At 36.0% G+C, this 288,358-nt stretch overlaps 10 protein-coding genes and 2 long non-coding RNA genes across 15 annotated transcripts in view; 4 read left to right on the top strand and 8 right to left on the bottom strand.

Moving 5' to 3' along the window:
- Positions 1–212: 212 nt before the first annotated feature.
- On the bottom strand, positions 213–123,900 carry LOC105221874 (tyrosine-protein kinase Drl). The gene is made up of 4 exons (XM_049462545.1): positions 123,129–123,900; positions 2,970–4,326; positions 1,619–1,915; positions 213–1,502 (listed from the first exon to the last, which is right to left on the bottom strand). The coding sequence occupies exons 1-4, from the start codon at positions 123,241–123,243 to the stop codon at positions 1,391–1,393; spliced, it is 1,881 nt and encodes a 626-aa protein (XP_049318502.1). The 5' UTR covers positions 123,244–123,900; the 3' UTR covers positions 213–1,390.
- Positions 80,164–81,348, top strand: LOC105228309 (uncharacterized). The gene has a single exon (XM_011208099.3). It carries the CDS (start codon positions 80,483–80,485, stop codon positions 81,020–81,022), a length of 540 nt encoding a protein of 179 aa, XP_011206401.2. The 5' UTR covers positions 80,164–80,482; the 3' UTR covers positions 81,023–81,348.
- On the top strand, positions 113,671–114,179 carry LOC125775590 (uncharacterized). The gene is made up of 2 exons (XM_049446237.1): positions 113,671–113,793; positions 113,846–114,179. Exons 1-2 carry the CDS (start codon positions 113,671–113,673, stop codon positions 114,143–114,145), a joined length of 423 nt encoding a protein of 140 aa, XP_049302194.1. The 3' UTR covers positions 114,146–114,179.
- Positions 123,901–148,802: 24,902 nt separating the features above from the next.
- Positions 148,803–230,378, bottom strand: LOC105228524 (ATP-binding cassette sub-family G member 4). 3 transcript variants are annotated; one of them, XR_007423739.1, is made up of 12 exons: positions 230,132–230,378; positions 210,260–210,696; positions 197,451–197,621; positions 197,163–197,299; positions 196,943–197,088; positions 196,632–196,870; positions 196,074–196,484; positions 195,898–195,998; positions 195,683–195,838; positions 190,517–190,722; positions 150,029–155,084; positions 148,803–148,983 (listed from the first exon to the last, which is right to left on the bottom strand). XR_007423739.1 is itself a non-coding variant. In XM_011208393.4 (11 exons), exons 2-11 carry the CDS (start codon positions 210,630–210,632, stop codon positions 190,303–190,305), a joined length of 2,082 nt encoding a protein of 693 aa, XP_011206695.1. In that variant the 5' UTR covers positions 210,633–210,696; positions 230,132–230,375; the 3' UTR covers positions 190,057–190,302. The 3 variants fall into 3 exon arrangements, 2 of the variants coding, with proteins under 2 accessions (XP_011206695.1, XP_011206703.1); XM_011208393.4 differs by lacking the exons at positions 148,803–148,983; positions 150,029–155,084 and adding an exon at positions 190,057–190,444 and having other exon boundaries at positions 230,132–230,375; XM_011208401.4 differs by lacking the exons at positions 148,803–148,983; positions 150,029–155,084; positions 230,132–230,378 and adding exons at positions 190,057–190,444; positions 211,438–211,713.
- On the bottom strand, positions 155,155–160,062 carry LOC105223731 (protein pigeon). Of its 2 annotated transcripts, none has more exons than XM_011201536.4 (8): positions 159,923–160,062; positions 159,435–159,869; positions 158,947–159,239; positions 157,673–158,878; positions 157,381–157,613; positions 157,106–157,320; positions 156,822–157,046; positions 155,155–155,714 (listed from the first exon to the last, which is right to left on the bottom strand). In XM_011201536.4, exons 1-8 carry the CDS (start codon positions 159,984–159,986, stop codon positions 155,575–155,577), a joined length of 2,811 nt encoding a protein of 936 aa, XP_011199838.2. In that variant the 5' UTR covers positions 159,987–160,062; the 3' UTR covers positions 155,155–155,574. The 2 variants fall into 2 exon arrangements, with proteins under 2 accessions (XP_011199838.2, XP_049318394.1); XM_049462437.1 differs by lacking the exon at positions 155,155–155,714 and adding an exon at positions 156,493–156,634.
- LOC105223747 (bis(5'-nucleosyl)-tetraphosphatase [asymmetrical]) lies at positions 160,086–161,144 on the bottom strand. Its single transcript, XM_011201557.4, has 2 exons — positions 160,896–161,144; positions 160,086–160,827 (listed from the first exon to the last, which is right to left on the bottom strand). The coding sequence occupies exons 1-2, from the start codon at positions 161,066–161,068 to the stop codon at positions 160,578–160,580; spliced, it is 423 nt and encodes a 140-aa protein (XP_011199859.1). The 5' UTR covers positions 161,069–161,144; the 3' UTR covers positions 160,086–160,577.
- Positions 161,321–163,386, top strand: LOC105223721 (uncharacterized). Its single transcript, XM_011201515.4, has 2 exons — positions 161,321–163,144; positions 163,205–163,386. Exons 1-2 carry the CDS (start codon positions 161,474–161,476, stop codon positions 163,301–163,303), a joined length of 1,770 nt encoding a protein of 589 aa, XP_011199817.2. The 5' UTR covers positions 161,321–161,473; the 3' UTR covers positions 163,304–163,386.
- On the bottom strand, positions 195,148–195,676 carry LOC125775709 (uncharacterized). Its single transcript, XR_007421316.1, has 2 exons — positions 195,426–195,676; positions 195,148–195,375 (listed from the first exon to the last, which is right to left on the bottom strand). It is a non-coding gene; the product is annotated as an uncharacterized LOC125775709 (long non-coding RNA).
- A 5,315-nt stretch (positions 230,379–235,693) lies between the features above and the next one.
- Positions 235,694–236,899, bottom strand: LOC125775649 (uncharacterized). The gene is made up of 2 exons (XR_007421233.1): positions 236,048–236,899; positions 235,694–235,988 (listed from the first exon to the last, which is right to left on the bottom strand). It is a non-coding gene; the product is annotated as an uncharacterized LOC125775649 (long non-coding RNA).
- A 9,322-nt stretch (positions 236,900–246,221) lies between these two features.
- The window catches only part of LOC105227099 (uncharacterized), a 401,109-nt gene continuing 358,972 nt past the window's right edge, over positions 246,222–288,358 (bottom strand). Inside the window, exon 20 of the transcript XR_007423730.1 lies at positions 246,222–246,392. The gene's annotated coding sequence lies outside the window, so the exon portion shown is untranslated. The remainder of the gene's footprint in view (positions 246,393–288,358) is intronic.
- LOC105228537 (methyltransferase-like protein 17, mitochondrial) lies at positions 278,267–280,259 on the bottom strand. Its single transcript, XM_011208415.4, has 4 exons — positions 279,160–280,259; positions 278,890–279,105; positions 278,546–278,832; positions 278,267–278,467 (listed from the first exon to the last, which is right to left on the bottom strand). The coding sequence occupies exons 1-4, from the start codon at positions 279,943–279,945 to the stop codon at positions 278,344–278,346; spliced, it is 1,413 nt and encodes a 470-aa protein (XP_011206717.2). The 5' UTR covers positions 279,946–280,259; the 3' UTR covers positions 278,267–278,343.
- LOC105228546 (zinc finger CCCH-type with G patch domain-containing protein) lies at positions 281,465–283,875 on the top strand. The gene is made up of 5 exons (XM_049462640.1): positions 281,465–282,081; positions 282,137–282,400; positions 282,457–282,928; positions 282,994–283,157; positions 283,211–283,875. Exons 1-5 carry the CDS (start codon positions 282,049–282,051, stop codon positions 283,793–283,795), a joined length of 1,518 nt encoding a protein of 505 aa, XP_049318597.1. The 5' UTR covers positions 281,465–282,048; the 3' UTR covers positions 283,796–283,875.

Raw genomic sequence — 288,358 nt, forward strand, 5'->3', positions numbered from 1 at the left:
TGAATTGGAGAATGTTGATGTAGACGACCTTTGGTTCCAACAAGACGAAATTTACACCGCTGGATTATTTTTTGTGCGGGTTATGTGAAGTCGTTTGATAGGCAGATTAGCTCGAGACGATTGAAGCACAGTGTGGACCTATGGGTTTATTTCTCGAAGTGATTAAAAAAATAAAAATAAGAGCTAAAATTGATTATGTGTAAGAGAATAGGCCCATTGAAAATTTCAGAAGCAACTTTAAACGATACTTTAGGATTAATAGTTGACCACCCTAAACCTAACATTGGAAACATAAACAACGGTAATGCCGCCATAAGTTTTTTTCTTACCCCTCAAAAAAGCTTGTTGAAATAGCCTCAATAAATTTAAATTTAACAAATTAAGTGCCTATACTATTAATGTTTAAGTCATAACGATCGTAAAATATTCAACCGACGTGTATGAAATATACACGGACTAGAAATTATTGAAAAAGCTCTTTTGCATATTGGCCAACAAGGAGGAAACAAAAAATCTAAAAAAATATCGGGAATTTCATTGAAGAAAATGTAAATCAAAGCATCATATTCTGAATTGTCTTTTGTTAATTTCATGAATGCGTAGATTGCCAAAAAAAGAACAATTAAAATTTACCAAATAAGTCTGTTGATTCAATCATATGTGATGAATGTGGAATTAAGGGCAGTGATACTGATAAGATGATGATGATGGTGTTGCTGAAGTTTAAAAGCATCCTAGTGACAGATAAAGATGGCAACAATATTGATAAATATTAAATTAAATCATTTTGGTTGTTTTTTAGTTTACATTTCCTACTTGTAAACCATTATTTATATTCAAAATAAAAAAAATAAAAATCATCGAAGTAAAGCTTTCGTGAGTTGATGCGCAAAAGTAGGGATCCTGCCCAATATGTGACGCCTTGGAAGAGAATATTCGATGCGTTATTGCTAACATACGACCTGCTTCAAAAGGTGGTCGGAAATTTGGCCTCTCGGCTGGAATTTTCGAGCCAGCCGCGGCGGTCATCATATTGAAATTATATTTAAAATATAATGGCAAACACTTACGAGTATAAAAGTATTTTCAATAAAACTAAATTCTTGGCCATAACGTTATAGAAAATTATATGCGTTTTATTTCTTTTTGGAAACCACATGTCAAAAAATACCCCTTATATATTGACCTGTTTCTATATACATATAGGTGCATATATGTGTACATACATATGTAAGAATATATGTACAATACCTACTTTTCAATTAATTATCTGTCTTTGGGTTCTTATGGTCGTAATATGTTCATATAACGAACTCTTCACTTCTATTTATATACAACAACGCCAATTTTTACATTATGAAGTCTACCTATTCCAGTTTACCTCGGAATCTTAGACATATCTTGTGATTTGCGTGTGGAACTCAGAAAGGCATATTTGCAATTGGCTAAATGACGGACGTTCAGTCGGTAATACTGCCCAGCAGTAGGCCATAATGGTGAATCTACGAAAAACAAAAAGAAAAATTCGCAATAAATTTACACTTGTGTGACACTAAACATTAAAAATAACTTTTGAAAAATAATGAGAAATAAATATTTCAAAGGATATTTCACTTACAATTCATCTGGACAGTTATAGGGTTGTGCCAGACGGTAGCCATCCTTCAAGTAATGCTCCATTTCATATGGGTCGATCTCGGCGTAAGGTAGTTTACCTAGTGTGCACATCTCCCACATTAGAACACCGAAGGACCACACATCGCTACCCTCGTTGTAGTTCTTCTTTTGTATAGCCTCAAGTGACATCCATTTAATCGGCCGATTTTCACCATCGCTTAAGCAATTATAATCACCTGAGAATAGATCACGACTCAACGAACTATCGGTAAGTTTGACGCGCAGTTGGTCATCGATACTAATGGAGTAGAGAATACGAAAGAAATTTGTTTGCTTACATTATTATGATAATTATTGTCTTACTATACGAGTAAAATTGGGTTGACAAAAAAGTCTTGCGGTATTTTCGCTAGTTGGCGCTGAAAGCGCGTAGTTCTAGTTTTATTAGTCGCATCGGGTCATGCTATACCTTTTTGGAAAGCTCATTTCACGCGCTAACACGTGTTTGATTGATTGTCGTTTCTTTTAAGTCGTACGTGAGTTTTAGCGTCGCAAACATGGAGCAAAATAAAAAGGAAATACGGCATATTTTACAGTACTACTACGATAAAGGCAAAAATGCATCTCAAGCCGCCAATACAATTTGTGCAGTTTATGGACCCGAAACAGTTTCCATTTCCACCGCACAACAATGGTTTCAACGTTTTCGTTCTGGTATAGAGGTGGTCGAAGATGCGCCACGCTCCGGAAGGCCTGTCATCGATAATTGCGATAAAATCGCTGAATTGGTCGAAAGAGACCGGCATAGTAGCAGCCGGTCAAGAGCTGGGCATGAGTCATCAAAAATTCATTTCAATTTCAATAAAAAAATTCAATAAAAATACCGCAAGACTTTTTTGACAACCCAATATGTGCCTAACAGGACCAGCAAAAATTTAATTTTATGTTTTTTTGCTGCTCTGATCTTACATATAAATATTCCCTATGGTGCACTGCCATATATGCTTAATGTAATATACATATGTATGTATATTAAGTAGATTTCAGATCGAAGCTCCAAACTTATGTTATTTTATTATACGTATGCCGTTTCTAACTAATAAAATAGAGACAACGTTTCACAAATGTCGAAACTTTTCAGTCCAGATTAAATCAACTATTTCAATTTCATACATACATATGTATGTAGTTCTGAGTTAAGCTGTATATGGTATGTTGGAAAAATACATTAAAAATTCATAGAAATCTTTATCGTATTTTCATTCTTCTAACGATTACAAAAGTGTATACGTAAATATAATATTTTATACGTGGCAATAATTCTTCTTATTAAAATTTATGCAACTACTTACACACAGTTCCTAGCCGCAACATCCTTATGGATTACACCGTGATTATGTAAGTGTTCCATGGCCATTGCCAGTTGCGAGGACATCAGCACTGTCTGGATGGTGGTAACGCTTCTCGCATATGCCGGTTCTTGTAAGAACAGCTTCAAATTTCGTGTATTGTTGGACGCTGGATAGAGCAAAAATGGTGTGGTAAAATCCTCGATTGTAACGCCTAAGACGGAGAGTACGTTGGGATGTGCCGCATCGTATAGCATCATACCTTCTTGGAGCAAAAGCGACACTTGGATTTGACTGGCATGTTGAGCTACAGTTTTCACCAGTACCTCTTGGCTGTCATTGTAAGTACCCTTATAGATGCGGCCATATGTACCCTCTTGCACCAAACTTGATAATCGAACACGACACTTTTGTACAGTCAATTCACTCAGACGACGATTGAACTCCTCCGGTTCCTGTTCGTACTCTCGGAAAGGTCGTGTGAGTGTTGCATAAGTGGGCGTGATGACAGACGGACACACATAGATGGAATTGTGAGCTGTCGATGATATTGTAGGTAAGCGCTGAAAGCTCGATGTTTTTATAAGATGTACCCCGTGATTTTGCCGCTTCGTTGGTCCCTTAGCGCAGTAAGCAATTACAATTAGTGTAATGACCAGTATCAGTGCCAGTATACCGCCAATTATGAGTGTGGTTACTCCGCTGGTGGGAGGCGCAAGTGTCTCCTTTAGCATGGGATCAAAATCGTGCAAAATAGTGCCTGGGCCGCTCAAACGACCACCGCCTAACAAATTTTCATCCATCATATGCTGTTCATCACTACTGGTTACATGTGGACTTATGCCGTCCTCACCGAACTTCATCCCCTCGTTTTCGTGCACTACATGACCACCAGTAACATCTTCCAAAATACCCTCTATCGGTTGGTTAATATGTTTGTTCAAATTGCCAACACTACTACCGATATTCGTATGGCGTCCGTCTTCCTGCGGGCCTGCAAGACAAATTTTTTTGCGTTTAAACATCAAATCTGTTATGTTATTCGTTTTTCGGTCCAGTATTATTTCGATGGCGATGGTGACCTCAACTTCGGCGTCTCGCGTGCCAGAACATTTCAAACTGACAGCGAAAGTTTGTGGCTCCAGCGGAATTTCGCCGATGCGTGAAATATTCAACATTGGCCGTGGCAGTACGAATGGCTCTGATGTAATAATGTTGACACTGTATGGAAGCGGATGATGGGCTAGACTCTGCCACGTAAAGGAGATCTCGTTGACGTTCGCCGGCACAGGAACGGCAAAATTAAGCGCATAATCGTTGACCTGACCATCGCGCACATAATACAACTCAGCCGAGACACCTGCAAGAGAAGAGATAACGTTCACTATTAAAATGCTCGGCAATTTCGAATCAAGCTCGAAGCTGAGCGCAAAGTAGAAGTATGCGTACGAATATAAGAAACAGTATGTAGGGAAGAGGATTTTGCATGCCACAAAAACTTGGCGACACTGCACACTAAAAAGAGAATGAGACAGTGGGTGTGCTTTTCTTTAGTGGGCTATGTTGATGGCACTGACAGCCCAATTAAGAGGTTGGCGATTAACAAAAAAATTTCAGATTGGTTGAAGCAGTGGCAATGTCGACGTAATTATGTGTTTGCAACGAGACCAGAAATTTCCATATTCCATATCGTGGTTTGAAATACATAGGTGCTGGCTCACAATTTGATCATGGTCAAGTTTGTAATTGTCGAAAGCTTATGCAAATGTATATACTCGTAACACATATTTCTGTAGACCGGGGCAGTAGTCGCCAGTAAAACAGTGATAACACCGTCACCAAATGACCATCATGTATCGTCAAAGTGTTGTGTGCCTTTTAAAATCTTATTAGACGTCTAATTCTAGCCAATTCGTCCTGTTCAATTAATTGAATGATACTTTTGAGTTTTGAGCCAGACGAATTAATTATATAATACAATAAATACAGTTTAGATCGAATTTGTTAAACAGAATTCAAATACAATAGGGGTATTCTCTTGCTCTTGCAAGATTGCAGATTGCAAAAATACTACACCAAAATATACAAGAGCACGAGAGCACCCCGAATCTAGTGATATTAGAGCGACTGATTCAGTCAATTTATTGTAAATGACTATTGTGCATGGCTATTGTGAATTGGCACACCTTCTGCATACATTTTTAACAAAAAAAAACTGTAACAAAACTTTATAATTTAAATAGAAATTATAAAATCTAATTAAAATTTACTTTTCTCAACAATTTAACGACGTAATATGTCTTTATGTAAAATGGCAACTACAACAGGGTTGCAATTTTATTTTTGCGTGACATTGCACGCAAATATACATGGGTTTTGGTCTGACATATTTTACAGCCCTTGCAAATATTTTTCTGCGTGTGTTTGTTGTTGTGCCGTTGTAAATCTGCAATTCTTGCACCGTGCACCTGGTTTTGCAAGAGCAAGAGAATACCCCTAATAATGATAATACCATACATAAATAGAACTGTATGCTATCGATTGCCGACGGTTACGAAGATCTACTAGAACTTTATATAGTACATAATTCTATTACATTTCATGGACTTCTTATTTTAATTTCATATTAAATTTAAATTCAATTTTTAAATATCTAACATTTTAACATTTTGCGGCATTTTAAATCAACGTTTATTGTGTAAAAGAGCAATTGCGTTGGCCACAGATTAGCGACACGTATGACATTATGGTATGAGCAAAGCCACCGCCACCTCCGGTTGCCAATATATTGTTAACTCGATTTCAATTTGAGAAAATCCGCTACTAACTAACCAACGACAACAACCGTTGTTCCTGTGTGAGGTTACCAAGTCAAAGGCCGGTGTTATGTGTGGTGCTGTGGTCTTTGTGGTTCATATAAAACATACCCAACGGAGGCCTTAACACCAGAAGCCACATTTTCTAAGCTCGTAACAACACTTCCCACATCGATGTCCACAATATTCTTTTCTATCGATCACCTTGGTGTGTGTGTAGGTCCACTGTGTTGTCCAGCATGAATATTGGCGTTCGTGGTGAACGCAATTTGTTGGCGACATTTCCAAACTCACATATGTACATATACATGCCCGCACATAAATACAAAATGTCTGTTGGTTAGTGTGGCTATGTCGGCACATAATCATTCCAACACTATTGCTTGTATTTTGGTTTTCGTTCTTCTCTTGTTTCGTCGTTTGATTATACGCGTTAGCATTGCATTGGAATCCTTTGTTGGCTACCCAACAACTGATAATTACATGACCGCATGGTCCCTTGTAACGACAAGAGCATCATCAACGACAGCTGGTCGCCAAAAGCTTTGAAACGACCTCGAATTGATATGCTTGTGTTGTAAAAAAAAATGCCTGCGTATGTGTTTTTATTATCCGATCACACAAGTGTGCATATACGTATGTGGCTAGAAATGTTAGTTAACAACCAGCAAGGATTTCATTCATGGCAAAATACGTCAATGCTTTCCCATGTTCACCAAAACAAAATATGCAAAACATGATTGTTAACGTCAACATATCCTTGAAGATTTATATTTAAAAGAATTTTTTAAAAGAATGTAGTACATTTTTCTCTTATTTTCGAATCCTAGGTATCTAAGATGTCCGATTTCTTCCGTCTAGCTCACCTATATATTTTGCACGATTTTGTAGTATATTTTAAATCTAACGATTGTTAGTAAATATATTATAATCTTCAAATTGGTGTAACCGATACGTCCAACCTCTTGTTGGCTTAATGAATAACTTTAAAATTTTGAAATATTGCTGAAAAGTTGTATCTGTGTTCACTGGCATTTATCTTGGTAGTATGTATTTTAAAAATTGTAGACGTTTTTAAACAAGTCCATCAGAGTTTTTATACAATTTTTTAACTCTACCTTTGATTCATACTCTTCCTCTTAACACTTGACTGTGGCCAATCGCATATAGTAGTACTTAGCCCCTGAACGCTTCTGGCGTATTATTGACTACATTTTCAATGTTGTTGTTTTTTCTACGCAGTAAATCTAAAACTTACATAATTTGTGTCAAATAGTCTGATTTTACGAAAGTTAGCTGACAGCTACATATGTATGTATATACTCCTTCGTGAAGATACATTGTTAAATAAAAAAGCTAAACCTTGGCTTTGATTGTTTAGTTTGTATGACAGCTACATATATGATACAGTCGTCCGATCTCAAAAATCTGTTCAGATATTGTAGCATTGCTTTAGGCAGTAATCTATGCGAAATCGCTATTTTGTTTAATAAACACATTAGGTCATAAGACCATAATTTTGACCTTTCAGTTTGTATGGCAGATGCATATTATAAAAATGACAAATAAGCAGCTCCTTGGTAAGAAAAAAACGTGTGCAAAATTTCAGAACAATATCTCTAAAACTGAGAGTATAACTCGCGTATATACGGATAGACGGACACCCGGCCTGGCTAAATCGGCATCATTCATTTACATAAATTTATACATATATTTTAGAGGGTTTCCCTCTGGGTGTTACAAACTTCGTGGCAAACTTAACCTGCCTGTTCAAGATATAGCAATAGCCTAAAAATGAAGCACCCTCAACCCTTACGCACACCAATTTACAACAAATACACCTCCTCCAACTATAAGCTGCAAATGAAGTGATGTTTAAGCAGTTATTGAATTTCGAAAAATTTCTACTGTTCACTTGAATTAGAGAGTAAAAATTAAAAAAATAAAAGGAAGTGAACACAAAGTTAAATATAAATTTAGACGGGAGTAGTGGTAGAGACACTTCAAAGCAAATAAATTATAATTGCATATAAGAAATTACGGTATGTGAGAATGCGCAATAACCGTTAAGTAATTGAAATCTTTATCTATGCGATTCGATTAATGTCACAGTTGTAATGAAATCAAATTGAATGTCTTTCATGTTCGCATCTCGCTTCCTTTGTTTTCACTGCACGTGTTACCTGTAACAACTAGCTCACAACACTTGCTATATAGGCACAACCTAGCAAATTCTTGTTAATATATTGGGAAAATTACGAAACTAAAACATATCACATAAAATAAGCAATGGTTAAATCAAGAATAAAAAATTGCAGATCTGACTCCCTCTGCATATTTCTATTGTTTTTACTGATAACAGGCCCAAACACTCCGCCGCCTACGATACGCCTTTATGGCCGAATTCGCCCAATCAAGCATCGTAGCCTGCAAACGGTCGCTTGTGCAAATCACCGTTAGTGCGTGTACACATTGCAAAGATTCCTATGGCCAAATACTAGTGAGTGTGGGACCTCCACTGCTTTTGGGCGCTGAAGTGAAAAAGGCAGCCGCCTCGAAAGAAAGAATAACATTTTCGCAATCGCTGCCAATTTCGCATTATTGCAAATGCGGCTATTCCTACCAGCAAAAACAAGTAAAGTAACAATAATAGCAGCAATAATGGCTAACCAACCGACAGAGAAACAGCAACAATAGCAATAACAATAACATTCGAAACCGCTGCTACATTGATTCCTAAGCTGCGCATTCAGCATTTTTGCGTCTTTGGCATTTCGCTTTTCAATTTTTACACTACTTTCCGCCTTCTTAAATATTAAAACCGCAAACTTTTTGATAAGAATAAGAACTTTAAATTCAAAGAAATATAATGTTGACCTTATTTTTCAGAATTTGCATATTTATGCAAAGCACGTTATTTACTAGAATACCATAACATTGTTTTACTTTGCTATAAATTTAATGGATTTATATGTTTAAAACGTAGTGAATAATTTTTTTTCTAAATCCTCCTGTACCCATCAATACTAAACTAAATAAAGTAATAATTTATGCTATCTCATCATTATAAATTAATGAGATCTTTAGATGAGCTTCACCCATTTGAATCGCAGACAGACCACACAGGATGGATACATACCGACAGTTAGGGGAAGTGAGACGCATTTGCAGACAAACAAAATAGAGTGACCGAAATGCCTGAGTATGATCGCAAATTCTACGAAAAAAAGCGGCGACTAACAGAAGGTTTTAAGACCGTACTCTTGTAAAACCCCCAGAGCTGATATAATAACCGATGCTCAGAGCATACTAAAATTATGGAGGAACCACTTCTCTAGTGAATGGCAGTGAAAGCATAACACCAGGAGTTGTCGACCCGATTTCCCAATAGAGGACGATGGGGTAGACGCTCCATAGTCCGACCATGAATAAGTCGAATGGCAATTACCCGTCTGAAGAACAATAAAGCGGCGGGGGCCGATGAATTGCCGGTCGAACTATTCAAATACGGCGGCGAAGAACTGATAAAAAGGAGGAAGCATCAGCTTCTTTGTAAAATACGGTCAGATCATAGCATGCCCAACGGTTCGAATTAAAGTGTGCTCTGCCCATCCACAAAAAGGAATACTTCACAAACTGAAACACTGATAAGGTCCAACAGGTCATCAGCTGACCAGATATTCACCATGCGCGAAATTTTGGAAAATACCCGTCACAGGAGGATCGACACACAACACTTTTTCGTCGATTTTAAAACTGCTTTTAACAGCGCTAAAAGGAGCTGCCTCTATGTTGCTATGTTTGAACTTGGTATCCCCGCAAATTTAATAGGCCTGTGTAAACTAATGTTGAGCAACACAAAAACTCCATTAGGAGCGGGAAGGACCTCTTCGAGCCGTTTGATACCAAACGAGGTTTCAGACAAGGCGACTTCCTATCGTGTGAATTCTTCAATCTGTTGCGGGAATGCGCAACTTCATCGAGAGCAAGACGAAATATCTCCTGTCGACAAATAAACTCGCGAATAGGCTCCCACGTCACTACGAAGTCGAAGATAATTTCGTCTATCTTGGAACAAATATTAACACCAACAACAATGTCAGTCTCAAAACCCAACGTAGAATAATTCTTGCCAACAGGTGCGGAAGATTTACGGTCTTTTGCGCATTGAGCTGTACGAGTTATATGGCGACATTGACATAGTGTAGAGAATTAAGAGACAGCTGCTGCGATGACATGACCTAGCCGTCTGATCGAAAACACTCCTGCTCTGAAAGTATTCGACGCAGTACCTGTGGGGGGAAGCACAGAAAAGGAGGACATCCACTCCGTTGGAAAGACCAGATGGAGAAAGAGCTGGCTTCGCTTGGATATTCACTTGGGTGTCTACGCCAGTAGAGAAGAACATTGCAGAAGGGCGGAATCGGACCGTTGGCTGGATGTGATAAAACTACTGTATGTGCGATAACTCAATAAATACATGATTCAGAGACATTAAATTTTACACTTTAGATGGTAAAACCCGGTAACAAGTGCGCGTATCACTACACACTTTTAAAAATAATATATTTTTATTTAAAATCCTTTATATAAGGATTTAGATCAAAATTGGTGCCAGAATTACCTCAAAATTTGTATTTTACCCTGCAAAATCCATATGATTCTTCACGTTTCATACAAAATACATGTGAGATATATTATTGACATTCAAAGATAATCTTTCTCTCATAAAAATGTGCTTTGGTATCAGAAAAGAATACAATCGAGTCAATACTTTCCTCGCCTCCAAATATTTAATATTAAGATTATCGTTCTTCTTGTTGGCTTTTATGGTCTATCTATATGAATAATACTTGGGCTTAATGCCGGAAAGAGTAAAATCGAGCCAATAGTATCCCTAGCCACTATATACACAATATAAGAACTTCGAACTTATACCGAATATATCGGTCAAAATGTAATCTTCGGGAACCGTATAGATTTTAGTATATTTTAGTGTTAAAAACCAGTGAAATCGGTCCACAAATTAACCTTACTCCCACATATTTGCATATACAAAATAATGATTTTGCTATTGTTGCAGGTTTTATACCGAATATCTAGTGTGATAATATGATAAGTATTCGAGTTGTCTTCAAAAAATTGTCTTCTTAGGTATACTTCAGCAATGAAAATCGCACTTTTAGGTAAAATCACATATCTCGGACAATCCTCTCACGTTCTTATTACAAAAAAGAACAACCACGCCTACTTCTCAAATAGCACAATGTTAAATTCCACTTGATTCGTTCACTTTCCAGTACATAAATCCAGAAACAATTGTTATAAGGGGACTAAACCTTTAAGTATGCCACCTTTTGACTGGACATGTGGACTCCAGTATCTATAGTTGACTTTTGATCACGTCCTGAAGGAATTTCTCGGACTTTGATTCTTTCAAGTTGCAAGAGTATAAAACGTTGCGTTTTACTCAAACTTAGGTCTTTCTTACTTGTTTTTACTATATAATTTTGTCAGTACCTTCAAATGTGCCTGGTAAATTACGAGTGTATAAAATGCACGGTTACTCCTAAACTAAACGCTTCCGTACTTGTTATATCGATAATCATGTTGGAATTATATACCTTACATTAAAATTATTCAACGATTCAAACATCCCTAATGCGCTACTATTTATAGTTGCTTAATTTAGTTTTGCCACAACGAGACGCAACCATTACAACCAGGCAGCAAACATATTGCTCGTTTGTGTGGTAATAAGAGTATTCGCAACAGCAACAAAAACAATGTCGAGTTAAGCAATTTAGAAACTGCTTTATTGAAAATTGTATGACTTTCGTCACTGGTATCTGCATATATGTAACTGAGCAATCGCAACCGGCAACAATATTGAAAACAGGAGACACTTTCATACTGTTGTAAGACATTGTATTCGCATGCTGATAGTGTGATAGCAAACAAATGGTCCTTTGATTCTTCCTTGCGCATCCAGTATTTGACAGACAGAAACATCAATCACAAATACGACGCAAGTGCACAAATTTGCTGAGCATAGCAAAGTACAAATCAAATAAAGCAAATTGAATATGTGCAAGAAGCCAAACAACAGGAGGTTTGTAGTGCGCAAGAGGTGGCCAAATGAGGCTATGGTGTACGTGAAGCAAGATAGTGGATTGGAGACGATGATGTATCTACGAATTTCGGCGAGTTCGATAGCTAAGTCAATAGTCAGGACGACTCGACGAATGTCCTTCGACATGCTGTCAACGGCTTAGCGAGATTACATCAGTATGCGCTTGTATTCGTGTTTGTGCGCATTCATCAACAAACGTATGTCAATTTGTGTGAGATGAAAATCAAAATATCTTGATAAAAGAATTATATCTTGTTCGAGCTGGATTATCTGTCTATATATGTATATATTTATCTTTATATATATTTGTATATGTATGTACATTCATAAAGTGTGCAACGATGTCATTGCCAGCAATCGAATGATTTAACTTCGCAAGCGACGAAGCGAAAGCGCCAAAGTGCCTACTGCTGCAGGAAGTACCCCACCATCACCAGTTATAACAACAGCCACAATGACAGTGGTGGCACACCGTTTGCCTTACGAAAATAAAATTAAGTTTTATTTGTAACATTTCTACAATGAATATACCGTTAAACCTTTTGATATCTTATTTTTTGTGTTTTTTTCTAGTGTTCCTCTATTATTGCAGTCGACATCCGTTGACTGCTGATTTCTTATTTTATTGCAATTGTTCGGCTCAGCAAATTTATTCTCTTTTCTATTATATTATTTTATTCAATATTATTTACTTTAGTCCTTTGCGATTTTTATTTCTCGATCTCGATGAACATTCCGTTTTGAAAAGGTATACATTTACATACATATGTTCACTCAGTTTGATATGTGCATTTGTTCTATACGTATCGGAGTAGCGTGTTCATCAGTTGTTGTGACTGCGCATTTCAATCACATCTTCACAAATACGATTTATTAAATTTCTTCACTAATATTTATTCATTACAAATTATATTTGAACTATTAGTTTTGAAAATGTTGATTTTTTACTAAACCTATTAACAGCATTTTCATTTTTACCGACAGGAAAATGGGTCCAAATTCTAGGTATATTTTAAATTATTTTGTAGTTTCATAGAAGGTACCGCACGAACTCACAATCGACGTCTTCTTCGTATCCGGAATTAGAGGAAATGATGAAAAATTTGTTTTACCATCTACCGCATTCTCTGGAGCTGACGTAGCCGATGTTTTACAGTCCTCAGAACTCAAGAACATGTTTGGCGGGACTGAGAACTATCTTCAAAGTGAAGGCAGTCCATACCACAAAAATAGTAAAGAAAAGTTAGAAGACTGATATCATGTGGATATGTAATTAAGAAGGCAACAATTAACTTATGAATTGAATGTTGTTAAATACCATTTTTTAACATACGAATATTTTAACCGATATCAGGCATACACTTGCTGTTTTATGTTCAGTATAAAAAATATATATACTGATGCGTATTTATATTATAATTATGCAGATAAAATTTGATAAACCGCATCGCAGCTGTTTTGTGGAGGTAAGGAACTATCTTTAAAGAAACGGAAAAGAAAATTTGTCCTGTCATCTCATAAATGGTATCTGCGTGAGCACGAAAAATGCTAATAACAAGGAGAAATAAATATGTAATTGCAGCAACAGTAACGAAACGGTAATTCAATAAAACGCTCTCACTCAGGACTTCCCTGTCTGCTCAGCACTTTATATGCTTTCGGCATTTGTACGTAAATAAATGTTAAGCAATGGCAAAATGAATAATGACATTCAATTATGAATAAATTTTCAGCATCAGATAAAACAGAAACAAAACATAGCACATACATACATATACACACATCCATAATACATACGTATGTACGAACGCAGACCTACTCAAACCACAAATAATCAATTGCCGATGTGTGCTGATGAGAACCAAGAAATGTCGTTAAGGACTTGATGCGCCTAAAAGACAGCAACCACCAGCCGCCGAACAGCTACGCCGCAGATGTCAATTGAAGTGCTGATGCGGAAAAGTGAAGATAAAAAATTAACCTCTGCATTGGCATCCGCAACGACAGCACCAGTCATACGGTGAGAGGGAGGAGTTTTTAGGGCAGACATGTCATGTGACAGTGAAGCATCGAAAGTTACTGAATCGGCTGGTAGCCCTGAGAAACTGAGGAAGACAAATCAGTGCAGGTGCGACAAATGCCTGAAATGTCAGACATTGTTGGATGCCTGAATGTCAGCACTCAACACCAAATTAAGTGACGTTGCTGCATGTGCCAGTGCTTGGGTCGTAGTCGTTTGTGGGCTGTTACTCTGCCAAGAGAACATGCTGCTTTGGCTGCTCGCTTGCTTTCAAATTGCCAGTATGTTTGTGGTGGCCAGCAACGTCAGACACGGGAAAATTAAAAAAAAAAATGCAAAAATAAAAAGTCAATGGCATCAATGTGTGTTGCATGATGCCAATGAGCGCGTCACTGCGTTAAGACGGCTCTAATGCTCTTGTCTGTGCCGTTGCAGCACAGCAAAATTGATGACACCCATAAACGTTGAGGCAATAGGGCAAATAGTGGCAGGATGATGAGTCGACACTGCGCCAATGTTAAATCATAATGTTGAAGGTATAGAATCCATGTTGCTCAACTAAAGTGCTGCCAGTTGTCTATGCAACTGCCCGACTACCGTTTCTTTCCCCACGTACTAAGCGTTGAGCAATGCATAGCGCGTTGTATCGACATCATAATAAATGAAGCACTGGGAAATAAAAGAATTGCATTGACAAGAGATAGGATAGGATACATACAAAGATAAAATTGCGAAAAATCAACCCTTAATAATAATAGTAAGCACATAGGTTGTGGAAGAAAAGTGCGGTTAAGCGCAAATATTTACGGCCGGAAAGTAATGGAGTGAAATATAGTGTTCACAAATTAATTGTCATACGAAAGGAGCTGATGGTCCTACTATTATTATGGCTATTAACACTATTACTAACTATATACATATTTTTTTTACACTTACCAATTATTGTGTCAAGGAAGGCACTTGAAATTAAATTTGATTTCACCGAATTTCAATAGATGTTTAAACTTACTTACTTAGTTTTGTTCACCTAACGGTTATATGTATCACCCAAAACTAATCGAGATTGGTCAAAATTAGACAACGGGTGTGGCACAGCCCACTTTTAGGTGAAAGCACATATTTTTGATTTGCAGTATATAAATTAATTACAATAGCTACATAGATAAAATTTTAGAGGAATAATGCCTTTAGAGTACGCCACCTTATGGCTAAAAATTGTCCAAATCCAACAGAAACTGTTTAAGGCCATTGATACCGAATATTTAGATCCCTACACCTATAGTTGTCTTTTTATTGAAAACATTTTTCAATGTGTAAGATTTATAATTGAAATTTAGAAAGAATCCTTTCCTGATAGTAGTATGTCTGTGTGTTACAAATGGATGAATCGGGTCAATACTTCCCATAGGCCCCATTATACTTAATAGTTATAAATATTTTCGAACCTCCGGAGACTATCTCAGAGTTAGGCAGTTTTAAAAGAAGAGAATGGCTTAACAACTTAAAATGCTTTGAAAAGTATTTCAACGAACTGAAAATATCACCTAAGAACTGACAGCTAGTAAACATAAAACTTTGCATATAATGCGGAATTTGCAACCGAGATACTCTCAATGATTGTTTTGAACTCAATTCACCCTATAATGTTGATCACCTAGGGTGGTTACAGTCACGTATTATTTCGAGCTGAATTTTCCACTACTGTAGTTTGAGTGCATCTATAGACAGTTGTTTAATTATGTTGTAAGATAGAAAGGTCACTGTAAATTAAAGCAAACTCTTTTGAGGGTAAAGCAGCCCTTTCTCTAATTTAAATAAAGAGGTGTCTAATAAAAATATTACGACTTGGAACTAATTACGAATAAATATGCTTTTCATATACACATGAACTATGTATTTATTTATATGAGTATACGTATATAATATCGAATTATTGCATTAGGAAAGTTTTTTTCCAAAGAGAAGAAAATAAGTTTGTCTGCCAATATAATTCAATCCGTCTTGTTTACAAAATATGAAAAAAGAGAGATACAAAGGAAATATGTGAAAGAAAGTTAATTATTATGTTGATACAAAGACAAAATAAATCCAAAACCGAATTCTTCATTTCAGAATATATTTCACTTTCCCTACCCTGTTATTTGTAATAAAAACAACAATACATTTCAGATAAAATAATTTGGTATTAAGAAAGAAGCAGCAGACAAAGCCAGAAGAAAATACAGAAATAATTAACTGCATCATCAAAACTTACGAACAACAAAAAGTGACTGAATTAAAATTGTCAGAGAGAGGAACTTTCTAATAAAATAAAAATTCTGAGAGTTCTCATATATACTTGTACACAAAGGAAACACACGCGACCATATGCTGACACGTACCCCCGTTAATTAACAGCAAAAATGATCATGATATAATTTAACAACAAGTAAGACAAATTCTTGGCTCCAATAAAGTGTTATGTGGAAGAACCTCGACAGCACCAACAAAACCAACATTTTCACACCCTGGGAAATGACATTGGGACATGAGCACACTAACAGCCATAGAAACAGTAAAAGTAAAAAAAAAAACAATAACAACAGCAAAAAGTTTACTGTAATTAAAAACTTTGAATGTGTTGAAAGAAAAATACGAGCACTCATCCTAAGCACATAACTTAAATGTACGTGCATTTATACCATTATTAATAAACGACGAAAGGATGACGCTAAAAAGATGCCGCCGCTGCCGAATTCTGCAGTTGGCATGTTGAATGAGTAGTGTTACCCATTGGCAGCGAACCCTACTCGGTTTCTATGAATTTACGTAATCAGGGCAACAATATACTTACAAAGTGTGATTTCCCTTATTATTGAGACAAAGAACACACCACTGCGTACATACACACTATCCAAAACAAGACTTAAAGATGTGATTTTAATTCATGCGGAGGTTAGGCAAAGACTTCGTCAACTTTTCAATACAGGTAACTGTTGTTGAGCAGAATTCATAAAGTGAATTAATTGAAATAATCCATTTTATTCCATTATACATATATTTCTAATAATGCTCAGCTCTGCAATATTACAAAACACATCACGGAATGGTTCGATTTCGGGTATAAAAGAGATTTCGCTGAAATTTTAAAAGATTTTTACACATTCAAATAGTGTGCAGACTATTTTCTACAACTTTTGTGCTAACCAAGAACACAATTATTTATAATATTACTAGTACTGTAAAAAAATATTAATCAAAAATATAAATTATTTTATTTTTAATTATGAACAATTAAATACACACTTACCAAAGTGATTGCATATCTATTCAAATGTTCTACAAAAAAATCTTAATTCTCACTCAATATTAAAGCGCATAAAACATCGCTGTTTTTTTGCCTAAAACATATATCCGTACATTTTCTGAGCACGTCTTGTTACAGAAATAAAACGATGCCCAATTCATCTCTCATTGGAAGTGAGACAGCGACTGCTAAACGTCAAAAACTTTTGAGCTCTGCCAACATTCAAAGTTCAGGAGGTTTCGACCTTTAGCAGTAGGAAATGAGGGATGGATTGAAATCTTACCAAAAAAATGTGTAAACGAAGGGACTTGTTGCCTCTTTCAAGGCTAGTAATAAAAAATGTACACACTGTTCAAAAAGTACCGGGATTTCTTCATTTAAATCTCTCGCTTATATGGAAGACAGATACATTTTTTTTCTGGGTTGGTACAACTGTCTTTAATTATGATGCCAAAAATTAGCGCGATCTGTCGTCCAGTTTGTTTACAGCAGCTGTTTGTTCAGCTCTCGCGTCGAATTTGTTTTGATGTCTTCAATTAACGGTTTTCACGGAGCGGTTTTTTGAGTTACAAGAATAGCCAGAAGGCACATGGAGTTAAATCAGGTGAATACGGTGCTTCTTCTTTCTTCTTTACTGTCGCAGACACCGCTTACCCGATTATAGCCGAGTTAACAACAGCGCGCCAGTCGTTTCTTCTCTTCGCTACGTGGCGCCAATTGGATATTCCAAGCGAAGCCAGGTCCTTCCCCACTTGGTCCTTCCAACGGAGTGGAGGTCTTCCTCTTCCTCTGCTTCCCCCGGCGGGTACAGCGTCGAATACTTTCAGAGCTGGAGTGTTTCAGAGCTGTTTTTTAATTCGCTGAACTATGTCATTGTCGTCGTCTATCTCATACAGCTCATCGTTCCACCGAATGCGATAATCGCCGTGGCCAACGCGCAAAGGACCATAAATCTTTCACAGAACCTTTCTCTCGAAAACTCCTAAGGCCAACTTCTCAGATGTTGTCATCGTATATGCCTCTGTACCGTATAGCAGGATGGGTATAATGAGTGACTTTTATAGTTTAGTTTTTGTTCGTCGAGATATAACTTTACTTCTCAATTGCTTACTACGTCCAAAGTAGCATCTGTTGGCAAGAGTTATTCTGCGTTGGATTTCGAGGATGACATTGTTGTTGCTGTTAATGTTGGTTCCAAGACAGACGAAATGGAGGGAGGAGGATGGAGTCATGTGTAGAAGTTCTCGCAAGTGAGGAAATTTCTCTGATTGCCATTAACTTGGGAGTGGCCAGAAAAGATTCTTTTACATACATATACATACATAGCTCAAGCAGCTCACGACTTCCGGTCCTAAACAAAGTATCCTCTGGGTAGCTAGAAAATATCCGTTTGAAGGCGAGCTAAAGTGAGAAGCCGAAACATCTCCTCCAAAGGGTTGTGCGCTTGGTTTGGGACCCGCCACGTAAAAACACTACCAATGAAAGTAAAAAACAGCCTCGGAAGAAAATGGATTAGATATTTAAAAATAACTCTTAGGCATTTTACGCTTCGGCATTATTTTTAAGAATCGGTAGAAGCTCCCATATAATTCTAAACTAACAGATGCTACTGCAATAAAAAACATGACGAACACTTAAACAAAATGATTTGAGTACAGAAATATACATTAGAGTAAAAATATGTTGCTTGCTTGCTTGTTAGCTCATCGCTCAATTGAAATAATTTAAAAAACTTATTTGGCCTTTGATGAAGCTCTTTTGCAAAATGTTGTGGACGACTGCAATCAGCGAACTTTTTTCACTCATTATTGTCAATTACCACGCAATCAACGAACACATAATCCTTTATACTCTCTGTACCCTTCCCATTATCTTCGTACTTCGGCGTCACTAAGACTGTCAATCGCTGTTTTCACCACCACCAAATCTTCCTACTTGGCATTAACTCGCACTATTACTCTTCGCAACCGCGTCTTAAGTTTTCATTTTACGGTTTCAATGCAATCATTTCTCTTTTGTCAGTCGTCTGTGTTTCAATCTTTCTTTTCTGAATTACAAAAAGTTAACATGACTGCTTGAAATAAGCCTATAAAAATTTACGATAAATGGCGCGCACCGCCATAGAATCACAATTACCCACCAATGACTTTTCCGTCACTCCTCCCTCCCCAGCCTCACGTCTCATCCACTGAGGCTTAAAAGTATCAAGCAACGCTCCCATTGAGGATGGTCTGTGCCGTCTGAATGTATGCACATAAGCATGTGCCTCTGATTTTTTGAAAGTATTGCGTTAGTTATTGCAAGGAACAATGCACTAAATTGCCGAAATGGAAATGAGAGTTCTTTGTAAAAAGTAGCAGGCAATGCGAAGTGCTCTTAAAGCATTGTAAATCTTATATATGAATTATCCTCTTGTATATAGCGTATGCTGTTATGTAACACGTCATGCGCCTATGTGGCGCCACCGTAATAGTATTGGTTATCGTAGAGCGCGAGCGCTTGTGAGTTTTAGCGAATGAATGGCTTGGAAAAGGAGTAAAAAATAGGCTCAACGCCCGAAACTATGCCACAAAATTGACGATATCAGCGCGAAAATATGCTTTTTCGGATTTAAGTACACGTTTGTATATGAATGTGTACAGTTGTAGAAGTATGTATGCCTGCAGATACATGTCAATATGTACGTGTATTGTTAGATGTATAGTTCTATGTGCTTCAATTCTGATTTCACAATTTTTTGATTATTCAGCCGCAGGCATCCAAATAAATTTACACTCTTGCTTCGACGCTTTTATTACACTCTTCAAGTTATAAAATGTGCATACAGGAATATTTATATACATATACCTATATAAGGACGTACATATAACTACAAGTTCTGGGATTTGTTGATTTTTTAGTTCGAATTATTTTTTTCGTTAAAAAAGAAAAAAAAGTGTACTGAAGTTAGACTCACGTAACCTAGTATGTAGGTATGGATGTTGTCTTATTTTTCATTATATTCATTGTTCACATTTTCTTTAGCAAATTCTAGTGTATTTCAAAAACAGCGATTTTTTTTCGCTTGGTAATCTGAAAACTTGGTTGATAGACACCTCTAAGAAAGGTTCTCCAAGTATGAGCTCTTAGTTGTAACGGAAAGGTCCTCCGCCTAACGGTCTTCTATTTTTGTTTTATTATCAGACAGAAAGATTTATATCTCGCTTCCACCTTCTTGAAAAATATCTCGTTTTGTGTATTTTATTTTGGGAAATTAAATTCTCTTCAAGAAAGGTCTGTAACCATTTTTTGCAAACCCAACTGTTTACAGTTTGCTTATATTAAAAAAGGTTTCTTATAAATTGTATAACTCTATAAAACAAATCATAACCTTGTTTAAAATTGGAACAATAACAACAACCATTTACGTAGATCAGTAAATTTCCTAAAAAACAAAGGAGTTTTCCGATTTATAATAATTTTTTTCCAATGAGTTATAAAGTTCATAAGAATTTTTTTTTTAAATAATCAAACTTTAATCGTCAATATCTTTTAAACGGTTAGTTTTACGAACGAAATTCACGAAACGAAATATTTTTTCAAGTAGTTGGAAGCGAGATACATATATATCCTATATAATGTGGGAATACTTTGGCACAATCATGACTTCCGTTTCCGCATCCGAAGTCGGATGTCGAAGTGTTTTTAAGTATTGAAAATTATTTTTTCTGTAATAAAACGGAATGAAAATTATGAAAATTTTAGCTACATATCCATATGTATATTCGCTTAAACTAAACAAATTTTAGAATTTAAAGATTTTATTGAAATATATAACATTTTGGTTGAAGAAATAATATCTATACATTTAAAACAAAATCTGTGTTAGCGCATATTTTCCTGTTTAAAAAGGCTAGAATTTGGTGCCTACGATACATGTTTTATTGACTGAATATCAGAACATAGCATAATTCATTCATAAAAAAATGTGAAATAATTTCATTGACATGAGGAAAAACTCGAAATGCTTCGTACTCTGGTTTGGCTGAGCTAAACTGAAACACCCGCTTGTTTAGTTAAGTTTTTAATTGAATTTCGAATTTTATGTGTTTTTGTATACCAATTAAAACATACAGTAGAATTTTCACAAAAATTTTACGATTCCTCTACTATGTTGAAGTCACGCTTATAACATATTTTTGTTTTACGATTTGTTTTTGTCATATCTGTTTAGAGCTTATATCTCGTGTGGATCCTACCCCTTCCATGCCCGGTGTCTATGTGGGGATAGGATAACAGGTTTTTAATATCCAATAATTTTCAATTGCAATATATTACTGCTTATATTTTTCAATTCTTTTTCATTTCACCACAAACATATGCGCTTATGTTGTATACATGCATATGTACACACATATGAGGCACATATATTTGGTGCCATTGAACATATTGACACTACACCTACGCCAAAAAACTTAGCTATAACCTACCAAGCACTGAGCAAAGCCAGGGTGCCATTTTGCTTCGCATCCATGAATTTATTCCCATATATATGTATGTATGGTAAACACATAATATGTATGAATGAGCATATGTGAGTCGTTGTCTACTCGTACACCTACTATTTTGAGAAACAAAAATTTGTAGAAAAGGATTCGCCTCCAGTTTATGGCAGCAATTTTTTTTGTTGTCTTTGCTGTTTTAGTTAAGCATACCCTTCTGTGTTTAGTTCGTGCTGGTGTCGCCTATTTATGTTTTCTTGACTTGCTTTGCCTTGCATTATTTTGCCATAAATTTTTGTATGCGAATTGAATTCACAAATCTATTCACAGTCGGTCGTTTATTCTTTCAACGAGCGCAAGTAGCATTGTGTAGCCTTCCCGCTTGCGTTTTGACCGCCTCATGACTATGAATTCATCTTTGTTGTTTGCTACCCACTGCCAATGACCGGCTGGTCGGCTGACTGGTGGGGCTCGCGCAGCCCATAAATTCCGAAATGTCTTTTGACACATGAATATGTGAAGCATTAATACTGCCAGACGACATTATTTTATTATCATTGCAAATGGTTGGGGATTGGAGTCAATGTTTCACGACAGTGGTTTCGGCTTTGAAGATAGCAACACATTTGCTGCGTTTCAGCCCTAAAAATAAAATATATTATGTATATCAGAACTGCATACCCATACATACAAGTGTGGCAGCAGGAAATATTCGAATAGCCGATGAGCTGAGAATGAGTTGAATCTGGAGTTAGTAGCTTTAACTTCCGCTGCCCAAAGAATCATAAAAAGAAAATGAACATATTTAACAGAAGCGTAACATGGAAAGCCACTGCGTGTTCGATTATTTTTCAAGTTTTTTCATTCGTTTCTTCTGCTGCTGTCGTAAGTTTTGGCGAGAAAAGGGTTTTCTTAATTTGTTGTTGTTATTTTTGTTAGTTTTATGACTTTTGTTGTTATATTCCGAAACCAATGGTATTTTTCTTCAAGACTATTAATGTTTGTATTGTTTTTGTCGTTATTTGACTGTGGTCTGCAAATTGTGGTGATGATGCTTTTGAGATGAGTATGAATCATTTAGCATGTTGAATGTGATTATTAGCTGTTCCTTGCGTCGTAACTATGTTGGCAAAATTTTTATTGTTATGCAGATAATATATGAATGTATATATACGTATTTACATATATACATACTATATCGATATTAGTCTCGTGAATTTAAAGTTCTCATATCCGTACTAATATAAAGAATATACTAAATTAACAGAGAAAATCTACCCCTTGATTAAAAAATTATACCTTAAGGGGTTAGGGGTAGTCAGAGGCACGAAATATTGAGAGTTTCTGTATTTTTTTTTTTTTCTACTAAATCATGTTATTTTACAAAAGCAGTAATAAGGCATTATTATAGAATGTGTTGACTTGAAGTCACGAAAATTTAAAAAAAAAATTAAGTTCCAAAGTTTTAGTTGCTTGTGTTGACCCTGTTCCAAAAAAAGGTACTTGAGGTAACAAGCATAAGTCCCTGGAGATTCATCTAAAAACAATCAGATAAAAAAAATAGTTTTATAAATAGTTAATCCCGGGCCTGATCGAAGGATTTTATATTTTTTTCAAAATTAACAAAATAGCAGCCTCAGGAAACTTTTTTCTAAATTTTTGCGAAAAAAATCAACAGTTAATTGGTCTAAAAAAATCGAAATTATCGAAAAAATAAAAATTCTTCTTCAGGCCCGAGTTTATTATGTATTCTAAAAGCTGTATAAATTTTATTAAAATCTACTGAACGGCTTTCGAGTTACAGTTGTCACCGATTCAAACAACAAAGTTTTGAGAAAAACGCGTTTAAAGTTTCACACTAGCGCTTTGAAGTGCCCGAGCTCTCTTTTTTATTTCTCGAATAATTCAAAAACTAATTATCAGATCAACGTAAAATTTTCAGGGAATATTTTTAAGATATTAAACTTAACGAAAATGTGAAAAAAAAAATTAATTTTTTGAAAATTCTAACTACCTAACCCCTGAAACGGAATCAGATCATTGCCACAAAATAGCATAAATCGAAAAATGGCTAACAGCCATAACTGAGCTCCACATGCTTATTTTACATTATAATGGTGATAGGAAGTGGGATCTGTGGTTTCAAACATTTTGAAAAAATTAGTTCACTTAACATGTTTAATGTCGTAAATCACTAAAGCTATATCAGGCTGCTGGCAAAACAAATAGTGGAGAAGTATTAAAGTTACCAGAAAGGGAAACGATGAGAACATCCCGTCGAAACTAATTGGCCGAGCGGATCCCAGAAAAGAAATCGCTCGCACAATAAAGCGATAGGAACTCTGCCCGAAAAACCTAACCAAGGGAGAAAGGAGCAGCATAATGCTGCATCAGCAAGGCACTTAAACGATGTGGCCACACAAAGCTGCCTATAGGCGGCAACTTCTCCTCACCGAGCACAGGGGTGATTGACGTCAGATTGTTTAATCTAGTTTTAGGCTATATACTCGACAATCCAAGCCATTAGGACCTACAGGGTCAGCAAGTGCGCGGAGCAAGCTTCCTTAAATTTCATGCCATTGAAGGCTTCAAATTGAAGTTTATGCTTGCCAAGGATATCTCAAATAGACCTCGTATTTGTGCTCGTGACATTTCGTTACTAGGCGAAAAACTCTTGAGATATATCAAACTACAAAATAACTCTATATCGGGATTAGATGATTGGCAGCTGATCAAGGATGTGAACCATTAACGAGGAGTTTAAAGAGGCTCTATCGAAGGCTGATGATGTCCGCTTCAGTATCTGCAAAGCCATATTAAAGAATTTCCAAAGGGACAAAGCGGCTGATGAAGACCTCGATGACAACAAGCAGATGCTTGTTTCGTTACTAGGCGAAAAACTCTTGAGATATATCAAGCTACAAAATAACTCTATATCGGGATTAGATGATTGGCAGCTGATCAAGGATGTGAACCATTAACGAGGAGTTTAAAGAGGCTCTATCGAAGGCTGATGATGTCCGCTTCAGTATCTGCAAAGCCAGATTAAAGAATTTCCAAAGGGACAAAGCGGCTGATGAAGAGCTCGATGACAACAAGCAGATGCTAAGGGAGGTGGGGATAAAAAATCATGCGTAGGAAACTTAGATGCGTGCAGATAAATCTGAAGCCCTAAAAAAGTGCTATAGCTGAGGGTTGTCAGCTATTGGGTCAAATACGATGCGATAAAAGGGTTAAATAACTGAAACTAAACATCTATTACAAGCAAAATGAGGAAAGATATAAACACATACCTTTGTCCTAACTACAGCTCAACTGATAACATAGCTTGAAGAGTGAAACAGGACGGAGATAACTTCTGTTTGGTGTCGTCATTCATGATCCGCGACAGGGACGTGCCACCTGAATCACTAGTTATACTAACAGAAGAAAACAGAAGATAGGATCTCTTAATACGGTGTAACGCCAATGTGAAACACTCCATATGGAAAAGCACCAACACAATCACCAGGAGTACTATTTTTAAACTATGGAATTTATCAGTATAACTTTTTCCGCCTTGCCACTCTGCAGGAAGTAACAAACGTAATTGGAAAGTCACAACATCACAAACAATACAGAATGTCTGCCTTTTTTCACATAGAAGAAGCCGTAACAATATAGAATGGTTCAGTGACACGAACAAGTTACGTAAACAGGGACACTGCCCAAGGAGGTATACTTTCCCCACTTTTATGGGTGCTGGCTCTGAATGGAATACTACCTCAACTCAATGGAGAAGGGATAAAAGCAATAACATATATAGATGACATAGTGTTGATAATATTCGGGGGTTTTCTTTAACAATCAGTGAGATTATAAAAAGAGCCATACAAAGGTTACACCTATGGGCCGCGAACAACGGACTAAACCTAGTAAAACCGAACTGATGCTTGTAATGACGAATAAAACCAAAGTATCCCAATTTAATATTCCCTTACTGCACATAGACGTTTTTACACGGAAAGTAGCACCAAATTTTGCTAGAAGAATAAACGAATTAGGAATTATGGACATAGTGCCATCATGAACCATCTAAACTTAAGTAAATACCGATGATTTCGAAATCTCTCGCTCTATCCAACTACCAAACTCAACCAGTACTAGGTAAAGAGAAGATCTGTGGTGTTCTATTGAATAACTACCGGAAGATAAATATAAAAAATTGCAGTAACACTTTAAGCTCACTAGCAAGCCAACTCCACTTGCCCATATATTGGGTTCCTGGCTACAGGAACATTTTCGACAACGAAAAAACAGATGAGTTGGCAACACTACGAGGAAGAGATAATACCAAGCCCCTGGAAACGATCAGAAGAGAGTTTTACGTTCACTTTGAACAAAAAGCTCAGTAGAGATGGAAATCAATAACCAACTGCAATATAACGAAGCAAATATGATCCAAAGGTGATAAGACTAGAACTAAAAAGTTATAACAAAGGTTCAGGTATTGTATTTTCGGACGTACAGCTACTATAACTGGACACTGGCCTCTTGGAGAATATGCACTGCCGAATAATAATTTTTGCAGCAGCTGCAAGTTAGAAGGGAATAAAGAAACCGTGTTCCACTTTTTTTATGAATGCCCAACTCAAGCTCAAATCAAACACAGAATACTTAGAACACATCAGGCATCAAACCTTGATCGGCTGTCTACAAAAAGCATAAAGGATATAAGTAGTTTCATTGAGAACACCAAATGGTTTGAGCGTAAAGATGAAACGAGAGAACTAGATTATAGAACTCTTATGATAGTGCCTCAAATTGGCGCATCCAGCACTAGTTGAGCTCGAAGTAGCAGCACTCCTACCTACCTATCTTAAGCTATATGAACACATTTGTTTATAACAAATCTTTTCGCGACTTCCTCCGATAGTGTGAAAAAGAGTGAAATCAGATTAATGCTATGCTAACTCCCCATATCCCTTAACAGTATATAAACAAAACTACTAATGAAGATATTGGAATAAAACTTGGTAGAAGGTGCATTTAACTAAAAGTATAGTTATTTCTGAGATGTAAGAATTATTGAAATACAGATAGGGAGTTTTACTACCAGTGTAAAGAATACAGTATATCCTTGTGCCTACAAATATATATAAAAACGGCTTAATATAAAAAATTTAATTTTTCGGTTTGCTTTATACTCACAAGTAGATAATTTTAATATATTATTCATATGAGGGAAAAGTAAACCAGAGAAACGGAAATCAATATACATATATATATATATCATATTATGCACCAAATTTTGTAAATATTGGTCGGTTAGTTTCTCTGATATAGGATTTCACCTCAAGGTGGTCCATGGTGCATTCTTTGTCTAATTTTGATATCCTCTCTTCCACAGCACCAGTCATGCCAGGAAACATATGTACTAAATTACACCAAGAAATTAAATAAAAGGCTATCAAAATATTTATACTCTTTAGCAACATATTACGAGAGCATAAAAATGGATTTTGGCTCAAGTCCTTTCTGATGTCTGACCTCTTTTAATAATGAACTTTCCCGTTCTCCATTTTTCTTGCTTATTTTTCAAGCAATTTTCGCAAATGCCTTCAAACAATAATTTCCACTTTGTCAATTTTTTTCGTAAATACATATCTTCATTCTTCATAGCTTTCCTTTTCCAAAGCTATTCGTGCATCAATTTACAAATAGGAAAAGTGTGCAAACATACATACACATACATTTGTGAACTCGTCAAGTACAATCATTTTCACTCGAATTTCCAAGAGATTAATTCAATAAATTGAATTTTTATTTGCTCTCAACCATTTTACTATTAAAAGTTTTGTTATACTTTTTGTGTGCTCCTTGAAACTGTACTTTAAATTGTTGCGGCGAGTATTCCGACCGCTCGCCACCAACACCATACTAAGCGGACCCGTACAAGTAGAGCTATTGTTATTATTTTCTAGATTAATGCGCTTACTTATGCCTTCCCAGTCTCTATCTCCCCGCATTGATCAGGTGGCGTCCTGCTTTCTAACAGTTATACAGCTATTATGTTATTTTAGCTGTCACCAACTTTTACTTAAAATAATCATTTTGAAAACTTTTATAATTTGTAAAATAAATATTTACTTTTATTTAGGTATTTCATCCTTCTGCAATAATAGCTACAACAATGCCTTGCCCGCTGGTTTTTCAGTTGGTCGGTTTTTAACCATATTGGAAGCTATATTGGCGGCGGTGATGCCAATGGCAAAAATCAACAGCTTACCCTGGCAAACAAAGCGAATACCGAAACCAAAAACCAATCCAAAATGCAAGCGAAAGCTAACCAAACCATTGCATAGCAAACCTGAGCATAGAAAAAGATTAACACTTTCAACAACAAAAGTTTCCGCACTAAGTAATCAAATTTAGTGCTGAAATAGCTCCGCAAATGAATGAGCGCATTGGGACTGCTGTAGAAGCAGAGAGCCTCTACTAGAACTCACTTGTCGCTCATGTCAACAATAAAGACACCTGATTGTCCACCCAGCCACAACTGCCCCACTCGAATCAGCTCACTCCTTCTATGCACTTAAGTTGCCACCCTTTTCCGAACGAATTTTGATTAAGGCAAAGGTACTATCCCATCCTCTAGGTATTTTTCAACTACGCTCACCACTGAGTAGCCACCCACGCTTCTCTCTCATTTTAAAGCCATTGCTGATGCTATTCCCCCTGGCATATTTGGCTTTCGTTTTACATCTCCCGCTGACAGTCAAATTTATTTGTTTATTTTCAGCTTCTAGCTTTTTTTGCATTAGTAAACTAAATTAAACTTTTCAGAAACTTTTAGCCTATTTTAATTTTTACGAGAAAGCCATTTCGAAATTGAAATGACGTGAACAAATATCTCGAACTCGACTCCTACTAAAAGTAGAAACATTTTAAGTGGTGGAGCGTTTTGAGTTAGAGGGATATGTGTATCCATTTATTTATTTATTGACAAAAGTGTTTTTTTATACTCTTGCAACCAGTTACTACAGAGTATTGCAGCTTTGTTCCCCTAACGGTTGTACGTATCACCTAAAAATAATCGAGATAGATAAAGAGTTAAATATAAGTATATGTAAGTATATGTAGAAGTATAAATGGTTGGGATGACGAGACAAGTTAAAATCCGGTTGACTGTCTGTCTGTCCGTCCGTCTATCCAAGCTATAACTTGAGTAAAAATTGAGATATCTTGATGAAACTTGGTGTGCTGGTTCCTTAGCACAAAAAAAGTTCGAATTGGTCAATGGGCGTAATCGGACCACTGCCACGCCCACAAATCGCCATTAACCGGAATCCTATAAGTGCCATAACTAAGCACTTAATTGAGATATAAAACTGTAATTCGGCACAGGGCATCGCAGTAGGAAGGGGCATCTGTGGATACCAGATCCTTCTCCACCTGGTCCTTCCAACGGAGTGGCGGTCTTAGTCCTTAGGTACCGAATATTTAGACCCCAGTACCTATAGTTGGCTTTGGATCGAAAATATCGGTCAATGTTTGGGATGTGCAATAGAAATTCAGACAGAATCTTTTTCTTGCAGTAGTAATTCTGTATATCCAAAACGGGAGGAACTGGGCAACTCGAACTTTACCCTTCCTTACATGTTATAGTTTAAACAGTGCTATCTTATTTTATTCACTTAGGGATCGAGTTAAATCCGCTTTCTATTACGAAACTCTTCTTCTTCTTTACTAGCGTAGACACCGCTTACACGATTATAACCGAGTTAACAACACCGCGTCAGTCGTTCCTTCTTTTCGCAAGGTGGCGCCAATTGGAGATTCCGACTTTGTTCTCTTCCTCTACTTCCCCCGGCGGGTACTACGTCAAATACTGGACTGGACCCAACACAGCTAGCGAGTCGCTCGAGTATTTTAAAACTTAACCTTCTGAAATTATTAGATTCATATAAGAACTTAACCAAAAAAAGACGCCAGGACAGGAGCCGTAACAAATGCCACATTATACCATCAAGAATATTAGCGGAGCACTTAAGTTTGGTCGAAGAATGGCTAGCCATAGAAGGCTCAAGAAAAGATTAGAGCTGCAAATTTAAATTGGCTATTAAATAAATCTCTAAACTCACCCTAGAAAACAAAGTACTTTTATACAAAGCGGTCATAAAACCGATTTGGATGTATGCCTTTCAACTATGGGGTACGACCTGTGCAACTAATATTGATATACTTTAATACAAAGCTTTCAATCGAAAATGTTTGAGCCATACATCAAGTATAATGAAAATATCCATAAAGATCTTGGTTTTCCTATGGTAAAGAAAGAAGTAAAGGACAGCAGAATGAAATATATACCTAATATCCGAGATCACACAAACCCATTGGTTAATAACTTAGTAGATTCCTGCGAATAACGCTAAAAAGAAGAGATATGCCTGCGTACCAAAGAGCAACGTATCACCAAAGCTGCTCAATCACTTGCGTGAGCTTGTCTAGATTTTAAAAAGATTTTATAACTTATTGTTAGGCTTTAAATAATAGCAGATCCAAAATATAAAGTAATGTTGAAAAAAGCAACCCTTCTTACCCTCTGTGATCTTAAGATTCGATACTTACTTGTATTTAACAAATCTAAAAGAAGTAAACATAATTACGTTAAAAAAATACTACATGCTCCGCAGATATTACCCCAAAAGCTCACCTCACCTTAGAGTAACTCCTGATCAGAGCAAAACGTTTAATAGCTAGACTAGATTATTACTATGCATAAGATTATTAAAATAAAACTTCAGAGGAAGATAAATCTTAGGAAATGAACCTTTTAACATTTAATTTAATTTTTTTTTTTTTTGGATTTTGCGTGATATTTGTCGATGTATTTTGTAATGGCTAATCATTATACCTTTTAACAAAATAAATGTAGCAAAAAATTTTTAATAATTTTATTTCTGATTTACCAAAATGCCAAATATAATATTGAACAAATTCTTTTTTTACTACATACATTCATTTTTCGTCACAAATTCGAAAATTTCTACTTTATTTTTTTTTTTTTAATTTTTATATGTATGATATTATTTTATATTTTATAGACACCAAGCCTTTCTAAAAGCAACCAGTATTATTAACTTAATACCGCATATCAATAAGTAACTGTAAACCAACCATTTAATTGATATGCTTTATGGTGATTAAAAGGTGGAGGCTGTAGAGAATCTAAAAAAAAAATTGTTTTTAATACTCATAAAGCACATCAAACTAAAAAGTGAAAACTAATTACTAATATAACCTGGCAATAGTTACTCTTATATAGGTACTCTTAATTAAATATTGCACAAAGCCCCTCAATCATAGATTGGGACGTTGATGATTTTAGCTTCATAGTTTTAGGGCCACTTAGGGCCTCTGCAAAAAGTTACAAACATACAGGTGAAGCCAACAATTATAAAATCAGCCAAATTGGAGTCCAACTATTCGTCTAATTTCAACAGTTTTTGCGTATAAGATTAAATAGTTTAAGAGCACTACTTGTACAAGGTTTAGCCTGATTTATTCATTGGGTTTGATTTGTATACTGGCAGCGAAAGAATGAAATGGAATTTCATAGGGAGCAGATCTGATTGTTATTCGATTTTGCCGTGTAATGAATGGCCGGAAAACCTCACATGAGGTATAGTATTTAATCTAAGGGTAGATGGTGTAAAGCACTTCCCCATTTCAGAGTACGAAAAGATGCTAAAGTGACTTCGTCCGAACAAGTTTGGTTGAGCATGCTATAGCGGTTTGAAAGATATGTACATTAAGTACAAAAATTATGTACAAAAATTTTTTAATTTTTTTTTCCTTACCCCCTCAAATGTTAGTGATTGACAAACAAAAAATCCTCCCTCAAGCCAGGCGCTATAGCTTAACTCTAAATGGTCGGTATTTTTTTTTTTAGGTTCCCATACATTTTACATAGGAATTTTCGTTTTTTCATTCCAACTAATTTTCGTTTCTCAAAAATAACCATCACTTATTCGGAAAGTTCACTTTGGATGTGGTGCACATATGCACCTGGATGCACCACAGTTACATTGAAAAAACATACGAACGTTTGTAGCAAGAAAGCTTACTTTAAAAGAAGCACTTACTGAACAAAATAAGAAGAATAATATTCCCCTTCAAAGCCTGAAACAATTAAAAAACTTTTAATCTTCAATAAAAAAATTGTGACAAAATAGTATTCTAAAATAAGGATTACACGAAGGGATAACACTTTCCATTCGTTAGAGAATAGCAAATCGGAAAGCTGTAACAACCTCTTAGACAGATTTGCAGTATTTACCGGGAAGCTTTTGTATTTAAAAGATTAAGATCAATTAGTAACCTCTTGGTTTTTAAGCAAATTTCTCACATTATGGATATTTACACACGCGTACTCTAACTCTTACTTTCGCAGAAACTTCTGATGGTCAAAGCACGCTTGGAACTTAGGGTATCCCTTGGAAGTGAAAGGTATCCGAAATTAACACAAGATTTTAAGTTGCTGCCATTTATGTAATAAAGTGTTGACAACTCTAAAAAAATCAACCTCTTTGTAAAAACAAAGCGTTTACGATAGAACAACGTGTTTTCATTATTTAACAATAAATTATTTAACTGCAGTGATTAATATAATATTTTCGAAGCATTGCAAAGAACAGTGCAATACCTGTATTTAAACGATGAAGATGCCAAATTTTTGGTCTTTCCACGATTGAGGATTGGTTCATAATGTGAAGTAGGCTGACTGTCTATGTATGAGACTCCAGTGTGAAATGATGGCGCCATGTTCCCATTGTCACACACCGATGGTTCGGTTTTATTACGATTAAAGAGCACTCAAACACTCCTAAGGACCTGCAATTCGTTGTTTTTATTAGATTATGAAAAGGCAGCCACTTTACAAAGAGCTTTTGCCTCTTTAGGGCGTCCATTGCCTTCTTGTTCTCGATGCTCATTTTGCCTCTTTCTAACTTAGGATATATCTTTACAAAGGTTGATTTTCTGGTACAGAGCCCAAATTCAACAGTATTTTTCTCCCAAAAAGATCCATTTTTTGTAAACTTACACAAGTTGCTTCGTCCAAAATATTATATCTCATTAACTAATAGTTCCTCAGTTGCCAAATTTGTCCGGAAAGTAAGAGGACTGAGTCGATGTAAATAAATTTATTGAACCAATCGTTACAATTCTTTAAAATAAACTCTTCTGTGTCGAATCTGCGCTGTCAAGCATTAAAGGCGTCACGAAAGGCATTATACGGAATAACCTTGAGAGCTGAGGTGCTTCTGCTTGGATTCACTTTCATCGGCCTTTTCAGGCAAGGAAACAAAAAAAGTTTGGTGGACCACCTCTGGGATGTAGGGAGGCTACGGAAGCATTGGGAGGCCGGCCTTGGTTAGGAAGATAGGCGGTATGAGCCGGGGCGTTGTCGTGGTGCAACTTTCAATCGGCTGCGATGTCTTGTTGGACCCGATTGACCCTTCGTTTGAGTCTCTTGAGGACTCCCACGTAAAACTTGGCGTTAACTGTTTGTCCAGGATGAACGAATTCATGCCTTTGATGTCAAAAAAGACAAAGAGCATCGTTTTCAGTTTGGATTTGCTCATTTATCAGCGACCTCTTCCCATCCCTCCAAGAAGGCCTGGTCCCACCGAAACATACTACTTCTTGCTAAAATAGCTGAGTAAGCCAGCTTGATCATATCAAACGTCTGTGGCAGATATACTGAGCTTCACACAGAATTTAATCGCGTTCCTCTGCTCTCACGCACACTAAACTTTCGGCTTGCACCACTCACAGAAACATGTCGCGCGAAAAAGTTTGTTCTGACTCTCCAGGTGCTTGGAGACAACTGACCAGCCTCTCGTTTGTTGTTTAGGAACATCCTCTACCAAATCCAGTCTGTGCGCGCACGCTCCGAAGTTCAGTCGGAAGAAAATCAGTCCTATTAATTTCCGGACAAACTCTGTATCATTGCATAGTACCAAATATGTATGTACCAATCACAGTGAAGCGTGCACGGGTTCTCTAGTAGAATATATGTTACGATATATACGTTTATGAAACAAATGCGAATACTTAAGCATATAGTTGTGTACATCACAGAGAAGAATGAAGTATACACCTTTGCATCAACAATTGTACACAGTCAGTGGGGGAAAGTTCGTCACTTGCGCTAATTAGCGGTTTGCCTTGCAACTCACCTGAAAAGAAAATTAAAATGGAATATAAGAAAACCGCTTGATTTAAGATGAGTTTGAATAAATATAAAAAGCGACTGCCTTTATATTCCAGCTGCAGGGCCAGTTTATAATCAGCTTAAGTATAATAAAAAGAAATGCAAAACACGAACAGCTTTTCTGTGTACTTGTGTAATTTGTATTATATGTATAAAACTGGCGCCTGGAAGGAAGCGTCGGAGTTCACATAAAGTGTATATAAATGATCAAAATATCGAGCTGAGTCGATTTAGCTATGTCCATACGAGAACTAATCTCTTAGTTTTTGTGATATCGATTTGAATGTTTACAGACGTATTTATTAAGAATATACTTTCTTGTAACAGTCGATATCGCAGCTCTATGGGATCTAACTGTTAATCAAACTGACCGGTCAAACCCGAGTACTTATATGAAAAATTTATTTATTTTATTTGATATGACATTAAATATTGTCCAAGACAACGCAACAATTTTCGAACATACTATTTACATTGGAGCACTAGAGCCTACTACAAACTAACCGATCAAAATCAAGTTCTATTATGGATATTTTTTTCAATTGATTCAATTGGCATTTTCACAAAATGTGGCAAAGATAATTGTCAAAGTCAACGTCAAATTCCGAATATATTATACTGATTGGATCTCCATAGCATATAACCTCGATTTAAACTGACCGATCAAAGTTACATTAAAAAAAACTTTTTCTTAATGAATTAAAAAACACCAATTTCAACTTGTTATCTGGCCAAATATCTGAAAGTCAAAAGTCAATCGAAATCCGTTTTACATTCATACTAACTCATCTTTTACACATAAGTAAATATATAAAAAGAGGTAAGTTTCAAAGTAGAAGCAAGCAATTTTCAATGGCGGTAACATACATACATATATAGCAGTTTAGCATTATTGTTCTACATATCATTTATTCAGCAGAAGACATATCAAAGATGTAATATCACTGCTGGAACATGCCACTGAATCGAAAGCCGCTTGCCTATCCACCTAGCTCGGCAGGAGCAGGCCAAATACAAATTGTCTGTGACCAAGAGTTAAACTTAATTAAGGACGCACTGCAATGGCGATGATAGTAGTATTTTGCCTTCTATTACAAATCTGAAAGGGCTGAATGTTCGGTTGACGACCAAGTGGCCAGCTGGCCGGCCTTCCGGTTGCTAAATGTTGAATGGAACTCAATATGTCTATTCAGTTGCCGCGCGGAGCTTATGGTTACCGCCCACTTGGCTACTTGATAAACGGATGACCAATAAATAATGTTCAGCCTTGGCTGCCCTGAATCGCTATATTTTAACAAATATGAGTGTAAATATGTAGCAGTCATATAAACGCCAGTTGCACTGCGGTGTCTCAGGTCTCTTCTGTGCTTTCATGCTCGAACGCAGAGCTCAACCATAAGAAAAACTTGCTTGCGAGCTTACAAACATCAGCACAACAACAACAACAAGTGTACATGTGAGTATAAAAGCGCAAAAACATATAGCCAATATACTCACTCATTTTTGATGCTTTTTTGTGGCCTGGGCTCTTGCACATTTTTACAATATAAAATGCTTACTAACAGCCAGAGGTACCGTTTACTCACACCCACCCAGTAGTTGCATAGTTCTGGGCGCAAAACAAATTGAAATACGAACATTTTATAGTCAGTGGATTTGGCTGGAAAATGTTGAATTGAAAACGATTTTCAGTATGCATTATCTGTAGATATAATTTCTCATTCGAAATGAAGCTGATACTCTGCGCTAATGTATGTATGTATATGCGTGCAGCAAAATGTAAAGTTGTACTTTTTGCACTTTAACATTCCAGAAACGACTCACATGTGGGTTCGCATAAATACATCTTTAAATAAAATATGAGTCTTTAGTTGATTCTTGGACTTGCTGCAAAAAGTGATCCGCTCTGTACCCTGAGTGTATGTATGGAATATATCGAGTTCAAATACATCGATGGTCATCGTTTAGCTGGATTTGGAGAGAATCAAAAGTAGTTTGTGTAATTTATGGGATTCAACAGTGAGGTTATGTGAGTAAAATGTAAATAAGATTGAGTAAATGCATTCGAATAGTAAGGAAGCTGAACTGAACATTTCATACTCTTGCAACTTTTGCAAGGATTAAAGCCAGGAAGTAACTTCAGGTACATAAGGCTGGTAAGTTATATGTAGTTATACAGTTATTTTATTCATTCTAAGCACAAATATGCACCATTATAATAAAACACACACTCTCAAAATTTTATTAACATAACCGACATATTGGCCCGAAAGTCTAAAAATCTTTATATTAGGTATATGGGGGCCAAAGGAAGTTCTCCTTGAATTTCAATTATATGCCCCATACACTGACCCATATTTTTGGTCAAAACGGCAACGGGCCACATAATCGGTATTCAACGGCTTCAACAGTTTTGGTTCGCTTTGCGCAATTTTTAGTAATAATGCACTATTTGTGCAAAGTTTTATCGCATTATATTAATTTCTTCTTTATTTGTACACTAGAAAGGAAAGAATCAGAAAGAATTTAAAACTGTGTTACATAGGAAGTAAAATGTGAAAGGAATGTCAAATTTAGTTGAAAGCGGTCGGCGAAAATTCCCGCAAATGTCGAGAATTTGGCTCAAAAGGGACATTTTCAGTTGAGAATAAGTTTGGGATGCAAACAGATCTCTACAAATATTTTGTTTTGTTAATGTTGACACAAATGTCCAAGATGGATATAGATCGATTTAATCGACCAGTGCTTGACCCTAGAAACATCTATTCGAAAACAGCGGAAGCAAAGTTGTAGACCTAATACGAGGGCTGCTATATATATTTCTGGCCTAATAATGAAAATAGGAATATTTATCAACGAAAATGGTTTTTTTCATTGGATTTTGGCTCGACCCACACGGTCGATTGCTGTTTTGTTTCGGGCTCATACCCATAGATCCATGATTCGTCACCTGTGGCGATCTTATAAATGTCTTTTGAAGCACCGCTATCGTACTTTTTCAGCATTTCTTTACACCAATCCACACGAGCCTTTTTTTGAGCGATTGTCAAATTGTGCGGGATCCAACGAGAACAAACCTTTTTTACGGCCAGGTGTTCATGCAATATCGAATGTATGCTGGTGAGAGAAATGCATAGGCATGCCTCTATCTGAAGGCATGTTACATGACGGTCTTGCATTATCAGTTCACGTACGGCATCGATGTTTTCTGGCACAACTCCTGTTTTTGGACGACCTTCACGGAATTCGTCTTTGAGCGAGCGTCGGCAACGATTGAATTCGTTGTACCAGTTTTTCACAGTGCTATAGGATGGTGCTTCTTAGCCATACAAAGATTTTAGTTCATCGATGCACTCTTGTCGTGATAATCCACGACAAAAGTTGTGAAAAATGATCGCACGAAAATGTTCACGAGTTAATTCTATTTTTTGGCCGAGATGAATTTTTTAATTCCCTGTAAATAAAACAATTCACGATTAAATGACAAGACGTTCTGAGTGATGTTATGCTAAAAAATGTCAACATTTCCAATGGAAATGTCAGATTGCACCTGGCAACACTTAGTGTTGCCTAGTCCAGAAATATACATATATAGCAGCCTATGTAGTTATTGATTTATCGCAATTTTAACAATACTGTTATACGGGGAGTGGACAGAGTTATCTTACGATTTCATCCATTTTTATAGTGTCGGTAGGGATGCATAAGGGAATTGTCCTTAGCGCATTTGTAATGTCAATATTTTACTATCCTTCAACTCATAACGATTAAAACAATTAATTGTAATATAAGCAAAGAATTAAATGACCAAGAAGGGGAACGAAAGAAAATATTCCACCTCCTGTTAAACAAAGGCAACCCAAATTATTTATTTTGGACTTATATTACACGAAGATAGATGAAGATTCAATTGTGATTTCTAAAACATTTTTAACTTCAAAAACATTTTAGTATCAAGTTCCTTTAGCTCAACAATAAATTAACGCCGACTCCAAAGCTACGTACAAATCCTAATTTCTATCCTAATTCCTAAAAGTTGTTTGCTATTTAGTTTAGACTGCAACGCTATGCTTAGTAAATGCTTTGGTGGAACTATATATGCAATCGTGTGTATATGCACAAGGACCTTAAATAATAAATTCGCATTAAACTTTGCCATCTCATGGGCGCTTCGACTAGCACAAACACGCAGGTGCGTGTGTACCAAGTTTGCAGAGAAGTACTTGTATGTGCATAACATGCCTACAACGTACTATGTGTATGCTTGTAACCATGCATGTACAAGGTGTGTTCTAAAAATAACCAATTTTTTTTGGTTTAGAAAAAAACGCATATTATCTTTAAACATTATTATTAAAAAAACCAATACCACTTTTTTCATGACATTTATAGGAACGTTCTTCAGCACCTCGGTGTGAAGGGCTAGGATATCATCATAAAATGCTCATTCCATCTTGATTCTCAGTATAGCAAGAAATAAAAGAAAATAGTCACATTGTGAAAGATTAGACAAATGCGGGGGCTTGATGAGAGAAACCCGTTTTTACAACAAAAACTCTTTCACTTTTTTCATCTTCTTTTAATTCATGTGTAACAAAACGCAGAAAGAACTTTATTTTAAGCAAATCTTTAGTTAAAATTGTTCAAATAGCTAAATAGCTCATTTATAATCTCTCCCGATTAATATTTCACATTAAATTTACATCGATAACAATAGCTTCAACTGAAATTCCATTTTTAAATCGTGTAAGCCACATATCAACTTGAATACGAGTAATGCAATCATAAACATGCCTTTTTTGAACAGTCTCTTTGTATCAGCGAACTTTTGTTTTGCTCTTAGTAGAAATAGAACAATTGCATAATTTTCCTTTTACTGAAATGGCTGTAATTTAACATTTGTCATCCGATTTACTTGAGGTGAGCATAATGTATTTTTATAGGGCTGCAAGTTTTCCATAGATAACTGCGCGTTCTATGATTTTAATATAAGATTCGGTTATTTTTGGGACACACCTTGTTCAAATAAGTTGAATACTTATGCCGCTTCCTAAATCGTAACAAACACAAAAGTGACTCGACCTACATAATATTTTCAGCTAAAATACGGATGAATGTTATAATAACCAACAACAGCAGCAACCACAAATTGCTGACTCCTGTTGCGGCGCCTGCTGTATTGCGGCGCTAGCTACTGTTGTCCCTACGAATGGAGTATGGAAGTTGCTGCAATTTGTTGATGTTAAGTCAACGTTCTAGTTGGCATATTTTAAACGCTGCTTCGAAGTTTTATTTCCTGCATTTAGGACAACCAAAACTACTAGCTGCCACCACCATATGTTACACTTTTAGTCCTTACATGCACTCACCTACATGAATCATTGCATAAATATGTATATGTATGTATAAGTGTGCAGATTGGCTGCAGTTAGCAAGAGGTTCCATGCACTTGGGAATTGACCCTAATTTTCTGTCAGTTGCAACACAAAAAACACGAAAGATCTACTCGGCGTTTTTCGTCACAAGCGCACCTGCAACATTCATAACCACAGATTCGTTGGAGAAACCAAAGTAAACCAGAGGCAGCAACCAAAGCAACTGAAGAATGCTGCCTGTCATGTACGCGCATTTACAAAGATATACATTTATATATATGTATGTATTTTTGTATATATTTTCTAAGCCACTTTTTCACAGTTACATTGTTGCCATTATGCAAGCGAGAAATTCGGGTAGGCAGGACAGCACGACTATGAAAGCACATCATATACTCATGTATATGTACGGGCAACTCCATAAAAGTAGCCATTAATCTTCGACCGCATTCAATAATCATGCTGAATTCCCCTTCAATTACTACATGATTTTCTCTGCGTGCCTCGGTCGGTGCCGATTTACTGTTCAATCGAAATAAGGAGCAGACAAATTATTGCAATTTTATGCAATTCTGTATGCAATTGTGTCCATATTTCTTTGGTGTTCGTAATGTTGGTGTGAACTCGGAGAGCGGTAAGCTGAGTACAGTAAGATTTCACTTAAGCTAACCAAGAATAAGAGAAACCAATGTGTATTAGTTTTAGCCAATTTATCTCTTTTCTATATACTCGTACACCAGTATACATATATGTACATATACATATATTTGTATTTTAGTAAAAGTATATAGCTTATGTAGATATATCTGTATGGAAAATAACAATCTACCTGATATTCTCTTACGTAAAACTGTATTTAAGAAAATTATATTTGTATGTATAAAGATATTTAGGAATTTTATTTCAAGCCCCATTAGTTAGCTCACCTAAATATCTTCAAAAGTAAGATCCGAGGTGTTTTAGCCTTAATATTAACAAAATTTTATATTGCTGGAAATTAAGTTTTCAGATATTCAAACAAAAGAGCACAAAAATTCTGTAATTCTGTAAAAAAAAGATTTTTAAAAGACATTATAAATCAAATGTCATAAAAATTATTACAAAAATTAAAAAATATGTTCGGATTGAAAAAATTAAGATGGACCAGTTTGTATCGAAAAAAATATTATTTCTTACTATTAATAGGTTACATAATAGTTTCCCATTTAAATTTCTTGTGGTTATTGTTCCTTTGTATGATCTGGAGCGTAAATCCAATATACTATATACTATCTCCACAAAATGATCTGAAATGCGATGGAAAACCAACTGTATAGTTTTACACATAGTTTATTCAACAGCACTAATTAAAAGTAAAAGAATTTAAAAAACCGTTGAAGTAATTATAAGTATGTCGAACCAGTTTTGGCATATGATTTTTTTATTAGGAAACACAGAAGACAGAACTTGCAAGCCGCAAGACTTTTATAGAGAAGCATTAACACTTAAACAAAACAATGAAAGAACATCCACATAATGGTAGTTTTGGACGTAGTGTATGCACATTAAATCAATACGGCCTGAAGTTGGTTAGCTGGAAAGACAACTGAACAAAATGAAAAAACGAAATAAGCGAAGTGTTGTGTTAACGAGACAGTTCAGTTTAGAGTAAACAAATCGAATGACTGCAGGCAAGGAGCAAACAAGCCACGGGTAAGGCTACGAACGCTGGTGCTGTACTCAAAATGACGAAAGATGGGAATTGTTCGCTTCAGGAATTAAGTAAATAGAATCAGACATTGAGAATTCATTGAAGACGCTTTCGGAGCAAGCAGACGGATTGGTTAGTATTCACCATTGGTGCGCGAATTGCCGATTGCAAATAAGTTTAACAGCGCAAATCAAAATAAGAAGTTGAACGAGTGCAAGGCATCCAGCGAAGATCCATACAAGGCGCTGCCAAAGGTTTAAATAAAATAAGGAGAATATAATGAGAAAGATAAAGTAAGCACAGAACTTGCTTAATAATGGTCCTGGCCAACTCAAAATGTACATCAGTGCTGCTGAAACGTTGATTGTATGGGCGACGGTTATAATAGCAATAATCATGATTGGTAATGGACATGATGACAATCAATGTACAGCATAGTGATTAGAGGTAACTTGCAACGCTTATATGTATACTACACACTCATTGCAACAGTGCTGGACTGGAGTGTTTTTAGCTTTAGCTATTTAAAATCCAATGATGGAACATCATAGTTTGTCATTTGAAGCTGACTCGCCTAAATGCATTGCAGCACATAAATTAGATATTGTGGCATTATATTGTATTTTAAACGTCGTACCGATAAGAATGCTTTTGTAGAACCTGCTTTATAGATTTATTAACGACAGTGTTCATATAAAAATAAATTTCAATTTTTCCCAATTTGAACAGCTGGGTATTTATCTAACGTATTAATATAATACATACATTTTTTCTCTTTTAAATGAAATATTTATATTTACTTCAGAAAGCTAATACCAGTTAAACAAGCATTTTAAATAAAATTACACACTTTGTATAGAAACACACTTATGCCATTTTTTAAACTTTAAAAACTAAATTTATAGGAATTTTAATTGAGAGAAAATTGTTAACAGAGTTGCAGCAGATGTCTTAATAAACCACTAGTAAAGTACTTATTTATATTAAAATAAATATACATTATTATATAGGTAAGTATATTAAAATAAATATTTATATAAGATACTCGCTATTTTCGAGCTGTATATACTCGTATTACGAATAATTACAATTTATAATTAATGTTGTACAAATAATACATATTTTTTTTAAATAAAACACTTTCAATCTAGTATTTTATTCGTAAATTATTCCGACAGTGTTTTCTTGTAAAAGTTCTCGCCACACCAAGCGACCAAAAGTAAACGAAAGCCAAAAATGGCAGGCACCAATCATGGTGAATGTAAATAGCAGCAACCAAAGCTTGATTTCATTTCATTTGCCTGACTGACAATGAGGGATTCTAACAGTGACATTGGCAACGTCGGAATGGACTGCAAAACCATTGTTGTTGCGAATGTAGTGAAATGATTGAAAAATGAACGAGGAAGTGTTGTCGGCGAGTTTCGTGAACGAAATGACTAAAAGTTTACAGATTTAATGACATATATGTAGTAGCAACCTTTTTTTATAAGTAAATAAAAATCTTATAAAAAAGCATATATGTATAAGAAACATTGAAATAAATATAAAAATAATAAAATCTATATTTTTCCAATAATTATAACATATGTATAAGCATTAATATGTTTATGCTTCTAAGTCCTGTTATTTCCGTGTTTTTCCATTCTGTAGTTTCGTATATTACATAAGCTGTGAGATATCGATCATTCAGTAGCCATTATACGAAGAGTGAAATTGGGAATATTATTTCACGAAAACAGTGTCGACAAAAGTGTTCAAAAACATTAAAGTAAGAGCTTCATTGTAAAACAATAAAAGAAAAAAAGTATGCAAATAAATAGAAACTTATAACGAATGAGAAAGAGTTGTTGAGAGTTGTTATTAATAATTTCATAAAGTTGTCTCTAGGCAATATCCTTATCTAGCGAACCAGGGCAGCAAGGACTTCGAATTTTTTTTAGTATGGAATAATTCTTCTTCTTCTTAATTGGCGTAGACACAGCTTACGCGACTATAGCCGAGTCAACAACAGCGCGCCAGTCGTTTCTTCTCTTCGCTACGTGGCGCCAATTGGATATTCCAAGCGAAGCCAGGTCCTTCTCCACTTGGTCCTTCCAACGGAGTGGAGGTCTTCCTCTTCCTCTGCTTCCCCCGGCGGGTACAGCGTCGAATACTTTCAGAGCTGGAGTGTTTTCGTCCATTCGGACAACATGACCTAGCCAGCGTAGCCGCTGTCTTTTAATTCGCTGAACTATGTCAATGTCGTCGTATATCTCGTACAGCTCATCGTTCCATCGAATGCGATATTCGCCGTGGCCAACGCGCAAAGGACCATAAATCTTTCGCAGAACTTTTCTCTCGAAAACTCGCAACGTCGGCTCATCAGATGTTGTCATCGTCCAAGCCTCTGCACCATATAGCAGGACGCGTATTATGAGTGACTTATAGAGTTTGGTTTTTGTTCGTCGAGAGAGGACTTTGCTTCTCAATTGCCTACTCAGTCCGAAGTAGCACCTGTTGGCAAGAGTTATCCTGCGTTGGAATTCGAAGCTGACATTGTTGGTGGTGTTTACGCTGGTTCCAAGATAGACGAAATTATCTACAACTTCAAAGTTATGACTGTCAACAGTGACGTGAGTGCCAAGTCGCGAGTGCGACGACTGTTTGTTTGATGACAGGAGATATTTCGTCTTGCCCTCGTTCACTGCCAGACCTATTTGTTTTGCTTCCTTATTCAGTCTAGAGAAAGCAGAACTAACGGCGCGGGTATTGAGACCGATGATATCAATATCATCGGCATACGCCAGCAGCTGTACACTCTTATAAAAGATTGTACCTGCTCGATTAAGTTTTGCAGCTCGAACTATTTTCTCCAGCAGCAGATTGAAGAAATCGCACGATAGGGAGTCGCCTTGTCTGAAACCTCGTTTGGTATCGAACGGCTCGGAGAGGTCCTTCCCGATCCTGACGGAGCTTTTGGTCTCGCTCAACGTCAGTTTACACAGCCGTATTAGTTTTGCGGGGATACCAAATTCAGACATTGCGGCATAAAGGCAGCTCCTTTTCATACTGTCGAAAGCAGCTTTGAAATCGACGAAGAGGTGATGTGTGTCGATTCTCCTTTCACGGGTCTTTTCCAATATTTGGCGCATGGTGAATATCTGGTCAGTTGTTGATTTACCAGGTCTAAAGCCACACTGATAAGGTCCAATCAGTTTGTTGACGGTGGGCTTTAATCTTTCACACAATACGCTGGAGAAGTGTTCCCTCCATAATTTAAGTATGCTCTGGGCATCGGTGACTAGATCACCTTGGGGGGTTCTACATGAGTATGCTCCGGTCTTGAAACCTTCTGTAAGCCGCCGCATCTTTTCGTAGAATTTTCGAGCATTACCCCTGTCGGCCAGCTTGTCAAGCTCTTCGTACTCACGCATTTCGGCCTCTTTCTTTCTCTGTCTACAAATGCGTCTCGCTTCCCTCTTCAACTCTCGGTATCTATCCCATCCCGCACGCGTTGTGGTCGATCGTAACATTGCGAGGTAGGCAGCCTGTTTTCTCTCCGCTGTGACACGGCACTCCTCGTCGTACCAGCTGTTCTTTTGCACTTTCCGAAAACCAATGGTTTCGGTTGCAGCTGTGCGTAAGGAGTTTGAAATGCCGTCCCACAGTTCCCTTATACCAAGTTGTTGACAAGTGCTCCCAGAGAGCAGGAGTGCAAGCCGAGTAGAAAATCGTTCGGCTGTCTGTTGTGATTGCAGCTTCTCGACGTCGAACCTTTCTTGTGTTTGTTGGCGTGCGTTTTTTGCTGCACAGAGGCGGGTGCGAATCTTAGCTGCAACAAGATAGTGGTCCGAGTCGATGTTAGGACCTCGGAGCGCACGCACATCTAAAACACTGGAGACGTGTCTTCCGTCTATCACAACATGATCGATCTGGTTGTTGGTTTTTCGATCCGGAGACAGCCAGGTAGCTTGATGAATCTTCTAATGCTGGAATCTAGTACTACAGATAATCATATTTCGGGCCCCGGCGAAGTCGATCAGCCTCAACCCATTTGGGGATGTTTCCTCGTGAAGGCTGAATTTACCGACCGTAGTGCCAAAGATACCTTCTTTGCCCACCCTGGCGTTGAAGTCGCCAAGCACGATTTTGACATCATGGCGGGGCATCTCTCATAAGCGAGCTCCAAGCGCTCATAAAAGTCATCTTTGGTCACATCGTCCTTCTCTTCCGTCGGGGCGTGGGCGCAAATCAAAGATATGTTGAAGAATCTCGCTTTGATGCGGATTGTGGCTAGACGTTCATTCACCGGAGTGAATGATAGTACTCGGCGACGGAGTCTCTCTCCCACCACGAATCACACACCAAACTTGCGCTCCTTTATATGGCCAGTGTAGTAAATGCCACAAGGACCTAAGTACTCGTCTTTATCCTTGTCCCGTCCATCGCATTTCTTGGACGGCGGTGATGTCAGCTTTTATTTTCACGAGGACATCTACCAGCTGGGCAGCGGCACCTTCCCAATTAAGGGACCGAACATTCCAGCTGCATGCCCTCAATTCGTAGTCCTTATTTCGTTTTCCATGGTCGTCATCAAAAGGGGGGTCTCTCATCCGAGGCTGGTTGTTACTATTCGCTGGGGTTGTTTTTTTACGTGGCGGGTCCCAAACCCAGCGCACAACCCTACGTAGGGGATCTTTCGCCTTCTCACTTTAGCTCGCCTTCAAACGGATGTTCTTAGGCTACCCAGAGAATACTTGGTCAAAGACCGAAAGTCGTGAGCTGCTTGAGTCATATGTAAAAGAATCGTTTCTGGCCACTCCCAAGTGAATGGCGATCAGAGAACTATCCTCACTTGCGTGAACTTCTACACATGACTCCATCCATCCATATTATGGAATAATACAAAATTAAATTTCTTTACCCAAATAAATTTTATATAAAATAAAAAATAAAATATAAAATTCATAAAATATAAAAATGATTAATATTAAAACAAGACAATAAAAATTAAAATAAAAAGTTACACTTCAATAAAATAATAATAAACTTAATTTGATACAAATAAAGCAATTTATCTGGAAAGTATGTGTTCTGCCCAAGAATAATATTATACATTGATACATATGTATACATATGTATGTATGTATGTCTGTACTATGTACATGGAACATCCAAATGAATATTATATGTGAATACATTCATTTATACAAATGTACAATACAATCATTTTCGCATTTGATTTCTTTTTCTATAAAATTTACAAAATTTAATAAACTGTTCACTAGGTGTCTGTTTGTTTGCTAAAAGTGAATAATTCGGGTGGAAACATTGAAACGCAAACGCTACTGCTGGTTTTTTGAATCGGCAATTAAGTTGAATGTATTTTACGTACGTCATCAATTGGCCAAAGTTTGATTGAACAAAGACTTTGGAAATTTACATGAACAAAAATAAACAAACAACGGCAAATCCAGCAAATTGCAGATACAACCGTAGCAACCAGTGAATATGAGTAAATCTGAAAATACATGTGAACAGGAATATATGCATGTATGTACATATGTACGTGCATATGTACCTAAGACTATACATACAAGTACATATGTATGTGAGTGGCAATTCGAGTTGCCAACAAAATGTCTTTGTTTGCTCCAACGAAACTGACTGACTGATTGCGTGTGAAAGGAGAAAAATTCAAAACCTAATTGTCTCTGGATAAACATACTAAATCTAGAGACCGAGACCGAGCCCTACATCATGATCATCAATGTTGTTTGGACATAGCTACGTATGTATATATAAGTATGTACATATGTGTGTAAAAATGTAAATCTTCATGCTTCGCATCATTTAAGTGTGGCTTGCAAAGAAATTGCTGAGGGCACAAGCTCAACCTCCTCGCCAATTGTAGGCGCCGTCTTTTATGTTAGTAACAACTACCCGCATCTCCTGCTTACACATGTATAGTATATACATACATACATACATACATATGTATGTAAACACCACAATGCTGTAAGTTGACATACCTAATTCGAACATTTCGATGTGAAGAGTTTTCGAGCATTTATTCGTGTTTATATGCAATTCGGGAATGTCAATATAGAATTCCATTTAATAAATTCACTCCTCATGGACTGAGCAAACATGTGGCCATCGAGCAAATACACAGGAATTTTCATTTTTAGCACTGACAGCTTAGACAATAATTGCATAAGAATCTACTTGCATATGTACATACATACATACGTAAATGTACGTATGCATGTAAATGAAAGAAAGTGCTAAAAGAAGAATTAAAGAAGTTGGGCAAATATAAGTACATAAGTACATACATATGTATGTATGTATGTATGTACATACATATGTAAATGCAAACTCCCATACTTTCGGATGCATGAAAGCCCAAATGGTTAAAGACCACTGTATGTTTGTGCGAGTGTATGTAAAAGCCATGAATTTTGCTGAATTCTTTTGGTATTAGCTGAGCATGCCAATGAGTTATTATACGTGCTGCAAATGTCAACTGACAATAGTATGGGAAGTGCATGCATGCACGCCAGGGCACAGACGTTGAACCAATTTTAAACTCGTTCAAATGAATTAAATGTGGAACATCAGTGCATAGGTGCTGCGCCTAATATTTCTGTATATTTTATTTGCGTATTAAACACACTGACGATTCAGAAATGAGCACCCTGCACCCTTATTGCACATACATATTTAAATACATATATGGAATAATCAATAACTAACTAATTTTTTTCTTTCACCTTGATGTCACTGATAAGTATTAGCTATATATTTTTAGTGAAAGTGAATCGATTTTTTATATTGAAGAACATCTGCATTATGTATGTTGATACATATGTTGATACATACATAATACAGATGTTGCCAAGTTCATCTTACTTTCTAAAAGAAGAAATGATATCCGTTGCAATTTCATACTATTTGCAATTGATTTGCATATCTTTTAAGTTTACTTTACACATATATCGTTCCCATCATATATTTGATGAATATTCTTACGAAACCTTAAACAAAAGAACATAATAAATAAATAATAAAAACGTCTGCTTTTTTTCCACACTTCACTGTTGAATCATATGCGTGTACCAAGCAAGGCGTAATTAATTTACTTGTTTTTTATTTCTTCTTGCGAGTAGATCCTTCTCGGAACTGAAGAAAACCAATTGACATACAGCGGAGTTTTGGATATTCGTGGAATAACAATTCTACATAAGTCTGTAAATAATTTATAATTATATGCGTAAAAGTAAAAACGTAATTAAAAATAATATATGGGCTCGTTTGCTTGTAACTATTGAATTTTTATGGCAGTTTGGAAGGGTATATATGTATGTAACAGTTGTGTCGTAAGTGGGAGAGCACAGCGATGTGTACAATTGTTTAGACCAGTGGTTCCCAAACTTATTTTGTCTACCGCCCACTTTGAGAACAAATATTTTTTTAACGCCCCCATTTCTTCACCTATTTAAAAACCACTATAACTTCAAATTAATTATTGTGGCCTTTGTACATGTGTATATTAACGGAGAATTCTAAACGAAACTTTTACTATAACCAGCAACTTGAAACCTGAGCGCAGTCGGTAACATACAGATAACATAAACTCTTACGTGCTCCACCTGCCAATAAGAATGATTATTGAAACACAACTTTATAGTATTAAAACAGACATTGCTGTGTTGACAATTGAAAACGGATCCAACACCCAGTCTGGTATTTCCAAGTTCACAATGTCCTGGTATCGTTCGGGGAAGTCAATGTGGAGGTTTTCCAAATGTTGGCAGTAGGCAAACAATTCATCGTTACTGCATGAGAGATGCCCCGTTATGAAACGGAGCGACCGATTGACATGATTTTCATTTTTTCTATATTCAATAAAATAACACAGATATATGAACCACGCGGAGAGAAATATAAAACCGAGTTTGAGCAATCTTTTAATTCATATTAGTTGATGTTCACAAGTTGTTGTTGTTGAGAGTCGAGAGCTCATGTAGCCGTTGTCTAAGAGGCCTCCTAGCTAAATGAAATTACAAATAACCCCCCCGGCCTCTACACAACGCCCCCATTTTCTTTCTGGGTCCCTTACCGCCCCCCTTGACACCTGCAGAGCCCACAAGGGGGCGTTATCGCCCACTTTGGGAAACACTGGTTTAGACAGTCATCGGTAAATTTAGTTACAGTTATCCCTTCTGTGTGTCCTCGTATGTACAAACATATGTATATGCCATACATATGTGTGTAACAAGCTATAATATTATACAATTAAATAAAATTCGATTTCGTAAATAATGTAATTTTACCAACTGAGAACACATTCAAATGCAAATTAAAACAATCAAAGCTTCGCTCATAAATTTTAATAAAAAGCAAATAAAAATAAAGTTAGCGAACAGCAAAAAAGATACTTTTCGTTGACGGAAATTTGTTGTGACGCGAATTATGCGAAACACTGAAAGAACGAAGAAAGTGTCACATAATTTTAAAAATTCAATTTGTGCTTGACACTCATTTATACTTGTACTAGGTATACATGAAAATGTGTACATATTTGCGAACGTATGTACCTACACTAGTAAAAGCTCCGAAATTTTACATCTCGCTCGAATACATGCCCTCTGGAACTCCTGCAACGTTCACTCTTCAGCTCCTTCTTCACCCACATTGCATGTAGCACCATTTATAGCAGAAACAGCCAAAAACGCTACTCCTCCTTTCCGTCCTTTGCCTTCCTTAGCGAGCAAAAGTTGAGTTAAAAGTTGAGGCCGTGGTAAAAACGCAGAAATCAGCCATCTTCGTTTGTTTTCATTTGAAGAATGTTGCCATTGCTCAATACGCATATATAGTTTTGTACACATCTGTTTTCATTTAGAATTTATCAAAACCGTAAACAAACTATTAAAAGTAGTTTATATATTTATAAATAATAGAATTCGACTCTGATTTTGAGTTATCTTAAGAAAATTTCAAACATATTGAAGACAACTTTTATAATTACTACATACAGTATATCGAGATTGGCAACCCTGCGTTGTGAGAGAGCAATCAGCTGACACGTTTCTACGGCAAAAATCCAAATGCTGTGGATTCCGACGGCATCCTACGGCAAAGAGAGAAGGGAGTAGCGTGTTTCGCTATTCACTTACATTGCGCGCGCATAAGATAGGTCGTATCAGCTGACACGGGCCACGTGTCTACGTTTTTGGCTGTTTGCGCTATTAGCAAGTACTCTTATACATCTACTATGTATATTTATATAAATATGTATCTGAATGATTGGTACAGTGCGCACGAACTCGTGCGATAAAACCCATTTTTCATTACACGGCAAAAATATGGAATAATGCGTTGGTATGAGAAGTCAGCGCTTTTCCAGCGCTACATCCATCTAGATACTACATCACTCTATCTACTCGTTTGCAGATAGACAACACCCCGCTCACCCTACTCAACTTGGGACCTGCGGCCGGAAAGTGCTGGTGTAAAATGTTACATTCGCCGGTGTTGCAAACGCCAAGAAATTGACATCCTGTGAATGTGTAGGAAGACGCACGTTTCTTACAAATATGCATATTTGTATGTATAAATACAAATTTACGATTGGTATATGAGTATATAAGCTGATGTGTGGCTTTATTGTGTGCATGCGGCTAATGTGATTGTAACAGTGGCAAACTCGCCGGATTGCGAAGCTTCCAATATGCGGCACAGTGTCTCACTTTTAACATGTTTCCAGACAAATTCATTCATTCATTCTACGACTACTGTAGTGCGAAACATCATGACATTTTTACAGAGCATTCGAAGCAAGCTTTTTTGATAGGTTTTCTGAAAGCCTTTTTAAACATTCGACGTTAGCGGTATATATTGTGTAAATAAATTGAAATACATTTTCTAAATTTTTTAAAAGTAACCTACAGTCCATCGCGGGCTCCTTGGTGGCGAAAAATTATATATTGGGTAATATCCTAACATATTCTGATATGAAATGTATTTATGTATGTATACATATATAATGAGTTTGTGGGCTACAGTGGTTGAGGTAAGTAATACATGATTGCATGTGTGTTTTTATCAGCTCAAATGTAGAGCTTATATTTTTTACACATACTTACTTACCTCATAAGCTTAAATTGTGAGGTGTGATAAAACTCGAGGATTATACCATATTATGGTATTCATAATTGTGACGCCTGCACACTTCATGCCACACAGGCATACCGAGCGAAAGTCAGAAAAGGAAAAGAAATTGTGAAAATATGGATAAATAGCAAAATTATAGAGCGCAGTTGATACATATGTACATGCGAGTACACTACACATCCAAATACATCTGAGGAATACGCATACATACATACATATGTATGTACTATATAAACGTGCAAATGTGTGAGTGCGTGCTATTGTGGTCGATTTTTTGCTCGCGCTTATGCTTTCCGAGCATTTGCTACAACAGCAGGATTTGCGATTTATGAGCTCGTGAAATGAATTAGCATCAGAAGTCCTGGGAGGAGCGGCATTTTTCCGGTGCAGAGTCAGCTCCATTCAAGCCTACTTTCATGTACAAATGTGTATGGCTATGTGGACAGAAGTGCAAATTGTTAATTTGTTAAGCAATTCAAAAGGAGTCAGCAAGGGATGTGATGATTATTTGCTTCACTTTTTTGTGTTTTAATCCACCTGATCCGCTTGATAGTCGCAGTAAATGAATTGTCAAGGACGCATGTCCCGTATGCAGACTTGAGGAGCTCTATGAAGAGCATTCATAAATCAGTTTTTATGACAATTGCGCTCATGCTTCGAAGCAGATGACTGAATGAATGCGCAATCTTAAAATGCGCAATCGATAAAACAAGTGGGAGAAGTAGAGTACTAGATGTATGCGAAAATTATGAAAATCGCAGAAGTGAAAATGGAAAAGTGATTTTTAAATGTTGTCATTGTCGGAATTAGCAAACCAAATGTACGGGAGAGGTGGTGGGGCTTAGACCTACTGTCATGCTACCGCGCTACAGAAAATTTAATTAAAACTAAGCATAGTCAACGGTGGAAGGACAAAAGAAAGCTTGAATAGATGGAACACAACCCAATGAAGCACTCATTCATTATCAATTAATTAAGAACGCATCACGAGTTATGGCGACATTTACAATAGGACACTGCCGAACGATATACACGTAATTACTGAGATGGTGATGATGGCACTCATGATAGTTGGGTATTTCTTTGAGCACCAATGTTGCATTTTACGGTGGCGTTGGAAGTGCAGTAGCACTGAAAAAGCACGTATTAATTGTGAGTTATGGTAGTATAGGGTGATTTTTTAGAGCTTGATAACTTTTTTTAAAAAAAAAAACGCATAAAATTTGCAAAATCTCATCGGTTCTTTATTTGAAACGTTAGATTGGTTCATGACATTTACTTTTTGAAGATAATTTCATTTAAATGTTGACCGCGGCTGCGTCTTAGGTGGTCCATTCGGAAAGTCCAATTTTGGGCAACTTTTTCGAGCATTTCGGCCGGAATAGCCCGAATTTCTTCGGAAATGTTGTCTTCCAAAGCTGGAATAGTTGCTGGCTTATTTCTGTAGACTTTAGACTTGACGTAGCCCCACAAAAAATAGTCTAAAGGCGTTAAATCGCATGATCTTGGTGGCCAACTTACGGGTCCATTTCTTGAGATGAATTGTTGTCCGAAGTTTTCCCTCAAAAATGGCCATAGAATCGCGAGCTGTGTGGCATGTAGCGCCATCTTGTTGAAACCACATGTCAACCAAGTTCAGTTCTTCCATTTTTGGCAACAAAAAGTTTGTTAGCATCGAACGATAGCGATCGCCATTCACCGTAACGTTGCGTCCAACAGCATCTTTGAAAAAAATACGGTCCAATGATTCCACCAGCGTACAAACCACACCAAACAGTGCATTTTTCGGGATGCATGGGCAGTTCTTGAACGGCTTCTGGTTGCTCTTCACCCCAAATGCGGCAATTTTGCTTATTTACGTAGCCATTCAACCAGAAATGAGCCTCATCGCTGAACAAAATCGATAAAAAAGCGGATTTTCACATTTCGAACCGAACACTGATTTTGGTAATAAAATTCAATGATTTGCAAGCGTTGCTCGTTAGTAAGTCTATTCATGATGAAATGTCAAAGCATACTGAGCATCTTTCTCTTTGACACCATGTCTGAAATCCCACGTGATCTGTCAAATACTAATGCATGAAAATCCTAACCTCAAAAAAATCACCCGTTACAATAGGACACTGCCGAACGATATACACGTAATTACTGAGATGGTGATGATGGCACTCATGATAGTTGGGTATTTCTTTGAGCACCAATGTTGCATTTTACGGTGGCGTTGGAAGTGCAGTAGCACTGAAAAAGCACGTATTAATTGTGAGTTATGGTAGTATAAGCGGAGATTATTAGAAGCAGTTCAAAGAACGAAAGGAAAGGAGCAACGAAAAAGTGCAACTGTAATTCAAATTAAAAGTTTCACCTCTATGTATGAGCTCATTATTTGTAAGCGCTTGCGTATGACAACAACCACTTACGCTTTCGTTGATTACATGCATACCATGCAGCCAACTTATATTAGTTTATTTTTTGCTCGTTCGAAAACCTTGACTAAAATTAATTGTAATTCGTAATGTCAAAACAGAGTTTAGTATTTTACTTTTTATTTTAATTTCAACTAAGTTGAGATGTGGAACCCTAAAGGGTAATAATAAGACTATCGTTTCCATCCTTTTGAAACTAATATTGACGAGTGCCAAATACCTATGAGGAGACTATTTTATTTTAATTGACTTGAAACATTTTTAAAACTAATACACTAATATATAGGGTGGGTCATCTAAGGTTTTAAATTTGAATTATTTATATTTCGACATTGGAAACGTCAAATACCATTCGGAAAGTGACAGATATTCAGTAAAAAGTCTAAAATTTACGAAATGGGTCGCTATTAACTAGAAGAAAACTGGAAAACAGTTCGCAGATGTGGCAAAAGATCGTTTGACCGAGGATGGCCAATTTTCCGAAAAATCATCATTTTGGACGAGGCTCATTTCCACCTCGATGGTTACGTTAACAAGCGGAATTATCGCATTTGGAGCACAGAAAACCCGCACGTAATCTTCGGGCACGAGCACCCAGCACGAATCACTGTATGGTGCGAATTTTGGTCTGGTGGAATCATCGGCCCATTTTTCTTCGAAAATGAAGAAGGAACCGCCGTAACCATCAATGGTGAGCGATTGCGCAATGTTAACCGAATTTTCCTTCAAGCAAATTGAAGAGGAAGACTTGGGCAACATTTGGTTCCAGCAGGACGGCGCTACGTGCCATACAGCAAACGCTACATTCTTTTAAACTTAAACTACTTTTAAATTTAAAATTTTATATGGCCCACCCGTTATTTGGAAAAAACATAGATGAAGGAAAATTGATTTGAGTAACTATTCCCCTGTATTTAGTAGCAGAAAATTACAACAATAGTTGATGGGGATTATACTTGAAGATAAAGTTTAATGATAATATTAAAAGATGGCACTCTTCTAGGAATTTTCTCCATAAGGGAAACTAAAAATTACACTTATTTGTACGTATATACACTGTAGGCACTCAGATAAATATATAAAAAATTTAATATTTTTAATACAGTATACTCTCGAAAAGTAAATCGATTGGTATTTTGGGTAATTTACTTTTTCGAATAATTTACTTTTCCAAATATATACATAAATTATCTGTTTTTATAAATATTAAATGCATTTTTAAACTCAAAAAATTCATTCATTTATTTGCTTCAATAAAACATATGGATTTACATGAAAAACATATGTATTTATTATGAAGAGAAAAAAATTTTGAATATTCTTTTGTTTTTTTTCTTTTGCAATATATATTTTCTGACCATTTACATATGTACATATCTCAAAGTTTATTTACTAAATAGACACGATAAAACAAGAGAGAAAGTGTTTTTGCAACATCGTAAAAACGCTGCTTGCTTCGTTTCGAATTTTTTATCACACTCTCTGAAAAGTAAATTAAAAAATTTACTTTTTCGAGGTGCATGTGTAATCTTAAAGGTGATTTACTTTTCCGCGATTATTTACTTTCTGAGAATTTACTTTTCGAGAGTATACTGTATATGGATTTCACGAACAGCGATGTTTTAAAACAACGATTTATAATGTCACTTTATTTACTTATACATTTATTATTCACTTTATCTACTTATGTATGTACATACATATGTATATACATACATATTTACTTGCTGCTCTCACCACTAAAATGAATGGGTCCACTTCGCCATCTTGTGAGCAAAGCCAAATCAAAGTCAAACTTTGCAAAAGAACAATAAACAAGCAAAACAAAATTTTCACACTTAAATAAGTTTGAATCCACGTGTTGGTTATTATTGGTTTAAAAAATTGGATGTTCTGAAAAATAATTGAATATATTCTTGTGCATAATGAGTTGTTGCAAACTTTTTGGCACTTCGGCGCTCAGCATGTGAAAATGGAAATTAATCCGATTAAATCTGTCTCTAATTAGGGTAATATAATATATTTGTGGAGTTGACACGTTCGTACATGTATGAGGTGTTATCTGGCGTAACAGTTAAGTTTAATTACATACATACATACATATATGTACATAAGTAGCTGAATCGGCACAAACAAACAACCCGCCAATATCTATACATACATATGTATATACATATTGATATTCATACCTATGTATATATTTATGTATGTATGTATATGTATTTACATACAAGGAAAACCTAATTCTAAACCACGCCACCAATATTAAATAAAACTCCGTAAACTTTTCCAATTTCATTGGTGGCTTGCGTGGCATTCTTCTAATTTTTATACAAAAATTGAACTGGATATACATATGTACATATACGACTGCAATGACATCTACAAGGAGCGTTCCAAAGTAAATAGGTACTTTTTGAATCTAGCGCCCCCTGATGGCGTCATCTAAGTACATACATATGTATGTATTTATATGTTGACTGGTGCGTTAAAATCTGCTATCTTTATCGATTGTCCAGTGAGAATTTTATAACATTTTATTGATTGGAGGTGACGTTATTCCGTTTTAAGTGTCAGTATGTTCGTGTTATCGGTGCGAAAATGAGCTTTGAACAAAAAGACAACATTAAATTTGTTTTAAAATTGGTAAAACTTTGACCGAAACCTTTCAATTGATGAAACAAATTAAACAAGTTAATGACGATGATTTCCTATCCCGTAGCAGAGTGCACGAACGGTTTCAACGTTTTCAAAGTGGTCGTGAGGACATAAATTACGATCAACATGTGGGCCAATCAAACTCCGTGATCACCGGAAATTCCATCGAAACGGTGCATTGAAATGCATGGAAATCGAATTGAACATCTCAAAAACCTCGATTTATCGCATTTTGACAGACCACGTATTCGGCCCGCTTGTGACCGATTATTTGACCAAAAATCACATTTTAACCTTTAAGAACTCCCCGTATTCACCTGTTATGGCACCGTGCGACTTCTTCCTTTTCGGAAAAATGCATTTTCTCACGAAACGAAAGCGTTATGCAGGCGTAGAGGCTTGCACCCGCATACCGGCGGCCATATCGGCCAACGAGCTATAACACTCGTTCGACATGCCTTTGGACCTGTATTCAAGCAGAAGAAAACTACTTTGAATAAAATAAATTGATTTTGACGAAAAACCAATTTGTTCTGTTTTTTAAGTCCTGTTTACTTTAGAACTCACCTTGTATTGACAAAATACGACTGCCCAAAATTTGTATAATTCTATATCTCACACTTACTCGTAGAATGACAAAAGTTCAGGAGGAGCAAAAACAATTCCTGTAAAAATTATTAAAGTTTTACAGCCAAAAGTTGTTTATAATGTAGAATATCTTCTTTAAAGAGCGTTTATCCCCACTTAAAAAAAACTTGAGACAAGACAACTTCATATTTGTTCCAAATCCTGCTTATTCGTATCAAAATAAAAAGAGGTAGAAATGAGAAAACACAAAAAACGTCATTATTTTAGTTACATCTTTATATAATATAAAATATATAAAACAAAAATGAGAAAGGATAACTAGAATTGAATGAAAAGAGGCTGAATTGAAATATCTAAAATGAAAGTTACATCGTATTTAATACCTTTTAACGTTACTTTTCTAAATTTGTTTAGAAAAATAAGAGAAACAATGCTAAACATATGTACATGTATATACAAAGTTATGTTTCACATGGCTTCAATTATTAATTAAATGAATTCATTTGGATTTTTAGATTCTGTTTTTCCTATATACTTACATATGTATGTATATAGAACAACAAACATGTTTGCTCTTCTAAAAAGCATGCGAAGCAGATGGAAACAAAGAGAAAGCAATTGTCGCGCGAGCCTTAAAACTACTCAGATGTGAAATTGTTATTGGTGTTGAATTTCATTGTACGTCTTATTTTACATCATTTTTATCAGCACTTTTTAAACTTCGTCAACGTGTCAAAAGATTCAAATGGAAACCAAGTTCAAGTAAGTCTTCAAATTGCTCAGACACTGTGACTGTCGAACGATATGCAGACTGTTCACCAAAGCGAGTTAAGCCTAGGTGAAATTGGAGAAGGATTGATAGACGAATAGCCAGACTTGTCTGGCCAAACATACAGTTATGTGCGAATATGAGGCAACAACGAGGCATTATATAAAGAATCATTTTTAAAATTACAAAGAAATTTTATGAAAAATACTTTGATTTTGAGGTCACCAATATTTCATTTGAACTCAGAAATATTATATATAAAATATGCCGACAAATTCGTTAATTTTTATATTTTGCCCACTACTGCAGATTTTTGCATACACATCGGGGACAAGTTATCCTCTTTACTATTCTTATTCTTTTGTGGTCGTGGCTTTGTTTCGAGGTCTATAATGCAATTAGGATATTTCATCAATACACAAATCCAGATACAAATGATTTCATTCTTATTGTTGTTTTGTATTTTGTTAAAGCAGCCTCTGTGTTTGTATAAATGTGTGTAGTATATCTTTTTAACCACAAAATACACTTCCCAGACGTACAGGTTATTTGGTTTGACGATATCGATGTCAATGTTGGTATTAATGTGGTTGCTGCAGACAATCTTGCCAGTACAATTCGCCGATGATGTTCTTGTCTTGCATATTTGTTGTAGCTTCATTATATCCGGATTGACAGATTATTTATCATTATCGACGGATCAGACAAATACGTCTATTGTTATTTTGTTTGCTTCCTCAATGCGAACAGATAAAAAGAGCATAGAACTACATACTTACGTGTATACGTACATACATATGTGTATTTGTGTAGTGAAGAAGCGAAAACCATAAAAGTTCATCAGGTTATCCAATTACTTATGGGATAAGTACACGCAAAATGTAAGTATACGTAGTCTATAGTCATGGATGAGTGGAGAATCATGATTGCAAATACTTAGACTCAGAAATTTAAAGTTACCGGTCAGGTTTCTGGTTTAACACTGTCTGAACCATAGATTAGCAGAGCTCATATCAAATATTTGAACACGAGAGACTTAACGAAGGTTGAATCATATCTGGCAATTACTTGCACCTCAAAGCTTATGGTAAAATTTTTTACAAATTGTAGCCATCTATTTTGTTGTTAAACTTCGTGTTTAGTCCTCACATAATTTGTAAAATATATGATAATAGTAGAAAAGGAATCCACTTTTTAATAGTATTCAGTAAGTACAGCTAATTCCTATTTGTTAAAATTGATGATTTGGGTAAATTTACGCACAAAACATTGATAATTAATCATTAATTATATTTCTTAATTTAATTAAAATTATATTAGAAAAAATCGTTTAGGGTTCAAAGTGACCGTAATCGTAAAAATCAGACACCGTTAGTAGTGACATGTATTTTTAAGAAATCAATAGGACATGATTGCGTATTTGCAACCCCCGCTAACAACATACTACAAACATATGTACATATGCATTCGGCTTATGTCTTATTCATATGGTATTTGTATACGTTTTAAATGTTCAATTTCGCATCTTATTTCTTTACCTTGGTCAAGCAAATGAGCCATGATTAAACAAAACAATAAAAAGCAAACAGCAATCACGAATTAGCATGGTACCAACGCAAACGGGTGCTAGAATTAGCCTTATTATAAGCTGAAAAGGCATTGAATGTCAACCAAAAATGCTTCCAATGAAAGCAGGGATTTTGTACTTGCCTTTACACCAGGGAATACAGCAGCGTACAATTGAAATCAGCACCGAATTAGATAATATTCACCTCTGTTCATAGTACAAGTCTAATCCTTTAGTTACTGAGAATAGACCTATGCACACACACAGTCGACGTGTAGTGAAGTATGTATACAGTATGTATAAGTAGAATTTCTGTAAGTGTGTACGGAGAATTGAAGGCGTTCCGACTAATACAAACATACGGCCATCATGCAAAGCAAATAGTTTTCTAATTTATTAGCAATTGCTGTCAAACAAGCCGAAGTCGAGTTGTGACTCAAGCGGCTGGCAGAAATTTCAAAATTAATTCAACTTAGCGAGCACCAACAACATTTGAGAACATTGGTTATTTATGGCAGCAAAACAAATGGAAGCGAAGTCTGTGGCACAAAAGTGCCGCTTGGTACCACATTCGCATAAACACACGGCATGAGCCCTCTTGCAACATGCTTGCATAATTTATATATTTACATGCATGTATGCACATACATAAGTACCAATGCGTCGCATGTGTTGCATATGGCCTGTTGATTGCATTGTGATGTAGGTTCAAGTGTTACCCAAAATATGATTTTTCAAGAAGGCGCAAGTTTTTTTCAATATTTCCGCCGCTTTATCATTTGGTTATGTAGGCACTTCAATACATAAAGTATGTGTTTGTTGTGTTACTTATTTATTCATTAGGTCAGCATTTGTTATTTGTTTCCTGTGCGGCAAAGTTAAATATCGACCATTACTCGATGCATTATCATCAGCAACTATTGTGTTGTTTGCATCTTAATAATTGCTTTTGTTCTATATTCGTTTGAGTTTGTACAATGTGGGTGATCTCCATGAGTGCATGCACACTTGTTCCAGTTGGCTTCATCAACTGTTATTTTGTGTATGGTACACATGTGTAACAATTCCAGACCATAATATCAGGTTAATTTTTCCTCAAAATGTAACGAACCTATCCCCGTTATACACTTGAACAAATCCTTTACTATATATTAATAGTATACGTATGCCCAATTGTCAAAAACGGTTTGAATCGGATCCAGAATTTCTTCAGTCCCCATATACCTAATTGAAAGATTTTCCAACTTCCAATTGACTTTATACCTCATATATCGGCAAATGTAGAGTGTTTCTCCAATAACGGTACATTTTTGTGCCTACACTGAACAAAATCGGGTAAAAACTTACCTGGAACTTCACATAACTTACAAACCTTATTTCTCTGGCTTTGATCCTGGTAAGTTGCAAGAGTATGAAATGTTCGGTTACATTCGAACTTAGGCCTTCCTTACTTGTTTTTCATTGCTTACGTTATGTCAAGCAGCTGTTAGCCTGAACAGGGTGTATTAAGATTGCTACGATGCCTGTATCATATGTACAGTCATGAGAAAAATAATAGGGACACATGGCGGTATTTCGTAAAAATGCAAAGAATATTTTCATTAAGTTTGAAATTGTGTTTTTATTTTTAAATAGGTTTATGTTTTTACCATAAGAATATTAGCGAAAATAACTCGAATTCAATTCAAAGAAGAAAAAAATTAAATATTTTAAAAGCTTTACCCAAATTCTTCTTCTTCTTTAATGGCGTAGACACCGCTTACGCGATTATAGCCGAGTCAACAACAGCGCGCCAGTCGTTTCTTCTCTTCGCTACGTGGCGCCAATTGGATATTCCAAGCGAAGCCAGGTCATTCTCCACTTGGTTCTTCCACCGGAGTGGAGGTCTTCCTCTTCCTCTGCTTCCCGCGGCAGGTAGTGCGTCGAATACTTTCAGAGCTGGATTGTTTTCATCCATCCGGACAACATGACCTAGCCAGCGTAGCCGCTGTCTTTTAATTCGCTGAACTATGTCAATGTCGTCGTATATCTCGAACAGCTCATCGTTCCATCGAATGCGATATTCGCCGTGGCCAACGCGCAAAGGACCATAAATCTTTCGCAGAAATTTTTTCTCGAAAACTCGCAACATCGACTCATCGGTTGTTGTCATCGTCCAAGCCTCTGCACCATATAGCAGGAGGAGAATTATGAGCGACTTATAGAGTTTGGCTTTTGTTCGTCGAGAGAGGACTTTCCTTTTCAATTGCCTACTCAATCCGAAGTAGCACCTGTTGGCAAGAGTAATCCTGCGTTGGATTTCCAGGCTGACATTGTTGGTGGTGTTAATGCTGGTTCCTAAATAGACGAAATTATCTATAACTTCAAAGTTATGACTGTCAACAGTGACGTGAGAGCCAAGTCGCGAGTGCGACGACTGTTTGTTTGATGACAGGAGATATTTCGTCTTACCCTCGTTCACTGCCAGACCCATTTGCGTTGCTTCCTTGTTCAGTCTGGAGAAAGCAGAACTAACGGCGCGGATGTTGAGACCGATGATATCAATATCATCGGCATACGCCAGTAGCTGTACACTCTTATAAAAGATTGTACCTGCTCGATTAAGTTCTGCAGCTCGAATTATTTTCTCCAAGAGCAGATTGAAAAAGTCGCACGATAGGGAGTCGCCTTGTCTGAAACCCCGTTTGGTATCGAACGGCTCGGAGAGGTCCTTCCCGATCCTGACGGAGCTTTTCGTGTTGCTCAAACAATGTTGTGAAAAATGTTCAATTCATTTTTTTTACAAAATTCTTTTGGATTTTAGAATTTGTATCTTCAATACTTCGTTGCAATTCCTTTATTTTGAATGACAGTCAGTCATCGGCGAGATAATGAGTCAATTAATTTTTGGCACGTGGCCCGGGGAATAGCTTTCCACGCTTCCTGTATCAGTAGCCAAAGTGCATCTTTGATTGTTGCTTTTTTACCCTTCAAAGCTACTTTCACTTGTTGCCACAAGTTCTCGATGGGATTTAAGTCCGGTGATTGAGCAGGCCAGCTTAACACGTTTATATTGTTATCCGAGAACCATTTTTTTGCTAGCTTCGATGTGTGTTTTGGGTCGTTGTCTTGCTGGAACACCCATCGAAGGGGCATGTTTTCCTCAGCATAAGGCAGCATAACCTCATTTAATATATTGCAATAAGTCACCGCTGTCAATGTGTCCTCAATTCGATATATTGGACCAACTCCTTGGTAAGAGAAGCATCCCCACACCATAATTGATCCTCCTCCGTGTTTTACAGTTTTAACTGTATATTGCGGGTTAAAAGCTGTGTTCACTGGCTTGCGCACATGTTGAGTACCGCAGTCAGGGTGAATAAGATTGCATTTGGTCTCATCTGACCACAGGATATTGTGCCATTTCTTCACTTGACGTGCTAATTAGCAAAATGTAACCTTTTAATCACATTTGGTTTGGACAGAAAAGGTACTTTTCTGGGTATCTTTGCTTTTAAATTTTTATTAATTAGCCATTTACGAATGTTAGAAGTGTCGACGGCCAAAGAAAACTCCTTTTTAAGCTCACTAGAGGATGCGAAGGGGTCCTTTTTTAAAAATCGCATTATATTCCTTTCAAGAGTTGGAGATATTTTTGATTTTCGTCCACGAGTTTCTTTCTGAGGCTTATATTTTATTGCATTCTCTACCATTCTCTTGGAGTAATTCAACATTTCGGCTATTTTCCGGTATGAAAATCCCTGATTGTGGATTTATTTGCTTACGCAGCTCAGCGCTGCAGTGTTGTCCTCTGCCCATTTTAAATTACTAAATTAAATTATATGTTAACTTTCTCAGTATATGATTATATAAAATCTCATATACAATACCTTTATTGCTTAAAAATTTTTAAGAATCCCAATATTTCAAACCCGTCCCTATAATTTCGCACACTCAAAAACGATCTTACTTCACAAAATGATCAACAGCTGCGAAACGACGCCAAATATTTTTTCTTTGATAACGGCTCTTTACTTCACTGACATCCCAGAAACAATTGCATATTACATTTTTGATAATTTTTTTTAAATGAATCAGATTTTATTTTTTACCTATTTTCAAGCAAGTGTCCCTATTATTTTTCACATGACTATGAATAACCAACATGACGAGCAATTTAGCCATGTTCAGCCGTCTTCATGTCTGTATATACCAGTATTGTGCGCGAAGAAAAGAACTGGCATTTTCGCATTAGCAAAGTTTTTGCATTTGTGCTATTATTTAAATCTATATAAGGGAAATTTTACAACGTATTAAAAGTGGTGTTTATAAAATTAGTGATGCATCGGGTTCAAGTGACACTTCCAGATGTCAATACAATAAAATTGTGGATGCCAAGACGGGGGAGAAAATCTGGACGCCATTTTATTTTTGCATTCAAAACAAAAAAATTAATTTCATATTATGTAAATATTTTTTTATTTTTAATTCGTTGCTTATTTTGATCGAAAATAACGAAATATATTTAATTTATTTTTATTTATTGAATTAATTTATGTTGTATTATGTTATTTATATTGAATTAATTTATGTTTAAATGAAGAGAATTTTATTAATTTTTTCCTAATATAAGGTAAATACGAAAAAATATCACACGAATTTGCTTTTATGTATGTACTTCGTTTCATTTGCCATTGACGATACCAGATAGTAATCGTACGATGCCACGATGCCGCGATGCCGATGCGCAATGATACCTTCGCATCGTGGTAATCGTGAGAAGTGTTACTTAGTAACGTAATCGTACGATGCCTACCTTAATCGTGCAGGTCTCTGGTATATACGCGAACTAGTCCCTCAGCTTTTGAGTTATCTGAAATTTTGAACACGTTCATATATTCCATAAAAGCAACTGTTTTGTCGGAACTGCCGTTATCAAACCACTATAGAATATAGATGCCATACAAACTGAATGATCAAACTCCAGTATTTTTTACGGATTTTTTTTTTATTAAAGGAGATTTCTTCATAAAATTGGGCATAATTTAAAGCTTCGCTACGATCTGCGAAGAAATTCTTTAGATTGGACTACTATAGCATATTGTTAACAAACTGACCAATCACAGTAAAGATACGGGGTTTGTCGGACTGATTTTCTTTCGCCGCGATTGTACTTCGGAGCGTGCGCGCACCGACTGGATTCGGTAGAGGGCGTTCCTAGCTAACGAATGAGCGGTTGCTCAGTTTTCTCCGAGCATCTGACTCAAGACAAACATTTTCATGCGCCGTGTTTCTGTGAGTAGTTCAGCGTTCATTAGAGCAGAGTTACGTGATTAAATTCTGCGTGAAACTCGGTAAATCTGCAACAAATACGTTTGATATGATTAAGCAGGCTTACCCAGATGTTGCTTTAGCAAGAAGTGGTGTGTTTCGGTCTTTTTGGAGAGCCAGGAAGAGGTCGCTGATGAAGACCGTGCTGGGGGGCCTGCGACTTCGATAAACACAAACAATGTGACTCGTGTGCGCAAAGTTTTGAACTCACATCATCGACTAAGTAAACGTTTAATTACCGAGATGTTAAATTTATCAACATCTGTGGTTGATGACATTGTGATGGAGCACTTGAACATACGTAAGGACGACGAGTGGAAGTGTGCCAAGAAAATTGGAACATGTGTGAAAGTGACCCTCTATTTTAGAATAACGAAATCACATGCTATATAAAATGAAACTGTGAACAGGTTTAAAGCATTGGTTGAGCTGAACATGTACGGAATGACTAAGAATCGATCGCTGCGTTAAAAGCGGCCTCAATACCAGTAGAGGCACGATCAAGTGATTCTGCTGCCTCACGTTGCCAAACCTGAATATGTTTCGTTCGATAAAACATGGTTTGGTTTGGTTTGCGAAAAATTGCTTGATTTTTAGATACGGTTTCACCTTAATGATATAATGATGTATTTATTTAGTATAGTATAATTATATAACTAGCGATGGACAATACTTCAAACAATTTTTTTGTAAACTTTTCCTAACAAAGAAATTGCATTTTCACTAAAACATAAAAACAGGCAAGATTGAGTAGCTAACACAAACAAAGTATTTGGTTTAATTATTTCCTTCGAGTATATTTCTCATCGCCCTCTCGAACCAAAATCGGCTGATACGAAAGGAAGTTTAACCCAATTCAATTGTAGTATTTTTGGCTAAAATATAAAATACGTTCACTGTTTTTTGAAGCAAAATTGAATGTTGGATATGCATATTAATCTTAAGTGTGAGATGTGACATTTCCTAAACTACATTAATTACTTTAGTCAGAATTATGCTTTGATTCGTTACTTGTTAAAACAGCTGTCACTGCTGATTTTTTAACCGTCGAAACCCACAATCTGGTATTCACATAAATGTATAATATTTTGTGATTCAGTGGAAGCGTGCAATTTTATCAAGGAAAAAAAACTCTGAAAGAATTTTACGAATATAAAGTAAACAAACGGAATGCAAGTTGTTAAAGCATCTAGAATTCACAAAAATAGAGTCACTTCAAACTAGGTTTATCTAACATTTTTTATACCAAATATACAACAGAGGAGCATACCCGAAAACCACACAATGTGAAAGCAGCCATTGGTAACTGATGTGCAACCACTGTATTATCAAAAAATTTGCACCTGCAATGCAAAGTGTCTGCCAGTGATACAAGAGACAAAAAGGAGAATTTTACTCTTGGATTTCTTACTCTGACAAAGAAGGACTCCTGTTAATATTGCACACTCGTATTCCCAGCTAGAAAAATACAAGAACCGCATGAGTCACTAGCCAATCTGTGTTTCCAACAAACTAAACATTTACCACTTCAATCTTTCATTTACGTTTCCTCTGCTCTTTCATCTATCTTCTGCTGTGTAAAAGTACATTGGTATTGCCGCGTTGTATTGTTGTTTTTGTGTTGCTGCACACCTAAATCACGTTGACACAAAACAGCAGCATTTAAATCATTTTTAACCGACTCTACTACTGCAACTTCCTAACTTAACTCAACCGAAGTTCATGTTTTCATGAATGGTCCACCTCTCCACCGGACTGCTAAAATAACGCACCACACAAACCGCGCATCTGCGAAAGCGACGACTCTCTGTGGACCAATTTTATCTCGATTTTATGTTTCCCTCATTTTACTACAATTTCTATTTTTTTTTTTTTTGCTTTGTCTACATCCTTATTGCTCTGTGTAAACGTGAGTTTTCTTCATTGGAATTTATAGCGGCGCGTTTTTATGCCTAATAGCTTCAATTGGTTGGGGAGATTTGTTGCTGCTGCTGTCGCAGGGAACTTTTTGACTTACAGAATGCTTCTTTTGCTATTATTGTCCCTTGGTGTGCAACTTGCTATAAGTAATTGTAGCGCATATTCCCAACCTTCCATGCTCTTAAACACTTTGTCCAATCATTCATGGCTACTTTTGAAAAAGAAACAGATGTGCTAGGAAAATTAAAATAGAAACACAGCACAAGAAGAAAATAATTTATTGCATTTATTTACCAGTAAAAAACAGGTTTACAGTCAATTACTTAGCACCCATGTACGATAATGATGCACATTGCAGTTAGATAACTCAATAATACCTGCGTCCGTTACTCTTTTCTTTAAGTTTTTCTGTCCATAAATTTTTTCTTACATTAGTCATACATCTGTAAACACCTTTTTATGGCTCTCCTTTTTAAAGGTAATGCGTTTACCTCATACCAAATTTATGAAATGGCTTCCAAATAAGTTTTAAGTAAAACTATTTTGAAACTTTTGGCTACAGCTTCTGTTTGTGACTAGTTTTTAATTTTCTAAAGTTACGTGATGCTTCTTTTGCAATATCTAACGCATTTACTTCATATCAAGATTATAATGTTTATTACTTAATATCAGATTACAATAGAGCATAATTTTACTTGATAAATAAATAACTTTTAAAGTGCAACTTTTGGTTACCGTTATTTAAAAATACCTTTCCACCGACTTAAGGTTTTGCCCAGAACGCAAATTGACACTAAGAGTATAAATAAACTAAAAATTGGTTTTGGTTAAAAACCTTTGCTTAAACTTAAACTAAGTTTTTTCTTACAGTCAAAGTATTCGTAGGTTAATGTTTTCGCAATCATATGGCTGTCGGCACTCACCTGAAAAAAATTAAGTTATAATCAATGTATATTTATAATTTAACCAAATATAAGTAGCAGTTATTGTATATATTATAACAGAAATAAATATTTACTAAAAAAAAGCACTAAGTTCGGGTGCATCCGAACATGTTACGAGTATACTCTTGCAACTGGCAAGAATGAAACCCAGGGAAATACCTTAAGGTGTAAAACGTTAACCAGAGGATCGGAATCTAAACAATTTTATATATAATATAACCCATTCCCTGATCGGCAAATTCGGCATAAGATTTGTTAATAAACGAAAATTATTATACGTAGTATATGTATGAGAGTTGAAAAATGGGTTTAATTAGAATACTTTACATACAACCACTAATCACATGGAGTAAAATCAGGCAGATGTTTTCCGATATTTTCGGTCAGAAGTCAACTATAGCTACTGGGGTCTCCATATTCGGCATCTAACTTGAAAAGTTTTGCCGATTTCTCTATCTCGCTTAGTTTCAGGTGACATGTAAAACCGCTAGGGGACAAAACTATTATACTCTGTAGCAAAAGGTTGCAAGAGTATAAAAATCGGTCGGTGTTAAATTATGATTTGCATCACATAGCACTTGAATAAATTGTCATATTGTAATGCTCACTTTTTGTCCTTTAAAAATGTACAGAAAAGAATTATATACATACGAAGCTTTAACTCTAGGTAATCTGTTTTTTTTTTTTGTATATCAAGATACATATATGTACATATTCGCTTCTAGAAGAGATTTTTATACAATACATATGTATGTATATGTATGTATTTAATTCCGTTTCATAATAAATTCTATTAAAGAATAGTTTAATTATCGATAAATATTAATCAAAAAATTTATTCATAAATTGCTTCATTCTATTGATAACTCACGCGGTTAGATGCCTTTCCCATTTCTGAATATATATGTAATGTATGTATCTAGCGCCACTTACGCACTTGCCCCTCTGGGTCGACCGAGTAGGGCGACTTAAAGCCGTATCTGATGTAATTAAAAACAATTACGAGTCTCATTAAAACACTGTGACCTGACATGAAGTACTATATGGTATATGCACACAGAGTTCGAAAAGAAACTTTACCATACATGATCGCCCTTGTATACTAGCCTGATACAATGCATTAGTAGCGTCACAGCAATCGAATGTCAAAATCACACGCCCTAATGGCATTGCGGCGCGTACAAACGCCCCTCTTTATCATCATGACGGCAAACATACTCGTAATCATCGCTAGTATTAGTGGGCTAGTGGCAGCGGGCATCCTTTAGAATACCATAACGCTGCACTTTCTCAACGCAGCAGCTAGCAGCACCTACGCATTTTTCTCTTAATACTCCTATACGTACATATATGCACTTCCCGCTACCACTTCGGCCTGAATTCACACAATTAAAATTTGACAGTCTCAAGTGGAGGCGAAGAATTGGGAAATTGTGCGCGAACCATGAGATGCATTTGAGCGCATAACTTCGGTATTGTTTTTATTGCTGCGCCGTTGTTTGCACACAGCGACAAAGTGCTTAATGCATCTGTCAATTTTCCCCCTGCTTGCGCGTGTACCGTCGAAATTATAAACGAAAACAATAAAAATTATAGAGACAATTTAATATCTGATTGTGAGTGATGCGGCAACTCGGCACAGCGGTTTCTTCAAGCCACACACACATCCACACATTATTCTGGTATTGCTCAGAGGGAATGTACTCTTCATACATATGGTCTACACATGTAATTGGGTTAATCATCACAGGCGACGAGCATAGGCGACATAAGAATAATAAAAACATTATACAAATAACAGTGAGTGTAATAAGAAATAGGTTCTAACATGTGCATGCAACCAACTTGTCGCCGTTTTCACAAACCCATACTAGAAATTCCGTATCAGAATTGAAACACCAAAAAGTAGTAAATGAAGTTTAGATTTGCTTTCAACAAATCAATCAAGTAGAAATTGTCGCCTATCTGACTTAACTGTTAGTATTTCTTTGACACTTGTTGCTTCCAGACTATTGATTGACAACACAATTCTACAACTATATCTCTACATATGTTTTCCAGTCAATGCCGACCCAGTCTTTATGGGGGAGTGCGTTTGTCATTTGATCATTGTACATTTGCCAAGACAGCAAAACTGAATTGAAAGTCATATTTTTTAGGGGATTGAAATATTACTTCATTTCTTCAAACAAAAAATATCTTTCTTCAAAATCGGTAGCCTTGCAACAATGTTCTCCATAAAAGACATCAACGAAAATACAAAAAAGTTGAAATAATGATTACTGACAAATATTATCTGACGGTTTGATCTATAATTTTGTATAATAACCAAAGCAAGGCAAGAACGAAAATTACACTCTTGCATAACGAACCGAATCAAGCATTATCTTTTGGTGCAAAGTGCATTCGGCGATTTTTTTGAGAGAATTTATTCAACAAAGAAGTTCCATTGAATTTTGTATACGGAATCAAATTTTTATTGCCGAAATGTGCAGAATGTTTGAAAAGACCTTCGGTGAAAACTGTTTGTCGCGAGCAAGTGTTTTTTTATTGATGCACATTATTAAAAATGGGGAAATGTGCTATGTGTAGAAGTTCACGCAAGTGAGAAAAGTTCTCTGATTGCTATTAACTTGGGAGTGGCCAGAAACGATTATTTTATACAGGGTAGGCCATTTAAAGTTGACCCATCTGGCAACGCTGTAACTTTTAACAGCGCTGACAAATCGGCTAATGTCATACCGCGTTAGAAGCGTCATTCGAAGACAATTTATACCATGGAACAGTACACTCCAAAAGAACGCGCTGAAATTGTTCAGCTTTATATTCAAAATAACTTTTCAATTGTGTTAACTCAACGTGCGTTTCTATCCGCGACGCCTTAATTTGGCTGAAAACGAACTTGACTTTTGGCGAAAACTCATCATGTCAGACGAGGCACATTTCTCGTTGAATGGAGGCGTAAACAAGCAAAATTGCCGATTTTATGCCACCGAAAATCCTCAATTAATTGAAGAACAGCCTCTTTACGACCAAAAAGTAACAGTTTGGTGCGGTGTTTGCGCGAATATGATCATCGGACCGTATTTTTTCGAAGACGATGATGGAGCCACGACAACAGTCAATGGTGAGCGTTATCGAGCCATGATAACGGATTTTGTGATACCCATTATTCGCGAAAATGACATGGATAACTTCTGGTTTCAACAGGACGGGGCTACATGCCATACAGCTCGACCAACAATCAATTTATTGCGACCATTTTTCCCCGGGCGATTGATATCGAAAAATGGTGATGTTGACTGGCCACCGAGATCACCAGATTTGACGCCACCAGACTTTTATTTGTGGGGTTATTTGAAATCCAAGGTATACGCTAATAAGCCAAAGACCTTAGCTCAACTGAAAGCCAACATTCGACGTGAAACAGCCGCCATATCATCCGAAACATTGGCCAAAGTCATGGAAAATGTCGAAAAAAGAGTGCATTTAGCTGTCAAAGCTAAAGGTGCCCATTTACGCGATCTAATTTTTAAATATTAGCTGAAACAAATCCCCTTGGACCAAAATAAATTATTTTTGAAATGAACAAAAAACATTGTTTTCTTTTGTTCTTTTTTTTTTACAACAAACAAATGGGTCAACTTTAAATGGCCTACCCTGTATATGGCTCAAGCAGCTAGTTAAGGAACGTATTCCTTATAATAGTAACAAACAGTAACAACCTTTGTTTCAACAGAATGTATGTAAACAACCTTGAGTTGGAACAATTAAAATGCACTATCAATACAACAAACAAGTATCAAAACAACATTGAGTTTGAATACCACAACAACCTTATCTTAAAACAAAGCAAATGTATCTAAGCAAACAATATATGTATATGTAAACAAACCCAAACAAATAATATAATCTGTATCTAAACAAACTATCAACTAGTAATAAGTAAAACATACTAGTTAGTATAAATAGAAGTAAGAACCATGTAATAAGTTAGTCTTAAGAGTATAAATAAAGAGTACACATTTCGGTGCAGCTCAAAATATATTCTTTTGACTCATTTTTACTTAATGTAAAAATTAAGGAGACCCCACAATCTGCGCCAACTACCGTGGGATAAGCCTCCTCAACATCGCGTACAAGGTTCTATCGAGCGTATTGTGTGAAAGATTAAAGCCCACCGTCAACAAACTGATTGGACCTTATCAGTGTGGCTTCAGACCTGGTAAATCAACAACCGACCAGATATTCACCATGCGCCAAATCTTGGAAAAGACCCGTGAAAGGAGAATCGAAATTCATCGACTTCGTCCACTATTTTGTTGCAGCCAAGATACGCATCCGCCTCTGTACAGCAAAAAACGCACGTCAACAAACACAAGGAACATTCGACGTCGAAAAGCTGCAATCACAACAGACAGCGAAAAGATTTTTTACTCGGCTTGCACTCCTGCTCTCTGAGAGCAATCAGCAGCAACAGCGGAGAGAAAACGGACTGCCTACCTCGCAACGATACGATCAGCTACAACACGTGCAGGATTGGATAGAGAGCCGAAGAGGGAAGTAAGACGCATTTGCATACGGAAACAGAGCGAGGCCGAAATGCGTGAGTATGAAGAGCTAGACAAGCTGGCCAACAAGGGTAATGTTCAAAATTCTACGAAAAAATGCGGCGACTAACAGAAGGTTTAAAGACCGGTACACACTCTTGTAGAATACCCAGAGCTGATCTAGTAACCGATGCCCAGAGCATACTAGAATTATGGAGGGAAAACTTCTCCAGCCAGCTGTACGGCAGTAAAAGCATAACTCCAGGAGATATCGAACCCGATTTCACAATCGATGACGATGGAGCAGCTGTTCCATTGCCCGACCATGTAGAAGTTCGAATAACAATTACCCGTCTGAAGAACAACAAAGCGGCGGGGGCCGATGGATTGCTGGACGAACTATTCAAACACGGCGGCGAAAAACTGATAAGGAGGTCGGGCGAAAACATACCTAACGATTGGAATTTAAGTGTGCTCTGCCCAATCCGCACCTCTTCGTCGATTTTAAAACAGCTTTTCACGGCGCGAATAGGAGCTGCCTCTATGCAGATATGTCTGAATTTTGTATAGAGCTGTGTAAACTAACGTTGGCTAACACCAAAAGCTCCATCGGGTCCGATCGGGAAGGACCTCTCCGAGCCGTTTGATACTAAACGAGGTTTCAGACAAGGCGGTGACTTTTTCAATCTGCTGTTGGAGAAAATAATTCGAGCTGCAGAACTTAATCCAGCGGCTTTTTTTTACAAGAGTGTACAGCTGCTGGCGTATGCCGATGATATTGATATCATTGGCTTCAACATTCGCGCCGTACGTTCTACTTCCTTCAGACTGTTTAAGGAAGCGATGAAAATGAGTCTAATGGTGAACGAGAGCAAAACAAAATATCTCCTGTCGTCAAACAAACAGTCGTAACAAACTCAATAACTCTTGCCGACGGGTGCTACTTCAGGCTAGGTAGTCAATTGGGAAGTAAAGTCGTCTCCCGACGAACAAAAACCAAACTCTGTAAGTCACTCAATATTCCCGTCCTGCTATATGGTGCAGAGGCATGGACGAAGACAACATCTAATAAGTCGACGCTACGAATTTTCGAAAGAAAGGTTCAGCGGGAGACTTATGGTCCTTTGCGCATTGGCAACGGCACACAAAGTTTCATCAAGATATCTCAATTATTACTCAAGTTTCAGCTTGCACGGACGGACGGATGGACAGACAGACAGTCAACCGTATTTCAACTTTTCTCGTCCCCCTGATCATTTATATATATATAACCCTATATCTATATCGTTTAGTTTTATGTGTATGAGTATAAAAATGCCTGTTTAATATTTTGCCTCAGAGAACACAAAATACATATTTTGCAAGAAAAAAAAAAAGCAGTACCTAAATAATTTTATTGATATTAAGTGATAGTAACGGGTTCGCTCTGCTTTAATGAACTCTTAAAGAAGTTTTAGGAATACCCATCCATCCTCATATAAATATACTTATACAAATTAGGTTTAACAATCAAACTTTAGTACAGTTCATCATCAACAAAGCACTACAAAAGTTTCTGCTGTTACCGAGCCTTCATAACATAAAAAATCGAAAGCCATGAACGGCCAGATTCTTTGTCAAGTATTTGCACTTGTAATGTGAGAGGCCTAAATGAACTAATCGCATTTGAATGGACCGAGGTTACGAAAAAACAATACAGCACAAATATTAAGAGTCAAACGACATTTACTTGGTTAGTTGGTTGTTTGCTTTTGTGGGGCAGGCGACAATTCCAAACACACAAAAACAATAGACGACTACGATTTGCATGCAAAATTCGCTTTACGACCCAAACGTTGCCAGCATCTCAAAGAGGTGTTGAGCCGTGATGCGTGTGGTCTGCGTCAAGTACCGACAACTGCCAGAACTAAAGCGCGGACGGGGGGAAGTGTGATTCGGTCACAACTTTATTGCTTCTCCCACTACTGTCGCTGGTATTTTGAACCTTCATGTAGATGTTTTATTTTTCTCCATTAGAATTGTATAATTAATGCTTCACAATGGCAGTGGCGGAATTTATTACATGCAACCTTTCATTTGATTAAAAAAACGCATAAACGTTTTTGTCTTGCATCCAGCAAAATCTGTCCTCGGCGAACGAGGTGCGGAAAAAGTGCTGCCAACGCGTTCGCGCAAGCTACTCATTTGCAAGTCGTATTGTCAACAAATTTGCATAGAAATCGCTTGCCGCTACAGCTAAATGCGAAGCGCGAAGGGATATACACATAAAACACAACAACAACTGACTCTTAATAAATAAGGAAAATGTAAATAACGACAAGAATTTTGTTAAATAGCGAAGTAACAGTGTAGGGAGGAATGTTTGAGCGCACAGAGATATTTATTTCCGCATCCGCATTTGCATCCGTATCTATTTCCGGAAAGTCTAACTTAAAGTGAAAATTATAGGAGGCGCCATATTATTTGATCTTTATCTCTGATGGCTAATAGTTGACACCTATTAGCAAACGGCTCTCGACTGCTGACTATGTGGTGATATCTCGCCACAATAAGAGACAACTGCAACTACGTATACATACACACATCGTCAAAATAATAAGTACATACGCCCGTGTAGCATTCAATGACTAATAAATTTTCATCTTTAAAGTGAAATACTATCATATTTAATATCATATATGACTTAAATAATAAAAATAAAGATATTTGTAATAATAGTTGAAATAGAAACTTAAATTTCTAGCAAATAATAAAAAGTCTAAAAAAATAGCTGTACAAAATAATAAGTACATCAGGTATCTGTGAATGAAAAAATATATAAATTTGAGTTTTCTGTCTTCTGTTTGACTTTTATTTACTTCTTTCATCAGTATCTAGTATATCTGCAATTATTTTCAATTCCTTTTGAGATTCGTTTTGGCATACTGGAGATAAGTTTGCGGCACGTATCAATTGTAATCTCACACCAGGTTTTTTCAAAATTCTCTGATTTGATCCTTATTTTGGAACGATTGCTTCCTAATCTGTTGCTTTAGCTCTCCCCAAAGGTTTTCAATTGGATTCAAGTCGGGAGATTGACATAGTCATATAAGAGAACTCACACCATTGTCTTGGAACCAATCTTTTACCAACGTCGAAGTATGATTAGGATCATTATCCTGCTGAAATTTCCATATTAGTGGCATACTTTCCTCAGTATATGGCAGCATCGTGTTTTCCAAGACATCTTTATATTGAAACCTATTCATGGTGCCTGAAATACGATGTATTGGTCCTACACCATACCACAAAAAGTCCCAGACCATTATGTTGCCTCCACCGTGTTTAACGGCCTTTTTTGTAGACTGTGAATGCAATTCTTTGCCTTTCGGACGACGAACATTCCGTCAGGCATCATTTCCGAACAAATTAATGTTTGTTTCATCGTTCCACGAGATATTGCGCCCACTTTTTCTGACCACTTGGGCCGTACCAATTTGAATGATTTTTCGCAAATTATAATCTTATCTGTATTTTTTTTGCAATAATGGTATTCTTCTGGCTATCCGGGCAGGTAAATTAGCTCCATATAGTATTCGTCGGGCCATTCGGGAAGATATTATGCTACCAACATCGGCTGATATTATCTTTGAAGATACCAATGGGTTCTTTTTACCAAGAGTTACGATACGGTTGTCCTATGTCTTTTTTGGCCAAGCGCGAATTTCAACATTCTTTTTCATCCTTAGGGCCTTCTGCACGAAATACAATGAACGGCCTAATGTTTTAGCGGTATTTCTAAGATATTGGCCCTCTTTTATGAAGATTAAGACGATGTCCTTTTCCTCCGCCCTGCAATGCTTTTTTCTACTCATATATAATTTTTTTTTAGTTTTTAATGAGTCTTAAACATGGAGTTATACAACCTAAAGAGCAAACCATTATAATAAATCACTCGATTTGATGAAAATCTGAAAATAATTAACAATTTACTTATTATTTTGACCATTTAGAAAACGAATATCAATTGCCACGCCCACTACAAAGAGTGGATTCAGCATTTTCTTTTCGCTATAAAAAGTACTACCATATCGAATTTAATAAAATCAACCCATAGTTGCATTCGTGTATAATACTTCACCAAACTTTAAAAATTCAATCATGACTGCAGCCTAAAGAAATGTACTTATTATTTTGACCATATGTGTATGTATATTTCGCCAGAGTTTTATTCAATTACCAACCCCATCTCACACACTCACACGCTACTAAGCCAACATTGTACCCATATAATTTAGTTCATTTCTCTTCTACGTCTAGTTTTCTTTACACAATACCCTGCCTACACCGCAATACTTATTCCTAGCTGCCGTTCATGCCTGCCGTCGGTGACGCCTTCGAAACGATCGACGCCTGTGAATATTCAAATTAACTTTTTAATTAAGATTCCACTTTTTCTTCCACTTCAAGCCCCCACACGCCTTCGCAGAAACAACGGAAATGTAAGAAATTGTTGTGATTTAACGCTTTTAATATTGAGTTCCCGTGCGTATACTTGTTTTAAGGATTGCGTGGCCTAGTTGGGCGTATTCCGTACGTATGTCTCAGGGCACCTTGTGGTGCGTTTAGGTATGCAAGTGATTGTATTGTTACGTGCCGTCTTTGACTTGCAAATTTCCACCACTTAACCCCATGTCAACAAAAAAACTAGTTAACTGGACGATTGAGCATCGTACTAAATACACATCACTTATGGACGATGTCGGGTGGGGCGGCAATCGGTTTGATGTTTTTGATAGAAAATTAATATGAAAACGGTTGTATTGCATCGTTATAAAGGTTTACGAAGCTCACGATGCTCGAGTAGGCCACTTTGTACTAAAGTGTTTATGCAAATTAGTTGTGCTCAAACTTCCCAAAGAAAACAGAAAATGATCACTTCCTTTTAAGCGGTTTATAAGCATTTCTCAATTAATTATGTTTATAAAGCAGCAATGACTATGCCGAAGTTAAGATGTCGGATGGCGGGTATCGTCTAATGGACTGCTGGTAGTAATGATGAAGACAACGTAGTTGTTTTATGGTTGGTAAAGATATTCAGGAGGCGTTGCTCGCATGGGAGGAAGAAGTATGTAAACATAATAAACTCACTCCTAGTTTTTGTGCTGGCTGCTGCTTGAAGCCTTTACCGTCACTTAAGTGATAGCAAAACTTTGCAAAATAATTGAAAACTTGGGTATGAATATTTAAAACTCCTCTTTAGTATGTAGTGACAACTTACAGTTGATTTTGACTCCATTATTTAAAGAAAAGTTTTAAGAGGCATGAGGATGTGGCACGTGCTCGATATTAAATATTTTCAGTAGCGACGTTTAGAATAAAGTGTATAGTAAAATTATGACTTATTTATATATATAGATATAAAGTATAATTAATAAAATGCGAATCTAATGATAAATATTAAACAACATCTTATCCCAAAAAAGCGCAAAGAGAAAAAAAATAAAAAATAGGAGTATCGGCAAACATTTTATAAATAAAAAAAACGGGTTTATTATACTCAAGAACTTTTGGACTAATTTTTTTAATTTCTAATGTTTAATTTAAATGAGTATGACCTTTCCTTTCCAAAACACCGCTCCACCCGGGAAAATAATGGCACACCATAATACTTACATCACTGCACAGGACAACACTCCATACGAACACAACGCATCATTAGCTAACAAAAGGATGATCCCCGCAGCTTCTCCACATCATTCGATCACAGTTGTAGTGATCCTGCGCACTAAAGCATTCAAATCGAGAGTAGTGATCCGGGCCTGAGCGCCACATCAACTAATTTGATTCGACATCTCTCCGAGCTCTTACTCATCATCCTCAACTGTTTTTGTAATAAATTTTTTTGCACGAAATTAATCGAATTTTGAAATTCGACTCCAAGGGCTAAAGGCCTATTAATAACTTTACTACTCTGATAAAATAGAAAATAACAGAAATATTATCCAGCAATTTTTCATTTAATTTTAATAACAAAATTAAAGACTGTCTCCATTTATTTATTTATTTTGAATATAATAAATAATGCTAAGATACCACTGAAGTTATAGTACAAAGTGTAGCAACGTATGCAGATTAAATTGCTAATAAGTCGGCTTATCTTTCAAGAAAAATTAGTAACTGGGAAAATTCGGAAACAGTGGTAAAAGCAACGATACTCATCGCAACCGTGTGAAAATTTCAATTTATAATTAGGATTTTTTGCTTATATGATATTCTATCTCTAACTCATTCTTCTGAAAGAATCGATCGATTTGGCAAAGGCATCAAATATGATAGACACGCTGCTTGTAACGTTCCGAAATCGAAGACAAAAAGCTGAAGAATATTTTCGATCCAAAAATGGCGGCAGAACTGAAAGTTGACGAAGAAAAACCAAGAATCTGCGGCCGACAAACTAAACGCAAAAATGTCTGAGTGAGTCAACAGGACTTAAAAAAAAAAAACAGAACAAATTGTTTTTTTCGGCAAAATCAATTTATTTTTCTCTAAATAGTCTCCTTCTGCTTCAATACAGCTTTTTGCACGGTCCAAAAGCATGTGGAACGAGTGTTTTAGCTCGTTGGCCGGTATGGCCGCCAGCATGACGGTACAAGCCTTTTGAATGGCCTCTACGTCTGCATAACGCTTTCCTTTCATGGGCAAATGCATTTTTCCGAAAAGTAAGAAGTAGCACGGTGCCATATCAGGTCAATACGGGGAGTGGTTAATGATTAAAATGTGATATTTCGTCTAATAATCGGTCACAAGCGTCGATCGAATGTTGGATTCTGAGCAATTTTTAACCGTCAGTCAATTTGTGCGGAACAACCCATGCACACACTTTTCATAAGCCCAAATGTTCGGTCAAAATGCGATAAATTGATGTTTGGAGATGTTCAATTCCATTTCCATAAATTTCAGTGATGATTTCAGCTGATTTTTGATGAATTCACGCACAGTTTCAATGGAATTTCCGGTGATCAGGGATTTTGATTGGCCCACTTATTGATCGTCATTTATGTCCTCACGACCACTTTGAAAACGTTGAAACCACTCGTGCACTCTGCTCGAGATATAATGAATGGATTTCAACTGAGTTTGCTGCTTTCAGAAACAGTGTGTGCTTCGAAAACCAAAGAAATGGAAAATCTTATTGTCTTATAGATAGATTCAAACTCCTTTTGGATAATGGCAACGTCGTGCGACGTTTGACGCCATTGGAGGCAGAAGCAAAAGTCAACAGACAACGAGTTACCGACTACTGCATATAAAACGTTGAAGAACTGCGATGTTCGCATATTCTGCACACTTCCTGCAAGGAGTGCGAGCTCTGAACGCTCCTTTCGCCGCATGAAAACGTGGCTGAGGACAAACATGCTTCAAGATAGATTGATCGGCCTAGTTTTGCTGCACATGTATCATGGCATTGAAATCACTGCAAAAATAATTCTCGAAAGATTCTCACAAACTTTTATGAAATGTTTCTATTCAATAACATCATAAATAAAATCATAAAATTATAAATTTTTACACTTAAAATAATTGTTGTTGGATTACGTACAAAAATGAGTTTACAAATATTACAATTCTCAATGCTATGTTTTCGGATCGTTATAACTTATAACTTTATGAGACTATGTGAAACCCCTAAATGTGTTTCTTCAATTTAGTAGCATTTGAAATTAGAAGATCGAATTGAAAATATTGCAGAATATTATAATCTTCATGTTTCAAGTAAATGTTTATTTCCTCACTTTACACTTATTCGCCCGTACGTATAATTGTGTGTGAATGGATTTTCAGCCACTTATTATTTTACACAATAAATTTATTTCATAATTTTTCACTTCGTTCCGTTTCGAATCGCTTCGCTGTGGATTATTTGACAACACATTTGGTCTGTCATCATAAAGTTTGTCAAATACTTATGTCACATTTGTTTCAGTTATTTGACGTGACGGGGCCGACTCTAATGCATCAACTTGGTCGCCATCATCCACAATGAATGTATTTGCATTTTATAAGCGGCAAATGAGCAACGCGAGCAAATCGCAATAAATAATAAAATGATTTTGTTGTATATACTTGTACATACATATAAATCACGAGAAAATTAAATGAAAGTGGTAAAGGGAAAATACATTTTAGTCATTTCGCGGTACTTGAGATCACACTTAAGTAACACAAATTGATCATTTTATTTTACATTTTATGAAGATGTTATCACTGAATTACCCATTTTTACAGCGGCATTATAATTAGTGCAATTTTATATTTGATTAGTTTTCAGTTATCGACGATTGAGTATCGGGGACTCCCATACGAAACTTGCTAACGAAATAATAATACTGGAATTATCGAAAAATTTGTTAACCAAGTTTTCTATTCTAATTGTATAAAAAAATAATTTTTCTTCGAAACGATTAATCAATGACATTACGAAGTATGAAGAAGATTTTTATATAAATTCAGAGTTATCGGCGATTCTACTTCAATATTAAGTAATCAGCTATCTTGAAGCCGTCTAATTACAACCACTGTAACCATGTATCAGAAGACACGGGTTTATCCACTCGCAATATTACTCAAAACTCTGTTAGTCACTTTGGCAGTTGCCAGAGTAAGCGGCACTTTCAAAAAGAATCCATTTCTGCCACCCGCCCCGCAACAGCCTTCATATTATCATCCAGCGCCGGCTTCGCCACCAGTTGTTTATCACCCAGCGCCTGCACCGCCCCCAGTGGTTTACCACCCAGCGCCAGCGCCACCACCACAGCAGAGGCCGCCTCAAATCATCATAGTACCTGTGCAAACGTATCCCGCATATCCAGCGCCACGACCGGCACCTGTTCATCCCGCCCCGCCGCCACCGCGTCCAGTACATCCACCACCACGTCCAGTACACCCACCACCACAACCAATACATCCAGCACCAGTCTATACACAACCTGCACCACCAACGAAAGTGATCCAACCAACTTTGGTTATACAGCCAATTCTATATCCTGGTGGCAGCGGCGGCGGTGGTTCTGGTAAAGGCGGTGGAGGAAGAGGTGGTAAAGGATGCAACTGTCATGGCAAGTAAAAAAGGTGAACCAGATGTTCAAAATAATAGTAACACATTTAAAAGTAAACTTAAAGGTGCATAAATAAATCGTAGACATTACAATTGCAAATTTGTTTCAATTTTTCAAAATCTACAACCGGATGTAGATTTTGGTCGGAAGAAAGTCAGTTAAATATCTTCTGGCTTTCAAATTAAAAAAATTGTCATTTCCCAATAAAAGACTGTGCCAGCTTCGAATGAGTTGAGTACGAAATATATGAGTATTTATATCATATGATACGAAGAAAAGGATTCAGGAAGTCCTTTATATATTTGAGATATAGAAAATATTTCGACATTGAGGTTCAATGGAGAAAAGCAGTGCTTGCTCTTTTTTCACTCCCTCTACTACTATTTTCTATGTGTTAGTTTTTGATGAATGCTAATTTTATAGCACTCACCCTCCTAATTATACGATGGTCCATTACAAATAAAATCCATTTAGCAAATTATGTGGTTAGAATTCGAGTTAAATACTTACTTTAGCTGAAAAGTATAATGGTAAGCATTTGAATAAACGTCCGTCATAAAAGAGGCGAAGCGTGGATAAATGAAAACAAGAGAAGCTGTTTGAAGGGATGTTGTTACTTAGTTAAAGATGACGAGCGGCGTCTGTATAATTTTGGACAATATATAAAACTTCATGTACTTGCAACACTTCTATGCGTCGCCTGTTGCGGCGGACGTTATCTTCCGGCGAGAGATAGACAGTCCTTTCGTAAACAAAACATCAATTCCAGCAAACTGCCAAGCATCATTAATCTTTCGACAAAGTAATCTTCTGACGCTGAAGTTATGCGACATTAAATGTACAACGCAATGCTTCGGCAGTTTTTATCAACAAACGAAAGGAAACAATGCTTAGAAACGTTCGTGTGAATCATTTGCATTTACAAAATTTAGTTTGATTAAAAACTGTGCAAAAAAACAGTATACCCGTCCGCCTTTCTTCTTAACTTTCCCACCGTGACTTCAATAGCCTATTCCCAATATACAAGTTTGTTTACTATCATTGCCGTTGCCACTTCAATTCTATATAAACCACGCAAGGAGCTATTCTATAATTAACTCGACCCTTGCGGCTGTCATAACTTATGGTAATGGACCGCGCGCCACCGCCACCGCCACTCACATTTCTACCCTACGAAGCTAATACTAATGTGACAGTTTGGAAAATCTATAAATAAATAATAACGGTTTAAGCGCATAGTAAACGCAGCAACCGGCCGAGCGTAAAGCCATAAAAAATGCAAAAAGAATATTGAAAATGTAATTGCAGCGCAGTAAACACGTGACCGAGAGTGGTAAGAGCTCAAATGGCCTGAGCGTTTGGTGGGAAAAGTCACTCAGTCACCCACTGCGGGCCCGTCCGGCTTAATCGAGCAGAAATCCGAATGCAAACAAACATGATCGCGGGTGCACAACAAGTTATAGAAGCCGACAGTCACAATAACAACAGCATTTCTAGTATGAGAAAAGTAGAAATAACAGTTACAATAATAATATGATGAGTACGAGCAAACGCGGAACTTGAAAGGATGAGAAGTACAAAATTAACCAAAAGCACAAGGAGCGCACCTTAAAACGCTACAGCGCGCAAACCAAAGGCAAAGGACCATGTAAACCAACACGCGCCAGAATTAAAACAGGAAACGCTGCAGCAGCATAAACTAGTGACATGACATTCTAACGGCGCGACCATACCAGCAAGTTCGCACAGACATTTTTTCAAGTAGCACTTCGTTTTCAATGGTATTCTTTCAAAAAAGATACACTCGAGTGCAACATAAAAGCATAAATAGATGCGCAACCATTCGTTATATGTTGCACATGCAACAATCACCGAGCGGTGCCCATTAAGTTTGAGTCACGACTGCTGGTGAGAGTGCGTGCCCGTATTCCATTTCTGCACATGCCGACGACGACCGCGGTGAGTACATGTGCGTCTGCCGGCTAACAACTGTGGCAGCCACCACCGAGTGCACGAATATGTTACTGCAATACTGCAATACAGCGCAACACAATGCAAATGGGTAACGAGACTATAAATTATTTCGGCATTAACCCATTGATTGCCTCGCCACCAAGTTGCACAGCGGTGTGGCACATTTTTATATGCCGGAGCACATATCTATTATATGTAGTGCATAAGCACACACTAGCCCAAGAGTTGGAACGCGTGTGACTTGCCGTTTATACCTTTCTGTTTTTATACTCTTGCAACATGTTGCTATAGTGTATAATCGTTTTATTCACCTAACGGTTGCTTGTATTACCTAAAATAATCAAGTTGGATATAGCGTTATATATGTAAGTATGTACATATATGTATATATAAATGATCAGGATAACTAAGTACTACATTAAAATACAAAACTGTAATTTAAAACGGCATAGCAAAGAGCACCTGTGGGCTGAAATTAAAAAAAGGATGTCGCCTGCTCTATTATAGGTTTAATATATGTAAATATCTCCACTCAAGCTACAATAATTAAATTCTCTTAGAAAAAATCGTTTAAAAGCCCCAGTGCAATAATAAATGAAATCGGATGATAATCCCACCCTCGCTCCATATAACGGTTTTGTTGAAAACTATCAAAGGCACGATAAATCAAGAACTAAGTAATCCAGGGACATAAGTCATCCAATATGGTACTAGAGAGCCGGTATCAAATTTGGAGGGTGGGCGTTACATCATACACATTTAAGTGAAAATCCATGTGACTCAGTCGAAAGTGGACGAAATCAGACAAAACCCATTTAACACAATTTTAAATTCTACGAGTATCTGATTCTTCAACTTTCCAATACACAAATCAAAAGCCAATCAATGTATTCGGATAAAACTTTACGCAAATAGTGTTCTCATTGTATTTGAATTTTATTTTACGCCCAAAAATTGTCAAAAGCGGACCATAACTATTCAACCCCCCTCATTTAGAACCCAGTGCTTATGGTTTACTATTTGCCGAAAATATCGGTCAATCTATGAAATATATATTTTAAATTTTGGAAAATGTTTATTTGATAATAATAATACACCCTTGTGTCAAAATGGCATTAAATCAGATCATTACTTCCCAAAACCTATATATGTATGTACATATATAAAGATTTTCGAACACGCATTTAACTTTATATTGTTATATCGGTCATGTGGTCATCGGTCATATATTATATTTAAATGAAATTGATAGTGATTAATTCAAACAGCCCTTAAATTTCCCTGCCCAAAATAATCTAAATAATGATTTCCGATTTGCTACAGCTTAAATTTGTCAAAATGTGTGATATTTTAATAATTTGAAGCTCAATAAAAATCAAATGGTCGTAGTCTAAACTTTATATTTTTTACATCAATTCAATATATTAAATTTAGGTTCTTGATTTAATATCACATATACTATCTCATTTAAGGATGATTTTAGAATAAGATATAGTAATAAAAGTAAGGTAGTCTATGACCTTTAAAATAAATTAGCATGATTCCGACTTTTTTGTGATCGATTCACGGTTTCGTCGAACAATGAAGTTAAACCCTTTTACTATGATTTTAATATTGCCAACACCTGAAAGTATTTGGCGGTTTTGATCTTTGCAATTTGCATGAGTATAAATTGTTCGGTTACGCCCGAACTTAGCTCTCGCTTACTCGTTTGATATTATTATTAATGTGTGTGTAAAATGTGTGGAGTTGCAATATGTAGGACGCGCTTGCATGTTACATAAATTCCACTCATTTTTGCATGCAAGAAATGCCCGTGGTTGCCAATTTTTCCTTTTACCACACAGACACTTTCGCCAGCGAAAGAATACATATCATTTTGTTTTTGCTGAATATTTTTCTCTTGGTTTCAGAATTTATTTCCGGCAGGTTCAGATCTTATTTAAATGAGGAAGAGCTTGCACAAACGAATTTTCATTGCTGAAATTGCCAAACTGCAGAGAATTTATACATCAATTTTCGTACACTTATTTAACATGGAGAGACTTATTTAACTCTATGTATAATTGAGTGCTTCGGTCTTTTAATTCCTACATATGTATGTATGTATTTAGGAACAAAATCGATACCATATATTTAATATTTGAATACACTTTGACCCTCTACCTGCTTAAGTGAAATGTTGAAACTTGATTTATAATGAACAGTAAATTTAAATTTTTGAATATTTGTTACGCAAAACACAAAAACAGTTAAATTTAAGAAAATTCGTATGATATTTCGATATATGGACGGAACTCTGCAAATGCAAAATACACAATAGCCTAGAATATCTTTGCATATTATTCAAATATGGATACTATGAGTATTTTCAGACGAGGGCTGGCAGGCTTTATTCGTAATAGTTCGCTGCTACGAAATTAGTCATTGCTTTTCTTTTTGAAATTCCTTTCCTGGGAAATTTTAATGTCATTATTTATTTTTTGAATGTAATATGCAAATATGCATAATATAGTAAACATGTTTTCGAAGACGATGAATAAGGATAAAAATTAGCTAATTAAAAAAATGTTTTACAACGCGTACATGAAGAAAATTGCCCAACTCAAGTTGTCGGACTCGTGTCGAGAATTTGACTACAACGACGGACAAAAAGAGTTCTCATCTCAACGCCGACATCTTAAGCTCGTAAGCGAAGCCCGCTCTTCTGCTCTCATTGAGCACACTTCCCGTGAACACTAGTTACAAAGCAGTATACATACTGACTTTATAATACGCTTAACCATATGTACATACATACTTATATGAGAAATCGAAATTTTTAATCAGCTTTTAAATGAAAATAATTTGAAAATACATATGTATATGCAAATATATAAATCAAAAAAAAGAGTATTACCTCATAAATATTATAAAATAATTTTATAAGATACTGTCTTCTGAAGTATTAACGCAGCGTGACCAATACATACGCAAAATTGTAGCATTTACGTTGGCCATAATACATATGTATATACTATAAGGTATAAGTATAAGGTATTTATGGAACAATTATTGTATAATCATGTGTTAGTAGTATGGTATTCATAATTACAGACTAACAGCCAGTTGCTTTGTAGTCAACATCGCGTTTGCGCGAAAAAGCTCTTAAGTTGCCTTTCAACCAAATCAGTTGGATTCACTTTCATGCACTTAAGCGAGCACACATTTAATTAGTGAAGATGACAACAACAACAAATGCAGTAAACGACGCCACAGTAGCTTCTTGCGCTCCATTAATTAACCGCTTACACACACACACCCAAACATACATATATGCAGCTTCACAGAATTGTAACACGAGGCAAGTTTTAATGCACAAAGTGCATTAGAAATGATGATAACGGTACACCCTGAACGACCCCGAAGCGTTCACCATATCTGAGCAAACATTGCTATCACCACTGTCACTTTAAACGTCAATGACGCGAACACGCGCACACTTAACCCGCTTTCATCGCGGCCGAGTATTGGGAAAGCAGGTATCTAACGCAGAGCTTCTCATCTACTGTAAATAACAGAAATGTAATTGCAATATACCATCGAATATTACAGAGCGCAATCTTTGTAATGCATGTGCCTGCGTGTGTATTGCACACTGTTCTAATTTCAGCTACCACAGCAAATAGTGTCATCCTTTCACATATGAATATAATTTTGTTCCTTATTTTCTCCCTTTGTTGCCGACTTTTCTCACTTATTTTGCCGATTTTGCCCGCCTCTTCGCCGAGTGCATCACCTCGGTTGTGCTGAAGCAGAGTGAAAAATATGTACACCCGCATTTACTTTTCTCTACCCTACCAACCTGAATAGTGCAAATCTACGGTGAAAGTTAATTACGGACATTATGTGTACACCCGGTCCGCTTCAGTTATATGGCAGCTGAGAATTGTTATTTTTGTTGTTAGTTTTGGTTGACGGAAATGTAAGCAACTCATCGAATTTTCGCCGGCAACAAAGAACATGCACCACCAATTCAGTATAACAGGCTCCAATGAAACCGCCCTATATTCACACGTACAATATTGTACATGCAATTGCAACAAGCCGTACAAAGGAGGAGTTTTACGCACATTCACTGAGCCATACGCACAAATTTGCCGGGTATGCCAGAGTTGAATTACGAACGCTCCATACATCATTCGCTTCAATTAACAGGGCGGGTGTTGCATGTTGCCTGCCATACATACCGTACAACACTTCCACACCACAAGAAGGCTGCCACACGTCATCAACCGATATATCTACATTTTTGCAACAATTCAACAGCTTTAAGGCTTTTGGTAAACTGCTGTAATGTTGATCATGTATAATTACAAAAGCACAGTTGGCGGCAAGACAACGCGCAACGCATCAAACGAGCTGCACGTGCCGAGCTAGCAATCCGCGCGACAAAGCGATCAAGCCGACAATAAGTATAACAAACCTAAACGCACGAAGACCGGCAGGCTAGGACAGAGACAACAGTCGAAACGGCACAAGGGTGAGCTGTAATCCAAACCTTATGGCTAGAAGAGCGGTTTAACTTCAAGGTTGTGTAACCAGACTTTTCCACCGGGTAATCACTGAATCATTATCACGCTGCACTTTGCGAGGACGCCCACCCAATCAGCGGCTTCTTGGCAATCGGAAGTTTTTTGCCATTTCTTTCGGTTTAATTAAATTGTGCAATACGCACAATATTGCACCGTTATTGATGCTGCACAAACTATACAATTAATATCTGAGTCGGCTAACAGTTACACTTATGAAGAGAGAACCCATATGCTTGTACGCTCGACTATGAAAATAATAAGAAGGTACTCATAAATAAACCTTTTAACTCAGATATTGAAAAAAAAAACACAGAGGTTGGAAAATATTGACTACGAAAACTATCCCCTCTTTACCATGTACATGCAATTAGGCGCAAAATATTCTCCAATAAGAACAACAATAATAATACTGCAATTCTTCTAATAAAGGAGACGAAATATTATTTTGTGTGGATCGAATAATGAACTATCCTTTTATTATTTTGATGTGAATACCCTTATTATTTTTTAAAAATTCTAAAAGATCCGGCCGCGAGTTACTATATCCACATCAAGTTAAATATTATTTGTATAAAGTATTTAATACTTGCAGTGGAAATACAAAGTTCAAAACTACTAAAAACGCAATAAATCAGAAACTAATTACGCAAGGGGCATTAAATTTTAGCTCCGAGATGGTATGAGAGGGCTTTATGGGAACTGATGTGAATTGGACGATAGGCGTGGCATCACACAAATCAAGAAATTATAAATAGAAAGGCATAAAATTTTGCAGTAATAATTCGTTTAAAGTAAGCCACCTTAAGACTAAAGATTGTCCAAATCCAAAAAAACTGTTCAAGTCTATAGGTACCGAATATGTTTAATCTAGTTGGGATTTTAAAAATAATACTTTTCTTTTTCACATTCTATTGAGAGAATCGCAGGATTGGACAGTCTACTCTAACTCATGCTCGATCTCAAGTAAGATTTTATCAATTTAAGTTTGCTAAAAGATCTTTCACAAGATGCAACTGATACAGGTATAGTGAGTATTTGCGTGGCTTCTAGTTCCTAAATTTTATATACTTAATATAGAAGATATTTTGTAAAAATTCACTTTTGTTCGAACCACCTTGAAACTTGTAGGTAGGTAAATAAAGGGGGCGGCAAAACATCCTTGGCCCCGGGCACCCGAAGTTGCTGCTACGCCACTGGCCGTCCAATCGAACATCAATTTGTATCTTTTCTACATCTTTAAGTTCTCTGGCTGAGCTTTCGCCTCGCTCTTTTGTTTCAACTTCAGGTCAATCATCAGCGCCGATCTCCGCTTACGAATATGACGATGCATCGATCGATTGATAGTCGGTATTATTTTGAAAACAAGCCGGGAAAGTTGCGGCCCGGTATTTTATTTTGATGGCTCGGTACCGGGTCGCGACCCGGCATTTGGGAAACGCTGATCAGTATTGCTACCCGTTTTTCTACAGACTTCTTTTACTATATTACCTACACGCTTTTTGTAATCGGAATTCTTAAGTATTCTATACTTAATATATTGCTGATCGAATTTTCCTCAGGTACGGCCTAAGAGTTCTACTCTCATTTGGTAAAACCAGAATCGAGGATGAAGTCCGATTATTATTTGTTCGATGGCACATGGCCTGACTCCAAAACATCTCGATTTACAAGACGACATCAAAAATTACATGATTATTGGATAGAATCCCGAGGTAAACAGTTTCACCGTAATGGTAATCGAACCTTACCAGAAAAATGCGAAAAAGTTGTGTTCATTTGTTCATTTTCATTTGTAACCATTCCCATTACTATAAAATTGCATTTTCATTAAAAAAAAAACAACGAGAACTTATTTTGACACTATTCGTCATAAACAACAATGAATTAACCAAATATAAATTAGTACTCAAGCCCTCTTTAACTATTATCAAATTAAAGTTGTTCTTTTAAATTTTTTTCAATTAACATAATTAATTTTAAATGCATACGTCCGTCGCGAAGCGTTCAAGTCCCTATTTCCTTGCTCATTTGCCATGCAGAACTACGCTCCAAGCTACGTCAAGATTTTCGAAATCCACACAAAACCTTATACATGCTTACTTGCATTGTACGTTTGTATATGTGTTACATTCCGTGGAGTTAAAATCGATGAAACGACAAAGCCGCCAGAAACGCACTTTTAGTCGGGCACTTGTTGTCTCAACAAGTCGATACCCTCTCGGAATAGTCGAAGCAGGCTTAGCTGAATTATTTCGCTAAACTTTTTTGGGTAATTGAATTACAAAGGCTTTTAAATGAAACTTTAAACAAAATGTAAACGTATTAGAAATAGCTAGCAAGAAGTTAACAAGCTTAGAAGCTGCAAAAATATTTATTTTCACTCTTTGTTTCCTTTTAATGTCTATGAAAACAACCAGGGTATTTCTGACTTTTTTAAACAGCCAAATTACATCATTTACTTTTTTAATTGGCAGGTTAGTTTGTTTTCAGTAAATACTCAAATGCAAATGATTAGCTGAAAAAGTTTGTGCATCAACATTCCTACTTGGAATGCTTTCAATTGCATACATATTTATGCATAATTGTATATACAGACATATGTACATATATGCATGGTGAGGTCATGCTCGTTTGTTCTCAAAAATGAGTAGCACTCTTGGAAATAAATCATAACTTACGTCGCCACTGCGTTATTTCTTCGCATTTTGCTTTGGTCTATACTCTAGCCTCGATTAAATATAAAAGCTTTCTTATCTCTAGTAACCATATACATACTTGTATGTACGTACAGATATACATACGAGTATGTAGGTCGCAGTTAAAAACATGCAAAAGAGTTTAAAATAATAAGAGATAATTTCTTGATTGTTTTTAATATAACAAAGAAAATGTTATTTTAATTATATTCATATGTACTGATATCATTGGGACTATCAAAGACATGCATAATTTGTTCATCTATAATATTTAATTAAATACTAAATATCACTTTAATTTTCTATGCCTTGAATTTTAATAGCACTCCGTGATTCCATGTTAAATGGAAAGGCGAAGTCAGAATGAGAAAACATTGATTTCAAGCCAAAATTTCAAAGGGACTTTGCAAAAGAGGACTACTACAATGAAATGAAAAAGTCAATAAACTTATAAGGGGATAGGTGATATATTTTTATTTATTTCAAATCGAAAATATGGAAGCTATAATTTAAAAATAACATCCAGACTCCTCTTATTCCCACATTTCGAAGATCTCTTTATTTATTGAGGCAGATGATATTCGGTACCTTCAAATTCTCTACAACATAACATAGTATATGTAGATGACTCTATAATGTTTAACCATGTTCCTTTAGGTCAGTGGTTCCCAAACTTATTTTGTCTACCGCCCACTTTGAGAATAAATATTTTTTTAGCGCCCCCCATTTTTTCAACTATTTAAAAACCACTATAACTTCAAATTAATTATTGTGACCTATATATGTATATTAACGGAGAATTCTAAACGAAACTTTTACTATAACCAGCAACTTGAAACCTGAGCGCAGTAGGTAACATACAACGGCGCTTAGGTCTCAAGTTAACTCTTACGGGCTCCACCTGCCAATAAGAATGATTATTGAAACACAACTTTAAAGTATTAAAACAGAGAATCTTTTATTAAAAATTAAACTAAAATCATCGATCCATATATAAAAACTAATGTGAAGAATGAATCTGGTGCTCTTTAATAAATTTGTTAATATCAGGTTCCTATTTACTCAAGAACAGTCGCAAGTTGCCACGTTTGGTAACAAGCAAACGATTTCTATTTTTAGTAAGCAGTGTTGTCACAGCACTAAATCCACGTTCACATAAATATGACGATGGGAATGCTATCAAGAATCGTTGAAGGATTGACCACAATCCAGGGTACAATTGCGAAATCGGTTTTTGTAGCCAAAATTCTTGGAACCATTTTTGAACTTGATTTTTATTTCCTCGTTTGTTGTCAATTCTATAAGTTCTTCTTCCAGCTGAGGTGACATTGCTGTGTTGACATTTGAAAACGGATCCAACACCTAGTCTGATATCTTTAGTTTCCAAGAACTAATCTATCATTCAAAGAGCTGCTGGGGATTTTATTGACTGCTTTGATGACATATTGGAGTGATTGAAATAGTTTTTCACTTAAGTTTCTAGCAACTAAATGTTGTCTATGAATAACGCAATGTACGCCAAGGACATCTGGAATTTTATTTTTTAAGTGCGCTATTAAGCCTTTATGGCACCCTATCATAGCCGGAGCGCCATCCGTAGCAATTGAAATAATATTTTTCAAAGGAATCTCTTTCTCATCGCAAAACTTTTCCAATATATTGAATATGGTTTCGCCTTTTGTATCGGTCTCTAAATTTCTAGCAAATAATAGTTCTTCACATATTTTCTCATCTCTACGTCTCTTTCTACACAACGCCTCCATTTTCTTTCTGGCTCTCTTACCGCCCCCCTTGACACCTGCAGCGCCCACAAGGGGGCGTTATCGCCCACTTTGGGAAACACTGCTTTAGGTGCTCGTAATCTAGGCATGAAAATCATGTAGCGCAAATATTATGGTGTCTTCTTTTTATTTTTATTCACTTTCGAGAAATTCATCAGCGAGTCAATACGAGTACACCGCAGGCAGTATCAATAGCCTACGGATTGGTAAATTGGCATTATATAATATCACTTACATATGTATCACCTTATAAGTACATGTTTTTGTGTGTAGTCTGATTGCTCGAGTTGCGTTGAATTTATGGGTGAATTTTTCGCCAAATACCAAAAAGTGGAATAAATTATATAAATACATACATACATCTGTATTTCGAAGAGAGAGTGCGGGGCATTCGCTCCAAAAAACTGTAGCAGTCAGCCATGGTGGCGAGTAGGGCAATGCGGTGGCATTAACCGCAGACAGTGGCTGTCAACCACAAAGCTATATAAATATACTAATATATATACATACATACATAAATATGAAAATATACGAGTATTTATTTCACTTTCCAAAAATTAAAACAAAATATTAATTGCGTCTGAAATAAATCCCCTATAAAGTCATATTTAGACAGACAAACATATATGTATGTGCGCCTGTGCGCCTGTGCGTATGCACTTATGTACATGATATACAGAATAATTTATGCTATTGAATATTTTTTAAATAAAATGACTTGTAAGTATCATAATTTTTCTAGCAAATATAAGCGTAAAAATCTGTGCAACTACATTTGTTTGTGTGAATTCCGCACATCCCCGTAATTTTTATACTCCTGCAACGTATCACATAAAAATAAGCGAAATAGATACAGTGTTATATATTTACATATATACATACATATGTATATATAAATGATCAGGTGGACGAGAAAAGTTGAAATCCGTCCGTCCATGCGAACTGTAACTTGAGTCAAAATTGAGATCTCGAGGAAACTTGGTATATTGTAGTGATGAGCGATATTTCACTACCGGTGATTTTTTCACTGTGATTGAAAAATCGCAAATCGCAACTGCGATCACATTTTATAAATAGCAGTTTGCTTCTAACTAACTGTGATCGCAGTTCGAACCTGTGAATTGCGATCGCAGTTCGAAACGTCATAGCGGTTTGAAGTTTTGAGTGTAACGCTCTTATAATTTTTAATAATGGCAGGAAATGTATCAAGGAAAAGAAGTGAAGTATAGCAGATGTTTGAAGTGGTAGATGAATTGTAAGCAAAATGGAATTATGGAATATTTTAATTTGTTATAATTAAATTTTTAATTTTACTTATTGTTAAAACCAAATATGAAAGCTTTTTGTGATGAAAACAAGAATTGTAACTAATTAATTTCAGAAAAAAATATGGATTAAAAAAATTACGGGGTTTTAATATTTTCCCAAAGATTAGGAAACTCCCGTTAATTATTAGGTCTTGAAAATATTAAAAGTGGGTATTCTAAACAAACAAATTATCACCACACTAATGGTAATTCCTTCTAAGAAATGTGTGAAACCATCATACCAACATACAAATGAACTATGCTATACGGTCTAAGTGTCAGGTAGCCGAACCGCTCCAACATTTCCGAAAATGTAGTGAAAAGAAAGGCGGAAAAACTTGACTCGAGTTACAGGAGCCAAAAGAGAATTTGCCGCCAATAACGACAAAATGTTTTCGTCGTTTCCACGACAGTCGTAAGTGGATACGTAAGTGGAACGGATCAGGACTTTTATTCGGCCAAACAGTGTCAAATTGGCAGAATCTGCCGCTACAACAACAACAACGACGTTTTAACGTCGACTTAGTTGCGATCGCAATAGCAATATAAAATCACAGTGATTTAAAAATAGCAATCACTGAAATCACAGATATCGAAAAATCACCATATCGCTCATCGCTGTGAAATTAGACGATGGGCGTAGCATCGTTCACCTTTCAGTGAAATCCCATATCTCGGGACTTGACCGATCTATTCCTACAAAACTTAGTACGTACCATTATTCTTATATTCTTATGCCACGCCTACTTCCCATATAGTACAATTTTAGATTCCCTTTGATTCGTTCAGTTTAAAATCAAGAAGCAATTAATATGACGGGATACAACTTTGAACGGATAATTCCTTTAGTGTATACAACTTTATGACCAATTGCTTAAGTCCAACTGTTCAAGCGCTTAGGTACCGAATATTTGGACTCCGGTATCTATAGTTGACTTTTGATCGAAAATGCCGATCAATGTGTGAGATAAACAATTTATATTAAGGAATAATCCTTATCTTGTAATGGTATGTCTGTATGTCAAAAATGGGTTCAATCAGTCCAATACTTCCCTTAGCCTCCATATACTTAATATAAAGATTTTCGAACTTCGGTGAGACTTTGTACCGCACATATCAGCGAATATGTGAGTTAGCCCAATGAAAATGAGAGAGGGTGTTTTATTCGTAACAGAGTATCTTCTTCCAAAAATAGATAAAATCGGGTCGATACCACTCGAAACTCTCAACTCCCATATTTTACAGTTATGCAGTTACATGAAATATCCAATTTAGTGAAACAAACAGAACATTTTATTGGGATTCGACATCAATAACAGTTAGCCAACCAAGACTTGTCTTTTATTACCCTTTTAAATATACGACTACATAACCTTTAGTTTAGAGCAGGGAAATACTTAAGGGGTCGCGGTGGTCTAGAATTTTCAAAAAATCGATTTTTTTTCTTTTGATAGTTCGAAAGTATGGTCTTTTAAAAATATACTGTACAATTTTTGGAAGGACATTTACATTATTTTAGCTTCTACAGCCGTTTTAACTTGATGAATGGATACTTTAAAGTCATCTATCTCAAAACTACAAAAAAAAAACTATCCATCGGAATCACTTGAAATTTTAATATGGTGTTTATAAGATCAATATCTATCGCTGGAACTACGACCAAATTTTAATTTTAAGAACTTCGATTTTTGTTTTATCTAAAACTGGTCCAAAAATAGCTGTTTTCAGAATCCGAACTTCAAAAGCGCGAAATTTTTTTAATTTTCAATATTTTTTTTAGTTGTAGTTCCAGCGATAGCTGCACTCTTACTGATTAATAATGTATTTGGTTTTTATGTTTCAGATGTTCAGAAAAGTCAAAATCAACAACTGCACCGGGAGTCTTTTCTTAAGATAGCTTTTCTTGGACGCCATTTTTAATATTGTTAAAAAAAATTTTATTAAAAAAAAATAATAATTTTGTACTCTTCATAAGTGTGTAAATAAACTGTAAAAAATTTGAATTGATTGCTCTTTTTTTAAACCTTAAAAAAAAATCCAGAAAACACCCTTAATTTGAGCGTTCTAGACCACCGGGACCCCTTAAGATCAAGTAAGTAAAGGCTAAGTTCAGGTGCAACCAAACATTTACTATTGCAAATTAGCAGGAATTAAAACCAGGAAAATACCTTAAGGTGTAAAATATTAACCAGAGGATCGGAACCCGAGTAATTTTATACATACATACACTATATATGTATAACTCATACACTGGCCGACATATTCGATGTAAGGTTTGTTGGAAAAAGGAAAATCATTAGATAATATGTAGGATGTGGGACCTGGGTAGTTAGGCCCGATTTTATCTATTAACTGTCACATAAAAAATCTTCCCTTGGTTTCATTAAGGTACCTCACATGCAATCACAAATCATTTGGAGCAAATTACATATACATACATACATATGTAGGTCAAGTTTTCGCTCAAATTTACTTATTTTATTAAAACAGATACCCTGTTATGAGTAAAATACACTTTATAATTTTCATTGAGATAACTCAAATATTGGCCGATATGTCGTCACCTAAAATGCAAAACTACGTATGATCAAAAAATTCGAAATTGAGTATTTTATTGAATACGATCCACTACTTCAAATTACATATACATAAGTACATATGTATGTCCAACATTTTAAGGTTCTGCTATCAGATACAATCTGGATTTAACCAATATTTAAAATTTGCTCAACTCATGTTCCATTTTATATCGTTTTTCATTTTCATCTCCTATAAATTTCCGAAAATGTTATTATGTTGTTTTGCATTTGAAATGACAATATTTAGCAAAAGGCACAGCAACTATTTTACCACTGACATTTAAATTAGTGGTAAAATGTCAGTCAATATTTACGGTTTTTTCGAAAACCAAAACTTGTGTACCACAAAAGAGACAGTACTTATTTGCATAGGACTTTAGAGAAGTTATGAAATACATAGCAGTTATTTCTTGCCATAAACCAAAAGTACTGCATGTTGCAATAACTCTTTTAAGTTTTGCCATAAAAATATACAGTATTATAAAATAGAGGAGTTTTCAAATATAGTATATGTAAGTAAAATAAGTTTAAAAAAGCTTTATAATTAAAAAATTTTCATTTTCATTCCGGCATTTTTTAATTCTGAAATATCCATGAATCGAAGAAAGTCATTTGCAGAGACCTTGAGGGGAGCCAGCATAGAATAAAGTGATTTCTTTTAATAATTTATTATTTAATTCTAAATTTTGTTGCTTTCCTTTTATTGTATTTATGTATATTTTATAAGTTACTCTAAATTTATTAAACAAAAATTATATTTTCTACCACGCAAAAGAATTTTTCAGTTTTGCTAGATTTACAGACACTACGGACAATTTTCAGCTTTGACGTATTTCTGGTCAGCAATGACCAAAGAACAACACCAACAACAAGGTCAGCCTCTTGCCAACAGGTGCTACTTCGGACTGAGTAAGCAATTGAGAAGCTAAGTCCTCTCTCGACGAACAAAAACCAAACTCTTCAAAGGTTCTGCAGAAGATTTATGGTCCCTTGCGCATTAGCCAGGGCTAATACCACTTTCGATGGAACTATGTACTGTATGAGATATACGACGTCATTGACATACATACTTGTAGTTCAGCGAATTAAAAGACAGCGGCTGCGCTGGCTAGATCATGTCGTCCCGAATGGACGAAATTACTCCAGCTCTGAAAGTATTCGATGGAATACTCCGTTGGTAATACCAAGTGGAGAAGGACCTGGCTTTGCTTGGAATCTCCAATTGGCTCCACTTTGCGAAAAGGAGAAACGACTGACGCGCTGTTATTAATTCGACTATAACCGCGTAAGCGTTGTCTACACCAATAAGGAAGAAGAAGAAAAACTAATCAGAGTGAGCGGTATAGATATACATATATCGAATCAATTCCGAATACCCATGTGTTAAAGGTATATGCAAACTCACACAATGCTATTAAGAAAATGTTTCTATCATTTTGTTCTGCCCGCTGACAAAATTTTTTCAGCTGTGACTGCCAAATTACGAGTTACATATATGACATTCACTGCTCTTGCAGGGGTATGGAAATTTTATATACATAAGTACGTATGTATATATTTATTTAAGAGCCGAATAAAAGCTATGTGTGTGTGTCTCCAAAAAGCGTTCCAATTTCGGCACCATCAACCACTAATAACACCAGTGTCACTATTATTATGGTATGTACCAAACAAATTGGATATACACTCGGTGATTTTGGTAATTCTTTTTCTCCTGCTCCACTGCTCTCTTTTGTTTAATTGCGTGCCCGTTGTGCCTGTGTTTTGACTTCGTAATTTTATTCCTAATTTACAAGTTGTGCAAAATTATCATTACAATCACGGCCGATTTCTAGCATCACAATCGTCTAAATCCAATTTAAATATGAATGAAAGAGCTTTTTTGGTTAAGCAGCGGGCTGAGCTGAGCTGCTGTCGCCCGCAATGACTTGCCTTTTCCTTAATTTGTCTAAATAGCCGAAAAACAAACTGACGTTTAGTTAGTCATTCCGACGTTTAACGCAATTCCTGTACCATCTAACTTCCGCTGAAAACTTCTAAAAGTTACACGCATCTTCCCACACGTTTACAAATCCAAACCGAAGCTTAGAAAATTTAGGCTTTATGTAGATTAATGTGTGCGTAGGTACATATGTAAGTATGTACATTAATAAGTGAGTACCCTGCCAACCACGGCTACCCGCTTTTGACAAATATTCCAATCAACTACACATTTTTTCTCTATACACTAACACCAACGCACATTTTCGGGTTATTTTTTGTTTACCTAACCGTGCGATTCTGTAACGTGAGACAGTCTCAAGTCTCTAAATTTGAGATTTTGAGTTAGAGACAATTTTTGAGACTTGAGATGATTTTGCTATTCTGTAGGTGACAGTCACAAAATCTATTACATTTCATTATTCAGAGATGTTTTTACACTTGAATGAAAATAAATATGTCGATAACAAATATTAGATTTCCTATAGCATAGTCAAAAAACATAATTATCAATAAAAATAAAAATATATGTTGCCTTGTTTCATAATATTTACGAAATTTATGTATGTAAAATTGATTTATTTTTCATCTTTTCGTGTTTGAGTTGCTTACAAAATATAAAGAAACGACAATCGATTAATATCTGTAATGATCTCTATTCAGTATATTCAAAATGGCAGACAAGAGATCTTTTTAGTTTTGTGACCTGCTAACTACCAGGTCTCAATATTTTGAGACTAACGCTAGAGACTGTTTAGTGAATAGTAACTAGTCCCAAATTGATACTTTGCCTCAAAATGTCTCGAATAGACTATTTTTATTTAATTAATCTTTGCTTGCACAGTAAAGTCTATTTGTATTTAATATATTTTATTTTTTCAGATAATATTAATCTTCTCTTTCAGATATTATTATCATTTTATACAATTAATCTTTCTTTTTCTTGCAACCCTGTATCAGCCGTCGATTGGGGATATTAGAGCAGGACAGATATACTTTTTTATATGACACTGCTGAATGAGCGTAACAGAGATGTATGATCACAGATATACGTACGTGTGAGCGGAAAAACGGTAGGATATCCTCCCGCTGCAATACACTTATGCCAACGAATTTTCCAGTTAGCCTTCTTCGATTCAGGTTTTATATTCTCAATTGAGCCAAAACGGTGTCATTGGAGTCGTCATGTGAATTTGCTGAATAGCCAGAATTAGTTGAAAATGTGGCGAATAATCACGAATAACCAACGCAGCATGAGATGGTGCATTATCGCACATCTTTGTTCAATAAATTCAGACATAGTAAAAATCGAAGAATTCACTTTTAGAGCCTCACAAAACGACGCGAATTGCAAATACTAATGAATATTTTGACGTGAAATTTAGCAAAGATGTCGCTAACAGTAATACCAACCAAAATTTACCGATTCGAAAAGCACGCGAAGTATAAATTAAAAATTCATCTTTCAATTTATTCACAGTAAATTACTTACTTGATTCGAAAACTAGATTTTTGGAATAATCATTTATAAATATACTGGAAACTGAAAGTTATCGAACATACTATATGTAATAAAATGGGAATGGGGATTATGTGCCCAAAATCAAAGTCTCCAAATCAAAATTCCCAAATCAAAATCCCCGAATCAAAATCCCCAAAATCCAAATCCTCAAAATCAAAATCCCCTTTTTCTGTGTGAAATACATTGAAATTAGGTTTAAAATCGCGGCGATTCTATACTCAATATTATATCTAAAATTGAAGTTCACGAGATATTTTATGTTTAATGGTTTCACGAATATTTAATAGGTAAATTAAATAAAATGCAATACATGTTATATCAATCAGTTTAACATATTTGTACAACATAAATAAATACAAACTTCACAATTTTTCGAATAGCTTATATACATATGTACATTAAACTAAACATATATTTATATTCATACATATGTAGACCAATATTTAGTGATGTAAATCAACAAAAAAGCAATAAATTCAAAACATTTACATAAATAAACCATGTATGGAAATTCTAATTACATAATGAAATACTGTGTGCTATCGATTTTAAATAAATAAGTTTATCTAAATCTAAACGACGTTTCACAACTTTTTTAATTTTCTTTACACGCTCGACATTCTTTTTGTTTTTTCGCACACCGATCCCTGAGTGTATTTTTTCTATTCTTTCTTTTTTTAAATGTTTTTTGATTTCATATACATACACCACATTTTTTTCTCCCTACAATTACTTTAAGCCTACGGTGCCAAGCCTCGATTGAATTTTGAGTGCGTGGAAAATTATCCTTAAAAGAATCTGGTTTTTAAACCAAGCACACAATTTTTAAAAATCTCTGTCTGTCGAGCTACTCTTCAGTTCACTGAAATAATCTGACACACATTCTGGGGGAACAAATGATAAACTTTTCAGCATACGAACAGCTATGCTGAAACTTTCATCATTGCCATATTTTTGAGAAAGCCTTTCTTTCTGAACTCGTCTCCAAATGATCTGGCCAAAGTGAAATAAGCACCCTTTATATCGGGCATCAGGAAAATACTCTTTTGCCGCATACGAGACGGTTCGCTCAAAATCAGTAATATTTCTTTGCGGATTAAGATTAATATTCTGTGCTAAAGCCAAATTAAATAGTTGGTGAAAAAATTCAGTGTACACCTGCTTGGATTTTTTGCTCATCAGGCAAAAAACTAGAGGCATAAATTGACCATCAATTAGCCCTTGTATGGTGAACAGATGACGAACAACTTTCGGTACAACAAAAAACGTCCCATCCATCACCCAGCAGTGTGACCTCTCCAATTCCTTTAGGGAACTCGTTTTGCCCATAATAATGTTCTTTTCACCATTGAAATCCCAATCACTCAACACAAATAATTCTCCCTCCAGGTATTTCAAATGCTCCGGTATATTAATTTCCTGTACATTTCCTGGTTAGTTGGTATATGTACCCTTTCGAAGTCGGCTTATTTTCATTTTTTGGGCTCGTTTCGATGGTAAGTACACCCGGCGGTCTGGTTGGCAATCTACAACTGCTTCCCTAATAATTTGGGACGGCGCCAGTGAAGATGATGTACTCAAATCCTTTACCTTGTTGTTCGCCTTTGGATCATGATTATGGGCAGTAGGAGCGTGTTGTATTGCATGATCGCCACTATTTTCTTTTGTCACAACAACACTTTTACACATTAGGGATTTTCTTTGCGCACACGACCAGCGGAACTCTTTCTTCTTTTCATTTTTGGAATGAAAATGGTAATCAAAACCATTCACAAATATTTGATTGCTACCTTTGTTTGACACAGTAACGACGACTTCCATTTTCTTTAAATTTTTTATTTAAATGAAATGTGAAATAAATAATGGCGATAAAAAAAATTATGTTGTGATGTGATTGTAAAGAAATATACACAGTCGTTTTAGTGCGACAGTTATTATTTTGCACGCTGTAAATATATGGGTACATATATATTTAACTACGAATCTCTAATAATATTTAATAAAAATAAAACAAGTAAGGAAGGGCTAAGTTCGGGTGTCACCGAACATTTTATACTCTCGCATGATAAAGTGATAATCGAGATTTCATTATCCGTCATTTACATATTTTTTTATTTTGCTGTAAAATTAATTACAAATAAATTCTGAGAGATTTACCGATATTTTCGGTGAAAAATTAGGTTAGGTTAGGTTAGGCACTGAGTTCTTCGTGTTCGATATCAGGGACCTTGAAAAGTTATAGTCCGATCACGACAATTTTTCCACAAGGGATACCTCAGCTCAAATACCGTATTTGTGTAAAGTTTTATTCCGCTATCATCACTGGTTCCTAATGTATATATTATACAGAGAAGGCATCAGATGGAATTCAAAATAGCGTTATATTGGAAGAAGGCGTGGTTGTGAACCGATTTCACCCATATTTCGTACATGTCATCAGGGTGTTAAGGAAATATTATATACCGAATTTCATTGAAATCGGTCGAGTAGTTCCTGAGATATGCTTTTTGGTCCATAAGTGGGCGACGCCACGCCCATTTTCAATTTTTAAAAAAAGTCTGGGTGCAGCTTCCTTCTGTCATTTCTTCCGTAAAATTTTGTGTTTCTGATGTTTTTTGTTAGTCGGTTGACGCACTTTTAGTAATTTTCAACATAACCTTTGTATGGGAGGTGGGCGTGGTTATTATCCGATTTCTTCCATTTTTGAACTGTATATGGAAATGCGTGAAACGAAACGATTATGTAGAGTTTGGTTGACATAGCTATAGTAGTTTCCGAGATATGTACAAAAAACTTAATAGGGGGCGGGGCCACGCCAAAAAAAATTACTTCCAAATATGCTCCTCCCTAATGTGATCCTTTGTGCCAAATTTCACTTTAATATCTTTATTTATGGCTTAGTTATGACACTTTATAGGTTTTCGGTTTCCGCCATTTTGTGAGCGTGGCAGTGGACCGATTTTGCCCATCTTCGAACTTAACCCTCTTATGGAGCCAAGAAATACGTGTACCAAGTTTCATTATGATATCTCAATTTTTACTCAAGTTACAGCTTGCACGGACGGACGGACAGACAGACATCCGGATTTCAACTCTACTCGTCACCCTGATCACTTTGGTATATATAACCCTATATCTGACTCTTTTAGTTTTAGGACTTACAAACAACCGTTATGTGAACAAAACTATAATACTCTCTTTAGCAACTTTGTTGCGAGAGTATAAAAATGGGGATTTTGTGTTTGGGGATTTTGAGACACTAACTCAAAAAAAGGTGGGGATTTCGTGTTAGGGGATTTTAATTTTGGGGATTTTGATTTTGGGGATTATGTGTTTGAGGATTCTTTTTCAGCTGGGGATTTTGTGTTTGGGGATTTTGTGGCACTCCCAATTAAATGTTTATGTATCTTGATTGCACTCCTTCCTGGATGGCCGAAAATTGGTTGCGTCACGTTCGCCTCTAGTGCGTTTTTTTTTCGCCATGGATAGGGAAAGTAGAAATGATTCACTAAATGATAAATAAAATTATAATTTATATTTATTCATAAAATATAGTTTCTAGAACTAGATGAACAGAAAACTAAAATTTAAAAGATAACATATAAATGAACTAATTGAACATACTAATAAACGTATTTGGAATTTTAAATATAAAAACTACCATTATATAATGATTATAACAATTAAATCTGTAAAGGTAATAAACACCAATTGTTACACAAATTACTGTTTGCAAATTGCTAATCAAAGCAATCTGCTGTAATACAAAGGTGAATAACTTGCATACGAATATAAAACATATGTATATACATATGTATATACATATTTGTACGTACATACATATTAATAGGCAAATGAATGTGCAGCCAGATCTAAACAGAATTTTATTGGAACACACCTTGGGGGAAATTTATAACAAGCAATAAACGAATTTACATGCAGAAAATGCGTTGAAAACGGTAATGGGGATTGACCGAATTCCCATATAGCGGGTCTATGCAGAGAAACTTCTTAAACAATTTGCTTTACATTTCATTAATGTCAAAGGATTCGCTTTTGTTATTAGATTTTATATTTCGTGTTTTCTTTAAAAAAAATTAAATCACTATAATTAATTCGTTTGCTAATCAATAAGCACTAGCATAAGGGGGAGCCGGATTTAGCAGCTTCAAAAAATCGATTTGTTTGTTTTAGATGTGAATTTGAAATATTTTCGAAGCTAGAGGGAAAATAGTGACCGAGCGTCTAGCAGATACTTATATACTTATGAGCGATTGGGCAGAAAGCGAAAACTTTGACGCGATTTCTTGGTTTTTCATTTTTACGATTTTTCTTAATTGGCGGGCAGGATAGAAAAAACTAAACTATTATCTTTGGCATTAAATTATCTTTTATTTAAAGTAAAAAAAAAAAGTTTGAACATATTTTTAAACAACATAAAGTATAATTTTTTTGGTCAAAACCACCTTTTTCTCAATTTTTAAAAAATTTCTCAAATTTTACACTTTTTTTGGAATTTTTTTAGTTTAACTAGAAGAGAAATTATTAAAAAATATGAAGCTCTTTGAATTTTTTGTTTGCGATAATAATTGCGACCTGCATTCTGCCCGCCGTCCGGTAAATGCATAGGCAAGATGCATGAGGCAAATGCTTCCCAAAGGCAGAATAACAAAGACTTCGTATCCAAAAAATTTGTGAATGATGTTTAAATATACTCGTATAACTATGTATAAACCCTAGAAAAAAATCCTCAAAAAAATAGATTTTTTGACGCCTCTAAACCAGGCTCGCCCCTTAAGAGAAAACCGTGCTAACTTAAGAAGAAGTTTACAAGACCGATTAGAAAACGAAGCCGAGATTAGAAAGTTACAGCAATCGTTTAGTAATGATACTTCCGCTAGAACAATTCAAAATCAGATTAAAAAAATAGATGGTACCCAGCTTGGAGTCCCTAACCGAAAATCATCCAAACCCAATTCGCTCGGTAAATTACACAAATAAAATGTTTCACTCCCGTCATTTATTCTTCTATTTTGACATTTGAGATTAGAATATTATTATTTTAGATTGGCCAGGAAACAGTCCGGATCTCAATTCAATAGAGAACGTATGGGCCCTAATGGACGCTAAAATATGAAAAAATTATCCCAAAACTATGGTTAAATTTAGGAAAACCATAGAAGAAGTGTGATTCCATGCAGTAACTTTTTTGCCAAAAAGGGTTAGAAGTGTTATAAACGCGAAAGGTGGCATCATAAATTATTACAGAAATATCAAAAGATTTTTTTTGTTAGAAAATTTATTTAAAATTTGAATTATGTAATTTGAAATAAAGTATTGCTAAAAAGTCATAATATAAAAAGTGCACTGTTTTTGAAGGAACTCAATTCAATTATTTTGCATACATATTATATTCGTGAAATCCCGTCCTTTATGTTTTTATACAAACATTGTTAAAAGAAATTGCAACAAGTTTTAAATTTAAGGGATTTTTGAAGTTTCAACGGACATTTTTCACTTTAAACATTTAAATAACAAAATAATTTGAGTGCGGCCTTTTTTATTTCATTGGGTGTATCTTTTGCTGAATTCTGTTGCCTAAAGTTCATCATCACCACCATACTATATTAAAAGTATTCTTTAGTAATTTTCGACGAATCGATTGAGCAACTATAAGGAAAGATATTATTTTGTATTTTTATAATGAGAAGAATAAAGGGAACCTTCTCTAATCTCTTTCCGATATAAGGTTTGAAAATATTTACCTACTGGGGTGCAAATTAATACTTGTTATTAGTTTTTCATCTACATATATTGGCATTCAATGGCTAGTGTATAAATATTTACGTACATACATATTTGAGATACATTCAAGAATAATTGCATATACACCCAGGAACGAGTGCGCGCAACTAACTGCACATTAGAGATATTTTGGCTTACATGAAGTTTGCCACTAAATCAGACAAATATGCATTGATTGCTATATAGTGGATACCACAACTGTGCATCTACATACATACATACTATGTATATTCGAATATACGATTATTTCAATTAAATTTTGTGGTACTGATATTATGCCAATCATTTTGTGGCATACAACAAAATCGGATTTTCCAACAGACAAAATCACAAGTTATACGCATACATATACATTTACTTAGCTATACATATCTAAATGTTTATGGAGTCATTTGACAATATGTCGTGACACTTTATTTTGGCCCACAAGCTTCACATGTACAATATACCATACATATGCGGTTATGCATACAACTTTATCCTACCGTATTGAACTAGTAAGGAAATATGCTAGCTTACAACTAGAATTCGCTGGTTGAAATAGAACCAATGAGAAAGGCACCAGCCTCATACCAATTATAATAAAGAAACTTTGTATAGGATTTTTAATTCGATTACTGCCATTTTAAGACTGCAAAATTAAACCTTGCAACATTTTAAATTAAGTTTAATTTATTATTTTAAGCGAATGACCATAATTTGAAATACAGCAACAGACATCTCGTAGAACATAATTAGTTCTACATATCGTCGCCTAAAATGCAAAATAAAGTATGATCAAAAAATTCGAAATTGAGTGTGTCATGGATTATGAACCACTACTTCAAATTACATACATATACAAGTATATAAGTACATACATATGTCCAACATTTTAAGGTTCTGCTATCACATATAAACCAGTTTTAACCAATATTTAAAATTTGTTTCACTCATGTTCGATTTTATTACGTGTTTCATTCTTCCTTCTGTAAATTTCCGAGAATATTGTTACGTTATTTTGGATTTTAGGTGACGATATGTACATAAGAAGTTAATTTGCCTACCGGGAAGTGATTGCACCTTGTTTGTGATCATGTATATACATATACATAAGTAAATATATGAACATGCATAAGTAAATGGATATATAGTACATACGCTCATGACCACATTATATTGCAACTGGCACAATTGGTCCTGTTGCTGTGGCTGCCACGTGGAGACATTTGCGGCAGACACATGTGTATTTCGGCTGAGAGATAAAAACCGCTTGATACAACCGAAGCCGTCAGCAACCAAATCAAAAAAAGCAATAAAATGGTGACAATGGAAGGAATTAGGCAGACACATAAATACAACAACTTATGTGTGTATGTATGTATGTATGTACGTATTCACAAACATGCATGTATGCATATACGATATATTAATATGTATGTATGATAATATTTACGAGGTTTAGACAAGGCGACCCCCTATCGTGCGACTTCTTTAATCTACTGCTTGAGAAAAAAATTGGAGCAAATGGGTCTGATAGTGAACGAGAGTAAGACGAAATATCTCCTGCCATCAAACAAACATTAGTCGCACTCGGGACTTAGCTCTGTTGACAAGCATAACTTTGAAGTCGTAGATAATTTCATATATCTTGGAACCAACAATGCCAGCCTCGAAATCCAACGCCGAATAACTCTTGCCAACAGGTGCTACTTTAGACTGAAGTGCTGAACACAATGCTGGCAACAGACGGCAAACGACATCTGTCAAATATTAAAATACACACGTTCTTATGGGCACTGTTGTTTTGACAGCTGCACGACTACACGACTACAGGCCGACAGTTGTCGTTCGCACTAACTTCAATGCATTCTTATATTTGCCAACGACAGTAGGACAACAGTAGAGTTGACAGTAGAATGGAAGATAGAGAGATGAGGCAGAGTGGTGATGCCACTAATATGTAAAATATAAAATTATTCACAGCTCTAACAAACTTGACGTTATTTTACAAATTAAACAATAAAATAGCTTTATTATATCATTTGTAATAACAATTTATAATTTAGAACAAAAATATATATGTACCTATTTACTTATTTTTTGGATAAAAAATTTCACTTTGAACAAAATATTAAAATTTCATTGAAGTGCAAGGTATTAGTATGGCCACAACGAAATTGTGTACATGGAAAATGGAGAGCTGTGTTGTCTTGTGTACATGCGTTCATGTAGTAGGTTGAACTGAAAATGGTCACTGTCGTGCTGCCATGTCGTGTCGCGAGCATTGTGTTCACCATATGAGTAGTCAATTAAAATCCTCTCTCGACGAACAAAGACCAAACTCTATAAGTCACTCATTATTCCCGTCTTACTACATACATGCATACATATGTACATATATGGTGCAGAGGCATGGACGATGACAACATCTAATAAGTCGACGTTACGAGTTTTCGAGAGAAAGGTTTTGCGAAAGATTTATGGTCCTTTGCGCATTGGCAACGATGAATAATGCATTCGATGGAACGATAAGTTATATATATGTATATATATATATTTATATGTATATATGTATATATATATGTATATAACACATAGTTCAACGAGTTAAGAGACATCGGCTGCGCTGGATCGGCCATGTCATCCAAATTCGACGCAGTACCCGCCGGGAGTGCAGAATAAGAGGAAGACGTCCACTCCGTTGGAAATATTAGGTTGAAAAGGACCTGGCTACACTTAGGATCACCAATTGGCGCCAAACAACGGAAGGAAAACGATTGGTGCACTCTTGTAAACTCGGCTCCGGCAATAAAGAAGAAAATTAGGATTTTTATTTTCTCAAATTATTTAAGGACTTTTTATATTTAAGACAGAGGAATAGTTGTTACGTAAATATTTAAGTATGTAAAAATATATTACTTATACCTACATATGTATATTATATGGGATCTAATGTAATACTGTTACTATTTTTTGCTAATACTCGAATACTTTTTGTTTTTTATGTGTCTTTTTTTAAATGGCATACCATAATTTTAAATAAATATTTAAGATATATTTTACTAAGTAGTCGGTCAGTTTTCAGTTCATCTTTAAACGCGATTTATTCAAAACTGAATATTTCAAATTGAATACTGTTCTAACCCAAAAATATTTCATCCTAACACTTTGATTTTCATACTCCGCATATGTACTATATTAAATTTGCGACAAAATTAACTCATGGAAGGAAGCACCGGAGACAGTATAATATTTACATTGTGACAAAAACGTACCCAGAAATTGTAAATAAAACGGAAAATATGTAATTATTAATCAATATTTATTTTGTCGCCACTAGATTACACTACACTTATGCCAAGGATTTTCCTGTCTGCGAAACACTTTTCACAAGCACTTTTTTGGTATGGCCTTCAGTGAATTTTGTTTTATCTCTTCGATCGACTTCGCCGAAGAAAGGAATTAAACTCGGTCAAAATCGTACTCTTTTTGAAAAAAAATTCGTCTTTATCGGGACGAGTCGAGCAAGAACGCGTTGCATACCCCAAATCATTCGTCGCGAGGAATATCAAATTCTCTTGCCATCTCTCTAATACTTGCCTAAAGAAATTGGATGATAACCCCGTCCACTTCTCATATAATTGTAATGTTAAAAAATACTAAAAGCACGAAAAAACAATAAATGAATACGAGAACATAGAGACCAGAGACCTGCATTGAGTATGATCGATCCGGTTTGATCAGCCACGCTCAAAACGGTCAAACTCAGCACAAATTGTTCGATCGAGCTTCGTACTCAAAGCGAAGGAGTTCGATCAGTTGATTTGATTGCTCTGCTTACTGATTGAAACTGATTGGTTGGTTTCGGTATGATGATTGGAAATGATTGTACAGAAAAAGACGATCAAGTCCAACGATGCACGAAAACTCAGACATCGATCAACTGTGCGTTTGAATTGATTGTGATTGAACCAATCAGATCGAGAATTGCCCTGCGAATATGTATGTATGTATGTGCATAATTTGTATGTACATATTTGTGTGTTTTAACGGAAACAAGTTGCGATGCATAAAATTAACCAAAACAATACTGCATATATTTCTTCATTTTTAGCGCCTAAAACTAAAATTCAATTAATGCTTAAAATTAATAAACAAAGATAATGCTTAGGAAACACAAATTTCTAATTTTAATCACTTCTTCATTGAGATCCACAAAAACTTAAAATTAAAAAAAGGTTTATTTTCTGGTTTCAGTCTTAATCGCTAAAACTTTTATAAAATGAATTTAAAAAAAAATTAGCTTTCAACTGAACATGATCCGAGCCTATTTCTTTTTTCAGTTATAACATTTCCAGCTGCGCTGCTGGCAGGAACCACCCGGTATGACCAAACGGTATGATTGTGATCGATCGGAATGCAAGCAGCATTCTCGAACATTCTTTGCTGCTCACACAAGGCGTTCGATCGAGAAAAATCCTTACGAAACAAGCAAGTGATTGAAACTGATTGTTCGCTTTGAGCACGCTCGCTTACGATCATTCATTTTTGTTGAAGCAAAGTTTTCCGTCACAAAAAATCTCAGTCAATGATCGGGTATGATTGAAAAAATTGTGATCGTTGCAGCTCTCTGATAGAGACATTAAATTTTACCCTCGAGATGGTAATATAAGAGCCGGTGTCAAATTTTAACGATGGACGTAGCACCGCCCATATTTAGGTGATAACACATGCCTCGGTCACTGCTCAACAGAGTTGAATCATATTTGACGACAGTGCGAAAAGGAGCTTAATCGGACTACAACCTCGTCCACTTCGCATATAGCACAATTTAAAATTCCATTCGAGTTTTTGACGTTCCAGTATATACTTAAATCAAGAAGCAATTGATATAACGAAAAAAATACTTTGCACGAATAGTGTCTTTGAAATATGCTACCTTATGACCAAAAATTAATCAGATCGAAAGAGCGTGTTTTACAGAACAATAATTTATCTTTTGTCTGAAATCCTATACATAACTAATATCACGATTTTTAAACATCCGGCTGACCTTACTCCTTATACCATATGTAAATTATTGTGGTGTTGCCAATTAAAAGAAGCTGACAAAACCGACACCATGGGATTAAATATATTGAGTCATCATGTAATATAAAAAGGTATACAGGGCAAGCGCTAATGTTTGGAATTTATGGCGTTGCATTCGGTGGTGATTTCCACATGTCAAAATTTTTGTGTCACAACATCACAAACAAACAATTAAACCTAATTAAACAGTGGCATAAATTTAAAATATCAGCAAACACTGGTCACCTTCGCTGCCATTGACAGTTTGACAGGTAGAACAGAGATAACCCTAAATCAAAATGCACACATTTATATACATAAAAATGAAAATGTAGTGCATTATTAAATAAATAACTTAAAAAAAAAACAAACATTTATAACTAAGCTATTGCTAATATATGGCGCTGCGCCTTATCACCTTTCTGCTTGACAAAGACAAACAGCGCCAGCTACACGCATTTTATGAAAATTGCAGTTTCTTAGATATCACTTGTGGTTGTATAGGAATCCAGTCAACTACATATTTCTTGCGTATTCTCGGCATTTGGTGCATTACTGCGCCGCGGCTCATGTTTGTGGTAGCAGTTGTTGCTTATTATTGTTGCTACATTTGTTTACATACGTGTTTTGTTTGCGCTTTGGTTTTGCCTCGGAGACTTGACACCCGCTTTGTTTACATTTGCAACCTTATCAGTGCATGTCGACATGTGTTATTGGTAATTTATTATTTACATAAAAATCCACATACATATGTACTTCAAATGTATGTACATACATACATACATATGGTAGGTATGTACATAAGTATATACATATACTTGTATGCACTTCAGAATTATAAATATTTATTATCGATTATTGATTCTCTTGCCGGCAGTCGACATCGCCTCAGCGGAATCACTTTACTTTCTTCATTTTAGGTTAAATCACAAATGATTTCTTTATTGCTTGAAATATATATAAATAGATTTATACACGAATAATCAACAAGAATAAACGCGCATTAGGGTGTGCCAGAGATTTTCAAAATCAGTTTTAGAGATATTATTATTTAAATGACGGTTATGCTGATTAAATTACCTTTAAATCAAAATATATTTTTTCCCATTAAAAATTAAGTATGTATGTATTACCCACATTTAAATTAGAATCTAAATCTCTCGATTTATGTACATATATGTATGTATGAGTTCAGAATAATCTTCAAATTACAGTAATGGGATACCATTTAAATGAATGCAGTTTTATCACAAATGTGTGACATCAAATGGAAATTAGAACACCTTTCCAGTTATAGTATTACTATTATTATATTACATATATCGATATCGATATATTATATATGTATTAAATTCATAACTAAAATGACAACTACAGATTGTATCACTTCAAAATAATCCAAAAACTTTAATTGTGTATAATATTTATTTAATAAACTGTTTACTTATTAAGTATATTTTTCAGTACTTTTAAGCGTTAAAACAACTTCGGCTGCACCTATATATAATACCCCTTCACAAATGCTATACAATAACTTGATTTTGATCAGTCCTTTTGTCACCATGGAAATATCTTGTCAAATAAAGAAGTTTTCTATAGAAGGACTGGATTGTGATCATTCAGTTTGAATGAAAACACCGATAGTTACGACAAATAATTTTAGGGAGAAAAGGGCATGTGCAAAATTTCAGATCGATATCTCAAAAACAGTTAGACAGACGAACATAGCTAAATCGACTCAGCTTATTATGCTGTTCAATTATTCATATGTAAATGTACATACATATATATGTATATACTAGAGAACTTATATTTTATAAGATCTCCGACGTTTCTTTTAATGTGTTAGAAAAATCGTGGCAAACTTAATATATCCAGATCATTATATAAAAAATATTTCAAAGTACAAAGTATTTCCTTTTATTATTTTCGACCCAAATTAATATGGTCACATGCTTACTTATATGCAAATGTATGTATGTATGTACATTTACATATGTACATACATATGTGTAAATAAATATGTAATCAATATATCACTGTTACATCGAAATGCAGCTAATTTAGGGTTCGCCCTGGCGCTACCACAAGCCGCAACATCACTAACAGACCAAAAAAGGAGACGTGCTTACATATTTACTTGTATGTACATACAGTACACTCGCGGTGACGTGAACACCATCTAACATGAACACCGGCTAACGTGAACACGCTTTTTTTTACATTGACTACTCTGTAACGTGAACAAACTTACTTAGAAAGCTCAGTAACGTGAACAAAATTTTTGTTACCTACACTTTTTATTAACATACGGACAACACTGAATACATAAAATTTTATTTTTTAAGTTCGGGGAATCCCCTAATATTGAAAAATTTGCGCAAATTTTTACCATAAGACACGAATTACTTCAGTTGAAGCTTTTTTCTTTCGCGGAGTGATCAATCAATCGGAATGAGTTCTAAAAATTCGAAGTGTTTGCAATTAAAAGAAAAAGCAGACATTTTAGACAGTCTGAAAAAAGAAACAAGTGTGACTAACTTAGCAAAAAAATATAATGTCGCTAAGTCAACAATATGCAGTATTAAAAAGAAAAAAGAAGCCATTTTAAAATGCGTGAATAATACATACCAAGTACCGGGAAAAAGAAAAACTTTAAAATCGTCAGAGCTTCCAGCTATGGAAAAAAGTCTATACCTTTGGTTCATCCGGATGCGCGATAGGAATTGTCCTGTAAGTGGATTAATGCTAAAAGAAAAGGCTAAGGAATTGCATTTCCTACTTAAAGAAAACGTGACCGGATTCAATGCTAGTGACGGATGGCTCCAGAGATTTAAGAAAAGATACGGAGTTAGATTGCTTAAAGTATCTGGAAAAAAACTCTCATCGCAGCCTCAATTGGTTGATCCATTTAAACTGAAACTAAAACAAAAAATTGAGGAAATGGAGTTATGTAATGACCAATTGTATAATGCTGACGAATCTGGTTTATTCTGGAAGCTTTTGCCAGATAAGACCTATGTATCATCGCATGAAAAAACTGCTCCAGGAACAAAGACGGAGAAGCAGCGTATAACATTTCTCTGTTGCGCAAATGCATCGGGTGCACATAAACTTAAACTTTTAGTAATTGGTAAGGCAAAAAATCCACGCAGCTTTAAACACTTTAGTTGCCCTACGGATTATAAGAACTCGAAATCAGCCTGGATGACGTCTGCCATTTTTAAACATAAACATCAATCTTTTGTGCCACAGGTAAACAATTTTTTCTTAGATTTGCTTGAATCAATGAAAAATGTAACGTTGAAAGATGCTGTAACCCTTTTATCTGTCGCGTGGGATCGGGTCAGCACAGAAGCTCTTGTTGGAAAAACATTTTAAGTTTAATGGGAAACGAGGAGGATCCTGAATATAACATTCCATTAAGTATCCTCAAAGACAAATGGAGTGCAGAAATAAACTCTTTAATGCGAATGTCAGTTGATCTCCTTCAGGACTTGAGTCCTCAGGTAGAAGTTTTACGACACACTTTGATATCATTATTACTTTTTTCTATTTTAGGTTGAGTTTACATTGTCAATGGTTCGAGAGTGGAACGATGACCCTTGTGTTGATGATACCACCGAAATCCATGAAATTGAAGAAAGTGACGATGATGATTGTATTGCCGAAGACCCCATAAAGAAAATTGCCGCAAGTGAGGCAGTTGAAATCTTTAACAAGGCATTGCAATGGGCTGGAGATACAATGGTTGATCAAAGCGACATGAGTGTACTTAGACGCTTAAGGGAGAAAGCAGTATTTCAGCTATTAGAAAGGAAAAAGCAGCAGAAAAAGATAACGGATTTTTTTAATGAATAAATCTAATGTGAAATTTTATTCGCAATTTAATATGTATGTTCATACCCATGAACATACAATCGCCACAATCGCTAACGTGAACATTTTCACTAACGTGAACTCCCTTGGTTGTAATTAGTTCACGTTACCGCGAGTGCACTGTACTTACATATGTATATCTGCAATTACGTATGGGTGCTTGCCTTTATTTACGTACTTGCTTTTGTAAATTGATGTGATGTGTTGACTACATTTTGACATGCTTACAATCGCAGATGTTGTACTTTATTAAAGTTGTCACTCTTTTCAATTTCAATTTCATAGTTTCGAAATAAAGAAGGCGACTTCTGTACATACTAATACGAGTACACGAGTATGTGCATACACATCAGCTATCAACATCAACCTGCAGTCATATCCCTTCAGAGAATTTAATTAGCATATGTATGTGCATATATGTATGTACCTTTGTGTATGTATGTACACACTTATATTGTAAGAATACATATGTATGTTAATATAAGTAAATTACTCATGCATAGTTTAGTTACCTGATTGTTTTCCTTCTATTATAGCACTTTTAACACCCTCGCCCATACACATTCACATGCATATGTACTTATATGTATGTACATCTGTTGCACATCGATCAATCATTCAACCGTCGCCCGGCCAATTGACTGGTTAGTTCTTCTATAGATCTGTCATATTTATATTTATGACATGTCACAGCTCAACCTTCTTCAACCCGCATCCGTTGCATCTATCAGCTGCGCAAATTATCACGATTTATTTTAACCGCACCATTAAACGGCGGTCATTGGTCGCTTAATGCTTCACGCCAGTCGAGTACATTTGCAACAAACATGCACACTCCTACGTGTATACATATGAATGTGAGTGAGACAACAATAGCATAATAAAAACAAGTAAGAAAGGGCTAAGTTCGGGTGTAAACGAACATTTTATACTATCGCAAGTAGCAAGAATTAAAGTCCGGGTAATTGCTTCAGGTGGTAGAAAAATTTTATCAATTTTATGTATATAGTACTACTAACATGCCTTAAACTAATAAAATGCTCCTGGGTTTCATTAGCTCACATAACATCACCATGGAGTAAAGGCAGCCGTATATCCGAAAAGACTGATATGAGTTACATAGCGGATAGGTCAAGCATTCGCCCGATTTTATCCATTTTGGACTAAGGGAAGTATTGACCGAACCCCTTTTTGGCATTCAGACATAAGTATGTATGTAAGTATTACATACATACACTGGAATGTGAAAGGATTACATACATACATATATGGAAATTAAAATTGTGTTATAGGAAGTAGGCGTGGATGTAGTCTGATATGAGTATGTAAATCAACCTAAAAGTGAGCGGCGCCACGTCCATCGTCCAATTCGGGACCGGCTCCCATACGTCCTTTTATGTCATCCTGAATGTAAAATTTAATGTCTCTGACGCACTTACATAGTTATTGATTTATCACACTTTTTACAATTATTTTCACAATATGGTAAAAAAGGCTGAAAAGATTTCTGCTGTGCAAATTTGGGCGATATAGCTTTATTGCATCGGAAAATATACGCATTAAACTAATTGAAGGCGGGGCCACGCCCACTTTTCAGGTGTTTTCAAACCACAGCTGCCCCTCCTTAATATGATTCGTTGTTCCAAATTTGAGTTCTGTATCTTAATTTACGGCATAGTTATGGTACTTAATACGCTTTCAAGTAATAGCTTTTTGTGGGCGTGCTAATGGTACCGTTACGCTCATCTACGAACTCGTCTTTACTTCTTTACCAAGGAACATGTGTACAAAGTTGCATGATGATATCTTCATTTTTATTAAGGTTACAGCTTCCACGGCCAGACGGTTGGACGGACGGGCAGACAGTCACCCGGATTTCATAGTTTTATGTGACACAAACAACCGTTAGGTGAAAAAAATTATTATACTATGTAGAAACATGTTGCATGAGTGTAATAAACGTGTGCATGGCCTGCACTGACTACAACGCCACTTTATTTCCTTGCACCTGCATATGCGTGGATGCAATTACACCTTCCGTCATAACTACAAATACGTGTGCATATGTTGCAGCGTACCAACACACATACGAGTTCAAAGTACATACATATGTATGTACATTCCGTTGCTATGATGAATGCCAGCCACTCTGCTCAAAGGAATAATTTATATTGAATTAAATTAAAATGCTTGTATAGACGCGTAATCGCTCATTTGTAAATGATGTGCCCACACATCATGGAGTTATACAAATATGTACGTGCATACTATACGTGGACAGCAGACTTATTTAAGCTCTTGCTTTCGAAGGCATGTAGAATGCATTTAAGTCCATTTGTAACAATAAATTACACTGACCTAGGTTTAAACCGTGAGCTGGACTTTTATAAACCCATTTAACCATATACATACATACATATGTAATTGAATACGTCTTCATTCTGAATAGCAAAATAACTACATATTAAAGTATAGAAAGGGTTCTCATAAAAATTAATCTAAGATTTCCAATACATAGAAAACATACAGGAAATTATTTTTTTTAATCCAGAAAAGGAACTCTCGTAATTAGATGTTATAAGTCAAGCTAGGAACTTGAGCTATACTATTTATTTTAGAAAAAAATAATGTACTACGACTTTACGGAACTTATAATTATCTACAAAAGTTGCCCCGACAGCATATGTAGTTACGCCACAATTAAAGTTCTTTTATTAAAAAATAATTATTATTATGGCGTCTTTGTGAAAACTCACAGCTGATAGTTCAAAAATGAGTAAAAGTAAAGAAGAAATTCGCTATATTTTGAAATTTTTGTATAAAAATGAGAAGAATGCTTCACAAGCCACCAATAAAATATGTGAAGTTTACGGAGACGATGCTGTATCAGTTCGTGTAGTACAAGAATGGTTCTCCCGTTTCCGTTCTGGAAATTTCGAAATTTTGAAATTTCAATGTACACTGATGAACGTTTTACACTTATGGAATAAGTCTCTAGCAGAAAAATGGCAAAAGTGGTCGACCAAAATGGTACATATTTGTTTATTTATTTATTAGTATAAATATAAAAAAATAAGTTGAACTTTTTCGACTTCCCTATATGCGGTGTGGACGTAAATTATTGCCCCTGCTGTCGACGATGCTCCCCACTAAATTCCTAGTATTATTTTTGGATATTTTGACCCAGTAAGTCCATAAGGCAGTTTTCAAGCACTCTTTAAATGAAATTCGATGTTTTCGAATACGGTTTTCCAATAAGTTCCAGGTAGGTTGAATATGATAATGTCTGGTGATTGCGGGGCATATGGAGTTATTTTTAATTTTATAACAAGCCTTCACGTACATGATACGATGTGTATTTTGGATTTATCCTATTGGTTTTGTTGATTTAACAGCCGATTTAAGCACACATAAAATTAAAATTATTTTGTTAAAAAGAAGTAAGAAGTATTTCGATTTCATCCATTTTCACACTGTCGTTAGGAGTTATTATAATATTTGAGCTGGGTAAATTTAAGGAGATACATATGTACATTAAGCTTATTAGAGGGCGACACATTTTCAACATTTTATGCCCACGGGTGCCCCTTTCTATAGGGATCCTCTGTGCCAAATGATATATATTTTCGGTTAATGGCGTTTTACTCACGTTACAGCTTGCACGGACAGACAACAGACAGTTACCCGGATTTCAACTTGTCATCCTGATTATTTATATACAAGTATGTATATATAACCCTACATCTATCTCGCTTAGTTTTAGGTGATTCGTACAACCGTTAGGTGAACAAAACTGTTATACTCTGATTGCAAGAGTATAAAAAGAGGGACTATTCGCAAATTAATTTCCTCAATAGTTTCGACTTGTGGCCGTAAAATTAGCTCCACATTTGCAATTTTGATAAATGTTATTGCCATAAATGAAAAAAATTAATTAAACTGTTTGCAATTTTTATCTTTTTAAACCATATCTTATGTGGATTATTGCAATTATCAAAAGAAATCTTGAATTTTGCTTTCAAAAATATTTATTGTGCTGAACATCTTCATTTGAGTATCTGCCATATTTTAAAAGAATTCAGGACAACTGCAGCTTTATACTTTTAATTCCATGCAGAATTTGGAATTTTGATGGCATCATACATCGAATTATTTGTATGCAGTACAAGGCATACAAAATCGGAGGTAGTTGCACCCACTTAAAGTTTGAGCGGGTCCGCTATTTTTTCTTGTATTACTCGTATTAAAGCGGCAGCACTCAACGACCGACATCCCGCAAAATAAAAATGTTTTGAGCTAACGAATGATGAAAAAGCGATATATAAAAAAGAAAAAGTACGAAAAATAGTCTATGGAATAGTGGCAAACTCTTCCTTTTTTCATTTAAGTCCCATCGAAAACCTAGAGCGATTATGAAGAAACAGAAAACATGGATCCGAGAAACCGAAAAACAAAACTGGATTCCGTCCTTTTGAAGAATTGCATCAGCACAATCAGGTGCGACAAAGTATTGATTGGGATATTATTATTTTAACAAATTTTGTTATTAATATTGGCTATTCCAAATTTTAATAATTTGATTAAATTTTTATAAAATTTCCTATTGAAAATTTTAACATTAAAAAACAATTCCACCCACGATCATTGCGCTCCTAATTATTCCAGGTTATATCTAAGTATCTATCTATCTATCAGAAAGGCTTGCGAGCTCAGGCGTGGAGTTGAACAAGCTTTATACATATGTATGTATAGTATGTATACATACTATATTAACAGCTATCAAATAGTGTTCTCGTGTTTAAAATATTCATTATCTTTTATAAATATTTTGAATTTATGATTTGTTGTAATTAATGCTCGTCAAACTTAATTTTTATACATAAGTATGTATGTATATGTATCTTCTCTTTATTGTATACATATACCTGTAAACATATATGTATTTAGCTTGTCATATATACTCGTATGTGTATATAGAAGTGATCAGTATGACGATCTGTGTCGATTTAGCCATGTCTGTTTGTATACGCCGAACTAGTCTCTCAGTTTTTGATAGATTTTTGCGCACTTTAGTTTTGATTATTACACAGGGTGTTTTTTTAGATGTGTAGGTTTCGATAATAGGGCCCATACACGACACACATGTGCGTTCGATCTGTGTGAATATGTTTCACCCATACACGACACACAAATCCATTTTGCGTTCGTTCTTCACACAGTGAACATGTGCGACAGGCAAGCGGAACATTTCTTCGATTTTTTTTCTAATGTAGCACTTTTATCGATTTCTTCGTATTTCGTTAATAAGTTATTCCAACTTTTATTTTTCTCAATTTTATTTTTATATTTCATCACTTTTCGTTTGCCATATTGCCAATTCATTTTTTATAAGATCAATAAATTCTGATACGAAATCTTTATTAAGGGGGGAGCCTGCTTTAGCAGCTTCAAACAATCGATTTTTGTTTTGCTTAAATCTCTTTAAAAATTATCTAACAATATTTCCCCAAAGTTATAGATTGGAATTCGAAATATTGTCGAAGCTAGAAGGGAAATAGTGACCGAGCGTCTAACAGATACATGAGCGCTTGGGCAAAAAGCGAATACAGTAGAAATTCGATAATCCGACTACTCTATAATCCGGAAATCCAGTAATCCGAAGGGTTATATTCTTACTACTGGCTATTCTGTAGTCCGAATTAATTGCAACTCTATAATCCGAATTGTATGATGTGCTCATATAATCAATGGAATAAAATGATTAACGGGAATTTTACGCTTTTTAACAGCATAGCTTTCATAAATGAAAGAGGGAATGCATATTTTGTCATTGTGTATCAGTTTTGCAAGCGATCAGTCGCAAAATGAATAGTAAAAAACGTGCTCATAAAACTTTGTGTTTATTAGATAAAATAAAAATAATCGATGAAATAAAAAAAGGCAAATCTAATAAAGAATTAGCCAACAAATACGGAGTAGGACGTTCGACTATTTCTGATATAAAAAGAAAAGGTTATAAGCTTAAGAGGTTTGTATGCATAACTGTTACAATTAGTTTGCAAGTTTTAATTTTTTATACATTTGTTTTAAAGAGTATCGGAAAATGCAAGCGCTAAAAACCTAAAACTGCGTCAAACTTTAAGAGAAGGTGAATTTCCAGAGTTTGAAGAACGCCTATACTCTTGGTTTGTTAAGGCAGCGGGAACTTCAAAAGATACTTTCACGTGAAATTTTATGCAAAAAGGCCAAACAAATGTTTAAAGATAGGTATGGCAGTGGCAAAATATTTAATGCGTCATATGGATGGTATCAAAAATTTAAGAAGAGATATAAATAATATCCGTGGTTTAAAGATTTGTGGCGAAAACTATCCACACAAGATGATTTAGTACCTGCATTTATACGGCAGTTGAAAGAACTTCAATCATCAGAAGACTTATGCGACACACAAATTTATAACGCAGATGAGTCGGCCCTTTTTTGGAAATTACTTCCTAGTCAAACTTTGGTACATGCTAAGGAAAGATCTGCGCCAGGAAGAAAAATGTCTAAAGAACGGGTTACTTTTCTTTGCTGTGCAAATAAGACTGGAGATCACAAATTGCGGATTATGGTTGTAGGAAAATCAAAAAAGCCGCGTTCTTTCAAAAATCTTCCTCCAGTAGAGTACTACGCATCTAAGAATGGTTGGATGACTTCATATATTTTTTCGCAATGGTTTCAGAATTCTTTTGTTCCACAAGTTAAACAATACCAAACTGAAAATAATCTGAACCAAAGAGCGTTACTACTAATAGATAACGCTCCATGTCATCCAACTGAACTTGCTTATGAATTATTACAAATGTTTATTTTTACCCCCTAATTGCACCAGTTTAATTCAACCTATGGACCAGAACGCCATTAGAATAACCAAACTGTACTATAAGAAATCGCTTTTATGTCAATGGGAGGAGGTGGAGATTACGATAAGTCTTTGAAGTCTTTTACGTTAAAGGATGCATGAATTTTCCTCAAACATGCATGGAACAAAGTTCGAGAGGAAGTTTTAAAAAAGTGCTGGTCAAAAATTTCTCATGAAAATACCATCTCTGAAGATGATATTCCTTTGGCTACTCTTCGACAAAATATAATGTCTTCTATAATACAAGGTGAAACTGAAACAACGAATTTTATGAGAGATCTTGTTGAAAATTGTATGAATATAAATGTAAGTAATGATAATTTGAATGAATGGATCGAAGAAAACTACGAAAGTGATATTGCAGACGATATTCTTACGTTGTCAGATCCTGATGAACCGGAAGTAAATGTTGAAAAAGACGAGAAAATCTCAAATGCTGAAGCAGTTGAAAATTTAAAAAAGATTATTCTATGGGCACTAGGGTGTGCCATTCTGAGGCAACCTTTTTTTTCAACTGAAAAACAGGCTCAAAACTTTCGAAAATGTGTAAAAAAAAGTCATTCAAAAGATGAGCTCTTAATATTAATATTAAGAGGTGCCTATTTCAAATTTTCTGTTTTCCATATAAATTACATAGAAAAAAAATCATTTTTTTTGTGGTATATAATAAATTAATTCATGTTTGGTTTTTTATTGAAATTTAGCATTTTTCTTATATACCTTCACATATAAAAAATAATCCAATAATCCGAACAATTCAGTAATTCGAATCGGGTCTGCAATCAATTATTCGGATTATCGAATTTCTACTGTACTTTGAAGGGCGATTTCTCGGTTTTTCATTTTTAAGATTATTCTTAATTGGCGGGCAGGATAGAAAAAAACTAAGCGTCGTATGGAATTAGGGCAAAGTTTATTACCATTGGCATAAAATTATCTTCTATTTAAACTAAAAAAATTGAGAAAAGTCAAGTTTAAACATATTTTTAAACAACATAAAGTATAATTTTTTTGGTCAAAAACCACTTTTTCCAATTAAAAAAAAAAACTGAAAAATTTTACACTTTTTTTTGATTTTTCTTAGTTTAACTAGAAGATAAATTATTAAAAAATATGAATCTCTTTGAATTTTTTGTTTCCGATAGAAATTGCGACCTGCATCCTGCCCGCCGTCCGAAAAATGCACATGCGAGACGCATCGGGCAATTGCTTCCCAAAGGCAGAATATCAAAGATTTCGTATCCAAAAGATTTGTGAAAGATGTTCAAATATATGTATAACTATAAAGCCTAGAAATTTCACTTAAATCAATTATTTCTTTCCCTCCCAAAAAAATTCTCAAAAAAATCGATTTTTTGAAGCCTCTAAAGCAGCCCCCCCCAAGCAGAGACAACAATTTGAGCAACCATGGATAGGTTTCGAACCAAGTTTGAATAATGCGCATCCTCAAAGAAGGTGCACAGTGCGTACCAAAGAAGCTATCGCTGCTTTGGATCAGAGTATCGAAGACGAAGGCTGTCATCGCGTGTAACAATTGCAGTTCTACCAACCCACTTTATGGTAGATTTTGCGGAAAGATCTTGGTTTGCAGACTTACAAAATTAAATTCGTGAAAGAATTGAAGCCAAACGGCCATCAAACGCATTTCATATTCGTTGAATTCTTGTGCGATTTAACACCGTTGGACTATTTTTGTGAGTCGATTGCCGCTTGGGAAGAGAACATTCAGAGCGTTATTGCTGCCATAAGGCCCAATTGCTTATCGCCTGCCACGGCGGTTGCTAGCCCGAAATAATTTTTAAACATAATGGCTAACGCTTACCTTTATAATAAAGCTAAATTCTTGGTTATAACATAAATTATATGCGTTTTATTTCTTTTCAAAAAACACTTCGTTTAAAAAAACACAAAGATTTTAAGTGATATATCTATGTACATATGTATGTATGTACTTATATCCCCAAATTATTTACATCATTATTTCTTTGCACTTCCATTAGAACCGTAGTATTTACATGCATTCAACATTTTTCAAAACGAATACGTTTGGCGCACACTCACCTATTAATCGCATCACTTCGTGCAGATTGAGGTAAACATTGAGGTGACAATGCACCAGCGCACCGCAGAACATAAATAATCCAAACGTAAAGGTTAAATTAGTTGAAAGTGACATTTTTCTTTTAACTACTTTTTAATTGGGCACTTCAAACTGCTTTGTACGTCACTTAATGATTATATTTACAAATAACTGTTTATTTGTTGCTACACATATAATGCCACAAACACCCATACAATAGCGGATATTTTATTATTATTTTCCTTTCTACACTTAGCACAATTATCACCGCTTTAATTCACTTTTATTTTTATCTACCACTATTTTGGAACTTGAAACGCTTTGAAATTTTAACATTTTATTTCTATATTAGACATACATATTTATTTTGGGGATAGTGTTTGTGCCGAAAATACGCGCACGGCCAACCAATTTTAAACTGTGCGCTTTCATAGATACAAAGAATTTTTTATTTATTTTAGTTCACTCAAAATGTGGAGCTGCTCCCGCTGCACTTTTAAAAGTGCGCTGAATGTGTGCCTATCAGCTCGATGAGATTGGTTATACGTGTGTTGAAATTTCGCACGTTCGTTTACACACGCAGCATCACCGGGATATAGAATTTTTCCGCACAAGCGCTAAGATATGTTCACCATGACGATTTTCCAGGAACTGTCAACTGGGTAAACAAACAAATCGCATTAGACCGACATGCAACGACAGAACGCACGCAGCACAGGCGACCACAGTGCTCTGCCAGTTAGTTATTGCAGTAACAACAATGACACAGGCGGAATAAGTGGCAGAAGAAAACGACAGAAGTGTCCGCTGTCATTGTCATTGTGTTGTGTTCAATGGCGCCCTCTTTGTGGATTCTATTTGCATATTTTTGCGTCATCTATTGGTGGAAAGAAGTGTTAAGTCCACATAATCTGTGACAAATTGACGTCCAATTAAGGGAAGTAGCAATTGACTATATAACAGTTATACGCCTTTGTCTGGAAGAACGTAAAAAAATTTACGACTTAAGAAAGCGGTTTAAAAAGAGGAAGCAGAGAACGTATATCATAGCAGAGAACGTTTATCATAGAGAAGGTTCACGGCGCACAGTGGTGCCGCTTCATACAAGCCGCGGCAAAAAATAGAAGGAATCGAGATAGGGCTTTGAAATTTGGCACACATCTCTCATATTGCTAAATTATATGAAAAAAAAAATTTGTTAAAATCCGCCCACAACCACGCCCACCTCCCATATAACACAAAAATCAAAAATTATCCTACAGTAACAAAATTTTCTACAGTGTAATATTTTGTAAATATAAGCTGGTCCAGAAAAAATAAAGTAAATCCGCCCACAATTACGCCCATCTCCCATATAACATAACCAATAAAAATTCAAAAATGATCATATATTATTAATTATTTATTCAACAAGTAATTTTTTAACATCATCGTCCAATTCTAAAGATTATTTTTGGGATTTGTTCTGTTTTTCACCCGTTTGCACTTCTCTCGGTATCACATACGACACATACGAACGCCAAACCCTTTGAGGGTTTTACTATACTGACCTAGTACCATCACCCTGACTTGGAATTTCTCACCCCCCAGATTAGCTGTTGTACTGTGTAATTAGTTCAAATAATATAATGCACCTAAACTAGTATTTTGTTGTTGTTGTATAACGAGAGACAAACAACAACAGAAAAATAACAACAAAGCAACAAACCGAACAATCAAAAAAACAAACAAAACAACGAAAAAAAGAAAGGAAAATGCAACAGACAAGGTTATAGCCTTCTTTGATCCTTATCCGCACGTACCCGCAGTTCATTTTTTCGTTATCAAATCCCCTAAAGTGTACATAAAATATTATGACTAACTAGACTATGTAGGTACGTGTAGCTAATAGTCAAAACTATAATTTTTATGTAAAAGTGTTTAAAAAATGGCTTTATTTTAAAACTTTGTCAAAATTGACATGAATTAGGCCTATGAAATGAAAATAATTATTTTATAATATATTATAATATATGTATATTAGGATAGACTTTAAAGTCACTTCTTATTGCATAATACGTCTGTTCTCATATTTTTCTCAATATTTTTTACAATTTTCAAGAGAATTTTTTTTTATTTGACTTTAAAAATACGTTGTTATGTCAGTGAAATGGCAATTCGCAAATACGTGATAAATTAAACTATATTCATTGTTTAGAAACACTACTGGAATGAAATTTTGTTAAAATTAGATAGTTAAAAATTACATATTTTTGCCGCCTATTACCCACTGTGCGGCGCGGAGATCGTAAAAATATTTTTGGCTAACTCGGTCGAGATGAGGGAGTTTCACCCCTGCCAGCTCGGCAGGAGAAATTTTAACATTTTCGCTTAAACAGAGCTGAGCCAGAGAACTTAAAGCATAGAGAAGGTGCAGGTTCGATATCGAACATTTGTTAGGTTTAAAGTAAGGAATTCGCCGCATATGGTAAAATTGTAGTAAGGAATTCACCTCACAACCACAGAATTCACGCTGTGAAATGTTAACATTTTTAACAGTTCTCCACATACTCAAAAAGAGACATAAATATATGAATGCATGCTCCTTACGATTCTCCCAACAACAGCATTGTGATATTTTCATGCTTCAATTTTTCAACTGGGGAATCGCAATGTATGCAAATATGTATGCTTTTGCGTTTTACCGTCGGTATTCCATATTGGCATGTAAAAAGAATTATGACATGAGATGATATTTTGTATGAATGCATGGATAATAATATACTCAATTTGGACTTGCATATTTAATAATTTAATTTGATTTTTACATAATATACTATACTAATAAATATTTTTGTATTATATTTCTTCCTAATAGAAATTAAATTTATCACAACAATATGCATAAGTACATGGAATTTCATAGAATTGACAAATATTGTAAATCGACAACAGCTATGTTGCCGCTTTTTCACTTCTTTCTTAGAACAAACACCAGAAGATGTTCAATTTATGATTTTTAGCTTTTGCCATCGTCGCGAAAAGACGCTTGTAGGCAAAGGCATGCTCGGGGAGATGTTACGGCGTTTGTTTTTATGAATGAAGCGAGGTCGCTTGTGGAATTTGCGCCTGCGTTTATGAATGAAATCGTTTCTGTGGTAAAATTAACTATATTGGCGCTTCGCTAATTTGGCTGCCATATTGACTTGTGATGCTTCTGCAATTTAAGCAATTGTTGTTTTTGTAGACCAATGCTTCAATTTTTTGTTGGTGACATATTCACATGTGTACGCATATGTATGTTTGTATGCTTGTGCATTATTTGTTTGGAAGTGTATACAAATATATGTACTATGTATATACTTATATGTAAGTATAAATGAATGTATGTATATGAACATGCAGATCAATGCGCGCACATGTAATATATAAAGCCCGGTGGGACTTTAAATTTCCAAGGAGATACCGTCGCTGAGCTTTAAGCGACCGGAGTAGCAGGTTAGTTGCGAAATAAGTTTAAATAAATAATAAGCAATCCCCGACGAGAAGCGGCTGGAGTGGAGGCTGCGGTATAAAAGCCAGCAAGACCGATGAAACTCCTGACAGTGGGCGAATCGACACCACCCCTTCGAAATATGTGTCTCCCGCAACATGCAAGGACATGTTGTGTAATAAAAAAAAAAAATCCAGGCGCGACGGATCCATAATGGGCGGCTTCCTGGTCAGCGTCTGTTCAGCATGTTAGGTGCGGCTGATTAAATCTACCTGACCGGTACACGACACAGCATACTGGGAGTCCCTTGAACTCTTCGCCAGCGACTTCTCCGCTGACGAAAGGGAGAGGGTGATGTGAGCTTGACTCTGCCGAGGTATCAGCTGCGGCGTGTGTCATTAAACAGCCACTTCGGTCCTTGGTCAGGAAGTGTGCATTGGGCATAAGAGTAGTAGCCTATGTTGCCCCGGGTGAGCGCCGGTCTGTACGTGTTTTCTGGGACAGGCAAAGTGAAGGACTGGCCTCAGGGAACATTGTCCCCGAGGATATACCCGTTCCAGTCTATTTCGGCCCACCCCCTACACACGATGCTCTGTATAAAAGAAGTAAATGGAAAATAAAACGAGAAACAATACAAATAACATATATAATGAAAGCGGAATTTTAATGAGTAGCCGTGCTGAAAACTCTAGTTCTATACCAAAGCTATATTCAAAAGCCCTGGAGGAGCACACAAGAACGAAAGAAGCAAGACAGAAGGTACAACTCAGAACCGCAAACACGGAAACAACACCAAAGAGGCCGCGCGAAAAAAATCAGCCCAAACACCGCCTAAAAGGAATAAAACGACGCACGAAGAGGCACTGAAAACCCGGCAAACGGAGCGAAGCAAAGAGACATCAGGAAATAGACCTAATAAATGCAGAAAGGAAGTAAAACAAGATGACGGCTGAGTAAGCGTCAAGAGGACTTTTCGGAAGCTATACGGAAGCAGGTGAAAAAACTAAATAATTTTGATGTGGGTGCGATAAAAAACCTCAGGCCGCATATGTATGTACACAGGTAGCGGTAGTAAGCCCCCCTGCGCTGGAAGCAAGGATACTGCTAGATGAGCGAAAAATTAGGATAGGCTGGGTAGTCTGCAGGGTAAGAGAGAAACCTAATTTAAAAAGGTGTTTCAGGTGCCTGGAATATGGGCATCTGGCAGCAGCATGCGAAAATTCGGACGACAGGAGCAAGTGCTGTCTGAGATGTGGCGAAAACGGGCACTTCGCACAGACGTGCGACAAGGCTCCCTCTTGTGGTGCTCTCAAGAGCAAGGGAAGGGAAAACTCAAACCACCAAATAGGTAGTAAAAGATGCCCTCTATATCGGGAAGCATATAAAAAATTCAACAAATGAAAGTTATCTAGCTAAACTTTAATCATTGCGAAGCTGCCCAAGATTTGCTTAAACAAACCGTCTTTGAACAGAAGGTGGACTGTGCGAACAGTACATAAAGAGCCTCAGACACCACCGCCAAAGCGGCCATATGGGCATGTGGAGGCAAAGCTTTCCAGGAAAAGCCACTATTAGAAAATCCCTACTTTACACGAGCCAGGACCTGTGGAATCAACTCTTATAGCTGCTGTATACCACCGAGTGCCCACAAAGCGCGTTTGAGAAGATATTGGATGAGCTGGTACAGGAAATCCTAACAACTACGAATAACGTCGTAGCAGGCGATTTTAACGCATAGGCTGTGGACTGGGGAAGTGTTAGTACGAACAAACGAGGAGACGCTCTTCTCAAGGCCTTTTCATCGCTCGAAGTGGTGCCATTGAATACTGGAAATAGGAACACTTTCGAAAAAAATGGCCGTGGATCCGTAATTGACATCACGTTTGTTAGTAGCCCGTTGGTACGATCAACATGCTGGGAAGTGTCTGACCTCTATATGCATAGTGACCACCTAGCTTTCATTATGGAGATCGGAAAATCCAGGAGTGGAATATACGCGCGCACAAAGATGGTACAGGCAAAAGGATGAAAAGCAGAAACTTTCGACGAAAATCTCTTTCGACTTATGCTAGATGACAACATCGCAGATGTAGAAGATACAGAACGACAGGCGGATATAAGGCGCTAACGCTTACAGACAGCCTGCATACTGGTGGAATAGTGCAATCGACAGCCTGAGAACTGATTGCAACAAAGCCAGGCGTTCGTGCCAGAGAAGACGAAGTTCACCAGAATACGAAAACCTGCGCGAAAGTTTTAAAAGGAAACGCCGTGAGCTCAAGAAAGCAATCAAAAGAAGCAAACTCTCCTGTTTCAAAGAGCTCTGCGAAAATGCCGATGAGAATCCATGGGGCGATCCGTACAAAATAGTGATGACGAAACTCAAAGGAAGCAAAGGGAGAACACCAACCTGTCCCACACTATTGAAAAAACGTAAGAATACTGCGCAATCGTAACGTTTGACGTTAAAAATGCGTTCAATTCTGCGTATTGCCCGTACATAATGAGCGCACTCGAATGCAAAAGAACACCGAAGTATCTGTTGAGAATTATCTCCAAATACCTGTCAAATAGGCTGCTACTCTATGATACCGATGAGGGACCAAAACAGTACAGGGTGACGGGTGGGGTACCACAACGCTCAGTGCTAGGTCTACTGCTGTGGAACGTGTTATATGACGAAGTGCCTCGACTACCATTAGAAAGAGGGGTCCAAATTATCGGGTACGCCAATGACATTGCGGTAACGGTGGTAGGGAAAGGGAAATCAGTCAAGTAGAAAGCTTATGTGAAGACACCGCTTTAAGAACAGCTGGCTTACGGCAAAAAAGCTCCAACTAGCAGCCCAAAAAACGGAAGCAGTGCTAATTACCAGCAGAAAAAAAGTAGAAAATGCTACTTTTAATATTGATGGCCATAGCATAACGACTCAGCAGTCGTTAAAATACCTAGGCGTTGTAATGGACGCGCGGCTTAATTATTACACGCACATTGAAAAAGCATGTGCAAAAGCGGCGCGAATAACGGTGGCCCTATCCAGGATGATGGCTAATATTGGAGGACTAAGCCAGGGCAAGCGAGCACTCTTGGCTAAAGTGAGTCAAACGGTTCTAATGTATGCGGCGCCGATATGGGGACCAGCAATGCATAATAAGACATACGCGAAGAAAGAGAGATTTTGCTTGAGACTCGGCTAAATACGAAAACCTGCGCGAAAGGCTAAATGCAATAAGAGTTATTTGTGGATTCCGCACGGTGTCACGCGAGGCGCCGGGGTCATAGTGGGTATCATACCACCGTACATAATGGCGTTAGAGCTCAAAAGAGTCTACGAAAAATCAAGAAGCGTTAGGAGGCGTCTTACAACAGCGGAGCGAAATAAAGAAAGAGAGGAAAGTTTATGTGAGTGATAGAGGCGCTGGGACATAGCAGAAAATGGAAGGTGGACATACAAGCTAATCAGGAAGGTGAAAACATGGGTGGAGAGGAAGAATGGCGATTCTGATTACTACCTGACGCAATTCCTGACCGGACACGGATGCTTTCGAGAGTACCTGTATAAATACGGTCACGATAACGAAACATAATGTTCATTCTGGGGAAATGACAGCGAAAACGCACAGCATATTTTCTTTTACTGCCCGAAATTCGAAGCAAAAAGAAAAGACATAGAAATTATTTTCAACGAACGTGTGACTCCAGAGAATATCGTGCACCACATGATAAAAAGCAAAATCGTGTGGAATAAAGTGAAGAATTGGTCCGCAATTGCCCTGCAAGAACTGAGAAAAAAGGAAAGGCAACGAAGTAACGATAGCAGAAGAGTTAGAGAATAGTAATCCAGAAAGGTTCCCACGAAGAGGCAATTTTGGCTGAGCTTGGCCCTGCGAAGAATTGCTTAACGGCAGTCCCGTAGGATTAGTGAAATCCAGTCGGAGTTAGTGTTTAGTACGTATGTAGGTGTACTGTTGAGCAAGTTCAGCATGGTATGATCATCCGTACTGGGCGTGGTCCCGAAAGAGGTGTACCCTTAGCGTGCAGTATTGATCTGCATATCGTCTAGGACTGACGGTATCTATGAAAGATTCCCGCTTCTAAAGAAAAAAAAACTTGTAATCAATATATTGATAAGTGATAACGCACATGCGTATAATATATTTATATGAGCAGATAATAAGATAATGTGCGCATGTGCAGAGACATAAGATTAATATGATAGAAGATGTACATACATACATACATATGTATACATTGTTTTGATAAATTTAATTTCTATTAGTAAGAAATATGATACAAAAGTATTTATTAGTATAGTATACTAGCTGACCCCGCAGCCGTTTTCCTGCGTGAAATTATATGTTTTGAAATGAAAAGAAAGTTGAATTTATATTGTGTTGAAAATCATTTATTTGCGATTTTTCTAATTTTTTTTAACGTAGCGCAGCTTGATGAACAAAATTTTTTTGGTTTCTTTTCTGGTGCGTAAATGTTCAGAGAAGATGGGTTTCGAAATCGTGAACACGCCACGTATATCTGGCCGTGTGAAAAACGCATTTCCAGATTTATCCCACACTCTTCTAGCTACTATCCTTGTGTCCTGTTGATTGTCATTTCAAATGCAATTTACCTGGAAACTGAATAGGTTTGAACTGAAATGGCAAATCGTTGGAACTCAAAAGAATTCGTAGAATCAAGCATTCTGCCCCCCTGTATTCGATAGCTGCGTCACAATCAGTCGGGTTCCATTGCACAGTTTCGGCGCATGAAGATTGCGAAACATAATAATGACAGATTCAACTTTGAGACGCAAATGATGCTGTGGCATACCAAACCTCTCCAAAGAATTTAGAAATTCCACTGGATAATTCACGACTTCGTATTGTTACGAATTTACTCTTGCTAGTTTACTTTATTAGGTTCGTATCTCTGGATTGACAAATAAAATCAACACTGTTTAATTTAATTCAACAACTCTTTATTTCACAACTCGTCTACACTATAGCAGTTTACTCTTAGCACTGATTGATTACGTTGGCGCTGCCACGGCTTATATAGCCACGCACTTCTCGCTGATGCCGACGTGTCCTTCTAGAATATCGCGTCTGGAAATTACCAGAACATACGGCTATACGGCGCCAGACGTAAGCAGACAGTCGCGGCGCCAGACTCAGCAATTGTTTACCTAGACAAGCAGACAGTGCGGCGCCAGATGTCTATTGTTTCGACAAGCAGACAGCCGTGGCGCCAGATGTCTACAACAAGACAAATGCTATTCCATATACCTACAGCTATTGTTCATAATCAGGGATGCATATAGCAATACAAATAAAACTTAATACTACTTTTTGTAACAGTATTATTGTCAAGACGATCGGAATTTGCTCATTTCCAATCCGTAGCGAATACGATGTAAAATCTCATCGGCAATGTACATAATTATTTTCGTATCCCGTAAGTGACGCGAATTTGAAGGCTGATATGTCGAAATGACCATCGCGAAAAGTGTGCTAACTTCAGTGGCATGCGAAGTAGCTATCGAATCGTCCATCGTTTGATTCCATTTATTATCATGTTCCAGCAATTGTAATTGCTTGCATGCTTCTCAAAATGTTACACACACTCTACCATTCACAGTGCACATTGACTCAAATGAAATTGAACCATGTACATTTATCAATAGCAACCGAAGGTATTAGCAATCGTCGTTTTTCGGGTGGATTATGTAAATTCGTCCTAAGGAATTAGTTGAGAACACACCTGGATGTCAAACTATTGGTTGGCCTTGCTTTCTGCGTAGCTATTTCTTTGGCGGTGCATTCCATGCATAATATCAAGGCATTGACAAATTGAGCAATGTTCTCACAAACGAATCACTGACGCAAGTTGAGAAAAAACTCGTCAATGTAAATTTTGTTGTTGAAAGTGTTTCCGCTGGCTCTACTGTATTCTCTGGGTTGAAAAACACTCTTTAGCCATTCTCCAAATGAACTGCGGAAAAGTCGATTTCATCAAACTACAATATCCATCATTGGCATGGGTTTTGAATGTGAATTAGACAATAGTGGCGAATATGGTACGATCCATATGTTGTCGACTTCGATATTCACTACTCTAAGTTGAATGGTAAATGTCCTGCCATTGTCGTCTGATGAGCTACGACGATAGAGTGGATCTCCATCATTTCCAGTTTGCGTTTCCGAAAGAAAAGCACGTGGATAGTGTTTCGTGCATTTATTGCAAGTGGGATTGTGGTGTCCGCAAGGTCCATGCACCATATTGGTTTTCATCGCTTCGTAGAATAATGGATCTTTCTCTGCATGAGGAATTTCCGCAGAAATGATTTCATCAATTTGATCTGGTGTAACTACCATCCACCATTCAAAGAAAAATGTATGCGTGGGGCAAACCTCTTTTTTGCAACTCAACAGAGTACATCCAGCATCTGACTGCACCATACTTGTATATACAGTATATTATCGTGATGATCGCTTGCTGATTGACAGCGATCCATAATTCCACACATATGTCATCGCATCCTGGGAGTCTCATGTAGTTCGTATGTCTTGGGCTGCCATACGTTGATGGCAAAAAGAGCGCCGACCGATATTAGCGCGATGTCTTCGTTGCTTCGTAACAAATTTCAATCTGTAATTGATCACTTCGTTTGAAACACACATAAAGTTTTCACTGAATAATTTTCAATAATTTTTCCGGAATAAAAAAGTAAGCGACCGAAATTGAACGATTCAAATAATTTACAAATCAAAATATTGAAAAACAAAACAAAAAAGAATTGTATGAAAAGTCACTTTTTGGAAATTTCCAATTTTTCGACGTTTCCTTATGAAAAGTAAATGATTTTTTTTATATCTAACCCTTTCCAGATCCACAGCGAACAACTTCTGATTTCATGAAGATTGGTTCCGCCGTTCTCGAGCGTTAGCGTTACTAACAAACAAACAATCATTTTTACTTACATATGTACATACATATAAAACGTTTGTATGGGAAAAAGAAAAGGGCTGTTTTTAGGGGCTTTCCGGCAACTTTCGTAATTTTTTCTTACATAAGAACCTTCTCCTTATAATAACAAATACAACAAAAAAAAAATCAGCCAAATCGGTTCAGCCGTTTATGAGTGATGAACTTACAAAGAAAGTGGCATTGATTTTTATATATATAGATTATGTAAAAATCAAATTAAATAATTAAATATGCAAGTCCAAATTGACTATATTATTATGCATGCATTCATACAAAATATCATCTCATATCATAATTATTTTTACATCCCAATATGGAAATGCCGATAGCAAAACGCAAAAGCATACATATTTGCATACATTGCGATTCCCAAGTTGAAAGCAAAAATTGAAGCCTGAAAATATCATAATGCTTTTGTTGGGAATATCATAAGAAGCATGCATACATATGTATACGAGGGCTGTCCGATAAATGACCGACCTAACCATGATGCACGCAACTTTTTCAAATTTTTTTTTATATTTTTCTACATAGTCTCCTTGTAACTCCACACACTTCTCCCAGCGATGCTCCCTTCCAAATAGTACTTGGCGTCTTTGTCTGCAAAATACGAGTTCACGAAAGAGATTGCCTCCTCATTTGACGAAAATCTCTGGCCACCGAGCACAGTTTAAGTTGAGGAAACAAAAAAAAGTCGCTTGGTGCTAGATCCGGTGAATAAGGTGGATGGTCAAGCAGTTCGAACCGCAATTCGTGGATTTTCGCCATGGCGACTGTTGAGGTGTGAGATGGTGCGTTGTCTTGGTGGAACAAAACTTTCTTTTTTTGCAAATGTGGCCGATTTTTCGAAATTTCTTCCTTTAGCTTGTCCAATAATGATGCGTAGTATGCTCCTGTTATAGTTTTTCCTTTTTCAAGATAGTCGATAAAAATAATTCCATGGCTGTCCCAAAAAACACTCGCCACTGCCCAGCCGAATACAGAGCTTTAGGTTTTTTTGGGGCTGGTTCCCCCTTTTCAATCCACTGTTTAGATTGGTTTTTTGTTTCGGGCGTATAATGATGAATCAAAGTTTCGTCTACAGTTATCAATCGGCGCCAAAACTTGGTCTTATTCCCTGTAAACTGAGCCAACAGAGCGCTGGAAATGTTCATGCGCGCACGTTTGTGGTCTAGCGTAAGCAAACGCGGCACCCAACGCCCGGACAGCTTTCTCATGCCCAAATCTTGGTTTAATATGTGACAAACAGTTTCTTTTGACATCTTCATAATCTCAGCTATTTCCCTAACTTTAATCCGGCGGTCGTCTAGTACCAATTGATGAACTTTAGCGATGTTATCGTTAGTGGTTACAGTTTTTGGACGCCCAGGACGTTCATCATCTTCCAAGCTCCTGCGACCACGTTTAAATTCAGCTGCCCAAAATTTTACGGTGGTAAACGATGGTGCAGAGTCACCATACACAGAGTCCAACTCATCTTTGATTTGTGAAGGCGTATTGCCTTTCAAAAATAAAAATTTAATTACAGCTCGATATTCAATTTTTTCCATTTTGGGGAAATCACCGAAATAGACTCACAAAAACGACTGTCAACAGATAATTGCGCAAGATAAATTTCTGAAATTTTGGCGAGTAGCTATTATAATATGCACAATTTGAAGTGGAAACTTTTTTTTCAGATGTGCCGCTAGTTTCACGTTGAGGTCGGTTATTTATCGGATAGCCCTCGTATTTATGTCTCTTCATATTCTTGAGTATGTGAGAGAGCTGTAAAAATGGAATATCAAAGAACTTACCGTGCGATTCTGTAATGTGAGACAGTCTCAAGTCTCTAAGTTTGAGATTTTGCTATTCTGTAAGTGACAGTCACAAAATCTATTACATTTCATTATTCACAGATGTTTTTACACTTGAATGATAATAAATATGTCGATAACAAATATTAAATTTTCTATAACAAATTCAAAAAACATAATTATCAATAAAAATAAAAATATGTGTTGACTTTGTCTCATAATATTTACGAAATTTATGTAAAAGTGTATTATTTTTAACCTTTTCATGTTTGAGTTGCTTACAAAATATAAAGAAACGACAATCGATAATATCTATGATGATCTCGATTCAGTATATTCAAAACGGCAGACAAGAGTTCCTTTTAGTTTTGTGACCTGCTAACTACCAGATCTCAAATTTGAGGGAATATTTTGAGACTAACGCTAGAGACTGTTTAGTGAATAGTAACTAGTCACAAATTGAGATTTTACCTCAAAATTACTCAAATAGGGACTATAGACTGGTTACAGAATCCCGCTATTATTTTTCTTCAATATTCCCTGATTGCGCATACATGCTATGGCATCATATGCCGTACATATTGTTGCGATTTTACTGCTTGCTAGTTTACTTTGCTAGGATCGTATCTCTGGATTGACAAATAAAACCAAAAACCGTTTAATTCAATTCAACAAAATCTCTTTATTTTACAACTCGTCTACTCTTAGCACTGGTTGATTACGTTGGCGCTGCAACGGCTTATATAGCCACGCACTCGTCGCTGATGCCGAAGTGTCCTTCTAGAATAATGCGTCTGGCAATTATAAGAACATAATGCTATACGGCGCCAAATGCAGCTATAGTTTAGATAAGCAGACAGCTGCGGCGCCAAATGCTTATAATAAGGAATGCATATAGCAATACAAATACTAAACTTAATACTACTTTTGTAACACTGCCCTCCACTTAAGCCTAATCGTCCCGATTAGGCACAAATCCTCTTGAACCAAATGGGGCGAGCCTCTCCAATTGTACTACTTTCATTTTACATCGTGCTTTTCCATTTCTTTGTATGCGGTATACCACGTCATTAAGTCGTTTCATCACCATTTAGGGCCCTTCCCAGGCTGCCTGCAATTTCGGGGACAAGCCTTTCTTTCGAAGTGGATTGTGCAACAGGACCAGATCACCTTCTTCAAAACCTTTTGAATTTGCCGCTTGATCAAACCGATCCTTCATCTTATTGCTCATCAGATGCGTGTGCTGCCTACCATAAGATGCATATCATTCATTTTTTTCTTTAAGGCAGAGCAATAATCTCCATAATTTCTTACAGCTGCAGGATTCGTTCCAAACTTAAGATCAGTAGGGAGTCGCAGATCAGATCCGAAAATAATCTTCGCAGGCGTGTAACCAGTTGTCTCGTGCTTCGGTGAACGATACGCCAGCAGGAACATCTGGATGCACTTGTCCCAATTCCGTTGATCTTTATCAACGATTTTCCGCAGATGTTCTTCGAGCGTTCGGTTGAATCTCTCTACCATCCCATCTGATTGTGGATGTAACGCTGTTGTCCGTGTCTTGTGGATGCCCAATAATGTACAGACTTCTTGGAAAATGGAAGATTCGAAATTCCTGCCTTGATCTGAATTCGACGGGTACTCCTAACCTCGTTATCCAATTTTCTACAAACGCTTCGGCTACTGTCTTCGCTTCTTGGTTTGGTAAGGGATGCACTTCTGGCCATTTACTGAAATAGTCCATGACAACCAGTAGATATTTGTTTCCGGCCGTACTTGTTGGGAACGGACCTGCAACATTCATTGCGACTCGTTTAAATGGTGATCCCACGTTGTACTGTTGCAGCCTACCGCGACTTTTGACTTTAGGACCTTTAGCTGCCATGCACTTTACACAATTACTTATCCATTCTGCTAATGAATCTCGACAACCAATCCAGTAGAACCGTTGTTTAATCTTCTCTATAGTTTTTGTAATTCCAAGGTGTCGTGATATTCTTTCAATACTTTCGGGATCATGGACTTCGGTACTATGAGCAGACGAGACTGTTTGCCATCTTCGCTTTCCCAGGTACGATGAAGGTATCCATTAACGAGGTTTATGCTGTTCCATTGGGCCCAATATGCTTTTGCAGTTGGACTCTCGCTACTTATTTGTTCCTTTGTTGGTCGTACCCCATTTTCTTTGGCTATTATCAGCTTTGTAAGATCAGGGTCCTCCAGCTTATTGATTCTGATGCGGTGAGGAGTCCAATCATCTTCAGGTTCTATATTCAATAATCGTACGTCGATTATACCTTCTTTTCCTTCTGATTTGGAGCAATGTTTACATTCCAGTGGACAAGGGCGACGTGATAATGCATCCGCATTTTTGTGGTGAATCCCCTTTCGGCGTTCTGTTTCGAAGTCGTAATTCTGTAATCGTTTAATCCATCGTGCAATTTGGCCTTCCGCATTCTTAAACTGTAATAACCATTTTAATGCTGCATGATCAGGGGCCTTCCCAACAAGAATCGTTGCCCATACAAATACTTGTGGAAATGTTTTACACATTCCACCACGGCTAGTAGTTCTTTTCGCGTCACACAGTAGTTTTTCTCTGGTTTCCCGAGCACTCTGCTGTAATACCCAATTACTCTTTCTTGCCCGTCGATGAGCTGAGACAGGACACCTCCAATTCCATAAGCGCTCGCATCTGAATCCAGGATGAATTTCTTTCCAGGTATTGGGTAAGCTAACATCGGCGCCGTACAAAGTAGTTCTTTAAGCTGTTCAAACGCTTTTTCTTGTTCCAACTGCCATACAAACGGGCGATTCTTCTTTGTTAAATCATGTAAACGTTTGCAAATCCAGGTACAAAACGGCGGTAATACGTGCATAAGCCGAGAAAGCTGTGGAGTTCATGTATGTTGGTGGGTCGAGGCCAATCTTTAACTGCTTTTATTTTTCCCTCCTCGGTGTGAATTCCCTCAAATGGCATCACAGAGAATTCCCATAACCCGTCGCGCATACTGAAAGCGGTCTTTTCACGGTCACATTCATCAATCTCGACTAGCCAATATCCACTTTGTAGATCTAATGTAGAAAACCATTTCGCTCCAGACAAGGTGTATCGCCTATTCTCGGTAGAGGATAACTGTCTTTCTTTGTGACGTCATTCAACTTCCTATAATCTACGCAGAAACGGGAGCTACCATCTTTCTTTTTAACTACGACAATGGGTGAGCTCCATGGACTTATTGAAGGTTTTTGTGCATGTCTTCAATAATTTTGTTAGCATCCTCACGTTTCGCTAGTGGAACCCTACGCGGAGCTTGTCGGATTGGTTTAGCGTCTCCAGTATTTATGCGATGTTTGACAATGCCGGTTCTTCCTGTGTTGTTTCCTTCATTTGCGAATTTGGATGCGTATTTTTCTAATAGTTTTTCTGCTTTTAATTTTTCATTTCCATGCACCTCGTTCAGCAAATTGTTTAGGAGTGTAGGACTTATCTGCTGTGGCTCAATAGTAGGCTTCTGTTGTGACCGTTCGCATCGTTCTATTGCACTTATATTCTGGCACTGTCCAATTACTGCTCCTTTCTTGAGCCTTATAGGCGTGTTGAATTCATTCACTGCTCTGACCGGAGTGGTGGCGTCTTCTCTAGTTTTCACAAGCGTTCTTCCTACCAATATGAGTGTATCTATTTTTGTTGGTTCCACAATCCACAGTTCTTTAGTCCCACCTCCTCCATTCACTTTAGCCCATACAATCGCCTCAGATTTTGGTGGAATACTCTGATTATCATCAACAATTACCCTCTTACTTTCAAAGTTGGTCACATATCCGGTGTTTATAGGCATCTCCATGTTCTGGCAAAACAGCATTTGCTTGTTTAAATCCAAATTAACCCCGTGATTAATCATGAAATCTACTCCCATTATAATTTCATCCGTGATTTCTGCTACGATGAAGGTGTGATTAACTACCAAGGTACCAATCATCACTTCGCAAAACACTTTTCCCGCAACAGCTGCTTCCTCTCCGGAGGCCGTTCGAAGCTTGCAACCGACTAATGGTTCAACCGGTGTGTGGCACCAGTATCCAAAGTAAGCGTTGGCAGTCGTCCATTTACGATACCGTTGATAGTAAGATTGTTGTCATGGCGACCTATTTGTGATATCGAGATGGCGGGGCAAATAGTTGTGGGAACCAGCTCGCGCCCCTTTGAACTGTTCCGTTTTAGTTTAACGACTTGTGTGATGTGGATACTCGGTCCTCGTTATCTGTTGGTTGTTTCCGTTTTGATGGGTTTACTTTTATATTGCAATTTCGGGCAAAGTGACCCGCTTTTCCACAGTTGAAATATTTGCCTGTTGTATTTACTCGCGGTGCAGCAATTGTCTTCAGAGTCTTCAATATTTCTTTCATCAGCGCCGGTTGTTCCATTTCAACTCTTTGTTCTTTGTGTGCTGGTTTACTTAGTAGAGAAGCTGTTTCCTGTGTGAGGGCGTGCGAAACCGTTTCAGCAAATGTTCTTTTTGGAATGCATATGTGGCACGTTCGGTGTCCACATCACGAATTCCATTTATGGAACTTTGAATTTTTACCCTTTCAATGTAATCCACAGGTGCATCTGCATTTGCCAAATGAGCCAGTCGTTCTATTTCAGTTGCGAACTCTTGCAATGATTCGTTCATCTTCTGACCCCTATTTTGCAATTCGATCTGGTATATTTGCTTCCGGTGCTCACTACCATATCGTCTTTCTATCGCACTCATCAATGCCTCATAGTTGTCCCGTTCACAATCTGAAATAGTCTGAAGGATTTCTGCCGCAGGTCCTTTCAATGATACAAACAAGGACGCTACTTTGTCCGCTGCATTCCAGTTATTGGCCATTGCTGACTTTTCAAACTGAAGTTTGAAAATTTGAAATGGAATACTTCCATCGAATGTGGGTGCCTTCAATCTTGGATTATTTGTTGATGGTGCAGGGCCATGCAGTTGCAGTTCTCGCATACGATTACTAAATTGAAGAACTTCTGATTTCAAATTTTCTTCGTCATTTTTTAACGTGCTTAATTCGTCTTCAAATTTTGAAAATTTCTCTTGCACTTGTGTATTATTTTCTGTAATCTGTTGTACCAAACGCTTTTCTAACTGCGTATTATTTTCAGTCATTTGTTGTGCAAGGCAAGATTTTAACTGCGATGTATTTTCAGCTATTTGCTGTGCCAGACGATTTTCTATTTGCTTAATAGCCACTAACAGCAAGTTCATGTCTACACTTGATGATGTTCGTTGTTCTTCTACTTTTTCTTCTACCTTTGTAGAAGTTTCTGGCCCATCAAATTCGAACTCGTCCACATTAATTCCATCCGCTTCCATTGCTTCACGTAATCGTGCCTGCAGATCCGCCTTTTGCCCGCTTATCAGCAAATTACGCTCCTCCAGTTCCTTTTTTAATTGCTGAATTCTCATTTCTCCGAATTTAACCTACTTGAATTTGGATTATTTGACAATCCCACTTCTGACCCCAATTGTTACGAATTTACTCCTTGCTAGTTTTCCTTTACTAGGTTCGTATCTCTGGATTGACAAATGAAACCAAAAGCCGTTTAATTCACTTCAACAAAATCTCTTTATTTTACAACTCGTCTACACTAAATCAGTTTACTCTTAGCACTGGTTCATTACGTTGGCGCTGCCACGGCTTATATAGCCACGCACTCCTCGCTGATGCCGACGTGTCCTTCTAGAATATTGCGTCTGGAAATTATAAGAACAATTGATCGAGTTCAGGAGGTTTTGACGTTTAGCAATTGGAAACGAGCGATGGCCAGATTGAAATCTTACCAAAAAAATACATATGTAAACGGAGGGATATGTTGCATCGTTCAAGACCACTTATAAAAAATGTTAAACAATGAAAATTAAATAAATTTGTGAATGGTAATTTGAAGCATCATAGTATTATTTTCAATGTAAAATTATTAAAAACATTTAAGGATTGTGAGCTAACAAGCTTAAATCCTTTTATTGGGTATTGAAAGGTCAAAAGTCAGTTGCTCTAATATACTTTAAAAAGATTTAAATAGGTTTAGGTTTCATCTATATAATAAATAACCACTTTATAGTAATTTTTATTCGTACTAAATGTTAGGGGTTTTGATTTAAAGGCCCAAGAATTATTATTTTGACCAATCTGGCCATAATGGAAAATGTTATAAAAAACGCTAATTTTGAACCGCTTTCACCGCTGGAATAAGTTGGACATCCCTTTATTCCTGGCTGATACATAGATGGTACTATGCAAATTCGGCAACTGAGGAACTGTTAGTTAAAGAGATATAGCATTTTTGGTGAAATAACTTGTGTTAGTTTACAAAAATGCCTCAAAAAGCATTTCGGGTGTTAAGGGGGCCCTCTTATATAATTGTGCAAAAAGTACCTAATATTTGATATTTTTTTAAGAAGTAAACTGACTTACATAGACATAGTGCGCTATTCTGCAATATGTTTATTTAGGTTTCATCTATAAAATCAGAATTTTCGAGTGTCGGGTATCAAAAAATGGCATCCAAAATGGCGGCTCCAGCAAGACGTGTTTTGAAAACCGACTTCATCTGCGGGCACGATACAGGTCGAAATTCGTTGTCTACAAGCAGAAAATCAAACGAATCCTAATGATAACATTCCGTAGAGGCGCCCCAACCTAAAAAACATGAAAAAATTCATTATAGAAACAAAATGGCGGCCACTTGAAAATAAATTATCGTTTTTCGCTTGATTTTTCCACTTTGGCCTGTTGTAAAAAATCGTTCACGATCAAAATATTGCGATTTTGTAGGTTACAGCGCCGGAGAATTTTGTCTTCTTTTAGGTGGGCAAAACGCGAAGATAATTGGTTGAATGGTTCTAAAACGAGAATGCCGCAGATTTGAAAAATCTTGTTTCGGGAAAACGCGTGTCAAACTTTCAAAGCGTCCGTCAATGCTCAGGACATATGTCCGTTCAAAATCATGTTGCGACGGAACTAATTCACGGATCGAAGAAAACATTTTACCAACATACTTATTCTAGACAATTTAAGCCTTCGATTTGTACAATAAAAGACATTTTAATAGAGGACCCCCTTAATAAAGCATTGCTTTTTAGGGGTAAATACTGTTGAATTTGTGCTCTGTACTAAGAGATTTGCTAAGTTGGAAAGAGGCAAAATGGGCTCTGTGTAAAGTGGGTGCGTGCTCGTGTTCATAATCCAATAAAAATTACTATTTCCTGATTCTTAGGAACTATTTGCTCTTTAATCGTAATAAAACCAAACCGTCGGTGGGTGACAATAGAAACATAGCTCCATTATTTCACATTGGAGTCCAATAGACAGCATAGTGTACTCCACATTACGAACCAGTCCTCAATCGTGGAAAGACGAAAAAGTCGGGTGGCGAGGTTATGGCATCAGTCTTTTGGGATGCACGTAATATAATATTCATCGCCTCTTTACTGATCAAGTCATGATCCATTGCACTGCGTATTTGTTTGCAATTCTATTCTACCATTCCCAATATTTAGCAGAACGTTCAGTTTGAAATTGTACGCATATATGTATGTATGTACTTCATCGTTTAAATATTGCACTGTTATGCCGCTATTATTTTAAGTTATATATCGCGTTTGCTTTGTTATGAATACGTTTGCACCCTTCGCCCATAATCTTGCAAAGAAGCCGAGATGCGGGTTCGTCCTAAAAAAAAAACTGCCAACAGTATAACCCATACTAGGTAAGCATGCACACGAAAATTAGTGTTCTCACGCATTAGCTCTTTGTTGTTGCTTTTTTTACTTATTTCTTTCTTTTTTTTTAAAGTAATAAAAATTTCAAATAATTCTTACATGAATTTTGAACACATGCTTATGATAGATAAAAAGAATCCTATGTCTGTCCCGTGGTTCTAAGCTATATCGGTTCAGCCGTTCTTGAGTTAAAAATAGCGTAACTAACACGAATATCTTTTATATAAATACATCCCGCAATTTTTAAATCTGTAATATCTTCGAAAGTATTCTTATTAAATCAGATAATAAAAGATAAAGAGCCATATAGATCTATGTTAAATTAACAATGTATTTAAGGTATTTAATTGATAAGGATTAATACTACCGCTTCGAAAATAAGCCATTATGTTTCGTATAGGGATGGCAAGATTGGTTACAGAATCGATTCTCGATTCTGACTATTTTTTTATATTTTTCGATTCTAAGAATCGATTATCCGGGGGCAAAAATCGATTCTTTCGATTCTAATCGATTTTAAATTAAAAGGACAAAAATTTATTTATTAAATCACAAGGCATAAATTAAATGAATAATTCAAATCGATTAAATAAAACACAAATATAGTTAAAAACAATTATATTGCTTTGTGTATAAATAAGGTACCAAGAACATTACATTTCATTTAAATTTTTTTTAAATAATTCAAGTTGTTTAAAGAAGTTTAATAAAATAAGTTTTTAAATAAATTTAAAATAAGTTAAAGAACAATAAGCTAATTGTCAGTTTAAGAAAACCATACATTTTCCGGGACAGATCTTAAAACAGAAGCATATTTAAGTGATCTGGCGTTAACCGGCTGCGTATTTGATTCGCAGTTAGCCCAGTATGCGAAAATAAATAATGAGCAGTTATACCAAGGTAACTGCACATTGTGTGCTGATGAGTCCAAATGTCTGTGGTAAGGCATATAAATCTGCCTTTTTCAATTCTTCTTTAACTTTCAATTTTAATTCTTCATATTTTGCTTTCATTCGTTTCGTGATAGTAATCTCACATGGAGGTTGATAAAGAGGCTGCAATTTTTTTACAAACATTCTAAAGCCTTTTTTTCAGGCGTGCATAAAGGAAGATTATCGACAGCAATCATGTACATGAGAGACGTTGTTGCATCCTTATTACGATGACCACCCGCTGCAAAAATATAGATAAATGTTAATATATAAAAAATTTCGTTCGATTAAACTTTACCTGAGAAGGAACTTGCATTATTTATACAGCGATCAATAGGTCCTTGGAAAGTTGGTCTCTCTGACTCTTTTTCACTCAATGTGCGATTTTGATTAGGATTAGAAGCAGTTAAGGAAAGTTTATGTGATTTTTCGAGATGTTTGATTAAGCTAGACGTACTATTATTATATTTTAGTTGCTTTCCACATTGGTGACACTGGACATTCGACCCGTTGTTTATTTTTGTTTATTTTTTTAAAGTAAATCCACACAGCGCTAGGCGTCATTTTAATAAATTTATCGTCAAGAATTAAGAATCGCGAGTTTTCTTGTGCTCGTATGTAGTATGTATAGGTCCGTATCCAACTCTCAAGAAATTGCTCAAGAAAAAAAAATACATTATTTCTTCAAGTAATTTTGACAGCTGGTTACGCATTGTGAATGATCCACACTAGAAGAGCAAGAGAGAATAAACAAAGTAAACAAACCTTGTGCGTATGTATGTATGTATGTATGTGTATGGTAACACAAATATTTTCATTGAGATTTAAGGAATGTTGTTGATGATTGGTTGGTTTTATACAACATTTCAAAATGGAACATACTTTATAATAATGACTTCAACTAATTTAAGCTTAGTACGCAGCTCTCAAGAAACGTAAAAACTTCATATAAAAAAACGCTTAAGAAACGGTCCAGAAACGTTCCTGCGATAAAGTTACTTGTGCTAGTACGCAGCTCTTAAGAAAGCTAGTACTAATTTTTAATACTTTTTTTCAATAAAATGTGAATATGGCAAACCTGGTTTTGCGAAGAAACATCAAATCAACAATTGAAGCATCGCCTCGAATAACGTTGTAAGTGCCATCGGCTATGAATGGCACTTACAACGTTATTCGAGGCGATGATTCAATTGTTTCTTGCAGGAAATTCGAAGTAATCGTCAAATTCATCCTAAATTAGTTGAAATCATTATTATAAAGTATGTTCCATTTTGAAATGTTGTATAAAACCAACCAATCATCAACAACATTCCTTAAATCTCAATGAAAATATTTGATTTACCATACACATGCATACATATGTGGCAAATGAAACACCACAATTATTAAAACGTTACAAATATTTATTTAATAAGCACTTCTTTTCTTTTCTTTATGGCGTCTAGACAAAAATTCTTAAAAATTCAAAATTCTTCTTAAAAATTCAAAACTAAGAATTAGGAATTCAGTGGAAATGAAATTCCAAGAATGTACAGAGAATGAATAACTGACAAAACAGAGTTGCCATATCTGTGTGCCCACAGTACTCCCCCCAAATAAAGTCCTGGTGGACTTTTTTAAGGTTGAGTTCCTTATTAGATCCTAGTCCGGGTGCTTGGTGCAGTTAGGCTGGTTGATGTATGTAGCGAATTCATTTGCTTGGTAAGAGTACGGCTGTGCGGCGTACTGTTGTCACTGGCCAATTGGTATGGTTAAGTGGTTGTTATGCAGTTTTCGGTTAGGGCTATGGCGGTTGCATAGGAGCCTAAACGTGCGAGACTGGGTTAGGGTCTACAAGCGACCGATTGGATATTTGTGCAGTTCTCGGTTAGGACTATGACGGTTGCATAGGAGCCTAAACGTGCGAGACTGAGTTGAGCGCCTTATCCCTGTAGGTTCCGACTTTGCTACCGTTTGCAGCTTGCAGTCGAAAAGGAGTTACTATTTACGAGAAAGCCGAGTTGCCAAAATCCGTGCCATTGTCGACGAGGAATTTCGTACTCGATGTGCGGTCGTAAATGAATAGTTGGCGATGTGTTTCATAGCGCGTAGCGTAGCGCAGCGGCCGGTTGGCAACCTGCGCGAGGGTTGATTGTGGCGTTGTGCACTTGATAGTGTTGCATGTAGCGTGGAGGCGGCGACTGATGCAAAGTGCGTTGAGCCGAATTCACTGCAGATGAAGCGATACATTGTGGACTCTAAATGATGTCGATCATATATACCGTTGACATGTGCTGCAGTGGTTGTAGCGTCATTTTTGGTTGTGCGTGTTGCATGATGACGGCTTCTAGTGCCTGCGACAATTGATATGTGGTCGGAGGTTGTGATATTGGTTGACGATGAGGTCAGAAGTTGGGTAGTTCGTACATCAGGATATGTAGGAACTGTTGCTAGCAAGATTATGATGATGATTGCTGCTGCTACAAAGTTTGCGGCGGTGGTGGTGGTGCTTGCTGTTGCTGCTGGTAGATAAGCGGTACTGTACTTATGTGCGTTGCTCCAGCAACAGGTCCTGTTGAAAAGATAGTGATTAAGATTTAAGTTTTACTTACATAGCTGTTGAAGCGGCAACTGCAGCTGTAGCGTCTGTTGTTGCTGTTACTGCGCTGTTGTTGGGGTGTTGCTGTTACACCTGCGATTGCATTTGTACGTGTTGGTTTTTGCTGTTGTTGTTGTTGATCGCTATGGCCATGTTGTTGCGCTGTACCAGCCGAATGCGCCGATATACCGGTGGTGGTGGCAATCAACTTGGGCTGATACAAATTGCTAACGTAGTAGGTTGTGGTACCATCACCGGCGGCTGACGCCTGGGTGATGGCTGGCGCTTCGATGATGGCTGGGGAGAGGCCCGTAAGATCGGTGCTGGACGCCCATTGGATTTCTTGTCCGCTGCTGAGGCCGTGGGCGTACAGGTGGCGTATTGCGTTGGCCGTTTGCGCCAGTTGCAGTTGCGCGGCCTCGTAAACGCAACTGGGCGGCAAGGTGATGTAGTGTTATTACACTGTAGTTGTACCAATTATGGCGTGCTGTTCAGTCGTAGGGGTCACCAATTATGTGGCAAATGAAACACCACAATTATTAAAACGTTACAAATATTTATTTAATAAGCACTTCTTTTCTTTATGGCGTCTAGACAAAGAGTGACGCTTCTTAAAAATTCAAAACTAAGAATTAGGAATTCAGTGGAAATGAAATTCCAAGAATGTACAGAGAATGAATAACTGACAAAACAGAGTTGCCATATCTGTGTGCCCACACATATGTACATACATACGCACAACCTTTAGTACGCAGCTCTTAAGAAAGCTAGTACTAATTTTTAATACTTTTTTTTCAATAAAATGTGAATATGGCAAACCTGGTTTTGCGAAGAAACATCAAATCAACAATTGTTTCTTGCATTGTTCCATTTTGAAATGTTGTATAAAACCAACCAATCATCAACAACATTCCTTAAATCTCAATGAAAATATTTGTGTTACCATACACATACATACATACATACATACATACATACATACGCACAAAGTTTGTTTACTTTGTTTATTCTCTCTTGCTCTTCTAATGTGGATCATTCACAATGCGTAACCAGCTGTCAAAATTACTTCAGAAATAATGTATTTTTGTTCTTGAGCAATTACTTGAGAGCTGCGTACCAACCTTAAAGCTTAGTACGCAGCTCTCAAGAAACGTAAAAACTTCATATAAAAAAACGCTTAAGAAACGGTCCAGAAACGTTCCTGCGATAAGCTTACTTGTGCTAGTACGCAGCTCTCAAGAAATCTAGTACTAATTTTTAATACTTTTTTTCAATAAAATGTGAATATGGCAAACCTGGTTTTGCGAAGAAACATCAAATCAACAATTGTTTCTTGAAGGAAATTCGAAGTAATCGTCAAATTCATCCTAAATTAGTTGAAATCATTATTATAAAGTAGGGGTATTCTCTTGCTCTTGCAAGATTGCAGATTGCAAAAATACTACACCGAAATATACAAGGGCACGAGAGCACCCATTGCAGAATCTAGTGATATATGAGCGACTGATTCAGTCAATTTATTGTAAATGACTAATGTGCATGGCTATTGTGAATTGGCGCACCTTCTGCATGCATTTTTAACAAAAAAACTGTAACAAAACTTTATAATTTATATAGAAATTATAAAATATAATTAAAATTTACCTTTCTCAACAATTTAACGACGTAATATGTCTTTATATAAAATGGCAACTACAACAGGGTTGCAATTTTATTTTTGCGTGACATTGCACGCAAATATACATGGGTTTTGGTCTGACATATTTCACAGCCCTTGCAAATATTTTTCTGCGTGTGTTTGTTGTTGTGCCGTTGTAAATTTGCAATGCTTGCACCGTGCACCGGGTTTTGCAAGAGCAAGAGAATACCCCTAGTATATTCCATTTTGAAATGTTGTATAAAACCAACCAATCATCAACAACATTCCTTAAATCTCAATGAAAATATTTGTGTTACCATACGCATACATACATACATGCATACGCACAAAGTTTGTTTACTTTGTTTATTCTCTCTTGCTCTTCTAATGTGGATCATTCACAATGCGTAACCAGCTGTCAAAATTACTTCAGAAATAATGTATTTTTGTTCTTGAGCAATTACTTGAGAGCTGCGTACCAACCTTAAAGCTTAGTACGCAGCTCTCAAGAAACGTAAAAACTTCATATAAAAAAACGCTTAAGAAACGGTCCAGAAACGTTCCTGCGATAAGCTTACTTGTGCTAGTACGCAGCTCTCAAGAAATCTAGTACTAATTTTTAATACTTTTTTTCAATAAAATGTGAATATGGCAAACCTGGTTTTGCGAAGAAACATCAAATCAACAATTGTTTCTTGAGGGAAATTCGAAGTAATCGTCAAATTCATCCTAAATTAGTTGAAATCATTATTATAAAGTATATTCCATTTTGAAATGTTGTATAAAACCAACCAATCATCAACAACATTCCTTAAATCTCAATGAAAATATTTGTGTTACCATATGCATACATACATACATGCATACGCACAAAGTTTGTTTACTTTGTTTATTCTCTCTTGCTCTTCTAATGTGGATCATTCACAATGCGTAACCAGCTGTCAAAATTACTTCAGAAATAATGTATTTTTGTTCTTGAGCAATTACTTGAGAGCTGCGCACCAACCTTAAAGCTTAGTACGCAGCTCTCAAGAAACGTAAAAACTTCATATAAAAAAACGCTTAAGAAACGGTCCAGAAACGTTCCTGCGATAAGCTTACTTGTGCTAGTACGCAGCTCTCAAGAAATCTAGTACTAATTTTTAATACTTTTTTTCAATAAAATGTGAATATGGCAAACCTGGTTTTGCGAAGAAACATCAAATCAACAATTGTTTCTTGAAGGAAATTCGAAGTAATCGTCAAATTCATCCTAAATTAGTTGAAATCATTATTAGAAAGTATATTCATTTTGAAATGTTGTATAAAACCAACCAATCATCAACAACATTCCTTAAATCTCAATGAAAATATTTGTGTTACCATACGCATACATACATACATGCATACGCACAAAGTTTGTTTACTTTGTTTATTCTCTCTTGCTCTTCTAATGTGGATCATTCACAATGCGTAACCAGCTGTCAAAATTACTTCAGAAATAATGTATTTTTGTTCTTGAGCAATTACTTGAGAGCTGCGTACCAACCTTAAAGCTTAGTACGCAGCTCTCAAGAAACGTAAAAACTTCATATAAAAAAACGCTTAAGAAACGGTCCAGAAACGTTCCTGCGATAAGCTTACTTGTGCTAGTACGCAGCTCTCAAGAAATCTAGCACTAATTTTTAATACTTTTTTTCAATAAAATGTGAATATGGCAAACCTGGTTTTGCGAAGAAACATCAAATCAACAATTGTTTCTTGAAGGAAATTCGAAGTAATCGTCAAATTCATCCTAAATTAGTTGAAATCATTATTATAAAGTATATTCCATTTTGAAATGTTGTATAAAACCAACCAATCATCAACAACATTCCTTAAATCTCAATGAAAATATTTGTGTTACCATACGCATACATACATACATGCATACGCACAAAGTTTGTTTACTTTGTTTATTCTCTCTTGCTCTTCTAATGTGGATCATTCACAATGCGTAACCAGCTGTCAAAATTACTTCAGAAATAATGTATTTTTGTTCTTGAGCAATTACTTGAGAGCTGCGTACCAACCTTAAAGCTTAGTACGCAGCTCTCAAGAAACGTAAAAACTTCATATAAAAAAACGCTTAAGAAACGGTCCAGAAACGTTCCTGCGATAAAGTTACTTGTGCTAGTACGCAGCTCTTAAGAAAGCTAGTACTAATTTTTAATACTTTTTTTCAATAAAATGTGAATATGGCAAACCTGGTTTTGCAAAGAAACATCAAATCAACAATTGTTTCTTGCAGGAAATTCGAAGTAATCGTCAAATTCATCCTAAATTAGTTGAAATCATTATTATAAAGTATGTTCCATTTTGAAATGTTGTATAAAACCAACCAATCATCAACAACATTCCTTAAATCTTAATGAAAATATTTGTGTTACCATACACATACATACATACATACATACGCACAAAGTTTGTTTACTTTGTTTATTCTCTCTTGCTCTTTTGATGTGGATCATTCACAATGCGTAACCAGCTGTCAAACTTACTTGAGAAATAATGTATTTTTGTTCTTGAGCAATTACTTAAGAGCTGCGTACCAACCTTTAAAGCTTAGTACGCAGCTCTCAAGAAACGTAAAAACTTCATATAAAAAAACGCTTAAGAAACGGTCCAGAAACGTTCCTGCGATAAGCTTACTTGTGCTAGTACGCAGCTCTCAAGAAATCTAGTACTAATTTTTAATACTTTTTTTCAATAAAATGTGAATATGGCAAACCTGGTTTTGCGAAGAAACATCAAATCAACAATTGTTTCTTGAAGGAAATTCGAAGTAATCGTCAAATTCATCCTAAATTAGTTGAAATCATTATTATAAAGTATATTCCATTTTGAAATGTTGTATAAAACCAACCAATCATCAACAACATTCCTTAAATCTCAATGAAAATATTTGTGTTACCATACGCATACATACATACATGCATACGCACAAAGTTTGTTTACTTTGTTTATTCCCTCTTGCTCTTCTAATGTGGATCATTCACAATGCGTAACCAGCTGTCAAAATTACTTCAGAAATAATGTATTTTTGTTCTTGAGCAATTACTTGAGAGCTGCGTACTAATAGGCTGGTTAGTGAACAACGCAGAATCGTGGGTCGTGTCAGCTGGGACGACCTATCTTATGGGCGCGCAATGTAACTGAACAGTGAAAAACGCTACTCCCTTCTCTCTGACGTGACGTTGACGTGAGAATCTGCGACATTTGGATTTTTGCCGTCGCAAACGTCTCAGCTGATTGCTCTCTCACAACGCAAGGTTGCCAATATCGATATACTGCAGTAATTATCAACTTTTATAATTCAATCGGTTCAATATGTTTGAAATTTTCTTAAAATAACTCAAAATCAGAGTCGAATGCTATTATTTATAAATATATAAACTATTTTTAATAGTTTGTTTTCAGTTTTGATACTTTATATTGTAAAAAATTGTTATTGAAAACAAAGATGTGCTTAAAACTATATATGCGTATTAGGCAATGGCAACATTGTTCAAATGAAAACAAAGCAAAGATGGCTGATTTCTGCGTTTTTACCACGTTTTTGACTGTGCACACATTTTCCCGATAAGGAAGGAAAAGGAAGGAAGGAAGGAAGCGTTTTTGAGTGTTTCTACTATAAGCTTTAGGATGAATTTGACGATTACTTCGAATTTCCTGCAAGAAAGTTTCATAAAAACTAAATGACAAAAAAATGTTATAGTGGGATGTTCATAAGAGATAGACATATAATATCGCGGAGTTTTCTGTAGATTTTTTCAATGTGTACAATATTTAGTGCATTACGAGTATTTAGATATGTAAATCTCGTAGGGTTCAGCCTGCGTTTGCAATGTAAACGGAAAAAATGTATTTATTTACGACAACATATTAGAAACCTCAAAAATAAATGTGTTTCTCCACTATTTAATGGATGCTATTATAAATATAAACCTTCCACTTCAATCCCTCTATCTATTTAAAAAAAACCGCATCAAAATAAAAAAAAAATAATGAACAAATGAGCTACTCTTTAAATATTTCTTGTATACATTTTTAATATAATTTCAAATAATATGTATATATGTATGTGTGGATGTAAGTACAATTCAAATTCAAATCAAGATACATATTATCACTTTTCAGAAATAACGTGTAATTTACTATAAATTTTGACGTCGGCAATTTGACGGCCATATTCACTTGTGATGATGTTTGAGACATGCGATCAGTGCAACATTTTCATTCATGAACGCAAGCGCTGAATGTGCGAGCAAATATGATTTATTCATATAATCAAATGTCAAACACCTCTCCCCGAGCATGCCTTTGCCTACAAGCGGTTTATCGCGACAAAGGCAAAAGCTTAAAATCATAAATTGAACATACATATTTCTGATATTTGTACTTAAGAAGGAAAAACTGACAACCCTGAAAATATAAATATTGTGAAAATGAATTTAAATATATTAGAATAAAATTGAGAACATAGTATATTTGTCGATTTGTTTGTATTAAATATTTCTCTGATTTATATATGTATACAGTCAATCCCGGTTAAATAGTAGTCCGTTTAAGTGTCAATCCCTCTTAACTGCCTGTATCTTGCTGCATCACGTGTTTTGTTTCTCGAAATACATAGAAATTATTGTTTTATTTTTTATTATTATTAGTTTTTTTTATTATTAGTATTCAAATCAGAATTTACCGTAAAAGAAGGTTGTTATTTATTGTATATTGTTTAACCCTCGCAACTTTGGCTGAGGTTGCATCTCTCAACCTCTTTGCTACGTTATTATGGGGATAATTGGTCCGCCAATTACACTGGTAAACAAAAATCCACTTGTTTTTTTGTGACATGAACAGAACAAAGTTTTTATTATGTAAAAATTGCGACAAATGCCGAATATAGCACCAGATTACCGACAGTGTGAAAATGAATTTAATCGGATCGGAATTCGGTATTGAAAATGTCGGTCAATGTGCAAGATATATAATTGAAATCTGGAGAGAATTATTCCCTGATAATAGTAGGTCTATGTGGGTTGAATCAGGTCAATACTTCCCGTACCCCCAAAATACATAACCTAAAAATTTGCGAACACTCGGTGAAACTCTGGCAGCATTGTATTAGTCTGTGGCATTTTAGTTGTATGTAGTCTTGGTTAAAATAAATAAAAATCGAGTTAATCCTACCTCTAACTTCCATATACAACTTATAATAATTTTCGTTATTTTAACAAGTTTTATGCCAAGTATATCAGTCAGTACTCACTGATTTATATATAAAATTGCTTTAAAATATCGCTCATTTGCTGCAAGACCGGCATAAGTCAAAAAAATCGATTCTCCAGAAAACGCGTTTAAAGTTGTTTAAAGTTTTCAACTTACTACAACCTTACACGGTGACACCAACCTTACACCTCTTCTCAAGCGGAGCATATAAGAGGTATTCATATGAATTTTTCACTCAACATAAAGTATGATATAACGAACAATTCTGCAGCATTAACTCAAAAATCACGTTTTTTGAATTATGCCGGTCTTGCAGCAAATGAGCGATATGTTCTCAAATATACTTAAGCAATATCAAAATTAATGCAATAAGCCAGACTCTTTCTCTGCTCTCAACACATCACATATAAAGATTTCCGTTTTTTCACCTGTATTTAAGTCATTCAGGTTGGTCAAAATGCGTGATATTTTAATGAAACTAAATGGAAAAGTTTTCTTAAAAATTGTGTGCATTAGCACTGAGTTTGAAAGCAATTGGTCCATACCTTCGTCTGAGCTTTTTATCCCATTATCTTAACATATTAAATTTTTCCTCTTCGGTCGAGTTAATATTACATACATATCACACATATCTCATTTGAAGAGGTTTTATAATTTAACTGACGGGAACTAAATTATAGCAATAAAACTAAATCTTTGCTAATGGCTTTTTGCCAGCTCCTGAAGGAATTTCACCAGCTTTGATTCCTGCAAGTAGCAAAAGTATATTTTTGATTACTCCCAAAATTAGCTCTTCCTTATTTGTTTTTTTAATTTTATTGCTCTTTTTGAGATACTCATTTGTTAATTTCACTTGAATATATTTATTTTTATTAATATTTAATATAATATATATTGCGTTGCAAGATTTAGTATACTTAAGCTTTTAAAGAGTGCCTTTTTTTTATTTAATTGTTCCAATTTATATTTTTAACTTTCTAGTACCGCCAATAAACTTTTTATCGGAACACTAAACCAAATTTTCTCTTTTTCCTTTTACACAATGCTTTACTAAAGTTAACATACAATATCTCAGCCTATATTATAGGAAGAAGGCGGACCATTGTGTTTGCTGATGTTCGCTTCCTAATTGTAATGTGACAATGACATGTTTCACACATTCGATTAGGTCTTATTGGCTGTTGGAGGCGTCATTAATATACATAAATATAAATTATTAAGTAATTTCCGCATTTTTCGATAACATAAATTTAAAGACTAACCTTAGCTATTTTGGTAAATTTTGTCATTGAGCCCATGCCATTAGCGTATTCAGCGCAATGAATATTTTTAAAAGAATAATTCGATTAACTAGATTAGGTTAAAAAGTCGATCTTGTTTCAAACGCAAGCAAGGATCATATGTGATACCTAAAACTAATATATATGGATCATAAAGACTCTCACAAAGCAAAGAATTAGCTATGAGCCTATCACAAATTTGTTAAATCGACTAATATTAGTTTCGGGTATCTCTCCTGGTTCACCGAAAGTTTAACTGCCGAGACATTTCATCCTGTCTTTCAAAAGAACATATTATAAATATATGTGTACATGTTATTATTTATTTTAAGTACTTGTTTTGTATAATATAGTTTGCACTAAAAAATTAAACTGTAAAAAGGAATTAAACAATAATTAAGCACTTGTTGGAAACAATTTGTTTGTAGACCATACATATACATGTGATAAATATACTTTGGCCTTATATAATGTATTTAAAAATTTTAAATTCCTTTTTGGAATACAGTTTCTCTTGATTACGAGTAGTTCTTTAACTAGCTTTTATTTATTTTCCGCAACAACAAAAATAAATCAATAAAACAAAATGTCATTTAAACAACTCAATAAATAATATATCTTAATTTAAAGCCTCGAGTTTAGCTGCTAAAGTTATTTTTATGGCACAGCCCCGAACACTTTCCTAATGCTCTAATGTGTTACATTAAATGCAAAATATAACTTATGATTTATGATTAATTCTCTCCATGGATGAGATCGTGGTTTCTATTAGCAAATTGTAATTCAACTCATTTAGGCTTGCCTTGGCGGTGAGAAGATCCAAAAATGAATCTAAAGGCGATAAAGTACCAGCCGCAATATCTGAAAATTTAAAGGGGAAGATTATAGAAAAATTAAACAGAGTATTCGTGAATGACAATTCAAACAAATAACTATTTTGTTTTTTTTTTTCTATTGAATGGATCGGCATTTACAACAATATCATTACAATTTGAATATATATCCAACTAAGAACTTTTAACGATACAACATTCCAGTAAAATTACTTTGAAATGTCACCACAATACCAACACATATAATAAGTATCCACACATACACACGAAATATTGGGTAGTCAAAAAAGACTTTTCGTATTTTTAATCAAATTTTAACTTTTTTTATATTTATAATAATAAATAAATAAAGAAATATGGACCATTTTGGTCGACCACTTTTTGCCATTTTTCCGCTGGAGACTTTATTCCATCAGTGTAAATCAAAATTTCGAAATTTTCAGAACGGAATCGAGCGAACTATTGTTGTGCTACACGAACTGATACCAGCATCGTCTCCGTAAACTTCACAAATTTCATTGGTGGCTTGCGTTTCTTCCCTTTTTTATACAAAAATCTCAAAATAAAGGGAATTTTTTCATTATTTTCACTCACTTTTGAAAAGCTGTAACTTTTTTTCAACTTCCCCGAATTTAATTTTTTTGGTTAAATGAAGCTTAAAAACTCACATTTCAAACACTATATGGTATGACACAAAGTGATTGGTAGCATATGACTGCAACGACATTTATTGACAAAATACGAAAAGATTTTTGCGACTACCCAATATTTTACACGGACCCTAAACAGTAATATTTTTGCTTACCATAAAAGTTTCATATTATTAATCTTGTTTATTTAATTGTGTGTAAACAAAAAACAATGTACCAACGATAGTTACAACAGCAGGAATTGTTGTAAGTATTATACATAAATATGCTAACGAAGTTCCCTTCTCGATAGTACGGTCTATCCAATAAATAAGTGAAATAAAATTATTAATATATTTAAGAGTAAATAAAATCCAATTCACTTAAAAAAAGTCGTCACAGCAACAAAGATTATTAGAAAAGCAGTTTTCTTTTTTCTTTTTCTGTTGTTGTTAAATTGGATTTAGACCTTCTTGACTTCAAGTCACGTTTTTTGGGCAACTTACCACTTTTCAATGATGTGCGCCCCTGGGGGTTAGCATTTACACCTGCACTGCCCCCACGCTGTTGTACCGGCTGTCCAGATAATATGTTAGCTGCATGTTCACGACCGCGTATCATCAAACTCTCTGGATGTGACCAACATCTTAATAAACGCTGAGCACGCGATTTCGGTAGAGTCGAGAGCAAGGATAGTTTCTTTTCAACACCCTGCGGTAGGTCATCGATATCTAATAAAAGACAATTGCATCATAATGCAATTTTTATGAATACCCCAGGTAAAATTTACCGTTAATAACTGTCTTCATGACGTCAATTTGCAACTCAAATACGTGATTCTCTACGTATTGCAAAAACATTTCAAAAGTCAACGCGCGATATCCGAGATAGGTGAAGAAGGAAGCAAACCCCTGGGGTAATGGAAAAGCGATAGAGTCCACCGCCAAACAATAACGCTCCAAAATTAAGAAAAGTGAATACTGTTGGCTGTTGGTCATTTGGTCGCTAAATAATAAATGTATTATAATTAAACATACGATAATAATTCTTCAAAATAATAATTACATTAATTGGAAACCGCGCGCCGTCTCATTACGTGCATCAAGGCCGGCCGCGCGACAAACAAGGGAACATAGCGCACGCGATAATTCTAGTTGTGAGCTTACATACTGCGTGACAACGGCATGTACATGGGCTGGAGCCTGTGAGCGCTCGAAAAATGTCTCTTTCAGCCAACGAAACCCTGTATTTGGTTTAACAGAGTGCTTAACTAGATGTACACTCAATTCACGCATATTCTGCAAGTCAATCAGAAATTATTAAAGTTTCTAATGAAATATAGACACCAAATACTTGCCACTGATATAACATGTTCCTGTTTTGTAGCTGTGCATGTCTCCGTTTCGATAAAGGGTAACACTTCACTGCAATTACGTCTATTGGAAAAAGAAAAATCGTTGAAGCTATTTCCCATATTTCCGCTCGGGGTCAATGGTGTTGAGCAACGCGATAGCGCTTCGGGTTGATAGCATGATAACGAAAACATAAGCTTTTCGGTCACTTGCTCCGCATTGAAACGGTGTCTCTCCTTTTGCTCAGCTTCGTTCAAATGTTCCCATAAACGGGTCCAAATATCCGAGTGATAAGGAGATAAACGTTGATGAGGTGATAACAACATCATGGTTGTATTATATAGGCTTTCATGCGACAAACCTACGTTAATATCGGCTACCCGCGCCTGAATTGGTCGTGTTGAATCAGCAGTCGTAAGGGGTAGAAATCGTGCAAACGATGCTGCGTCCGGTGGCAGACCGCGTAGTGTGGCAGCATAACTACCCGCCACCAAAGCTTCTTTAAGCAATGCCACAGTATCCAATGAAAGCGGCCTTTCCATTATTATGCCGAGCAATTCTGCGAGAACATCCATGTCATTGGAATGCAGTAGAAAATAATGAATAATACTGAGACGATTATCGACCGATGTGTCATTACGGAAAGCTTCAATCAAATGACCACGTGGGACACTGAGAGAAACCAGGTCCAAAGTTGCAGTATCATACGCTAATGATCCCCACTTTTGACATGGTACAAGTTGAGTAAGCGGATTGCGATTATGTGCAGGACACACTATATGGCAGCATGGCTCATGACTCAATCCCACATCTAATAAATGTACAAATAAATCCGGCTGGAAAACTAGCAAATGATGGCTACCATGAAGGGCGAATGTTGGCTTGAGTAAACGCGCCTTTTCCCACGGTACACCCGGCATAACGCAATGAACTACGCAGCCATGGTGAAGAAGTGTTACCGAATATGCGAAATGAACATTCACCTTCTGAGATGGGCCAGCACAATCAGCTGGTGTGTCGTCTACATTTTTTGGTTGTATTGGTTGGTAAAGATAATAATGGCAAACAAATAACATCCCGGCGCCATTAGTCAAAATAATTAAATTTAATGAAGAGTCATGAACCCTCAATGGAACAATGTCGTCCTCGTAGATCAGTTCAATGTCAAAAGATCCTTGTGGTAATTTCGGCAAATTTAGTGGAATGTTCAACTGGTGGGTTGGTATATATACATATATATAATATTTAGCATAAAATATACACAAATTTTAAAGCTTACCACTGTCTCTGTGGGCAACTTTTCATTAAATTGAAAAGCTGATAGTGTGGGACTTAATTCATTATCTTTAGTTTTTTCGGTTTCATCGCGATCCATTAGACTCAAACTTTTTGCCTTTGGCTTTAAATGTATATAATATAACGCCTGGTTATCTGAATCCCATTGGGCCCAACTGAAATGTTTAGCAATCGTTTCGGAAGTAAGCATGCTTGCATCTAAATGCAATTTATTATCTGGTGATGTGTCCCCATTTGTTTCCATTTGTTTTAAGTTGCAAAGGAATTGCATTATACCTGTTAAATACAATCGCGACAGCATTAACAAATAAATTTGACAATCAATTAATTTCAAATTGCGTTTTATCTTCATTAATACACTCTAATGAAGCAATTGGAATATACTCAAATTTTTACTTGATAATAACACATTTATTTTAGCTTAAGTTAATTTAGGTTATTGTTCAGCACTCTGAGCGATCGTATACTTACAAGTCTCATGAATAAGCAGTATAAACTTTTCTTGAATACTTTTTATTTCACATTCCTTCTCGTTCCGCCACAGAAACTGGCTCATTACTTGCCGATGTGTTGGCGATTCCAATAAGGAAATTGCTGTTGCACCTTCATCTGGAACACATGTCGGAACAATATATGCTTGGTAGCGGAGACGAGATTCTTCGTTTTCAACAAAAAACATTTTCTTCTCAACATATACTAACAAAGTTTTACTACTATTAATAGTGGCTTGTATTATTTGTCGACATTCTTTAACAAATCGGTACAGAATACGAAACGTCTTAGTAGTTGCATCAAATTGACCTATGCAAGTTTCCCGTGCGCTTGTATTTAAATCCTCAAAAGTCCATGATGTAAGCATTGAACCATCACGCTCCTGTCCAAGTATACGCCATTCAATTGCCTTTTCTATAAAATTTGTCTTTAGCAAACTTTTCAAATTGGGATAAAAATAAATTTACCTTTAAATCCTTGAGCCGCCAATAAACCGCAGAAATTTGCGGCCAAATTTTCTTGTCCAAGCATTTTGCAAATATTTATCTTAAAATACTTTCAACACATTAAATACTTATTTCTTTATAACTTCATGTTAAGAATCACAAATAAAATCAATAAACAACCATATCTATTTCCAATCGTCTGCAGATTTTATTTTGTTTATATTACCTAAATAACTTGTCAATTTAATGTGTTTGAATTTCTATGTATTTATATTTTTAACCCTTGAGTAAGTCGCTATTATCGCACAATTATATAGACCGATAAACGATATATTTTTAGTTTGAAATTACTTGTTGGCTATAGAAGTTCAAGTAAATTAAAAACACTGTCTAATTATTCCCAAGGATTTACTTATTAAAATCTTTTATTGAACAGGCAATGAATTTAATATTTTGAGGGCCATTCTTTCATTGTCTGTTACAATAATCAAACTATCTCTAGGTAAGCTAACCACAACTCGTTGAAAACGGTTCCGTCAGTTAAATCTAGCATCCTGTTAAGCTACCAGTGGTTAAGGATAATATTAACTAGATATTGAGAAAACGGGATTAAGTTAGATATGTAACATATAAATGTACCAAGTAAAATGAAACATAAAAAATTGCTGAAAATCATTTACGAAGAACTAAGAATGTATTCGTGGAATTCGTCAATCATTTCCTGATTATCCTTATAGCCAACAATTTCTTTTGCAGCGTCTTTTGTTAGCCATTTCATTTCAGTATGTTCGTCTGATAATATTGGTTCCTTGCTAGAGTCTCTTAATTGCGCTAACCAATAAATAACCACTTTCGATTTTCCCTTTACATTGTAATTCAATATCTTTGGTTTATCCCTAAAGATAATTAAGTCTTCCTCGGAATACCTGTAATTGCATTAGTGAAAAATTGGATGTTAATTTAATCTTATTATTCAAGAATTATAAGCGCTTGCCCGGCTTCCTCTTTGGTCTCTCGCAAAGCTGTCGTAAAATCATCTTCGCCCGGATCGACGTGCCCTTTCGGTGAACTCCAATGAAAATCACCGTAAGACGCGCGCAACAACAAATATTGAATCTGTTCGCCAATTTTACGAAATATCACCAAACCTGCAGCTCTTTTAGCCATTAAAATGAAAAATACCACAAGCAAATAAATAAAACGGTGTACCACAGATCGACTGCACGCAAATAAGAAAACAAGAAACAGCTGATGTGTAAACAAATGTGTTTGAAAAAATCGGTCATCAAATGAATGTAATTAAATATTTATAATGGAATTTAACTAATTTATAATTTTATAAGAATTACAATTAGAATTAGTTTACCTAAAAAAAACAACAGATTTAATTAAAATATTGTAATTGCAAATTATTTGGTAACTGAAAGCAAATCCACAAACGCAGTTGTTGCGTTGCCCTTTACAACAGCTGATCTATAACATGTGGTCATTCTATTTGTAAACCTTTCGTTGAATTATATAAAAACAGAAATAAGTGTTATATATTTATAGGAAGTAGAACATTTAATAATCATGATAAACACATTCATACGTTTGGGAAACCGGTCTGTTTCTAGAAGATTGCAAAAACCACAGTTTCAATTCGCGATTCAAAGGCTAGCTTCTTTTACAGTACGGAATATATTAAATGAAACATCTGATGAAACCGGTACATTGTTTACACGCTTTGCAAAGCATATAGCGTTAGAACTACAAAAAGATGCTCCAATTGTACCAACAGTAATCAAGTATGCTGATTATTTTCCAATAAGTGATACACGTTACTTGCAAAGAGAATTGACTCGAATATCTCCAGATCAACTTCCGGCATTAATAGTCTATGCATTCAACTACAGGCCTAGTGCTGATTTAAATAAGTATGCTACATTACTAAATGAGTTGGATACGACTGCCATAAGGCTGCTTCCAAACATGGATCTTGACACAATTCTACGAACATTATATGCTTTTCTTTACCTCATGCCCAACTGGATTACGAGAACAGATTTTTATAATGAGGCTATGAAACATATAATAACAATGGGAATAGCAGCAGATACATCAAAAGAAAAATTTGTCCAAATGTGTTTCTATTTGGGTTTAGACAAAACCCGTAGAGCTACAAACGTTGTATCTTTTTCAAATTTTCTAAATGACCATTTAGAATCATATATTCCAATATTAACTACTTTAGACTTGATTACAATTGCCAATGCTGCTTTTAAAACATCAACACGTATAGAAAGCAATACATATAATAATCGTTTAAAAGAAGAAATACTGAAGCTCTCACTTGATGATATTGCAAATGATGCACTCTTAGTGACTTTAATTAAAGCAATGCGATTTCAGAGGGTTCAATCAAGGGAAGTTTGCGAGCACCTTCAAAATTACTGTACTCAAGATATAGTTGAGAGGCTTCAATTACGCGGTTGCATTCATTTATTCGCTTACTTTGCTGATAATCTTTGGGACGATGAGATTTCAATTGACTCCTTGATAAAACAATGCTTAAATCGACTAGTTCCTTCGCGAAAGTTTGATATGAATGATGAAAATGTTCGATGTAAAGACATATCTACATTTCTATGGTGCTGTGCACAACTTAACTGCAAATTATCAACATCAGACCTGCAATTAATTGAGTCAAATCTATTGAACAAAGTTGACCAAAATGAATTCCGAAACTATGTCGACCAGTTAGTCGATAGCTGTTTATCTTTATGGACATTAGGCCACAAATCACGCGAACTTATTGAGGAAACGTTAAGTTTGAAGCTAAAAGCACGATTCACTAACAAAAAAGATCTACGAGATTTACCTAAAGTCGAGAGTCGCTTACAGGTGCTCTTGTCAGCCATTAGCATAGAAGAGCCGAAATGGCGGTTGAAAAATATAAAAGGGTTTACGGAAATAGCTGTCGATACAGAAGCTCCAACATATTTACTAAAAAATCGCCAAAGTTTGATAGATATGAAGAAGATTATTGTAGAGCACTACAATGTACTTTCAGCTCAATTAGTTTGTCCTATTAGTGGTATAAATATCCCCAGCGTTCTGGTGAGATATAAGGAACCTACTAATCTAAGAGTATTTGTGGAGCTAATTCCAGAGGAACAAAGGTTGAGATTTAGTAAGTCTCCTATAGGATTAATAGGACTAAAGCTTCGATTATTGTCAACTTTGGGATATAAAGTCATAACAGTAAGTATGTCAACATTGTAGATTCGATATAACTAGTAATTTTTTCTCCTTTTTTAATAGTTAACTGAATCACAATGTAATGACAAAGAAAACAGTTTAGCATTTTTGGAGCATACCGAAGGCAATGATATTCTGGAGGCCCAATCATTGAAAGTTTAAATATTAAATGTGATTTCGTTATCATGTATACATATAAGGATTGCATGAAGAAATAATTATATTAAAATTAATATATAATGAGATATGTGTGTTATGTGATATTAACTTGACCGAAGAGGTAAAATATAATATATTGATTTGATGTGGAAAATGTCAATCAGAGGATCGGAATTTATTATATTAGAGATATGAGATGAATTCAGTGCTAAACCACACAATTTTTAAGAAGACTTGTCCATTTAGTTTTATTAAAATATCACATATTTGACAAACGTGGAATATGGAAATCCTTTTATGGGGTATATTGGGGACAGAGTGGTTCAGTTGATTTGGAAATTGCTCAGGTATACTCGAAAACATATCCATCATAAAACTTGTTAAAATAACGATAATCGTTATAAGTAGTTTATGAGAGTCGGGTAGTATTGGCTCGATTTTATCTATTTTTTCAGTACTGCAAACGATTAGTATGCAACCAATTATCACAAGCTAGAACAAGAATGTACAAAATGCGTACTGGAGATCTGTCGTTATAATTTACGTTTATCTTACCAATAACAAAAAGAAATATGGGCCATCCATGTCTTTGATCATTAACTACACAAATATTTTAATTTATACCCAAATAAGATAATAAATTGGCTTTATATTGCGAGTTGTGGGGGGCCACACCTAAATTTATTCAATGATTCCGTTTCAGGTTGTAACGGCTATTTGTTTTATTACTGGACCACAGAACTCTTTAGGCACAAAGTTTAAGATTTTCATTCTCTTTATTTAACGATCGTTGCTTCATTCAATTAGTACCACAGTTATTTGGGTACAATTCAAAAGTTTTTAATTAAAAAGTGATATTCAACATCTGTAACATTAATGGAGAAATTCGACGTTCAAACATCATTTTTCTTATAGAGGATCTTTATAATAAAGATTTCAACGAAATATCTCTCAAACATTTGTTCAAGAGTTAATTTTAAAAATTATAAACATAAATACATACATACATACATACATATGTATGTAAATGAATTACAACATTTACAAGCGAACCCAAACTCACAGATACAGGAATATATAGTAGAGTGATACTACTATAGTAGGCTTTCAATGAACAACAACAATCAACAGTTGATGTGCCCCTAAGGAGAATAGACATTTCTGGTGGAAGTAAGGAAAAAACTTTGTTAAAGTACTACCACATTCCACTTAAGCCACGAATAAGGTAGACTAAATTGTAGACGTAATTAGGAATTCTCCGAGAATAACATAATGTGCTGCACGAAATATGATTTAACATAACAACGATGGAAATTTTGATGCATACGAATACGTCATACGTCTACACGATCCCACTTTCTTTTCAATTGGGAAAGAAGGTTAAGAGTAAACATCACAGTAAAAGCACGTCTAACTTCTCCAACTTCTAATTCCTCTCACAAATAAAATAAATATGCCATATAGCGGAAACTACGAACATACATACATACATATGTTAGAGACGAGTATGCCATATACATACATCCGTAGCACGTAATTTGAAAATTACCGTATCAAGTTTCATTCAGATATCTCAATTTTTAAACAAGTTACAGCTGGACGGACGGACGGACAGACAGTCAACCGGATTTCAATTAGTCTCATCATTTTGATCATTTGTATCTACATAACTAGTCTCCTAGAAGCAGCTTGGCGTGACGCATACTTGCTGCCTGCCGCCAGTACCGCTCCATCTCCTCTTTCTCCTCAGTGCGAAGCAGCTTAAGAGTGTGGGGTCCTACTGCTATATATGGCTCTGGTCAAAACATCTTGGACGCTGCCGCCTTGCGTGCCAGTTCGTCGGCCTTCTCGTTTCCTTCTACTCCCTTGTGCCCTGGTACCCAAATTAGGAGCACCCGGTTGCGCAAGGACAGGCGGTTTAGCCTTTCTATACATTTCTCAACTAAAAGCGATTTGGTCTCGTACGGCAAGATCGCTTTTTGTGTCACTTGACTATCACTGAGGATAGCTAGGCGCTGGTTGCGATAGTTGCGGCTGAGGTTAACTTCGGCGCACTGACTAATGGCAAAATCTTCAGCCTGGAAAATGCTTGGGAAGCAGCCCATAGGAATGGATAGCTTAGTATGGCGACCCGCTATACCTGCCCCAATGCCTTCCTGTGTTTTTGAGCCATCAGTGTACCACTGAATGGTACTGTCCTCCAGCAGCCTTTCCAGAGTGGAATCATTTCACTCCGTTTTGCTGCCTAGAGTTACTATGATGCTAGCGGTGTGCTTTCCGCTAGAGCGTCCATCTGTTTAGAGGACACAACCTTCCCTCTTCCACGGCCTTCTGCTGACATTAGCAGCATGGTGTGTTTTACTGCTAGCTTGATCACCTGATGCAGCGGTGTGAGCTCTAGTATGATTTCCAGTGCCGCCGAAGCACAGACACATGCAAGTCTCTGCAGCTTTGATAGTCTCTGAATCACAGAGGACTGTGCTGCTTTGTCGGCCCAGGCAACCGCTCCATAGGTGACGATAGGCCTTACTATCATGGTATACAGCCATCTGATGAAATTAGGCTTGCATCCCCATGATCTGCCGGCCAGGCGTCTGCATATTATGAGCGCTCTATTTGCTTTGGACAACGTTAAGTCCAAATGCCTGCTCCATCTCAATGTTGAGTCTAAGGTGAGGCCAAGGAATTTGACCTCCTTTGACATTTCCACCTCTCTGCCTCCAATTGTTAGGGACCTCAGGCCCGGAAGAGATCTCCGCCTAGTGAATGGGATCACGGTGGTTTTTTCTGGGTTGATGTTTAGCCCTACTGTGGTGCACCATCCTTTCGCCAGGTTTAGGCCCCTTTTAACAATGTCACAGAGAGTGTTCTCAAACCTGCCTCTCGCCATTATGACAATGTCGACCGCGTATCCCTGACAGCGGATTCCATTGCTGGTGAGCAGCTCGAGTAGTTCGTCTACTATCAGGCTCCATAGCAGAGGGGACAATACCCCACCCTGTGGGCAGCCCCTCGTGGTGCCAAGACGAATCTTACTATCTCCTACTGATGTTTCTGCAACCCTCGTGCGCAGAAGGGCTTCTATCCATCTGCGTATCGTGGGGTTGACGTTCCTTCTCTCGAGTGCCTTGATCACGCTAGTGTGGGACGCATTATCAAAGGAACCCTCAATATCAAGGAAGGCGCAGATCGCAACCTCGCCATTGTCCAGCGAATCCCGCAGCTCAGACGTGAGTTGGTACAGAGCAGTGTTCGTGGATCTACCCGCTCTGTACGCGTGTTGTCTGGTATGTAGGGGTGCGATCCTTAGCGCTTCCGATCTAATATGATTGTCAAGTACTTTTTCCATCCCTTTCAGCATAAATGATGTGACATTTATAGGCCGAAACGATTTGGCTAGCGAGTAGTCTCTCTTCCCAATCTTGGGGATGAAAATTACTTTTGCAGTTCTCCACGGTTCAGGGATATACGACAACGCCAGGCTGTCTCTCATCAGCCCTAGCAGGTGTGGAAGGAGGATATTCGTACGCTGCCGCAAGAGGGCCGGGAAGACGCCGTCCACTCCCGGTGACTTGTAGCTCGAAGAGGAGGCCAGTGCCCTCCTGACCGAGTCTGCAGTGAACAGGTTCCTTGCAGTCAGCCAGTCTGGGCGGATTAAGTCCGCTTGAACTGTCCCCGGGAAGTGCGTTTGTAGGAGTGTGTCTGCCCTCTCCCCCGGCTTGTCGTATAAGTCCCGTCTTGTCTTTTTAGAGATAATACTGTGTCCGTCTTACCCTTCGACAATGCCTTGTGCAGTCTAGCTGCCTCAGGGGTCGAGGAGATGCTATCACAGAATTTCCTGAAACTGTTTGACTTGGCAAGCCTAATGTCCTTGTTGTAGACTGTTAGGTGCCGCTTGTAGTCCTCCCAGCTGCCTGTGAGCTTGGCTTTGTTGAACAGCCTGCGCACCTTAAGTCTGAGGGCTGAGAGTTTACTGGACCACCAGGGGCAGCTTTGTTTGCTGGTGGTCGTCCACAATGGACTGGTGGCTGTCTCTCCCGGAAAGTACGCGGATGCGAGGACGAAGTCCGACCCTTCCTTGTCCTTCACCTGCACCGCAAGATCTTGCGTTAGAAACTCTGAAATACAGAAAAAGTCTATATCGGCTCTAACGACTACACAGGAACGGGGTCTCTCGCTAAAGAGATCCCCGATTACCTTGCTATTTCTCGTGTTGAGGCCTCTTACCTCTCCTCTGAAAACCCAGGGCTCCTGGATTAGAAGGATGCTCAGGTTATCCGAGATGAACCTCTTTACGATGACCGCCGAGGCCGCCGATGCGTGATGCAGGTTCACCTGAGCCACTTCCATGCCGGTTCTGGAGCTTATAGAATGGGTTCGGTGAGAGACAGGTCTTCGTCCACGATCTCTTCCTCGACCTGCATCTCCAGCTCCTCCAGAAGCTCCTGGGTTGATGGCAGCGTGCCTCCTTGCTCGTTGGGGGAGCTCGTTGCTACTGTCTACATCCGCGGCGGTGGTCTCAACCTGCCCAGCCGGGATGGGTTCGTTGGGGGACTTGTTTTGCTCTCCCGAAACCACAGCCGCAGTTGCTTCATGCGCTGCTGTGCGGGTTACGGGTGGAGCCGGTGCTTCGGTCATCCCCGTCGTGGCTCCCTGGCTTGATGACGTGGTCTTGGGCCTCCATGGCCTCACAACGATCTTGCCGAAGCGGAAATTCAACCTGAATCCCTTCTGCTTTATGTACTTATAGGATTCATCGTCCATCGTTATGTTGAGGTTCCACCCAGAACCCTCAACTTTGCTTGCTACGACCTTCCACGCCGAGGTACTTACATCTTCATTCTGGTTCCTCACCAGATTGAGCGCGATGTCGTAGCTTTTGTCTGCGCTTCTAGGGAAGAACGCCACCATGCTGTGTAGTTGTGGAATCTCGTCACCTCTTCTTACACACAGGGCCGGACTCTTCCAACCTCCTAGCCTTGGTGTGATCTCTTGTAGCCAGGTGGCCGACTTCTCATTTTGGCAGTCAACCAGCAGCATGCCGCCGTTGAAAAATATGCCATTAAAGGCGCCGGTGAAGCCTACGCCGACAGATAGAGCATCCACAATACAGTCCTGGAGATCCGTCAATTGTTCGGACCCCAGGGCCTCCGCCGGGTAGTTGCGGGGCAACACTGCCATCCGAATGCTGCTCACAGCCTCTGCGTATTTGCGGCATGCAGTTCTCATCGGCTGCTGGTTGGGGTTGGATCGCTTTCCACTGGCCTCCTGTGGTTTGTCTTCTCTTACCCTTTTTGGTCTAGGTGGCTCCTGAGGTGTTATTTGGCCACTCTTTCTTTTCTCCATTCTAGGTGCCTCTTGGGGCGCCGGCCTTGCTTCGCTCCGTCCCTCTAGCGAGGCAGCGTGAGATCGGCGACGCCTTCGATTTCTGCGTCTAGTTGCCGCCGATCCACCGTTGGCACCTGTGTGCTGTGCATTGTTGGGAGAGGGGTTGTTGTTCCCACTGCTCCTACTCAGAGCCCGCTTTTCAGCTGACTCTGGTGTCATGCCGTCCTCTAGGAATCTAAGGTACCACTTAAGAGTGGCTCCGCTCATTCCCGCTCTACGAGGATCGCCATGACCTCCTGGCTGTCCTGGCTCCGGGGTACGTGGAATGTTCCCTCGTTGCCGTCTCCTTTTACGTTCACCCCTTGATTCCACTTTCGTGAAACCACCCTCCTCTCTGCCGTCGATCCTGCTAGAGGGGGTTGCGGGGGCAGCATTTGCGCGATTTACCGTGGTCCTTGTTGACTCACTACGCTGTGTACCGCTGCAGGAGGGCACATCGTCGTCGTCGCGTGCGTGCTCCTCGAAGAGTGCTCGCTCTTCAGGCGACGGGGCATCCAGGAAGCTAAACTTTCTTCTAGCTCCTGGGCCACTCTTGCTTGCGGTACTACTGCTGCTGCTGCTTCTGTCCGTTGCTCCGATTGTTGTTGTTGTTTTGGCTGTTGCTGGTGTTGTTGTTGTTGCCGTTGTTTGTTTATTTGTTGTTTTTTTTTGCTTGCGGTACTACTGCTGCTGCTGCTTCTGTCCGTTGCTCCGATTGTTGTTGTTGTTTTGGCTGTTGCTGGTGTTGTTGTTGTTGCCGTTGTTTGTTTATTTGTTGTTTTTTTTTGTTGTTGTTGATCCATCTTGTTCTTACGACCGTTTGGCCCATGTTGTGGGCTCCCGGTCTAGTCTTATAGCCCTGACAGACGACAGCGCTAATATGCATTAGCGGGCTTAATTTACATTTATTTGCGCATTTGACCCATGTTAATGCAAGTTTGTAATGCACAAAAATTCCGTGCATTTGGTTGATTTTACTGAATTTGAGTAGGCAACACTGCTCAAAAATGGCCGATTTTTGCTATTTATTGACAGATGTCGCACTTTTGCTATCCATTTTTCCAATATTCTTAACTTTTTTGCACACTTTTTCCGCATTACAATCAATTATTGCTATTAATTTCACTCTATTATCTTTTAACGTAGATAATAATAAACGAATTTTTTTGTTCAATTTATATTGAGTTTCCAAAATTACCAAAATTTCTTTTAATAATTTATCTTATTCATTTTTGTTTCACTTTTTTTTTAATAAAGAAACAAATTTCACTATCAGCTGTCTAAATGCACAAGCCTGCCGTCTGCCACCATAAAATTTCCATTCGCATTAGCGTTGCTTAACGCGCATTAATTTTGCTCGTCTGTCAGGGCTATTAGAAAGGGGAATCCAAAAGTCCGCTGCGCCAGAGCCCCTTGACGCAGTAAGGCCACTGTTACTTCCCAAGGCGGCCCGGTGTTGGGAAGGCTCCGTACGAATACAGCCGAATTTACCTCCTGGCTGCAAATCATCCAATGGGCACGGGTCGCATAACACCCTGGATTAGGAGGTGGTAGCTCTTGGTCGCCGCGCACATGCGGCCTCTGCCATCCCCCAGGGGAGATGCTATGCAGCATCATCCCTGGTGGATGGGAGATGCCGTGCTGTGCTGTGCTGCGGTTTAAGCCCCTGCACGACGACAAGGTGCCTACCATTCGCAGAGTTACGCAACTCTAATGCGCATTAAAATTTTATGGTGACAGACGGCAGACTTGTGCATTTAGACAGCTGATTGTGAAATTTGTTTATTTATTAAAAAAAAAAGAAGTGAAATAAAAATGAATAAGAAAAATTATTAATAGAAATTTTGGTAATTTTGGAAAATCAATATAAATTTAACGAAAGAATTTGTTTATTATTATCTACGTTAAAAGATAATAGAGTGAAATTAATAGCAATAATTGATTGTAATGCGGAAAAAGTGTGCAAAAAAGTTAAGAATATTGGAAAAATGGATAGCAAAAGTGCGACATCTGTCAATAAATGGCAAAAATCGGCCATTTTTGAGCAGTGTTGCCTACTCAAATTTGGTAAATTCAACCAAATGCACGGAGTTCTTGTGCATTACAAATTTGTATTAACTTGGGTCAAATGCGCAAATAAATGTAAATTAAAAACTTTAAAACTACGCAATTGATTTTGATGCGGTTTTTTTAATAGATAGAGGGATTGAAGAGGAAGCTTCATATTTATAATAACATTCATTAAATAGTGGAGAAATACTGTTTTTTATATTTTTGAAGTTTCTAATGTGATGTAGTAAATAATTATGTACATTTTTCCGCTTACATTGCAAACGCAGGGTGAAGCCTACGAAATATACATATCAAAATAATGCACTAAGTATATTATACACATTGAAATGTCCACAAAAAACTCCGCGATGTTAAAATTTAGAAATGTGAATGTCCCACAATAACATTTTTTTGTCATTTACTTTTTACGAAAAATAATGTCTAATTTTCAAAGTGATTTTAACCAATACAGCATTAATCCTTATCCAATTAAATACATAAAATTCATTGTTGATCTAAAATAGATCTGTTAGCGGCAGTTCCATCCGGCCAGGGTGGCGGGAGAGTGCCTATAAGTAGCGCGTCGAAAGCCGCGGCTCTCCCTATAACACTTTGAATTTAACACCGATCTTCTTCTTCTTAATTGGCGTAGACACCGCTTACGCGATTATAGCCGAGTCAACAACAGCGCGCCAGTCGTTTCTTCTCTTCGCTACGTGGCGCCAATTGGATATTCCAAGCGAAGCCAGGTCCTTCTCCACTTGGTCCTTCCAACGGAGTGGAGGTCTTCCTCTTCCTCTGCTTCCCCCGGCGGGTACAGCGTCGAATACTTTCAGAGCTGGAGTGTTTTCGTCCATTCGGACAACATGACCTAGCCAGCGTAGCCGCTGTCTTTTAATTCGCTGAACTATGTCAATGTCGTCGTATATCTCGTACAGCTCATCGTTCCATCGAATGCGATATTCGCAGTGGGCAACGCGCAAAGGACCATAAATCTTTCGCAGAACTTTTCTCTCGAAAACTCGCAACGTCGACTCATCAGATGTTGTCATCGTCCAAGCCTCTGCACCATATAGCAGGACGGGTATTATGAGTGACTTATAGAGTTTGGTTTTTGTTCGTCGAGAGAGGACTTTGCTTCTCAATTGCCTACTCAGTCCGAAGTAGCACCTGTTGGCAAGAGTTATCCTGCGTTGGATTTCTAAGCTGACATTGTTGGTGGTGTTTACGCTGGTTCCAAGATAGACGAAATTATCTACAACTTCAAAGATATGACTGTCAACAGTGACGTGAGTGCCAAGTCGCGAGTGCGACGACTGTTTGTTTGATGACAGGAGATATTTCGTCTTGCCCTCGTTCACTGCCAGACCCATTTGTTTTGCTGCCTTATTCAGTCTCGAGAAAGCAGAACTAACGGCGCGGGTGTTGAGACCGATGATATCAATATCATCGGCATACGCCAGCGGCTGTACACTCTTATAAAAGATTGTACCTGCTCGATTAAGTTCTGCAGCTCGAACTATTTTCTCCAGCAGCAGATTGAAGAAATCGCACAATGGGGAGTCGCCTTGTCTGGAACCTCGTTTGGTATCGAATGGTTCGGAGAGGTCCTTCCCGATCCTGACGGAGTTTTTGGTCCCGCTCAACGTCAGTTTACACTGCCGTATTAGGTTTGCGGGGATACCAAATTCAGACATTGCGGCATAAAGGCAGCTCCTTTTCGTACTGTCGAAAGCAGCTTTGAAATCGACGAAGAGGTGATGTGTGTCGATTCTCCTTTCACGGGTCTTTTCCAAGATTTGGCGCATGGTGAATATCTGGTCAGTTGTCGATTTACCAGGTCTAAAGCCACACTGATAAGGTCCAATCAGTTTGTTGACGGTGGGCTTTAATCTTTCACACAATACGCTCGATAGAACCTTATACGCGATATTAAGGAGGCTAATCCCACGGTAGTTGGCGCAGATTGTGGGGTCTCCTTTTTTATGGATTGGGCATAGCACACTTAAATTCCAATCGTTGGGCATGCTTTCGTCCGACCATATTTTGCAAAGAAGCTGATGCATGCTCCTTATCAGTTCTTCGCCGCCGTGTTTGAATAGCTCGGCTGGCAATCCATCCGCCCCCGCCGCTTTGTTGTTCTTCAGGCGGGTAATTGCTATTCGAACTTCTTCTTGGTCGGGCAATGGAACGTCTTCTCCATCGTCATCGATTGGGGAATCGGGTTCGTCTTCTCCTGGCGTTGTGTGTTCACTGCCATTCAGCAGGCTGGAGAAGTGTTCCCTCCATAATTTAAGTATGCTCTGGGCATCGGTGACTAGATCACCTTGGGGGGTTCTACAAGAGTATGCTCCGGTCTTGAAACCTTCTGTAAGCCGCCGCATCTTTTCGTAGAATTTTCGAGCATTACCCCTGTCGGCCAGCTTATCAAGCTCTTCGTACTCACGCATTTCGGCCTCTTTCTTTTTCTGTCTACAAATGCGTCTCGCTTCCCTCTTCAACTCTCGGTATCTATCCCATCCCGCACGTGTTGTGGTCGATCGTAACGTTGCGAGGTAGGCAGCCTGTTTTCTCTCCGCTGCGACACGGCACTCCTCGTCGTACCAGCTGTTCTTTTGCATTTTCCGAAAACCAATGGTTTCGGTTGCAGCTGTACGTAAGGAGTTTGAAATGCCGTCCCACAGTTCCCTTATACCGAGTTGTTGACGAGTGCTTTCAGAGAGCAGGAGTGCAAGTCGAGTAGAAAATCGTTCAGCGTGAGTTGCGATTGCAGCTTCTCGACGTCGAACCTTCCTTGTGTTTGTTGGCGTACGTTTTTTACTGCACAGAGGCGGGTGCGAATCTTAGCTGCAACAAGATAGTGCTCCGAGTCGATGTTAGGACCTCGGAGCGCACGCACATCTAAAACACTGGAGACGTGTCTTCCGTCTATCACAACATGATCGATCTGGTTGGTGGTTTTTCGATCCGGAGACAGCCAGGTAGCTTGATGAATCTTCTTATGCTGGAATCTAGTACTACAGATAACCATATTTCGGGCCCCGGCGAAGTCGATCAGCCTCAACCCATTTGGGGAGGTTTCCTCGTGGAGACTGAATTTACCGACCGTAGTGCCAAAGATACCTTATTTGCCCACCCTGGCGTTGAAGTCGCCTAGCACGATTTTGACATCGTGGCGGGGGCAGCTCTCATAAGCGAGCTCCAAGCGCTCATAAAAGTCATCTTTGGTCACATCGTCCTTCTCTTCCGTCGGGGCGTGGGCGCAAATCAGCGATATGTTGAAGAACCTCGCTTTGATGCAGATTGTGGCTAGACGTTCATTCACCGGAGTGAATGATAGTACTCGGCGACTGAGTCTCTCTCCCACCACGAATCCCACACCAAACTTGCGCTCCTTTATATGGCCACTGTAGTAAATGCCACAAAGACCTACTCGTCTTTGTCCTTGTCCCGTCCGTCGCATTTCTTGGACGGCGGTGATGTCAGCTGCATGCCCTCAATTCGTAGTCCTTATTTCGTTTTCCATGGTCGTCATCAAAAGGGGGGTCTCTCATCCGAGGCTGGTTGTTACTATTCGCTGGGGTTGTTTTTTTACGTGGCGGGTCCCAAATCCAGCGCACAACCCTATGTAGGGGATATTTCGCCTTCTCACCTTAGCTCGCCTTCAAACGGATGTTCTTAGGCTACCCAGAGGATACTTGGTCAAAGACCGGAAATCGAGAGCTGCTTGAGTCATATGTAAAAGAATCGTTTCTGGCCACTCCCAAGTGAATGGCGATCAGAGAACTTTCCTCACTTGCGTGAACTTCTACACATGACTCCATCCATCCATATTATGGAATAATACAAAATTAAATTTCTTTACCCAAATAAATTTTATATATCAAAAAATAAAATTCATAAAATATAAAAATGATTAATATTAAAACAAGAAAATAACAATCTATATACATACATACTAGCTGACCCGGCGAACTTCGCTCCGCCCAATTTTTTATTTTTTTTTTTGGAAGTCATAGACTCGTATAACTTTACCACAAATAATATAAACTTCAAACAACGCATTTTCATTTAATGTTTTTAATGTTTGTAGCGCCATCTACTGTAACATACCGCACTTACTCAATACCGCTGTTAGCGCCACCAACTGGTGGATAGCTCTTTGCTAATAATAAACAAATAATTTGCAATAAATAAATAATGCGACTATAAGGAGAGTTATAAACTATCCTATCTTTCAAGTTGGACCAAACTGCACACAGTGTTAAAAATTTCATTAAAATCGGTTCAGTAGTTTAGGAGTCCATCGCAAACAAACAACGTGACACATGATTTTTATATATTAAGATATAAAGGTAAGTCGTGTTAGTTACACTATTTATGACTCAATAATAGATGAACGATAGGATACTTTTAATCTATTTTTGTTAAAACTCAATACAATTCTTAAATTATATTTCAAATCATAAGCATGTATTTTAAATTCATATAAGAATAATTTTAAAATTTTATTACTTTAAAAAAAAGAAAGAAAAAAGTAAAAAAATAACACAGAGTTAATGAGGGAGAATAATATTTTTTTATGCGTGCAAACTTAGAATATGGGTTATACTGATTATTGCCCAACAGTTTTTTTGTTTTAAATATCACAACATAAAATGGCATTGACATTTTCGTCGTCAAGGTATTGCGGCTACTTTGCTAGATTATGGGCGAAGGACGTAATTGCATTCATAACAATCCAAACGCGACATCTAACATAAAAAATAGCGGATTAACTGCAGTGTTGATAAGAAGGTCTATTATGATTTAAGATATACATACTGTTACGAATTTACTGCTTGCTAGTTTAATTTGTTAGGTTCGTTTCTCTGGATTGACAAATAAAATCAACACTGTTTAATTTAATTCAACAACTCTTTATTTCACAACTCGTCTACACTATAGCAGTTTACTCTTAGCACTGATTGATTACGTTGGCGTTGCCACGGCTTATATAGCCACGCACTTCTCGCTGATGCCGACGTGTCCTTCTAGAATATTGCGTCTGGAAATTACCAGAACATAATGCTATACGGCGCCAGACGCAAGCAGACAGCCGCGGCGCCAGACTCAGCAATTGTTTAAGTAGACAAGCAGACAGTGCGGCGCCAGATGTCTACAACAAGACAAATGCTATTCCATATACCTACAGCTATTGTTCATAATAAGGGATGCATATAGCAATACAAATACAACTTAATACTACTTTTGTAACACTGCCCTCCACTAAAGCCTAATCGTCCCGATTAGGCACAAATCCTCTTGAACCAAATGGGGCGAGCCTCTCCAAATGTACTACTTTCATTTTACATCGTGCTTTTCCATTTCTTTGTATGCGGTATACCACGTCATTAAGTCGTTTCATCACCATATAGGGTCCTTCCCAGGCTGTCTGCAGTTTCGGGGACAAGCCTTTCTTTCGAAGTGGATTGTACAACAGGACCAGATCACCTTCTTCAAAACCTTTTGAATTTGCCGCTTGATCGAACCGGTCCTTCATCTTATTGCTCATCAGATGCGTATGCTGTCTTACCATTAGATGCAATTCATTCATTTCTTCCTTTAAGGCAGAACAATAATCTCCATCATTTCTTACAGCTGTAGGATTCGTTCCAAACTTAAGATCAGCAGGGAGTCGCAGATCAGATCCGAAAATAATCTTTGCTGGCGTGTAACCAGTTGTCTCGTGCTTCGCTGAACGATACGCCAGCAGGAACATCTGGATGCACTTGTCCCAATTCCGTTGATCTTTATCGACGATTTTCCGCAGATGTTCTTCGAGCGTTCGATTGAATCTCTCTACCATCCCATCTGATTGTGGGTGTAACGCTGTTGTCCGTGTCTTGTGGATGCCCAATAATGTACAGACTTCTTGGAAAATGGAAGATTCGAAATTCCTGCCTTGATCTGAGTGTAATTCGACGGGCACTCCGAACCTTGTTATCCAATTTTCTACAAACGCTTCGGCTACTGTCTTTGCTTCTTGGTTTGGTAAGGCATATACTTCTGGCCATTTACTGAAATAGTCCATGACAACCAGTAGATATTTGTTTCCGGCCGTACTGGTTGGAAACGGACCTGCAACATCCATTGCGACTCGTTCAAATGGTGATCCCACGTTGTACTGTTGTAGCCTACCGCGACTTTTGGCTTTAGGACTTTTAGCTGCCATGCACTCTACGCAATTACTTATCCATTCTGCTATGGAATCTCGACAACCGATCCAGTAGAACCGTTGTTTAATCTTCTCAATAGTTTTTGTAATCCCAAGGTGCCCTCCACTAGGTCCATTGTGATATTCTTTCAATACTTTCGGGATCATGGACTTCGGTACTATGATCAGCAGACGAGACTGTTTGCCATCTTCGCTTTCCCAGGTACGATGAAGGTATCCATTAACGAGGTTTATGCAGTTCCATTGGGCCCAATATGCTTTTGCAGTTGGACTCTCGCTACTTATTTGTTCCTTTGGTGGTCGTACCCTATTTTCTTTGGCCATTACCAGCTTTGCAAGATCAGGGTCCTCCAGCTGATTGATTCTGATGCGGTGAGGAGTCCAATCATCTTCCGGTTCTATATTCAGTAATCGCACGTCGATTATACCTTCTTTTCCTTCTGATTTGGAGCAATGTTTACATTCCAGTGGACAAGGGCGACGTGATAATGCATCCGCATTTTTGTGGTGAATCCCCTTTCGATGTTCCGTTTCGAAGTCGTAATTCTGTAATCTTTCGATCCATCGTGCAATTTGGCCTTCCGGATTCTTAAACTGTAATAACCATTTTAATGCTGCATGATCAGTCCTCAGCAAGAATCGTTGTCTATACAAATACTTGTGGAAATGTTTTACACATTCCACCACAGCTAGTAGTTCTTTTCGCGTCACACAGTAGTTTTTCTCTGGTTTCCCTAGCACTCTGCTGTAATACCCAATTACTCTTTCTTGTCCGTCGATGAGCTGAGACAGGACACCTCCAATTCCATAAGCGCTCGCATCTGTATCCAGGATGAATTTCTTTCCAGGTATTGGATAAGCCAACATCGGCGCCGTACAAAGTAGTTCTTTAAGCTGCTCAAACGCTTTTTCTTGTTCCAACTGCCATACAAACGGGCGATTCTTCTTTGTTAAATCATGTAAACTTCTAGCCACGTTCGCAAATCCAGATACAAAACGGCGGTAATACGTGCATAAGCCAAGGAAGCTGCGGAGTTCATGTATGTTGGTGGGTCGAGGCCAATCTTTGACTGCTTTTATTTTTCCTTCCTCGGTGTGAATCCCCTCAGTTGACACTTTATGTCCGAGATATGTGACCTGCTTCTTCCATAATGAACACTTTTTTCCTCTAGATTTTTCAGATGATCATCAAAACTTTTTCCCATGATGATAATGTCATCAAGATACACCAAACATGTCTTCCAGTTGAGTCCTTTTAACACATGTTCCATCAGTCGCTCGAACGTTGCAGGCGCATTACGTAACCCAAATGGCATCACAGAGAATTCCCATAACCCGTCGCCCATACTGAAAGCGGTCTTTTCACGGTCACGTTCATCAATCTCGACTTGCCAATATCCACTTTGTAGATCTAATGTAGAAAACCATTTTGCTCCAGACAAGGTGTCTAAGGTATCGTCGATTCTCGGTAGAGGATAACTGTCTTTCTTTGTGACATCATTCAACTTCCTATAATCTACGCAGAAACGGGTGCTACCATCTTTCTTTTTAACTACGACGATGGGTGAGCTCCATGGACTTATTGAAGGTTCGATTACACCGTTTTTGTGCATGTCTTCAATAATTTTGTTAGCATCCTCACGTTTTGCTAATGGAACTCTACGCGGAGCTTTTCGGATTGGTTTAGCGTCTCCAGTATTTATGCGATGTTTGACAATGCCGGTTCTTCCTGTGTTTCCTTCGTTTGCAAATATGGATGCGTATTTTTCTAATAGTTTTTCTCCTTTTAATTTTTCATTTCCATGCAGTTCGTTCAGTAAATTATTTAGGAGTGTAGGACTTATCTGCTGAGGCTCAATAGTAGGCTTCTGTTCTGACCGTTCGCATCGTGCTATTGCACTTACATTCTGGCACTGTCCAATTACTGCTCCTTTCTTCAGCCTTATAGGCGTGTTGAATTCATTCACTGCTCTGACCGGAATGGTGGCGTCTTCTCTAGTTTTCACAAGCGTTCTTCCTACCAATATGAGTGTATCTATTTTTGTTGGTTCCACAATCCACAGTTCTTTAGTCCCACCTCCTCCATTCACTTTAGCCCATACAATCGCCTCAGATTTTGGTGGAATACTCTGATTATCATCAACAATTACCCTCTTACTTTCAAAGTTGGTCACATATCCGGTGTTTATAGGCATCTCCATGTTCTGGCAAAACAGCATTTGCTTGTTTAAATCCAAAGTAACCCCGTGATCAATCATGAAATCTACTCCCATTATAATTTCATCCGTGATTTCTGCTACGATGAAGGTGTGATTAACTTCCAGGGTACCAATCATCACTTCGCAAAACACTTTTCCCGCGACAGCTGCTTCCTCCCCGGTGGCCGTTCGAAGCTTGCAACCGACTAATGGTTCAACCGTTCCTCTTACCACATCCGGTCGGATAATTGAATGTGTGGCACCAGTATCCAAAGTAAGCGTTGACAGTCGTCCATTTACGATGCCGTTGATAGTAAGATTGTTGTCATGGCGACCTATTTGTGATATCGAGATGGCGGGGCAAATAGTTGTGGGAACCAGCTCACGCCCCTTTGAACTGTTCCGTTTTAGTTTAACGACTTGTGAGATGTGGATGCCTCGTCCTCGTTATCTGTTGGTTGTTTCCGTTTTGATGGGCTTACTTTTATATTGCAATTTCGGGCAAAGTGACCCGCTTTTCCACAGTTGAAACATCTTCCTGTTGTATTTACTCGCGGTGTAGCAATTGCCTTCAGAGTCTTCAATATTTCTTCCATCAGCGCCGGTTGTTCCATTTCAACCCTTTGTACTTTGTGTGCTGGTTTACTTAGTAGAGAAGCTGTTTCCTGTGTGAGGGCGTGCGAAACCGTTTCAGCAAACGTTCTTTTTGGCAATGCATATGTGGCGCGTTTGGTGTCCACATCACGAATTCCATTTATGAAGCTTTGAATTTTTACCCTCTCAATGTAATCCACAGGTGCATCTGCATTTGCCAAATGAGCCAGTCGTTCTATTTCAGTTGCGAACTCTTGCAATGACTCGTTCATTTTCTGACCCCTATTTTGCAGTTCGATCTGGTATATTTGTTTCCGGTGCTCACTACCATATCGTCTTTCTATCGCACTCATCAATGCCTCATAGTTGTCCCGTTCACAGTCTTGAATAGTCTGAAGGATTTCTGCCGCAGGTCCTTTCAATGATACAAACAAGGACGCTACTTTGTCCGCTGCATTCCAATTATTGGCCATTGCTGTCTTTTCAAACTGAAGTTTGAAAATTTGAAATGGAATACTTCCATCGAATGTGGGCGCCTTCAATCTTGGATTATTTGTTGATGGTGCAGGGCCATGCAGTTGCAGTTCTCGCATCCGATTACTCAAATGAAGAACTTCTGATTTCAAATTTTCTTCGTCATTTTTTAACGTGCTTAATTCGTCTTCCAATTTTGAAACTTTCTCTTGCACTTGTGTATTACTTTCTGTAATCTGTTGTACCAAACGCTTTTCTAACTGCGTATTATTTTCAGTTATTTGTTGTGTAAGGCGAGACTCTAACTGTGATGTATTTTCAGCTATTTGCGTCATTTGCTGTGCCAGACGATTTTCTGTTTGCACTGCCTTTTCTGCATTTTCAGCTATTTGCTGTGCCAGACGATTTCCTGTTTGCACTGCATTTTCTGTATTTTCAGCTATTTTCTGTATAGCCACTAACAGCATGTTCATGTCCACACTCGATGATGTTCGTTGTTCTTCTACTTTTTCTTCTACCTTTGTAGAAGTTTCTGGCCCAACAAATTCGAACTCGTCCACATTAATTCCATCCGCTTCCATTGCTTCACGTAATCGTGCCTGCAGATCCGCCTTTTGCCCGCTTATCGGCAAATTACGCTCCTCCAGTTCCTTTTTTAATTGCTGAATTCTCAATTCTCCGAATTTAACCATCTTGAAATTGGATTATTTGACAATCCCACTTCTGACACCAATTGTTACGAATTTACTGCTTGCTAGTTTACTTTGTTAGGTTCGTTTCTCTGGATTGACAAATAAAATCAACACTGTTTAATTTAATTCAACAACTCTTTATTTCGCAACTCGTCTACACTATAGCAGTTTACTCTTACAACTGATTGATTACGTTGGCGTTGCCACGGCTTATATAGCCACGCACTTCTCGCTGATGCCGACGTGTCCTTCTAGAATATTGCGTCTGGAAATTACCAGAACATAATGCTATACGGCGCCAGACGCAAGCAGACAGCCGCGGCGCCAGACTCAGCAATTGTTTAAGTAGACAAGCAGACAGTGCGGCGCCAGATGTCTATTGTTTCGCGGCGCCAGATGTCTATAACAAGACAAATGCTATTCCATATACCTACAGCTATTGTTCATAATAAGGGATGCATATAGCAATACAAATACATCTTACTACTACTTTTGTAACAATACATACATAAATAATTCAAAGCATTACGCAGAGCAGTGCAATATTTAAACGGAAACGATAAAGTAGTTATATGCGTACTATTTCAAACTGATTCTTCCTCAAAAATAATACAATTGCTGAATATTTGGAATAGTAGTATAGAACTGCAAGCAAATACGCAGTACAATGGGTGATAACTGGCTCAGTAATCAGTCGATGAATATTATACCATGTGAATCCCGAAAGAGTGATGCCATAACCTTGCCAGCCGACTTTCTTTGTCTTTCCACAAGGCTGACTGTCGATTGGACTCGGTAGATTTCCCTGATGCACAGCTCAAATTCAATAGTATTTGTCCCTCAAAAAGCAATGCGTTTTGATTCTTTTTTTTTTGTAAACTAACACAAGTGGCTTCACCTTCTCATTAACTAATAGAATGGAATAGAAATATTTTATTGAAACTAAATGGACAAGTTTTCTTAAACATTATGTGATTTAGCGCTGAATTAGAATGGAATTGGTCTTTACCTTGGTCTGAAGACAATTGACATTTTCGACATCGGATTTTTCGATAAATCGTTCACCTTATAACTCACTTTTGAGTTCTCTAACTGGGTTGATTAATAAAGGTCCCAATTTAATGGCTATACACTCATCTTTATTTCTAATTCCAATAACTTAACAGTTTATTACTTATTATCTTAGCTTACTAAACTGTGCCTGCAGAACAATCCGGCAGGTTTTATATGTATGTATGTATATATAGCCCTTTGTTTGTATCAATAGCTGTGGATGTAGCAGTAGTTCGATTCGCCCATCTACGAACTTGCCCTTTCGATTTAACCCAGAAACACGTGTACAAAGGCCCCTATTATGAGTTGCATTCGATTTTCGCTATTCGCTGGCTATCGAAAATCGAATGTCAAATTCGTATTAAGAGCTATGCAACCCTGTCGAAATTTTCGTTGAGCATCGAAATGGCTGTCGAACAGAATTTACCTATCGACAACGTAGCGTAGTGAATGAAAATTTGTGAAAATGTAGGTTTTTTGCGTTTATTTATTGCTTTATGGTAACAAATAATTAATTTATACTATTTTTGTTAATTTTATGCAGGTCGAAAGTCCCCAGGAAATTTGGTTTTACTATAAAAATGTAATTTTGCTTGTTGCATTTCAGCCTCGGTATAATTGAATTTTATCCATCTTTGGCAAATGAAATTCTCCAGGGCATCGAGTACCTCAGATAGTACCACAGACACCGTGGGCTGTGCAAGTCCAAGCATGTTTTCATTCCCTATACTAAGTTGATACGATCCCTGAGCACAAAATCGTAAAGCTGTTGCCAATTTTAGAATATTGGGAATAGATTTCGCTCATGTGCATCGCTGCAGCATCTCCTCTGTAGCGGACAGCAAATCAACAAACGCCTCTTTCGACAAACGGAAGTTTTTTATAAATCTACAAATAAAATTTCTTAAATGTTGAACATGTAGAAACCTCTAACAAATAGCATTGTACTTACGTAGCGGAATCCAATTCCAAAGGGTTAGAAGCGTCCCTTAGCTTCTTTCTATTTCTAGCCAATTCCAGTAAGATTTCTTCCTCCTCTGAAGAGTCGCCAAACCACAACTCAGTCCTAGTCATATTTTATTTTAACTTATATTTATATTTTCTTTATTTATAAAATATTTGTTAGTTTTATCTGACAGATATATACTATCGTGAACATTCAAAATGATTGCAATTCACAATAACGCTAATCTTCATCGAATGAGCGTCGTAATACCAAATGCAAATTCGTTCGACCAGCATTTATGATCGTTGTCGAAGATCGAATGCAACTCATAATAGGGCCCAAAGTTTCGTGACGATACCTCAATCAAGTTAAAGCTTGTTTCGGCAGACGGCTAGAAGTAATATTAAATAACAAAAATACATTCGAAAGTAAATAAAACTTTAAATTTTTGCCGATAATATGTAAGAGTAACACAATCCATTTTCGAATGTATTTTTGTTATTTAATTTTACTTCTTCGGTATTCTGGTCTAGGATTTTGAAAAAATCAAATTTTTTTGCATAATTTGAAAGTTTAGACTTTCAAAAATATGACCTTGGAAGGAGTTTTCGAGAATTCGACTTATTTTCGGAGATACAGCCGATTTTGTGACGTGGCGTCCATGTTCACTAGAATTGTCTCCTAATCTTTAAACGCGTTTTTCGCGAAACTACTTTTTTTTGAGGTGGTTGACATGATATTTCAAGATTCCTTTGAAATTTGGTATATATGTACCTTCTTTATAGTACAATGCTCCATCGTTTCTGCTTTGGATTTCCAAAAATTTTTATTTGAAGTATTTTTAAAAAACTCGAAAAAATCGAAAAAATCGGGTAAAAAAAAATTTTTTTTCAAGTCGACGCCATTTTGTTATTTTTTTTTTTGAAAATGGTCATCCCGATAACGACATCCTTACTAATGAAGAATCTTCCTGTTTTTTGTGTTTTAGATCTCTACAAGGGTTGAAATCACGTCAACCAGGACGCACCATTTTTTTTTAAGACCCCACTCCCCCGGCCCGTATCTCGACGAATTTTGTTTTTTTCTAGCAATTTTTTTATATTATTAAAATGTCAATAAAAAACATATAAAAAAATTGATGGTAAAAATGTTTTTCATTTTTTTTTATCCCCCTTAAGACTGTCACATTGCTTGGAAGATGCATAAATCTTGCCTGAAAGAATCCTCTACGGCAAACCACTCCAGTAATACAATTTTGCGAGAGTTAATGAATGCCTTTGTCTTCTTCGCTGCATGGATCGGTGCATTGCCTTGCTGAAAAATCCATTCATCAACATGTAAATCAGCAAAAATTCAACTTAGATTTCTGCATTAATTTTGACTGGCACAAATCATATTTTGGACTTTTGATGAAAATGAACTCGTATGTCATGCTTCCGTTGGGCGTCTCAAATCCCTTCAATATTTATGAAAACCATAGATTCGAACTCTTTTTCATAAAATGGAATTCGTGTATTTTATCCGGTTGCTTTAGGCAAGACAGCGTCATTCGATTTTTATATTTAAGGCATAATTCTGTTCTTATTATTTGATGAACACTTCCATTTGGACCAAGAACCGGTTTTATTTGACTGTAACTCATATCACGCATAATGACCATGTGACTATTAGTTGATAGCTGCTGAATGCGCCGTTTGCTCTTATCATCACTGCTTAAATGAAAATAGCGTGGAATGCTCGATATATGAAAAATATGTAACAAAAGCACCCCACGCTTTTCTCACAATATTGCAGGAATTTTTCCTTTATTATTATTGTTAGCTTATACAAAGAATTATTTTTCACTTTTTAGTTTGATATGCTTTAAAAGCGTGTTTTTTAGTTTTTTTAAACTATATTTATTTTTAATTTTTTAGTTTGATGTGAGAAACTCCAACTTTGTTAAAATATGAACTATGACATGTAGTATTGGTTAAGTAAATCGATAATTAGGCAGCATTTAATATCTACACGTAACCTTTCATTGACTAATTGTTATATTATTTGCGACCAAGTTCTGTTGACGACTTTACGAATTATTACTTATTAATCGAATCATTTCTTCTAAAGCTTCACTGTTACATGCGGTTTTACCTTTCAACTTTGAACAGTCTTTGTTCTTTGTGTATTTTAAATTTTTACGAGTCCTTATTTTATATTGAAAGAATCTATTTTTTCTTTTTTGAGATTTACCAATATTGTGAAATATGAACGAATATAACTTAAATCGTATTCTCCGCCATTAGATTCGGTGACAATTTTTGAAAAGCTCACATCGACGTGACAGCCAAAGTTTAAAACAAAGGATTTTCTATTGCAGTTGCTTTTCGGACGCGTTTTGAAAACTCGTATCTGATTTTTTTTCTTACTACAAAAATTCTATTATAAGTATTAATTTTTTTACTACCTAAAAGTCACATGTTTTGCATTATTTGATATTATTTCTTCTGGTGCGCGGTTATATATACATACATACATATATCTATATAAAGTATACTTTCTTTAAGGGTATACATATATTTCAGTATATACTATACATATGCTATTCGAATGTCACCAAAACTAGTTTTATGTAGATGTTGCATACTTTTAAGCGCATCTTTTTAGTGAGCTGCTTAAACTTACTATCCCCTTCTTACAGTATCGCTCAAATATTCTAGGTTTCAGTACCACTTAAAAGAGTTACAAACAAACATACATACATACAAGTGAAGCTAATAAAAGCGTATTAAAAAGTAATTCGGCAAACTTTCATGCCAGATTGACTCATTCTTTTTCCACGGGGCATTTTCCTACTTACATACATATGTACATATGTATGTATTTTTTCGCTTAAGCCTTTATTTATGTACAGTACTAACTTTAAAATTTTATCTCCGCTTTTTCTACTGATATGTTAACTTGGTGCCAAACAAAACACAAAGTGTTCATTTTGCACATATGTATGTATGTATGTTAACCCTCGTCGAGACCAAGGGTCTGGCCAGGCATATTTTGTTTTTAAATGTTATTTAAATATATTTAGAGTGTAACAAACGACTTGCGCTTCCAGGTAGCTTCCTAGAATTTTATTGTCTATAGAATTCAGAAAAAAAAATTCAAGGATATCGTATCGAAAAGGACGAAAAAAGGATGTTATAATATTACACCTTAGTCGAGACCAATGGTGCTTGGCTAGACCCCATATGTTTTGTATGAAAATATATGAACTTTGGAATGTTTCTATCACTTCGCACGGTTAATTTATCTGTTTTCATGTTCATTACATGTCCAAATTGGTTTGTATGTTTATCTAGGTCAAATACTTTAGCCGCTAGAGCGTTTTAAAGGTTAAGAAAAAATGTATTTTTTCTCAAACTGTTACATTTTTTGTGAACGCTATTGCGACGCCCTGGTAGAGATAGAGGGAAGGTTGAGGGCTTCCCTGAAAGCCCCAGGGGCGAACTAACTCGCAAAATGGTTTTGATCTCCCCCGGCCCCATACCTCCCCAACTGTAGTGAAACAAAGGGGGGGACATGGTGAAAACCCATTTTCGCTTATTGCCACGCCCCCGGTGGGGCCTTGGGGGCAATTGGGCCTTGGAATTATACATTTCCTGAAAGCTCTTTAAATTACCCAACCGGTTCAATTTATTTGACCAACCTAAGTCAAATACTTTAGCCGCTAGAGCGCTTTAAAAGGTTAAGAAAAAATGTATTTTTTCTCAAAATGTTACATTTTTTGTGAACGCTTTTGCTACGCCAAGTGTGAACAAAGCGGTAAATTTGATTTCAATCAAATTGAGAGGTAAGAAATTTCAAAAATCTATCTATATTGTACATATATGAGCGTAAATACAACACGTATTTCCATACAAATGTATGTAAACACATAGGGGCCTAGCCAAGCACCATTGGTCTCGACTAAGTGTATCAGACCGTTGGTCTCGACGAGGGTTAAAAATGTATACGTAAATTGCGACTTACTTCATTATAAATAACGCCAGAAGGTGATATACATACATATGTACCTTAAAGACAATTTTTGTGGAAAGTTTTATCTGTTAGTCAAGTTATACTAATTGTTTTTAGATTTGTATTCCAGAAATTGAAAAGATCAAATGAAATTTAAAAATGTATTATATGGGAAGTAGATGTGTTTGTAGCCCGATTTTGCTCATTTTTACACTGTAACATAGAAATGTCAGAAGAATGTTTGGAAATATTTGATTCCACCTAAAGGAGGGCGGTGTCACGCCCATTGCTCAATTTTGACCCCGGATCCCTCTAAGCCGTTTCATTCCATCTCGAGCGTAAAAATTTATGCTTCAGACGTATTTAGTTATTAATTTATTGCACCTTTACTTTGCACTTTATATACATATGTATGATATTTTATCTTGAATAGCTTGGTTCATCCTCCTGATCATTTATATGTACATATATATATATATGTGTGTAACACTATATGTAACTCGATTATTTTGAGGTAATACAAACAACCGTTAGGTGAACTAAACTACCCTACAAGACGGAGGTAACAGATTGCACAAACTCATTGAAATTGAAAATTGTGAGGTTTTGATTTTTGTTTGATGTTTTCCGTATGTGGAGGTGTTTTAAAAAGCACAAATGCTCACAATGTCCTCACAAATTTGTGATGTCTGATAGCAAACCTCACAATGCAAATTCGGTTGCGTTTATTATGTTAATTTTAATATTTTTAGAGAAATTTGCAATTATTTTATTAAAATTTAATGGAGGAACTACTTATTTATTATAAATATAAGTATTTATATTAAGGTGTTTCAAAAAAATTTTTTGGAATTTTATTTAACTCTTACCACCTCAAATGTTAGTGATTCACAAAAAAAATCCTCTCTCAAGCTAGACGCTGTAGCTTAACTCTAAGAGGTCGCTATTTTTTTTTTAGGTTCCCATACATTTTACATAGGAATTTTCGTTTTTTCATTCAAAATAAATTTCACCAACTAATTTTCGTCTCTCAGAAATAACCATTACATATTCATAAAGTTGGCATTTCAAACTTTAAATATTCGTTCGTTCACTGGCTCGATGAACCAAGGCCAATATTTACGGGTTCTAGAAGTTAATGCATTTACTTCTGGAGACAGGCTTATTGGTCAATCCCTCATTCTGCAACAGGATAACGCCCCATGCCACAAAGCCAAGATGATTACAACATTTTTGAAGGATGTTGGTGTTACCTCTTTGGACTGGCCACCTCAAAGTCCAGATTTAAATATAATTGAAAACGTCTGGCCTCTTATGAAACGTAAAAGAACAGTATCGTTGAATAAAACCAAAGAGGAGACAATTTCTGAGGTCAGTTCCCTTTGGGAACAGATATCTCCATAGATCATCCAAAATTTAATCGATTCAGTACCGGGACGCCTGGAAAAAGTTATTAAAACTAAAGGAAATTATATATTTTACTAAATTCCTTTTTTAAGTTTAAACTTTGTTATTCACATAAAAAGGTACTTGTCAAAATACTTAGGCCACAACATGAAAATTACTTTAGCTTATATTTTTTGAAGTTCATATGACAAAATGTTAAATTCATTATTTTTAAGTTTGTATTAGCACTATATAATACAGAAAAAAAATCATTGAGTTATGTTAAACCACTGCAAAGTTACATAAAAACTTAAACCTTTTGTTTTCGTCAAAATAATTATGCCGACTGTTGTACATACTTATGTTTAAATAATTCGGACAAAATGTTATTTGTAAATATGTATGTATGTATTTAATACTTGTGCGGATAAAAAGATATTTATGTGTAAATAATATGCTGTAATGCTGCAGCGGCTCCTAAATTGTTCTTTCACATTTTTAAATCCTAAAAATTAATGAAATTTAATAGATTTGCATAATGACTTACTTTTCTTGGTTGTCCATTTCTTTATTTTGTCTTGTTTTATTTTGTAAATCATCTGTTTCACAGCAAAATCGTTTCACCTCATCTCACAGATTATATTTGGCTTCATATCAAATGTGATATTATAAAGGGTGATTTTTTTGAGGTTAGGATTTTCATGCATTAGTATTTGACAGATCACGTGGGATTTCAGACATGGTGTCAAAGAGAAAGATGCTCAGTATGCTTTGACATTTCATCATGAATAGACTTACTAACGAGCAACGTTTGCAAATCATTGAATTTTATTACCAAAATCAGTGTTCGGTTCGAAATGTGTTTCGCGCGCGTGTTTTGTTCAGCGATGAGGCTCATTTCTGGTTGAATGGCTACGTAAATAAGCAAAATTGCCGCATTTGGGGTGAAGAGCAACCAGAAGCCGTTCAAGAACTGCCCATGCATCCCGAAAAATGCACTGTTTGGTGTGGTTTGTACGCTGGTGGAATCATTGGACCGTATTTTTTCAAAGATGCTGTTGGACGCAACGTTACGGTGAATGGCGATCGCTATCGTTCGATGCTAACAAACTTTTTGTTGCCAAAAATGGAAGAACTGAACTTGGTTGACATGTGGTTTCAACAAGATGGCGCTACATGCCACACAGCTCGCGATTCTATGGCCATTTTGAGGGAAAACTTCGGACAACAATTCATCTCAAGAAATGGACCCGTAAGTTGGCCACCAAGATCATGCGATTTAACGCCTTTAGACTATTTTTTGTGGGGCTACGTCAAGTCTAAAGTCTACAGAAATAAGCCAGCAACTATTCCAGCTTTGGAAGACAACATTTCCGAAGAAATTCGGGCTATTCCGGCCGAAATGCTCGAAAAAGTTGCCCAAAATTGGACTTTCCGAATGGACCACCTAAGACGCAGCCGCGGTCAACATTTAAATGAAATTATCTTCAAAAAGTAAATGTCATGAACCAATCTAACGTTTCAAATAAAGAACCGATGAGATTTTGCAAATTTTATGCGTTTTTTTTTAAAAAAGTTATCAAGCTCTTAAAAAATCACCCTTTATATGTGCATACATATGTACGAGATACAAACTCAACCAAAGAAGCTAAATTTAATATTTTATATATGATTTTCATCCATTTTCACACTATCGGAGAGAGTGACGAAAATGTTTCCTTATTTTACATATGTATATAATTAATTTGCATTAGCTTTCATTATAAACAAATTAGAAAAACGTATTTATTATAAACAAAAACATGTTTTTATTTAAACTTATTTGATTTGAATCACATTTTGTAATTATTTTGTTAAAAGTCTTTGAACATAATATTTAAACACCAACATTTGCATACAATATGTAAAAAGTACAAAAAGTCATAATCAAATATTCTATAAAATACATACATACTTATATATTATATTTTCAAATACTCCAAATCGTTTTCATAAATTGTATCCTAAATTTTTTCGTAGTTTCATACACATTATTTTACTGAATTTATTTTCGCTTTAAGAACAACAAAGGCCACTATTCTGAAAGCTATGGTAATAACACACAGGGCCATGAAATCATTCCAAAATTGATCACCACGCATTGTGATCTCCTCCAGGAATTTCTTCGGGTATCTGCATTATAAGAAATTGGAAATATTTTGTGTAAAATGCATTATTTCAGATTCCTGGTTTTATATAACTCACCTATAATGGCAGTAAGGCGCTTCATTACAGTCTAACACACCACGTCCCTGACCATAAATGGCACCAACAAAGCCTTCCAAACCATATCTAAGGTAAGATATATGGCTGCCCCATTTCAAATAACTGGGTAAATCTCGAAGTGTTACCCCGAAACCGGCAAACATCATCATCGGAATAGTCAGCACAGGTGCTAAGAAAGTTCCATTCTATTGTGGAAAAAATAAAAAAAACATAGTAATATAAATACATTCAGTATTTTTAACCTTCAGTTGTGTATAAATACATAACAGCTAAATATTTAAGCATGAGAGATATTTTATATTAGAAAACACTGCTTATATTAACATTTTCAGCTCAAGGTTTTCAAAATAAGTTTTACCCTACAAGTACAGGACATAAGACCATAATAATTAAAATTACTCTTTTCAAAATGCTCGCTATCGCGAAAATACTACTCTACAAGACGTGTTTACCATTCGAAATGTGAGCGCTCTTGCGTAAAGCGAATGTCAAAATTGTACGTTTCACGAATTTTTGATTCGTCATCAAACTGGCAAAGGCAACGGACAAACAATATTAGTTCATAGCGCTATAGTTTAAATTCACAAAACAAATTCTTTTGTTAGGGGAAGATGAAAACCTAAAGATAAGTTCAAAATTTAGGAGAAAAGAACATAAAATGGGAAACATTTGAACACAAACACTGCGGATTGATTTAAAACAAAATTTGAATTTGCAACATTAGAACTGCAAATGTCAGAAATTGAACAACGCAACCAAACATAAACATATTGAATTTTAATTATAGTTTCTATATGCTGTAATAATGCCGATTTATTTCAATGACATTAAAGTGTGATAGTTATTTCTTTAATATAATCTTATTTACATTTCCTATAATCCGTATTATCTGTAATCCTTTTATATTTGAAACTTTTACAAATAATTTAAAACACAACAAAATTTGAATAAAGTGCGTCCGTTTATTTCTTACACTTTTTTATTTATTATTTATATAACGGTACTGTTCAAAACTATTGAAAGCGCAATTAATCAATAACTAATTACGCTAGATACATTAACCCATTCTACCCCCAGGAAAGGTATAAGAGGGCTTTATCAGAGCCAGTGTAAAAATTGGACGAGGGGCGTGGCACCGCCCACTTTTAGGTCAAATCACATCGGTATCCGACCGACCGATTTCGACTAAATTTAGTACATTGCATTCTTCTTCTATATCTATGTCACAATGTGAAAATGGGCGAAATCGGTGTACAATCACGTCTAAACCCATATAGCATAATTTAAAGTTTCCCTTGATTCTTTCGCTTTCCAGTACAGAATGAGCACAGAAATCAAGAAATAATTAATATAGTAGAATAGAATTTTGCAGTAACAATACCCTTAAGGGGTTATATACACTTGTGTTGGTTGGAAAAATCGATATTTTTTTATTGCATTTTCTTAAAGTATATCCCTTTAAGATTATTTCTTGTAAATTTCATAGAGATCTGAGCACTAGAACCAAAGTTACAGCTGTCAACAGCGCGCTCCTCCCATATGCCCCCAAGTACGTGCCAAAACTTTAAACGCGATTATCTCGAAATGATGTTTTTTAAAAAGTACCGTTGCGGTGAGCAAGGTTTCTAAAGAACCATGCGACCTATCGGTCTAATTTTTTGCTAGCTACTTGAAAACTACAATATCTCGTACTTGAACGAAGGATTTTTTATTTGAAACAAGAGTTTTTTTTTGGGAATGAAAAAAATGAATTTTTAGACACACAAAAATCGATCTTTTCAGTAAAATCATCACCACTTGCGTAAAAATGTTTATTTCGCCAAATCCTTCGTTCAAGTACGGCGTTATAATATAAGCTAAAGAAAACTCTTCTTTTATTTGATTGCAGATGAACCATTACCTACTTATCATGCTCACCGCAAAGCGTCACAGAAAAAAAGTGTATCGACACAACAGCTGTAGTGCCAACAAATGGGCACATTTTTAACTGAAAAATTAAATTAAACAACTTTAAACATATATAAACATATCAACAGTGTTCAATTATTATTAAAAAATCCCGCCTTTGCAAAAAAAAATCTTAGAAAAACCGATTTTTTTTAGAAAATAAGTGTATATAACCCCTTAAAGTACACCACGTTAACCAAAACTTTACTAAATCCAAACAAAACTTTTCATGACTCTATCTACCGAATATGTTGACCCCAGTATCTACAGTTGACTATTTTTGTATATTTGGACCAGTAGCTATAGTTTATTTTTGATCGAAAATATTGGTGTGATGTATATATTTGAAAATCAGGGATAATCATCTGACAATGGTATGTCCCTGAGCCTCCATATACCTAATATAAAGATTTTCGAACTTCCGGGTGACTTTATATTTTATGAAAATTACTGAGCTCGTTTTACATAACAGTATATATATCTCTGTGCCTAAAATTTTTAATTTAAAGTTTGAAAAGTGAACTTTCTGAATATGCGATGGTTATTTTTGAGAAACGAAAATTAGTTAGTGAAATTTTAGTTAGAATGAAAAAACGAAAATTCCTATGTAAAATGTATGGAAACCTAAAAAAAAAATAGCGACCTCTTAGAGTTAAGCTACAGCGCCTGGCTTGAGGGAGGATTTTTTGTTTGTCAATCACTAACATTTGAGGGTGTAAGAGTTGAACAATTTTTTGAAACAACTTAATATACATATATATATAATTGTTTTGATTCCGATCCTTTGGATGATATTATAAAATATTTGATTGCACCCGAGCTTAGTCTTTTCTTACTTGTTTTCCATTGTATTCAGTTATGTTTAAAATTTCAACAAGATATACGCAAGAACAACGTTTATACATACGAGTATATTATTCAATTTTATTATCAAAATAATGGATCTCCAATATCTAACAAAATAATCTTCTTCGATGAAGCTCATTTTCATCTGAGAGGTGCGGTAAATAAACAAAACTGTCGATTCTGGTGAGACGAAAATCCATTACACTCATCTAAATTCACAGTTTGGTGGTGGCACCGTTACTATCAAATGAGAGCGGTATAGATCAATGACAACCAAGTTTTTATGGCCGCAATTGGAAGAAGTTGATATTGAGGCTATAAGTTACACAGCACGCGCAACAATCGAATTATTGTGAGAAAAGTACGCGACAAATCAATTCATCGATTTCGTTCCTGCAAAAGAAATCGTGGAGGCCATTCGAATGATGTTATATTCAAGATTTAATAATATCGATTGCACTTCACACTAAAAAAAAAACATTTGAATTTCTTTAATAATTAGTGCATTTTCTTCGTATCGCATTTATTGGAAACCCCCATACATATATTGAGTCGTCGAAAAAGTCTTTTCGCATTTTGTCAAAAGATGTCGTTGCAATGGTATATCTCCACCATATAGTGTTGGAAAGGTGAGATTTTAAGCTTCATTTATCAAAAAAATTCGGGGAAGTTGAAAAAAAGTTACAGCTGTTTAAAAATGAGTGAAAATAATGAAGAAATTCGTTATATTTTGAAATTTTTGTATAAAAAGGGAAAAATGCCACGCAAGCCACCAATGAAATTTTTGAAGGTAACGGAGACGATGCTGTATCAGTTAAAGAAATTTGAGAATCTGCCTCAAATGCAAACAGTACATCGATGTGGCTTTTTCTAATTATTGTTGAAATAGTAGTTTAAAGGCCCAATTAGTTCAAATGGCCACCGAATTAGAAGATGTAGGGAACAGTTAAGAAATAGTTAATTTGGGGAACCAGCAGAACCTCTTTCATTAGCTTGTAGTAAAGTTCCTCCACAATTGGATGCTTGTATTAGGTTTATAAATAGTAATCGCTGTAGAAATGGTCGACGATATGATAATTTTTTTAAAACGATAGATTTGGGTGTATTTTTTGTCGCCAGTTGGTTATCGTCACTTAAATCACCAATCATCAGATTTTTCCTCCGAAAGTACTTGGAAAACTTTGTTACGTTCACTTAAGTGTGGCCAGAATCGATTCTTTCATATGTGGCTCAAGCAGTTCACGACTTCCGGCCTTAGACCAAGTATCCTCTGGGTAGCCAAAAAACATCCATTTTAAGATGAGCTAAAGTGAGAAGGCAAAATATCTTTCCCCAGGGTTGTGCGCTGAACTCGCCATGTAAAAAACACTCCCAATGAATAGAAGAAAATAGCCTAATGTTGTAAAGTAGGCTATGACCGAGTGGCGGTGTCTACTCCAATAAAGAAAAATGTGTTGAGAATTATGGCGAAGAAAATCGCACTACAAGGTTAGCGACAAGTGCAATGACGATAATTCCTTGCCATTTTGTTTGTGAATAGAATTTCGCTAATTTGTTAGAAGTTTCAGCGTCACGGCCTTTGCTTAATATTAATGACAAGAAAATATATTTTTTTACGGTAGCCTTTTTAGTAAAATGAAACCTTTTTGTGTTGTGAAAATTGTGACCCAAAAATAGTTATAGCCATTTTCATTAGAATAAGAATTTATTTTTTAACAAATTTAAATTGGTTACAATAAGCGAATTTACAATGCAGAAGCAATCAAATTAGAAAGTAAAATTAGAATTTGGGATTTGTACTATGTATGTATATATGTATGTATATACATATATTATATCTGTGATATTTTTATAGCTTTGTCAAATGAATTGTTGTCTTTTTGTTTTCTAGTCATATGTATATGTTAATGAATTGTTATCGTTTTGTTTCTTTTTTATATACATAAATAACTAACTGGGCGAAACTAACTTGGATAACGCATCATTTTGCTGCCTCCTGGGTGGTATTATAATTTGAATGCCCAAAAATTATTATTTTGGTCAATCTGGAAAATGGAAAATGTTATAAAAAAATCATTTTATCCCTGTGCCTTACTTTTGCTCTTCATTACTCTTCGCATCGCCTTACATGGTAACCCATTTAATTTGTACATTATTTCATACCCCTGAGCATCAATTTTTCCTGAGTTTAGTAAACCGTTTTCGATTAGTCGAATTCCTCTCTCACGATTTTTGCAAAGATTTTATGTCCTAGCTTAATATTTCTCTTAAATTATCTTAAATTTTTACGTAGTTAAACGCAAAAGATTATTTTTTTATATATTTATGTAGTTTTTTTGTTATAAAACTTACCACAACACTAAACCAAGCGCCAATCATCAGCCCAAAACTTTGACCAACGAATACAGTCAGCAAACTCATAGCAAAGAACATCCAAAATCGCTCCCACTCCATTGGTTGATAACTCCACAGATATATAATAACAGTAAAAAGTAAACAGCCAACAACCTATGGAAATAATAGGATATAATATCTTTATATAAAAAAATCAAAAAAAGAGTTCTTACTGAAATGGGCAGATCGATTAATGTGATTGATGTGTAGTAAGCCTTTAGGGAATACCAGCGATTAAAGTGTTCTTTCAACAATATTGACATCTCTATTGGGACTGAAATTATACATAAAATATAAAAAAAAAATATATTCACAACAAATTTGATGAGATTTCAAGACATTCACTTACATGTTAATACAGTTAACATCATCGTTGTCATCGAATGATGGATTAATATAGCAAACAGTAAGTTATAATTGTCTAAAACTCTTGAGCCCTCACGACCGGAGCCGGCGTATAATGAACCCAGAATGATGGCAACAAACACATTTACAGCTATGCGCAAATGAGTTAAGGTTGTATCACGCTTAGCCTTTACATATCCCCGATGCAGTAATACCGATAATTGATTGATATAGCTCGTATCCTCCAAAGAACGTTTTTTTGATTTTCTCGGAATCGGATATTTTCGAATTAATGTTTCTGCGCGTAATATAGAACTTGGGTCGTCAAACCACGCTAGACTACTACCATTCTCTGCTGCTGATTTCAAGACATCAACTTTATCGTTCCCATACTCTCCGCAAGCTAATTCTATAACTAAAAACAAAAAACAAGTCAACGAATTTGTGTTGGATAAAACTCTTACTCAACGATTAATAACAGAGAATTATAAAAAATATTTATATAAGAGTAATATTCCATTTATTTGGCTAGTTTATCTGTTTGTATTGTTTTAGAACTTACTGTAATCAGCAGGATTGTGGTAAACAGGACATGGCAAATCGACGGTCTGTAAGAATGGCACTAATTTTTCTGTACTGCCTTGGTAGACACAATTACCGGACGATAGTACGTATACTTGATCGAAGATTTGAAATAATTTGGCTGTTGGTTGATGAATTGTACAGATAATGGTCCTACCCTGTTGTGCTAACTTCTTGCATAATTCCAATACTTTGGTGCAGGAACTGCTGTCCAGACCACTGTATATGTTAAATCATAAAGTATTATAAATTATTTAATTTTTTTTGGTATTACATTTCTTATGATCTTACGTTGTCGGTTCGTCAAGGAACATTACTGTTGGATTGTTTATCAATTCCATTGCAATAGAGAGCCTCTTCTTTTGTCCACCGGATAGACGCATAGTCATTGTTTGGTCATGTTCGTACAAGCCCAGCAGCAACAGAATGTCTTCGATCTACGTGTGAAGAAGGCAGTTATAAAATTAAAAACAAAAACTGAGAAACCTTTTTATATACTACTCTTACTAACCCTTCCTTCCTTTTCCTCATAACTCACATTTGAGCCCAATTTCAAATCTGCTGCTATATGCATATTCTCGTTTACTGTTAATAACGGCTGAAGGCGATCATCTTGTGTTATGTAACAGGACATTCGACGAAATGAAGCTAAAAATTAAATAGATTATAGATTTCACGTATTAACAATATAAAAATAAAAATGGACTATAGTTCCAAACATATTTTTATTAATATTATATGAAAATTCCTTTTTACCTAGCAGGACAGAATATCTTTGACATTTTTGAATTTTACTTACGCAAGTCTCGTCGACGACCGTTCAGGAGTATAGAACCATCTACACCTGTTGTTTTAAAGCCAGATAACGCATCCAGTAATGTGGATTTTCCTGCACCAGAAGGGCCCATTATGGCAATTAGCTGACTACCAGGAAATTTTCCGCCGACATTATGTAATATCTCCTTTTCTCCTATAAATGGGTTCAAATTTTTTTTGTTGTTTTCAATATTTAAAATTCATTTAATAATATTGATTTTGTTAATTCTTACACTAATGCAGAGTAATTAAGAACTACAAGAAAGAGTTTGCAAGAGGCTTGTGCTACTGACAGACAACAAATACCTGAATAATAGAAGCCGATTGCAAGACAAAAAAAAATAGAGGCCGACATGCGTGAGTACGAAGAGCTTGAGAACAAGGCAATGATCGATTTTAAACTACTTTTGACAACACGAAAAGGAGCTGCCTCTTTGCCGTTGTCTGAATTTAGTATCCCAGCAAAACTATACAGTCGTGTATATTGACATTGACCTCTTCGTGCGGTTCGATACCAAACCAGGTTTCAGACAAGGAGACTCCCTTTCGTGCGTCTTCTTCGATCTACTCTTGAAGAAAATAATTCGAGCTGCAGAACTAAATGGAAAATGTACCATCTTCTAAAAGAGTGTATCGGCGTACGCCGGTGATATTGATATCATTGGCCTCAACAACCGGCCCGTTAGTTCTGCTTTCTCTTGAATGGATAAAGAAGCGAAGCAAATGGGTCTGGTAGTGAACGAAGGCAAGACGAAATATCTCTTTTCGTCGAACTCGCGACTAAGCTCCCACGTCACTGTTAAGTGTCATGAGTTCGAATTCGTAGATAATGTCTATCTTTGAACTACCATTAGCACCAACAACAACGTCAGCCTCGAAACTTACCGTAGAATTACTCTGGCCAACAGGTGCTACTTCGGACTGAGTAGGCAATTGAGAAGTAAAGTTATCTCTCGACGAACAAAGAGCAAATTTTTCAAGTCACTCATTATCCCCGTCCTGCGAGGCATAGACGATGACATCATCTGATGACTCGGCATTACGAATTTTCGAGAGGTTCTGCGGAAGATTTATGGTCCTTTGCGCGTTGACAACGGCGAATGCCGAAGTCGATGGAACTCTGAGCTGTACGAGATATAAGATGACATTGCATAGTTCAGCGAATTAAGAGACAGCGGCTATCCTGGCTGGGTAATTTCGTCCGAATGGAGGATAAAACTCTCGACTTCTGAAAGTATGACACAGTTTCCGCAGGGGTAAGAAGATGAAAAGAAAGAGCTCCACTCCGTTGCAAGTCGGTGAAAAAGGAATCTCCAATTGGCGCCAAACAACGAAAAGGAGGAACAACTGGCGCGCTGTTGGAAACTCGACTATAACGGCGTAAGCAGTGTCTGCGCCAATAAAGGAAATGAAGAATCCCATTGCAAATAATCTGAAAATATATGGTATTGTTGCCTTCCCATGCTGTTCAAAAAGCTACATATACCATATATCGAAATCAGACTCTTTTCAAACTATTTTAGATATAATATGACTATGATGTGATTGGATTTTTTGTACTTTGAGCTAAGTAAATTTCTTGGTGTATTGATTGATTTCAACCCCCAAATATGTAACAAATGTTAAAAGTCGCTTAAGTGAAGTCAAAGAATGATTTCCTGTCATTGAATCAATATATTGCGGCTATAACATTTATTTACCAATATAAACGGTTTAAAGCCAACTGAAAAGAAATCATTTATCGATTGTATTTAATAAGATATATTACATATTGATCGATATATTTGGAATCCAAAGACATGGGAGCTATGATAGCATTGACCCGAATTAATCCATTTTTGGCATCCCGACATAATATTAGCACGAAAACATGATCACTTGCAATCAAATCATCACATATTGACCAATAAATATACATATGTATAATGCATAAAGTCCACCGGATGTTTGCAAGTCCTTTTATTAGGTAATAAAGTCACTGGAAAGGTATTCACCCGATTTTATCCGTTTTAAGCACAATACGCACTGTTATTAGAAAAATATTTATTAAGCTAACTTACAAATTGACTCACATATACAGTATAAAGTAAACCTGACTTTCGACAATCTTTTTACGATAATATAAAGGGGGCTAGGTGAAGTTTTGACTTTTTGGGCACACCGTTATCACATTTCAGTAATGTATCTCAGAGATTTATTTATGTTTTTTGATTTTCGTTGAATAAAATTACAGTTTTGTATCTTATTGTGAAGTTTAGTTGTCGTACTTTATAAATTTTTGATTAATAGGACTTTTTGGGCGTAGCGATGGCTGATTCCGTCCATCTATATTACCAACCTTCTCATGGTCCCAAGAAACATTTGCGTTAGAGCTGCAAAACGATCGATAGTATCAATAGTTTTATTTTAGCCCTATCGATATTTTACTTACTTATCAACAACTTTCATAAAATTGCAAAATTTCACTTAATAAAGCTACATAATGATATAGTCTGGTAATACAGAATGTAAAATCTTATTTTGAATAACATCCCCGCAAGTCACGGCTACGGAAACTCGAATACATTAAAGGAATTAACTTAATGCACACACCGTGGAACTTACATATAAGCCCAAAACGAAAGAAAGGGATGAATCACACGTAAACAAAACTTTCAGTTTGAATCGCCAATTGGATCTGGATTAGGAGGATTATTGAGGAATGAGGCACTCTATCGAAACGTATTTTAAGTATAAATTTCTTGATCTCATATTATATGAGTACATGTATATTAAGTGTTATTTGTATAATTCGTAAACTCTCAGAGTAACATGAAAATTTGTATATGTAACTTTAATAATTTTTTATTAAATTTATTTATTACAGAGAATTAATCTAGAGATTATTTCATAAAAATGAAGTGCCAAAGGGAAAACTCTCGATCCTATCTATAGTATTTTTCACTATCGAAACTGTTGAGTGCTGTTAGATTATCGTTTTGCAGGTCTACACATCAGAGACCAAGCTTAATCAAAATACATATCTAGATTTATGTTTTACTCAAGTTTTCGCATGCATGGACGGACAAACTCGGTTTTCATCTCGTCTCGTCATCTTGATCATTTATATTTATATATAAGTAACTCTAATAGATATAGAATTAACAACCGTTAGGTGTACAAAACTATTAGAGCGACATTTAGCGAAAGTACTAGTATATGAAGTTCGAGATAGTTACGTCATTTATAACCAATCATATAAGTAAATATTGAAATGTATTTATTTATTACTTTCAGAAAGCGTTACATGCATTGCATTCATACTTTTACATGCACACCCGTCAAGGCAATAAATTATTTACATTCAATATATGTATATACAATAGTTGAAATGCAATTAAAAGTAATAGAATTCGAGCCTTGATGGAAGTAATTAACAAACTAACTATTTGCGGGTTGTAATAGGATTAATTTATCTCAAAGTTCAGAAGATCAATGATATGTTTGGATTTAGAATTCACTTATGATAGAAAATGCATGTATGTATGTATATACCCACGCATACATGCATATGTATACTGTTAATAAATCTATACTAGTATGTTCGCAATTATTACTATGCATTACAGTGAAATCCCTCGCAACCGAACATTTTATACTCTTGTAACTTGCAAGAATCAGAGCCAGCGATAAAATTTAAGGTCCAAAACGACAATCAGAGGATCGGAATCCAACCAATTGTATAAAGATACATCCACATAAACATATCTTACTCATACACTGACCGACATATTCCACAAAAGGTTTGTAAGAAAATCGAAAATCATTATACGAGTACATACCATATGTGGTATATAGAAGTTGATCGTAGTATTAACCCGATTTTATCTATTTTTGCCAATACTACATTATATAATACTAACATGCGACATACTAATAAAATGTTCACTGAGATTCATTAAGGTACCTTTCATACCATGGGCAATCATATGGATTAAAGTCACCCAGATGTTATAAGTTTGTTATAAGGGAGGTTGGTAAAATTTTCGACCAATTTTATCCATTTTAGGCACAAAGGTAAACTGTTGTCAGTAAAACACGAAAATGATATTACGATAACTCACATGTATGATATAAAGTTACCTAGAAGTTCGAAAACTATTTCAGGATTAACACGATTCTACCCATTTTTGACACACAGACATTCCCCTGTCAGGAAAAGACTATCCTTGAATTTCAATTATACATATATGTATCTCACATATTGATCGATACTCGCGGTAAAAAGTAAACTATAGCTACTAGCGTTCTAAATTTTCGGTAGCTAGGGGTTTGGAGAATCGAGTCATGTGTAGAAGTTCACGCAAGTGAGGAAAGTTCTCTGATCGCCATTCACTTGGGAGTGGCCAGATACGATTCTTTTACATTTGGCTCAATCAGCTCACGACTTCCGGTCTTTGACCAAGTATCCTCTGGGTAGCCAGAAAACATCTGTTTGAAGGCGAACTAAAGTGAGAACGGGAAACATCCTTCCAGAGGGTTGTGCGCAGGGTTTGGGACCCACCACGTAAAAAACGCCCCCAATGAAAAAGTATAAACAGACCCGGATGAGAACCCCCCTTTTGATGACGGCCACGGCGAACGAATTAAGGATTACGATTTGAGGACATGCACGTGGAATGTCCGGTCCCTTAATTGGGAAAGTGCCGCTGCCTCTCTGGTTGATGTCCTCGTGAAAATAAAGGCTGACATCATAGCCGCCCAAAAAATGCGATGGACGGGAGAAGGCGAGTAGGTCCTTGTGGCATTTACTACAGTCAAATAAAGGAGCTCAAGTTTGGTGTGAGATTCGTGGTGGGAGAGAGGTGGGAAACTCACCAAGCTACCTGGCTGTCTCCTAATTGAAAACTCACCAGCCAGAACGATCATGTTGTGATAGATGGAAGACACGTCTCCAGTGTTTTAGATGTGCGTACGCTCCATCGACTCTGACCACTATCTTGTTGCAGCCAAGATACGCACCCGTCTCTGTGCAGCAAAAAACGCACGTTAACATACATACACAAGGTTTGACGTCGAGAAGCTGCAATCACAAGAGACAGCCGAACGATTTTCGATTCGACTTGCACTCCTGCTCTCTGAGAGCACTCGTCAACAACTCGGTATAAGGGAACTGTGCGACGGCATTTCAAGCTCCTTACGTAAAGCTGCAACCGAAATCATCGAGAGAGGCCGAAATGTGTGAGTACGAAGAACTTGACAAGATGGCCGACAGGGGTAATGCTCGAAAATTCTACGAAAAGATGCGGCGACTACCAGAAGATTTCAAGAGCGGTGCATACTGTTGTAGAACCCGCAGAGGTGATCTAGTGACAGATGCCCGGAGCATACTAAAATTATGGAGAGAACACTTCTCCAGCCTGGTAAATGGCAGTGAAAGTATAAGCCTCCTCAACGTCGCGTATAAGGTTCTATCGAGCGTATTGTGTGAAAGAATAAAGCCCACCGTCAATAAACCGATTGAACCTTATCAGGCCTGGTTAATCAACAACTGACCAGACATTCACCATGCGGCAAATCTTGAAAAATACCCGTTAACCTGCTTTTGACAGCATAAAAAGGAGCTGCCTTTATGCCGCGATATCTGAATTTGGTATCCCCGCAAAACTAATGCGGTTGTGTAAACTGACGTTGAGGAATACCAAAAATTCCGGCAGCATCGGGAAGGACCTCTCGAAGCCTTTCGATACCAAACGAGGTTCAGACAAAGTGACTCCCTACCGTGCGACTTTAATCTGATGCAGGAGAAAATAATTCGAACTGCAGAACTTAATCAAAAAGGTACAATCTTCCATAATTTTTTATTGAAAAATGTAGTTCAATATTTGTATTATTTAGTTAAGGATTTGGCTCTATGGCAAGAGGCTGAATCTTCCTGAAAATAAACTTTTTGGGTGTGTTCGGAAAGCTATTCAGTAGTTAGCAAAACGCTTTCTCAATGTATTTTTTGGCATTCACAGATCCTTTTGGAACAATAAGCTATCCAACACCAAACTTGGATATAGCAACGAACGCTCCCCTTTCCTACGACGCACTGTGGCATTTCCGTCGGGTCCAAACAAATTAAGCTTTGATTCATCGGGAAAAATAGCATTTCTCCAATCTGATGTAGTCCAAGTTTTGTGTGACTTTGCTTACTCTAGTCGCTGTTTCTTCATTCATGTAATAAGAAATGGCTTATTGGCAGGACGGCGCGCTCGTAATCCAAGATTATTCTGCACATTTTGCATAGAACATGTAGTTATTTTTACCCTAATGCACATCCGTTTAACCCATTACCGGCTACACTTAGATCCACTGCTTTGATTTTATTCAAACTTTATATTGTTTAGTATGACGAAAACTCGATGGTTTAAATTTTTGGAGATTTTTATATTAAGCCGTTTAGCCACGAGAATGTGGTTGAAATGTCGACCATCAGCCGAAAACGATACTTACTAAAGTGAAACAGTGTTTTATTAGAGTTTATCATTCAAAACGTTTATTTTGTTCAATTTTTCAATTTCACATAACATTTTTTTACAATAAAAGATAGATACATGTCATAAGTAAGTTTTGAAAAACTTATCTTGAAAGTTCAATATCTTATCTTTATATTTTATGAATACAAATAGTCATCAGACGAACATAATCCCAGTATTTGAAGCCAAATCGAATGGTTTTTCCTTTGATAAACATTTTGCAAGAATGGCGGCCGTAGTAAGCATCTGCTCATTGATAGAATATGCCAAACTGCAGGAATTTCAAATTCCACGGGGTCAATTTGGCGAAGTTATCACTGCCATCGATAGTATGATTATCGCACTCATGGAAATACTTAGTTTGAAACGTTCACGAGCCACGGATGATTTTGCACTCCAATGAAGATTGGGACCAATAATTTTCAATGCAATGATGCGTATTGTAGTCAGTCACGAACAAAATTCCAATGAAACGGCGCATTTCCGTATCATACATCTCAAATTTCAAGTCGTTGTTATAGATTTTCGCGTAGTTCATCGTACATCGAACCAAATATTTGAATATATCATCATCGGTAAACAAGCTGAAAAGTTGAATTGGTGAGTACCCTCCTGCAACGCGATAAGACTTACTATATGAGCTACACGAAAATATAAATGACCATTAAATTGCAATAAATGCATGCATGAAGAATGCGATTTGCGATTTCATGATCAACTCAAAATTGCACTGTCAATATTTTACTCAAGAACGGAATACTTCACTACCGCCAGCAGGGGGCCCTGGAAGACCTGCTCAGGCTAGTGGACAACATCCGACAAACTACCTTCCTGAAAGGTTTCCTTTTTATATTCGTGATCCAGGAAACCTCTGAAAAATTCTATTATAAAAATATCTGGAAAGAAATGTTCCATGAAGTGGAACAAGTATTTAGTCGATTTTTTCATTTTCTGATATTTAATTACGAAAATCTCTATGAACCGTAAGACGACGCTTTGTCGTGCATGTTTTTGATTATGATACTTCCTGCGTCTACTATATATTTATGGCAATCATTCATTTGGAACATTGACACAAGACACAAAAATAATGAAGTGGAAATGTTAGTCGTATCGTTTTCGGCTGGTGGTCGATTTAGCAACCAGTTAGTTTTGCACATACCTTATCATTCAATACTACAACCGATCTGCTGAAAAATACATTCTGCGTGAAGTATCCGACAAACACTGCAATATATAGGAAGGTTTATTTTTTTTAATAATTTTCTCTATTTTTCAGAATTAAAAAAAATGCGAAAAAATGGGTCTTCCGAAGGTCCGATAAAATTTTTGTCAAGATCAAGATCTCGTTCATTTTCAACTTGGCGATTTTTCAAAGTGGCTGGTCGAAAAATCGACCATTGGCTGTAAATGGGTTAATATGTCGTTCGTGACGAGGTTTAACTTTTATCGGACGTCCACTGCCCCCTATTTCGCGCTACTTGATGTTTGGATATTTTATTTTTATGCAAAGCTACGATTTATGTTTTCTTTTCTGTTGACAACTGCATGTTCATCTGTACCTGTTTTCACAACTTACTCAAATGAAAATAGGGCTAGAACTGAAATACATACATACGTGCGGTATTCAGTATTCGGTTTTAGAATTAACGGTAAACTAATGTAACAAAAAAGCCAAATAAGGTAAATAGTGAATTTTGAACATATTAAGTATGTAGAAAATTAAAATAAAATATTAGAAAATTTTCGACTGCGTGGGGTTTTTTTTATTTACTTAACAGATACTTGATTCCAATGTAAATCTATATAAATAAAATTGAATCGCCAAAATGTATGTACGCTAATAACTTTTGGTGAAATTTTCAGAAAATGTTCCATATGGATCGGGGAAGGTTTAGAAATAAAAAAACCTGTATGCTTTTCGTGAGGAAAAGTCGGAAAATTGGGTTATTCCAAAAAGTTAATTTTTTCCATACAAATTTCTTTTCAATTTTTTTGTTTTGTTTTTCAATTATTTAAATCTTTCAAATTTGGCGTTTGCCTGAAAAATTTTTGAAAATTATTCAGTGAAAATGTTATGTGTTTTTCACACAAAGTGATCAATTACAGATTGAAATTTGTCACGATGCCATGAAGAGGTCGCGCTAATATCGGTCGGCGTTCTTTTTGGCATCAACATAAGGCACACGAACGAGTACTCCCAGGATGCGATGATATACGTGCGGTATTATGGGTCGCGATCAATCAGAAAGCGATCGTCACGATGTCATAGCAAGACTTTTCAACAGCTTCGATGGACATTATTTTGAAGCAACGCATATATGGTGCTGTTAGATGCTAGATGTACTCTGTTGAGTGGCAAAGGACAGGTTTGCCGCACGCACACATTCTTCTTTGGATGGTGGAAGGTGGTTACACCATATCAAATTGATGAAATCATTCAATAATGCGGCAATTCCGGATGCAAAGAAAGATCCAGTATTATACGAAGTGATGAAAACCAATAAGGTTCATGGACCTTGCGGACACCACAACACCACTTCGGTTTGAATGTCTGTCAATAAATGTACGAAACAGTATCCACGTACTTTTCTTTCGGAAACACAAACTAGAAATGATGGATATCCACTCTATCGGCGTTGCTCACCAGACGACAATGGCAGAACATTTAGCATTCAATTTAGAGGCGTGAGTATCGAAGTTGACAACACATGGATCGTACCATATTCGTCAGTGTTGTCTAATTCACATTCAAAATTCATGTCAATGTTGAGTATTGCATTGCATATTTGGAGAATGGCCAAAGAGTGTATTTCATCCCAGAGAATACAGTATAGCCAGTGGCGATGGCCAGCAACAAAATTAACATTGACGAGTTTTTTCTTAACTTTCGTCAGTGATGTGTTTGTAAGAACATTGCTCTATTCGAAAATACCTTGATATTGTACATGGAATGCATCGTCGAATAGTTACGAAGAAAGCAAGGCCAACCAGTAGATTGACATCCAGGTGTCTTATCAATTAATGCATTAGGACGAATTTACACAATCCACCCGAAAAACGACGATTGTTTCTACCTTCGGTTGCTATTGATTAATGTAGCGGTTCAACTTTATTTGAGTCATTGCTTACTGTGAACGGTATATGGGAATATGTGCAAGTTTTTGAGAAGTAAGCCAGCAATTACAAATGCTGGAACACGTTAATCACTGGAATGAAAATGAAGTTCGTATACTTTTCGATATAAACCTCGACATTGTCAAAGACATTTTACATCGTCTTCGCTAAAAATTGGAAATGGTTCAATTTCGGTTGATACTTCCGGTGGTTCGATATCAATTCCACCTTCCCTTTATCAATTCACGAAGGATGAACTCATCACAAATGTTCGGACATTGGCCAAATTATCAGAACTACGATTCCTTAAGTGCACGCACAATGTTAGCTGCCAAAAATACCGGTGTTGTTGACTTCAACTGAAAGATTCAAAGTCAAGTTCCGGGAGACTTGCGCTCATACAAATCGATCGATCGTCTTGACTATGAAGACGACGCCGTGAATTATCCAGCGGTATTCCTAAATTCTTTGGACAGGCTTGGTATGCCACCGCATCATTTGCGTCTCAAAGTAGGATCTGTCGTTATTATGTTTCCCAATCTTCATGCGCCGAAACTGTGTAATGGAACCCGACTGATTGTGACGCACCTATCGAGTACAAAGGGAGAGAATGCTTAATCCTACGAATTCCTTTGAGTTCTAACGATTTGCCATTTCAGTTCAAACGTATTCCGTTTCCAGTGAAAATTGAATTTGAGATGACAGTCAAAAGGACCTAAAGATAGTCGCATAGTGTGAGGCATAATTTTGGAAATGCTATGTTTTTCACATGGCCGTAGCGTGCTCACGAGTTGGAAAACCATCTTTTCTGTACACCAGAACAGAAACCGAAAACCGTTACATTGAAAAAAAAAAAATTAAATGATAAATTTAACTTTCTTCTCATTTCAAACTACATAATTTCACGCAGGACAACGGCTGCGGGGTCAGCTAGTTTTTTAATGAAAAATCGTATTTTACAATTAAATTTGAGATAGAAATTTAAACTAACATATTTTTCATAAAGACTTTATGTATACATTAGCTACACTCGTTTACAAATATTCGCGCATACATGTCGCTCATCTGCTGCAAGACCGGCATAATTCAAAAAACGTGATTTTTGAGTTAATGCTGCAGAATTGTTCGTTATATCATACTTCATGTTGAGTGAAAAATTCATATGAATACCTCTTATATGCTCCGCTTGAGAAGAGGTGTAAGGTTGGAGTCACCGTGTAAGGTTGTAGTAAGTTGAAAACTTTAAACGCGTTTTCTGGCGAATCGATTTTTTTGACTTATGCCGGTCTTGCAGCAAATGAGCGATGTGTTCTCTGGTATTTTACATATGTATGTATGTATTTATAGCTCTTGCCAAATGTATACTCTATAACTTTACCCATAATTATATGGCAGGTAAGAAGTGAACAAACAATAATACTGATTAGATAAACAAATATCATAAAACGGATATTATATTCAGTTATTTGAATTTTCGTTAGTAAAATCAGTACTTATATTTACGTATGTTCAAACGTCGACTATAAGACAATTCAAGAATGGTTCAATGCAGCGGAATATGTATATACATATATATGTATGTATGTATATATCCCACATTTGGAAATAATTAAAAACATTATTTGACGAAAAGGTGAACCAATTGCCACATTTTTGGTATGTTAGTAATTTATACTAAAGGGTGATTTTTTAAGAGCTTGATAACTTTTTAAAAAAAAAAAACGCATAAAATTTGCAAAATCTCATCGGTTCTTTATTTGAAACGTTAGATTGGTTCATGACATTTACTTTTTGAAGATAATTTCATTTAAATGTTGACCGCGGCTGCGTCTTAGGTGGTCCATTCGGAAAGTCCAATTTTGGGCAACTTTTTCGAGCATTTCGGCCGGAATAGCCCGAATTTCTTCGGAAATGTTGTCTTCCAAAGCTGGAATAGTTGCTGGCTTATTTCTGTAGACTTTAGACTTGACGTAGCCCCACAAAAAATAGTCTAAAGGCGTTAAATCGCATGATCTTGGTGGCCAACTTACGGGTCCATTTCTTGAGATGAATTGTTGTCCGAAGTTTTCCCTCAAAATGGCCATAGAATCGCGAGCTGTGTGGCATGTAGCGCCATCTTGTTGAAACCACATGTCAACCAAGTTCAGTTCTTCCATTTTTGGCAACAAAAAGTTTGTTAGCATCGAACGATAGCGATCGCCATTCACCGTAACGTTGCGTCCAACAGCATCTTTGAAAAAATACGGTCCAATGATTCCACCAGCGTACAAACCACACCAAACAGTGCATTTTTCGGGATGCATGGGCAGTTCTTGAACGGCTTCTGGTTGCTCTTCAGCCCAAATGCGGCAATTTTGCTTATTTACGTAGCCATTCAACCAGAAATGAGCCTCATCGCTGAACAAAATTTGTCGATAAACACATTTCGAACCGAACACTGATTTTGGTAATAAAATTCAATGATTTGCAAGCGTTGCTCGTTAGTAAGTCTATTCATGATGAAATGTCAAAGCATACTGAGCATCTTTCTCTTTGACACCATGTCTGAAATCCCACGTGATCTGTCAAATACTAATGCATGAAAATCCTAACCTCAAAAAAATCACCCGTTATATGTAGATCACATATGTATGTATATGGTGCCGTGTACAATGATGAAGAGGAGCTAGGAAAAGTTCTAAATTCATTGTGAGCATCGAACTAAAATTTGGATAGAGAAAACATATCCACATAATTTTTCTATCATTTCTAATATATAAACTGAGGTATTCCGTGGAGGGTCAACTAGTAGAACACGCATCCGCATATTAGTTAGCAATGGCTTCATATTTTAAGAGCTCCCTATGTCATGCCTCCAAATTTTTATTCAGTTCTGAGATATCCTCACTGTTATTTAAGACAAATACCGATTTAATTTAGTACAGCTTCAGCACGTTTTCAAATTAATATAAACTTCAAAGAGATTTTTCAAGACAGGCGCAGCACTAAACCTTGCATTAAATTCTCTGCACAACAACAACGAATCCCAATTAAAATAATAGATATTTGGAAATATATAAAACAATTATGTTTGAAAATAAAATTTTTGGTTATTATTATTTAAAGCACTTAGTGTGTGTGTAGTATATATAATAATATATGTAAAAGTATTTATGGTGAATAAAGGTTTTCTTACCTTTTCCAAACCCCATTTGTACTGTAAGTGACAACTCCTTAAATTCTATATCTACTGGCTCACGGGAAGGCAAATTCGAGAATGGTTCATCAGAGTTTTTCTCCTTACTGCCATTAGTACAGCCGTTACTTTTATTTGCCACCAATGGCTGCATTTGTGTCTGCTGTTGATCGCTATGTGCTTCGCTGCCATTTGTAGATGGCGCAGAGGCAAAGACGCTTCCGCCATTCCGCCAACCATGTACACTGGTTAATGGCACTGTTGTTGGGCTATAAACAGGAGGTGACCGCTGGTCAACCACCTCAATACCCAGACCCAATGCTGATGCTGGCAATGAGGAAGGTGCGAAAAACTGTTCTCGTGCGGATAACATTTGCCGACTTTTTACTTGAGCTTTGAAGTGCGATCGATTCTCGTGGTCCTCGACTACGTTCGAACTGAAATAATGGGAAATTGTATTTATTATAATCGTACTTTATTATAAGAGCTCATATGTAACTGTAAGCTTTATATATTTACATACATACATACATGTAATCATTCAAAATTAATTGATTGCAATGTGATTTTTTTCAGTTCAGCACAATCTAGCAATGTGCGTCAATCAGTGTATAACGACCGTACATACATATGTATGTACATATATGAATATTTATGTATTCATTTGCAATTGTTATATATAATAATTTCCTTTATATAGCTCAATCTTTTGTTAAGTAGAACTTAAGCATAATAATGGCAAATACTTTTAGCACATTTAATCAGTTTACTAGTTCAGTTCTACATATCAGTACATACACATACCACTATGAGAAAAAAAAGGAAGACTTTGTTCATAATTTTAAAACTCTTAATTTATTCTTCAAAATCTATGCTATCCGCCACAAAGTAATCCCCCTTAGTCACAATACACTTGTGCCAACTTTTTTTCCAATCGAAATAGTTCTTAAAGTCAATTTCCGGAAAATTGGCGATAAACTCGCGAAGAATCAATGCAATATGAGACGCTGCATTAGCGTGGTGCAAAAACCACATCGACCTATAATGACGAATACCTTGACGCAATCGACGTATAACACTCAAAAAGTATTTGACGCTGGCACCTCGATAATCGAGAAAACTGTCAACATAACCTTGATTTTTGACCTGTTTTGACGTAGTTTTTCGCATTGGCTCACCTTTGTCACGATATTCGGCCGATTGTAGTCCGTCTATTGCCGGGTAATAGCATAGATTCAAGACTAATGGTCAGTAACAATACGTTTCATAACATCCTTGGTTCACGGAAAGCATTATTTCACAGACTTTAACGCGACGCTGTTTTTCGAAAAAATTTAGTGATTTTGAAACCAATCGTGCTTTCACTTTTGTTATGGCCAAATGTAAGACCTCTGACCGTTAATCGTTAGTTCTCAAGCATCAATGGACGTGGTTCGACGTCAATTCGTTTTCGGCCCTCTTTGCTCGCGACAAACAATTACTCGTATCACCGAATGCCTTTACCAACGTTCTGAATCTTTCGGCAAATTGCAGATTTTGATTCCGCACATAAAGTTTAAACGAAGAAAAAAAATATTTCGTCGAATGGGTTTTCGCGTTAAATTTAAATTAAAAAGTCTATATGTATATATAGATAATATATGTGCATAAAAAAGTGCGGTAAATATTGTGGATAATAAAGTAAATTGGATATAAATCATTACACAAAAATGCAAACAACTTAATTACATTTAAAACATGGACGAATCCAGAAATAGTTTTTAAGGGAGGAAATAAAAATTTACTTGAAACATGAAGATTATTATATTAAATAAAAATTAAAATCTTATATCAAATTTCTCCCCTCTGTTTAAAATAAAATATTATTGATGGTTATTAACTCAATTCACAAATAACATCCGCACAAATTGTTAAAGTTCATTGTAAACATTGTGTAATGGCGAAAATAGCAGTTCTAATAGATACACACGATAGATTAAGATACAAAATATTTCTGTTTTAGCAATCATCCTTATACTATTGTTTCCAGTATTGTTCTTATACAACTACATATATTAATTTGTGGTCGATATTGGTGTTAAGTATGTCTGGAAATTTTGAAGAACTGTGTATGTTTTTAATAATAAATAGTGAAGGATTATAATCCGGATTACAACTTATAAATTGAAATTGATGTCATACATTCTAATTTTAAAACAACCAAAATATTTTTGTAATTAATTTCAATTGAAATTGTATTGAGAAAGTCTTGTCAAGTGAAAAAATAAATTTAGAGACATTTCAGTGATTTTGTAGATTCTTAAGTTGCTTTCGTTTCATTAATTTCTTCTTTCGTAGATTTTTGCCAAATGAGGTGATGGAATATTTCTATAAACTAAACACAATCGGTATCATATATTGTTGTATTGTCGTTTTATATACACATTTATGCATTTAATATTTGAAAGAAATAATTAAAACTAAGTAAGTAAAGGCTCAGTTCGGGTGTAACCGATTATTTTAAACTAAAATCTAACAAATGGTATTGAATCATTCATCATCTATTTTACTCGAGCGCTTTCGGTCACTTCAAAAGGTCTCAATACGAGTACAATTTACAAATACTGATAATTTTCGACAAATTGCAGTGTTGCTAGGTAGTGACTTTTATAGGCTTGATAACGAAAGAAAGTATGTATAATACCATGTTCACGACATCCATAAATTTTTATATTTCCATTATGCTATAAAACTTTTCAATTATTAGAATATTAAAATCGTTTTAAAGGAAAGTCCAGAGGTCAAATTATAATCTTGAAATCATAATTGGCATTAGACAGACTTTATTTCTGAATGAATTGGACATATTTTATGCACATTTTAAATTCTTAGAAATAAAAAAATTATATTTGCCATATTTTTGATTTTGGTTTAATAAATATCGGCTTCCTCGATTGGAATCTTAACCTTAAATTTTATTTCTGAGGTTTTAAAAAAAATAATTTTTGGCAAGTAAAATTTTATTTCATTTAAAATAAAGAGAAAGCAAACGTTAAAAAATGCCAACTTTTGCAAATAGCTCTTCGAACACATACCAAATAAGCAGAAAACAAGTAAGGAAAGGCTAAGTTCGGGTGTAACCGGAAATTTTACACTTTTAAGTAAAAGCTCCTATAGAATTTTGTATCATCCCAGGTGTAAAATTGAGGGTTCTAGAGTATTATCGCATTTATATCATTTTTAACGAATCCGTAGTATAGGTTAAATTTCATCCAATTTTGCAGTGTCATAAGGGCTGCTCAAGTGAGTTTTCCTCAGCGAAATAGTATACATATTGTGCCTTGAGTACTTTAGGAGATATGTACATTAAAGCTATCAGAAGACGGGGACGCATGCCAATTTCTTTTAATTTTTAGCCCACAAGTGCCCCTTGCTACTGCGATCTCCTTTGTTAAATTACAGTTTTACATATGTATATCTTAATTTAGTGCTTAGTTATGGCTATTTATAGATTTGTAGGCGTGGTGTGGTCCGATTACGCCCATCTACGAACTCGTCCTCACTTTTTTGCCTAGAAACACGTGTCCGGTGTTTCATTGAGATATTTTAATTTTTACTCAAGTTATCGCTTGCACATTCGGACATACAGACAGACAGGCACTCAGATTTCAACATGTCTCATCTTCCTGATCTTTTAAACATTCATACATTTATATAACCTTATATCTAACTCGCTTATCTTTAGGTTATACAAAGAACCGTTAGATGAACAAAACCACTGCCATCATCAAAAAGACAGATGAAAATTTCACCCAATTGAGCGGTCTAAAATTAACACTTTATTTGATATATATTTTTTTTCAATAAAAGTACCTTTGCCTCTAGCAATAAACACATATTTCATTAAACTATGTGCACAAACAAGAAAAGTATTGGCCTTTTTATAAAAGAAAAAATTTTTAAAAGCTTACATTTCCATACAAAAAACTATATTTATAGGCACAGAGTCACGAGATTAAGTTATATAGCCAAGTCAGTAACGAAAAGTCTTAATAACTACAATACAGAACCAAACATCTTCTTCAATTCAACATTCTTCTTGCTTGCAGTTCTTTTTCAATTATCCTGAGCTTACCACTTACATACTTCTCTAATAAAAATGTTCCGATAAAATTTAATAATTACTATACACTACTCCTAAGGTGCTTCATATGACTGTAATTTGATTCTGACGAGTTCCGCCGCCCACTTTAATTTTAAATTCCTAATCAATAATGAACCAAAAGCTTCTGACAATATAAGTTTATATACTTATATAGTAATTTATGTAATTCTCGAAAGCCTATCTGCACAACAAATCAATTCTCATTAAATTAAACTCTACTAATTTATTATAAATAAATACATATACACAACACTTTTACGTATCTCCATATGTAAATGTATACAGATTGTTTCGGAATATTATTATTTGTACAAATACAACACTGAATTATCATTGTAATATCATAAGTAAATCCCCCATATTTGAGGTTACATTAGCAATAGCTTAGGAGCATAATCAGTTATTCGGCTAAATTATTTGAATTCTTATTGGAAATTTTATTTTTATAAATATTGTTATCAAACGACTTTTTCCATTATAAACAATGACAATTCAAAGATGCGTAAATTGAGTATAGGCCGTATCTCGTCTCAAGAAGCATGGAGCAATAAAAAATTTTCTGCTGATCCTTATTAGATTATGCCATGCATATGCCTGCTTTATTTGTATTCATAAGTCATCACTTGAAAAAAGGTGAAGTGATATGATCGTATTATCAAAAACAATAATGTTATTTTCTTTAGATTTCTATAAATATAGTGAATGTCTGCGGCTAGAACAGTTCTATATGCAATACATACACACAATAAATAGCTTCGAAATTTCGCTGATAATATGTATTAGGGTGCATTAACTTTTTACACCCTTTTTAAGGTTAGTGACCGCCTGTTTATTCAACATATTGCGTTCCGTTTTCGTATGAAATAAAGAGAAAAAACAAATGTTTATATATTAATCTGCTAATAATGGCAATTTGTCTATGTAATTAAATTACGTTATATATGGCAGTAGTATTTACTACTATTGGCAAAAATAGTAAGACTTTTTCATAATTTTAAAATTCCCCACCAATATATTTGTGACAACGTTTTTTTCAATCCTCGAAACAGTTGTTAAAGTAAATTTCCAGAATAGCATTCAATGCGCGTAGCGCAATGTCTTCAATTGACTCAAAACGTTTTCGCCGGAGCGGCCGTTAGAGTTTGCTGAATATCTTGAAGTCACACAGAGCAACAACAAATCGGCGGTCTCGGCAAGATATTGGCGAAATACTCACGAAGAATCAATGCAGTATGCATTATCGTGGTGCAAAAACCAAGAGTTATCGACCAATAATTCCGACCTCGTTTTACGAATATGTTCGGGAAAACGACGCTTAACACTCAAATAGTGTTCCTTGTTGACAGTTTGTCAAAAGAATTGCCCACATTTCCTTGATTTTTGGTCTGCTTTTGCGTGGTTCTTTCGGCTTCGGTCCAGTTTTGTCACGATATTCGACTAAACGTGCTTTTACTTTTCTTAGGGCCAAATAATCTTTCAAAATGGGTTCAATGTCCCATCGATATTCCAACGATGCCGCTAAAATTTCGGACCATTAATCGTCGTTCCTCACGCACCAATTTTATTTGATGTTGATGGCCATCATGTACGTGGTTCGTCATCAACGCGTTCTCGACCCTCCTTGAATAGTTTGTAAGTACCAATCAAAACCACTTGGTCGCGACAAACAATTATCAGCGAAGGCGCTTTCCAAGAATCTGAACGTTTCGGCACCAAAAATCTAATGGAATTTCTTTATTGATTAACTTCACTCATTTTAAAAATCGCAGAATGAACTTTATGTATGTACTTCGGAAACACAAGCTTATAATAAACACTAATAATTGTTTTGAAATGACTATCATGCCAACCTAGAAAAAAACACTTCGACAAATGGGTTTTTACGCGAAATTTAAATTGAAAAGTCTTACTATGAAAATTTAAAGATGTCCAGTGCTGTAAAAGAGCTAGATTAAGTAAGCCGATCCTCACTAGAAAGACCACGAAGGATCGCATTACCAGCAAATAACTGTGCTGTTTTCCGAAACCTTATTTACCCTAAAATATAGTTGATACGGCTAATGTTCAGTGTTTAGTTAGATCTAATACATGATCCGCAAGATCAAGTAGGTCAACCTTACGTCCCACACTCTCTTAGATCGGTTCTTCTTGTTGACCAACACATATCGAGCTCACACGAGGTCCACATGTGTATAGATCCAGCTCTAAAATAGGGAGGACAAAAAGAACAGATACATAGAAACGAAAATGCATTTTCTTACGATATCAAGGGATGTGCTTTAAAGCTATATTGCAACATTTTGTGGTCAAATATTACAGACCCAATATTTAACAATCTTCACATACATTTTGTTACTTTCAAGGAAGTAATTTATTTTGTTGAAATTATACCCATACGCATTAATCATTAAATTTTAATCAGAAATTGCATTCCACTTTTCGTGGCAAATAATCGTATAGTAGATCTGTATTAATCTGAGCAACCTCGTCATTGATAATCAAATGCTCGATAGTAATCGAAGCAATGAAATCAACAACATACACGTAAATTAGTTCAATTGTATTGAATATAAATAACCAGCTTATAAGTCATTTATGTATATGTGTTTTGAAATAATTGTAAATATTATTGCTAACTATTAGTGTTGCAGCCAATTGTTAAATAGTTTATAGTCTAAAGGTTATTTGTTCCATCGATTACGAACACTAGAGTAGAAACATACTCGTATGTAAGTATGTATGTAAGTATATCCCACAGGGTTAGTTGTACGATAGTCATGAACTAATAGATACGAAAGAGGATTTAATAATACTACTAAAAAACTGAAGTAAAAGTTTGCTATTGATGTGCCAAGAGGTCTGTGGAGTATTTGAGGTCTCCTGATTACAAATTTGAGCTCAAAAATGTTCGATCACTTACAGCAATTTTTATGTGGTGATTTGATCCCTACACCCCTTTACTACAGAACAAAAAATCTTACGTTTAAGAAAATTTTTATTTTCGTTTTAAATAATCCAGAATTAGCAAGAAACAGCTTCTAACATCAGAGTAGATAGATTCCAATATTGTGCTTATAAAATGTATGAAAATAAAACTCATTGGTAAATTGTCGAACTTATCTCTTAACTTTATGTAACGTATTATGTGTGTGTATGTATATGCATTTGTATACGCCAAAGCACGGCGAGTTTCAAACACATCACAAGGAGGCAGGGGAGCAGGGGAGTACTAAGTTCCACTAGAACTAGTCTTTATATTAAAAAACGTTGTGTAAGAACTCAAAATTCGTTATTCGACAAAACCGTGAATGGATTACATTTACGTATGGTATCTTATTAACTTAGATTATTGGTCATAGATCAAAGTATTTCATCTTAGATATAAATACAGATGTAGATATAAATACTTAACAAAGAAACTAAATGCTATACATTAGGTACATACATAGGAAAAAGTCAACCAGAAGATCGATTCGGTTTAAATACATATACATATGTAATACGGTTTGACCAACGTAAGCTCTTGAACGTCAGGTATTAGTTCTAGGAGAAGGTCTGAACTAATTGCATTATTTTTGGCATTACTCAGAGGTAGTATCACGACACATTATTATCAGATACAAATGCTATCTGAGTTCCATTGAGACAGCTCAGATGTTGACTAATATCCTGAAAAGTGTAGTTCTTAGCCATACCAAACGAATTCCAGTTAAGATTAATATTTTAAATTAATGTTTTTAATTATCTGTATTTATGGTATTAAGAATATTTCAATAAAAAAATTTTCAAAACACAGAAAAGTCTACATATTTTAAACAAAAAAGTAAGAAGCAGATTTAAATATTATCATAATCTGGTTCGGCAGAACTAAACAAAATACCGATCTAAAAAATGGTATAACTAAATACAAAACTCTAATTGAAATTTTATGGTGACAAACGGCAGACTTATGCATTTAGACAGCTGATTGTGTAATTTGTTTATTTATTAAAAAAAAGTGAAATAAACATGAATAAGAGAAATTATTAATAGAAATTATTGATAGAAATTTGGTATTTTTGGAAAATCAATATAAATTTAACGAAAAATTCGTTTATTATAAACTACGTTCAAATATAATAGAGTGCAAATGTAATGCGAAAAAAAGTTTGTGAATAAGTTAAGAATATTGGAAAATGGATAGCAAACTGTGCGTTGTTTATTTTCTGCAATCTAAAAATATTAAAATTTCTTTTTGTTAATATACTTGCACATAATTCAATCGACATCTGTTAATAGCTATAGCAAAAGTCGGCCATTTTTGTGCAGTGTTGCCTACTAAAATTTGCATTACCATGGGACAAATGCGCAAGTAAATGTAAATTAAGCCCGCTAATACAATTTAGCGCTGTCGTCTGTCAGGGCTGTAAGGTAAAAAAATAAGCTAAACTAAGATAATGCGAGCATAATATAAGGAATTTAACTTGAATATTCGTCGGTTAGTTATTGAATGATATGTATGTACTACATACATATATACATATATAACATCATGATTGTAGTACCCCGTTAAACGAATATACTTGTTGCATATACTTGTAAATACGGTTTCTTTAGTAAAACAAAGTATCACTAAATAATTATGGCCATATATATGTATGTACATATGTATGATAATAGAACTCTCATAAAAATTAAAGTGCACATACATATGTACGGTTATATACATATATAAATATGTCGTTTGTTTTGTATTTTGTTTATTTACAAGGCGTACAAAGAATTAGATTTGGACATTGGACTATTATTTAACTTAGAAAATATGTTATCAGACTTTAAATGTACGTACGTCTGTATATGTATATATGTACAGGGTTTGTCCGGATAATCACAGGACTGAGTCGATTTAAATAAATTTATAGAACCATTCGTTACAATTCTTTAAAAACTTTCAAATTGTCGGACCTGATTGACCCTTCGTTTGGACATCCACGCAATACCTGCCGTTGATGGTTTGTCCAGAAGGAACAAATTCTTGGTGGACAATGCCATTGTCCCTTTGGATTTGCTGATTCATCAGCGACCTATTCCCGGCCCTCCAAAAAGGCCTTGTGCCACCGGAACACACCACTTCTTGCTAAAGCAACATCTGGGTAAGTCTGCTTGATCATATAAAACGTCTCTGTCGCGGATTTACCGAGTTTCACATAGAATTTAATCGCGTACCTCTGTTCTAACGGACAATGCATTTTCGGCCTGCACCACTTACAGAAACGTCGCGTGAAAATGTTTGTCCTGACTCTCCAGGAGACAACTAACCTGCCGCTCATTCGTTAGAAAGGAACACCCTCTACCGAATCCAGTCCGTGCGCGCATGCTCCGAAGTACAGTCGCGGCGGAAGAAAATCAATCCTACTAATTTCCGGACAAATTCTGTACATATGTATGTACATATAAGTACAAATTAAAGTAAGTGAATGCAATCATTAACAAATAAGGAAGAGCTAAATTCGGGTTTAACGAACATTTCATACTCTTCTAACTCGCCAGAATGAAGTCCGGGAAATACCTTCAGGGAGAGATTAGGGCTTCAAGGAAAAAAATACTTTTTTGCGAATTTATTTCTTAAATATGGATTGAATAATTTTGACATTTTTGACTATATATGTAGGTTAATTTTTTTCGTCACTTTTTTAGTTCATAAACTTTAGACACGGGTTTTCTCAAAACTACTTTTTCAAAGTCCGTGTTCACTGTCATTTCAAAACTACTTGACAAAAAAAAAATTAAAACGTTGGGAGGAAGATTTGATTTCAATTTTCTTGTTGTTTTATTTGCGGATAATTTCCACCGAGTTATGGTAATACCACAAATTGTTTTTTTCCAAGACATTCTAGACGAAGCTCTGTTACCGGCTTATGCTTCAATTTTGTGTATAAAAAAATTAACCTATATTGTCAAAAATGTGCTCAATAAAGTACAAAAGGTACGATTAAAATTACTTAATCCATATTTAAGAAATAAATTCGCAAAAAAAGTTTTTTTTTTATCTTGAAACCCTAACCCCTCCCTTCACGTGCATAAGGTTTGTTAGTTATATGGGGTCTAGAGCAAGCTTTTATTGATTTTTATTAAGGTAATTGACATGTTTGCCGATATATACGGCATAAAGTCAACCGGAGTTCAAAAATATTTCTATTGACATACAAGCTTTTTGTTATCAGAAAAGAGATTCTCTTCCCATTTATGTATATGAGATTTAAATTGACCAATATTTCAATGTAAAATGTTTCTGACGCATTTATTTATACATATACATACATATCGCTCATTTGCTGCAAGACCGGCATAAGTCAAAAAAATCGATTCGCCAGAAAACGCGTTTAAAGTTTTCAACTTACTACAACCTTACACGGTGGCTCCAACCTTACACCTCTTCTCAAGCGGAGCATATAAGAGGTATTCATATGAATTTTTCACTCAACATGAAGTATGATATAACGAACAATTCTGCAGCATAAACTCCAAAATCACGTTTTTTGAATTATGCCGGTCTTGCAGCAAATGAGCGATATGTATTTATCGCACTTTTAGTATTCAGGTGATAAAAACAAACTTTGAGTGGATAAAACTATTATACACGGTGACAATATGTTACAGGAGTATAATAATAAATTACCGCTTTACTGGGTCAAAAAATATTAAAGCCTTTAACGAAACTTTTACACAAACACGATTTGCTCATAAACTGCCACACTTGTATACTGTTATTGTTTACAAGCACACAGATATGTACACTTACATATGTATACATATATGTAAATATAACAACATACTTAGACACGTATTCAAATGAAACTCAGAGCTTGAACATTTATATTGAAAAAAACTTTTTATGTCGTATACAACTTTGAGAGTGGCGTTGAAGAGGCAAACTTTATAATTAGCTGCAATCCAAAAATAGCATGATCAATTTTAACATACCTTATCTTAAGTAAACATATTTTCGTGATGCATAAGTATACGAAACTTGAGATTATGGGACAGATATTTGGCATTGCTTTTAGTATTGGTGGTGCTCAATTTAGGCTATTTAAATTAACATTAAAGCTGCAACTTAAGATACATAAGTATGTATCTTGATGAAACCTGATACACATGTTCTTTGGCGCCACTGCCACAACACCATTAAACGAAAACCTATAACTTGCCATAACTAAGCAGCAAATTAAGATACAAAACTGCAATTCGGTACAACAAATCACATTAGAGGGACACTTGTGGTCTGATCTTGGAAATGTGGGCTTGGCCCAGTCCTTAATGGGTATATTGTTTATATCTCCCAAACCATTCGAGTTATACGACCCAATTTTGCACAAGGCAAATCTTCTTACGACCGTGGAAAAATAGGTAAAATCGAATAATTACTCCTTCCACTCTCTACATATGTAACGATTTTGTTAAAAACCACTAAAAGTGCCATAAATAAATAATTAAATTCGTCAGGGACATTAAATTTTACCTCTAGGATGGTATAAAAGGAAATGAGAATCTCTTTCTGATATAGATGATGGATTGAATCGGGTAAATATTCCCAGCCTTCTTTTACCGAATCGAAATATTTTTGAAATTCCGCTTTCCTATATACCGCATTTATCGGCCAATACTCGTATGTAATAAAGGTGCATCTCTGTACCTGAACTCGGATAAAAATGAACATTAGTTACATTAATGCAACTAAAAACGCATTTTATTCTTTTAATAGTATGTGCCAGTGCCCAAAATAGACCCCTATCACCATTACATTAGTACCTATAATAAGATTTTCAATTATTATTATAGATTATTGCCGAAAATATGTGAACTTAGTATTCGAATTACTGTACGTATATGTAGGTACTACTACTCTCATATTTACATACAATGCATATCAAATAAAAAAATTAATGCTAAAGTTTAAAATGCGCCTAATTCTTATCAAAAAAGTTTACGTACACCAATGACTATTTGTATAAATCAAAAGTAATTACAATAGTTTTAGCGGTTTTAGGCCTACATTTTGTTGCTATTATTGTTCCTAGACCTCGACGCTTGCTCCCCACTCGATTTCTAGTAACATTTCCGGATATTTTGACCCACTAGGTCGATTATCCAGTTTTTTGGCCTTATTTTGATGAAATTCGATGTTTTGGAATACAGTTTTCCAAAAAGTTCCAGATATTTTGAATAGGCATGTCTGGTGCATGGTGCATAACAACCATTCACGTATAAGAAACAATGTGTATTTTGGGTCGTTATCCTGTTGTAAATTGAAGGGGCTGCTATTAACAGCCGATTTAAGCACACTTAAAAATTAAATTATTTTCTTAAAATGTTCAGATACATTTATTTATCCATTTTTGAAATGTTTTTTGATAAGAATTAGGCGCATTTTAAGCTTTATCATTAATTTTTTTTATTTGCGTAAAAAAAAGAAAATATTTTGATATGCTATATTTAATGTTAAATATACATATATATTTTGAAATGGATTGAAAAAAAAACACAAAATTTATGCATTTTAAAACAAATAAACGTGTCGTAATTTAATAAAACTAGGCGTATGTAAACTTCATTGGACCACTGTATATACAATGTATGTATGTATGTAAGTATGTATATTGAGTCGAACATATCGTTCATTGTGTGACTTATACTTACATACTACGTATGTATGTATATTCATAAAATTGCTTGAAAATATGTTCTCAAGTATACTTCAGCAACGTAAAAATTAATTAAATTTACCTCTGCCCCCAATACATAGTACATATAGCCTATGTAATAATTTCCGACTTACAACCTGACAATATGTGTAAATAAAAATCCAAATCCAAAAAAAAAAAAATAGATAAACAAGTTTTCTTAAAACTGATGTGGTTTACCGCTGTATAAGTATATATGTATGTAATTGGTGGAAACTTCGATCTAAACCCTACATACCTTCACGTTTTCAGATCAACTCATTATATTAGCAGCGGGATTCTGTAACCAGTCTCTAGTCTCTATTTGAGTCATTTTGAGGCAAAATCTCAATTTGTGACTAGTTACTATTCATTAAACAGTCTCTAGCGTTAGTCTCAAAATATTGCCTCAAATTTGAGACCTGGTTACAGAATAGCAAAATCGTCTCAAGTCTCAAAAATTGCCTTTAACTTAAAATCTCAAATTTAGAGCCTTGAGACTGTATCACAGTACAGAATCGCACGGTAAATCTAGCTTCTTCAGTTGAGTTTATATCATATATTACTCATTTATTATCCATTCACGATTTCGTCGAATAATGAATGCTTAATTCTTTTTTTATACTCTCGCAACAAAGTTGCTAAAGAGAGTATTATAGTTTTGTTCACATAACGGTTGTTTGTAAGTCCTAAAACTAAAAGAGTCAGATATAGCGTTATATATACCAAAGTGATCAAAATGATGAGACTAATTGAAATCCAGATGTCTGTCTGTCCATCCGTCCGTGCAAGCTGTAACTTGAGATATCATGATGAAACTTGGTACACGTATTTCTTGGCTCCATAAGAAGGTTAAGTTCGAAGATGGGCAAAATCGGCCCACTGCCACGCCCACAAAATGGCGAAAACCGAAAACCTATAAAGTGTCATAACTAAGCCATTAATAAAGATATTAAATTGAAATTTGGCGCAAAGGATCGCATTAGGGAGGGGCATATTTGCACGTAATTTTTTTGGAAAAGTGGGCGTGGCCCCGTCCCTTACTAAGTTTTTTGTACATATTTTGGAAACTACTATAGCTACATATATCAACCAAACTCTATAGAGTCGTTTCCTTCAGGCATTTCCACTGTCGTCCACTTATGGACCAAAAACCATATCTCAGGAACACTAATCTAATTAATTTTGCAGCAAAATAAAAAAATATGTAAATGACGGATAATGAAATTTTGATTATCCCTTTATCATGCGAGAGTATAAAATGTTCGGTCACACCCGAACTTAGCCCTTCCTTACTTGTTACAGTATAAAGTTTTGCAAACACTTGAATATATTAGAGATCTTTCAAAAGTATCAGTATAAATTGTTAATATATTAAATGTTCGCTTAGACCCGAACAGAGCACTTCTTTACTTGTTTAGTTTCAATTACCATACATACAAAGCTGCATACATAATGTACATAAATATTAAACCGTATGTGAGTATTAGTCATTATATTTCCTTGTAGGGAAAGCAGTTCATTCCTCAAGATATTGATATTTATTTATCATAAAAAACAATATACATAAGTACACAAACAAAGAAATTAGTGTATCACGTCTTCGATTCGCGTACCTTGGAAATTGACTATTAGAACAACATCTGGTATGTGCAATATTGTATTTAAGTACAATAAATATCACGAACAAATACATATCAAGCGATTATACAACAAATAAAGAAAAAGATAAATCTTAAGAGCATAGTTCGATCATAGGGAAAAGAGTTGTAGTAAATCGAAAAGATCTGGAACTCGTTTTGCTAGTGTTTTATAGTAGCATTTTGATAATGTTTATTGTTACTTATATGCTGTAACTTTGCATTCACTAATCAGGGACTTAAAAAATAAAATTGAATTGTTGCCGTAAACAATTAGTACCCTAACAATTGTGCAATTTTACCAGCAGAGTCTTATTTCTTCGGCTGTGTAATCATAGTGCTAAAGTCCGAATTCTTATCAAATTATACATTTTCAATTTGAAATGTTAAATAACTTGCCCATGGATGTTAGTAAAATAAGAAAATATACATACATATACATATGTACATATAATATAATATGTACATATATCCATATCATATCGAAAACTAAAGTGTGATACTTATGCCCGACATTAAGATATTTGGTACAACGAATTGCATTACGAAGAGGCATTTGTGGTTAGATGATATGCTTGTAAAAAAAGTAATAAATACTATATTCTCCCGAGAAAGTGAGAGCGGTAGCTATACATAGCATAGCGATCATTCCAGAAATTTTGCTGCTATGGAGTAGTAAATGAAAACCCTGTTAAAAACAATTAAAAGTGCGATAACTCACTAAATAATTGCATGAAAAGCGGTCAAGATGCTACGGAAAGGATTTATAGGAGTCGGTGTTAAAATCGGACAATGGTGTGACACCGCTCATCTTTAGATAATATCCCATATATGTATAAAGAAATGTTTGACCAATTTCAACTAAATTCGTACACAACATTATACTGATATTCCTATATTTCGGTATACTCGTAAAAATGGGTGAATTCAGACACGCCCCGCCCACTTGTATATTACAAAATGTATATTCTATCTCATTCTTTCATTGAACAGCATGCAAATAAAGCACAAATGAACATATTGGCATAAACTTTGCAATAACATGGTCTAAAGGTAAACAATTTTTCGTCTCGTTGACTACTTACGAGGACCATAACCTTTCAAGCTCCCACATTTTGAGAATGTGGACCCAGTGCTCATCAGGCTATCTGTAAGGTACATATAATATATAGTAGTGATTCAGAGAGAATATTTCTCTGATAAGATTGTTCCCTTGTGTCAATAAAACATATAATATAATAATAAATAATTTTGCAACGAATATTATACATTAAATTGCGCCAATATCTGAAAAAATGCCTACGCTTTTCATCTTTAAAGATTACAAAAGTATTAAATATTCTTAGTCTTTCCTTACTTGCCGGAAAATCGACCCAGCTAGAACTATACATGCAGACATAATTCAGAATTTCTATCTTTTTCCATTAAATAAGTGCTAACGTATGTCCTTCTATTCTATTAATAGAAGGATTGTCTATTAATAGAAAAGAGTTATGCTATTGTGTTTAAAAAAACCGAATCAGATCATAAATTAAAATTTCAGAAAAGCACCGATGTACAGGAATATGTATATAAATATATAATAATAATAAATAATGTATTATATATTTATATCTTTAGTATACCGAGACCCGATATAAGACAGATTCCATCATTCAAATAGTACGAATAAACAAATTTAAAAAATTACAATTCCATGGTATTGAAAAATTCATATCCTTAAAATCACTTTTTTTCTCTCAATGTAGCAACCCAGAATTTCAAAACTGCCTTTGGCAACATGAAAAGGTGTTGCCTTTATGACGTGATGTCTGAATTTGGTATCCCCGCAAAACTAATAAGGCTGTGTAAGTTGACGTTGAGCAACACCAAAAGATCCGTCAGGATCAGGAAGGACCTCTCGGAGCCGTGCGATACCAAGCGAGGTTTCAGACAAGATGTCTCTCTTTCATGTGACTTCTTCAACTTACTTCTGGAGAAAATAATGCGAGCAGCAGAACTAAACCGAGAAGGTATAATATTCTATAAGAGTGTACAGCTGCTGGCGTATGCCGATGATATTGATATCATTTGCCTTAAGGGGTTACATGGGTTTCCTCGGGCAAAAAACTGCCTTTTTTCAATAATTTTTTTTACATATAAAAAATAAAATATTTTAATGAATTTTTTTTATTTAAAAGACTCATATTTAGTAAACATTTTGTAAAATTTTCAAAAAAAAAAATAACAAAATGGCAGTCATTACGACGCCATTTCCGGCCGTCCCTCGGAAAAAAGGTGCATCTGCGTTGTCAGCAGAACTTCTTTCAGGATCATCAGAAATAAAAATAAAAAATACGTGTTTTAGTAAAGACAATAAACTGGGTATTGGACGAAGGAAAAAGAAAAAAAATGAAAATTAGATTTTTAGCAGACGTTTTATAAAAAAATGCAAATTTTGATGAAAATTTCTCGAAATTTTTTTTTTTAATAGTTGTAATTAAAAAAAAGAAATCCTTCGTTCAAGATCTTGTAAATGATATCTCGAAGGCCTGTATAAAATTTCATCAAGATCGGTTGAGTAGTTCGCGAGAAATCTTGACAACCGACTTTGAAAACACAGTTTCGAGAAAAACGCGCTTAAAGACGGCGCACTTAGCCTAGATTGCCTCGAGCGCACAAGTTCTCAGGGTTGTATCTCCGAAAGTATTGATCAAATCAGCTTGAAAATTTAGGACAATATTCTAGAAATGTTATAGAATTTAATAAGATAAAAAAATTTTTTTCGATTTTTTGAAACTGTGAAACCCATGTAACCCCTTAAAAACTGCGCCTACCAACGTTTTTCTTTCTCCAGGATAGATAAGGCAGCGAAGCAAATGGGTCTGGTAATGAACGAGGGCAAGACGAAATATCTCCTGTCATCAAACAAACAGTCGTCGCACTCGCGACTAGGCACCCACGTCACTGTTGACAGTCACAACTTCGAAGTTGTAGATAATTTCGTCTATCTTGGAACCAGCATCAACAGCAACAATAATGCCAGCTTTGAAACCCAACGCAGAATAACTCTTGTCAACAGGTGCTACTTCGGACTAAGTAGACAATTGACAAGTAAAGTCCCCTCTCGAGAAAAAAGTTCTGCGGAAGATTGATGATCCTTTGCGCGTTGGCCACGTCGAATATAGCATTCGATGGAACGATGAGCTTTATGAGAAAAACGACGACATTGACATAGTTCAGCGAAATAAAAGACAGGGGCTGCGCTGACTAGGTCATGTCGTCCGAACGGACGAAAACACACAAGAAGAAGAAGACCTCCACTCCGTTGGAGTGACCAGGTGGAGAAAGACCTGGCTTCGCTTACAATCTCCAATTGACACCACCTTGCGAAAAGAAAAAACGACTGGCGCGCTATTGTTTACTCAGCTGTAACCGCGTAATCGGTTTCTACGCCAGTAAAGAAGAAGAAGAAGCAACCCAGAATTTGTTTTTATGTTTTTTATAAACAGTTCGGAAACCACTAAACTTCTGAGCTTCATAATAGCACCAAATCAGCTGTCACATATTCATAGAGAAATTGACTAAAATACCAGTTAAGGTGTATGGTATAAAGGAAAACAATGTTTTATAATTTTAGAATAGGAATAAAAAGGAATAGATTGCGGAATAACTGAATATACGAATACATATGTATGTACATGCTTAAAGAAATATTTTTTTTTTCACAAATGAAAATAATTAAATGTTATGCAACTTTCGTATTTATTTTTCTATGAGACTTCTCAATAGATCATAATTTTTCACGTGCAGAGAAATGTTTAACTCTGCAATTGAGACCTTAAAACAGCCGATTTTTACTGTACCCCTTAATGTTTCTGCACAACAGAGAAAATAATGAAACATATAGACCGGATTAATATTTTTTCTCAAACCTCATAAAAACACAATGTGGCGATTTGCTTATGTTATATTTGCTATGGATATGTACATAAATATTTGACATATGTATACTCAATATTTTCTAAATTACATTTTTTCTATTAAAACCTCTAATATTGAACGAAGGTGTCAAGCTAAGCCTAAACAAACAACTTTTGTCTCTTTCTATACATATAAATGTATGCAAATTTTAGATATGTATGCATATACAATATGCATATGAATAGCCAATTAACATTTACAAAAAAAAGAAGTAAAAACTATTTAATTCTTTTCTTAAGTTTGATAAAAGTCGGACCGAGTGGTAAAGTGTTTTGAAGTCAATACTATATTTTAAATAATTTTTTTAAATAAATTTTAATTCAAAATGTGTACCTCTATGTAATTTAAAATTTACTGTTTGAATTAAAGTCGGTTTTACTCTCTGCGAATATATTTTTACTCCATTTAAAGTTAGACTCTTTATTCGGGAATAAATAAACAAATTGTACTACAGCAAATCAGCTGTTTTTTGTTTACATTGGAATTTGTATTAAAAAACTATGTAACAGAAGTATAAAAAACAATAGATTGCGCTAATTTCGAAATAATTGAAAACGTAAAACCGAGAATTTCTGTAGAAATTTATCCGTTGATTAACTAAAAACAAACTAAACCCCTTAATCTTATATACTTAAATATGAATGTATATATATATGTACATACATACATATAAAGAATTGAAGTGTCTTAAGCAAACGAAACATTCACGAATTTTATCGAGCAGTGGTGAGATTGAAGCACGTATCACCTGTGGTGGGAAAATGTAAATACTTTATTTGAAACAAGTTATAGTAAAATTGTTGTTTGTTATATATAAAAGTAAAAAACTGCGATAAAACTATATTCTTTCTTAAACGCGCACAAGTACATAAAATACATATGTACATAAGTATGTACATAAGTATGTACATATGTATGTACTACATTCACAAAGAAGCAACTGTCAAACAATTCGAGTCGCTCACACACAAACTGTCTTGTTTTTGCATTTATTAACAACAACGCAGTCGACCAGCACCTCAGCTGAAGCAACTGCTATTTAAGCTTAAGTACTGCTGCAGTCACGTCGGCGAGTCGTGTGGAGTCTTGTGCAACATCTGCAAAAACTGGATTTACTGTGCTCCTTCGTTTTCAGATCTTATTATCTTAAAGATTCTATAGTAAATATTTGAAACCAGTTTCTATAGAAAGCGAGAGGCCCAATAGTGTTGTGCTTAAATATGATGCCGAACAAAACAATCTTCACAATTGTTGCTGAAATTTTTAAGTAATTGAATGTGTCAATATGTGCTCATACACATGTTTGAATGGCATTGACAAAAAAAAGAAGTCACTCAGAAGCAATTGACAATACTTTGTTTTCGCGCTTTTTATAACACAAAATTTCACTTTTCGCTTTGTCGTTTATTAGGAACTCACTCACATTTAAACAGAGGCTCTCAAATTTCTGATTTTTTTAATATTTAAATTGATTCAGTTTATTTAAAATTCACGTTCCCGATCGCGTATAAATCAGTCAGCGTATATATTTGTAGTCCTTATTAAAAACTATGCAGCGAGCAGAAGCACAAATACTCAACCACTCCGATCGAGCGTAGTTAACACTTTGGCTATTCTTGTCGAACCAAAGCAGTATTGAAGCGCAAAGCAGCTTAGCTAACAATCGGTTGGTTGGCTGTCCAGCAAGTGTGAACAAGTTGGAAGCAATATACATATAACAGCAGCAGTAACTGTTTGGAGGGTGGTGGGACGGATGAATAACAGTAACAACAACTGATCGGCAAAAACAATCAGAATTATTGTAGCAGCAAAGAGGTGCTGCGCTTCGTTACGCTTTTAAGCGTTTCCCAGGCACATATTCATTCAAATGTTTATGTATGTATATGTGTACACTGGCATGTTGTTATCAGCTGATAGCAAATGCTCATCGCACTCATGTGAGTGGTGAGATGTCCACGTTTAATACGCGGGGGTGATCCATGGCGAACGATCGTTGATCAACAATTGTTAACAGTAACAGTATTGATAACAACAATACTTAAATAAAATGTCAATTAGTTAGCTATGAATATATACATAAGTACATACATATTCATGTAAATAAATACGTATGTATGTAAGTGCATACGCTGCCGAGTCGAGAGTCCAATATTATCGAAATTTTTATTATCAAATGCTTTGTTTTCTTTGTGTTGTCGGTCTCAACAGTTTATTACTTCATATGTACATACATACATACTTATGTATGAATCAGACATGTTCATGTACTGTTGTTCAACATACAAAGTACGTTTTTATACTCTTGCAACCAGTTGCTACAGAGTATTATAGTTTTGTTGTGATTATATTCGTAAATTAAGTCTATAAATTGAGAATATTATATCATAAAATTGTTAAATTATATTTTTTATATGATAGAAATGAAGTTTACGGAAATTTTTTTTTTTCATTTTTGAAAATTTGACAATTTTTTTTTAAATAAATAAAAAAATATAAAAAAAAATCGACCTACTCCGGGATTAGCAGAGATAGTTGTCAAATTGAAGTTTTTTTTGAGGAAAAAAATGGCAAACTTCCAAAAAATTACGATTTTACTAAAAAAAAACGATTATTTTATATAATTGATCGTGTTAAATTTTTTTCGTATATTTTTTCGAAAAGTTCATTTAAAAACAAAAATTAAAAAAAGAAGGTCTCCAAAAGTCAATTTCTACAAAAGTTATGTTTAAGTTCTATTTGAAAATAAAAAAGCCATTTTTTTTGAAAAATTCATAACTTTTTTGAAGTTGGACAAAAAATTTTGAAAAAATTCTCAAAAATTTTCAAAGGGTAGAAAAGGATGGATAAGTTTCAGCAAAATCTAAAGGAGTCGGATTCAAAAGTGGTCGATTTGGTTTGGAATACCCCATATGTATATACATACATATATGTACATATGTATATAAATGATCAGGATGACGAGGAAAGTTTAAATCTGGTTGACTGTCTGTTGTCCGTCCGTTCATCCGTGCAAGCTGTAATGTGAATAAAAATTGCGATATCTCGATGACACTTGGTACGCAAGTTCCTTAGTACAAAAAAAAATTTCGAGTTCTTAGATAGGCGTAATCGAACCATTGCCACGCCCGCAAATCTGTGATTTGATACAATGGTCGCAGTATATCGGGGCATCTGTGGGCACAATTTTTTGAAAAAGTGGACGTGGCCTGCCCTCTGACAAGTTAATTCTACATATCTGCTAAGCCGCTTAAGCTACCACAACCAAATTCGTGCAGCACGAATTACAAAAACACCTACCGATAATGCGAAAATGGATGAAATCGGATGGAAACCCCGTTCACTCCCCATATAACGGTACTGTTAAAAACTACTAAAATCGCAATAAATCCATAACTAAAAAAAGACAGAGACATTAAATTTTACCACCGAGATGGTATAAAAGAGCTTTATGGGAGCCGGTGTGAAAATTGGACAATGGGTGTAGCACCCATTCATCGGGACACCATCAACCGATATTGTCTCATATTGTGTGAAAATGGACGAATTCAAACAACAATCAAGCCTACCTCCCATATAGCAATTTAAAAATAAAATCCACTTGATTCGTTCAGTTTCCAGTACACAAATCAAGAAGCAATTAACATAACGGGATAAAACTTTGCTCTAAAGACATGTAGTGTGTACCGCATTTTGACCAAAAATTGTTTAAGTCCAATAAAAACTGTTCAAGCCCCTAGGTACCGAATATTTAGATCCCGGTACCTATAATTAACTTTTGATCGAAAATGTCGGTCAATGTGTGATATACATATGTAACGAAAATGCTTCTCTTCTAGCGGTTTGTCTGAATGTCAAAAATGGGTAGAATCGGACCAATACTTCCCTTAGCAACCAGAAACTTAATATAAAGATTTTCGAACATCCGTCTGACATTACTCTATACGATATGGCTTTACACCTTAAAGTACTCGTATTTCCCTGACTTTGATTCTTGCAAGTTGCAAGAATGTAAAATGTTCGGTTACACCCAAACTTAGCCCTTCCTTACTTGTTCTCAATTATAAATATATATACAAAGATATTTGAAATCGTTTATTTGTGCCTCACTATCTTAAATGAAAGAAATTGACATTTTTTCTAATACATAATTTTTTCGTAATTTTTATCAAAAATTGTAAACATTTCTGACAGAGATCGTTGTATAGAGTTTAAAGTAATAATATAATTTAGTGGCTTACATTAATTTGTGAGCAATTGGATTTTTTTGATGGAAGAAGAGAAATGGAAATGTTTAAATTACATACATATGTATCTCCTAAACCACTTATAATATAATAACCAAATTCGCTCAGGATAAATGCTTTAAGTAACCCTACCGACACTGTAAAAACTGGTGAAATTGGATGCTAATCCCGCCTCTTCGTTGAGTTTATGTTACATACATATGTAGTTCTCATTTAAGGATGACTTTTACATAATTCTCGTCGTTCTGTTTGTTTAATAAAAAGTTTTTCCAACACTTAGACATGTACATACATATATGGTAAGTATTGCGCCGGCTTTGATCTTTGCAAGTTTCAAAAGTGTAAAATGTTCGATAACACCCGAAAATAACGCTTCGTCATTTGTTAGATTTAACTATGAATTCAATTATAAAGGCGCTTTCTCATAGAATCAATACCAAGTTTTCAATTTGCATCGTATTTTCTTGGTTTCTAATAGGATGAGCTCTTAAAATTTATAAAAAAAAATAATGGTATATTAAAAAATAACGAAACAGCTCTTATATTTGGGCTCCTCCCTTGGTCGGACAAATTTTATGAACACAACGTTTACATCAATATTTTCATAAAAAACCAATTCCTATAACCGGGCATGAGTGCGTTCCAATGACTATATATGTACATAGGTAATAATTCGTTCAAATTATCTTTGATAAACGGACAAAAATATGCAAATTGTGGAAAGAAAATTGTGTACAACCTGTAGAAATGTCAAACTAACTAGCTTGTATATATTAAAGTAAACAGAATACATTCACCGATTGAAGTCAAATTTGTTACCAAACCACATTTTGTCACAGTGTTTAAATTTATTAAGGAATTCATCAGACGGAAAAACGGAAAAAAGACTTTCGGAAATCAATGTTTCCACCAGTGGCATCAAAACGGAACACAAAGACTGTTGGAACATATTTCAAATTTGAAATGATTTATAAATCTTTGTTATTCAAACTTCGACCTAAAAGAATGATTCCGATTTCTTTGAAAATTATAACAAACTAAAGATTAGTGGTATTTGTAAAGAAATCAAACTGTTTGTAGAGTTAGAAAACAATTTTGTTTGTTTAATAAAAAAATGATACATTAAGAAAACCACATTTGATTACTTTATCTCATGACCTCAGAAAATAATGTGTATTTTTTTATATGTCAGTAAACATTATATTTAATTGAATGAATCTGCATGAATCTTATATGCATTACGTACATATATTGCTAATGAATATGCATGATTAGGTCTGGGCAAGCGGTGACTGAAGTAAAAATTTAGATAAACTTAATACCATAAGAATTCGGTATTATAGAAGGGTCCGTGCCACCAACAAATTCTACTTTGTATTTTAACTAAGCCCCAAATTAATATGCCAATAAATTAGGGAGCTACATACATAAGTGTTTAAATAGTGTAAATGGGCCCGCCTATAATAGGTTTAATGGACATATGTATTTCACAAATCCCTCAAGCAACATCAACCAAACTTGCTGAAGAGATATAATTTTAGCCCTTTTTTATATTCTATGTGGCTGTAATCAGATTATAACCATGCTCACGCCCCATATAATTCATTTCATTCAAAAAATTTTAAAATACAAAATAATATATGTTAATCTCTTTTAAGTTTTTTGAATGATTTCCCTTCAGGGTCTGTGAAATTATTCACTCAATAAATAGATTGTATAGCAAAAACGCCGCATTGTAAATTGTTTGTATTCATATAATTAACTACTTCATGCCGCTTAACCGACTACAGAGCAATTGATGATTTGACTTTAGTTTGTACTTTGGACGCGGTTCAATTTCCAAAACAATTTCACGCAATTGTATGTAGACATGTGGCATATAGTACTAAAAGTATACGGTATACGGATGTAAAGCATTTTTATACTCCTGCAACATGTAGCGACATAGTATAATAGTTTTGTTCATTAAACGGTTGTTTGTACACCTAAAACTAATCGATAATGATTACGAGACCAGAGTTGAAATCCGGAGTCTATCTGTCCGTGAGTCTACCTGTTCCTTTGCAAAACCTGGAGGACAAGTTCGTGCTATTAAACAAAAACTTATAAAGTACCATAACTAAGTACTAAATTAAGGTGTGAAACTCTAATTTGGAACAGTGGAAATTTTGAAAAAATAAGCGTGGTTTTTTAGCGAAAATATCGGTCAATGTGTGAGATATAGTATATAATTGAAATTCGGAGAGAAGTCTTTCCTGAAAATAATATGAAGGTCAATAATGGATTTAAGAAAGTGTTCTTGAATATCAATCAGGGGTGTTGTGGAATCCAAGACAGAATTGCTTAGCTGTCAGAATTGCCAACCAATTCTGATTTTCAATGGTGTCACAGAATCTGATTGGATTTTGACTTTTCGAACATACGCAAAACCAATATTCGAATCAGCTGTCTACTAATGTGACGAAACTAGCAAATGAATACATTTGGAAGCATTCATACTAAAGTTGGTAATGAGTTCCGAATTAAAGAAAGATTTTAAGAGATAACATTTATCAAATGAATAAAAACGCATTTGGGTGTTGAATTACGTTTTGTAAATCTTCTTTAACGGGGAAGCCTGCTTTAGAAGCAGATATATGAGCGCAGGATAGACGTCGTATGGAATTGGGGCAAAGTTTATTATCTTAACCAAAAAAAACTAAGAAAAGTTAAGTTTGAACTTATGTTTAAACAACATAATGTTAAATTTGTTTGGTCAAAAACCATTTTTTTCAAATTTTAAATTTTTTTAGAATTTTACATTTATTTTTGGAAATTTTCTTTGTTTAACTACATAGAACATAAGTTATTAACAAAAAGTAATCTTTTTGAATTTTTTTCCAATAGAAATTGTGTTCTGCATACTGCCCGTCGTCCGACAAATGCCCCAAAAAATCGATTTCAAGCCTCTAATGCAGGCTCCCCACTTTAATATCAGCATTTTTTTTCAAAAATTCAATAATTGAGACATTTTGTGTTTTATGCTTATGTTTTCCCCTATAGAAGTAAAGATAAATTAATTCCAAATAATAAAATAATTTGATTTCTTAACTTACATTTCAAATCTGTGTGCGACTATCTTCTTGATCTTCTGACAGCAAAACCGATAAAATTGGTTTCCGTGACACCCAAAACCGATACAAATTCTGTTTCGAATATCAAACCAATAATATCTGAATTCATGACACCTACTGCTTTTTTTGATCGGTTTCAATTCTGATTCCGACAACTATCAGATTCCACAACACCCCTGTATGTAAGTATATTGTCCTCTTCAAAGTAAGAGTGCTTGCAGAATGAACGCTGAAAGCAGATTCAAGCACAAAACTCATTTTGAGCAGCGCTGATCGAGATTGGATGCGAAATTCATCGCGTAGTTTGCTATTATACCTGCTACATACATATGTATGTATGTATATATGTGCTTTTATATTTGTGCTCATACATATGAAAAGAGAAGACATTGACATTTCTCAGATAATGAATATTTGACTTTCAGCTCTGCAGTAAATATATTTTTAAAGAAAAAAAAGTTTAGCAAGCCTCCCTTAAATACAAAACGGAATGAATTTAGTGAATTTCAACTTTTGTATAAACATTTAAGGGGTTACATGGGTTTCACAGTTTCAAAAAAACGAAATTTTCGAGTTGATCCGACTAATAGTTTCGGAGATAGAGCCTTGAAAAGGTGGACGCTCGAGGTTAGGTATAGGCTGGGGGCGCAATAGGTAAAACGCAGCTGCAGCTCATCTATTGTTAGCCGTAATTCTTGTCCCTTTTTTTCTTTATATAAGGTAAACTACTGGGAAATATTTCATTTGGTGATTTCTCGTAAAGCTACGAAGTTCATTTTGAGGTTATAAGAGGTTGTTGTGAATTTTATTCGATAACAAATGCCGTTTAAAGTGTCTAGAACCCAGATAACGGAAGGTGTTCATAGAAAAGATAGACCTAAAAAGAGGAAACAATCGTTTAATTCAAAAAATCCTGAGGTAGATGATAATTCTTTCACGAGTACGTCGGCAAAAAAATTAAAAGGCGATGACAAACAGCACGTGCCAGAGGAAGCCACGTTACAATATTCGATCATTGACTTTGTTCTGGGTTGTTCCACACTTTCGTGTTTTGTACGGTGTTCAAACATTATTGAAAGTGGAGGTAAAGAAATTTTGGAATCGAAAAGTGAATTTTAAACAATGCTCCAAATTCGGTCTGGGATTTAAACTTGTGGTAGAATGAGGACGATGTATGCCAAAATACATTTTATCATGTCAACAAATTGGCAGAATGTATGAACTAAATCGGCGGTTAATTTTTGTTATGCGAGTATTGGGTTTGGGTCTTGCTGGATGCGAGAAGTTTTACGGTTTGATGAATCTAAGCCGCTCCTTTTTGAATCAATCAACATACGACTTTTATATTAATAAAATACATGAAAGTATTACCACAGTTACTGAGAAACTGTTCTCCTCTGCTGCTACAGAGGAAAAGCAATTGACAAGTTTAGCAAACAACATGGAAGATACGACAGATGTGACTGTCTCCGGTGACTGATACACTGTATGGTGTCAGTTCTCTAATCGGATATCAATCAGGAAAAGTCTTGGATGTCATTGTTAAATGTTCATACTGTAAACTATGTGAGTCTTGGAAAAAAAATTAGATACGACAGAATTTGAAAAGTGGAAAGAGCACATTGAAAATGAACAATTATTGAAATGTTTAAACGTTCTATTGTAAAACATGGCTTGAGGTATGTAAATTATTTAGGAGATGGAGATTCTAAAACATACTCTGGTATTCTCAAAGCCAAACCTTATGGTGAAAATTTTGTTGACAATAAGAAAGAATGCGTTGGCCACGTACAGAAGAGGATGGGAACCCGGTTGCGTGATTTAGTGAAGAAAACTGTTGAGAAAAAAATAGTCAATGGCAAAAAAACTAAAAAAAAAATTCTTTCTGGTAAAGGTAAATTGACTAGTAAATTGATTGACAAATTAACTGTATATTATGGCTTAGCGATAAGAAGAAACAGTGATTCAGCTGATAAAACGAGGGATGCGATATGGGCAACTTACAACCACTAAAGTTCTACAGACAAAAACCCGCAGCATCAAAATTGGCCTGAAGATCCAGACACGTGGTGCACCTGACAGCATCAGGTACTCTCTCATCGTTCAAACACCAATATACTCCATTACCAGATGATATTTTAACTGCAATGAAACCAATTTATGAAATCCTGAGCAAGGATGAGCTTTTGGAGCGGTGTGTTGGAGGATTTATACAAAATAACAATGAAAGTTTCAATCAGTTGATTTGGAAAATTACTCCCAAAATATATACTTGTATTTTCAATGAAGGGATATCAGCATTATTATTAATTATGAATATGCCCGAAACATGGATGAAAACCGGGTGACCGCAGCCGCAAAGAAATCTACCAGCGAGACTCGTGAAGCCAGGATTCGTCATAGACTGGAGCAAAAGGATGCCCTGGACATTGCAGCTGCAGCAGGTTCTCTACTTTATGGCCCAGGAATCGACGATTCAATGTAAGTTAAAAAAAAAAAACATTTCCCACTTTTATTGTCTCTTAAAACTTTAAACGCGTTTTTCTCAAAATTATGTTTTCAAAGTCGGTCGTCAAGATTTTTTTTTAATTACAACTAACGGGTGATTTTTTTGAGGTTAGGATTTTCATGCATTAGTATTTGACAGATCACGTGGGATTTCAGACATGGTGTCAAAGAGAAAGATGCTCAGTATGCTTTGACATTTCATCATGAATAGACTTACTAACGAGCAACGCTTGCAAATCATTGAATTTTATTACCAAAATCAGTGTTCGGTTCGAAATGTGTTTCGCGCGCGTGTTTTGTTCAGCGATGAGGCTCATTTCTGGTTGAATGGCTACGTAAATAAGCAAAATTGCCGCATTTGGGGTGAAGAGCAACCATCCCGAAAAATGCACTGTTTGGTGTGGTTTGTACGCTGGTGGAATCATTGGACCGTATTTTTTCAAAGATGCTGTTGGACGCAACGTTACGGTGAATGGCGATCGCTATCGTTCGATGCTAACAAACTTTTTGTTGCCAAAAATGGAAGAACTGAACTTGGTTGACATGTGGTTTCAACAAGATGGCGCTACATGCCACACAGCTCGCGATTCTATGGCCATTTTGAGGGAAAACTTCGGACAACAATTCATCTCAAGAAATGGACCCGTAAGTTGGCCACCAAGATCATGCGATTTAACGCCTTTAGACTATTTTTTGTGGGGCTACGTCAAGTCTAAAGTCTACAGAAATAAGCCAGCAACTATTCCAGCTTTGGAAGACAACATTTCCGAAGAAATTCGGGCTATTCCGGCCGAAATGCTCGAAAAAGTTGCCCAAAATTGGACTTTCCGAATGGACCACCTAAGACGCAGCCGCGGTCAACATTTAAATGAAATTATCTTCAAAAAGTAAATGTCATGAACCAATCTAACGTTTCAAATAAAGAACCGATGAGATTTTGCAAATTTTATGCGTTTTTTTTTTTTTAAAAAGTTATCAAGCTCTTAAAAAATCACCCTTTATTTAAAAAAAATGTCGAGAAATTTTCATCGAAATTTGCATTTTTTTATAAAAACGTCTGCCAAAAATCCAATTTTCATTACCTAGTTTATTGTCTTTATCCTGAAAGAAGTTCTGCTGACAACGCGAATGCACCTTTTTTCCGAGGGACTGCCGGAAATGGCGTCCTAATGACTGCCGTTTTGATATTTTTTTTTGAAAATTTTACAAAATGTTTATTAAGTATGAGTATTTTAAATAAAAAAAAATTTATTAAAATCATTTTTTATATGTAAAAAAATTATTGAAAAAAGGCCGGTTTTTGCCCGAGGAAACCCATGTAACCCCTTAAGACGTTATCCGCAAAAGTTATTTGAATATACCCGAATGAAAATCAAAACATTCGATTACATTCTTGATAAGGTTGAATCCAAATTAACTAAAAAATTTAATAATTTTATAAAAATATCAATAACGACATGTAAAAGACTTATAGTAACCCTGGGGTGAGATATTTAAATTTTACATAAATTATTATATTACTTTATATTGTAATCTCATTTACAATCAAACTATTGTTATTATTCGTAAAAGTTTCGCAAAGGATTTAATTAAAATATTAAATTTTATTAAAATGCTGCTATTTAATAGTTTCCGATGCATTAGAAAAATCACCTCATAAATTTGGCCCTAAAAATATTAATAGCGTGTATTCTAAATACACTCATTCATGGTAACTGATTTCTCTTAGCTCAGCTTTGACCATCCGCTCTGCAGGTGTCCAAATCCCCGTCGAATAAGACGCACTTTCGTCATCGCTTTTTCCAGTCCTCGAAAGAGCCGGAATAGTATTTTCAGTTTTATCTCCTCAATCGTATCAAAACGACGGTCCCGCATTGGTCTTTTGAGTTTGCTGAATAGGCTGAATTCGCACGAAGCCAATCAGGTGAATACGGTGGTTACGAAACGAAATGAGTCAAGTATTTTTTGCAAAAAAGGCACGAAGAACCAATGCAAGTATGTCATGGTGCATTTGAGCAATTTTGGCATCAATCACACAAACACAAAGACACAAAACATTCTTCAAAGCGGTTTCGATTGAGCCAAATGATATTCTAGCACTATCAACGAGGTACCAAATTGTCAATCGACGATTTTTAAGCACCAAATCCCCGTTCAGTGAAGCAAGTTCGTTGCCCATTAAAATCAACCATTGTAAAAATCGAAAAATTCACGTTTGGTTGTTTAACAAAGCACCTGTAATTCGTATATAATTAAAATTTTTGACAAACGCTTGGAAATTATTATATGCAGTCCTATCAACCTAGATAAAAAATGTACCTGCCTTCGTGATAATATAGCCTCCGCAAACTCAAAATTTGCGATACACGATTTACAAACCTCCTATAAAGATTTTCCAACATCCGGGTGACTTTATGCCGCATATATCGACCAATACTGTATTCTAAAATACATTAATGAAACCCTAGTCAGTAGCATGCTAATTTTATGTAGGATTGGCAAAAATTTATAAAATCGGATCAATGCTTTCCCCCACTCCTACACATTCTGCTTCTTCTTTGCCAGCGTAGACACCACCTACGCGATTATAGCCCAGTTAACAACAGCGCGTAAGTCGTTTCCTCTTTTAGCAATTTGGCGCCAATTCGAGATACCAAGTGCAGCCAGGTACTTCTCCATCTGATCTCTCCAACGGAGTGCAGGTGTTCCTCTTCCACTGCTTCCCCCGGCGAGTACTGCGTCGAATACTTTTAGAGCTGGAGGGTTTTCATCCATACGGACGACATGACCTAGCCAACGTAGCCGCTGTCTTTTAATTCACTGAACTATGTCAATGTCCTCGTTTAACTCGTGCAGCTCTTCGTTCTATCGAACATTGTTGTTGCTATTAATATTGGTTCCAAGACGAAATTATTTACGACTTCGAAGTTAAGACTGTCAACTGTGACATGGGAGCCTAGTCGCGAGTGCTACGACTGTTTGTTTGATGATAGGAGGTATTTCGTCTTGCCCTTGTTCAATACCAGACCTATTTGGTTCGCTTCCTTATCCATTCTGGATTTTGCGGGAATACCAAATTCAGACATCGCGGCATAAAGGCAACTATTTTTCGTCAAAAGTTGCTTTGAAATGGACGAAGAGGTAGTACGTGCCACTATCACTTTAATCTTTCTCCACTCGTTACTTTTAATAATGCTCGTTATTCTAATAAATTTTATGCCAATATGTTGGTCAAGGTGTATTATCTATATATTTATATAAAAGAAATTTGTGTTAGTTACACCATTTATTACTCAAGAACGGCTGAACCAATTTGGCTGAAAATTAGTGGGATGGTAGCTTAAAACCTGGATAAGGACATGGGATACCTTTTATCTCTTTATATCAAAATTTATTACAACTCATAAATACAAAAATTATATATTTGAAATCATAAGCAGTTGTTCAAAATTCATAATATAATTGTAGGAATCATTTGAATATATGTGTACAATTTTAAACAGATTCTTCCTCAAAAATAATACAATTGCTAAGTATTTGGAATAGTAGAAAAGAACGGAACCAAATACGCAGTGAAATAGATTATAACGCCTGAGAACCGGTTCATCATGTGCAGTCCACTAGAATGACTGTCGATTGGACTCTAGTGGGAAATGATTGAGCTATGTTTCTATTGTCACACAACGACGCAAAAATTCGGTTTTATTACGATTAAAGAGCACTCAAACACGTCTCAGATTCAGTTATTGGTTGTTATACTCTCGCAACAAAGTTGCTAAAGAGAGTATTATAGTTTTGTTCACATAACGGTTGTTTGTAAGTCCTAAAACTAAAAGAGTTAGATATAGGGTTATATATACCAAAGTGATCAGGGTGACGAGTAGAGTTGAAATCCGGATGTCTGTCTGTCCGTCCGTCCGTCCGTGCAAGCTGTAACTTGAGTAAAAATTGAGCTATCATGATGAAACTTGGTACATGTATTTCTTGGCTCCATAAGAAGGTTAAGTTCGAAGATGGGTAAAATCGGCCCACTGCCACGCCCACAAAATGGCGGAAACCGAAAACCTATAAAGTGTCATAACTAAGCCATAAATAAAGATATTAAAGTGAAATTTGGCACAAAGGATCGCATTAGGGAGGGGCATATTTGGTCGTAATTTTTTTGGAAAAGTGGGCGTGGCCCCGCCCCCTACTAAGTTTTTTGTATATATCTCGGAAACTACTATAGCTATGTCAACGAAACTCTACAGAATCGTTTCCTTCAAGAATTTCCATATACAGTTCAAAAATGGAAGAAATCGGATAATAACCACGCCCACCTCCCATACAAAGGTTATGTTGAAAATCACTAAAAGTGCGTTAACCGACTAACAAAAAACGTCAGAAACACAAAATTTTACGGAAGAAATGGCAGAAGGAAGCTGCACCCAGTCTATTTTTAAAAATTGAAAATGGGCGTGGCGTCGCCCACTTATGGACCGAAAACCATATCTCAGGAACTACTCGACCGATTTCAATGAAATTCAGTATATAATATTTCCTTAACACCCTGATGACATGTACGAAATATGGGCGAAATCGGTTCACAACCACGCCTTCTTCCAATATAACGCTATTTTAAATTCCATCTGATGCCTTCTCTGTATAATATATATGTATATTAGGAACCAATGATGATAGCGGAATAAAACTTTACACAAATACGGTATTTGAGCTGAGGTATCCCTTGTGGAAAAATTGTCGTGATCGGAATATAACTTTTCAAGGTCCCTGATATCGAACACGAAGAACTCAGTGCCTAACCTAACCTAACTTAATTTTCCACCGAAAATATCGGTAAATCTCTCAGAATTTAATTCTAATTAATTTTACAGCAAAATAAAAAAATATGTAAATGACGGATAATGAAATCTCGATTATCACTTTATCATGCGAGAGTATAAAATGTTCGGTGGCACCCGAACTTAGCCCTTCCTTACTTGTTTTTGTTGGATTATGAACTTGCGAGGCACCCACTCTGTACAGAGCTTTCGCCTCTTTAGAGCATCATTGTCCTCGGTGCTCATTTCACCTGTTTCCAGCTTAGCAAATATCTTTTCAACGGTGGATTTCCCTGAGCCCACATTCAACAGCATTTTCCCCCAAAAAGCAATGCTTTATTAACACACATGCTTTATGATCCAATTTTTTGTAAACTAACACAAGTTACTTCTCGGAAATGCTATATCTCATTAACGAATAGTTATAATCCATTTAATAGAAATCATATAAATGGTAGTAGTAGTATTATCTATGTATGTATCAGCCACAGTGAAGCGTGGACGGGTCCTCTAGTTTAAATATAAAATTGCTTCACTCGAGTATATCTGAGCAATGGCAAAATTTTTGCAATAGCCATTGGTTTGTCACCAATATACCTTAGTCTAAACCATATGAATATTCCGAACTTCTGGTTGACGTTTTCCACATCAACTCAATATATTAAATTTAGCCTCTTTGGTCGAGTTAACAGCCCATATCATACATACATATCTCATTTGAAGATGTTTTTTAATATGCATTTATCTGACGCGAATCAAAATCTAGCAATAAAACTAAGTCTAAGTTTATGGGCTTCAATATAAGCCTAGAAAATGCCAAATTTGATTGTAATTTATTGACGATTTCATCGAATAATTGATGTTTAATTCTTTCGTAACATGTTTAAACACTTGCAGCCAGTTGTTACAGAGTACCATGGTTTTATTCGCATAATGTTTTACGTATCACCTAAATCTAATAGCAGAATCAGGAAATTCCGCTCCTCCCTTCCTCAGTTGCCTCCCGTAGCGAGCAAAATGTGTCAAAAGTTGAGCCCGTAGAAACCAGCCAACTTTTTTGTTTTCATTTGAACCATTGCTCAATACGCATATATAGTTTTGTACACATCCAAGTTTTCAATTACAATTTTTCATAATATAATCGAGAGTGGTAACCCTGTGTTGTGAGAGAGCAATCAGCTGACACGTTTCTATGGGAAAAAATCCAAATCGTGAGAAATTCTACGGTATCCTATGGTAAAAAAGGCGGTAGAAGCGGTGTTGCCTGATTATTTATATTGCGCTCTTATAAGATAGGTCGCATCAGCTGATTTGGGCTGCGGTTTTGCGGAGTTCGCCGATTCTGCTATAAGCGAGATAGATATAGAGTTATGTATATATAAATATTCAGGATGCTGAGAAAAGTTGAAATTCGGTAGGCTGTCTGTTGACCGGCCATCCGTCCATGCAAGCTGTAACGTGAGTAAAAATTGATGTATCTCAATGAAACTTGTTATGTGGGTTCCTTAGTACAAAAAATAAATTGAGTTCGGCGTTATCGGACCACAGTTACACTCCACAAATCGCCATTAACCCAAAACATATAAGACTAAGCACTCAAGATGTAAAACTCTAATTTGGTAATGTACATATCTCCTAAACCACTTTAGCTGCTATAACCAAATTTGCTGAGTACAAATCTTATAAAAACTTCTACCGTGTGAAAATGGATGAAACGGGAGGATAACCCGCTCACTCCTCATATAACGGTACTGTTAAAAACTACTAAAAGCGGGATAAATCAATAACTAAATACGCCAGAGACATTACATTTCACCACTGAGATGGTATGGGAGAGCTTTGTGGAAGGTGGTGTGAAAATTGAAAATAGAAGTATCTAGAGACCCGATTAACCGATTTCGACAAAATTTATTACGTGGTATTCTTCTTACATTCTTATGCCACATTGTGAAAATCGGACAACAACCACCTACTTCCCACAGAGCACAATTCAAACTCCATTTGATTATTTCACTTTCCAGTACACAAATCCAGAAGCAATTAATATAACGAGATAAAACTTTGAATGAATAATGTGTTTAGCGTGTGCCACCATATGACCAAAAATGATTCTTGCAGTTGTAAGAGTATACAAGTTTCGGTTATACCGGAACTTAGATCTTTCTTACTTGCTATTGATGTATGGATTGTAAATATGTATATTATGATATCAATAAAATTGTTCGATTAGTTGGAAATGCTAGGCACAATAATTACAGTATTATTATTATTTAATAAAACTCACATAAACGTCAAAGCAGCACTTTTCAGCATTAAATAGCAAGTATGAGTGTGGACATGCATGGTGACTAAGCAATTATACAATCATTTACACAAATTAGAGTCTGCAAACCTCAACAATTTTAGTAGCAGTATGGGCCTTAAAGAAGTAGTAGTATACTGAAAACCTTTGTTAGCAATCTTGTTTAGCTTATTATACGACCGATAAATTGAAGGAATTAGGCTATGAACTAGTCACCCATATATAGTATTTGCCAGATTTGGCTTCCTTTCCTCACTCCAAATATGCAATAACATTTTCTTAAAACTTAAAATATATGTATGTACATGTGTCTAACTTTGCTTTCTTTCGGCTATAACCGCGTAAGCAGGGTCCACTCCAGTAAAAAAGAACTTTGCTACATTAATTCCTTCCGAAATTTAATAATAACTCCTCAGTTAAAATTGATAACAGACCCAATAATAGGAGTTATATTGCCCAAAGAGAGTTTTATAATATAGATTCACATATAAAAATATGCATTCATCTGTGCATATGATATACATAATACATAAGGGGTATTCTCTTGCTCTTGCAAGATTGCAGATTGCAAAAATACTACACCGAAATATACAAGGGCACGAGAGCACCCATTGCAGAATCTAGTGATATATGAGCGACTGATTCAGTCAATTTATTGTAAATGACTATTGTGCATGGCTATTGTGAATTGGCGCACCTTCTGCATACATTTTTAACAAAAAAACTCTAACAAAACTTTATAATTTAAATAGAAAATATAAAATCTAATTAAAATTTACCTTTCTCAACAATTTAACGACGTAATATGTCTTTATGTAAAATGGCAACTACAACAGGGTTGCAATTTTATTTATGCGTGACATTGCACGCAAATATACATGGGTTTTGGTCTGACATATTTCACAGCCCTTGCAAATATTTTTCTGCGTGTGTTTGTTGTTGTGCTGTTGTAAATTTGCAATGCTTGCACCGTGCACCGGGTTTTGCAAGAGCAAGAGAATACCCCTATACTATATGCGCATATATGTAGATGTGATATACGAGTAAAGTACTTTGAACTTTCAAATTTATATACACGGCGTTTGGTTATTCATAAAAAAAACTCTTAACTACAGAGCAATGGCCGAATTCACACTTACACAGTAATTAATTTGCATAGCTCAAGTAAAACGTTACTTCTTACTGTAATACATTTTATATTAAGCTATTGTTTTATAAACTGTTTTTGTTGTTTATATAGAGTGTATAACCTTCATTTCAAATAAAATACGGTAAAAGAAATTTAATTGCCAACAATTAAGCTTTTATATGTAGTTCCCATCTTCTATCGTATGGTGTTTAAAGTTAATTTTTCAGAACAGCTAGTTTTCATCTAGTCAATCATAGCTGAACACTGACTTTATGTGCCTCCAGAAAAGTAGTCCAGCGAAGTCAAATAAATTAACCTAGCTAAGTAATCGATAAAAGATTGGGAAGAATTTAGTATACCTTCCCAGGATTTCGGGAATAAAATGGGTATGGTCGGATAGAGGAGATTCTCCAGATCACGAATATATGGTTATAGCCGCAGGAAGCTTATAGTTTTCGAGTTATTCGCGTTTTAAGTTGAAAATTTGCAATATTTTAATTACATATTTTCGATATATAAAATTAATTTTGCACTTATATTTTTCACTTTTATATACACTAACACATCACTTATTAATTTGCACACATTTATTTTATATAATATAGTGCAAAAATAGCTTTTAATACACATTTAAATTATTGTTGAATTTGATTATTTAAGAATAACAAATGAATTACAAACTGTCATATAATCAGTGTTACCTTATCAACATCATTTGCTTCACTTCAAAAAAATAACCCTGGTCGGTCCAACACCAGGGTGTATCAGAATTTTTTCGCGTTGAACTCCTTTTTGCGTGGGCGGCCTTCGGCCGCGCTTCAAAAAAAATAACCCTGGTCGGTCCAACACCGGGTATATACATTTTTTTTTCTTCCGTAGAACTCATTTTTACATTGGTAGCCACTTAAATTTTTTATATATTTTTTTAATGTTTAGCAACGATTATGTTTCCTGTATTTAGGGTATAATATTTCTTTATACTTTTTTTTATTTTAGTTTGTAAAATATTTTACTATAGTAACACTGATTATTTGACACATTTATTTTTACAAATGATGTCGATTAGGTAACACTGATTATATGACAGTTTGTAATTCATTTGTTATTCTTAAATAATCAAATTCAACAATAATTTAAATGTGTATTAAAAGCTATTTTTGCACTATATTATATAAAATAAATGTGTGCAAATTAATAAGTGATGTGTTAGTGTATATAAAAGTGAAAAATATAAGTGCAAAATTAATTTTATATATCGAAAATATGTAATTAAAATATTGCAAATTTTCAACTTAAAACGCGAATAACTCGAAAACTATAAGCTTCCTGCGGCTATAACCATATATTCGTGATCTGGAGAATCTCCTCTATCCGACCATACCCATTTTATTCCCGAAATCCTGAGATGGTATACTAAAGCCGACCCAAAAGAATTGTTTTGAACCAAAAGTCGCGAAGTTCGTAGGTGTCCGTAATCGGACTACTGTTGCGCCCACAAAACGCCATTAATCGAAAACGTAAATAAAATACTGATAATTTTTGCATTAGGAATCAAATTATAGAGGGGCAACTGTGTTTTCAAAAGCCGAAAAGATTTTTCAGAAAAAAACGAAAAGTATTGTACATACATGGTATATGGGAGTGTAAATAGTATATGGAAGTTGGAGTAGTATATCTCGCCCATTGACCAATATTTTTAGTCAAAAGTGAACTATAGATAGTGGGGTAAACATATTCGGTACTTAGTGGCCTGAACGGTTTCGTTTGGATTTGGACAATTTTTGGTCATAAGCTGGCGAACTTTAAAAGAATTATTAGTGCAAAGTTTTAGTTCATTTTATCGATTGTTTCCTGATTTGTGTAATGGAAAGTAAAAGAAATAATTCGAATTTAAAATTGTGTTATTTGAGAAGTAGGCGGGGTTGTGTTCCGATTTCTCCCATTTTCCCATGTCATGGCAATATGAGAAGAATACCACGTACTAAGTTTAGTCGAAATTGGTCAGTCGGTTACCGAGATATGTGATTTCACCAAAAAGTGAACGGTGCTACGCACATCGTTCAATTTGCACACCACCTCCCAAAAAGCTCTCTCATACCATTTGGAAGGAAATTAAAATTTAATATTGTGCTGATCAGTTCTTGTAATTTTAGTGCTTAGGGGATATGTAGATTAAGCTTATCAGAGGACGGGACCACGCTCACATGTTAAAAAATGTATTAATTTAGTGCTTAGTTATGACACTTTGTAGGTTTTTGGTTAATGACGATTTGTGGCGTGACAGTGGTCCGATTGCGGCCATCCATCTTCTCGTATTTTTTTTTGTACTAAGAAACCACATACTAAGTTTTATCAAGATATCACACAATTTAAAGCTTTCAACTTTCCTCGTCATCCTGATCATTTATATATATGAATGTACATAACCCTATATCTATCTCGTTTAGATTTAGATATATGTACAACGATTAGGTGAACAAGACTATTATACTCTTGCAAGAGTATACAGTGTGTTTAGAAGTAAACAGCCTGAATCTTGCCCCACCTGGTGGCGCCATCTATATGTGGACTGATGCGTTAGAATCTGCTATCTTAATCGATTGTCCAGTGTGAATTTTATGACATTTCATCTATTGGAACTGCAGTTATTGCGTTTTAAGTGTCGGTGCGTTTGTGTTATCGGTGCGAAAAAGAGCTTCGAACAAAGACCCAACATTAAATTTTGTTTTAAAATTGGTAAAACTTTCACCGAAACGTTTCAATTGATGAAACAAGTTTATGGCCATGATTGCCTATCCCGTAGTAAAGTCCATGAGTGGTTTCAATGTTTTCAAAGTGATCGTGAAGACATAAATGACGATCAACATGTGGGCTAATCAAAATCCGTGATCACTGGAAATTCCATCGAAACTGTGCTTGAATTCAACAAAAATCAGTTGAAATCATCATAGAAATTCATGGAAATGGAATTGAACATCTCTAAAACATCGATTTATCGCATTTTGAAAAACATTTCGGCTTACGAAAGGTGTGAGCACGGTTTTTCCGCACAAACCAAACGACAAACCTGACGACCAAAAATTGCTCAGAATCCAACATTCGAAGGACATCATTAAAGAGGTCAAAAAGGAAAAAAAACTTTCTTTACAATATCGATATTGCTGACGAAACGTGGTCCTTCCTATATGATCCCGAAACGAAACGCCAGATTGCTGAATGGAAGGCACCGGACAAGCCGAAACCCAAAAAATCGTGCATGGAGAAGTCAAAAGTGAAGACAATGCTGATTTGTTTTAAAAGGCCATTTAAAAGGCTTGCACCGGCATACTGGCGGCCATATCGGCCAACGAGCTAAAATACTCGTTCGACATGCTTTTGGGCCGTACAAAAAGCTGTATTGAAGCAGTAGCAGAATATTTTAAATAAAATAAATTGATTTTACCAAAAAACTACTTGTTCTGTTTTTTTTTTTAAGTCCTGTTTACTTTGGAACACACCTTGTATCACATATTGCGGGAAGCTATATCGATCTCAAGTAAATTCGGCACATAAGGTTCTTCTACACACAAATAAAGAACCAATTAATGTAGCGGAATAAAACTTATCCCAAATAGTGCCTCTGCATTGTGTCATCTTATGATCGAACTTGTGCAAATCGAATCAAAACTGTTCAAGCTCTTAGTACCGAATATGTGGACCCCAATGCCTTTACTTAATTTTTTACCGAAAATATTGGTAAAAGTGTGATTTACTATATATAACTGTAATTCGGGGAGAATCCTTTTTTAATGATAGTATATCTGACTGTCAATACAATATAAAGATTTTCGGACTTCCGAGTGACTTTATGCCGCATATCATATCAGCAAAAAATAGTTAAACTATGTTCATAATTTTATAATCCTTAATTTATTCTGCAAAATCTATGTCGTCCACCTCAAAATAATTCCCTTTGGGCTAAATACTCTTGTGCCACCATTTTTTCCAGTCCTCAAAACAACTGTTAAAGTAAATTTCCGAAAAAACCTTACTGGCTGATCGCCAGTAATAATACGTTTAATGACATCCTGTTAGTCGGAAAGCAGACGTCAACGCGCTCTGTTTTTCGAAAAAAATTTGTGCTTTCACTTTTCTTAGGCTCATATGATCTTTAAAAATAGTTTTCATTGATCCTTCCAACAATGCCAGTAAGATCTCTGACAGTTAATCGTCGATTTTCAAGTACTAATTCCTTTATTATTGAAGGAAACGTGTTTTAATAATTTGTACCAATCAAAAACACTTGTTCGCGTCAAGCAAATATCACTGAAGGCCTTTTCCAACATTCTGAACCTTTCGGCACCAGCAAATTTGAATCCGAAACTTTAATGGAATTTCTTTGTTGAATAATTTCGCTCATTGTAGAAATTTCTAAAGGATCTTTATGTATTTCAGTAAAGCAAGCGTATACTAAACACTAAAGATTATTTTTATATGACATTTGGTACAGATGTCACCGACAGTCCTACCAACCTAAAAAAAAATGAATTAAAAAGTTTTGTTATATTTTTCCTTTTTTATATCGCACAATATGTGACTTATCTTAATGAAAATTCTAGAACGTGTTGTACTAATAACAAAGTATTTTTGTACCTAAAATGGATAAAATCATTACCACGGATAATAGTGTCTAATGACCACGATCACTTATTTGGATACGGTTGTTTGATTCTGCGTATTCCTACTTTATATATTCGATATGAGAAATCTATGATCGGGATTAGTTCTTTCAGTTTAACTATGAACTATTTAATACAATATTTAATTAAAGGTTCGATGATGTAGTATAGGGAATATAAATCAATTTTATATTTACTATACTAAATTTGATTAAACGATTTGATAAAACACACGCAAAGCACTCTTTGCAACTGTTTCAGGGCAATACAAAGAAGTTTCTGCGTCCTTTCATGGATACACTGGTGTACGCCAGTTGTATAGTTAGCGAAAAAGTCCACGTCAACCTTAACAACGTCAGGACTGTTGAATACGCTGAGACATCACGGGGTCAAATCTATCAAATTAAAAAATTACTACGCTGAGAAATAAATTTGGGTTTTCTTTTGTAAGCTAACTACTTATCAGACCGCCCCTCGTAAGTATTAATTTTCCATGCGAAAAGAATTTTAACATAAATGAATAATATTATAGTAAATGTTAAAAAAACCCGCTCGATACCAAACGAGGTTTCAGACAAGGCGACTCCCTATCGTGCGACTTCTTCAATCTGCTACTGGAGAAAATAATTCGACCTGCAGAACTTAATTGAGCAAGTACAATATTTTCTAAGAGTGTACAGCTGCTGGCGTATGCCGATGATATTGGACAAGGAAGCAAAGCAAATGGGTCTGGTATTGAACGAGGGCAAGACGAAATATCTCGTCATCAAACAAACAATCGTCGCGACTTGGCTCTCACGCCACTGTTGACAGTCATAACTTTGAAGTTGTAGATAGTTTCGTATATTAGGAACCAGTATAAACACCACCAACAATGTCAGCCTAGACATCCAACGCAGGATAACTCTTGTCAACAGGTGGTACTTCGGACTGAGTAGGCAATTGAGAAGCTAAGTCCTCTCTCGATAAACAAAAACCAAACTCTATAAGTCACTCATAATTCCCGTTCTGCTATATGGTGCAGAAACTTGGACGATGACAACAACTGATGAGTCGGCGTTGCGAGTTTTCGAGAGAAAAGTTCTGCAAAAGATTTATGATAAAGATAATTCAGCGAGTAAAAAGACAGCGGCTACGCTGGCTAGGTCATGTTGTCCGAATGGACGAAAACACTCCAGCTCTGAAAGTATTCGACGCAGTACCCGCCGGGGGAAGCATAGGAAAAGGAAGACCTCCACTCCGTTGAAGAACCAAGTGGAGAAGGACCTGGCTTCGCTTGGAATATCCAATTGGAACCACGTAGCGAAAAGAAGAAACGACTGGCGCGCTGTTGTTAACCGGCTATAATCGCGTAAGCGGTGTCTATACCAGTAAAGAAAAAGAAATGTCAAAAACACATATTAAGCAGTATATATTCGAGATATGCCATCTCTTAATATATATAAAACCTCAGATACCGAATATGAGAACCTTAGTGCATATGTCTGATTTTATACTGAAAATTTCAGCCGATCTGTGTGATACATATATGACTAAAATCCATACTGCATTTTTTTTCTTAGGCTAAACATTTCAATAATTGGATCAATAATACTCCTAGCCCTCAAACTTCTAACACAGTGATTCCCGAATTCCCAGTTGACTTTGCGATATTTAATGAGACTAAAACTATTTCTTTACCACTTAATCAAGTGTTTCCTTAACCATTAGCTCAATATAAATAAATTTGGTCTAAACCAAGCTCCTAATATATATTTCACAACACTTTTTAGCGTATCCAGATAGAAATTTTTCTTTTAGAAATACGTTAATGACATGTTATTTATCAAAAATATTAAAAATTAGAAACAAAATACATTGAGTAAATGAGCTTTACAAAATGAGCTTGAAATGTAAAATACTGACATGCGATGAAAAAATTATATTTTTTATTTTTTTAATTTTAATTGAAATTAATATTTTTCTTTACTTTTTTTATTGAAACACGAAGTTCAGTCGCGTTATTACTTTAAAAACAATAAAATCGGCCGCTTTTGTAAAGGGTGATTTTTTAAGAGCTTGATAACTTTTTTAAAAAAAAAAACGCATAAAATTTGCAAAATCTCATCGGTTCTTTATTTGAAACGTTAGATTGGTTCATGACATTTACTTTTTGAAGATAATTTCATTTAAATGTTGACCGCGGCTGCGTCTTAGGTGGTCCATTCGGAAAGTCCAATTTTGGGCAACTTTTTCGAGCATTTCGGCCGGAATAGCCCGAATTTCTTCGGAAATGTTGTCTTCCAAAGCTGGAATAGTTGCTGGCTTATTTCTGTAGACTTTAGAGTTGACGTAGCCCCACAAAAAATAGTCTAAAGGCGTTAAATCGCATGATCTTGGTGGCCAACTTACGGGTCCATTTCTTGAGATGAATTGTTGTCCGAAGTTTTCCCTCAAAATGGCCATAGAATCGCGAGCTGTGTGGCATGTAGCGCCATCTTGTTGAAACCACATGTCAACCAAGTTCAGTTCTTCCATTTTTGGCAACAAAAAGTTTGTTAGCATCGAACGATAGCGATCGCCATTCACCGTAACGTTGCGTCCAACAGCATCTTTGAAAAAATACGGTCCAATGATTCCACCAGCGTACAAACCACACACCAAACAGTGCATTTTTCGGGATGCATGGGCAGTTCTTGAACGGCTTCTGGTTGCTCTTCACCCCAAATGCGGCAATTTTGCTTATTTACGTAGCCATTCAACCAGAAATGAGCCTCATCGCTGAACAAAATTTGTCGATAAAAAAGAAAAGAACCGAACACTGATTTTGGTAATAAAATTCAATGATTTGCAAGCGTTGCTCGTTAGTAAGTCTATTCATGATGAAATGTCAAAGCATACTGAGCATCTTTCTCTTTGACACCATGTCTGAAATCCCACGTGATCTGTCAAATACTAATGCATGAAAATCCTAACCTCAAAAAAATCACCCGTTATAAGCACAGAAAAGCTAGTTTGTTTTTTACTCATTAAACGTAATAAATTAAAAATTATAATTATAAATAGATAATATAATTTAGTTTACTTGTGCTTACCAAAAACATTACAAGTAAGTGTCATTTTTCTTACATTCTTATGTCACTTTGTGAAAATGAACGAGACCGGACAACAACCACGCCTACTTCCCACAGAGCACAATTTAATTATTTCACTTTCTAACACACAAATCAAGAAGTAATTAATAGAAAAGGATAAAACTTTTCACGAATAATGTCTTTAGTGTGTGCCACCATATGACCAAAAATTGTTTAAATACAAAAAAAAAAACAACACCCTAGGTACTATCATTCAATGTGTGTGATATACTATTGAAATTCAGACAGAATCCTTTCCTGGCAGTAGTAATTCTGTGAATCAAAAATGGGTTGAATCAAGTCAATACTTTCCTGAACCACCAGAACTCCTCTTTAAGAACTAATTCAAATAAAATTATACACATGCACATTTTCCACAGGCTATAATTAAAACCATTATCATTGGTAAAGCTTTGTGTGAGCATATTTTATTCTGACTAATAATGGTGTCAACCTAACCTAACCTACGTACATATATTTCAAAGTTCGTCGTAAAGGAAGTATTTTCTGTGGTAATGAGAACATCTTTTCGTTCATAATATCACAGAGGTCTCATTTTCGGGCTTGTACATATGGTGTGTGGTTCTTGACTAGATGAAGAGGAATTGCTGCAAGATCGCGAACATTTTTTATGTGGTATGCGTAAGCATATATTGTTAAACAGTCGCCTGAACAGTTCAGCCGGTATCACTTTAACGTCATTAAAGAGGTGGATGAACGACTCGTAGGAGGCAAGTTTTCGATGACTTCACGACTTTCAATGAATTCTTTGTGCAACTCAAATACTTGTGTTCGTGATAAAGTAGACTTTCCAAAACAATTCTGAAAAATCTTCAACAATTCCGTAGCAGTCATTGCGTTGATGACTTTTCAATAAATGTTCAATTTTTTGCAGAGTAATAATCGCCAGGCAAACAACAGAGATCAAACCACAGAGATCAAACTTCTAACATATAAAATAATGCAAAAAAACAAATGTTATGGCTTCCTTCAGGACGCTAGCGGCAATACCGCAATCATCATCATGATTATAGCCCTAAGAAAATTGGAAATCGTTAGGACCAAAACAACGCCGTAACTAAGGAAATAATTTCATGATGAATATGCGTCCTTGATTAATTAAGGGGTTAGGGGTAGTCAGAGGCACGAAAAAATTAGTTTTCAGTATTTTTTTTGCTACTAAATCATGTTTTTTACAAAAGTAGTAATATGGCATTATTATAGGATAGTCAACACATGAAGTCACGAAAATTTGAAGAAAAAAATTTAATTTCCAAAGTGATAGTTGTTTGTGTTGACCCTGTTCCAAAAAAAGGTACTTGCGGTGACAAGCATAAGTCCTTGGAGATTCGTCTAAAAACAATCGGACAAAATAAATTAGTTTTATAAATAGATAATGCCGGGCCTGATCGAAGGATTTTATTTTTTTCTCAAAATTAACAAAATGGCGGCCTCAGGAAATTTTTTTCTAATTTTTGCGAAAAAATCAACAGTTAATTGGTCTGAAAAAATCGAAATTTTCGAAAAAATAGAAATCCTTCGATCAGGCCCGAGTTTATTATGTATTCTAAAAGCTGGATAAATTTCATTAAAATCTACTGAACGGTTTTCGAGTTACAGTTGTCACCGATTCAGAAACCGATTCACACTAGCGCTTTGAAGTGCCCGAGCTCTCTTTTTTTATTTCTCGAATAACTCAAAATCTAATTATCGGATCAACGTGAAAAGGAATATTTTTAAGATATTACATTTAACGAAAATGCAAAAAAAAATTTATTTTTTGAAAATTCTAACTACCCCTAACCCCTTAAAAGACTTCGAAAGTAAGGAAAACATAGCTTATAATTGATTATATAAACACTCACTTTTCTCTAATTCTCTCCTGGTTGTTTAGATCAGGATCTGATTATAATCACTTAAAGATAGAGAAACTGAATTTAGTAATAGGTTTCATTTCGGTTGGCTTTTTAAACTCTAGAAATTTTAAAATTAAAACCAGAAGAACATATGTGTATAAACTCTTATCGCTACTGAGCTGATTAGAATTGCTGCATTCTCAAAGGAGGTCTTTATTATATGTCCCTTTAATCAACATTTAACGCTGAATGAATAAATTTTATTTGGCTGCAACGGACCACTATATTGTTGCGGCCAAAATTCGCACCCGCCTCTGTGCAGCAAAAAACGCACGCCAACAAACACAAGGAAGTTTCGACGTCGAGAAGCTGCAATTACAACAGACAGCCGAACGATTTTCTACTCGGCTTGCACTCCTGCTCTCTGAGAGCACTCGTCAACAACTCGGTATAAGGGAACTGCATTTCGAACTCCTTACGTACAGCTGCAACCGAAACCATTGGTTTTCGGAAAGTGCAAAAGAACAGCTGGTACGACGAGGAGTGCCGAGTACCGAGAGCTGAAGAGGGAAGCGAGACGCATTTGCAGACAGAAGAAGAAAGAGGCGGAAATGCGTGACTACGAACAGCTCGATAAGCTGGCCGACAGGGGTAATGCTCGAAAATTCTACGAAAAGATACGTCGACTTACGGAAGGTTTCAAGACCGGAGCATACTCTTGTAGAACCCCCCAAGGTGATCTAGCCACCGATGCCCACAGCATACTTAAATTATGGAGGGAACACTTCTCCAGCCTGCTGAATGGCAGTGTACGCACAACACCAGGAGAAGGCGAACCCGATACCCCAATCGATGACGATGGAGCAGGCGTTCCATTGCCCGACCATGAAGAAGTTCGAATAGCAATTGCCCGACTGAAAAACAACAAAGCGGCAGGGGCCGATGGATTGCCGGCCGAGCTATTCAAATACGGCGGCGAAGAGCTGATAAGGTGCATGCATCAGCTTCTTTGCAAAATATGGTCGGACGAAAGTATGCCCAACGATTGCTATGCCCAATCCATAAAAAAGGAGACCCCACAATCTGCGCCAACTACCGTGGGATTAGCCTCCTCAACATCGCATATAAGGTTCTGTCGAGCGTATTGTGTGAAAGATTAAAGCCCACCGTCAACAAGCTGATTGGACCTTATCAGTGTGCCTTCAGACCTGGTAAATCAACAACCGACCAGATATTCACCATGCGCCAAATCTTGGAAAAGACCCGTGAAAGGAGAATCGACACTCACCACCTATTCGTCGATTTCAAAGCTGCTTTCGACAGCACGAAAAGGAGCTGCCTTTATGCCGCGATGTCTGAATTTGGTATCCCCGCAAAATTAATACGGCTGTGTAAACTGACGTTGAGCAACACGAAAAGCTCCGTCAGGATCGGGAAGGACCTCTCCGAGCCGTTCGATACCAAACGAGGTTTCAGACAAGGCGACTCCCTATCGTGCGACTTTTTCAATCTGCTGCTGGAGAAAATTATTCGAGCTGCAAAACTTAATCGAGCAGGTACAATCTTTTATAAGAGTGTACAGCTGCTGGCGTATGCCGATGATATTGATATCATCGGTCTCAACACCCGCGCCGTTAGTTCTGCTTTCTCCAGACTGAACAAGGAAGCAACGCAAATGGGTCTGGCAGTGAACGAGGGCAAGACGAAATATCTCCTGTCATCAAACAAACAGTCGTCGCACTCGCGACTTGGCTCCCACGTCACTGTTGACAGTCATAACTTTGAAGTTGTAGATAATTTCGACTATTTAGGAACCAGTATTAACACCACCAACAATGTCAGCCTGGAAATCAAACGCAGGATTACTCTTGCCAACAGGTGCTACTTCGGACTGAGTAGGCAATTGAAAAGTAAAGTCCTCTCTCGACGAACAAAAGCCAAACTCTATAAGTCGCTCATAATTCCCGTCCTGCTATTGGTGCAGAGGCTTGGACGATGATAACAACCGATGAGTCGACGTTGCGAGTTTTCGAGAGAAAAGTTCTGCGAAAGATTTATGGTCCTTTGCGCGTTGGCCACGGCGAATATCGCATTCGATGGAACGATGAGCTGTACGAGATATACGACGACATTGACATAGTTCAGCGAATTAAAAGACAGCGGCTATGCTGGCTAGGTCATGTTGTCCGGATGGATGAAAACACTCCAGCTCTGAAAGTATTCGACGCAGTACCCGCCGCGGGAAGCAGAGGAAGGGGAAGACCTCCACTCCGTTGGAAGGACCAAGTGGAGAAGGACCTGGCTTCGCTTGGAATATCCAATTGGCGCCACGTAGCGAAGAGAAGAAACGACTGGCGCGCTATTGTTGACTCGGCTATAATCGCGTAAGCGGTGTCTACGCCAGTAAAGAAGAAGAAGAATAAATTTTATATTATTTAACCTTTCATCGGCAATTGTTTAAATTAACGGTATCTTCCGGTTACTGTAAACGCATAAATATTCCACATTTCCATACTGCCTCAGGAACGTAACAAAATCTGAAGAGCACAAATTAATTTTTCCAAGAAACATATCTTCGTCTAAAAAGTACTAATATGTATAGTACTACCAGACAGTAGGTATTACCAAATAGTACTGCTACTGACTTATATAAAATATAAGTGATATTGTACGAAATTTCAGAGTTATCGAAGGTCTAAGAGACAGAAGTATAACTTTTCTTGTTAGTGTAAAAATGAGCAAGTCTGCAAATTGTAACTGGTTATTTTTATGGTATGTTCATCCTATTATATCAGACTCACATTTATGTTGCTATCGTATCTTCTACTATCTATCTGTGTGAATTTGTCATAAATAATGAGCATGTGAACATTGAAATATGTCTCATTTAAACAAATTAGTTGACGTGCTTTTTATACACAAATTAAACGATCTCATCATCAACGACCGATGATCATGAGTGTCTCTAATATGATTATAAACAACATGTAAGGAATAGCTAAGTTCGGGTACAACCGAACCTTTTATACTCTTGCAACTTGGAAACCTCAATTCCAGGGAAATACCATAAGGTGTAAAACGTCAACCAGAGGATCAGAATTCAAGCAATTTTATATATACATTTATGTGCTATATATAACTCGTACACTGATCGACATATATAGCATAAGTTTTGTTAAAAAAACGAAAATCATTTAAGTGGTATATAGGATTCGGTAGTATGCCACATACTAAAAAATCACCAATCATATGGAGTAAAGTCAGCCGGATGCTCAAAATCCTGGTACTAGTTACATATATGGGGGGTAGGTTAAGTTTTGTTTATTTTAGGCACAAGATATATTTAGGGGTTTCAGATAGTCTCATAAAGTTATAAGTTATAACGATCCGAAAACATAGCGTTCAGAGTTGTATTTGCGTAAAGTTATTTTAGTATGCAATCCAACAACAAATTTTTTTAACTAGTATGCAAATTTATGATTTTACGATTCTTTATGACACCTTGTGAGTACCCTAATTGTTGTGATTAAAAACGCTTTCTCATTTTCATTGGGATAACTCTCATATTAGTCCATACATGCGGTAAAAAGTCACTCGAAAGTTCGAACATCTCTATATTAGGTACATATATGGTGGCTAAGAGAAGTGTTGACCCGATTTAACCTATTTTTGACATACAGACATACCATTGTAAGAGATGTGTTATCCCATTAGTTATATATGGAATATATCACACATTGACCGACATTTTCGATCAAAAATCAACTATAGGTACTCGGGTCCAAATATTCGGTATCTTGGGGCTTGAACATTTTCGGTTTGATTTGAACAATTTTCAATAATGAGATGGCATACTCTAAAGGCATTATTTGTTCAAAATTTTGTCTCCTTATACAAATTGCTTCTTGATTTGTATACTAGAAAGTGAAATAATCAAGTGGAATTTAAACTTGTGCTCTGTGGGAAGTAAGCGTGGTTTCGTCTATTTTCGTACTATGACATAGGAATATAAGAGGATATAGTAGTTTAGGAGACAAGTATATTCTTTACACAATTTGTTTCCCTCAGATGCCCCTTGCTTCTGCGACCCTCTGTGCCAAATTAGAGTTTTATATCTTATTTTAGTGCTTAATTATGGCCCTTACACACATTTTCGGATATTGGCGTTTTATGAGCGTGGTAGTAAGCCGATTACGCCCATCTACGACTTCGTAATTTTTTGTACTAAGATACCTGCATACCAAGTTTCATCAAGATATCTCAATTTTTACTCAAGTTATAGCATGTACAGACGGACGGACGAAAGGACGTACAGACAGCCAGTCACCCGGATTTCAACTTTTTTCGTCATCCTGATCAATTCTATATATACATATACATAACCATATATCTAACTCCATTAGATTTATGTGATACATACAACTGTTGGGTGAAAACAAAACTATTATACTCTGTAGCAACAGGTTGCAAGAGTATAAAAATTATAGAAAGGCAAGATTTTCATAGTTTTCACTTCTATCATTCTTAGTTATGAAGCTTTTTCTCTGGGAAGCTTTTTTGAGCAATTTAAGGTTTAATATTTTAACTTACATAGGAATGCTAACAATATTTCAGACTCTTTATCCACTTATGAAACACCAGAACCTCACTTACACGCTTTATTTGCAATAAAATTGGATATATTCGTCAAACTGATTACACAAAGCAGAGTTGTTGTCAACGTCACTCAGTTGATCAAGACAAATTTCTCACACACCTGAAATTTTGCTCAACCGGAAGAAAGCAAAGATACGGTTCAGCAAGATACAGGCGCGAATGAAAAATGTCGGCGTCAAAATAGGAATATCAGATATTGGCAAACATATTTATTCTAATGAAAAATTTAACTTTAAAAACATAAAGGTATCCTTCCAACTAATTTAATTTCGGCCACTACCGCACAAGTCAACGATTTTGAGGTAACTGGTGAACACTATTTTACCGCGACTGGAGCCGTTGGCTACCGCACGGAAAGTAACGCATGCTCATCTGCTCGACAACCTGGTCTACCGACTTAGTGAAAATAGAAATTAGAATTAGATTTAACAAATAAAAAGCAGATGACCCACCCAACTACGAGCAACAAAACCATTGACGGGCCACCACAGAAATAAGCGCACAGCAATATAAAACATTATGTGTCGCAATCGAAGCGTTAAAGGCGAGGCTGACGAGAATATTGTTAGATAGTTTGCTGTAAGGACAGATAAACGGAAAATATTCAGTAACGGCGCATGCTTTGTGGCAACAACGGATGTACCTCATGGTGTTTGTCAGACACTCACCCACTACGAGAACATACTTATACATATATGTACACATTCATACATTACCTTAAATATATAATATATAGCTCAGTTTTTTATATTTTATCAAGCCACACTATTTAAAGGGCTTAGTGGATAGATTTCTCGAAAGGAATGTTGACGTCACTATTTGCAACCGGTGCCACTTTCAGCGGCTGCATACACTTTTTGTAAGAGGCTAGCAAAATGCTACATTTAAGACACCCAGCGAAACAACCTCATTAACACTGGCGGTATAAAAATCCCACCTAGTGTTTCCTTTGATATTATTATAATTATATCATCTTGAAATACATATGTATAAGACATACTAACATAAGTACGTATGTATGCGAAAGATTTTAGCCAAACTATCCCCTAGAATGAACATTTAAATGTTATTAGAGTCATAACACACCTTGTTAAGGCCAATCCCTAAAAACTGATACAGCAACGAGTGGCAAAATATACGATGACGCTATCGCCAGCAGACATACGAGTATATACTATACACGTGTGTGTTAGTGGTAAGGAAGGAAAGTGCTTCCTAGCACACCTAAACGCGTGCCCCGCTCATGCCGCATTCGCATGCGTGTCCTTACATTTGCGCTGAATAATAAAAAACCTCTACGCATACCACACCCTCATTGTGTGTAAACATGTTTATATGAACTCCGTTTAGACGGTCATCCCCTACAGACTAACTTTTGGATTTTTTTCATTTTTTAAAGAATTAACTGAATATACCATTTACAAACGAGATTACTTATGTACAGCTCATATAATTTTTCACGTTATGTGACAACACCTTTTATTCCATTAATCCATTAAAGGGAAAGTTTCAAATCATACTACGTAAAGCTGCATCAAAAACAAAACGATAAACAAATTCATTATAAAAGTGGAACTGAATTGAAAAAAAAGCCAGTATTGTACATACTACTTTACACACATATGTATATATTCTTATATAATATCAAATATATAGTACATAATCACAAAACGCTAACAGCGGCGTATAGCCAATTGGAACTGAGATTGGCATCACTTACTCAACCATACAATCATTTGTCACCGCCAAACTGTCCTATTAATTGCTATTACATCACAGTTAAAATGACTAAATGCAAGGTAATCAGATATGTGCGTATAAGTGTGTACATCAGTTACTCAGTTCAAAAATCTGTAGCACCACTTTTATCAGACACACAGTTTTAATGTAAAAGCACAAAAACAATTTACAACAAGTAAGGGAGAGCTACATAAGTTCGGATGTTATCAAGCATTTTATACTCTTGTAACTTTGAAGAATTAAAGCCAGGGAAGTACATTCCAGTACATTAGGCTTGTTAGTTAAATAGACTCTAGGACGAGTTTTCAGCCGAATTTTTCTAAGCACAAAGATGCACCGTTATTAGAAAAACACGTTCTATCAATTTTATTAAGATAACTCACATTTCGGTATAAAGTGAGCCGGAAGTTAGAAACTTTTTCTATTAGGTATATGGAACAAGGAGAAGTATTGACCCGATTGAACCTATTTATACTACACAAGCATACTACTATCAGGATTCTCTATAAATTTTTTAATTTATATATCCACACATTGCCCAATATTTTCAGTAAAAAGTCAGCTATAAGCACTGGGTCCACATATTCAGTACCTAGTTTTGCTTCTATTTTGGCAAATTTTAGACATAAGGTGGTACTCCTTAAAGGTACAATTCGTGCAATGTTTTATCCAAATATATTAATTGATTCTTGATTTATATGGAATTTAAAAATTCGCTACATGGAAAGTTGGCGTGTCTGTATTCCGATTTCATCCATGTTCACACTGTCGGTAGGAGTTCCTATAATATTTTTGCTAGACGAATTTAGTTGTTGTGACTTTAGTGTTTTAGGAGATATACACATTAAACCTATTAGAGGGCTAGTGTTGAAGTACTCTTTCAGTTAATGCCGTTTTGTGGCCTTGCAGTGGTCCGATTACGCCCATCTCGTTCTAACTTTTTTACCAGGGAACATGCGTACCAAGTTTCATCAAGATATCTCTTTTTTTATTTAAGTTTCAGCTTGCAAGGATGGACGGTTAGAGAGTCACCCGGATTTCAATTCGTCTTTTCATTTTGATCATTTATACACATACATATACTGGGTTGTCAAAAAAGGCGCTGAAAGCGCGTAGTTCTAGTTTTATTCGTCGCATCGGGTCATGCTATACCTTTTTGGAAAGCTCATTTCACGCGCTAACACGTGTTTTATTGATTGTCGTTTCTTTAAGTCGTTCGGTGAGTTATAGCGTCCAAACATGGAGCAAAATAAAGAGAAAATACGGCATATTTTACAGTACTACTACGATAAAGCCAAAAATGCATCTCAAGCCGCCAGTAAAAATTGTGCAGTTTATGGACCCGATACAGCTTCCATTTCCACTGCACAACGATGGTTTCAACGTTTTCGTTCTGGTGTAGAGGTGGTCGGAGATGCGCCAGGCTCCGGAAGGCCTGTCGTCGAAAATTGCGATAAAATCGCTGAATTGGTCGAAAGAGACCGGCATAGTAGTCATTAAACCGTTATAAACCATTTGAAGAAGCTTGGATTCACTAATAAGCTCGATGTATGGGTGCCACACGAATTGATTCAATAAAAATACCGCAAGACTTTTTTGACAACCCAATATGTCCCATAGGTGAAAAAAATTGTATAAACTGTAGCAAAAAGTTGCAAAAGTATAGGATTTTTGAATAGGGTACTATAAAAGTAGACCGATAAGGACAGCACACGACGTCATATTTTCTCCCGCTCTTTCAACAATTGTCTTCAGAAAGGTTTGCCATTTCATCCTGAAAAGATTTACGATCCAACAACGAATCGAAAGCGGATTTTTCAATAAGAGCGCTACAAAATAAAACCAAAACGGTTTTTGATATCAATGTGATATCCTGTGAAAGTACATTCGTACCGTCGAAAATTGGAATCAGTGTCTGGACTTCTGCAGACGTGCCCGTGATGGTCGTGCGTATGAAATCACGTTCCATACATAATGACATCGAATGCACTTTTACAGGAATAAATAATTTCATTGATATTCTAAACCGTTTTCGCTTTATTTTGTAGCGCTCTTATTGAAAAATCCGTTATAAAAATCCTCGTAAGTTCATATATTCACATACAACTATCAACACTAACTAATGTAATAATCACAATAAAATGTGGCAGAACTTCTTATGAATCTTTTCACCCAAGAGATGTTTAACCGAGCTTTTTCCTACAATAATTATATTTAGAAATGAAATGCGTATTTATGTAAAAAAATCACAATCACAAGATTGACACAGCCACAAAATGCCGTTAATTAAAAATTTATAAAAAACAATAAGTAAGCCGCAAATTAAAATATAAAAGTGTAATTTGACACAGAGAATAAATAAGAAGAATCAATTAACTTTCTACATGATCCAGAAGGGCTTTCTGCGAACCGTTGTCAAAGTTGGCGTGCCACTGTACGCCGATAATTAAAATCCAATTTATCCGGAACAGGTGAGTACTTCTCCTAACTTCCATGTAGCTAATATAAGGCTTTTCAAATATCCGGTTGAATTTACATATACCGAATATAGAAAATATTTTAGAAAAATTAAGTGAACGTGTAATATTTAACATACTATTGCTAAATGCCGAAATTCCCTAGCACCAATATACCAGATCTAGTGATTCTCAACTTTTATTCTGACTTTAAATATTTTATGTTTGTCAATATATACAATAATATACATATACATTATGCAATTCGTCTAAACCTTGGTCCAGGTGCTTGATATGAATATATCATTCATATAATGTATACCCAATAAATTAGGTCCATTTGGTTGAATTTATATTAAAAAAATATGTTTATTTTATTAGAGTTAAGGGGGATTTTAAATTTAAAGAATGTGGTATCTGAACTTCAGGACTATTGGTGTAAAATTGATGTTGACATACATAAGTGTTTTCATAACTGTGCAAGAACAAAACTTTAAAACGTTTCCTCACATCTCCCATTTTCAAAGTCGGTATCCTTTCTTACTTCAAAATTATCGAGTTTTGATCACTATTTTTTATATATAACTTACGAAATTTGTTCAAGTTTGTTAAAATATTTTAATTTACAAACCGACTTTTTGATTATTATTACTTTTTTTTGAAAAATTATCGTATTTTGATCACTATTTTTTATATCGTCACCTGAAATGCAAAATAACGTAACAACATTTTTAGAAATTTACAGTGTCATGAATGAAACACGGAATAAAATGGAACATGAGTGAAACAAAATATTAATATTGGTTAAAACTGGTTTATATATGACCGCAGAACCAGAAAATGTTGAACATATTTAATATTATGTATATAATTTGAAGTAGTGAAGCGTAATCAATAAGACACTCAATTTCGAATTTTTTGATGATATGTTATTTTGCATTTCAGGTGACGATATATAACTTACGAAATTTGTTCAAGTTTTTCAAAATATTTTAATTTACAAACCGACTTTTTGATTATAATCACTGGATCACAAATTTGAATTTGTTTTTTGTTCCACGGATCCCACTATCCAATTTGTATATGAAATGGCTCGCTGATTTCGAAAATCGAGTTAATTTTTTTTTTATGGATACGTTTTTGAGATATTTGCAATTTACCGTTATTCGACAAAAAAAAAAGGTGTCTTCATTTAATCATGTATATCTCACTGACCAGTTGAGCAATCTTACTGCAAATTATAGAAAATAAAAGTGAATGAAATTTCCTAAAAATATTGTCTACTTCATTTTTCCATAGGCCTTATAATTTCTGAGAAATTGATTAATAACTTCGTGTTTTTAAATTTTTTTATGAAAAAATTAAAAAAAAATAAACTTTGGCAAGGAAAAAATTTTAAAACAAAAGATATTTTTAAATTTTTATTTTATTTTATATGAAGTCCTGTTTCTTTATAAAAAACTAAACTACCAACGAACAAAATCCATGGATAAATAGGAAAGTTGTACATGATCAAAGAAATATATCCAAGTCGCGCAAAGTCAATGTGTTCGTATGGAAAGAAAAGTTACTGCTGAAGTTTATTTAAATATTTTAAAGGAGCACGCCATCCCCGAAGGTCACTGATTAATTGAGCCGGATATCCTTCTTCAACAGGACAACGCGCCTATTCATACTGCAAAAATCATCACAGAACATCTACAAAATGAAAATGTGAGTGTATTGAAATGGCCTCCTCAAAGCCCTGACTTGTTATCAATTGAAAAAGCCTGGGTAGTCCTTACGATGCGTATAACAGAGGAGAACCCCTAAAACCTGGTTGATTTGAAGAACTGCATCTATAGCATTTGGAATAATTTTCCTCAAAATTATTGTTTGAAGCTTGCCAACTTCATGAAATAACGATTGGGTCAACTAGCAAGACTTAATTATGGACATTGTAGATATTAAACAATTTGATAACTTATTTTTTCTACATGCAATTTACCGTATGTGTGTATGTTTTCCTTTTATAAAAGCAATGAACTTCTCTTTTGTTTTAAAATGACTTTAATTAGATACTTTGAAATATGGTCTCAATAAAAAAATAATACTTAGTTTGAAAAATATAAACTTTTAAATTTTACTCACATCGCTGATTTATATTTCACTTTGATAACTTACTTTTTCATAATATCTGTAAGGCTCGCCGGTTCCAGTTTATAATTACAATATAAGAAACCGTGAGCTATTTTTAAAAATAAAATGAGTAAACGTACGCGAGAATTTGAGTGTACCAACGATCCGGATATGTTCTGTTACATATGCGGTGAATATACTCTTGTACGACATCGGAGGCAGTTTAGAGATTCGATCCAATCTATATATTCAAAATATTTTGGTATTGAGCCTAAAAATATTGATAAATTATATAAAATTTTATAATTTACTTATTTACATTTTTTTTTTCTCCAGGCGTAAATATGTCTCTAAAAATTCATTTTCTGCATTCCCATTTAAGTTTTTTTCCGGCAAATCTCGGAGACGAAAGTGACGAGCATGGCGAAAGGTTTCACCAGCAAATGAAATTAATTGAGAATCGATACCAAGGTTTCTGGGACGTCGGTATGATGGGTGACTACTGTTGGTTTCTCATAAGAGAAACCGATCCTAAACTAAATAAACGACAAAACAAAACACATAATCATTTCGACTATAATGTAAGAACATCAACTTAAGACAAAAATAACACATTGTTTTAATATATATTACTAATATATAAATAAATGAGTTTATAAAAACTAAAAACGACATGAAAATTGACTTTTTACTTAACAAAAACAGCGCCCACCCCTACTTTACACACTACATACGCATATACGAATACATTGACTTTGCGCGACTTGGATATATTTCTTTGATCATGTACAACTTTCCTATTTATCCATGGATTTTGTTCGTTGGTAGTTTAGTTTTTTATAAAGAAACAGGACTTCATATAAAATAAAATAAAAATTTAAAAATATCTTTTGTTTTAAAATTTTTTCCTTGCCAAAGTTTATTTTTTTTTAATTTTTTCATAAAAAAATTTAAAAACACGAAGTTATTAATCAATTTCTCAGAAATTATAAGGCCTATGGAAAAATGAAGTAGACAATATTTTTAGGAAATTTCATTCACTTTTATTTTCTATAATTTGCAGTAAGATTGCTCAACTGGTCAGTGAGATATACATGATTAAATGAAGACACCTTTTTTTTTTGTCGAATAACGGTAAATTGCAAATATCTAAAAAACGTATCCATAAAAAAAAAATTAACTCGATTTTCGAAATCATCGAGCCATTTCACATACAAATTGGATAGTGGCGTTCATGGAACATTTTTGCTGTAAACCAGTGTTATTACTCGTATTACTTTTTTTTTGAGCAAAACATTTTTTTTTAATGTTTTTTTGTTTATTGTCGCTATACATTGGCACACAATGTACAATATGTACTCGTATGTACATACATACATACGTACGTTCCCTCTATCTACGCATTTATGTTTTCGTAACTAGACATCAAACTGTAATGTTAACGTTTAGCTATTAAATTGTTGACCAATTTCTAATTGAATTAATTAATTAAACAGCGACTTCTAACGAGCAGTAAAACATTAAAACGACTTCGCATACATAGAAACATTATAACGCAGAATCATAAAATTCAAAATAACATAGCAACAAGTATTAGAAATATATAATAGACACCTTTTTCAACTCGATATAATTATTCAAACTCTAATGCAGAATTCGTTCGACTTTTTGGTTTCTGGTGAGAATAAAATTAGTTATACTATCGGTTAGTCTGGTGGTTGCATCAGATCCATTATTATATGCTAGCACCATATCATCAGCATATTGGCCCGATTTTTTAATGGCGCCAAAAAACAAATAATTGTGTTAAACACTAGGAAAACAACTTACAGACAAAGGAAACATTTTATATTAGTATCGTTACAATGGAAAAGCTCTAAAATGACCTTAAATAGGGATAATAATAATAAACTCATCGAAACTCCTTCCACCAACCGACGCAAGTGGCGCAATCGACATACATACATATGTAAGTATAAGCAGAATTCTTCGCGTCATGATATGCAAGATATTTTTTTATGCAACGTGATTTAAAAACATTAATCTACAGAACTAACAAATTCAACAGTTAAGATGTGTAATAACGCTATAAAAAGTTAGTTTACAATGTTGCTAATTAAGAGAAGCTAATACAGGTTTATATTTTTGCATTTGTTAAAAATGAGTCTAATCTTTGCAGTGTGCCACCTTATGTCTAAATCGAACAAAACTGTTACAAGTCCTACGTACCGAATATCTGGACCCTAGTGCCTTTAGTTGACTTTTTACCAAAAACATCGGTCAAAGTGAGAAAAATATATAGCTAAAATTTGGAGAGAATCCTTTTATGTATGAATGTCAAAAAATGATCTGAATGCGGTCAATACTTCCCTTACCCGCCATATACCTAATATATAGTAAAGAATTTCGAACTTCCGGGTGACCTTATACTCGTACCACATATATTGCCCAATATGTAAGTTATCTCAAAGAAAATAAGAGCCTATTTTAATATTATCAATGTATCTTCGTACCTAAAATTAATAAAATCAGGTGAAAGCTTGATAACTAACATCAGAATTTTCGAACATCCGGCTGACCTTACTCCACATCATCGAGTACGTTTTTTCGAACGCTGAGTAATTAAGTGGAAATCTTTATTTAAAATGAAATAAAATCCCGTTATATTTAAAAATTGGCTTATTAAGTTAACTCTTTCTAGTAATTGAAGTTTCAAAAATTTATTAACATTTTCGGCATTGATAATTACAATTTAAGTTTAACACTTCGTTTCGTTTATGGCGTTGGTTGTCTCTATCATTCTTGCCCTAACCCAAATGGATTTTGGACATAACTCTGTTTTCATACGACCTTCGTTTATATTCAGGATTTTTTTTTTTTTGCAATTCAGTTGTTGTAATATCTCCTGTGATTTTTTTTATTGTCTTTATTAATTTTTGGGAACTATCAACCTTCTTCTTCTTTACTAGGGTAGACACCGCTTTCGCGGTTATAGCCGATTTAACAACGGCGCGCCAGTTTTCAATGTGGCGGCAATTGGAAATTCCAAGCGAAACCAGGTCCTTCTCCACCCGGTCTTTCCAACGGAGTGGAGTTCTTCCTCTCCCTCTGCTTCCCCTGGCGGGTACTGCGTCGAATACTTTCAGAGCTGGAGTGTTTTCGTCCATTCGGACAAAATGACCTAGCCAGCGTAGCCACTGTCTTTTAATTCGCTGAAATATGTCAATGTTGTCGTATATCTTATACAGCACATCGTTCCATCGCATACGATATTCGCCGTGGCCAACAAGCAAAGGATCATAAATCTTTCGCAGATTTTTTCTCTCAAGAACTTTAATGTAGTATTGTCTTTGTTCGTCGAGAAAGGACATTAATTTTCAATTTTCTACTTAGTCCGAAGTAGTACCTGTTGACAACAGTTATTCTGCGTTGGATTTCGAAGGCTGACATTATTGTTGCTGTTAATGCTGGTTTCAAAATAAACAAAATTATACACAACTTCCAAGTTATGACTGTCAATAGTGATGGGCCTCGAACCCGACCAAGGTGGTTAGTGTGTCCATTCCACACTGCCAATTGGTACTGAAAATGCTTAGCATCATTCTCAGGGTGCTGATCAACGCATTGATTTGATCCGTTGTACTTTTTGAGTACGGTGGAGTTAGACCTTCGCAGGTAGGATCCCACGTTAAACACACCGGACGTTGTCAACAGTGTCGTGGGAGCCGAGACGCGAGTGCGACGAGTGTTAGTTTGATGACAGGTGATATTTCATCTTTCCCTCGTTCACTGTCAGACCCATTTGCTTTGCTTCCTTATCCAGTCTGGAGGAAGCAGAACTAACTACTCTAAAAAGTATAAAGTAACAACATAATTAAAGACTGCCTCCATTTTTGATTATAATAAATAATGCTAAGATACCACTGAAGTTACAAATAGTAGCAACGTATGTAGATTAATTTGTTAATACTCGTAAATATAATCAGATCCATAACTGAAAGTGCTAAATTTGAAACGACGCGGCATGGTAGGGAACTTGGAATAGATGCTACATTCAGCCCCAACTGTGATATGTTCGATTGGTACATTCCCCACGGTTTATCCTCCGAGTTTTCCAACGTAAAAAAATTACTAACTTCAAAAATAAGGTAACATCGGGAAAAGCAACGATACTCATCGCAGCCGCGTGCAAATTTCAGCTTATAAGTAATTGGGATTTTTTGCCTATGTGATATTCTATCTCTAACTCATTCACGCAGCGTAATTCTTCAGAAAGAATCGATCGAGCTGACAAAGACATTACATATGATACGCTCTTGTAACGTTCCGAAATCGAAGCCAAAAACTTTTTCGCATATACTGCACACTTCCTGTGACGAATGCGAGCTCTGAACGCTCTTTTTTGACGCTTTTACACTTCTTCTTTTACGCACGTCTACCATTTACAATGTGCCTTTTCAATTTAGTTGGATTTGATATCAGAAAGTCGATTTGAAAATTTTCCACCATAATATTAAAATGTATAAAGACAACTAATATCTTAATATATAAAAATCACGTGTCACATTGTTTGTTTGCGATGGACTCCTAAACTACTGAACCGATTTTAATGAAATTTTTAACACTGTGTGCAGTTTGGTCCAACTTGAAAGATAGGATAGTTTATAATTCTCCTTATAGTCGCATTATTTATTTATTGCAAATTATTTGTTTATTATTAGCAAAGAGCTATCCACCAGTTGGTGGCGCTAACAGCGGTATTGAGTGCGCTATGTTACAGTAGATGGCGCTACAAACATTAAAAACATTAAATGAAAATGCGTTGTTTGAAGTTTATATTATTTGTGGTAAAGTTATACGAGTCTATGACTTCCAAAAAAAATAAAAATTGGGCGGGGCGAAGTTCGCCGGGTCAGCTAGTTTAATATAATAATCTTCATGTTTCAAATACATGTTTATTTCCTCTCCAAAAACTATTTCTGTATCCGCCCATATTTTAAATGAAATTGAGTTATTTGCATTTTTGTGTAATGATCTACATATATCCAATTTACTTTTTTATCCACAATATTTACCGCACTTTTTATGCACGTATGTACATATATTTATATGTGAACTAGTAAGACTTTTTGATTTAAATTTCACGCGAAAACCTATTCATCGAAATATTTTTTTCTGGGTTGCTATGACCATCAGTGTCATCTGTGCTAAATGTCACGCCATGAGGGTCGAAAACGCATTGATGACGAACCACGTTCATTGGTGCTTGAGAATTAACGATCACAGATCTTACTTTTGGCCCTAGGAAAGGGCACGATTCAAAAATCACTAAATTTTTTAGAAGCCTGTGAAACTATGCTTTCCGACTACCAGGATGTCATAAAACGTATTATTACTAACGATTAGTCTTGGATCTATGCTTACTACCCGAAATAGACGGACTGTCAATCGGCCGAATATCGTTGCAAAGGTGAGCCGAAGCCGAAAAAGCTACGCTAAAGCAGGCCAAAAATTTTCAACCAAAATCGGTGCCGGATTCATGTTATGTGTATGTACTGATAGAACTGAACGAACTAGTAAATTAAATGTGCTAAAAGTATTTGCCATTATTATGATTAAGTTGTTCATAACAAAAGAATGAGCTAAATAAAGAAAATGGTGTTCTTCCTTTTCGCTGTTTGGCGCCAATTGGAGATTCCAAGTGTAGCCAGATCCTTTTCCATATGGTCTTCCCAACGGAGTGGAGCTCTTTCTCTTCATTTCCTTCCCTCGGCGGGAACTGCGTCAAATACTCTCAAAGCTGGAGAGTTTTCTCATCTATTCGGACGACATGACCTATCCAGGATAGCCGCTGTCTCTTAATTCACTGAACTATGTCAATGTCGTCGTTTATCTCATACAGCTCATTGTTTACCATGTCGGGTAATTGCTGTTCGAACTTCTTCATGGTCGGGCAGTGGAACATACATTCCATCGTCATCTGTTAGGGAATCGGGTTCGCCATCTCCTGCCGTTATGCCTTCACTGCCGTTCAGTAGGCTGGAGAAGTGTTCCCTCCATAATTTTAGTATCAGTCACTAGATCGCCTCTGGGGTTTCTACAAGAGTGTGCTCTGCTCCTGAAACCTTCTGTTAGTCGCCGCATCTTTTCTTAGAATTTTCGAGCATTACCCCTGCAGACCAGCTTATCAAGCTTTTCGTACTCACGCATTTCGACATCTCTCTTTTTTGTCTGCAAATACCGCCTCTCTCTTCAGCTCTCGGTACCTATCCCACGCCGCACATGTTGTGGTCGTAAGCAGTCAGTTTTCTCTCCGCTCCGTCACAGCACTCCTCATCGTATCAGCTGTTCTTTTGCATTTTCCGAAAACCAATGGTTTCGTTTGCATCTGTACATAAGGAGCTTGAAATGCCGTTCCACAGTTCCCTTATACTGAGTTGCTGATGAGTGCTCTCAGAGAGCAGGAGTGCAAGTCGAGTAGAAAAACGTTTGGCTGCCTGTTCTGATTGCAGCTTCTAGACGTCGTACCTTCCTTGTATTTGTTCAGGTGCGTATCGTGGCTGCAACAAGATAATGGGCCGAGTCGATGTTAGGACGTCTAAAACACAGGAGACGTGTCTTCGATCACAACATTAGCGATCTGGCTGGTGGCTTTTCGATACGGTGACAGCCAGGTAGCATCATGAATTTTCTTATGCTGGAATCTAGTACTACAGATAACCATATTTCGGGCCCCGACAATGTCGATCATCCTCAACCTATTTGGGGATGTTTCCTCATGAAGGCTAAATTTCCCGACCGTTGTGCCAAAGATATCTTCTTTGCCTACCCTGTCGTTGAAATCGCCAAGCACGATTTTGACATCGTGGCAGGGGCAGCTCTTATAGGTGCGTTCAAAGCGCTCATAGAAGGCATATTTGGTCACATCGTCCTTCTCTTCCATCAGGGGTGGGCGAAAATCAGCGATATGTTGAAGAACTTCGCTTTGATGCGGATTGTGGCTAGACGTTCATCCACCAGGGTGAATACCAGATCTCGGCGACAAGTCTCTCTCCCACCATGAATCCAACACCGAATTTGCGCTCTTTTATATGGCCACAAGGCCTACTCGTCTCAGTCCTTGTCCCGTCCATCGCATTTCTTGGACGGCGGTGATGTCAGCCTTCACTCTAACGAGGACCTCAACCAGGTGGGTAGCAGCATCTTCCCAATTAAGAGACCGGACAATCCAGGTGCATGCCCTCGTAATCCTTAATGCGTTTGCCAGGGTCGCCATCGGCTCGTCCGAAGTTGTTGTTTAGTTTTCATCGTTTCTGGGCACTCCCAAGTGAATGGCGATCAGAAAACTGTCCTCAATTGCGTGAACCTCTATACATGACTTCATTCTCTTCCATCTACCATGGAGTGTTATAATTAGGCTTGAATATAATTGAAACAATAAGTTTTTTACATTACTGCCATTAGACGAAAAGGAGAAATAATTCCACTACATTGAAAAACTTATCATGTTTGGAACTCATTAGTTCTATATTTAAGAAAGCGATCACCCAGTTGACTTGCAGGTTACATACATATATATATATATATGTATATATATGAATTTAATAAACCAATTAATTCATTTGTATAAATGTAATAATAAGCTGAGCTTTCCAACTGAAGCGTAAAATACCGCGAGATGTGCCACAGTTAAGAACATAGATGGTCGACGGCATCATGGATGCCGACTGGTAATGGAAACCACAGTATCACGACGTAGGCAGGGATGTCTGCCAAGTGTCTCAAACAGAGCCTACGAATACCTGCCGTCCTATACTAAAGCTTCACTTTCGTAGCGGAGGTTATGCGTATACTTTCCCTTACACTTGTTGATCCAGAATATGAGCCAAAACAACAATATAAATATGATTATATATTGTAAAGAGCCCGGATCTCCTATAGCAAAGCCGTCGGGGGCTAGTTGTTTCCAGAAGATATCAGCGTTTGTAACGAGCTCGAGAACAGTCAACACAAAGGTAGGAGCGAAGATTGGTCCATGCGCAAAGGCTAGCACTAACAAGAAAGTTGAAACTAGAGCTGATTTAAGGGAAGCAACAGTACCGGAAGCAGCCGGTACAATACTCTGTAGTTAAAGTTACATAATAGGACGCACAAATATCAACGAAATGAATGAGTTTCTCTTTACCTACTTACTAGGTACTAGACGTTTTTTCTGTAACAGAGGTAATGTGCCGACAATTATATTAAGAAACCGACAGGACTTCTGAGACATTACTTTCATGTCGGAAGAATTAATTAATATATTAACCCAATGAAGAGTTCTTAAAGAACACTCCTCCGCCATATAGTTTCAACGGGGCCAGACCAAAAGGAGAAGGGTGTTAGATAATAACCCAAGATAAGGGTTGGTGGATCATGCAAAGAGGTGACCAGTGTCATGCGGAGACTTATTGCACGCAGGACATATATTGGATATGTTTCTCTTCATCTGCGATGGGTGGTGGTTTGACTCCAAGTACGCCATTCACTAGAAGAGATTCGGTAAAGGTGCTGATGGTACGCCTGTGAATGGCGGTCAGTGCTTTTCGGAAGTTTGTTGCGTCCGAAGTCTGATCAGAGTACTGTCTAATGTCGTCGACTCAATTATGGGAGCATAAGCGCCTCACTATGTAGAGTTTAGTGTTCTGACAAGTCTGAAGCTTCTTCATCTGCGTTCCACTGCATCCAAGCGACTATATTGGTGCGGTGTAGTTGGGGACCGCCCGGCCGATTGCCTTGTAAGTTGCCAACAACATTTCTTTGTCCTTTCCCCATGCGTTGCCCTCTAGTGACTTGAGGATTTTGTTGCGGCTCTGTACCTTGAGGATAATCGCGGTCGTATGAGGAGTGAAGGAGCATAGTCTATCAAAAGTTACACCTAAAAACTTACGATTAATGACAGTCCGAATCTTAACGCCATCGACTACAATATTAAGGTCAAGTCTGTACTCCTTTGTCCAGTTTGTAAATAAGGTCGCTGTGGATTTGGTGGGGAAGCGAGAAAGGACGGAGAGATAGCCGTTTACCTTTGAACACATGCCATCGATTTCATTCCCGATTGTCAATATCGAGCAATCATCACCGTACGAGGTTATGCAAACTCCTTCTGGTGGAGTAGGAGTTTCGAGATATGGAAGTTAAGCAATAGCGGTGAGAGGACACCACCCGGCGGAACTCTTTGTTTAATTCTTCTCAGCTTTTTTATTTTCTTCTCGAATGTCCTGCAGTAGCGTTGTGCGATAATTATGGGCAGGTGGTCTAATTCAAGAGTTAGCATAAGTCGCCAGGTTATGCTATTTATCAGACCACCGGTAGCAATGGTAATATCGGGCAAGCTATTACAGGTGCCCAAAATTCTGGTGGGAGTTTCGCATTAATTGTGCAATGTCAATCTGTTCCGCCAGTTAAATCCCTCCACGATTGTTTAACAGGCAGAAATGCCAAAGATCGCGATGCGCGTTAAAGTCGCCTAGTACCAATCTGCAACGTACTCTAGAGCAAGATCGAGGAGATAATTGCAATTATAAACCGGGAACACGTATCGATAACTGCGTGCCAAGAAACTAAACAGCCGCTCAGATCTTCTGAGTTGTGCCGGTTTCAACGTTTTACGTAAAAATCGCGAGCGAGATAATGATGCAAATTTCCAACTTATGACAGCCTGACCCACGGAACAGACTGTGCGAGGAACCAGGAGTGGCTGAATGATTCTCGCACTAGGATTGGAGCGGAAAGAAGGTTGGGGGTGGGAACAGGTCAGAATGGGATTCATGTTGCCTGATGGAGCTCCTACGAACCATGGAGGTCCTCTGTTGGCCACTCGGATGGAGTGGCGGCGCAGTGCGCGAACTATGCGCAGGTTGCACAGCCGTAGAGGCTAAGGTCGGAGTAGTGCGTTGGCAGCATACGGCCACTCCCTGCGTGCCTTAAGGCCTGAGCATGTCTTAAGATGGCTCCATCCATTGCATGTATTATACCTGACCGAGGTGGAGTTTGGATGGAACCTTTTAGCACGAATTCCTCCGGGCCCGGGTAGGGCTCAATGCCAGCACGAGTCAGGAGGATAAGGAGCAATCCTGCTGCAAGTCGTTGCCAATGACGACAAACATACCGATCTAAACGGGGTTAGATCACCGAAATAACAGCATGACCGGTTGGAATCCGGGTCTATTCCGGCGCATAAAACCGGTTGTTATGGGAATTGAAAAGAAACCCTTCGCATCTGTTGATGCACATTTCTTGACATTAATCTTGTTGATATATTAATTTCCCTTAACAGAAATCCCTTTAGGGTACCCGCAGATTGGATTCTTAAAGCTTAGCCGATGCGCGTATCTCCTAAATGGGAAAATGCGCTCGGCTCAGCTTTAAGCATCCACTCTTCGGGCACCTTTAAGGAAGTTTTGCGATTGCGTTTTTCCTTCCTTTTCTTTATCTCATCATACTGTACACGTTTAAAAAAAATCAATGGTGCAGTAAACAAAAAAACAAATTCCAAACATTAAGTTTTACCTCCTGATTGGTAATCACCTTGTCGTTGACCATCCGACCAAGGACTTCCAACACCGGACCATTCCTCGAAATTCCTTCAGTAATGTTTTCTGTCACTACAACAACAACAATCGAACTGATTATTAGTAGACACTACATACAAATACAAAAAATAACGAGAGGACTAAGCACACATATTAAATTCACCATTCCTATAACCGTCGGGTCTAAATAACCGGAATGGAATTTTACCAAGGACTGTCAACTCGGCACCATGTCTCGAAATTACTTCAACATTGTTTTCTCCCGCTATAGCAGCAACATTAAATTCTCAATTTTTTATTTTCTGAGATTTCTTTTACTTAAATGTAGCATACATAAAATTTCATAATTTATTGATTTTCATATTTTTCTCCATTAGTCTTTAATGTTTTTCTTATTGTTGGTAATTGATCGCCCAATTTTATTGGTAACCTGTCACCCCAATCACTAGCCTTGGCACATCGATATGCATGTCTTCAAAATAATTTATAAAAAATATCAGGCAAACATTTTAAAGGTATGTATATATATATTTAATCAATGTTACATTACCTTCCATGTTTAGAATGTGTAAATATGACTTCTTGCAACTTCGCATCTTCTGTACACATCCTACATATTATATGTTTGGAGCGCAATAACGTCGGTCGTACTAACCTTGGCCACTTGCGAGTTGGATCTGATATGTTGCCTTTCTTGAAAACAACGTAAGAATAACGAGCAGTCTGACGATCGTTTTTTTCATTTCCCAAATGCAAAGGGACGAATCCAACTTCAAAATTACAAGGCGTTCTATCACCATTATTGGAAAGCCGAGGACATGTTAAGTTGTGGGAACACTAAAATTACATAAAATAATATTTAATAATTAATTAAAAACAAATTAAACTTTTTACCGGTGCAAAAACTTCTCCCTTTAGTTCCACGCTGTTAAGGTTCAAAATTAAATCTCGAGCTTCGTTAATTAACTCACTTCCGCGTCTAGTACCTTCTTCGATAATGACCATATAACTACTGCATTTCTTCCACAAGTTCAGTATCACATCTCTGCGACTTTCTATGTTCGGTAGCTCAAAAAGAGTATATGACAATACAACCAAATCATATAAAGTCTAAGGAAATATATAATAAATCTTCTTATAATAGGAATCATATCATATCCATACCTCTATGGCAGGTAGAAACTGTCTGTAGTAAACATTGCGAAGTAATATTTGTTGATTTTCATTACCTTCACGTAATATTAATTCCGATAGATCATTCATATGGCGGGAACTATCAACATTGTAATACTCAAATATGGTGTTTTTCCACAAATTACTGGCAGCCCACATACCAGTGCCCACGCCCGCTCCAAAATCAAAGTAACTTCTAGGTTGGAACGATTCATCACGCACTCGTATTTCATTTAATATACTTATTAGCACACTATACTCCTTTGCACCACGGCCAATTGCGTAAACCAAAGATTCATACGAACCATATTCAATCGGCTTCCATGAATAATTTCGTTGTGCCACTAATCGTTTTATTAACTTTTCCCGTTTCCTCTTCCAATCTACAGCGCTTTCTTCTCCTAGTAATGACAACTTCTCCGGCGGCATGCGACGATCAACTTCTTCTATAATTAATTTCATTTTCAAATTTATTTCCTCCTGTTTAGCCGGAGGATGTCGGGAACCTATATATTGATCCAGCTGTTTGCAATCTTTCAACAATGTTTTTATCGGATAATCTCCAATGACACGTTCCAAAGCATGGCGCAAGTTTAAAGGTAGCTCAATTTTTCCAATTTTTGCTATACCGGGATGATGCCTCGCTTTCATCTCCTCATTCTCTAACTTTTCAATAAGATTCGGTTCTACCTCCACAGCAATTTTGCATGTGTTTCGGACGAAATGCTTTGAAATTCCATATCGCAGGTTGGCAAGCAATTTTAACCCGATATTCATTATTTTCTTTTAATTCTGATTACAAATTACTAAAATTGTATGATTTTGAAAAACAGTTGTAATAGTTGCCATCTCATTAATAAATAGGTTGTAATAGAAATTTCGGTAAATGTTCAGCAGAGCGGCTTTTCCGAAAACGTGCACCAATTTTCACGGGAAATGTCTTAAAAAATTCGTTTTTAATTCCGATTCACGAATATGTATGGCGCGTTCTCTAATTCTATGTTTTTTTTTGCAATAAAAACAATAAAAAATATTACGATTTTGCACAATATTCACGCCATAAATGGCATCACTCTTCGAAATTCAATTGAGAACTAGTGATACAACAGTGATCAGGATCCAAATATCGATACTCTCGATATTCGATACTAAACAAGAATTGATAAAAATGAGAGATATATGGTAGAAAAATATTATTAATTGGAAAAATAAAAAGAAATTAAAATATCGATATTCGAGTCTGAAAAACAAAATGGTAAGAATGAGAAATACATAATAGAAAATAATAATAATTGGAAAAATAAAAATAAATTAAAATATCGATATTCTCAATATACGAGTCTGATCGAGAATTGGCAAAAATGAGAAATACATAATTGGAAAATTTATAATTCATTATTATGAAGAATGAAGAATTTGGACCCAGAAGAATTTTGAACACCGGGGTTTTGGACGGACCAGGGATATTATTATTCGAGCGCTCGAATTTTTGCCAATTTTCGATCAGTCTTGAATATCGATAATTCGAAAACGATCAGTGTATGAATCAATAGTGGCCATTCGAATTTACAACAGCTGTGCCATAATTTCGAACATAACCTTGCCATTTTCGTTGAAGTGAAGTGATTGTAAAGTATTTCATATTTTTATAAAAATAACAAAAAAACCAATTTCTCTTATTGATTAACTAAACAACATCAATAATTACGTGTATATAACTTATAGAAAGTATCATTTTAACATCTAAAGACGTGTAAAGTGTAAAAGTGAATTTATCGTTTCGGGAAATACGATGTTTTTTGATAAAAACAAAGAAAATATTTATTTTAAAGGCACGCACCATACATATTCGTAAAGTAGAATTAAAAACGAGTATTTTAAGACCTTTCCTGTGAAAATTGGTGCACGTTTTCGGAAAAGCCGCTCTCCTGAACATTTACCGTTGAAAAACTTTGCCTTTAGGGTCAATAAGGGAAGAGGCCTCAAAATTATAATTAGGGGTATTCTCTTGCTCTTGCAAGATTGCAGATTGCAAAAATACTACACCGAAATATACAAGGGCACGAGAGCACCCATTGCAGAATCTAGTGATATATGAGCGACTGATTCAGTCAATTTATTGTAAATGACTATTGTGCATGGCTATTGTGAATTGGCGCACCTTCTGCATACATTTTTAACAAAAAAAACTGTAACAAAACTTTATAATTTAAATAGAAATTATAAAATCTAGTTCAAATTTACCTTTCTCAACAATTTAACGTCGTAATATGTCTTTATGTAAAATGGCAACTAGGTTTCAATTTTATTTTTGCGTGACATTGCACGCTAATATACATGGGTTTTGGTCTGACATATTTCACAGCCCTTGCATATATTTTTCTGCGTGTGTTTGTTGTTGTGCCGTTGTAAATCTGCAATGCTTGCACCGTGCACCGGGTTTTGCAAGAGCAAGAGAATACCCCTATTGTCTTTTTTCATCCGAATATTATAAATGCATTATCGGAAAGCGGATTTTTTTTAATAATATATGCTTAAGTATAAATATATATTTAACATATTTGGACACATTTTTCTTTTAACTTAGTTGTTGTTCTTGTTATTACCACACCATTCTGCGGAATTGAGATCAATTTGCTGTAATTACACATTGAAATATATCCGGTTTATAGTAGTCGTGCAGCTGTCTAAATAACTGTATCGTTAAGAACGTGAGTATTTTAATATCTGACAGATGTCGCTTGAAGTCTGTCGCTGTCTATGTGTTCAGCACATAATTTATAATTTCTTACAAGAACTTGGCAGTACTTTTGTCAATATTTATTTGTTTACTACCCCCAAATACAAAAATATAGTTTTAATTTAAATATTTCGTCAAAAATGGATATAAATACTAGCGAATATGAATCACAGGTAATTAATTTATATCTTATCAAAAGCTTTGAAACTGACTGCACAAATTGTTTAGCTTCAGATTGTTGAACAGTCCTTAGCAGTTACTGAAAATCAGGAAGAACGTCTTGCACTTAATGGTTTAAAAGCAGATATTTTAGAACTTATTGCATTAACAAAGCAGACAAATGCAGAGCAATCCTCTAATAACCACGATGGATGTAACTTCGAAGAAGAACTAGAGCGTTTTAAGAGTGAAATGATACAATTAGATAACGTTCAAAGCAATGTCCAAGAAGTCCCCGAAGAAAATATTGATGAACAGTTAACCAAGCTTAGAGTAAGAGTTATTTATTTCTCTTCACTGCTTAAATAACGAATACATTTTATGGAAAGGTAAAACTATACAATATGGTTGGTCAGAAATGTACTGCACCTCATGAGCACACCTGGGGTGCAATTAGTTATCATAATGCCATAGTCTGTGGAATTGAAGATACGGCAAATATGGATAGTAATGGTCAATTAAAAGCTCGCTTACGAGTCTTGTTTACTAATCCTACTCATCGTGAAATGTTGCCTTGTTCATTCTACCTGGAAGGAGACTGTCGTTTTGACGATGCACAGTGTCACTATTCCCATGGCGAGCTTATAGATGTCGAAAAATTAGGTGAATATACTGAGCCAGATTTTGCGCGACTTGCTCGCAATTGCGTTGTTCTTGCAAAATTGCCAAACCGCCTTTGGTATAAAGGTCGTGTACTTTGCGCGAATTTTATAGATCAATCATGCCGTGTTCGTCTTGATAAAAAGGATGAACAACGAGAAAGGGATTTCCCCTTTGAAGATTTGCTACCAATATTTCATGGTTTGTAATACTTTTAAGACACAGATTATGGTTAAAAAATTAATGTAACATTTTTAAATGAACAGATGATGACTTATCAAGCGGAAGCTCGAGCGAATCTTCTACCAAATTGGGAGAATTAGAAGATTCAGGAGATATCGAAAACATAAGAAGAGTAAATTTAATAGAACAAAGATTGTTTGAATATAAACCAACACAACAACTTGGCGAGTGGGAAAAACACACGCGGGTAGGAAATAAAACTACATATAACATTCTTATCTATATGTATACATTAAATAGGGCATCGCATCTAAAATAATGGCGAAAATGGGATATGTTCACGGTTCTGGATTAGGTTCAGACGGAAGTGGTATTGTCATACCTGTTACAGCACAAATATTACCTCAAGGCTGCTCACTTGATCATTGTATGGAGTTACGCGAAGCAGCTAACGGAGATAAAGACTTTTTCAGTGTAGAGAAAAAATTGCAACGTCAAAAGAAAAAACTGGAAAAGATTAATGCGAAGTCATATGAACGTGAATTACAGCGAACAGATGTATTTTCATTTATTAATGATAATATATTGGGTGGAGGATCTGAAGTAAGGAAAGCAGTGAAAAGTGTAACACTAAGTAACGAAACCACCAAATCGTTAAATGTTGCAAGTGTACGCATTTCGGACGACATACGACGAAAAGAGCGAGAAATTGCAAAGTTACGTCAATCGATGGTTCGTAACTCTGTCGGATCAGACCTATACAAACGGACTCAACAACAATTGCAAATTAAAGCACAGGAACTAAAAGCTTTACAAAAAGAGGAAACTATTCTTTCTAAGGAACAAGTTTCACGAAAAACTAAAGATAAACTATGCGTATTTTAAGATGAAACTGTAAATTCTTTCCTACGTATAATATAAAAAATTTTAAAACTACATACACATATGTATGTATGTATATGAAATTATGATTTCAAGATTATTGTCCAAATGAGAAATGACTTCAGAATAAGATATACACTCGTCGAAAAAAACCCACGTTGTCACTATTTGCTCAAAATTCGCTATTTGGCTTTTTTGTTATGTGACTACATTAGTTTACCGTTATTTCTAAAATTGTTAGCCTCCGCACGTGTTTATTTTAGTATTCAGTATTTGCGGTATTTGCCACAACCTTAACTAAAGCACAAAAATATTGAAATACATTTTTCAATAATTCATTACATACACTTACAGGTTACAAAACAATAAGATTTTTATGGAATTAAGTCTCTCACGAGGCCAGGAAATAGATCTCAATCCAGTTGAGAACTGCTGGCATTATATGGGCAAAAGGATAAGAGAAAAGCGTCCAAAACGTCTAAAAGAAATGGAAAAAATGATTGAAGCTATGTGGAATGAAGAAATTAATAAAACTTATCTTCGACGCTTGTTTGAATCCATGCCTAAACGATTAGCCAAGGTTATTAGGAGTAGGGGATGTTCTACAAAATATTTTTTTATAGTTTATTTAGTTTATATAGTTATTTTAATTTGTTATATATTTTATTGGTAAATAAAGAGATTATATAAAACATAAAATAACTTGTTTAAAATTATATTTATTTATTATTACTCACGCCAATGGGCTATATACAAAGAAGTATAACAAAAACAAAAAAGAAGGAAGAAGGAATATCCATGACTAGGTTTGATCACAAATCACACATTAATGATACATTATTAACCCTTGAGACGTAGCTCGCATACGTACAACCAAACATATGAATATCGTGATAATATTGTTACAAAAAGTAGTATTAAGTTGTATTTGTATTGCTGTATGCATCCATTATTATGAACAATAGCTGTAGGTATATGGAATAGCATTTGTCTTGTTGTAGACATCTGGCGCCGCGGCTGTCTGCTTGTCTACTTAAACAATTGCTGAGTCTGGCGCCGCGGCTGTCTGCTTGCGTCTGGCGCTGTATAGCATTATGTTCTGGTAATTTCCATACGCAATATTCTAGAAGGACACGTCGGCATCCGCGAGAAGTGCGTGGCTATATAAGCCGTGGCAGCGCCAACGTAATCAATCAGTACTAAGAGTAAACTGCTATAGTGTAGACGAGTTGTGAAATAAAGAGTTGTTGAATTAAATTAAACAGTTTTGGTTTTATTTGTCAATCCAGAGATACGAACCTAACAAAGTGAACTAGCAGTAAATTCGTAACAATTGGTGTCAGAAGTGGGATTGTCAAATAATCCAAATTCAAGATGGTTAAATTCGGAGAATTGAGAATTCAGCAATTAAAAAAAGAACTAGAAGAACAACGAACATCATCAAGTGTGGACATGAACTTGCTGTTAGTGGCTATTAAGCAAATAGAAAATCGTCTGGTACAGCAAATGACGCAAATAGCTGAAAATACAGAAAATGCAGTGCAAACAGAAAATCGTCTGGCACAGCAAATGACGCAAATAGCTGAAAATACATCACAGTTAGAGTCTCGTCTTACACAACAAATGACCGAAAATAATACGCAGTTAGAAAATCGTTTGGTACAACAGATTACGGAAAATACTACACAACTACAAAAACAAGTGCAAGAGAAATTTTCAAAATTTGAAGACGAATTAAGCACTTTAAAAAATGACGAAGAAAATTTAAAATCAGAAGTTCTTCAATTAAGTAATCGTGTGCGAGAACTGCAACTACATGGCCCTGCACCATCAACAAATAATCAAAGATTGAAGGCACCCACATTCGATGGAAGTATTCCATTTCAAATTTTCAAACTTCAGTTTGAAAAGACAGCAATGGCCAATAACTGGAATGCAGCGGACAAAGTGGCGTCCTTGTTTGTATCATTGTGTTCATAAAGATATGAACATGAAAGTTTTGTAACCTTAAGATAGAATTATATATACAAAATTATATTTTTGACACAACCACATTAATACATAAAAATATACATGTAAACAATAAATTAAATAAAAAGTATATACAGTCCACTAAATGTCAAGTGCAATGGTAAGCAACAAAATTGTAATATGAGACTTGCTCATAAAAATGTGAAAATCATTGCACATAAAAGAAAACTCATAAATTAGAGTATACATAATACTAATATTAAAATACAAAATATACATACTCGAAATATTAATGCACACAAGCAACAGATGAAAAAGTATCAAGCGTGTGTACGGATGTGTATAAGTGCGTTAGATGCACTAATCTAAAAAACTATAAAATATCAATGCGTTGGTATCTGAAAAATGCAATAAAAATATAATACATATTTATAGCCCTGACAGACGAGCAAAATTAATGCGCCTTAAGCAACGCTAATGAGAATTGAAATTTTATGGTGACAGACGGCAGGCTTGTGCATTTAGACAGCTGATAGTGAAATTTTTTCTTTATTAAAAAAAAAAGCGAAATAAAAATGAATAAGATAAATTATTAAAAGAAATTTTGGTAATTTTGGAAAATCAATATAAATTTAACGAAAAAATTCGTTTATTATTATCTACGTTAAAAGATAATAGAGTGAAATTAATAGCAATAATTGATTGTAATGCGGAAAAAGTGTACAAATAAGTTAAGAATATTTGAAAAATGGATAGCAAAAGTGCGACATCTCCCAATATATAGCAAAAATCGGCCATTTTTGAGCAGTGTTGCCTACTCAAATTTAGTAAATTCAACTAAATGCACGGAAGTCTTGTGCATTACAAACTTGCATTAACATGGGTCAAATGCGCAAATAAATGTCAATTAAGCCCGCTAATGCATATTAGCGCTGTCGTCTGTCAGGGCTATTACACATGTGTATACACACTAAGCATACACACATATACATATATACATAGTTAAGAAATTAGAATTAAGAAATGTATTGAGGGAAGAAATTTTAATAAAGAAAATCAGAGTCAAAAGTGAACTCTCACAGTACAGACTTAAGCAAAGACTGTTTTTTCTGTACATTTGGTCCTTCGATCCTCTTTTTGAAAAAGAATCGAGCAAGTGCAAGTACTAGAAGCCTCTTAACACGTTGACGGACACTTGCGTCTATAGCCGTCAAAGCGAAGTTCACTATGTGGCATGACGGCGACAGCCGTCTAAAACGAAACGGCCATGACGGTTATGGCCGCATAGTGTCAATTTTCGAACTTTACTTGTTCCTGCTGTCCGTCAATGTGTTAAAAGAAAAAGATCATTACTAAGCCAAGTAAAAATAAATGTAAGCCGGAATAGCAAAGACTACCTGCATTTATAAAAATTACTTTTAGTAAAAGTTAAAAAAAATTTTTAAAAGCGTCCTTGTGGCTATAACAACAAGAACAGTGCAAAAAAAAATATATATGTATATACAAAACCATCTATAAAGAAGCAAATATGAAGAATTTGCTAACACGACAGAAGGAGTTGGGAGATCTAGCTGCGTTGGAGGAGCAGAAAATCCTGAGCGGAAAAATAAGAAAGGCTTCATGTCTGGAATATATGGATCATATTCAGACTGTTATGAAAGAGTTTACTGCAAATCATAATAAAATAATGGCTAAGAAGAGTCAAGAAGCTGAGGAATACATTGCGAAGAACTACTTCGAGCATGTAATGCAAACAATGGAGAATTCTATTCAGAATTTAAGAATTCAAAGTACTGCCGAAGGTGTTTCAGCAGTGAGCAGCATGTGGCAAATAGAATCTACGCCACAAACTATTCAGGTCGCACCACCTGAAGCCGCGTCTGGCGTTGAAAGAAAATATCAACGTCGAGCAAAAATGCTCAAAAGCACGATGGATGAAATACGAAGAAATGCATTGGATTCTCTCGAGCAAATGAGAGAATTCAAAACCAAGCTTCAAATACAATTTGAAAATGTTGAAGAATCATATTTTGAAACTCAAAATATCAAATTAGTTGAAACAACTGAAGAATCTATTGAGGAACAAATAGATGTATTTCGTCAAGAATACAAAATCATCATCGAAAGGATAACGGAGAAATTAAATAATTATAATTCACCACAAACAATGTATTTCAATATAAAACTGCAGGAAATTAAAATTCCGATGTTTTACGGGGAACTGAAACAATGGTCGTCATTCCACGATCTTTTTAAAAGTTTGGTGCATGATTCGAAGCACTTTACAGAAGTGGAAAAGATGTTCCGATTGAAGACATCATTAGGTGGAGAAGCTGATAGATTAATTCAACATCTACCAGTAACAGCAACAAATTATGAAGCTGCTTGGCAAATTCTCAAGGAAAGGTATGAGAATAGAAGGCTACAATTTACAGCACAAGTAGACAGACTACTTGATCAACCGACAGCAAATGGAGAAAGTGCACAAAGCATGAAGCAGCTGTTAGATACCACCAAAGAATGCATTTATGCTTTAAAAGGGCTAAATCTAAATTTAAATGACGAACAAGCCATCATAGCTCGGATAGTGGTTCG

The sequence above is a fragment of the Bactrocera dorsalis genome, chromosome 1 (genome assembly GCF_023373825.1).
Source record: "Bactrocera dorsalis isolate Fly_Bdor chromosome 1, ASM2337382v1, whole genome shotgun sequence".
NCBI lineage: Eukaryota > Metazoa > Arthropoda > Insecta > Diptera > Tephritidae > Bactrocera > Bactrocera dorsalis.

Coding starts and splice junctions, on each gene's coding strand:
- LOC105228309 (XM_011208099.3), top strand. CDS start 80,483: ATGTATCAGAAGACACGGGTTTATCCACTCGCAATATTACTCAAAACT.
- LOC125775590 (XM_049446237.1), top strand. CDS start 113,671: ATGGGAAACGAGGAGGATCCTGAATATAACATTCCATTAAGTATCCTC. Junction 113,794..113,845: donor TTCAGGACTTGAGTCCTCAG/GTAGAAGTTTTA, acceptor TTTCTATTTTAG/GTTGAGTTTACATTGTCAAT.
- LOC105221874 (XM_049462545.1), bottom strand. CDS start 123,243: ATGTCACTTTCAACTAATTTAACCTTTACGTTTGGATTATTTATGTTC. Junction 4,327..123,128: donor CGAAGTGATGCGATTAATAG/GTGAGTGTGCGC, acceptor CTTCTCTTGCAG/GTGTCTCGGCTGAGTTGTAT. Junction 1,916..2,969: donor GTTGCGGCTAGGAACTGTGT/GTAAGTAGTTGC, acceptor CTACTCCATTAG/TATCGATGACCAACTGCGCG.
- LOC105223731 (XM_011201536.4), bottom strand. CDS start 159,986: ATGCTTGGACAAGAAAATTTGGCCGCAAATTTCTGCGGTTTATTGGCG. Junction 159,240..159,434: donor ACTGCTTATTCATGAGACTT/GTAAGTATACGA, acceptor TGTATTTAACAG/GTATAATGCAATTCCTTTGC. Junction 157,614..157,672: donor AGGAACATGTTATATCAGTG/GCAAGTATTTGG, acceptor ATTGACTTGCAG/AATATGCGTGAATTGAGTGT.
- LOC105223747 (XM_011201557.4), bottom strand. CDS start 161,068: ATGGCTAAAAGAGCTGCAGGTTTGGTGATATTTCGTAAAATTGGCGAA. Junction 160,828..160,895: donor GAGACCAAAGAGGAAGCCGG/GCAAGCGCTTAT, acceptor ATGCAATTACAG/GTATTCCGAGGAAGACTTAA.
- LOC105223721 (XM_011201515.4), top strand. CDS start 161,474: ATGATAAACACATTCATACGTTTGGGAAACCGGTCTGTTTCTAGAAGA. Junction 163,145..163,204: donor TGGGATATAAAGTCATAACA/GTAAGTATGTCA, acceptor CTTTTTTAATAG/TTAACTGAATCACAATGTAA.
- LOC105228524 (XM_011208393.4), bottom strand. CDS start 210,632: ATGTTATCCGCACGAGAACAGTTTTTCGCACCTTCCTCATTGCCAGCA. Junction 197,300..197,450: donor CGGTCGTCGACGAGACTTGC/GTAAGTAAAATT, acceptor TTTAATTTTTAG/CTTCATTTCGTCGAATGTCC. Junction 190,723..195,682: donor GCGCTTGGTTTAGTGTTGTG/GTAAGTTTTATA, acceptor TTTCCACAATAG/AATGGAACTTTCTTAGCACC.
- LOC105228537 (XM_011208415.4), bottom strand. CDS start 279,945: ATGAATATCGGGTTAAAATTGCTTGCCAACCTGCGATATGGAATTTCA. Junction 279,106..279,159: donor AGTTTCTACCTGCCATAGAG/GTATGGATATGA, acceptor ATATTTCCTTAG/ACTTTATATGATTTGGTTGT. Junction 278,833..278,889: donor AGGGAGAAGTTTTTGCACCG/GTAAAAAGTTTA, acceptor ATGTAATTTTAG/TGTTCCCACAACTTAACATG.
- LOC105228546 (XM_049462640.1), top strand. CDS start 282,049: ATGGATATAAATACTAGCGAATATGAATCACAG. Junction 282,082..282,136: donor CTAGCGAATATGAATCACAG/GTAATTAATTTA, acceptor CAAATTGTTTAG/CTTCAGATTGTTGAACAGTC. Junction 282,401..282,456: donor AACAGTTAACCAAGCTTAGA/GTAAGAGTTATT, acceptor TTTTATGGAAAG/GTAAAACTATACAATATGGT.